We start from the raw sequence: 288,358 nt of genomic DNA, 5'->3' as shown, positions 1-288,358 counted from the left end.
AAACACTGCATGCCAACAAATGTTAACTGTTCATCATTATCACTGAGGCCTGCAAGCCTTGGGTGAGCTGACCATCATAAAGATAAATGGTTGGAATCTCAGAAAATGTGTACATACTTTCTCACAAAGGAATGTTTGTGGATAGTTTTATGCAGCACACCATGAATTCCTGTCCTGTGCCAATCTTTTCACCTCAGACTAGCACTTGCAACCTATGTCATCAATTATTTGCTGGATGTTTCCCAATCTGTCTTCCTCTGCAGCTCCCTCTAGTACAATGGAAGTTACTCCCTGATGTCTTAACAGATGTCCCATCATCCTGCACCTTCATTTTGTCAGTCTTTTACATATATTCCTTTCCTCGTTGGTGCTGTGGATAACCTTCTCATTCCTTACCTCATTAGTCCACTTAATTTTTAGCATTGTTCTGTAGCACCACATCTCAAATGGTTAGATTCTCTTCTGTTCTGATTTTCCACTAGACCATGTTTCATTCACTACCATATAATGCTGTGTTCCAAACATACATTCTCAGAAATTTCTTCCTCAAATTAAGGCCTATGTTTGATACAAGCAGAATTCTATTGGCCAGGAATGCCCTTTCTGCCAGTGGTAGTCTGCTTTTCACATCGTCCTTGCTTTGCCCATCATGGGTTATTTTGCTGCCTAGGTAGCAGAATACCTTAACTTAGTCTAATTCGTGATGACCAATTCTGATGTTAAGTTTCTGACTGTTCTCATTTCTGCTACTTCTCATTTGTTGCTTCTCATTACTTTTGTCTTTCATTGATTTTCGTTCAATCCATATTCTGTACACATAGAATGTACGTTCTTTTCAACACATCCTGTAATTCATCTTCGCTTTTACCGAGAATAGCAATGTTATCAGCGAATCTTATCGACGATATCTTTACTAATTGAATTGTAATCTCACTCTTGAACCTTTCTTTTATTTCCCGACTGCTTCTTTGATGTATAGATGGAACAGTAAGGGCGATAGCCTACTTCCCTGTCTTACACCATTATTAATCCAGGCATGTCATTCTTGGACATCGTCTCTTATTGTTCTCCCTTGATCCTTGTAGATGTTGTATATTAACCATTGTTCCCTGTAGCTGATGCCTATTTTTCTCAGAATTTTGAACATCTTGCACCATTTTATATTGTCAAACACTTTTCCAGATCTTCAGACCCTATGAATGTACCTGGATTTTTCTTCAGTCTTGCTTCCATTATGAACTGCAATGTTGGAACTGGCTCTCTGGTGTCTTTACCTTTCCTAAAGCCAAACTGTCATCTAACACATCCTCAATTTTCTTTTTCCTTCTTCTGTGTGTTATTCTTATCAGCAACTTGGATGCACGAGCTGTTAAGCTGATTGTGTGGTATTTTCGCACTTGTCTGCTCTTGCAATCTCCAGAACTATGTGGATGATTCTCCGAAAGTCTGATGGTATATTGCCAGTCTCATACGTTCTATTGTTGTCACTTCTTGCAGTGATTTTAGACTTTACGATAGAATGTTATCTATCCCTTCTGCCTTATTCGATCTTACGTCTTCCAAAGGTGTTTCTAAGACTGAATCCCCTATCTCTTCCCTATCAACTCCTGTTTCTTCTTTAGTCATGTCATCAGACAATTCCTCCTTTCCATAAAGGCCTTAAACATGCTACTTCCAACTTTTCGCTCTCCCCTCCCCATTTAACAGTGGAATTCCCATAGCACTTTTGATGTTATCACTCTTGCTTTTAATTTCATCGAAGGTTTTCTGACTTTTCTGTGTGCTGAGTCAGTCCTTCTGACAATTTTGTTTCAATTTTTTCATAGTTTTCATGTAGCTATTTCACATTAGCTTCCCTGCACTACTCATTAGTTTAATTCCAATATTTCTGTATTCCTGCATTTCCATGCAAATTTTTTTACTTCATTCTTTTGTTGATCAACTGAAATATTTGTTATCTATGGTTTCTTCAGCTGCCTTTCTACTGCCTATGTTTTTCTTTCCAACTTCTGTGATAGCCCTTTCTGGAGATATCCATTCCTCCTCAGCTAAACTGCCTAGCGAGCTATTCATTATTGCAGTATCTACAACCTCAAGAGAACTTGGTGTGTCTCTTCATTCCTTGGTGCTAGTCTCTTAAACGTCAACCTACTCTTAATCGTTACTAAATTGTGATCTGACTGTATCTGCCCCAGGGTATACCTTCAAATCCCATAAGTGATATTGGAATCTCTGCTTGACCCTGATGTAATCTGACTGGAATCTTCCTATATCTCCAGGCTTTATCAAGCTATACCACCTCCTCTCTTGGCTCTTGAACAGAGTATTTGCTATTACTAGCTGAAATTTATTGCAGAAATCAATTAGTCTTTCTCCTCTCTCATTTCTATCACCAAGACTATATTGTCCCATAACCCCTTCTTCTACACCTTCCCCTACAATTGCATTCCAATCCCTTATGACTATTAGATTTTCACCTTCCTTTATGTAATGGATTATATGTTCAACCTCCTCATATATTTTCTATCTCGTTTCGTTGGTTGTTTGATCTTTTTCTCGTGGTCACCTCCCTCTTGGCGGTCCCCTCCCATAGATCTGAATGGGGGACTAGTGCGGAATCTTTTGCCAGTGGAGAGATAGTCATGATTACACACTGATGAAGTGGATGAAAAAGCTTATGGGCCACTTCAGTAAGATTGATAATGGTAACAGTGATAGTGGTGATTTGTCCAGACATGTTAAATTTCTGGGCATTGATGAATATGGCATGACAGGCAAAGTTATCTCTAAAGATACTGTAAATTGCTAGGAAAATAATTCCTGTTCATATATCACATTGTGCCCTACTCATCATTGTTGATACCACCTCCCTTTACTGTAATATCCTGATGCCAATGGTCTTTCCACTATTGAGCACATTTCCCAACGCCTGACAGATTCGAAACCTACAACCCCCTTCCTAGTTGCCATGATCAATTATAATTACTTCTGCTGTGAAGGCATCATCTACAAATATAGCTGGGGTACAGCAGTGGGCATCTGTGTGGCACCATCCTATGCCAACCTATTCATGGGCAATCTAGAGGACTCCTTTCCAATAACTTAATTTCCAAACCCCTCACTTAGTTAAGATTCATTGATGAAATCTTCGTGATCTAGATTGAGGTTGAGGGCACCCTATCCACATTCCTCCAAAACCTCAACACCTTCTCCCCCATTTTCACTTCACATGGTCCTCCTCAACCCAGCAAGCCACTTTCCTCGATGTTGACCTCCACCTCAAAGATATCTACATCAGTATCTCTGACCATATCAAACCTAGCAACTGCCACTTTGACAGCTGCCTTCCATTCCATTTCAAGAATCCCTTCCATACAGCTTAGCCACCCATGGCTGTCACATCTGTAGTGATGAGCAGTCGTCCCTCTTGAAATATACCATGGGTCTCAATGAGGCCTCCACAGACTGTAATTACCCTCCCAACCTTGCACAGAAACCTATATCCTGTGCCTTATCTCTCTAGTCATCCCCACCTCCCAAAGTCCCACAGAGGAGATTCCCCTCTGGACTCAGTACCACCCAGTACTGGAGCAACTGTATCATGTTCTCCACCAGGGTTTTGACTGTACCTCGTCGTGCCCTGACATAAGGAATGTCCTACCCACTAACCTTCCAACCCCACCCATAGTGGTATTCTGCTATCCACCAATCCTGTGTAATATCCTCATCCATCCCTACACAAACCCTGCTCCCAATCCCTTTCCACATGGCTTATATTCCTTTAATAGACCTAGATGCAAGACCTATCCTATACATCCTCCCATCACCACATACTCCAGTCTGGTCACAAGCATCACGTATCCGATCAGATGCAGGACTACCTGTGAAACCAATCGTGATGTACAAGCTAAGTTTCAAGCAGTGTGCTGTATTCTACATGGGCATGACAACCTATTAGTTGTCTGTCCATGGGCATGACCACTGACAAACTGTGGAAAGGAAAAAGCTGGACCACCTGTTGCTGAGCACATTGCCCAACATAAGGTTCTTCATTTTAATGACTGCTTCACAGCCTGTGCCATCTTGATCCTTCCTACCATCACCAGCCACTGAGCGAGGCCGCGCAGTGGTTAGACACTGGACTCGCATTCGGGAGGACGACGGTTCAATCCCGCGTCCGGCCATCGTGATTTAGGTTTTCCGTGATTTCGCTAAATCGCTCCAGGCAAATGCTGGGATGGTTCCTTTCAAAAGGGGCACAGCTGACTTCCTTCCATGTCCTTCCCTAATCCGATGAGACCGATGACCTCGCTGTCTGGTCTCCTTCCCCACACAACCCAACCCAACCAACACCAGCTTTTCTGAATTTTGCAGGTGGGAACTCTCCCTCCAGTGTATACTATGTTCCCATAACCCTCCTGGCCTCAGTCTTAGTCATTGTCCTAAACCTACCTATCCCCTTCCCTGTTCCCACACCAGCACTAAACAACCTGCTGTTCCACTAGCATACCAACAGTCTCTTTACTTCTCTTGTTTCCTGCTGCCCCCCACCCCCCACCCTCTGTCTAACATCCTGACTGCACTTAGCTGCCCTAGCCTCGCTCCACCTTTCCATGTGTGCTCCTAAAAGGAGCACTTTACTGTCCATCACCGCTATCCTGTTATCCCTCCCCCTCCCCACCCCAGTGTCCTTCTTACCCCCACCACCCAGATTGCTTCTCCCAACATGTGCTGCTGTTCACACTCTGCCCTTGGCAACTCGTGGCTGAAAGCTTACTTGCTGGACATTTTTGTTGTGCCTATCTGTGGCTCAGCATCTCTGCTACATGGTGAGTAGCAGTCTATCCTCTTTGTAATACTGTCATTATTCCATCCTGGATTTTCCATTGTTTGGTGATGCCTGATCTGTCATTTATTGCTTTACTTCCTACCTTCTTCCTCCACTACATTCAAGCCACTATGTAAGATTTATGCTTTCTCCAATACTCCAGCTGTACACTTTTTTCATTCCTCTCTTCTACTGTCTCTTTTCTTTCTGGAGTTTTTGGGATTTTGTTCTGCTGGGAACCTCCCCATCTCCTAATTTTGTTTCTACAGTTTGTTCCATCTTCAATTTCTTACTTATTTATGTTAATTTCTTCTAAATATTTATGTATTTTCCTAGTGCAGTTGGGGTTGCTGTTTAATTTTTCAAAATGAGGTGAAATTTTGTCAGTCTGCTGGGGCCTATACTTTGGAAGGCTCGTAGAACATTAGCTGTCTTTTGTAATTTAGTCTCGATGCTTTATTCTATATGATTCAATACTTCTTCAGTGTTTCTACTTTTCTTCGGTTTCCCAATATCTTCCTCACAAGTTTTTTTTGAGTAATTGATATTCTTTTATTGCTCATAAAATGAGTGTTTCTGGTAGTTAAACTTCCTAGGTGAGTTATTGTCTTGTAACCATGAATTTTCAGTCATAGAGATATTTTGATTATAAATGCCTTTTATTAATTGAAATGTTAAGTTCAGATTTGCACATTTGTTTCATGGGTAGCCATTCTAATATTCTGTAATTAGATGACGATGATGAATGGATTCACTACCTGTAAAGGAACTTTCGAACATTATCATTCCCTTTATGGCTGTCAACAAATTTTATTTTAGCTGTTGCAGTTTTTGCTAGTTCTAATTATGAAGCATATAAAATAGATGAAAAAATCTCATTCTGAAAACGTAAGTGAACTAAAAGGTGACAATTCCAATCATTTGAAGCACACACATGAATAACCAGTGAAAATAATGTAATGCTTGAATTTCTCCACACATACTGCTTCCTTGATTGCTGGATTTGTAGTAATGTCATCCATAGTGGCCAGTACTGACTAAGCCTGGAGGAGTCTGACTGCTTCTAACTATGACAGTATTTTTAATCATTTCAAATTTTTGTTCCAGCCTGTCAGAAAAATGTGAAAAACACCATAAAGAGGAAACCAGTTGAAGTCGGACAAACAACAGCAAGTAGACTGCGCATGGAAAAAGCTAATCCTTTACTTACCATTGGGAAATGTACAGGATTAACTTCAACATTTAAAGTTAGAACTCCTGCTTCATCACTGGTGAGAAGCACAAATATTGCAAGGAAACCATTCACAACAACTACAACAGCAGCACCAAAACAATTGTATAAGGTTCCAAGGTGCAATGAAAAGAAAATTAACAATGAAAAGAAATATACTGGGCCAGTACAGCAGAAGAGTTCTGTACAGACTTTGAAAAAAAATCCTAATGCATTTAAACCAGTTAATCGAATAAAAAATGTTAATGCCAATGTAAGTGATGTCTCAAAGCTTCCCCCCGTCAACACAGAAGAATAGACCACAGCTCTCTGCAGGTGCCAGACAGAAAAATGTTCCTACAACAAATCAGCGTACAGGACTGAGGCGCTCATCATCTGCCACAACATTTCATTGACATGTCGGTTCCATGCAGGTAAAGAGTGTGAGAAGCCCTTCAGTTCCAGACATATCAAGAGTATCTAAAATTGGCCACTCTTCAGGTGAGTCTTGGAAACTATCTTGGTTCCTTAAATTTAAAAGGTATAAAATTACCCAGAACTGGCTGCACTATCTATGTGATAATAAAAAAATAGTTGATGCCACTTCCTTATACACAAATATTCCGCACGTCCAGGGCCTCGCTGCGATGGAGCACTTCCTTTCATGCCGATCACCTGCCACCCTACCTAAAACCTCTTTCCTCATTACCTTAGCCAGCTTCATCCTGACCCACAACTTCTTCACTTTTGAAGGCCAGACATACCAACAATTAAAGGGAACAGCCATGGATACCAGGATGGCCCCCTCGTACGCCAACCTATTCATGGGTCGCTTAGAGGAAGCCTTCTTGGTTGCCCAGGTCTGCCAACCCAAAGTTTGGTACAGATTTATTGATGACATCTTCATGATCTGGACTCACAGTGAAGAACAACTCCAGAATTTCCTCTCCAACCTCAACTCCTTTCGTTCCATCAGATTCACCTGGTCCTACTCCAGATCCCATGCCACTTTCCTTGACGTTGACCTCCATCTGTCCAATGGCTAGCTTCACACGTCCGTCCACATCAAACCCACCAACAAGCAACAGTACCTCCATTATGACAGCTGCCACCCATTCCATATCAAACAGTCCCTTCCCTACAGTCTAGGTCTTCGTGGCAAATGAATCTGCTCCAGTCCGGAATCCCTGAACCATTACACCAACAACCTGAAAACAGCTTTCACATCCCGCAATTACCCTCCCGACCTGGTACAGAAGCAAATAACCAGAGCCACTTCCTCATCCCCTCAAACCCAGAACCTCCCACACAAGAACCACAAAAGTACCCCACTCGTGACAGGATACTTTCCGGGACTGGATCAGACTCTGAATGTGGCTCTCCAGCAGGGATACGACTTCCTCAAATCCTGCCCTGAAATGAGATCCACCCTTCATGAAATCCTCCCCACTCCACCAAGAGTGTCTTTCCGCCGTCCACCTAACCTTCGCAACCTCTTAGTTCATCCCTATGAAATCCCCAAACCACCTTCCTTACCCTCTGGCTCCTACCCTTGTAACCGCTCCCGGTGTAAAACCTGTCCAATGCACCCTCCCACCACCACCTACTCCAGTCCTGTAACCCGGAAGGTGTACACGATCAAAGGCAGAGCCACGTGTGAAAGCACCCACGTGATTTACCAACTGACCTGCCTACACTGTGAAGCTTTCTATGTGGGAATGACCAGCAACAAACTGTCCATTCGCATGAATGGACACAGGCAGACAGTGTTTGTTGGTAATGAGGATCACCCTGTGGCTAAACATGCCTTGGTGCACGGCCAGCACATCTTGGCACAGTGTTACACCGTCCGGGTTATCTGGATACTTCCCACCAACACCAACCTATCCGAACTCCGGAGATGGGAACTTGCCCTTCAGTATATCCTCTCTTCTCGTTATCCACCAGGCCTCAACCTCCGCTAATTTCAAGTTGCTGCCGCTCATACCTCACCTGTCTTTCAACAACATCTTTGCCTCTGTACTTCCACCTCGACTGACATCTCTGCCCAAACTCTTTGCCTTTACAAATGTCTGCTTGTGTCTGCGTATGTGCGGATGGATATGTGCGTGCGTGTGTGCGCGCGCGTGTGTGTGTTCGCGCGCGCGCGAGTGTATACCTGTCCTTTTTTCCCCCTAAGGTAAGTCTTTCCGCTCCCGGGATTGGAATGACTCCTTACCCTCTCCCTTAAAACCCACATCCTTTCATCTTTCCCTCTCCTTCCCTCTTTCCTGACGAAGCAACTGTCGGTTGCGAAAGCTTGAATTTTGTGTGTATGTATGTGTTTGTGTGTGTATCTATCGACCTGCCAGCGCTTTCGTATGGTAAGTAACATCATCTTTGTTTTTAGATACATTTTTCCTGCGTGGAATGTTTCCCTCTATTATAAAAAAACAGTTATCTACATATTGTTAATCTAAAATTGCTTTTGTTCCCTAAGACAAATTCTGGTGCTACTTAATTGTCTGAATAGTTACGGAGATTCTTAAAAATGAGGTACCCAGCATTTTAGATCTAGATTGTGGGTGTGTTGGTAAATCTTTGTGGCTCTAGCTCAACACTAGAGCCAGACCAATTATCCTGTCTAAGATGATAGCCTATCTTACAAGAAAAGTTCTTTTTCTTGCAGTTGGTTTGACAGGCAACTCGAATATAAACTTGAATACTCTAGATATGTTATAAAATGGAATTAATAACACAACTGAATGGGCATTAGTGTGTCAATTCTAAACTTAAGAAGGTTCAGTAAAAACTGCAAGGTACCAGATAAGTTATATATAAAATGTGTGATCAGGTAGATGATGTATATATTTCTAATGACATTTACACTTTCCACTTGCACTGATCCACATCCAGTACAATCTCATTAACTTCAGTCACATTAATACTGAGAATGTTGCTGGTTCTTTCACAAAGATCTCATGATAGTGTGATGCTTCATACATTTCTGTTCAGAGCAAGTCCTCCATAACTGAATTAAAATTCACTCACCTGCTCCTACACCCCTCCCCTCCCCCTCCCTTCCTGAAAGCTTTGTGAAATAGTGCAAAATTCAAATTATTCACTTAAAATTGATTTACAGAGGAAAATATGGGAGGTATTACTTTTTGACTGACACTCTTAAAATGTGAAGTTTGTTAACCAGTTTCTGTAGTTACCTTAACATAAAAACAGGCTGAAGTACCTGATTACCCCCCACCCCCTCCTGTGACTGGGTCTCACTTCCTGGTCATCAGGACTATTGAAATTAACTTCTCCTGGGTGCAAAACAATTGTAGAACATAATAGAAGATATCATTTGAGTACCAGTGGAATATGGGCATATTTTCAGTGCATCTTCACCTTACTTTTTAGGGCCTTGTATGCTCTCATTGCAAAACGATATCTAGTTTTAGGTGGTTTAGAACATGGCCTTTCTAATGGAAATGGTTTAAAAGAGTCTGCATAAAACTCTGTTTTGTGAAAGCGTTCTGAAAATACCCATTTTGGGGTTTTACAAAAATCAAAAATTTCGTCCTCATTTTGTGAATTACTGGGAAGCAATAGAACTTGTATAGAGTTGTTATGTACAAAGAGTCAAGTTTGTCCTGCAATTGCTTCCAGACATATAAAAAGCTACACTTAACTTTTTTTTTTTTTTAAGTGCCTATTTTTGTCCAAATTTACTTCAAATTATCCTCTCAAAAGTGCACAAAGAATCTTTTTTATTGATTTATTGAAGAGAGCACAAAAGTTGTACAATATGGCAATCTTGTCTCTTTCCAGAAAATATTGCTGAAGATATTATGTCTGAAAGTCGTCAAAGATTCGGGGTGCACTGCTGAAAGTTGTGCTATGGGCTCAAGTATTATATTGATGAAAGTAAAACTTTACCTATGCTCATGGAGGATGTGTTTGAATGTTTACACAGTGTTATCAAAATCCTTTATGGTCATCATTGACATGGAATGGCCCAAAAATGGTGTGATGATACACTGCAGGCGTGTAGAAAACAGCTTTTGAAACATGGTGCTGCAGGAGAATGCTGAAGATTAGAAGACTGTATGAGTCATCTATTGGTTGATCCAATCATGGAAAAATGCATGGAGTGCCATAGGTGTGCCTTACTCATACAGCTCAACAAATACTGTGGCAGTACAATGCAGGGTCATTCCGTGGTTACGGATGTAACATTTGTACAATTGACATTGAAGTACTCACATCAAAATGACGGGCACATAATTTAAAAGTATACAGCGAAGGGGCATTACTTTGCACGAACAGACTAGCATGATCCGTACCTGCAATTACCACTGAGTAACCAACACAGCTTTTCAGACTTCCTTGGTCCTCAATACCCACCTTCGAGCTTTACCAGTTCAACCAGTTGCTCTTTGGAATCTCATCTGTGCCAGTAATTCATCAATGATATTTGGAGCAATCGATTGAGGACATTTCCTGTTGCAGGAACTACATTTATGACATCTGGGTTACAGGTTCTACAGTAGAGGAGCATTTACGAAACATAGAGACAGTATTACAATGCCTTGTGGAGAATGGCCTTCTTTGCAAGCTAGAAAAGTGCATTTTTCTACCCGGAGGTACATCTTTTGGGATGTGCTTAGCAAAGATGCTTGTCCCTATAGATGAACACAGCAAAACCTGCCGAAGCACAAACATCTGAAGGAACTAGAGTCTCTTTTGGGCAAGATTTTGTATTGTGCCATGTTCATTCCTCAGGCTGAGCATGTGTGCCATCCTCTTGATCAGCTTGGGTAAAAGGACGTTAGGTTTGTCTGATCTGTTGATTGTTAATAGGCTTCTCGAACCTTGGCCTTTCGTGCCTCCCAATATGGCACTGAACAGCCTGTTGCTTACACATCAGATGCATTCAAGGCACAGCTTAATTATTCACAGGTGGGAAAGGGTGCACTTTCTATTGTTTTCAGAATTGAAAGGTTTAAAGTCTTTTTTATTTAAAAAAAAAAGAAAGCGTGGATCCTTCAAATCACTGACCACAAACTGCTAGTTTCCATATTTGGCCCTTCATTCCAAGCTACCGTATAGGACTGCCCACTGATAGCTGACTCGCTTTCCCAGCTAATCATTTCTGCTGTCCAGGTAGGTTGCCGGGAACTTGACTGTGGGTGCAGTTGCAGTGTGGCATACTTATATATATATATTTTTTTTTTCTCCTGTGGGCTTGACTTGGCACTTTCTGGTTGATCCTCATGCTCATCACAAAGGAGCAGTGAAGTTGTCATCCCTCAGTCCTCGTGTACTCCAGTTGCTGCTGAGTCACTCTGGGGTATGCATAGTATTCTAACACCATCTGTAACTGAGCTGGATGGTAAGATTGAAAATGTCTGCATCAGTTATGACTTTGTTCATTATAAACATGACTGGTGTTGTGAAAATTATATTCCCATCTTCAGATGTCCAAATTTAGTAGTCAGCTGCAATATAGTCATGTGCCACAAACACCGGACTGCACTGTAGAACAGGTGAACGTGATGGTATGTACACCTGAAGATGGGAATATAACTTTCCTGAAACCAGTCATGTTTTTTAAACAATTACAGCTGAAGCAGATATTTTAAATCTTATACACTGGGACCTGTATGAAGGCTTTGGCACTGTGCCACATCTACTGGCCAGCAATAGATCAAACACTGAACATTTGGTGTGGGCTTGTGGTGCCTGTGCACAGAACCAGGTCTGCCAGTTTTACCTGTGGCCAGTCCCAGGACACCCTCTGGACAGGGTGGACGTCAGTTTCGCAGGTTTATTTTTGGGCAGTTTGTAGTGGTTTGCAGTTGATGCTTTGACATTTCTCACACGTAACAAAGTTGTCCTCTACACTGTCGACTGCAGTTGTTCACGCATTGACAGTCATTTTTGCCATTGAGGGATCCCCTAGGACCATGTCCAATAAGTCTGCAATTTATGTTTCAAGAGTTTGAAGATTTTTGCATTCGGTGATGGAGCCCTTCATGCAGACATTAAAGACTCCGATGAAGTAGTCAGTGTCTGCCTCTTCCTGCAATTATGCGTTGTCAAGTTACTTGGCTATATACTGGGTGATGGGTGCATTCTGTCAGAATGTCTGCATGGTTGCCAGCCATGGTGTTTCCTGGATTTGCATCATGAATCACATGCCCCTCCCCTCCCCTCCCCTCCCCTCCCAGACTGCCATTGGGGCCCGACCTTCAAACTGGCAGTGTGGCTGGCTGCTGGGTATTCTGCTGGACCACAAAGATTGGCAGTTGTTTGTGTTCAGGTGGGGTGTCTGTCTGCAGCAGTCTGTGTAGTTGTAAGTGCATTATGTCAGAGTTAAGTGAATTCAAATGTGGGCAAATTGTTGTCGTTTTGTGGATGCATCTGTAAACAAGCTAGCCAAAGTGTTTGGTATTTAAAGAGGCACCATAACGAAGATGTATACAGCCTGCAGGGAAAATGAAAAAAAAAAAAATCATTTGCTAAATCATGTGGATGAAAGCATGTTCTGAGTAATAGTGACAGTGAGTCATTAAAGAGCTTGTGACAAAAAAGAAATCAGCTGCAAAAGTCACTGCAGAACTGACTGTCTCACTTGTGAATCCTGCCAGTGACAAACACAAAGGGAGTGCCGTCAGCAGGGAATTGCAGGGTGGGCTGGAATTCCAAAACCACTCAACAGTGATGCAAACGCCTATAACAGGAAAACATGGCGCTGAAGACATGAAACCTGGGCTATGGCGCAATGGAAGACTGTCATTTAGTTGGATGAGTCTTGTATGACGGTTTCCAACTTCTAGCAGAGTTAACATCTCCAGTGAAACATGGTGGGAGTTCAGTGATTTGAGCTTGCCACTATTTTGCAGGAAGATTGCTTTGAAAATAATACAGGACCTGTATTGTATCCATTCTGACACAACTGGAACGTGTTTTGAATGCTTAAGTTTTCTACATAATATTAGACATGGTAATATTGTTTTTTGTTTCCGTATTTATCTCCACCTTCTGTAGATGTAGAAGCTTTTAAGCTGCTTAGTGACTTTACATAGGACCAGAATTTTCTTAAATTCTCTGCAAGATCTTTCACAAAAATAGGACTGTAGAAGATACGGGGTTTGCACATCGTTTTTTCTGTATAGACATGAACTTCTACTAACTTTTGTCTGTCAACAATTCCATATTCTTTTTTGAGCTGAGTGTGCCACAGTCTCTGCATTATTAACATTTTTTAAAAAATTTTTTTTTATTAAATCAGAAAGGTAATTTATAGTCAGCACTCCGGTCTCTTATTTCATTCTTAACTTGAAAGTTGGCAACAGTTTCACCAAGTATCTTGTACATTAGAGGCTGAGATAATTATAGTTTATTTTTGCAAATTATGTTCCTGTACAGTCAAGTTTGATAGTTCCTTTAGTTTTACCTTGTCTTCAGCTTTAACAATTTGTATTTAAATACAGCATCCAGATGTCTTTCCTTTCTTCATAGCTCATTTGGTATTGTTCCTGGAATGTCATTGTTTTCATTAATAACTCATTATAGTCAAGAGCAAAATCAGAAACGAACATTTAAAGTAGCTTTTGAATGATTTTATGATTTCCTCTTTGGATATTAGATTACTGTGCTGACTGTCATCTTAGCTGAGGAAAGGTCTACCCAACATAAATGTGTCTCCCTCATACTCCAATTGTGTTTAGTTGTTTCTCTTAAAAACGGAATAAAACATATATGGAATAGAAGGGCATTTATTCACTTGGAAACATATTTACATATAATTGGTATCATCACTTACAGTATGTATACATATGAAATTGTAGTATGCTTAAAGAACACCATACACAAGTGTAACTAGTATACAAACTTGAAACTATGGTACCAAATGATTAACATTAATTTCATTTTTACTGTAAATTTCATTGCATAATAATTTTCTGTTGAGCGTATTTCAGCATACTGTGTTTTGTTTATATTCCATTACTTAAATGCCCACCACCCTTTATGGGGTGGGGCCCAGATCTCGGGCCAGGGTAGGAACGTTGAGGCTCTCTTGGCACAGCAGGACATTTGCCTCCTTAACACTGGTGCCTCCCACATATTTTAGTTTGACTCATGGCACATACTCGGCCATTGATCTCTCTCTTAGTAGCCCAGGTCTTCTTCCATACCTCAGTTGGAGGGTCCACGACCATCTCTGTGGTAGCAACCACTTTCCTATCCTGGTTTCTCTTCTTCAATCCCAACCTCCTGACCAGCTGCCACGATGGTCTCTTCGTGGAGCTGATTGGGCAGCCTACACCTCAGCTACTATGGCCATTGCTCCGTTTCCTGGCGACATTGATTTGGCAGTGGACGAGGTCACTATGGCCATTGTTCCTGCTGCCGAGGCAACTGTCCCCTGTTCTTAAAGTACCCTAAGGTGTAAGTCAGTCCCTTGGTAGACACCAGAGATTGCAGAAGCTATCCGGGACCGCTGGTGAGCCCTGCAACAACACCAGCGTCATCGTTCCCTAGAGAATCTGGTTGCCTTTAAACGGCTGCGGCCCCGGGCTCGGCGGTTAATCTGGCAGAGCAAACAGACTGCTGGGAAAGATATGTTGCCACCATAGGTTCTGGCACCTCCCCATCTCAGGTGTGGTCGCGGGTTCGGCGCATTTTTGGCTTTCGCCCTCATGCGTCTGTCTCTTGCCTTTCTCCTGGGGGTACACTTTGTACTGACCCACTCGCCATCGCTGAACATCTGGCAGAGTACTTCTCTCGTAGTTCCGCGACAGCAGGCTACAGCGCAGAATTCCGCGCCATTAAAGAGCAGGCTGAGCATATGCAGTTGTCGTTTCGCACGCACTGTTAGGAACTATACAACGCCCCGTTTAGTGAATGGGAGTTCCAAAGTGCACTTACAGCTTGCCCCGATAAGTCTCCAGGTCCAGACCGAGTTCACAACCAGTTTCTTCGCCATCTCTCGGTGCACTATCAGGGTGAATTACTCGCCCTGTTTAACCGCATCTGGATGGAGGGCGTTTTCACAACACGTTGGCAGGATAGCGTTACCATCCCGATGCTGAAACCTGGTGCAGATCCGCTGGTGATTGGTAGCTATCGCCCTATCTGCCTTACCAACGTTATCTGCAAACTCCTGGAACGGATGGTGAGTCGGCGGCTCATGTGGGTCCTCGAAGCTCGGGGCCTCCTGGCCCAGCAACAGGGCGGGCTTCCATCAGGGCTGCTCAGCAATAGACAATTTAGTCTCGCTAGAGTCGGCTATTTGTACAGCTTTTACTCGGCGAGAACATCTAGTTGCTGTTTTCTTTGATCTTTGGAAAGCGTACGATACCACCTGGCACCATCATATCCTTGCTACGCTGCACGAATGGGGCTTAAGGGTTCCACTTCCGATTTTTCTACGGAATTATCTCTCCAATCGCTCCTTTCGGGTTGGAGTTGGCACTTATTTTAGCTCTGCTCATATTCAGGAGAACCATGTCCCGCAGGGCTCGGTTCTCAGTGTTCTCCTCTTTTTGGTTGCGATTAATGGTCTTGCGGCTGCGGTGGGCTCATCGGTCTGTTCCTCTCTATATGCCGATGACTTTTGTCTTTATTACAGTTCCCCAAGCATCAGTGTTGCTGAACGGTGGCTGCAGGGAGCTATCCGTAAGGCACATTTTTGGGCATCCAACCATGGTTTTCAGTTCTCAGCCTCTAAGACCCGAGTGATGCATTTCTGTCATTGTCAAACGGTCCACCACCATCCAGAGCTCTACTTTGCCAATGAACTCCTTCGTATTGAGGAGACGCATCGCTTTCTTGGCATGCTGTTTGATGCTCAGCTCACTTGGACACCTCACCTTCGCGAGCTTAAACAACGGCGCTGGCGGCACCTCAACATCCTTCGCTGCCTCAGCCACACCATTTGGGGGGCTGCAAGAACAACCCTCCTACAGCTCTATAAGGCCTTAGTCCAGTCCCATCTTGACTACAGGAGTGTGGTGTACGACTCAGCAACACCTTCAACGTTGCAGATCCTCGATCCGATTCTCCATTGTGGCGTCAGACGGGCGACAGGTGCCCTCCGCACTAGTCCGGTGACTAGCCTTCTTGTAGAAGCTGGAATCCCTCCCCTAAGATTCTGCCGACAACAGTTGCTTGTGTCATACATCGCCCATGTCCATGCCTCACCCCACGGACCGGGCGAGGTGGCGCAGTGGTTAGCACACTGGACTCTCATTCGGGAGGACGACAGTTCAATCCCGTCTCTGGTCATCCTGATTTAGGTTTTCCGTGATTTCCCTAAATCATTTCAGGCAAATGCCGGGATGGTTCCTTTGAAAGGGCACGGCCGATTTCCTTCCCAGTCCTTCCCTAACCCGAGCCTACGCTCCGTCTCTAATGACCTCGTTGTCGACGGGACGTTAAACACTAACCACCACCACCACCACCACCAATCACCCCACGGCCCAAACCACAGGCTCCTTTTTCAATCTTCTGCACTCCCCTCCCCACGACGGCAGCCTAGGTCGGGTCTCCCGATCGTGGTCCGCATTCGTTCCCTTCTCTCGTCACTAGAGTCCTTTCCCCTTCCTCCATCCTTCCAGCCCTCTTCTTGTACCCCTCCTTGGTCCCTCCCTCACTTGCGGCTTTGCTTGGGTTTGTCCTGCGACTCTGTCCTCCATTCCACCTACCAGTCTTCGTCAACAATTCATTGCTCTTCTTGCCTCATATCGCGATGCAGATGTAGTCTACACCAATGGTTCTGTCGTCGATGGATGCACTGGGTTTGCTATCATCCACGGCGACTACGTTGAGCAGCATTCCCTGCCTTGTGGCAGCAGTGTTTTCTCTGCGGAGCTGGTTACTCTTTATCGTGCACTCGCTCACCTTTCCTCCTGCCCTGGGGAGTCATTTGTCATCTGCAGTGACTCCCTGAGTGGATTGCAAGCACTCGACCAGTGTTTTTCTCGGGACCTTTCGGTGCACGGTATTAAAGATGCTGTTTTTGCTCTGCCGAGTGTGGTCGTTAGCGACGTTTGTGTGGACCTCGGGCCACATCGGCATTCCAGGAAACGAACGTGTCGATCGGTTGGCCAAGCAGGCCACCACTTCGCCACCCCTGGAGCTTGGTCTCGTGGAAAGAGATCTCCGGTCAGCCCTACATCGCAAGGTCCGCGATGTGTGGAACTCTGAATGGTCTGTCTTGAACACACCAAGTAAGCTCCGCATGGTAAAGTCGTCCACGGCCGTATGGAACTCATCCTTGAGGAGCACGCATAGGGTCTCGGTTGTTCTCTGCCGTCTCCGAATTGGACATACGCAGTTGACCCACAGCTATCTCCTTCGCCGTAAGAATCCGCCCAAGTGTCGCTGTGATGCAGGGCTGACAGTGGTCGATCTTCTGATGGACTGCCCCCTTTTAGCCCCCTTAAGGCAGTCCTTTAATTTAGCAGCTGCACTTTCTTTAATTCTAGGTAACGATGCCTCTATAACTGAATCAGTTTTAAGTTTTATCCGTACAACTGGGTTTTATCACTCATTATAGTGTGGGCGATCTCACATGATTCCTCAAGCTACACACACTCCAGCAACTTTTAATTGTGAAGTGGATACCAAAATAGTGTCTTTTATGGTAACAAGTTGTGTTCGTACCTCTATCAACGCTTTCCAGCTGGAGGTTCTTCGTTTGTTGGTGAGTGGTTGACCTTTTACCAGATCCATCAACCACTGTAGTCTGTTTTACTCTAGTCAACTATTTGCTGTGCTCCTTTTAAGTGTCCTCTATTTCGTGTTATTGCGGTGTTAATTGTAGCTCTGTACCCCTTGGTGTTCCCTCCCTCTGGGTGCAGAGGTTACACTTTTACTGTATAGGCCTTTTACAAGTATGTCTATTTGGAACAGGGGGCTGATGACCTCGATGTTTAGCCCCCATCAAACCCCAAAACAAAACCAACCAACCAACCAACCAATCAACCAACCAACCTTAGCCTTCAGTGATTTAATTATAGACTCAATCCCCCTTGTCTGTATCACAGAGGAGTATTTCAGACATCAATCTCAGAAAGGCATTTGCCAAGAAAGTTATATGATTCCCTGTTTAATTCACCAGCAATGCGCAGAAAATTATTGTTAAATACTGTACATATATCTGATTTATCAGTAACATAAATATTTTTACTACGAACTGACTTTATATCGTCGACGTTGTGCTGCTGACCGGACAGTTCCTTCCCAAGTGATCATACGGTTTTAATTTTATCCTGTGAATTAGCTATTCTATTTGCTTGCCACATTCTCTTTGCGTTCCTAATAACATTTTAAAGTATCTTACAATACTGTTTGTAATGGGCTACTGTAGCTTGATTGTGACTGCTTCTAACAGTTTGATATAATTCCCACTTTGTTCTACATGATATCCTTATCCCATTAGTCAGCCGCCCGGGCTGCCTATTACTGCTAGTACCCCATTTAGAACATTCTAATGAAAAGAAACTCTCAAAGAGCATGAGAAATGTGTTAAGGAAAGCATTGTATTTATCATCTATGCTAATGGCACTATAAACATCCAGCCACTCTTGTTCCTTGGCAAGGTTTAAAAAAAACGCTATTGCTGTTGGATTAACTTTCCTACATAGTTTGTAATTATATGTGACATGTGTTTGAATACAAAAGCCTTTTAGTATTAAAATATGTGCATCATGGTCAAAAGGCCATTCACCCTTTTACTAACAGAACGCCCATCTAGTAATGAAGAATGAATAAAAATATTGTCTAAGGCTGTGCTACTGTTCCCCTGCATTGTAGTTGCAAAAAACACAATCTGTATCAGATCATATGAATTTAGGAGATCTACCAACATTCTTTTTTTTGTGTTATATATAAAATTTATATTGAAGTCACCACATACAACTTATTTCTGGTACTTCTTACAATGTGAATCAAGAACCCACTCTAGCTTGAGCAGAAATGGTCTGAAGCCAGAGTTAGGCGACCTATAAACAACAACAATTAGAAGTTTAGTTTTTTTAACGTATATAGCCACTCCTCCACCCGCAAGTAACTCCTTGAAAAACAGCCAGCTAATCTGTATCCTGGTAAAGGAAGCATCTGAATTGTCAAATTATTTAAGTGGTCCTCTGACATACCAATAATTTCAGAGTCAACATCTATAAGCTTATCTCTAATACCTCTTATATTTTAATGAAATATGCTAATTCCTTCTCTATTTGGAAACATGACATCCTCTGAACGTGAGCCCTTAGTTAGAGTAATATTTTACCCATGCTGGATCTTTTGATCTCCTTGAGTGTTAATGATTGTTGGTGAATAAGCCAGCACTTGTGGCTGGTTGTTATGCATTGACAGTAGTACTGCATGTGAGGAAAGGCATATATATAAAATTTTTTTTTAACTAAACCCATATGCTTATATCCAGATCACTGATAACCATACTGTTGTGATCTATAATACCACCCTCTTAAACCATTACAGAATAATTCATACAATCAGTGTTGAACTTACAGAGTTTTAGAAATGACAACATGGTCACCTTTTGCTTACCGTTAAGATTTGTTTCACTATTATTGCAATTTTGGTCCTCTGATGTTAACAAATGGTGTCCTGTAACAATAGAGATTTAAATTCTATGAACTGTCAAAAGAATGGAGATATTTACATGATTTGCACCTCTGTTGTGGAATAACTACTTGTGTCGCATTCTTCATTTGAAGAGAGTACACAAGGTGATATAGTTGCCTTCTGTTGATGAATTTATAATTTGATTAGTAGTTAGAGGGCTAATAGTACAAATTAAATAAATATTTTGTATGTGAAGTAGTAGTGGAATTTTCATATTGAAATATACATTGCTGCTGCTGAGAGGCATCATTTGGATGTAGAGCTTCATGTCCTGGTTTCAAACTCTCAAAGTTCGTTACATCTCTCCATCACATCCAGTGTAGATGTTCAGGATTTACCTTAGTGTGTTAATGCACAACATAGTGTTCATTAACCATATGCTGACTTGGTCAAGTACTAGTGTTGAAAATTACTTCAGTGTCATCGCTGGTAGCATGTTCTCTTCATTACATTTGTTTCTCTCAGCAAGTGAAGAAATCTGATTTAAGTTTGTGGGTATTAAATTTTTATGTTGCATCAATTTTTATAGAGTAACATTTTCAATTTTACTGTCTATCTTGTAGGGACACATTTGTCATCTTGTTAAGCATGTTAATGTCTTGTTTGTTTACAAAGTTATTTATATTGCAGGCTGAGTGCTGACCTTGGTGTGGAGCCAAAATCTTTGCATTATGTGGCAACTCCAGTACGACGAAGCACCAGAAAATCAAATACCCCGTATAAATCCTCATCGGTAGTTTGTGTTGGATCTTTGAACACATTGCAGCCTGACGTTCGTGATTCAGTTGTTTTTTTATCAAATACTGCATTAACACCTAAAGTCTAAGTTTTTATACTGATTTACAATTTGACCAACTCCCAATATGCTTTTTTATGTTTTTAATGAAATATGAAATATGAAATATGAACCATGAACCATGAACCATGGACCTTGCCGTTGGTGGGGAGGCTTGCGTGCCTCAGCGATACAGATGGCCGTACCGTAGGTGCAACCACAAGGGAGGGGTATCTGTTGAGAGGCCAGACAAACGTGGTTCCTGAAGAGGGGCAGCAGCCTTTTCAGTAGTTGCAGGGGCAACAGTCTGGATGATTGACTGATCTGGCCTTGTAACATTAACCAAAACGGCCTTGCTGTGCTGGTACTGCGAATGGCTGAAAGCAAGGGGAAACTACAGCTGTAATTTTTCCCGAGGACATGCAGCTCTACTGTATGATTAAATGATGATGGCATCCTCTTGGGTAAAATATTCCGGAGGTAAAATAGTCCCCCAGTCGGATCTCCGGGCGGGGACTACTCAAGAGGACGTCGTTATCAGGAGAAAGAAAACTGGCGTTCTACGGATCGGAGCGTGGAATGTCAGATCACTTAATCGGGCAGGTAGGTTAGAAAATTGAAAAAGGTAGATGGATAGGTTAAAGTTAGATATAGTGGGAATTAGTGAAGTTTGGTGGCAGGTGGAACAAGACTTTTGGTCAGGTGATTACAGGGTTATAAATACAAAATCAAATAGGGGTAATGCAGGAGTAGGTTTAATAATGAATAAAAAAATAGGAGTGCGGGTTAGCTACTACAAATAGCATAGTGAACGCATTATTGTGGCCAAGATAGACACAAAGCCCATGCCTACTACAGTAGTACAAGTTTATATGCCAACTAGCTCTGCAGATGATGAAGAAATAGATGAAATGTACGACGAGATAAAAGAAATTATTCAGGTAGTGAAGGTAGACGAAAATTTAATAGTCATGGGTGACTGGAATTCGTCGGTAGGAAAAGGGAGAGAAGGAAACATAGTAGGTGAATATGGATTGGGGGGAAGGAATGAAAGAGGAAGCTGCCTTGTAGAATTTTGCACAGAGCATAACTTAATCATAGCTAACACTTGGTTCAAGAATCATGAAAGGAGGCTGTATACGTGGAAGAAGCCTGGAGATACTGACAGGTTTCAGATAGATTATATAATGGTAAGACAGAGATTCAGGAACCAGGTTTTAAATTGTAAGACATTTCCTGGGGCAGATGTGGATTCTGACCACAATCTATTGGTTATGAACTGCAGATTGAAACTGAAGAAACTGCAAAAAGGTGGGAATTTAAGGAGATGGGACCTGGATAAACTGAAAGAACCAGAGGTTGTAGAGTGTTTCAGGGAGAGCATAAGGGAACAATTGACAGGAATGGGGGAAAGAAATACAGTAGAAGAAGAATGGGTAGCTCTGAGGGATGAAGTGGTGAAGGCAGCAGACGATCAAGTAGGTAAAAAGACGAGGGCTAATAGAAATCCTTGGATAACAGAAGAAATATTGAATTTAATAGATGAAAGGAGAAAATACAAAAATGCAGTAAATGAAGCAGGCAAAAAGGAATACAAACGTCTCAAAAATGAAATCGACAGGAAGTGCAAAATAGCTAAGCAGGGATAGCTAGAGGACAAATGTAAGGATGTAGAGGCTTGTCTCACTAGGGGTAAGATAGATACTGCCTACAGGAAAATTAAAGAGACCTTTGGAGAGAAGAGAACCACTTGTATGAATATCAAGAGCTCAGATGGCAACCCAGTTCTAAGCAAAGAACGGAAAGCAGAAAGGTGGAAGGAGTATATAGAGGGTTAATACTAGGGCGATGTAATTGAGGACAATATTATGGAAATGGAAGAGGATGTAGATGAAGACGAAATGGGAGATAAGATACTGCGTGAAGAGTTTGACAGAGCACTGAAGGACCTGAGTCGAAACAAGGCCCCGGGAATAGACAACATTCCATTAGAACTACTGATGGCCTTGGGAGAGCCAGTCATGACAAAACTCTACCATCTGGTGAGCAAGATGTATGAGACAGGCGAAATACCCTCAGACTTCAAGAAGAATATAATAATTCCAATCCCAAAGAAAGGAGGTGTTGACAGATGTGAAAATCACCGAACTATCAGTTTAATAAGCCACAGCTGCAAAATACTAATGCGAATTCTTTACAGACGAATGGAAAAACTGGTAGAAGCCGACCTCGGGGAAGATCAGTTTGGATTCCGTAGAAATGTTGGAACACGTGAGGCAATACTGACCTTACGACTTATCTTGGAAGAAAGATTAAGAAAAGGCAAACCTACATTTCTAGCATTTGTAGACTTAGAGAAAGCTTTTGACAATGTTGACTGGAATACTCTCTTTCGAATTCTGAAGGTGGCAGGAGTAAAATACAGGGAGTGAAAGGCTATTTACAATTTGTACAGAAACCAGATGGCAGTTATAAGAGTCGAGGGGCATGAAAGGGAAGCAGTGGTTGGGAAAGGAGTGTGACAGGGTTGTAGCCTCTCCCCGTTGTTATTCAATCTGTATATTGAGCAAGCAGTAAAGGAAACAAAAGAAAAATTCGGAGTAGGTATTAAAATTCATGGAGAAGAAGTAAAAACTTTGAGGTTCGCCGATGACATTGTAATTCTGTCAGAGACAGCAAAGGACTTGGAAGAGCAGTTGAACGGAATGGACAGTGTCTTGAAAGGAGGATATAAGATGACCATCAACAAAAGCAAAACGAGGATAATGGAATGTAGTCAAATAAAGTCGGGTGATGCTGAGGGAATTAGATTAGGAAATGAGACACTTAAAGTAGTAAAGGAGTTTTGCTATTTAGGGAGTAAAATAACCAATTATGGTCGAAGTAGAGAGGATATAAAATGTAGACTGGCAATGGCAAGGAAAGCGTTTCTCAAGAAGAGAAATTTTTTAACATCGAATATAGATTCAGGTGTCAGGAAGTCGTTTCTGAAAGTATTTGTATGGAGTGTAGCCATGTATGGAAGTGAGACATGGACGATAACTAGTTTGGACAAGAAGAGAATAGAAGCTTTCGAAATGTGGTGCTACAGAAGAATGCTGAAGATAAGGTGGGTAGATCACATAACTAATGAGGAGGTATTGAATAGGATTGGGGAGAAGAGAAGGTTGTGGCACAACTTGACTAGAAGAAGGGATCGGTTGGTAGGACATGTTTTGAGGCATCAAGGGATCACAAATTTAGCATTGGAGGGCAGCGTAGAGGGTAAAAATCGTAGAGGGAGACCAAGAGATCAATACACTAAGCAGATTCAGAAGGATGTAGGTTGCAGTAGGTACTGGGAGATGAAGAAGCTTGCACAGGATAGAGTAGCATGGAGAGCTGCATCAAACCAGTCTCAGGACTGAAGACCACAACAACAATGAAATATTTAAATTTTTATTTTTATCATGTGTTATGTCTGCATCAGATGCATGAAAACCATAATTTAACAAGTATGAAAATGAAAATGCTTAAATGCTATTGTAATGGATCAGACCATGTGAAATGAACCGATGGCCTGATTCCTGACAGCCCAGATACTGATAATCTTTTTGTTTACAGGGATAGAATAAAATTACAAAAATCAAACTCTAAATAGCGGTTCAACTTCACATTATTGGTTGATTTCACACAGAATGACCCAATGGTGGACTGAAAGTGGGCTTGGGGAAATTGTCAGCTAATGAGAATAATATATTCAGAAAAATTTTGTGCTGTTTGTGTTAAGAGAACAAATTCAGTGAGTTCTCAGAATGTATGGAGATAACTTAACTGTAATCTGAATGTGTGTGTGTACTTTGTTTTTGTTACTTGCTTTAGATGGGAATATTATTAATGTTGTAAATAGTGTTACTTCAGTTTTATAGAAGTAATTTAGTTTTGCTAATGTTGTGTATTGTGCATGTGGAAATAATTTCATGTTAGAATTTTGTTGTCATTTTTAATGACTACATCTCTAATATGGATGCAAATGTCAATATTGTTTTATGGGCTGAACACTATGGAGTACTTGGAAATACAAAAACATTACCTGTAAAAATTCATCTTCAATAACTGTTTTGTAAAGCGTTGTAACCATTGCTTTACTTCTGTATCAAATTAACTTACGATAGTTACTTTTCAGCTTAGGTTATCAATTGTAAAAGTTACTCAAACAAAGGTCGACAATTCAGAGTTGCTAAAATGGTCAGTATGTAATATAAATTTAATTTTCATGTATTTAAAACACTAATTTCATATAGTATGTAAAGAGGCTTGTAACATTATCTGTACTTGTACTACTGTAAATCTGTTTTCTGATAATGACTCATTAAAAATGACAGTCACTTGATTTTTTTAATTTTTGAGTTACATAATATATACTTAACCCTTTACTGGGCATGCACAGAAATATGAAGAAAAATATTAATGTGAGGACTGCACTTGTCATCACTGATTTGTCCAAATTTGTTACATGCAGAGCATGGCCTGAATAGGAAGCAATAAAAGTGTAAGCTCCAGGTGGTCAAGCATTCAGAAATACAGTATTTTTGTGGTACATTGTCATTGGACTAAGCAAAAGCCAGTCATGTTTGCATAGTTTCCAAGCAGTGGTTGAGCAGGTAGAAAGATAACAAAACAGTGATTCTATATCTATCTTTACTGCACTTCTTCTGCAAATATACCATAATAATGCTCAATATTATTTATTAACCCTTTAACATAAAATTCAGAAGTTATCTTGTTCTTATTATTTTCACAGAAACTTAAAAGTCCGAGTATACTGCAGCAACTTAAAAACAGATCTATCTTATATCTTTTCAGTGCTAAAAGTTAAGTGTCTGGCCACTAGAGAGCGTCAATTGCTATATTTGTAGCTTGGTGGTTGTGATCTGCGTGAGGTGGTTGCCACTAGATAACACCGTTACTGGGACCATAGATACCCAACAACATAACAAGCACTTTCAGCCTATGGTGCAACGCGGGGTCGCCGTGCAGTCTGAGGCGTCTTGTCACGGTTTGCTGGTTAGAATAGACCTGAGGTATTCCTGTCTGTCGTACAAGGTGACTATAAGGAGTGCCACATGTTTCGGCCTTTATGTGATGGTCCCCTGTAGGGTTTGACCTCCATTCTTCAAAATTATCCCGAAGAGTGAGCCAATTGGGGAAGGGCACCTTACGAGATTCATCGTGTGCATTATGCATTGAGATCTTCAGCCCACTTTCTCGTCATCGCATTGCAGTCCTGCCCATTCTCCATCTCTTGGGCTAGGACAACTTCCTGGGTGTGTTTTCCACCATGCACTACGCAGTGTCGATTTCTGCGTCGACGATGACCATGGACTTCTTTGCACCCAATATCCAGCACGATAGCCAGTCCATTGTGGTGGGACTGCCATGTACCCTGTTGGTTGTAGCCCCCTGACCACACAGGGATCGCTCTGCTGATGCCTGTGCTGTTAACTCCCCATGTATGCTAAGGGGTAGATGCCCATCCCCCTGGGGCATCGGGGCCCCCGGCAATGGCCATTCTGTCAGGTGGCTTTTGCTGCGGCTTGGTGGTGCCTGCGGGGAGAGCCCCTGGCCCGAGTGGGTGGCACTGGGGCAGATGACACACAATGAAGCATAGTCCATCTCTTGCTGGTGGTGAAACACCAGCAGTCTCTAAGTGATTACGAGCTCAATTCAACGCACAGAAATAAGACTCCAAATCGTTCCCCTCCCTGGCCACACCATGCGAGGAAAGTCAGGCTAAGGATGGCAGCGGACCTTATTTGCCCCGGTACCTTGTATGTTAGAGAGCTAATGGGGAATCTTTCATGACGAAGCCTCAGTATTTTATTGAGCATTTAGAGGACACGTTCAGGGAGATGGAGACCTTGTCCAAAATGAGATCTAGGTCAGTCTTGATCAAAACATCCTCTGCCCAGTCACAGGAGTTACTTCACCCCTGTGGGTCCGGGGATTAGAATAGGCCCGAGGTATTCCTGCCTGTCGTACGAGGCGACTAAAAGGAGTCCCTCCCCCTCAAGGGGGTAGTTAGCGCCTGTGTCCGGAGACGGATGGTTCCACGACCTCTATTTGCGGTCATTTTGCTTTTTCACTTCTCGTTTCTTCCTTCCTTTGGTTGGTTCCTTTCTTTGCTCTTCTCCTCCTCACTGTCTTCCTTACTCTTTCCTTTGCCTTCTCCTCCTTGCCTTCTCATTGCCTTCTCCTCCTTGCCTTCTCATTGCCTTCTCCTCCTTGCCTTCTCATTGCCTTCTCCTCCTTGCCTTCTCATTGCCTTCTTCTCCTTGCCTTCTTCTCCTTGCCTTCTCATTGCCTTCTTCTCCTTGCCTTCTCTGGTCTCCGCCTCGGCGTTTGAGACAGTCTGTCCTCTCTCTCCCTCTCTCTCCTCTTTTTCCTCTTCTTCCTTCCTCCCTGTGCGCGCCTGAAGGCCGACCCACGCGTTCGCACGCGTAGCCGGTGACGGGGTAACGCGTAATTCCCCGCCCTGGGTAGACATGTAAGGCACGCGTGTACCCCCTGGTAAAGGCCAGGCCCGGGGAGGGGTGATTGCCAGAGCTGATACCTTCTGACCATGCCGATTGGTCCCTCCGTCTGTTTCTCGGGAGGTGTGACCTGAGGTGTAAACATTCACCTAAGGCAGGAGTGCCCTCTGAGAGGGTCCCCACAAGGAAGGAGCGCGCCATCAGAGACGCTGGCAATCATGGGGGATTCCTCCGCAATGGATTTCACTCCATCTCTCTCGACTTCTGCCCAAAAACGGAAACGTGACCAGCTACCAGTGACAAAAGTACTACCGCCTGCCCCACAGTTCCTCGTCGTTTCTCGATCTGAGGACGGAAAAGATTTTTCCTCTGTCAACCCTTTCGTTATCCAGAAGGGCGTCGATGCCATAGCCGGATCTGTCAAATCTTGTACCAGGTTGCGTAACGGTACCTTATTACTCGAAACTGAGAGCGCCTTTCAGGCACAAAAACTGCTTCGGGCCACACTACTGTACACATTCCCTGTCCGGGTGGAGGCTCACCGAACTTTGAATTCGTCTCGTGGTGTGGTCTATACTAGATCCCTCGACGGCTTGACTGACGAGGAGATTCAATCTTTCCTCGCTGAGCAGGGCGTGACGGCTGTCCATAGGGTCATGAGAAAGGTCAACAATGCCCTTGTACCGACCCGGACACTTTTCTTGACCTTCGATAGTGTTCAGCTGCCATCGCGCATCAAGGCGGGCTACGAGGTCATTTCTGTTCGCCCCTATGTCCCGACACCTACGCGCTGCTACCAGTGTCAGCGTTTCAATCACACTCGCCAGTCTTGTTCCAATGCGGCTAAATGTGTCACTTGTGGCAGGGATGCCCATGAGGGTGACTGTCCACCTCCGTCTCCTCGTTGTGTGAACTGTCAGGGTGACCATGCCGCATCCTCCCGCGACTGTCCTGTCTATAAGGAAGAACGCTGTATCCAAGAAATTCGGGTCAAAGAGAAAGTGTCCACCTCGGCTGCTCGCAAGCTATTGGCTAGTAGGAAACCCACGCTGCTCCCAGCGGGGAAATACAGTACTGTCCTCGCCTCTCCTCAGACTACCAGGGAGGTGGCAACCCAGACATGCAATCTGACCTTCAGCACCACGGTCGTCCGTTCGGCCAGTGCTAAGATCGCGCGGTCGACGTCTCCTCTTCCTCCCATCACCCCACAGACACCAGCCCCTTCATCAGCTTCTGCTAAGACGAAGACCCAGAAGTCAGATGCACGGGCCTTCAAGAAGGAACCGTCCCGTGCAGACTTCCTCCGTACCTCGACCTCCCAGCCTTCGACCGGTCCTTCCACCAAACGACCTTCCAAGAAGGCACATAGGAAGCACAGTTCTCCTTCTCCGCCACGGCGCATTTCTTCTCCTGCGCCACCCAGCGGTTGCCGCCCCAGGCCGTCCTCCATTTCGCCTGGCCGCACCGCTGGTAGCCGAACATCTGGCCGTTCACCGGCGGAGGAAGCTCCCCCTCCCGGCCATCTTCCCAAGATGGCCGATGAACCTATAGACCCAATGGACGATGACTGTCCGCCTACTGATAGCGGCGGCAGCGCTCGCTCGAAGCCAGGCTCTCAGCGGCCTTCGAGGTGACCCCTTCTTTCATCCTTTTTTTTTTTTTTTTTTCTTACGATGGCACTCATTCACTGGAATATTCGCAGCATTCGCTCCAACCGAGAGGACTTGAAGTTGCTGCTCCACTTGCACCGTCCGCTCGTCGTAGCCCTCCAGGAAACGAAGCTACACCCATGCGATCAAATTGCCTTGGCATACTACACCTCTGTGCGTTTTGACCTACCCCCTGTGGTAGGTATCCCAGCTCATGGAGGGGTTATGTTGCTGGTCCGGGATGATATTTACTACGATCCCATCATGTTGCACACCGGCCTGCAGGCAGTTGCCATCCGCATTACTCTCCCCACTTTTACATTTTCCATTTGTACCGTTTACACTCCATCGTCGTCTGCCGTTACCAGGGCAGACATGATGCAACTTATTGCTCAGCTACCTGCACCATTTTTGTTAACTGGAGACTTCAATGCCCACCATCCCCTTTGGGGCTCTCCGGCATCCTGCCCGAGGGGCTCCCTGTTAGCAGACCTTTTCAACTAGCTCAATCTTGTCTGCCTCAATACTGGCGCCCCTACTTTTCTTTCGGACACATCTCACACCTATTCCCATTTAGATCTCTCTATATGTACTCCCCAACTTGCACGCCGGTTCAAGTGGTATGCACTTTCTGATACATATTCGAGCGACCACTTCCCGTGTGTTATCCATCTCCTGCAGCATACCCCCTCTCCGTGCTCGTCTAGTTGGAACATCTCCAAAGCAGACTGGGGGCTCTTCTCTTCCAGGGCGACCTTTCGGGATCAAACATTCACAAGCTGTGATAGTCAGGTCGCACACCTCACGGAAGTCATTCTCGCTGCTGCTGAATATTCCATCCCTCACCCTACTTCTTCTCCACGTCGCGTACCGGTCCCCTGGTGGACCGCGGCATGTAGAGACGCTTTACGTGCTCGTCGACGTGCTTTACGCACCTTTAAACGCCATCCTACAGTGGCGAATTGTATCAATTATAAACGATTACGTGCACAGTGTCGTCGTATTATTAAAGAAAGCAAGAAAGCCAGCTGGGCTGCTTTCACAAGCACCTTCAACAGTTTTACTCCTTCTGTTGTCTGGGGTAGCCTGCGCCGGCTATCTGGCACTAAGGTCCACTCACCAGTTTCTGGCTTGACGGTCGCGAATGACGTCCTTGTGGCCCCTGAGGCTGTCTCCAATGCCTTCGGCCGCTTTTTCGCAGAGGTTTCGAGCTCCGCTCATTACCACCCTGCCTTCCTCCCCCGCAAACAGGCAGAGGAGGCTAGGCCACCTAACTTCCGCTCCTCTAATCGTGAAGATTATAATACCCCATTCACCATGCGGGAACTTGAAAACGCACTTGGCCGATCACGGTCCTCCGCTCCAGGGCCTGATTCTATTCATATTCAGATGCTGAAGAACCTTTCTCCTGCGGGTAAAAGTTTTCTTCTTCGTACTTACAATCGCATCTGGATTGAGGGACATGTTCCCGCATGCTGGCGCGAGTCTATTGTTGTCCCGATTCCTAAGCCGGGGAAGGACAAGCACTTGCCTTCCAGTTATCGACCCATCTCGCTTACCAGCTGTGTCTGTAAAGTGATGGAGCGAATGGTTAACTCTCGATTGGTATGGCTGCTCGAGTCTCGACGCCTACTTACCAATGTACAATGTGGATTTCGTAGGCGCCGCTCTGCTGTTGACCATCTGGTTACCTTGTCGACCTTCATTATGAATAACTTCTTGCGGAAGCGCCCGACCGTTGCTGTGTTCTTTGATTTGGAGAAGGCTTACGACACCTGTTGGAGGGCGGGCATTCTCCGCACCATGCATACATGGGGCCTTCGCGGTCGCCTCCCTCTTTTTATTCGTTCCTTTTTAATGGATCGACAGTTCAGGGTACGTGTGGGTTCTGTCCTGTCAGACACCTTTCGCCAGGAGAATGGGGTGCCACAGGGCTCAGTTTTGAGCGTCGCTCTCTTCGCCATAGCGATCAATCCAATAATGGATTGTCTCCCAACTGATGTATCAGGCTCCCTTTTCGTGGACGATTTTACCATCTACTGCAGCGCGCAGCGTACGTGTTTCCTGGAGCGCTGTCTTCAGCGTTCTCTTGACCGTCTTTACTCGTGGAGTGTCGCCAATGGCTTCCGTTTTTCTGCCGAGAAGACGGTCTGCATTAACTTCTGGCGCTACAAAGAGTTTCTCCCACCGTCCTTACGACTCGGTCCCGTTGCTCTCCCATTCGTGGAGACAACAAAATTTTTAGGTCTTACATTTGACAGGAAACTTAGTTGGTCTCCACATGTGTCCTATTTGGCTGCCCGTTGTACCCGTTCTCTCAATGTCCTCCGTGTTCTCAGTGGTATGTCGTGGGGAGCGGATCGAACCGTCCTACTTCGCCTCTATCGGTCGATCGTCCGCTCCAAGCTGGATTATGGGAGCTTCGTATACTCCTCTGCACGGCCATCCATCTTACGCCGCCTCAACTCCATACAACATTGGGGTTTACGACTTGCGATCGGAGCGTTTTATACTAGTCCCGTCGAGAGTCTTCATGCTGACGCGGGTGAGTTGCCGCTCACCTACCGGCGCGATATACTGCTTTGTCGGTATGCTTGTCGGCTACTGGCAATGCCCGACCACCCGTCTTATCGTTCCTTTTTTGATGACTCTCTAGACAGTCAATACGGGTTGTATGTCTCTGCCCTGCTACCCCCTGGAGTTCGGTTTCGTCGCCTCCTTAAACACCTTAATTTTTCACTCCCAGCAACCTTTCGAGTGGGCGAGAGCCACACGCCACCTTGGCTCCAGGCTCAGGTTCGCGTCCACCTTGACCTCTGCTCGCTCCCGAAGGAGGTTACCCCCAGTTCAGTCTACCACTCCCGTTTTATCGAACTTCGTTCGAAGTTCATTAATATGACCTTCATTTATACAGATAGCTCTAAGTCCAATGACGGGGTCGGGTGTTCTTTTATTGTCGGGGCACAAAGTTTCAACTACCGGCTCCATGGCCTTTGTTCGGTCTTCACAGCTGAGCTCTTTGCCCTCTACCAGGCTGTCCTTTACATCTGCCGCCACCGACATTCTGCATATGTCATCTGCTCAGATTCCCTGAGCGCTATCCAGAGCCTCAGTGATCCGTACCCGGTTCACCCCTTCGTGCACCGGATCCAACGCTCTCTTCAGCAGCTGGTGGACGTCGGTTCTCCAGTTAGCTTTATGTGGGTTCCTGGCCATGTCGGTATCCCTGGGAACGAAGCTGCAGATGCCGCGGCCAAGGCTGTGGTCCTCCAGCCTCGGACAACTTCTTGTTGTGTCCCTTCGTCAGACTGTAGCAGGGTAATTTGTCGGCGCATTTTATCGCAGTGGCATGCCGATTGGGCTGCACTTACAGACAACAAACTTAGGGCCCTGAAACCTCTTCCTGTGGCTTGGACGTCCTCCTCACGCCCTTCTCGGCGGGAGGAGGTCGTTTTGGCCCGGTTACGAATTGGCCACTGCCGGTTCAGTCATCGCCATCTGCTGACAGCTGCGCCGGCGCCGTTCTGCCCATGTGGGCAATTGCTGACGGTCCACCACATTTTAACGGTCTGTCCGGATTTTAACACCCTGCGTCTTGATCTTGGCCTGCCATGTACTGTAGAAGCCATTTTAGCGGATGACCCACGAGCAGCTGCTCGCGTTCTTCATTTTATCAATTTGACAACCCTCTCAAAGGACATTTGATTCTGCTGTTTTCCTTTTTTAATCCTATGTCTGTCAGTCTGTCTTTTATCGTGTTTTCCGTTTCGTTGCTGTTTTAAACTTGTGACTCGCGGTGCATTCCTCACGTCGTCTGGGCGCTAATGACCGTTGAAGTTGTGCACCCTAAAACCACGAAAAAAAAAAAAAAAATAGAAAATATGTATTTGACAGGGTGGTCAGTAAGAGAGTTAATTAAATATAAACCAGAATATTCTTAAGTTTATTTAAGCTTCAGAAAAATTCACACACACAAAATTACTTTTCTGTGAGGTCAACTGACTTGCAAACACTTTTTTCCCTGTGGTTAGACAGTGTCTTGATCTGTTTCTGTAAAATGAATGTGGCTGTGGCAGCAGCCAGTTGTCCATGAAAGCTTTGACAGCACCATTATTGTCAAATGTGTGCACTCAGATTGCTTTTTTTTTTAGTGGTCCAATCAAATGAAACATGTGGGTGTTAAGTCCAGACTGTAGAGAGCATGTTCTACTGTGGTCCACAACAGTTTCTGAATTTTTTTGTTGAGTTTGGGCAGCTGTGTTCGGTCAAGCATTGTCATGATGTTTTGTTTGGTCCAGTAGCAATTTGAGCAACTGTTATTCAGTGGTTGTCTTCAGTAAGCTGGCTAGCAGTGTCGATGTTATGTCAGGCTAGTCCTTCTGCGAAGTTGGTGAGCTGCCTTCTCAATTGCTTCTTGTCCTGATACAAATGTTTTTTGCCATGCATACTCTTGAGTCTTTCTCAGGGTGTTGTCACTGAACTGTGCTGCAAGTCTTTCCAAAACGTTGAACAGTTTTACGACCTTTGTGACAAACTTTATAATAATGTGTTGTGCAACAGAGGACACTACCTTTTGCTCCGACATTACTGTTTCTTCAGTCAATCTAGCTGTGGAGAACAGCCATTGGAAACCAAAGCAACGACGTGGAGAGATTGCACCACTCTCTGGTTACAAAAAGGCACACAAAACAAAAATTCTGGTATATATTTGATCCACCCTTGCACTTACTTTATGATGGTGAAATTCTGAGTATCACTGATAGAAGCACTTGAAGAAGAAGAAGAAGAAGAAGAAGAAGAAGAAGAAATCACACACTTCCAGAACTTCTGTATTCTTTCTTTAGGAGGGCTGTTAGATAGGGTGGACAAAGTTGAAGTGAGGGCAGTGTCTGAGGCCAGGTTGTGAATGACCTAGCTGTTGAGAAAAAGATGAAACAAAGGTTAGCGAGAAAGCAGGTAAGAGTGAGTAGAGTGAGTAGTAGTGTTGGATTGTCACACTTTCCCTTCAATATGATGCTGCTGTAGTGCCTACTTTTGACTTCCTACTTTCTCCAACATCTTTCATCTCTGCCTCCTATCATGCTTACAATAGGTGGGTCTGAGCAAGCTGCCACTCCTTTCCAGCCTTCCCAAACTAATGCCACTTTCATCTCTAATGAAGGAACTCATAGGTTCCCCACACTTGTAATAGTTTTCTATTCTTTTGAGTTTATCCATCAGCAGTACTTTATATTTTGCCAGCTGAAGCTATGTTTTGGTGACAATTTCTGAATTGAATTTTCCTTTTGGTACATAGTGTACATGTGTTAATTTTCATGTTAGTTTTCGTCAGCGTCCATTTGAGTAATTCACATATCACTCTCATATTTGTTTTACAATAGAGTATTGACTCCGTGTTTATTAAACAGGTGATGATAAGGCAAATTTATTTACGTGGCTCCATTTCTGTTCTCCAGGTATTTCAAAAATTCCATTATCATATGTGAGTTCGTCCCATAGATAATTTGTTTGCTCTTCTTGTTCCTCTGCGTGTGTATCTTGAGGTTTGTCAAGTGTGTGAACTATGTACTGACATTTGGTAAGTGAGAATTAAATTTTTGGCATTTTGAAATTCTACTATAGTAGACAGCATTTGTGATTACAGTGGAGGTTTTGTTAAAGTCGTCTTGGTTTTCACTTTCGGAGCATTAGAATAAATTTATAGCTTGTGATTTGATAGATGACTAATCCCAACTTCTTTCTTTTTTCAGGTTTCACAGCAGTCCCTGCATGTGCTCCATCAATGTTAATCACTTTCATCAATATGATATTGTTCAAAGGTAGTGTTCCTCCCAAAGGTTGTGATGAGTTCATGTATAGTGGACAGGTGAGCAAGAGTGGAAAAACGTTTCATTGAATTTGTTTGGTTTCACTCTACATTATCATCAGTCTTACCTCAAATAGAATTAATCTGTGTTTTCAAACAACTTATTCTGGAAAGTAATTTCACCAGTTTCACATTTTTCTGTTACTTTTAGTATACGCAATTTTTTCTTTCTTCTGTATTGCAGAAAGGCTTGTAGGGGTTCTTTGTTGTTCTTGCTCTACTATGTGTAGCTTGGATGCTTCTTGCAAAACCCATTGTTTTGATAATGAGGCCCCGCAAAGCCCACCAACCGGTGAGTAATAATCTGTACCCCCTGCAATGTTTTGAGGAATTTGACACATTTGAGGGTAAATATCTCACAGGAGATGATACTGTGTTGAGTCAGTTTGCTCTTTCATTTAACAGACAATCTTTTGACCTTCCCCAGCTTTCAAGCCATTCCGTACCTGCAGAGAACGGCCTGGATGCGGAGGTGGGATCGATGTCAGGGACAGCACACAAGGACAGTGCAGATGGGGCTCCCGTGCCACAGAGCAGTGAAGACCATGACGTGGGAGAAATCTTCATCCATCAGGGCATCCACACGATAGAGTATGTGCTAGGCTCTCTCTCACACTGCCTTGTATCTGCGACTTAGGCCATTGTCACTGGCGCACACACGTAAGTATAAGTGGCTATCTTTTACTTGTTTTTCAAATAATTTATTTCACTATGGCAATATATTTTAAATATAGAGTAGGAGAAATTATATTTCATAGAGGTGCCACTGAAAGTAATAAACTTTGGTGGCACTTAGTCTAATAAGTGGTCCTTCACTTCACATTGTCACCTATGAAATTAAATTTGAAAACTGTCTACAGATGAGATGCATAATGCCTTCCCCAGTGCAGTGCATATTGGTGAGGGAGCACCTTGTTTATTTCACCGGATGATATCATTAATTTGGCATTTTTGAAAACTTACGAGGGGACTGAAAGTCAGTGTTGGGACGTACATTCCTTAAGCAGAACAATACATCACTTCAGAGTTCTGTGTTTTGGAGTTCTACATGTTGAGCTTTTCCACAAAGCCACCAAGCTGATAAGCACAGAGTCACTGGATGGGAAACAATTTTTCCTTACTTTCTAAAAATTCCATATTTATTATAGAATAGAAGTTTCTCTCTTAACATACAGTTTCAAGCTATTGACTTAATGTACAGGAGATTTGTCAAAACACAAAAACTGGTTTATACTTTTCCTTATAATATCAGTAATATATGGTACTGAATAATTAAGCAATTAATTTTTAAAAGTTTGTTACTTTTGAAGAAAAATTATTAAGTCCTAAGTACTTCTCAAATTTTCAGATTATCATTTATGAATTCTTCTACTGAATAGCAACATTTTTTCTCATATAAGGTTTTTCAGTGTTTTAAATTTATGCTGAGCAATTCTCATCCTTTAACTTTGTTATAAATTTTCATGGAGTTTGAGCATGCAGTTTTAAATGATGGGTGGGCATAAAATTATTTTGATTTCTGGTGTTGCAATCACCTTGAAAATGATTTGCTACAAATAAATCAGGGGTACTGTGCACAAAGATAATCAGCTCATATGTACAGTGAGGGAACACTTAATATGCTAAGAATTTTTAGCATTGGTTGGCACGATTTTCTTTGCCTTACGTTGTTCGTATTTCTAACGATGGTTTTCTGAAGTTTTAGTATTAGACATTGAGTTAACACAAAATACAATTCCATACCTTACTACCGACCCAAAGTAGCTGTGATATACTACTTTTTTTGGGCCCATACTGGTATCATTTTACAATATATTCACTGCAAATGCTAGGCTATTTAATTTATTTGCAAGATACTGTATATGTGATCCCCATGATAGATTTTTATCTAGTTGCATTCCTAGGAATTTCACATAGTTAGCTTCCTGCAAATCCTAGTTCCTGTGACTGTCCTAGATATAATATAATTTTGCTTGTTTTGATTTAAACTCCATTAACTCATTCTTTTCCATGTTAAATTTTAACAAATTTAAATCAAACCAGGTATCTAATTTTGTTAAAGTATTTAATACAGATTGTGGAATTTGGTCAGTACCGTTACTTTCAATTTAATTTCATATTTAATGCAAATGTTAATTGGCAAATATTGAAGCATTATTTTAATAAATTATTTTTCCCTTTGTTAAGGCTTGCATGAAAATGAGTATTTTCAATAAATTAAAATTTGGTACAAAAATGTCAAATATCAAATAAAAATGAAATACTTCATTTTAGGGTCCTGTGCCTCTGTTGGGAGAAATGTGTCTAGCTCCAACTACAGTCCCGTGTTCAGAGTTTAATTCCTGTCATGCAGCTGTAATCACATTGGACATGTTTTTAACAAGAATCACCCGAGTACAAATGAAGGTCCCACCAATGTACTGGCCTTTTGCACCTCCTGTATGTGGTACTGCTGCCGTCTGTATATGTGCACATCACTGCCCCATGACTTATGTCGTCTGTGTATACAGCAAGTGTAATCTGCTGATGCAATGACTGGGGTGCCATTTGTCTTTGGTTGATGTGAAGCACTCACTAATTTTGTCAGTGAGTATCTACACTATCTCGATGCTGTGCTTTCAAAGAATGTGGCCGATTCCGTCCGTCACCCTGGGGATATACATTAGAAATGCTGTGACTGGAATTTCTTCTTTGAAGGTCTCATTTTGCCAGGTATTGTGGTTTACCACATTAATCCTTCATGGAACATCCATTGTGTTCCAAAAATTGTCTTGCATTGGAGCTGATGTGGCCTTTTCACTTGTTAAAAGTATGGTGATCATATGATGATTCTAGAGGTTACGTAAATACCAAGCTATAACAGTAGGTTTGCAATATTTGTTGTAGCCCATAGTACAGTATGTTACTGTAAATGAGTTATCTGAAAAATCAGTTACCTGAATGCTAAATTTTAATGTTTTAATTATTGAGGAAAGGTGTTTGATTTGGTTGACTAAAGTATTCCCCTGAACACCTTGAAAGATGTAGTTGCAGACTGGAAGGACAAAAGAGTGATAAAGGGGCTGTATAAAAAGCAAGAACAGGCACAGAAAATTGCCAGTGAGGAAACATATGAAAGGTGGTAGACAAGGATATTGTTGGAACAACCTGACTGATTAAAACCTCGGAACTTTGCTTGTTGTGGGCAAGTCCTTTGTTATTGAGCTATCCGAGCACGACTCGTGCCAGCTCACAGCCTTAGATGTAAATTTTCAGAAGTTCATGTTGGGAGTGTAGTATTATAAGGCAATGAATTGCAGACAGTCAGAAAGAAAGGGAGAGGAATAATCCTATGGTGGTTTTGAAATATGGTAGTGGAAAAAGTACATAAAGTGAAATGGAGTGACAATGATGAAGGAAGAAGTGCTTCTAGGAATAGAAGAGGAAAGAAAAGGTATGGAATGATCTGAATAAGGAAAATATCTCAGCTAGAATGTATATATTGTAGAAAATTATCTGCAACAAAGTCATGAAAAGAAATACAGTAAGAAAGGGAGGGGGAAGAACATTGACAATCTGGATTGTTGGGTGACATGAAAAATGGATGCAGTTACCAGGTCAGGGAAAAGGCAGAGGGAAGAGAACATCCATTTGATACTTGCCATGATACCATTAGAGGCGTTCCAGCCAGGAAGATCATGATTGTATAAGCTATAGCATTGTTATTAGGTCATCTTGCAGTGTTACTCATCTCCCAGAATTTTCTTTGATTTCTTTCATAGAGTGACATGAAAATTAAGTAATAGTGCTGATAAATAACGCCACCGACACGGCTGAGGTTCTCAGCAAAGAATTACTTGCACAGCAGCATTTGAGGAGATGGTGTCAGATTGCTATGGAACAGATTTATTAATAAGAACCCATCAGCTTTGAATAACACATTGTGGAATGTGTTGATGCAACAGTTACATACTGTCAAGAAACTTGAGCAAGTAATGCAGTTAGGTGATTTTGAACTCTGAGTTCTGTCCTGTCAGAATATTGTCTAATACAGTACTGTGATATGTGTATCAAGCATGGAAGATGTCATTTTGAACTACTGAGAGCTCAGCTTTCTGCAGTTAGGTGTTTTCACAGTTAAGAATTAAATATTCATTTCTGACAGTTTTTTTATATTTTAGGTAATTTTGATACAGAGGCGCAAGTCACCCCATATGAATCACATAAGACACATTCTTACTGAACCACAAATGGTAGTACTGTACTGTGAAAGCAAAAACTGTAGTATGAAAACTTAGGCATAATTGTAATTGGAAGTGTTGTGCTTTGTACAGTATTATCTATCATATTTAATAATTTCATAAAATATGTACAACATGGGATGAATAGTATAAACAGTTCATTGTACCTTTTTTAAATTTGTTATAGAGATGCTGTGAATTGTTCTCAATAAGTTCTTGCCCTTTGTCTTCAGGTATTTTATGTCCAGTAGATTGCTTACTCCATATGTTGAAATGGTTTTCCAGAGCTGTCTGAGGTGCTGTGGTGTATGGTGATGAAGAATGGACTGGTAGCGGAGGGCTGGACTGGAGGCTTTGCCCTATGGCTGGTATTTGCCTTCTGGGCAGTGCTTACCGTGGTTATCTTGGTGCTTATGGCGGGACTATCTGCATTCCTCCACACATTGCGGCTTCACTGATGAGTGCCCTGTCCTTAGAGTAAATGTTCCACAAACGTTCAGTTAGTAGCCACGGCTATACAGCACAAGTGTAAATTTGTCATAAGCAGTTGAAAAGTGTCAGCATGAGTACTGAATTTTTGAAACAACTGCCCATTATTAAATTAGTTGAAATGTACAGTGAACAGCAGAAAGAATGGTGTTCCATCACTGCGTAATATGGACATTCAGTAGTAGATGAGCACTTGCAAGGAGATATCCTCAGTGGTGAGATTGACTTTTTGTGAAACCATATGTATGATGATGTAGGTTATGATACCAGGTATTGCACTTGCAGTCATTCACCTCAGTGGGACCTAGTCTGGGAGTAATCAATGGAAAAAGAAATCGGAATTTTATGTGAGACTCAATAGAATTAAAATACAATAGTATAATATTGGCTGGTTACATGGCCTAACAAATAGGGTAAGGGTGTAGGTTTGAAACTCATAACGGCTTTAAATTTTTATCGAAATGACTTTCATTATTACTTTTATCCCATTAATGGTTTTAAGTCTAATTTTTTTCCTTCATCACATCATTTTAATCACTGAGTGAATTTTTTCATTTGTACTCAATTTTTCCCTTTGTATCATTCTTTTTCCACTCAGATTTTCTGTGTATGTGAATTTTATTATAGTTATAAATTACAATATTTAAATATTTGACACTGCTGATCTATAGGTTGAAAAAAGAGACAAAATCTATTTATATTGACTGTGCAGCAATGCCAAAAAATGTTTATCTCAAGACATGCAATTTGTGTGTGTGTGTGGGAGGGAGGATGCATGATAAGCAACTGTCATAAAACATTTTAAAAAGCCTGATGCTTTTGTTGCTGTGACATTAGAAGATTGGAGAACCGATGTGTGTTACATTAAACGGTGTTGGCAATGAGGCAGTGTGCCAGTCACCATCAGGTGCAAGGGTGCAGAGGACTTCCAACAAGCCTATTTATATGCCAGTGAGGTGCCAGTATAAGGGGTGCTGTGAAGTCATTGGAGGGAAAGTTGACGTCCAGCCACCTTCCAGAGAAATGAACCACAGATCCCGTGCTACACTGTCTGAGGCTTGTACTGGTTGTAGTGGTTTTGATCTCCCATTCAAGCATTTTCGCTAGATGATTTCTTTTGTGAGAAACACACAAGCTTAACATACTGCCAACATAAGGTGAACAGCCAGTCAAATTCTGTGTCTACTGCCTGCTCATGTTGTTTAAAGCAGGTTGCTCTAAATGCCCAGTGGATCTGCTTCCTGTGATACCCATTCTAAAGAAACTCGGAATGGAGAAGACCAAGCTCTGCTTATACTTATGGTCTGGAAAGTTGACATCTTTTAGACAGTAAAATGTGATGGTTAAATATGTCCACTGAGTATTCCGATACACAATGAAATGAGCTTCGAAAAACAAATTAATAACTTGCCACCTTCTCTTGCCTCAATAGCTGTTAAGAAATTTCACTGGTGAAGGTGACATCGTTACGTCCCTTAGAGGCTTCTGTAGTTTTCTGAGAATGATATGAAATAACTGTGCCTTGTGATTTTCTGTGCAGGGTGGAGTTCCAGAGTAAGTTCTATGCTGGTGCAGGATATTCATTCCTGCCGTTCTCATTCGAGGCTATCCTGGATTCTGCATCTCAAGCAGCGGAGGATTAGAAACAGCAATGCAACCTGTCTTCCTGGCTGTGCGCTACTTCTAAGTGCTGAGGTCGGCAGTCTCTTCTCATTGTGTAGTTCTTGTAGATTATTGTAAATGACCTACCAGTAATATTTAGAACATCTCATAAACTTTCCAAAGAGTGACTTTCCTCTCATGACCATTTTTTGTGTAAAGATAAATACAACTTTGGTGCATTTTGAAAAACTGATGGTGATTGTGTTAAATTAATTGTACTGGGTAATAACTACATACTGATGTTCTGTGGACCTTTCGCAGTATTAGAATTCCTGTTCAATTCCTGGCAGACTTTACACACCATATACATTCAGAAAAGTAATGTCAACCAGCAAATTCCGAGGTCGGCGTTTTTCCCCCGAGGTCGGCGTTTTTCCCCCGAGGTCGGCGTTTTTCCCCCGAGGTCGGCGTTTTTCCCCCGAGGTCGGCGTTTTTCCCCCGAGGTCGGCGTTTTTCCCCCGAGGTCGGCGTTTCTCCCCCGAGGTCGGCGTTTTTCCCCCGAGGTCGGCGTTTTTCCCCCGAGGTCGGCGTTTTTCCCCCGAGGTCGGCGTTTTTCCCCCGAGGTCGGCGTTTTTCCCCCGAGGTCGGCGTTTTTCCCCCCCCCGAGGTCGGCGTTTTTCCCCCCCCCGAGGTCGGCGTTTTTTCCCCCCGAGGTCGGCGTTTTTTCCCCCCGAGGTCGGCGTTTTTTCCCCCCGAGGTCGGCGTTTTTTTCCCCCCCGAGGTCGGCGTTTTTTTCCCCCCCGAGGTCAGCGTTTTTTTCCCCCCCCGAGGTCGGCGTTTTTTCCCCCCGAGGTCGGCGTTTTTCCCCCCGAGGTCGGCGTTTTTCAGTGTACATTGATGTATACCACAGTTCCATTAAATTCGAGATATATTTCGAGATATCGATATATTTCGAGATATCGATATATTTCGAGATATCGATATATTTCGAGATATCGATATATTTCGAGATATCGATTTATTTCGAGACATCGATTTATTTCGAGATATCGATTTATTTCGAGATATCGATTTATTACGAGGTATCGATTTATTACGAGATATCGATTTATTACGAGATATCGATTTATTACGAGATATCGATTTATTTCGAGATATCGATTTATTTCGAGATATCAATTTATTTCGAGATATAGATTTATTTCGAGATATCGACATATTTCGAGATATTGACATATTTCGAGATATCGATTTATTTCGAGGTATCGATTTATTTCGAGGCATCGATTTATTTCGAGATATCGATTTATTTCGAGATATCGATTTATTTCGAGATATCGATTTATTTCGAGATATCGGTATATTTCGAGATATCGATATGTTTCGAGACATCGATTTATTTTTCGAGGTATCGATTTATTTCGAGATGTCGTTTCATTCACACCGGTTGTTCTACAACCACGCCATAGAGTGGAAAATATTTTATGAGGTCCATTCAGGCTATGGCACTCCTAACAAATAATTCACACGAAAACTGTGAATCTCGTGTCACCTCTCGACGTAATCTCCTTACATCTTTAATAAATTTTCACAACGTCGATGACATGATGCCCCGCTCGCTGTGAACGATTCTTTACGAGTGTGGTTTGATCACTGGAAAATCTCTGAATTAACAGTGGCACGGCTAGCGAATGTACGTCCACGGAGGGAAACTGCCAAAAGTAGCTAGAGCCACGTCATGTGAGTACAGAGCACGAGAAATCACTTCACAGTCATTGTCACGAAGAGCGTTCTCCCGATGCTCTGGTGCGTTGTCATGGTGGAAGAGCACACACACAGTATTTTCCGAGCGTTTTGACGTAATGCTGGTAGGAACTTGTTCTTCAGAGTGTACTAGTAGGCTGCACCTGTCACCGCAGTGCTCTTTGGAATGCAGAGTGTAAGGATTACGTCATCTGTAGCCCAGAACATGGCCACCCGTCATCATTTTTTCAGTACTGGTCCTGACCTGAAATTTCCTTGATGGAGGTTAGTGTGAGTGCTTCTATTCGGCTGACTGTTGCTTCGTTTCCCGATTGAAAAATGGTGTTCATATTTCGTCCAATGGCACAGCTGATGAAAAGAAAGTCCCATTCATGCTGTCGTAACACGTCAACATTGCCTGGCAGTATGCGGCGCAGGCAGCCTTGGGGACCGCGTGGGGGCTGAAGGACACTTTTCACATTTTCGAGTCTTTATGTAGGATTGTGACACAGATCCCATAGAAATTCCGACTTTGGAGGCAGTGTGTTCAACATTCGGAAGTCCTCAAAAACAACTTTCTCCGCAGCGGCTGACTCGATCTTATAGTCTGACCGGTTGGTGCGAAGCCGAGATAGTCTTGGTCTGTTCTCACACGAAACTCTGCCTCCTTTGAACTGCCACACCCACGAACGTACACCAGACACATTCATGAAATTACTTTTGAATACATTATGGGAGTGGCAGTGATCAATGTCTTACAAATATTTACTATTAAAAACAGTCTTGGTCACGATTTATTTATCAAGGTGACCGGTTTCGACGACTGGTGTGGTCATCTTCAGACCATTGAGTAGGAACCCCTTTCAATTGGAGAATCGCTACTCACTAGTGATCCTCCAACAGAAAGAGGTTCCTACTCAATGGTCTGAAGATGATCACAGCAGTGGTCTAAACTGGTCACCTTGATAAATAAATCGAGATCAAGACTGTTTTTAATAGTAAACATTCATGACACCATCACCACATGCCTCACTCAACTGGGGGTGAATTTCATTCGGTGTTACACCACTCGACTGGAGCAAGAGATTATATGCTGCTGTTATAATGAATACATTGCCATTTTAAGTATCCTAATTCTAGCCGCTGCCGCTAGAGTTCTGTATGCCATACAGTGATGCCAACTCTGTCAGTCATCACAACAAATGCGTCCTTATTTTAAAAGGAACCACATGGTTCTATCTATTTCCTGCTCTTACAAAGAAATCGACAAACTGAATGTACATGGTAACGATAGCATGCCACACAGTGGTCCAGCCATTCTTGCACTACGTAACGCTCAGTGGGAATGTGGATCGGCTAGAGGTGTACCGAGGTAGTCCGCGCAATTGCAATAAAAACTGAGTCTGGCTGGCGCACTGGTTTATGTAACTGCCTGCTAAGGGAGAGATACCAGGTTTGAATCCCGGTCCGGCACACGTTTTCATACAGCGCTGCTGACATGTCTGAGAGAACAGACACCCTACATTCATATAACTGAGTGCCTCGGTGGGCTATGAACCCACAACATTTAGTGCGGATGCACAGTCACATTCGACCTCCTGCAGGAAACTCGAAGTAGCGAGCGTGGAGGACATAGATGGGGACTGCAGATAGGGTAACACTTTCATGCCGATGTGCTATTTGACCACGTATTATTGTATATATACTTGCTTTTATCTTTATGTAAATTCATATATACACGATGTATGAATTAATTTGTTTATTTTGCTGTACAATCAATTATGTATATTATGTAAATATCGCTGAGTAATCGCTGAGTGAGTGTTACGGAAGCGTTAGGTTTTTGTCAACGAGTAAGTATCGTTGGAGTAGCGGCGTCTCTGGACGCGGGAGGATGTTACGTCAGAACACGCGCTACACACAGAGAGAACTCTGGTGTGAGACTTGGTGAAGAGCGGACGCATGGATAGCGTGCACTGTACTGGAGGAGTGACTGTTTAGCGGCACGTGGCAAGTGATGAGCGTGGGCGGTGGAAATATTGGCTGCAGCAACATCAAGAACGCGCCACGCGAATATCATTGCCAATAACTCCCGTGCTCGCTAATTATCGTGGAAAGGAGCCAGCAGCAGTATCGCCGTCAGCAACTTCGTCACGGCGAGAATGGACTGAAGTAAGACTGCCGCATCACAGCTTATTGTCAACTACTTTTGTAACGGCGTTACTCAGCTTTGTGGTGTTTTGCGAGTGAAAAATTACCATAGTTTAATCAAAACTGTTTACCCGTGATTCTCCTAAAATCATTCACCAAGTAGATTTCTGTCCTGTCCTATTGTTATAATAATCCGAGGCCGCTTACGAAAAATGAAAATTTCAGTGCCAGTTAATTTTGCTTATGAACTAAATTATTCAGTTAGATTAAAGATTTGAACTTAAAGCATTCAGTAATTTAAGTCTCACTAACTTTAAATTTGAACTTTAATCTGAGGCGATCTAATTTTTGTAAATAGTAAATCAACTAATCAAATTAAAATAATTCTTGGCACTATGAACAAAAGCACTAACTAGCATTAATGAGTGAGTGCAAATATCAGTGAGTATTGTAATTTTTTGTTAGTAAAGTTCTGGTTCACATTTTGACTTGCAGTCGTGCTAAAGTATAATAATTACCTTTTGATACATATCAATTTCTACTTCCCTGTTCAGAAGTCAATGGAGTTTCTTTTAATTATTTTTTGTCATTTTCCAAAATTCGTATGAAAATAGTAGACGTTATTGTGAGGTAGCGCCATTGTCACTTACAACAGTAAGTAACCACTAATCTAAGTGTTATCTTGTATGTTTTCAAAACTTCAGCTCTATTAGTTAATGATATTTCGAGTGCAAACTATTTTCTTTCTCGCTTTATTATGTAAATGTTTCAGTTGTTTTTGCTAACGTGCGTGCAGCCCTCTGTTGGCGCACGTGTTCGAGTAATTCTTGACATTCACTGTTTGGCTCATTCATTCACCTACCGAACAGAAATTTTGCCCAATTGGGCTGGCGACCATATTTCTTTTAGTTACAATTATTTCAGTAACTCTTGTTATTCTGTTCCGATCCACGTGGTACCGCTTCTCGTTGGCACAGTACATGAATGATAGCACAAACCTTTTGAACAACCATACTAAATTTTACAGTAATTAAGTAGGCGGAGTAAGTTGTCCTAGAAGGCATCTAGTTGTTAACCTCCCCCTCATTTATCGACTTTATATTGATTCTTCGGAACGATAGCCTTTTCAAAATTTTATTCCAGTTGTTTAGGCACATGCTTACACGGTGATATACACTCCTGGAAATTGAAATAAGAACACCGTGAATTCATTGTCCCAGGAAGGGGAAACTTTATTGACACATTCCTGGGGTCAGATACATCACATGATCACACTGACAGAACCACAGGCACATAGACACAGGCAACAGAGCATGCACAATGTCGGCACTAGTACAGTGTATATCCACCTTTCGCAGCAATGCAGGCTGCTATTCTCCCATGGAGACGATCGTAGAGATGCTGGATGTAGTCCTGTGGAACGGCTTGCCATGCCATTTCCACCTGGCGCCTCAGTTGGACCAGCATTCGTGCTGGACGTGCAGACCGCGTGAGACGACGCTTCATTCAGTCCCAAACACGCTCAATGGGGGACATATCCGGAGATCTTGCTGGCCAGGGTAGTTGACTTACACCTTCTAGAGCACGTTGGGTGGCACGGGATACATGCGGACGTGCATTGTCCTGTTGGAACAGCAAGTTCCCTTGCCGGTCTAGGAATGGTAGAACGATGGGTTCGATGACGGTTTGGATGTACCGTGCACTATTCAGTGTCCCCTCGACGATCACCAGTGGTGTACGGCCAGTGTAGGAGATCGCTCCCCACACCATGATGCTGGGTGTTGGCCCTGTGTGCCTCGGTCGTATGCAGTCCTGATTGTGGCGCTCACCTGCACGGCGCCAAACACGCATACGACCATCATTGGCACCAAGGCAGAAGCGACTCTCATCGCTGAAGACGACACGTCTCCATTCGTCCCTCCATTCACGCCTGTCGCGACACCACTGGAGGCGGGCTGCACGATGTTGGGGCGTGAGCGGAAGACGGCCTAACGGTGTGCGGGACCGTAGCCCAGCTTCATGGAGACGGTTGCGAATGGTCCTCGCCGATACCCCAGGAGCAACAGTGTCCCTAATTTGCTGGGAAGTGGCGGTGCGGTCCCCTACGGCACTGCGTAGGATCCTACGGTCTTGGCGTGCATCCGTGCGTCGCTGCGGTCCGGTCCCAGGTCGACGGGCACGTGCACCTTCCGCCGACCGCTGGCGACAACATCGATGTACTGTGGAGACCTCACGCCCCACGTGTTGAGCAATTCGGCGGTACGTCCACCCGGCCTCCCGCATGCCCACTATACGCCCTCGCTCAAAGTCCGTCAACTGCACAAACGGTTCACGTCCACGCTGTCGCGGCATGCTACCAGTGTTAAAGACTGCGATGGAGCTCCGTATGCCACGGCAAACTGGCTGACACTGACGGCGGCGGTGCACAAATGCTGCGCAGCTAGCGCCATTCGACGGCCAACACCGCGGTTCCTGGTGTGTCCGCTGTGCCGTGCGTTTGATCATTGCTTGTACAGCCCTCTCGCAGTGTCCGGAGCAAGTATGGTGGGTCTGACACACCGGTGTCAATGTGTTCATTTTTCCATTTCCAGGAGTGTATTTCTAACATTGACGATAGAAGGGAAGGGGACGTTAAAATAGGTGGTGCGAGGTGGGAGTGTGGTTAGGCTGAGGGGCATTCTGAGATAGTGCTGGTAGTTGCGACAAACACAGATGGGGCAGTGGTTAATTCAGCTGCCTACTAATGAGGAGACTTAGAGAACCGGCATTTGAAACTGACTGCCGAACGATTCTACTGCCGCAAACATGCATAGTGGGTAACGAAGATAAGAAACGAAAAAATAGGCTTCATGCGGAGTCATATAGACAGTCGTTTTTCCCTTGTTCTATTTGCGAGGAAAGGAAATGGTTATTAGTGGTACAGGGTACCCTCCGCCATGCACCGTACAGCGGCTTGAGGCGTATCTATGCAGATGTAGGTCAAGGGTTCGAATCCTGGTCCAGCAGACATTTTCACACAGTGCTGCTGGCATGTCCAAAGGAACACCTTGCATTCAAATAACTGAGTTGCCTCAGTGGGCTATGAATCCACTATCTTCAGCGCAAATGCACACTCACTTTCGAACTCCTGGGGGAATCTCAAAGTAGCGAGAATGTGGGACATGAACTGGGAATCCGGATAGTTGGCACTAGATGCGAATGTGTGTCGGGTGGGGGGCGTAAGGAGATGGTCCAGTTGGTGCATTGGGTAACCAAGAGATCCCATACTCGAATCCTGGTCCAGCACCCAATTTCACTCAGTGCCACTGACATGTCCGTTCTGACATGCCATGCATTCGTACAACTGAGTCATCTTGGTGGGCTATAAATCCATCACGTTCAGTGTGGACGCACAATCGTGTTTGACCTCTTGCAGCAACTTGAAGGTAGCTAGTGTCGAGACCATGGACAAGGACTATGGAGGAATGTAGGCTGGCCAAGATGCATACCGAGATAGTACGCGCAGTTGGGATAAGTACTGTGTCTTGGGACACAGTGGTTAACGCAACTCCCACCAAGTGGGACATCGTGTGTTTTTAATCCCAGTCTGGCACATACAGTTACTCAGTACCTCCAACATCTCCGAAAGAACAGACATCACCATTCATATAACTTATTCACCTCGGTGGGCTATAAATCCATGACCTGCATTGCGAATGGACAATAACGTACGACCTCCTGTTTTCACTATGGGTGCCACGATCACTGTCACCTGCACAGAAATGTGCAAGCTTTTGGCGTCTATAGACGTCTTTGAGCGTTGCGCAGTCGAAGGCACTGATTTCCCAAGCTGCATCATTACGGGTGATGAGACATGTTTAGTTTAGTTATGTCATGTTCCATAGATCATTTTCACGATTATTTTATCGATATGATGTGGAACAAGTCAGATTACAAGAAACATATAAACACATGAAAAGTGCTAATATTAATATTACTGAAATTTTTGGTTCTACACATGCAACTACAGTTAGAGGTACAATTTTTTTTTACCAGTTCTATTCCATGGAATAGATGGAGTTATGCAAAAGAAATGATTTCAAGATAGATTTAAAGCTTGGTCTGCTACCCGCTAGATACTTTTTGTTTCTGAATAATGTACTTCTTTTTGAGCAACTGACAGCTTCTATAATCGATAGGAAAGGTCATTTTTCCCTCTAGTGTTGTACGTATGAATTTCACTGTTCTTCACGAACTGAGATGGATTATTTATAACGAATTTCATTAGCGAATATATGTACTCTGATGGCGCAGTTAAAATACCTAACTCCTTGAATAGGTGCCTACATGTTGTCCTTGGGTGAACACCACTAATTATTCTCACTGCTCTCTTTTGTGCAATCAATACTTTATGCCTAAGTGGGGAGTTACACCAGTAAATATGCAAAGTACGTTAGGAGGCTGATCTGTTTATTACCAAGACTAGCGATTGTATGAAGAGCGAAAGAAGCTGAACTTAATTGTTTGAGAAGCCCAGCAATATGCATCTTCCAGTTCAAGTTGTCATCAATCTGAACACCCAAAAATTTGGAGAAATCTACTCTGTTAACTGAGCCCTGTTCATAGGCTAAATCAATTGTCAGTATGACTATTTGGTGTATAGAACTGGATATAGTGAATTTTTTCAAAATTAAGGGAGAGTCCATTTTCTGAGAACCATTTAATATTTCTTTGAAAGACATCTTTAACAATATCTTCAGCTGGTTTTCCTGGATGAGGTTTATTATAACACTCACTTCATTTGCCAAAAGTACTAGTTCTGCTTGCTGAACGTTAAATGAGAGGTCATTCACGTGAATATGGAACAGCAGAAGACCCAAAATTGAACATTGTGGGACTCCCTTTGTGATAACTCCCGATTCACTAGAATTTACCACCCTCCCATCATTATTTTTGTTATTCAGCACAACTTTTTGCTTTCTGTTTGTTCAGTATGATTCAGACCAACTGTGTGTATAGCCTTCAATTCCATAAAACCTGGATTTTTCTAAGAGTGTGACATCATTCCTCACCCGCAAGAAAGAGAGCGTCTATGGACTAGAGGCACACCTCATCACCTTCTCAGAAGAAATGCAAAGTTGCGCCGTCAGCAGGCTGGGCCATGGCCACACAGTCCAGATCACGTACCACACAGATTTCATCTTTTTGGCGAGAACATCACATTGGAAACAGATTTTCTATTGGAGACAGTATTCACACAGTGGTCCTCGAAAGGCTGCGTGGCGAATGAGTGGATTTCTATGGTGGAGAAGTTGAATGACTGGCAGAACGTTCCGACCTTACAGAGAGTTTCTGACTACGGAAAAAAATAATTTCACTTATCGGTGTCACTTTGAAGTGTAGTACCGCATTCACTGGAAATTGAAACTTCCTGGCAGATTAAAGGAAGTTTCATATCAGCGCACACTCCGCTGCAGAGTGAAAATCTCATTCTGGTCACTGGAAATTACTTGACATACCATTACAGCGTGTAACTTACTTTTCTAGGCCCACTTATGGGTCCAATGCCTCCCACATCAGAAGTCCTTCACTGTTTTTCTTTTCTTTTTCCTTTAATTATAGTTAATTACGTACATTTTATATGTGTGTAAATGTCGTACATGGATACAAGTCCACAGGACAACAAATTAGTCACCCCATCGCACGCACACAGATGAATCATTAAGCCTTTACAGATGCGCAGCGATCGAATTATGTTGCGATCTGGTTTCTCAGGATGGGGCAGGATAAAGTTTCTATTGTGGATGGGGCCGTAATCCGTTACTCTCGGTTGCACAACATAAACGTAAACTTTGTTTAAAGAAATTAAAATTTTAAAACAATCTCTTAAAAAGACACACACACACACACACACACACACACACACACACACACAATTGACTGTATGACGGTTGAAGGCCTTTGAGCCGTGTGCGGCTTGTGTTCGTGCCATCTCTTATTTAACATCCTGTTTTTGCCATACTGCCACCTCGTTATGTTGGTTTCAATTCCTTGTGTCACTGAGTTGCTGCTTTGCCTGCTCGTGAGCGGCAACATCAGCGCTTATCGATATAAGCCCTGCCGTATTATCTTTGCTGGACTGTTATTACTTCCCGGTCGTCGTGTGTCGTGAGTCAGTTGGAAGGTGCCAGCAGTTAGTTGGGACCTGGCAGTGTTTGCGTCGGCACGTGGCACAAGTTCGGTCGGGACGCGGCAGCAGTGAGGACCGGACCGCCGTGACTCGGCCGACGGTTGCCGACACGCATGATTGGCGTGAGGACGACTTTGGTTGGTCGTCGGTCGGTCGTCTTGCCGGACGACGTGTATTTGGCCGGCGATCGCTCGTGGGTTGGCAGTGTGTGCCGACTCGTGATTCGTCCCTGTTATTATACAGTCACTGCCGTTACCTTTGTCTGGTTCTTCGTGCAAGTGTTCGTGAAACTGTGTGTAGTTTGTGAGGTTTTGACTGACAAGTTATTTTAAATGTTGTCTGCGTACTGGCTCTGGGAATCGGTCGGTTGGCCTGGGGCAGCGAGGAATTTTCGGCGGGGCGTAGTTTCGCCGGGGGCCCGCTGGCGGTCTCTACGCGGTGTTTTGAGTGTGTGGCGCTGTTGCCATTGTACGAGGTCCGTGGCTCACCGACCCTGGACACGAAAGTTGAGTTTTGATTTTACCTACCATCAAGTCAAGACTGTTCACAGTGTGTCGTTTGGAGTTCGTTGTCTGCTGCTGGGATATTCCCGCGAGCAGCAATGTGGTTTTCGAGTTGGAAAATTGTAGCCACTCTCCGGTGGAGAGTCACTGTGTTTGGTTATTTGAATTGAAGTGCACCAGCGGAATCTTCTGTCTTGTGGCCGTTAACGTTCCGATTACCTGCCCTGGGCGTTGAAATGGTTCAAATGGCTCTGAGCACTAAGGGACTCAACTGCTGTGGTCGTCAGTCCCCTAGAACTTAGAACTACTTAAACCTAACTAACCTAAGGACATCACATACACCCATGCCCGAGGCAGGATTCGAACCTGCGACCGTAGCAACAGCGCGGCTCCGGACTGGAGCGCCTAGAACCGCACGGCCACCGCGGCCGGCCTGGGCGTTGACCTAAATTTCAGGCAGTGTAGTTTCCTCATCGTGTTGTTGCTGTCCAGCACGGTGTGTAGTTTAACAGCTCCGTGTATGATTGGATGTGGGCTCCATTATCTTCTACGTTGTTCCGTTGAACTCCATGTTGTGCGCTGGTCGGGTGACGTGGAAGTTATCTTGTCGGTGGATCCGCTGACTGTCGGTCGGTTGGGTTGTCGTCGGATCGTGAATGGTTGGCCCGACTGCCTGTCTCACCTAAGCGAGCGTTATTGTTTGAATTAAGGCCGACCCTCGAACATCTGGACGCTCTTGTGTGTACTACCTTATTTTTTTTTAAATTTGTTCTTGTTGTTGGTACTTGTATGGCTTCTAGCCGGTTTTGTATTTTAAATTATTGTTTTACTCTTCAGGCCTTCAGCCTAGTTTAAAGTACTGTTTGGTCGGCCGGGGTGGCCGAGCGGTTCTAGGAGCTACAGTCTGGAACCACACTACCGCTACGGTAGCACGTTCGAATCCTGCCTCGGGCATGGATGTGTCTGATGTCCTTAGGTTAGTTAGGTTTAAGTAGTTCTAAGTTCCAGGGGACTGATGACCTCAGAAGCTAAGTCCCATAGTGCTCAGAGCCATTTTTTGAACAAACAGCTGAAGGCCTGAATTAGAAGCCTGAAGAACAATTCCAAATAGCACATATTACGACAAGTAATTTCTTTTGAAAGAAACTGTAATACAGCTGAAGGCATCATTATAAGTGAATAAGATTCCAATAACAAACGGCTGAAGGCCTGAATTATAAGTCAGGAAAACAATTGCAAATAGCACTTTTAAAACAAACCCCTTGCTTTTAAAACGAGTTTCCCAAAAAAATTCACTTTAACACGACTGAAGGCCTTATCACGGAAGAAGTGAAATTATTGCTCGGCTGAAGGCCACACCAACAATTATTAGAAAATTACAAATATCCTTAAAACAAACATCACAGTCTAAGGAATCAGGACAAGCGGTTCTCGGCAAGTGTTCCAAGGGTTAGCCTGGGAAGGTAACTCAAACATAAGGTAAGGCGATACAGGCAGCCAAGAGCTGTACTCACGTAACAGGATGGCAACTCAAACTATGGGGAAGCTTAAGCGCCTACTGACGGACTAACCAATTCTTCTAACGTCCGATCACCAGTACAATGATGGAATATTTTTAGGCAAGGGCGGAGAGACAGACAGCACTACATCTTCAGAAAACACCCAAGGCCGAAGGAAACACTAGAACCAAGATAGACCTCCGAAAAAAATATGCACAATACAATACAAGAGGCAGTCGAAGTACACACTGTGTCGGACAGCATCAACAGGACGAGGAAAGGAACACTGCTGGGAAAGTACACTAAGGTCCAGGGCAGGTAACTGGGGCGTCAGAGGCCACAAGGCACCAATTACCACTGGTTGTAATATTCTTATTACAACCAGTGGTAATTCGTGCCTTGTGGCCTCTAACGCCCCAGGGTTACTGAGCCTGGCGGCAACGAGTGAAGTGTTTCGAGGCGGTGAAATATTGCAGCCGTCTTTCTCTATTTGTTATTCAACACTGAATTGAGTATTATTCTTTTCAGTGTTGAATAACAAATAGAGAAAGACGGCTGCAATATTTCACCGCCTCGAAACACTTCACTCGTTGCCGCCAGGCTCAGTAACCCTGGGAGCAACAACCTACCGACCAAAGGCGAGAACTCACTCTGGGTTGCATTAGCAGTTAACTCTTCACTCAAACGTCCAGGTTTCGGAGTGCAACGAAGTCGTCGCTCTCGCAGCTACCCCTCCTCGATCCGGCAGTGGCAGCTCGCAGCCAGCAGCCCCGGCTTGCCATCGCGCTGCACCACGGCCGCCTGTATTAGAGGCCGGAGGACTGAAATGTGGCAACGTTACGTTAAGGCCTACCGCATGGCTGTGGCTATAAGGTAGCGAACGGAAGCAGTTGTTTACGTACTTTCGCGGTGTCTGTTTTATCCGACATTACAGTGTAATTATGCTATACTGGACTCTGCAAAAATTATAGCAGGTACTCGTGACTACAGTAGAAGATATAACACAATGTAAGTATACAATTCTGTGAAGTTTGTAGTGTTTTTACATGTATATGTGCAAGAGTGCTACGTGAACGACTTTCGTCTACACAATTGCAACAAAAGTTCTACTATATTCTAGATACAATTCGAAAATAAAGTTTTGAATTCATAAGGTTAGTATCAGAATCTTCTCCTAAGTGATTTGTGTTAATATTATGAATATTTCTACACATTTGATTCTATTGTAGACTTGTGTTTCGTGATGTCCAAGCAGTAGAAAAAACCAGTCCACTCAAATTCTCATTTGCTATTTTTACATAATAGTATTTTGATTTAAGATGTTAGCAATTAATGCATCATTCTATTTGCAGATGCCAGAAAAATGTTGTGTTCTTGGTTGCAACAGCAACTACAAATCCAGCAATGAAGAGGGTTACATCTCAGTGTTCAGATTCCCTACTGAAGAGGAAAACAGAAAACGATGGACAAGAAATATCCCCAAAAGGACTCGACTCCATCAAATGGAAGTGTTGTTTGCATTAAACATTTTGAAGAAAGTGACGTATCAAGAGTGGAGATTTACAAGGATTCTGATGGGAACTGTCACGAGTTTCCTCGTCAAAGGCCAGCTTTTACCAGAAGCTGTGCCAAAAATATTCCCTGGGTTACCATCGTATTTAAGTAAGGTGCAGCCTCCAAGAAGGTGTTTGTCATGTTTGTCATTTATATAGGAAGGAATATCATAATACATTCCAAATAACAGACTGAAATAATTGCAAGTCTGCAAATAATGTTGGTAGGCAACTCACAAAATTGTTTGCTGAACTTGTATATCCAAATCTCGGGTAAGAAACGTCATAATATGAAGAACATGTGAGTTATTGAAAAGTTCATCGTTGCAAGGAAACGAGAATAAAATGCGTAATTCCGACATAAAGTCGGCGTAATACTGCGAGAAATTAGCTTTTCTAGGTTACTGTCTTATTTATAGGGACCAAATCAAAAAAAAAAAAAAAAGTGATTGCGTATTTATATCTGACACGTCTTCTCCATTCGACGAAATCTAAACTTTAGTCTCGGCCTAGCTGGTCACGCTAGCCGGCCTACTGACGTCACAGCCTACGTTGTTGTCAGCTTGACGACTCCGGCCTCTAATACAGGCGGCCGTGGCTGCACGGACCTGCTCGCTGCTGCGCTCCAACCCAACTGATGTCCGTTCGCAACTCCCCGCTCCACACAACTCACCCAGAAATACTAGCGGCCGCTCCAAAGATACGCTACAGGCCATTAAAATTGCTACACCACCAAGATGACGCGCTACAGACGCGAAATTTAACCGACAGGAAGAATATGCTGTGATATGCAAAAGATTAGCTTTTCAGAGCATTCACACAAGGTTGGCGCCGGTGGCGACACCTACAACGTGCTCACATGAGGAACGTTTCCAACCGATTTCTCATACAAAAACAGCAGTTGACCGGCGTTGCCTCGCGAAACGTTGTTGTGATGCCTCTTGTGAGGAGGAGAAATGCGTACCATCATGTTTCCGACTTTGATAAAGGTCGGATTGTAGCCTATCGCGATTACAGTTTATCGTATCTCGACATTGCTGGTCGCGTTGGTCGAGATCCAATGACTGTTAGGAGAATATGGAATCGGTGGGTTCAGGAGGGTAATACGGAACGCCGTGCTGGATCTCAGCGGCCTCGTATCACTAGCACTCGAAATGACAGGCATCTTATCCGCATGGCTGTAACGGATGGTGCAGCCACGTCTCGATCCCTGAGTCAACAGATGGGGACGTTTGCAAGACAACAACCATCTGCACGAACAGTTCGACGACGTCTGGAGAAGAATGGACTATCAGCTCGGAGACCGTGGCTTCCGTTACCCTTGACGCTGCATCACAGACACGAGGGCCTCCGATGGTGTACTCGACGACGAACCTGGGTGCACGAATGGCAAAACGTCGTTTTTTCGGATGAATCCAGGTTCTGTTTACAGCATCGTGATGGTCGCATCCGTGTTTGGCGACATCGCGGTGACCGCACATTGGAAGCGTGTATTCCTCAACGCCATACTGGCGTATCACCTGACGTGATGGTATGGGGTGCCATTGGTTACAGTCTCGGTCACCTCTTGTTCGCATTGACGGCACTTTGAACAGTGGACGTTACATTCCAGATGTGTTACGACCCGTAGCTCTACCCTTCATTCGGTCCCTGCGAAACCCTACATTTCAGCAGGATAATGCACGACCGCATGTTGCAGGTCCTGTACGGGCCTTTCTGGATACAGAAAATGTTCGAATGCTGCCCTGGAAAGCACATTCTCCAGATCTCTCACCAACTGAAAACGTCTGGCCAATGTTGGCCGTGCAACTGTGTCGTCGCAATACGCCAGTCACTACTCTTGATGACCTGTGGTATCGTGTTGAAGCTGCATGGGCAGCTGTACCTGTACACGCCATCCAAGCTCTGTTTGAACCAATGCCCAGGCGTATCAAGGCCGTTATTACGGCCAGAGGTGGTTGTTCTGGGTACTGATTTCTCAGGATCTATGCAACCAAATTGCTTGAAAATGTAATCACATGTCAGTTCTAGTATAATATATTTGTCCAATGAATGCCCTTTTATCACCTGCATTTCTTCTTGGTGTAGCAATCTTAATGGCCAGTAGTGTAGTACCATAGTACTCGTATCGATAAGCGCTGCTGCTACCACTCATGGGCAGGCAAGCCAGTAACTTAGTGACGCCAGTAAATCGAATAAGAAACGAGATGCCATGACCGTAATGACAAGATACGAAGCAGTAAACTGCGTTAACACGAGCCGCACACGGCTGACATGTGATCAACTGCACACGAGCTGTCTGTATGTTAGCGGTGGGCAGTAACGGTCGATGAGACATTTGTGTTTCAATGGGACGTTGTACGTAAAAATGGGAAATGTAAGGACATGACAGAGTGACAAAAATGAGCAATTTTGTTTTGCCTTGGCTAAGGGAATACGGTGGTGAAGTCTCTAGATTTTTTGGTCTTTCGGGCGCGCCCTTCAGCCACTCTAGAGGCAGTAATGTAACGGACCTGGCCACGAAACACAAAGGCAGAATTGTGGTAGGAGAAAGATACTGGCTGAGACGGTCCGGGGACGCGTTTCACGGCTTGTGAATCAAAATCGCTTCCACACCCCACAGGAACTGCTGCATGCAGTGAATGCAGGTCCATCGCAACCTGTCGCCGAGAGAACATTGCGACGGGAACTGTACGCAATGGACATTTGGAGTTGGTCACCTTGGAAGGGGCCATTGCTCACACAAGCACATAAAGCTGTGCATCTTTAGTGGACTAGAAATCATCGAATGTGGACAGTAGGTGACTAGTGGAACGCAACGTTGTCAGAAGATTCACGTTTTCGCCTGTAGTCAAATGACGCCCGCCTTGATTGAACCAGAGTCTAAACGAAGTGCCGGATGATCAAAAAGTCAGTATAAATTTGAAAACTGAATAAATCACGGAATATTGTAGATAGAGAGGTACAAATTGACACACATGCTTGGAATGACATGGGGTTTTTATTAGAACCAAAAAAATACACGAGTTCAAAAATGTCCGACAGATGGCGCTTCATCTGATCAGAATAGCAATAATTAGCATAACAAAGTAAGACAAAGCAAACATGATGTTCTTTGCAGGAAATGCACAATATGTCCACCATCATTCCTCAACAATAGCTGTGGTCGAGGAATATTGTTGTGAACAGCACTGTAAAGCATGTCCGGAGTTATGGTGAGGCATTGGCGTCGGATGTTGTCTTTCAGCATCCCTAGAGATGTCGGTCGATCACGATACACTTGCGACTTCAGGTAACCCCAAAGCCAATAATCGCACGTACTGAGGTCTGGGGACCTGGGAGGCCAAGCATGACGAAAGTGGCGGCTGAGCACACGATCATCACCAAATGACGCGCGCAAGAGATCTTTCACGCGTCTAGCAGTATGGGGTATTTCTAATAAAACCCCATGTCATTCCAAGCATGTGTGTTAATTTTTACCTCTCTATCTACATTAGTCCGTGGTTTATTAAGTTTTCAAATTTATATTGATTTTTTGATCACCCGGTATTTCGTCCTGAATGTGTGCGAGGTGTGGTTCAAGCCTGAGGTGAGTCTGTGGTATTTTTGGTGGTTTTTTTCTTGCCATGAATACGGACCGCTCACTGAGGCTATCGCTAACGTGAACCAGCACGTTTATCCAAACATTCTGAATGATCAAGGCAATGCCTGAATGATCAGGTGTTGCCTTTCAGTAAACATCTCTATGATGAGTGTGCAGCCGTCCGCTGTGGCCGTGCGGTTCTAGGCGCTACAGTCCGGAACCGCGTTGCTGCTATGGTGGCAGGTTCGAATCCTGCCTGGGGCATGGATGTGTATGATGTCCTTAGGTTAGTTAGGTTCTAGGGGACTGATAACTTCGTTTAAGCCCCGTAGTGCCTAGAGCCATTTGAACCATTTGATTGTGTGCTATTGATACCCCTACATTTCAAGACGACAACAGCAGAGTTCTTCGGCCTGGCAGAGTATAGTGGGCAATAAAAAAGAAAAAAAAAAAACAAGAAAAGGAAAGGTTGAAAATGTGGGAAGAAATGGTGAATAAGAAGGGGGGTTTTAAAATCGTTAATGACCGTGAAGAAGGGAAAGAATGAAATGTAAATCGGACTTCGTATTACAGAAAAGCTATCGGACTTAGTGATTCGGAAAAGATATTGTTTTGGTGGTCCTTGTGGCGTTTCTTAGCAAAGGTCAAACCAATTTCCACTACAAAAATTATTTGAAAGAGAACAGAGAATAACAAAATGTGATTTACAGGGGGAAATGGCGTAGATAAGAGTTCGTTCTTTACCATGTTAACATGTCTTCTCTCGTGCGGCGTCCAAGTCTTGTTCTCCAACAATCTCCTGCTTCATTTCTGCATGAAAAGTCGTAGCTGCTCCAAAATCTTGCAGTGAATTTCATTGTCCAGGAATTACTAATGTCTACAAATTAAAACCATCTTGGTATTGAATGCAATGTATTTTACGTTGCTGCTTCCATCCTCCAAATTTCATACAAACTTCCACAATACGTCAGCACATCATTAAGTTTTTTTTCGTCTTAATCCGACCAAGACTAGCTAATAAGTAAGTTAAGCTTCCGCTCTCAAGAGACAAGAGCGGGTAGAAAACAAAAAGTTTCACAATTTTTGTACCTTCATTTTCTTATATATTTTCTCTGCCGTCGGGCGCTCATACAGCTGCGACGGTATAATTTATATCTGAGGGAACGAGTGTAGCGCGGCGAAATTCAAAGTCCCGCGACATTACATCTCGACTGATCAGCAAAATGACATGACTCGAACCCCATAGAAAATCAGCAGAACATGTTGCAACAGTGGTTAAAACGGCATCAACATCCCCACAATTTCCTGGAACTGCGCGATCAAATCCTCCGGAAGCAGGAAGTGTTTAACACTTTCTCATCAGCTGACTTCCGTATGAGCGACAGTAACAGCTCGCTAGTCGTAGCTGAGTTACTGAAGAAAACAATGGAGGTGAATGCCTACAGTGGTTTGTCCATAAACAAGAATTTAGAACCCAATATTGTTACGTTCATGAGAAGGACGAAGAACCGTCTTCTCACTCTGATAGATTACTGTTTGAGTCTAGAGTTACGGACCGCGTCAGGAGATTTCTACTGAACTATATACAACCACATTTTTCAGTCAGAAAAAAATAAAAGCCTTTTCCTGTCCCAAAATGGACGCACGTGATTACTCCCACCGTGCGGGAGTTTATGAGGTGACGTATGGCTGCGGCAAAACATTTATAGAAGGGAAGGACTGTAGAAGAACGAATTAAACAGCACGAACGTCACACGCGGTGAAGACAAAGTGTGAAATCTGCATTAGCGGACCAGTAGACCTGCGGTCAGCACAGTGATTTCGAGACGTGGTTGTGCTGACAAAGTATGCAACATTTACAGAAGGAAAGTCCGAGAAGAGATTCGGATTTCCAAAAAGGAATGTAACTTCAATAGAGAAGACGGATACAGGCTTCCGGCTTCCCGCCATCAGGGAAGTAAACACGCAGCTACGGTGCGCGAGGAACACAAACAACGAGCAGGAAGTCACCTCTGCAGCACGAAAATAATATTTCGGTAAATCAAAAAATGGTTAAAATGGCTCTGAGCTCTATGCGACTTCACTGCTGTGGTCATCAGTCCCCTGTAACTTAGAACTACTTAAACTTAACCAACCTAAGGACATCACACACATCCATGCCCGAGGCAGGATTCGAACCTGCGACCGTAGCGGTCACGCGGTTCCGGACTGAAGCGCCTAGAACCGCTCGACCACAACGGCTAAGGAATACTAACTGACAGGAAAATCACATCCCCACACTGTTGTTGTTGTTGTGGTCTTCAGTCCTGAGACTGGTTTGATGCAGCTCTCCATGCTACTCTATCCTGTGCAAGCTTCTTCATCTCCCCGTACATACTGCAACCTACATCCTTCTGAATCTGCTTAGTGTATTCATGTCTTGGTCTCCCACTACGATTTTTACCCTCCACGCTGCCCTCCAATGCTAATTTTGTGATCCTTTGATGCCTCAGATGATGTCCTACCAACCGATCCCTTTTTCTGGTCAAGTTGTGCCACAAACTCCTCTTCCCCCCAACCCTGTTCAATACCTCCTCATTAGTTATGTGCCGGCCGGGGTGGCCGAGCGGTTCCAGGCGCTACAGCCCGGAACCGCGGGACCACTACGGTCGCAGGTTCGAATCCTGCCTCGGGCATGGATGTGTCTGATGTCCTTAGGTTAGTTAGGTTTAAGTAGTTCTAAGTTCTAGGGGACTGATGACCTCAGCAGTTAAGTCCCATAGTGCTCAGAACCATTTCAATCATTAGTTATGTGATCTACCCATCTAATCTTCAGCATTCTTCTGTAGCACCACATTTCGAAAGCTTCTATTCTCTTCTTGTCCAAACTATTTATCGTCCATGTTTCACTTCCATACATGGCTACACTCCATACAAATACTTTCAGAAACGACTTCCTGACACTTAAATCTATACTTGATGTTAACAAATTTCTCTTCTTCAGAAACGCTTTCCTTGCCATTGCCAGTCTACATTTTATATCCTCTCTGCTTCGACCATCATCCATTATTTTGCTCCCCAAATAGCAAAACTTCTTTACTACTTTAAGTGTCTTATTTCCTAATCTAATTCCCTCTGCATCACCCGATTTAATTCGACTACATTCCATTACCCTCGTTTTGCTTTTGTTGATGTTCATCTTATACCCTCCTTTCAAGACACTGTCCATTCCGTTCAACTGCTCTTCCAAGTCCTTTGCTGTCTCTGACAGAATTACAATGTCATCGGCGATCCTTAAAGTTTTTGTTTCTACTCACACTAAAGATTGTCAAAATTATCTGGATGGTTCTGAAACACACATGACACAGTGGAATGATAAAATAAAATTTGAACATTTTTGCTACGTTCAATCCGTAAATTACTTCTGAAGCAAATGAACAGAGTTCACTAATCTGTGAAAATGTATACTAGAATAAATTACGCTTTCTTTAATAACAGTTATAAGACTAACGTAGATTTTAGGATTCGGGTTAGGATGCTATCAGACGTAACGTGGCTTGTATCAGCGATAGTGTGGATCACACATAAGTTGTGTCAATATTTCACAAAAAAACTTGCATAAAATCGACAGTTGGCCACGCCCTTTTACAGTTCTAGTGAAAACAGTTTACTGGAGGTTACGACGGGAAGTGCTGTGTCGGTGTAGGCACGTACTGCGTGAACATAGCGTCCACCCTTGCACCGCTCACAAATGGCCCTCCTTCCACTTAAGGTGTGTGTGTGAGTGTTTGAGGTTTACGGGCGCTAAACAGCGGGGTCATCAGCGCCCATCCTTCCACTTAACAATTGTCATAGAGCATAATACTTGCACTGTATGTCTTTAAATACAGAATCAACATTCAATAGAAGTTCTAATTCTTTGCAAGCCTAGAATTCCAGCTGTTCCACTTCACTTCAGACAGCAGGAAACCTTGCATTTTCTTTAGGGGTTGAATTTTCAGTCCTCTAAAGTAGATGTTAAGTTAATATCTTTTGCATTCTCGTAGCTGTGACCAACAAGTGAGTTCGAGTTTTTTAAGGGCTACGCGATTATGAGACTGCCTGCCGAAGAGGCGAGCGGTTCTAGGCGCAACAGTCTGGAACCGCGCGACCGCTACGGTCGCAGGTTCGAATCCTGCCTCGGGCATGAATGTGTGTGATGTCCTTAGGTTAGTTAGGTTTAAGTAGTTCTAAGTTCTAGGGGACTGATGACCTCAGAAGTTAAGTCCCATAGTGCTCAGAGCCATTTGAACAATTTTTTTGATTATGAGACTCGTAGCTCAGAAACTTTACAAAGTAAAAGTATCAAATAAAAATTCAAAGTGAAGGTATTATTCTATAGTTTCAAGTAATATTCACTCGATATCTTAGAACTTAAATTTAATGTACTTTTCATCATGTTTCATATTTTTCCTGCAAAACAATATTTTAAATAGAATAAAAATTACACTATATTGTCCATAAATTGCTTTATAAACAATATTAGGTAACATTTTTATGATAGTTTTAACGGAGAGCGCTAGAAAATAAAAAAGTAAATTGAAATGGCTGTAACATCCGTAGATCCTGACGAGGAAGATGTCGGTCGTATGCTGTCAATGTTTCAAAGCAGCCCATCACAACCTAAGTATAGCACGAGCTTGAATATTTATAATTTTTTTCCATATTACAGACAAGGATCTCCATAAAACTTAAATCTGGAATCAATGTGTAATAAAAAGAGGTTCAAGCCCATGTAAGGTTATTAATGTTTATGAAATTTTTGTTCATGCTTAATGGATGAATAAAGGTTTTTTTAAATTGAATTAGTAATTGTTATGTTATTGTTGTATATCCCCATCAACAAGACAAAATTAGGTTCAAAATGAATCGTAGTTCGCTGAAAGCCGATATAACGTTCTCGACTTACAAGGTAGACAAATCGTCGCGTTCGGAAAATTACGCAATTTTTAGCGAATTTTAATTCGAAAACTAGAAAAATTTTAAAACAAAACTTTTTGAAAGTTGTATTCTTTTACAGTAACTGGCATTTGTAAAAATTATTTAGGATTTTAAAAAAATACGAAGTCCATTTTCTCATCTTTCGTGCGGTTTTAAATGGAATACGCCGTCCACACATGGATGTGTACGTTCTGCCTCAGCTGGCGCCATCTCTTTGTACCTTCTACGTCGCCTTTGGCGCGCTTTTGCCTCTCTAGCGTAGAGGCACTTCCTTCCGACTCTCCCTATTCTACCGTTACAATTCTACTGGCTCTGTGAATGGATCAGTAAATTATACACTCATTAAAAAAAGAAAAAACCCCTTCAGTCAATCGTGATTTTATTTTAATGCACAATGCATTTCGAGTCCTAGGGGCTTATTTTCAAGTGCTTTGGCAATCTAGATCAATCTTTTTTCAGGTTTGGTTTAATTTTGGACCTAGTAAGATTAGAGTCGCGTATTATAAAGTGACGTATTGTGAATATATGTTCACAAATCTAAGACAAATCGAAAAATAGCTTTCTGTTTCCAATAGTGAATACACGGTTTTGCAGCACAGTAATGTGTACACATGTTACACTAATACATTGACGAGTCAAATAAAGTGGTGCGCCTACCTAATATTGTGTAGGGCTCCTGCGAGCACGCACAAGTGCCGCAGCACCACTGGGCATGGACTCGACTTATGTCTGAAGCAGTGCTGGAGGGAACTGACACCATGAATCCTGCAGGGCTGTCCATATGTCCGTAAAAGTACGAGGGGGTGGAGACCTCTTCCGAACAGCACGTTGCAAGGTTTTACAGATATGCTTAATAATATTCATGTCTGGGGAGTTTGTTGACCAGTGGAAGTGTTTTACAGCAGAAGAGTGTTCATGGAGCGACTCTGGACGTGAGGGGTGTCGCATTGTCCTGCTGGAATTGCTCAAGTTCTTTGGAATGCACAATGGACATGAATGGATGCAGGTGATCAGACCGGATGTACGTGTCACCTGTCAAAATCGTATCTAGACGTACCAGGAGTCCCATGTCACTCCAGCTGCACACGCCCCACATCATTACAGAGCCTCCACCAGCTCGAACAGTCAAAAGTGTTCAAATTGCTAAGGTCATCGGTCCCTGTACGTACACACTACTTAAACTAACTTATGCTAAGAACAACACACACACGACCCATGCTCGAGGGAGGACTCGATCCTCCGGCGGGAGGGGCTTGGACAGTCGATGGCTCACATGCAGGATCCATGGATTAATGTGGTTGTCCCCATACCAGTACACGTTCATCCGCTCGATAAAATTTGAAACGAAGCTCTTCCGATTGGGCAACACGTTTCCAGTCATCAACAGTCCACTGTTGGTGTTGACGGGCCCAGGCCAGGAGTAAGGCTTTGTGTCGTGCAATCATCAAAGGTACAAGAGTGGGCCTTTGGCTAAGAAAGCCCGTATCGATGATGTTTCGTTGAATTGTTCGCACGCTGACACTTGTTGATGGCCCAACAATGAAATCTCCAGAAAGTTGCGGAAGTGTTGCACTTCTGTCACGTTGAAAGGTTCTCTTCAGTCGTCGTCGGTCCCGTTCTTGCAGGATCATTTTCCTGCTGCATTGATGTAGGAGATTTGATGTTTTACTGGATTCCTAATATTCACGGTACACTCGTGAAATGGTTATACGGGAAAATACCCACTTGATCGCTTCCTCGAAGATGCTGTGTCCATCGTTCGTACGGCGACGATATCCCCACGTTCAAACTCACCTAAATTTCGATAACCTGCCATGTAGCAGCAGTAACGGATCTAACAACTGCGCCAGACACTTTTTGTCTTATATAGGCGTTGCCGACCGAAGGGCCGTATTCTGCCTCTTAACATACTGTATCTCTATATTTGAATACACATGCCTACACCTGTCTCTTGTAATTAAAAACCAAAACAAGGCAAACAATTTTAAATGCAAAGTTGCTGCATTTCTGCAAACACATATGTGTTATCAGAAATAAAAGCAGTTGCTGCGTCAGTCACTTGTTTATTTTGGTACTACGTGTTTCCATGGTTCACATCTCCATCTTCAGGTATATATTTGTTTAATTACATGGCTGGTGTTGGTGAAGATCACAGATGTCTTTTCACAGACGCAGACCACGGGTGGTGTAGGTTATTTTGCGCCTGTTACTAATGATAAAAATGGTTGATTCAGAAAAGGCACTGCAGAGGTTAATAACATGAATTTCCGACAGTGAATTGTACTTACAGTGACGGTACTGTTGCCTAATGTGTGTCCTCTCCACTGCACATTATATTCACGCTGTCGTTTCAGAGAAGTTATGCATCTTAACGATATGTTTGTTTACATTGGCTATAGAGATATGAGATCAAATGGTTTCTGCAAAAATGTTTTTTTCTAAATACACGTATGGGCTGCACCAAAATACTAACACCTGCAGAAGTTACTTATTATATTACGTAGCTATATATACATTCCATTTTATGTGAATGTGCTGCAGCATTGGATACGAAAAATAATGATTAAATAGTTAAGTACAGAAATAGCTTCTCATTTTGTTTAAAAAAAATTTTAATGGGCTGCTGTTGAATACCGATTGTAAGATGTCAAGAACTATGCCCCTTTCATGAAGTCATTAAAGATCACCCAACTCACGTTGAGCGAACAGTAGGGCTGAACAAAAATGACTGACAAGGCACAATGCATCTTGTAGAGGGTGTAGTATGGACGTATTGGAATAATTAATGTCTGGTGATGGTTTCAAAGTAATTCACACGACATGAAAACTTTGTGGAAATGCGTGGATTTACTGGAGGCTAGTTTATCCCAGGGAAGTATTCAGAATTGACTGTGGCCAGCTGGGGAGCGGCGAAGGGAAGCGACAATAGGTAGCTTAGAGGGGCTCAAGCTCTGAGAAAGCGGCAATGGGGCGCAGCCTCCAGCTGCCTTAAGATGAGTGACAGTGAGTGGGTGGTTGACCCCATGCTGGTGTACCGGGAAGCAGATGGAGAACTTGTACGCCTGTTGATAAATGTCCGTCGTCCCATTTTCAGTGAAACATGCGAGAAAGCCGCGCAAAGCTATGGTGGAGCGGTCAACAGAGGCCAAAATATGCGTTGTTGTAACCGCAGGAACAAGCCAAGTCAAATTGCAGTACCTTAAGAATAGTACATGGGAAGAAGTTAAAACTGTAGCTTAAAACTGTAGCGCTGGACGCCAGGCGTGGCCGAAGGGTCAGCCGAGGCGGCACTCAAACGGCTGGGCAGCTGGGTGCTTTGATAAGAAAGTAAACAGCCCAGCAGATACAAACGAAGGTCTGTGCAGGGACTCATGATAAGCATTCAATTAGGAGTATCAACAGAAAGCATTCCTGGCTAGAGAGAGAGGTCTGGGAGTGGAGAAAGAAAGAAAGAGAGCCCTTGGTGGGGACCACGCTACGTCATGAGGAGCCAATGAAGGGCTCAGGACGCAGTGTGTGACCATATAGGGAGAGGCGTCTCTGCCCCTCCACTCAGCCTCTGAAGAACAATAGCAACAACAATGCTTTAACGATACCAAATAAGGACACGTTGCCTTCGACGCTACGTCATGCTAAGCGCTGGCGGGGTCGAAGGGGAAACGCTAACAAAACCCGAGAGCACGCCGCTCTGAGGTCTTGTCGTGGCGGTTCTTGTCTGGAGCGGTAGCAGAGTGAGAGTGCTAGCAGCAGCCGACTTGGGCTGGGGAACGGGCTGTAGGCAGTTAGCCGGAGATAGTCGCTGGAGAGCGTTAAGGCGTAGCCGCGGGACTCTAACGTAGGGAGTTAAGGAACATTGCAGACCTTCTAGTAGGCAGTCGGAACGGTGGAGTCAGTCACCGTCTCTGTATTAGACTTGGCCTTCCTGTGAGTGCAACCACCGTCAGATAGGGCGAATTGTATTCACATAGAATAAACTGTAATTTGTTAAAGTTATCACGACTTTAATTTCTATCACCTTCATAGCCTTGTGAAAACCAGGGATTTCTACATCTTAGCCAGATCAAAGTCTCCCTCTCATTACGGTCAACCGGCTAAAATCCCATCCACGAACCGTGTCGCTCAATCCCTCGCAATACCCACGCTTGGGACGCGACAGCGTGTTCATGACTACAGCAACTTCACACTGAATTCATGGTCCGCAGAGTCTGAAGTAAACCAGTTGAAGAGAAACAGAATGAAATAAGCCGGCCTCCAATGGGAACGTAGGACCAAGGAATTTGAAGTACTCTCCTGGGAGTCAGAATTCCGGAAAAATTGGTTTTATGCAGACGCTAACCTTGATGGATGGCCTGGGAGGAGCTAAATAGCAGAAGTTGAGAGGAAGGGAAATTTTGTGGGAATTTGTTCACTTCCCAGAGCAAGCACTGCTTTGTGCTGGGAAGCGATGCGTAATTAACATGACTTGCACTGCAATTGGCGTAAGTGATTTTGCTGGAGGGGAAATTGAGGTGAAGAGCGGACTGGGAGAAGCCTCCGTAGTGGTCTTCCATTCCCAGCTTGCCTTGAGTTCGGACGTGGCGTTCTTTACTCAGCTTGCCTGAGAGAGAATGAGCATCTCTGCAGTTTAGGACTTAGCAAACGGAACGATTGAGCTTGGAGATAGAAAGTTTTCGTTCAGCTATGTACTGAGCAAGATAGCTAGGAGTGAATAGACGAGTGCAGCCTTTCAGCCCCACGAGGCCGGCCAACGTCCTCACAACCATGACGCCCCGCCATGCTGAATTTGGTGATATTGCGCCCACTCCAGCTTGAATTAGGCCACTGATTAATTTGTTGAATCATGTCGGCAAAGTTTCCATGAGGCTTTCATGGGGCGTGTATTGTGGAATTCTTCTCGCACTTCGCGTTACGCCAGGGTCAGTCAATAGGAATTAAGTTTGATTATCGCGCTTTACTCCACGTGAATGCAATTTATTACCACTGCCTGTTAGGAGAGTCATGTAATGTGATGATTGAAGTTCGGGAGTTAAAATAAATTTGTGCTAATCGACTGCATCTGTTTTCAATCAAGTAGTTGAAATCCCAAGTCACTTTCTTAATTAATTTTATGTTCAACATTTGCATCTGGTGTTCAATAGCTGAACATAACATCAATGTGCACCCCTTTTTAATGAAAAGGGATCAACTCTGAATCAATTAATGTCAACACTGCCCCAGAGTTCAATCAGGAGTCACAGGGCCTTATTACTTTCTTTGCCTTATCTGACATTGCGGCAGTTTTGCACACTCTGTTGATCTGTTAGTCAATTACCTGGGGTGAACACACACCAAAACCAGATAAGTGACGGGTGGGGTGTTACAAGATATATGTACACTTCAGTTATTATATTAACTTCTTACCTATATAACAATTACAAGAGATCATACATATGTACTGTAAGTTGAAATTATTGAGGGACGACTAGGAGTATTACATTAATTGCTGTGCAGTGAAACTAAATTATGGAAATGCATTAAGTATTGTGAACGCTTTTGAAAAAGTTGATTAATCCTGTTTTTCAGTATTGAGACTGGATAGATGTTCCCCAAGGTTTTTTTCAGTGTGTGTGGATTTCTAGTTCTTCATACCTTTGTGTCCTTTGCTCACTGTATGAAGTGTTTCAAGGTTGCTTTCTACATTGATAAATGAATATCCTGTAACTTTTGTATTGGGGGCTTCTGCAGATTTGTGTGGTGTGTTTTACAGGAAGCCATTGATGTGTTCTTTGAATATGGTTGTAAGTACATTTCAGTGTCAGAAATTCATGTTTTCCAACATCCAAAGCGCCTTTCTAAATCAATAATTTCTGTCATTAGCAATCTTGAAGAGATTGGCAATCTGCTGAGAAATCTTCCCTAGGAAAGGCAGGCTTATGAATGTGGTCTTTTTGTTTGTGGATGGTTGTTCAGCAATTCTCACCAAATTGCAAAACCTCTTCAAGACATACAACATAAAAATAACCTTGTTCACCACCAACAAAACACAAAATAAATTTACACACTGCACCAAAACTACTAAACAACAGTATCAAAAGTCAAGTGTACAGACGCTCGTTTGCAACTAATGTCCAAGCTGCTACATTGGAAAAACTGGTAGAAGCTTCACAACAAGATTTAAAGAACACATAGATGCACTTCGTCTTAACAACCTGAACAAATCCAGCTTTGCCTCACATCTTGCCCAACACAATCATTTTGCAAAAAACATAGAACAAAATCTCCAAATACTCCATTTTGCCAACAAAGGCACTATACTTGACCTTCTTGAGGAAATTGAAATATTTATCTACACAAATACAGCATCTGACTACCTACTCATTGACGCAACTGAGCCGACCGCTGTGGCCGAGCGGTTCTAGGTGCTTCAGTCTGGAACCGCGCGACCGCTACAGTCGCAGGTTCGAATCCTGCCTCGGGCATGGATGTGTGTGACGTCATTAGGTTAGTTATGTTTAAGTAGTTCTACGTTATATGGGACTGATGACCTCAGATGTTAAGTCCCATAGTGCTCAGAGCCATTTGAACCATTCTGACCAAACTGAACTGAAAAAGAAAAATATATCCTTCAGAACTTTAAAGATTTACTAGTTCAAAACCAGTAATCACTAAACCAACCCTACACTGCCTCCCCAACCCCCCCTCCCATCACCCCTCTACCTCTCTCCTTACATCTAACTTCAATGGTGTCAATGTAAATATCCTACCACGGAATAAAACCTGTAGTACTCAATTCAAAAAAAGGTTTTGCATCAACTCGGTTCAGAGAGTTCCGAAATCTGTACAGAAAATTGGAATAGAGATCAACATAAACATCATTTCCGCCCTTTTTATTGCTCATGAAAAACAAACATTGCATGTTGTACCACGATAGAGGGTAGACCCTCTGTGGTGGTGGTCCAGATTGCTGTACACACCGGTACCTCTGATAGCCAGTAACACGTCCCCTTGCATTCATGCATGCCTGTAATTGTCGTGGCATACTGTCCACAAGTCTATCAAGGCACTACTGGTCCAGACTGAACATTCCTCAACAGCGATTCGGCGTAGATCCCTCAGAGTGGTTGGTAGGTAAAGTCGTTCACAAACAGCCCTTTTCAATCAATTCCAGGCATGTTCGATGGGCTTCATGTCTAGAGAACATGCTGGCCTTTCTAGTCGAGCTATGTCGTTATCCTGCAGGAAGTCATTCACAAGGTGTGCTGGATGGGGGCGAGAATTGTCGTCCACGAAGACGAATACCTCGCCAATACGCTGCCGATAGGGTTGCACTATCGGTCTGAGGATGGCATTCACGTGTCTTACAGCCATTACGGCGCCCTGCATGACCACCAGCGGCGTACGTCGGCCCCACATAATGCCACCCCAAAACAGCAGGGAACCTCCACCTTGCTGCACTAGTTCGACAGTGTGCATAAGGCGTTCAGGTTGACCGGATTGCCTCCAAACCCGATGGTTGTCTGGTTGAAGGCATATGCGATACTCATCATGAAGCCAATCCTGAGCAGTCCATTCGGCATGTTGTTGGGCCCATCTGTACCGCACTGCATGGTGCCGTGATTGCAAAGATGGACCTCGCCATGGAGGTCGGGAGTGAAGTTGCGCATCATGCGCCCTATTGCGCGCAGTTTGAGTCGTAACACGACGTCCTGTGGCTGCACGGAAAGCATTATTCAACATGGTGGCGTTGCAGTCAGGGTTCCTCCGAGCCATAATCCGTAGGTAGCGATCATCCACTGCAGCAACAGCCCTTTGGCGGCCTGAGCGAGGCATGTCATCGACAGTTCCTGTCTCTCTGCATCTCCTCCATGTCTGAAGAACATCACTTTGGTTCACTACGAGACGCTGGACACTTCCCTTGTGGAGAGCCCTTCCTGGCACAAAATAACAATGAGGATGCGGTCGAACCCCGATATTGACCGTCTAGGCGTGGTTGAACTACAGACGACACGAGCCGTGTACCTCCTTCCTGGTGGAATGACTGGAACTGATCGGCTGTCGGACCCCCTCCGTCTAATAGCCGCTGCTCATGCATGGTTGTTTGCATCATTGGGCGGCTTTAGTGACATCTCCGAACAGCCAAAGGGACTGTGTCTGTGATACGATATCCACAGTGAATGTCTGTTTTCAGGAGTTCTGGGTACCCGATTTATACGAAAACTTTTGATGTGTGTATATTTCTAAGTGGTGAAGCCCTCTACTATCAACATAAATCAGTACTTATATACATATTACTTCTAGCTGGAACAAACAGAATCTGCCTTTACCAATATTTCAGACCACGTTAATGTCAGAACAAAAATAAGTCAACAGTTAGCTTGAACTTTTGTTCTTGGTTTTTAAATATAAAGTGCATGGTCATACAAACAGCTATAGTCCATTACAAACACTATAACATTTATACCTATTACCTTCAGCTAAAATAAACACAAGCTACTCTTACTAATATTCCAAATCATGTTAACGTAAGAACATTATTTAAAATTTAAATTTACATATAAAGGTGGTGGTCATACAAACAGCTGTTTCTCATTGCAAATACAATAACTCTGTATTATTAACTCCTGGGCATTCATGTTAAGGCCAATCTTGATTAAAATATTTGCTATTAACTGACTGTATTCTACGTTAATATACGAATAGAAATAAGATATCAGGTCACTTTAATTTTGTTCTTGTAGTAATTTATTTATTTATTTTATCTCGTGCTCTCATGTTATCACCAGTCTGGTTAAAATATTTGCCTTTATATCGACTTTAATAAATGTAAAAAATAACAAATTACATCTGTGTGCAAAGTATGCATATGCCATATCTTTTTGTCAAGATTTATGTTACAAACAACAGTTGTATAGCACTTGCTAGATGCTGGCAAATTTTCGTTGTCTGAGTGTACATTAATATAGACTGTGTAATAGTGTGTGAAGTGATATACCAACTGGCCATCAAAACGGAAGCAGAGAGACGGACACTAACGAAAAAAGCCGCCCATACTGTCGCAATAAGTAAAAAACTAAATTTAAATCCATATCGACAGATAAACAATAGTCATGGCGATACATTAAAGCGTGTTCCATCTTATTATCACAGAGCCAGCACCCAGCATTATGCCAGAAATAATGAACTTCCAGAAACCATCTGAAGATGAACCTGAAAAGGTTCGAAAACTGGTTCAGGGAATAAAACATAATTATTAAAAAAAGTGACTGGTTGCGGTTTTATGTAACTTATTTACCGTAAACAATTCTCCACCTGAAGATGATGGCGTGAACCATCGAAACGTGTAGGAGCAAAATAAACAAGTGACTGTTGCCGAATCTGTTTTATTTGTATTGATAAACAGTCAAAGACCTCATGATGGACGAAATATTCACATGAGTTATTATTTGAAAGAAGATACAACGTTATTACAGTATTAGTTGTTACGAGACATCATTTACAAAACAAATATTTGTGAACTTGTCAAATGTGGTGAATGTTATCAAATGGTTTGCAGTGTTAAATATTTGTTTAATTAGGGAAAAATGAGCTTTTAAATTTACTGAGAAAACTGTGGCTGCTAAACTCTGTTTATTCATTCAACATATTTTCAGAAGATTTTTCTTTATGTAACATTATTTATGTTTGCTCTTGTAGACCAAGTTTCTTAGCATGGTTTTCTGTCTGTAGTGCTGTTAGGCTGTTGTGGATGTCACTTACTCTTTTTTCTATTAAGGTACATGTAGTTGGCTATTGTGGGTTTGTCAGAGTGGTTAAACATAAACGCATTAGTGTGTCCTTCATAACATGTGTAGAGAGTTCTTTCTGTTTTGACTATGTAAAATGCAGGGCAGCAGTTACATTGCAATTTATATATTACAGAGGTGTTTGTGTTTACTGTGTCCATGTTTGGTTCAAAAATGGTTCAAATGGCTCTGAGCACTATGGGACTCAACTGCTGTGGTCATAAGTCCCCTAGAACTTAGAACTACTTAAACCTAACTAACCTAAGGACATCACACACATCCATGCCCGAGGCAGGATTCGAACCTGCGACCGTAGCAGTCGCACGGTTCCGGACTGCGCGCCTAGAACCGCGAGACTACCGCGGCCGGCTCCATGTTTGGTGTTTGTTGTTTGTGGAGAAGTATATTTTAACATTAATTTTTCTAAATAAGTTAGCAATATTTTGTGATGCTGTGCCTAAAAAGGGAATGATTGTGAAAATATATTTTGTGTAAGTTGTTATTCCTGTAGTGCTTCAATTACAGGTGTTGCTCTACATTTTGTTCTACAGTTTGTCAACAGATTTTTCTGAATACCGTTTACTTATTGCAGTTACTTTGATCGTATCAATTTCTATTTAAAAACACCAATATTAAAATATCAAAGTTTATTTTTTCCTAAATAAACAAATATTTAATAGTGCAACCATTTGACAACATTCATCCGAATTTGAAATATTCACAAACGCTTTGTAAGTGATATGTTGTACAGCTAATGAACTAGTAGCTTTGTATCTTCTTTGAAATAACAGAAGCTTTGTATTTGTAGAACTGCAGCATCTTTGCTTCTAAAACACTTTGACTCGGTTTGATTATTGTGTGCACATGTGCTGTAGAATCGAAAGTGTATATATGTGTGTGTAAAGATGTTTAGTCATACTGTGCTTCGAAACGATGTATCCACTGATGGAAACAGTAAGCTATTCTTCAATTTGTCTTAGTTTTGTAAACTTACATTGACAATATGCTACTTTGTAATATACCTTATTAAGTTACCATGTCAACAGTTAACCTAAATCTGCTAAAAATCGATGGGGATTGTCAAAGCACGTGATGATAAACCCCTAGGGCTCAAAATACAGCGTGCATTGAAATGAAATCGCGGTTCTGAATGAAGGCGGTTATTTATTTTACGAAAGTAATATGGTAACGCAAGTAACATTGACACCAATGGGTAAAATTATACTATACAGTATTTTACAGCTTATAATACAGATACAGAAAATGTCCGTATTCAGTACAAAGTTATAAGTTTACTTAAATACTGACAGAGTATATACAAAATATAGGAAAAAATTATAAAGAAGTGAAATTATGAGTGGCATTAAGTGTTGGTGTTGCGCAGTCCCGTTCACTCGAAATCCTGATCATGATCAACTGTTTTAACAGCATGGAAACGAACGACACACACTGTAATCACTTGAGTCTGCATGGAATGGTTTCGAAAAATCCTTGACGCTGCTTCGGAGCTGTGTGTCACGAGGTACGTTCGCATAGGTCTCACAGTTCCCCGTAAATTGCCTGTCGGTGGTGCGTGGGAGCGTAGCTAGCGCCTGATAGCGTCTCCAATTGTAAGGTTTCTAGGTTATTTTTGTTATTCAAGAGAAATGATGTAAGCTCTATTTTCATTCGATGTGTCATACTTCAAATCTGTGTACTGGATATTTTTCAGACAGAGGTTTTAAACAGTTGATATTTTATATCACAGAGGCTCTGACTACAAACAATGTGATCTCTGATTGCTAGTAGCATTGTCGTTGGTGTAGCATTCCAGATGTTGGTCGTGCTGAGAGGTTTGGGAATAGTTTTCAGAGCTTGGAGAGAAAGATACCGAGAATGCTGAATTTTGGAAATACAATTTGGTGACGTTTAATTTCCGAAGTAAAGCTTTCTACCTTCCAAACTATGCAGAAGCTCTCCTGCGAACCTTGCAGAACTAGCACTCCTGAAAGAAAGGATACTGCGGAGACATGGCTTAGCCACAGCCTGGGGGATGTTTCCAGAATGAGATTTTCACTCTGCAGCGGAGTGTGCGCTGATATGAAACTTCCTGGCAGATTAAAACTGTGTGCCCGACCGAGACTCGAACTCGGGACCTTTGCATTTCGCGGGCAAGTGTTGTACCATCTGAGCTACCGAAGCACGACTCACGCCCGGTCGTCACAGCTTTACTTCTGCCAGTATCTCGTCTCCTACCTTCCAAACTTTCCAGAAGCTCTCCTGCGAACCTTGCAGAACTAGCACTCCTGAAAGAAAGGATACTGCGGAGACATGGCTTAGCCACAGCCTGGGGGAGGTTTCCAGAATGAGATTTTCACTCTGCAGCGGAGTGTGCGCTGATATGAAACTTCCTGGCAGATTAAAACTGTGTGCCCGACCGAGAATCGAACTCGGGACCTTTGCCTTTCGCGGGCAAGTGCTCTACCCTCTGAGCTACCGAAGCACGACTCACGCCCGGTCTTCACAGCTTTACTTCTGCCTGTATCTCGTCTCCTACCTTCCAAAGTTCGGTAGCTCAGATGGTAGAGCACTTGCGTGGGTCCTTGCCGGATTTCAGAATGGCCACGACCCCCGCGTGTTTCCACGCAGAGGGGTAGACACCTGACCGGAGAATCTCGTTGAAAACATCGGCAAGTTGCCGGTGCAAGCCCGGCGGAAGGTTCTTCAGCAGGAGGGTTGTGACGCCATCGCTGCCTCCAGCCTTCTCGGGGTTCAGCGAGCGAAGCTGCACAGCGACTTCCTCCTCCGCTATCGGCTCGATAACGTCGCCTTCCTCCCTTGCGGCGCAGAAGGTTGGTAGCTGCTCGTGGACCCGCCGTATGTGGTCGTCGTCGATGGCGTCGGCCACCGGTGTGAAGTTTGCTGCAAATGCGTCAGCCAGGACGCCGGCTTTCGCGTCGGGGTCGCTGGCGAAGTCGCTCCCGACCTGTAAAGGCGTTATTCGCTGTCACCGGCGTAGGAAGGACTTTACCACCCTCAAGGCACTGCCATCCTCAGGATTGAGGGTAGACACAAGGTCTTCCCACTCCTGGTTCCGGCGATGCTCGACTGCTGCCTTAATTTCCCGTCTCATGCGGATTAAGCGGCGCTTCGTGTCTTGTTCTGCGAGTGAGCTGCCATTCACGAAACAGTCGGTTCTTCTCCTTGATCGCGTCCAGGATGGGGCGCGATAGCCGTCGCGAGATGTCTCGCGGTCCTTAGCGACGTCTCGGCGTGGCTTCCTCCGCTGCTCGGAGTATTCTTCGGGTGAAGAACGCTAGGGCGGCGTCTGCCCCTACCACGGCGGGGTTTGGCGCGTCCTCGAGCAGTTCGAGGGCTTTCTTTTGAAAGCGCTCTGCGTCGAGCCTGCGATAGCTCGGACGGCTGTCTGGAAGAGAAGCTCCAGCCACGTCGAGGCCAAAAATGACCGGTACGTGGTCGTACACGTGGTCTAGGGGTGGCGTCTTTGATTCATAATCAAAACGTCTTCGGTCCCGGGTTCGATCCCCGCCACTGCCTAAATTTTGATAAATAATCAGCATTGGCGGCCGAAGACTTCCGGCATAAGAAGTCAGCCTCATTCTGCCAACGGTCTTGTCAAAGAGGGCGGAGGAGCGGATAGAGGTTCAGGGCACTCTCTTGTCCTAGGGGTGGCAAATTGCCCCTAAAGGCGGAAGAATCAGCAATGATCAACGACATGAGGATGCAGAAGGCAATGGAAACGACTGCATTAAAGACCCGTAACGTGTATCCACAGGACATGTGGCCTGTAATTGAAGAAGTGTCATGTTGATCTCTCCATTGGCAAAAGGTTCCGGAATAGTACCCCATTCGGATCTCTGGGAGGGGACTGCCAAGGGGCAGATTACCATGAGAAAAAGTTTGAATAATCTACGAAAGGATAACGTTCTACGAGTCGGGGCGTTGAATGTCAGAAGCTTGAACGTGGTAGGGAAACTAGAAAATCTGAAAATGGAAATGCAAAGGCTCAATCTAGATATAGTAGGGGTCAGTGAAGTGAAGTGGAAGGAAGACAAGGATTTCTGGTCAGATGAGTATCGGGTAATATCAACAGCAGCAGAAAATGGTATAACACATGTAGGATTCGATATGAATAGGAAGGTAGGGCAGAGGGTGTGTGACTGTGAACAATTCAGTGACCGGGTTGTTCTAATCAGAATCGACAGCAGACCAACACCGACAACGATAGTTCAGGTATACATGCCGACGTCGCAAGCTGAAGATGAACAGATAGAGAAAGTGTATGAGGATATTGAATGCAGTATGTAAAGGGGGACGAAAATCTTCTAGTCATGGGCGACTGGAATGCAGTTGTAGCGGAAGGAGTAGAAGAAAAGGTTACAGGAGAATATTGGCTTGGGACAAGGAATGAAAGAGGAGAAAGACTAATTGGGTTCTGCAACAAGTTTCAGCTAGTAATAGCGAATACCCTGTTCAAGAATCACAAGAGGAGGAGGTATACTTGGAAAAGGCCGGGAGATACGGGAAGATTTCAATTAGATTACATCATGGTCAGACAGAGATTCCGAAATCAGATGCTGGATTGTAAGGCGTACCCAGGAGCAGATATAGACTCAGATCACAATATGGTAGTGATGAAGAGTAGGCTGAAGTTCAAGACATTAGTCAGGAAGAATCAATACGCAAAGAAGTGGGATACGGAAGTACTAAGGAATGACGAGATACGTTTGAAGTTCTCTAAAGCTATAGATACAGCAATAAGGAATAACGCAGTAGGCAGTACAGTTGAATAGGAATGGACATCTCTAAAAAGGGCCATCACAGAAGTTGGGAAGGAAAACATAGGTACAAAGAAGGTAGCTGCGAAGAAAACATGGGTAACAGAAAAAATACTTCAGTTGATCGATGAAAGAAAGAAGTACAAAAATGTTCAGGGAAATTCAGGAATACAGAAATAAAAGTCGCTGAAGAATGAAATTAATAGTATGTACAGGGAAGCTGAGAGGAAATGGCTGAATGAAAAATGTGAGGAAATTGAAAAAGAAATGACTGTCGGAAGGACTGACTCAGCGCATAGAAAAGTCAAATTACCTTAGGTGAAAGTAAAAGCAATGGTGGTAAGATAGTGCAACGAGAATTCGACTGTTAAATGCAGAGGAGTGAGCGGATGGATAGAAAGAGCACATTGAAGGCCTCCATGAGGGGAAGATTTGTCTGATGTGATAAAAGAAGAAACAGGAGTCGACTTAGAACAGATAGGAGATCCAGTACAAGAATCAAGTTTTAAAACAGCTTTGGAACTCTTTAAGATCAAATAAGGCAGGAGCTATCGATAACATTGCATTAGAATTTCTAAAATCATTGGGGAAAGTGTCAACAAAACGAGTATTCAAATTGGTGTGTAGAATGTATGAGTCTGCGACATACCATCTGACTTTCGGAAAAATTTCATCCACACAATTCCGAAGACTACAAGACCGCACAAGTGCGAACATTATCGTACAATCAGCTTAACAGCTCGTGCGTCCAAGCTGCTGATGATAATAATATACAGAAGATAGGGAAAGAAAATTGAGGATGTGTTGCATGGCGATCAGTTTGGCTTTAGGAAACATAAACACACTTGAGAGGCAATTCCGACGTTGCGCTTGACAGTGGTAGCGAGACTGAAGAAAGATCAAGGCACGTTTAAAGGATATGTCGACGTGGAGAAAACTTTCGACTGTGTAAAATGGTGCAAGGTGTTCGAAATGCTGGGAAAAATAGGGGTAAGCTAATGGGAGAGACGGGTAATACACAACTTGTACGAGAGCCAAGAGGGACTAATAACAGTGGACGACCAAGGATGAAGTGATCGGATTAAGAAGGCTGTAAGGCAGGGACGTAGTCTTTCCCCCCTGCTCTTCAATCTCTACGTCGAGGAAGCAATGATGGAAATAAAAGAAAGGTTCAGGAGTCAAATAAAAATTCAAATTTAAAGGATACCAACGATACGACTCGCTGACGACGTTGGTACCCTGAGTGAAACTCAAGAAGAATTACAGGATCTGCTGAATGGAATGAACAGTCTAATGAGTACAGAATATGGATTGAGAGTAAATCGAAGCAGAAGTGGAAGAAATGAGAAAAGTGGGTAACATGACATCAGGATTGATGGCCACGAAGTAGATGGAGTTAAGGAATTACGCTAGCTAGTCAGCAAAATAACCAATGACGGACGGAGCAAGAACATCGAAAGCAGACTAGCACTGACAAATATGGCATTCCTGGCCAAAAGAAGTTCACTAGTATCCAACATAGGCCTTAATTTGAGAAAGAAATTTCTGAGACTGTGTGTTTGGAGCCCAGCGTTGTGCAGTAGTGAAACATGGACTGTGGGAAAACCGGAACAGAAGAGATTCTAAGCATTTGAGATGTGGTGCTACAGACGAATGTTGAAAATTAGGTGGACTGATAACGTAAGGAATGAGGAGGTTCTGCGCAAAATGGGAAAGGAATTTATGGAAACACTGACAAGAAGGAATTTATGGAAACACTGATAAGGAGAAGGGACAGGACAATAGGACATCTGTCAAGACATCAGGAATGACTTCCACTGTAGTAGAGGGAGCTGTAGAGGACAAAAACTGTAGACAGAGATTGCAGTAAATCCTGAAAATAATTGCGGACGTAGGTTCCAAGTGCTGCTCTGACAAGGGCAGTCCACGACGTTTGGAACGCGGATTTACTTCAAACTTCGCACACTCGGAGTGCTCCATTAGGACAACAAAATGTGTAACCAGTAGCGCGTACTTCTCAAGCGTTACTGAGAAAATCTCAAGATAATTTCGGTCGTCAAGTATATACCTGTGTGTGGCCGTTTTTACCATGAAGCGGCGGCAGCCGAGTGGGTAGCGTTCAAGCCCCGTAATCACTGGATCGCTGGATCGAGTCCCGTTCGTCACTCTTTTTATTTCTAACACAATTTTCTTTACTAGTTACAATTGATATAATGGGAAAAATACATGTAATCGGATGAACTTTTATTAAATTTACAATGGTATTTGGCAGTATACAAATTTTTATTATCACAAATAATATAATATTCATAAGTATCGACTAGTAAACGACCAAACGCATAAAGTGATGCTGAAAATATGTGCTTGTCCGTGTCTTCAAAACTGTTCGTATTTAATCGAAAATTGCCTCTTGAAGACGCTATTAAAATACACTCGATACTGCATGATCCGTTATCAGCGCCGATATTTGAGGAAATGCTACGTTATGCATGGTTTTCTTCCAAATTCTTGGCTGAAAGAGAGGTTTTTGAAAATTTTAACGAGGTTTGTTTTTCCACGTAAAATCTCAAAAGACCTTGCGTATGCGGAAACAGCATTTATTCAATGCAGCTGGTGCCGTTTAACTTTGTTTTCCATGTTTTTACGAAAAATACCATTCTGCCATTGTACTCGTAATGTCGAAAGCGACGAGTAATTGTACATCTTTCGAAAGCCGTCTGCGCTGGTCAAATCTTGGAGGTAACAAGTAGTTTCGGGCTCCTTCCAGGTATAAGGGATTGCTCAAATCACGGACAAGCAGACATTTTCAGTATCACTTTATGCGTTTGGTCGTTTACTAGTCGATAGTTATGAATATTATATTATTTGTGATAATAAACATTTGTAGACTGCCAAATAACGTTGTAAATTTAATAAAAGTTCATCCGATTACACGTATTTTTCCCATTATATCAATTGTAACGTAGATAGTAAAGAAAACGACTGTGTTACAAATAAAAAAAAACTGACGAACGGGACTCGATCCAGCGATCAGGGGCTTGAACGCTACCCACTCGGCTGCCGCCGCTTCCTGGTAAAAACGGCCAGCACAGGTATATACATGACGACCGAAATTATCTTGCGATTTTCTCAATAACGGTTGAGAAGTACGCGCTACCGCTTACACACTTTGTTGTCCTAATGGAGTACTGCGAGTGTGAGAAGTTTGAAGTAAATCCGCGTTCCAAACGTCGTGGCCTCCCCTTGTGAGATGAAGAGGTTGGCACAGGAGAGGAGTTCGTGTTGGGTCGCATCAAATGAGTGAGAAGACTGATGAGCAAAAAAAAAAAAAAAATCCGTGATATATGTGAATATTGCATTCAAAATGTGCCGCGAACACAGATAGTAGTGAAGAAGTAATAAAATAAAGTGTTATGGTTTAGGCGCCAGTTTTCCTGAATGAACAACGGAAACTAAGTAAGCGACGAACATCTTTCATCTTTTTGTGGGGGATGTCAGCGAGGAAAAGTTTCGTAAAGGTTTGAAATCACGTGTAAAGTCTGCAAAAAGTCACTAGTGCTCTCATTCACAGATGCTGGATGAATGAAGTATGGCTACTTCTGCGTCATGAGGTACACTTCTTTTCTCCCGCACCCGAAACCCTTTGGTTTTTAGAAATATATAAGATATCCTGTTTTAATTCACGGTACAAACAACCCTCATTGCAAATTTTATTGCAAATTTTATCTATACACTTGCAGCCGTTTCAGCGTGAAGGGGTAACAGACATACTACAACGCACAAAAACTTTCAGTTTTATAATATATGTAAGATATAGAGTGACAATTATTGAACTATGTGAAAAAAAACCTAAATCAGTTACTAACTACGGCGTACATACACTTTATTCAACATGTAAACGTCACTACCCCTTTTCGGATGTAGGTTGTGACATGTTCGATATGCGTGCCATCATTGGCGACTATGTGACGCAGACGAATAGCGAAATTCTACACTAGCCGGTGAAGTGTCGGAACATCGACGGTGTCGATGACCTCCTGAGTGCCTGTTTTCAGCTCAGCATTGGTTTGGGGTTATTGCTGTACGCATTGTCTTTAATACAGCCTCACAAAGATTAGTCGCATGTCTTCAGATCCAGACCCATGCCAGTGGCCTCTGGGTGCCCCAGAACACGAATGCGGTCCTCAAACTGCTCCTCCAGGGCATCAAACACTATCCTGCTTCTATGGCGGTCGAGTTCCGCCTTTCATGAAGCACATATTCTCAAAATCAGGATGACTTTGGAAAATGGGGATGAAACCATTTTCCACGACCTTCACGTACCGTTCGGTAGTTACCGTGCCATCAAGGTAAATATCGCACCGATTATTCCGTGATTGGATATTGCACACCAGACAGTCATCCGTTGAGCGTGAAGAGACTTCTCGGTCGCGAAATGCGGATTCTCAGTCCCCCAAATGCGCCAGTTTTGCTAGTTGACGAACCCTCAAAAATGAAGGTGGGCTTCGTCGCTAAACCAAACTATGCCAGCGCATACTATCTCCCAGAGTGCCGCGTGGCCAGCAGTTTGAACATCCTAACACAAACCGTAATGACGATTTTATTGCGCGCATTTCAATAATATTGTCTCCCTGTATAAGATAACAGGCATAGCGTCAATCACAGGGATGAACAAATTTATTGTTACAATGAGCGGAGTTACCTACAACCTCTCTCAGTTGGGGAATCGCTGTTCAAGAAGGTCAAGCCTCGCAATTCTTATGTCGGAAACTAAATCTTCACTTCTGGGTATCACCCGTTTATCCCTTAGTGGCTTTCTCTGTCGTCCTAAAAACGTGTGGCAGATGTACGCGTAAAACGAAGGAATATTTTTCTGTAACGACTGTGCGCTTGCAGGTTGTTACTGTGACAATAAAAAAGGATAAGCACGGAAGTCGTCGTTCTTCCTGTGGTTTTCCCATCCTGCGGAAAGACTTCCGCTACGAGAATCCTTATAGTGGGCCCGCGGTGCCTGCGATGCTCACTGCGTGTGATTCCCTCTCGGTCTCAACAACAGCTGACAATGCATCCAGTGGGGGTAGCTGCTCCGTTGCTGGTTTTGCTGGTGGCGAACGGCACTACGGTGCTCGACTGTGTCTGCAATAAGATCTCCACATACAACTTCGAGGGCTACGGTGCAGACTGGATATATAACGCCTACTGTGGAGAATTCAGTGAGTACTTTCTCGTATAGCACTGATTCACACTACTTCAATCACCGTCCAGTTTTGAAGTACTCAGACTAGGCTTTGCTTGCATACATCGTTATCAAACAAGATAAAACATTCACAGTCTGACAGCAAATGACTGTGACACTCACTACACATCAATCGACTTTGTCCAGCCTTTCGCGTGTGACCAGATCGTACGAAGTGCGGTTTGGAAGGCTGAAAATAATCAGTCTACATCTCTTCATTGAGCCCAAGACGTTTTCGAAATGTGTGAGAGTGCGTGTTAGACAGAGGTTGTGGAATGTGATGGGTAGGATGCATAATACTTTTTCGATGGTTTTCAACCATTGTTTCGTCCAACGTAATTCATTTTATGTTAACATCGACCACCTTATTCTCTTTTGCTCACCGCGTACTTACATCCTATGAATGCACTCTTATTTGCCCAGTATGTATAAGCTATTACTTTGATTTTGTTAAAGACCTTTTGATACCATAACTTTGAACTCATAGTCCTACACATAATATATTAGCTTGTGATGCTACACTACTGGCCATTAAAATTGCTACACCACGAAGCTGACGTGTTACAGACGCGAAATTTAACCGACAGGAAGAAGATGCTGTGATATGCAAATGATTAGCTTTACAGAGCATTGACACAAGGTTGGCGCCGGTGGCTACACCTACAACGTGCTGACATCAGGAAAGTTTCCAACCGATTTCTGATACACAAACAGCAGTTGATCGGCGTTGCCTGGTGAAACGTTGTAGTGATGCCTCCTGTAAGGAGGAGAAATGTGTACCATCGCGTTACCGACTTTGATAAAGGTCGGATTGTAGCCTATCGTGATTGCGGTTTTATTATATCGCGGCATTGCTGCTCGCTTTGGTCGAGATCTAATGACTGTTAACAGAATATGGAATCGGTGGGTTCAGGAGGGTAATACGGAACGCCGCATGGCTGTAACGGATCGTGCATTCACGTCTCCATCCCTGAGTCAACAGACGGGGACGTTTGCAAGTCAACAACCATCTGCACGAACTGACGTTTGAAGCAGCATGGACTATCAGCTCGGAGACAATGGCTGCGGTTACACTTGGCGCTGCATCACAGGCAGGAGCGCCTGCGATGGTGTACTCAACGACGAACCTGGGTGCACGAATGGCAAAACGTCATTTTTTCCGATGAATCCAGGTTCTGTTTACAGCATCATGATGGTCGCACCCGTGTTTGGCGACATCGCGCTGAATGCACATTGCGAGCGTGTGTTCGTCATCGCCATACTGGCGTATCATCCGGCGTGATGGTATGGAGTGCCATTGGTTACACGTCTCGGTCACCTCTTGTGCGCATTGACGACACTTTGGACAGTGGACGTTACATTTCAGATGTGTTACGACCCGTAGCTCTACCCTTCATTCGATCCCTGCGAAACCCTACATTTCAGCAGGACAATGCACGACCGCATGTTGCAGGTCCTGTACGGGCCTTTCTGGATACAGAAAATGTTCGACTGCTGCCCTGACCAGCACATTCTCCAGATCTCTCACCAATTGAAAACGTCTGGTCATTGGTGGCCGTGCAACTGGCTCGTCATAATACGCCAATCAGTACTCTTAATGAATTGTGGTATCGTGCTGAAGCTGCATGGGCAGCTGTACCTGCACACGGCATCCAATCTCTGTTTGACTCAATGCCTAGGCGTATCAAGGCCGTTATTACGGCCAGAGGTGGTTGTTCAGGGCACTGATATCTCAGAATCTATGCACCCAAATTGCGTGAAAATGTAATCACATGTCAGTTCTGGTATAATATATTTGTCCAATGAATACCCGTTTATCAACTGCATTTTTTCCTGGTGTAGCAATTTTAATGGCCAGTACTGTACTGTCATACTTAGTCCTGTTACACACAAGTTAAGTTTCCAAATCACTATATGCAACTTGGATATAGATGACTTTTGCAATACAGATGGTCAACGTTATACCAATCAGAGAATGATTAGTTTACGTGTAACAGTTAAGAAAGGCACGTAGCTAAAGTATAACACTAACTTTCGTGCCTTGTCACTGCATATCCATTCCTGATACTTCGACGCTTAAGACTTAGAAATTCACCACGACATTTAGTGACGTTCAATACTATGGTTTAATTAATATTCCTTACGGTATATATAGTTCTCGTTCCAACATAACTGACAATATGGTAGACAAACATACCAACGGTGCTGGCACACATTGCCTTTTCTTTCTACCCATAGGCATTAAGACTTATGCCCGCCTTTAATTCAAGCTGGCCGATGCTATTTCATGAGATCTTGACGCCAATTTAAGCTAACTTTAATATTTATGGAATACAGTTTAAAGTATTCTTCCCTAGGCAGTTAACGTTGACCTTGTTGCTCTAAAGAATCTTTTTTATGAGAACTATAGCGTTGCCCGCTTAGTCACGCTATATACAGTGTAACCTTTGAGATTTTATTCCCATCAAAGGTTAGTTTGCAGACAATATTCTGTAAATGCTTGACCTATGTCGGTCAGCAGCACGTAAGCGTGATGATGGGGGCGTTGTAGGCCCAGTCACACCCTACTTTAAATACTAGGTTCTGATTTATGCTATTAACATACGTGAGACATTTACACTTTGCTCGCTATTAGACCATATCCGTAATTTATGTTCCCGTTCAATAGGGAAGAATATAGCTTATGTTCATAGTATTAGCTTGACCTTTATCGGTCAATAGTACATAAGTGTGTTAGCAGTTGCGTTGTACGTCCTGACACACCCTATGAAACTTCCTGGCAGATTAAAACTGTGTGCCGGACCGAGACTCGAACTCGGGACCTTTGCCTTTCGCGGACAAGTGCTCTCCTGGGCAGGAGAGCTTCTGTAAAGTTTGGAAGGTAGGAGACGAGGTACTGGCAGAAGTGAAGCTGTGAAGAGGGTGCGTGAGGCGAGCTTGGGTAGCTCAGTTGGTAGAACACTTGTCCGCGAAAGGCAGAGGTCCCGAGTTCGAGTCTCGGCCCGGCACACAGTTTTAATCTGCCAGGAAGTTTCATATCAGCGCACACTGCGCTGCAGAGTGAAAAGCTCATTCTGACACACCCTACTTTAAATATTAGGTCCTTATTTCTTGGTAGTCTATGTGAGAATTCCAGGACGCTCACAATAATCCTCATCGTAAATTGTTAATAGCCTTGTAGGCAACATCATAAATAGGTAATATCTGATACACTAGAGTGTGTATTTCGACAATTAGCGTGGCATAACCTATTTGAAAACTTAGGGTCTTGAACCCACTGCTAACTAATAATCAATCTTTTCCCTTAAGAGTTTTGTTCCACGTCACCCTTGTGACTACATACAGTGGACGCTCGTACGTATTATATTTATAGTTAGTGTATGTTTGGTTAAGTTATTACAGATTTCCTAAACACAACGTTGACCACCTGTGTATAAAACCATAAATTATGCCCTAAGCTTTACACACCCAGTCAGCCATTAATGCGTAGTAATGTAGTGCCATAATATAAAAACCTTAGTCAAATTTCGCGTTAACAAAGTGACGTATTACTCCATGTATAATGGAAATTATTTTATTTGCACCTTCTCCTAACCCTGAGAAGTTCTCGCGTTACTGACATACACTGCTGGCCACCGTAAATGCAACACCAAGAAAGACAAGAGGTAGCACAACAAAATTTATTTTGTAGATAACATGTTGACCAAGTATCAAATGATTACGTTTACAGACGTCTGTGACATGTGGTTCCTGCCAGAATCAGCATCCAGAGTAGTCGCCATTGTTGGAGATAACCGCTGCCACACGTCTCGGCATTGAGTCAAAGAGACGTTGGATGTGTTCCTGGGGTACAGCAGCCTAAGCAGCTTCCACACGTTGCCAAAGATCATCTGGTGTGGCAGCTGGGGATGTAATCTGGGTCACTCGTTGAGCAACCATGGACCACATGTTTTCTGTCGGCGAAAGATCCGGAGAGCGAGCCGGCCAGGGAAGCAATTCAATCTGGTTATTGACGAAGAACCTTTGGACAATGCGTGCCACGTGTGGTCGCGCATTATCCTGTTGAAATATGGCTGCGGCCGAGCCCTGAAGGTAAGGAAGGACAACTGGCTCCAGCACCTCGGATATGTAGCGCCGGCTATTTAAAGTACCGGCAATGCGTACTAGAGGCGTGCGAGAGTAATATCCAATACCGCCCCATACCATAATACCCGGTGCAAGACCAGTGTGGCGGTGCATAATGCAGCTGTCCAGCATCCTCTCTCCACGGTGTCTCCACACTCGAATCCGACCATCGTGGTGCTGAAGACAGAAGCGTGCCTCGTCAGTAAAGACAACGTCATTCCATTCTGCCGTCCACATCCGTCTGTCATCACACCATTGGCGACGGAGACGTCTGTGGTTCTGCGTCAATGGTAGGCGAAGCAATGGACGTCTTGCGGACAGACCACTCTGCTGTAAACGGCGTCGAATGGTACGCGCAGACACTGGATGAAGCGTTACAGACGCAATGTGCTGTGCTATGGTTCGGGATGTCACTGAGCGATCCGTCACTGCCATGCGCACAATTTGCCTATCAGCACGTGCAGTGGTGCACCGAGGTGAATGCGATCGACCGCGTCGGTCCGTCGTACCCTCCTGCATCCAACGGTCACATATCCGCATTACAGTTGTTTGGTTTCGTCCAACACGACTAGCGATTTCTCTGTATGATAATCCACAATCTCGGTAAGCCACTATCCTTCCTCTGTCGAACTCGGATACTTGATCAAAAGATGTTCGCTGTTGTCTACGAGGCATAACTGATCGTCTTGTGACACAACTACAAGGTAAACACACGTGCCGAACGTACACTCGTCGAAATCGCCAAGCCTTAAATGGCGCTATGAGGTGGCGCCACAGGCGCGCGTGATGTGCGTCTGCGCTGAAATTCTAATCAGTTGCATATCTCATCGCTGCAAACCCATGGTGTAAATTTCACTTGATTCGGATGCTTCCTTCAGGGTGTTGCATTTACGGTGGCCAGCAGTGTATAACCTTGTTCATCCCCCGCATGAGATCGTGCGGAACCATACCAACATAGCGGTGATCATATGTGGTTTTTAATCTAACAAGCTGAACGTAACGTCTAAGTAAATTTCGTATCAGTTAATAAGGTAGGATTCTATCTACTTAGTGCCTTGTTCCCTCACAAATTTCTACATATACATCTACTTCTACGTGATGACTGTGCTATTGACAATAAAGTGCCTGGCAGAGGGTTCAGTGAATCACCTTGAAGCTGTCTCTCTACTGTTCCACTTTCGAACGACACGCGGGAAAAACGAGCACTTAAATTTTTCTGTGCGAGCCCTTATTTCTCGTATTTTATCGTGTTGATCATTTCTCCCTATGTAGGTGGGTGGCTACAGAATGTTTACGCAATCGGAGGAGAAAACTGGTGATTCAAATTTCATCAAATTTCATGAGAAGATCCCGTCGCAGCGAAAAACACCTTAGTTTTAATGATTGCCACTCCAAATCACGTATCATGTCTATGGCACTATCAACCCTATTTCACGATAATACAAAACGAGCTGCCATTCTTTGTACTTTTTCGATGTCATCAGTCAGTCCCACCTGATGCCGATCCCACACCGCACAGCAGTACTCCAGAATAGGGCGGACAAGCGTGGTGTAAGCAGTCTCTTGAGTAGACCTGTTCCACCTTCTAAGTGTTCTGCCAATGAATCGCAGTCTTTGGTTTGCTCTACCCATAATATTATCTATGTGATCGTTCCAATTTAGGTATTTGTAATTGTAATCCCAAAGTATTTAGCTGAATTTACAGCGTTCAGATTTGTGTGACTTATCCCGTAATCGAAATTTAGCTGATTTGTTCTAGTACTCATGTGAATAACTTCACACTTTTCTTTATTCAGGGTCAATGGCCACTTTTCGCACCATACAAATATTTTATCTAAATAATTTTGCAAGTTATTTTGATCATCTGATGACTTTACAAGACGGCAAATGACAGCATCATCTGCAAACAATCTAAGACGGCTACTCAGATTGTCTCCTATGTCGTTAATAGAGATCAGGAACAGTAGATCGCCTGTAACACTTCCCTTGGGGAACGCCGAATATTTCTGTTTTACTTGACGACTTTCCTTCTATGACTACGAACTGTGACCTTTCTGACAGGAAATCACGAATCCAGTCGCACAACTGAGGCGATATTCCATAGATAGTTGCGTTACAAGACGCTTGTGAGGAACAGTGTCGAAAACCTTTTGGAAATCTAACAATGTGGAATCAATTTGATAGCCCGTGTCGATAGCACCAATTAGTTCATGATTATAAAGAGCTAGTTGTGTTTCGCAAGAATGGTATTTTCTAAATCAGTGCCGACTATGTGTCCGTAAATCGTTTTCTTCGATGTACTTTATGATGTTCAAATACAGTATACATTCCAAAACGCTACTGCAAATCGACATTACTGATACGGGCCTGTAATTCAGTTTATTACTCCCCCTTCCCTTTTTGGGTATTGGTGTGACTTGAGCAACTTTTCAGTCTTTAGGTACGGACCTTTCTGTGAGCGACCGGCTGTATATAATTGCTAAATACGGAGCATACTCTGAGAGGAACCTGACTGGTATACAATCTGGAGCGAAGGCCTTTTCTTTATTAAGTGATTTAAGCTGCTTTGTCACACCGAGGATATCTACTTCTATGCTTCTCATCTTGGCAGTTGTTCTTGATTGGAATTCAGGAATATTTAGTTCGTCTTCTTCGGTGAAGGAGTTTCGGGAAACCTTTTTAATAACTCTGCTTTAGTGGCACTGTTATCAGTGACTTGGCCGTTGTTATCGCGCAGTGAAGGTATTGATTGCGTCTTGCCACTGGTGTGATTTATGGTTTAAGGTTATAGGTAATTTCCCAGTACATAACATAAAGACAGCCAGTGGCAGGCACCTTTGACTTTCCGTGATCCGCCATCTTGCTCGGCACATATCCGCGTGCCACAGTCAATTCCAACGTAGCGTCCGCGGCTAATCGACCCCTTTCCACGAAGGGGCTGTTCCTCAGCTAAGTAACGTAGGTTCACCTGGTATCACGGTACTTAAGCTTTTTATGTTTGACTGCGTCTTATTCTGGCATGTATTAGCTTATTTTATGCTTCTGAAGAAGGCTAGATTAACTGAAACCTGGGTAAAGACCAGTAACATTTCGCAACTGAGGCGGATTTTTGAAATATTAATTTATCACAGTTGCTGACTGGGCTGAAACATGTTAAAAATTCCTAGGTGTCTGTCACCATCGCAAAGATGTCGTGCAAATCTGTCCGATCCCCCGTGTGCGGCCCGTTCGCAGTGCTGTAACGTGCGAACACTCTCATTCTAAGTGATGGACGCGTCACACGCACCTCGCTGCTCAACTGTCCGTTTCTTCTGTTAGTGCTGGCACACTCATCTACCCGTAGGGGTACACAGATGTATGTGCCCACTGGGATCATCCCCACTTAAGAGAAGACCATAAAGATCAACGAAGGACCATCTGTGCGGAACTGTTTGCTTGCTACAAGGCTGATAGTACCATTTCTTATCGAACATCGTCACGAGCGATAAAATGTAGGTTCATCACTTCGCACCGGAAACGGAACTACAAGCCATGGTGTGGCGTCATATCACATCTCCTCCGTACATAAAGCTTAAAACCGCAGCCACAGACGATAGAATCATGTTTCCAGAATGAGATTTTCACTCTGCAGCGGAGTGTGCGCCGATATAAAATTTCCTGGCAGGTTAAAACTGTGAGTTCGAGTCTCGGTCGGGCACACAGTTTTAAGCTGCCAGGAAGTTTCATATCAGCGCACATTCCGCTGCAGAGTGAAAATCTCATTCTGGAAGTTGCTTCATGCACGACACGGAGTGCTATTTATCTGGCTGCTTGAAGAAATTTGCGTACTTGTAATTAAAATTGTTAAAGTAATTAAACTAATATTTTCGAGCTCCGTTTTATTTTGTAAATGGTTAGGAAGGGCTTGGGCTGGTGGCGACCCTGAATTTCTGAATTTTTATCATTATTTGTGTGAGAAAAGCAGCTAGAAATGCAAGTAACGCATATGTCTCGACGAGAAACGTCGTAAAGATAGTAATACGTTACAACGTTTTGCAGAACACACTGACGTGGTGATAGCCTACAAGACCCTCCAGTATCGGCCCATCGCGGTGCGTGCCATGCTTCGGCTGATAACGAGCTGGACGCTGGGACGCTATAGCCTCGGCTACGAGGGGTGCGACGACGGCGTGGCTGCTCTCGCCGGCCTCACAGACGCCACGGCCAACAACCAGCTCTCTACGGACCTCGCGTGCTTCGTCGCTGCCGACTGCATCGACTCCTGCTCTGCGTCGGGGTACGTACGCCACTGAAAGCCCCAACCACCGATCTTACATCTACTACCCTTGTACTCTTCTTACATTTGTTCTTACACTGCCATTCACTTTTCCTATACCTCGAGACAACATTCCATTAGAACTGCTGACGGCCTTGGAAGAGCCAGTCATGACAAAACTCTACCATCTGGTGAGCAAGATGTATGAGACAGGCAAAATTCCCTACGACTTCAATAAGAATATAATAATTCCAATCCCAAAGAAAGCAGGTGTTAACAGATGTGAAAATTACCGAACTATCAGTTTAATAAGTCACCGCTGCAAAATGCTGACGCGAATTCTTTACAGACGAATGGAAAAACTGGTAGAAGTCGACCTCGGCGAAGATCAGTTTGGATTCCGTAGAAATGTTGGAATACGTGAGGCAATACTGACCTCACGACTTATCTTAGAAGAAAGATTAAGGACAGGTAAACCTACGTTTCTAGCATTTGTAGACTTAGAGAAAGCTTTTGACAATGTTGACTGGAATACTCTCATTCGAATTCTAAAGGTGGCAGGGGTAAAATACAAGGAGCGAAAGGCTATTTACAATTTGTACAGAAACCAGATGGCAATTATAAGAGTCGAGGGACACGAAAGGGAAACAGTGGTTGGGAAGGGAGTGAGACAGGGTTTTAGCCTCTCCCCGATGTTATTCAATCTGTATATTGAGCAAGCAGTAAAGGAAACAAAAGAAAAGTTCGGAGTAGGCATTAAAATCCATGGCGAAGAAATAAAAACTATGAGGTTCGCCGATGACATTGAAATTCTATCAGAGACAGCAAAGGACTTGGAAGAGCAGTTCAACGGAATGGACAGTGTCTTGAAAGGAGGATATAAGATGAACATCAACAAAAGCAAAACGAGGATAATGGAATGTAGTCGAATTAAGTCGGGTGATGCTGAGGGAATTAGATTAGGAAATGAGACACTTAAAGTAGTAAAGGAGTTTTGCTGTTTGGGGAGCAAAATAACTGATACTGGTCGAAGTAGAGAGGATATAAAACGTAGACTGGCAATGGCAAGGTAAGCGTTTCTGAAGAAGAGAAATTTGTTAACATCGAGTATAGATTTGAGTGTCAGTAAGTCGTTTCTGAAAGTATTTGTATGGAGTGTAGCCATGTATGGAAGTGAAACATGGACGATAAATAGTTTGGACAGGAAGCGAATAGAAGCTTTCGAAATGTGGTGCTACAGAAGAATGCTGAAGGTTAAATGGGTAGATCACGTTACTAATGAGGAGGTATTGAATACAATAGGGGAGAAGAGGAGTTTGTGGCACAACTTGACAAGAAGAAGGGACCGGTTGGTAGGGCATCTTCTGAGGCATCAAGAGATCACAAATTTAGCATTGGAGGGCAGTGTGGAGGTTAAAAATCGTATAGGGAGACCAAGAGATGAATACATTAAGCAGATTCAGAAGGATGTAGGTTGCAGTAGGTACTGGGAGATGAAGCAGCTTGCACAGGATAGAGTAGCATGGAGAGCTGCATCAAACCAGTCTCAGGACTGAAGACCACAACAACAACAACAACAACATACCTCGAGACTAATATCTGACATCAAACAGACACCCTAGTTGAGAGCATGCCAAAATCTTGTAGAACTGTCACTAGAAAGTCTCTTCGTGTTTGCTGCCGGATCCCAAAATCAACTTGACTCGATATTTCGGCGATCCAACTGGTCGCCATCTTCAGGAGAATGCTGCTTCTGCTGATGAGTCCCGCTGAGAACTGACGCTAGGCGGCAAATCGACGTCCATTATAGACCACCGTTCAGTAGACGGCGCATGCGCCGCCCATCACGGTTGCTGCCCTCCAAGACAGGGAGGTGGCGCCGCCCTTGGTGGATCACTGCTGGCAGCGATATATCGCACTCAGGGCCGCACCGAAGAACGTTCAATTTCGATGCGAGACAATAGGATTCCACGTCTTGCTAAGAGGGAACCCATTGTCTCTTTTGATTAAGGGGGGAGGACGTCAAACGGACCGACTTCGAGAAGGAGAGGCAACAAAGGACATTTTAATTTGCACTGTCTATACTTTTACAAATAAATTCATAAAACTATGTCAGCATGACCAGTAATGATTCAGACTTCACACTCATAGCAGTGAAAGTTCAAAAACACGAAAAAATAATGTTTTTTAAATGTGAAATTTCATACTTTTTTTCACTTACTGTTGGCTGCATTTGTTGCTATAGGTACACTTTTCTTCATAAGTAAGGGAGATTCTTCGATGAATTTTGCACAGCTTGCAAACCGTACTGACAGGTGTATGAATTTATGGAAAAATGAATGGGCTGTTACATTTTAAACTTTGTGTTAAGAGAGAACTCGAATTTTATACTTAATTATCTCAATTTTTACCACAGTTTTTAACAGATATGGGAAATTCTAGAGTTTCATACACCTGTAAGTATGGTTTGTATTATGTGCAAAATTCATCGAAGAATCTCTCTTATTTACGAAGGAAAGTGTACCTACAGCAACAAATGCAGCAAATACCAAGTGAAAAAATGATGAAATTTCACATGTAAAAAAAAAAATTGTTTTGTTATGTTTTGGAACTTCCTCTGCTGTGAGTGTGAAACCTGAATCCTTCCTGGTCATGCTAACAAAGTTTTATGAATTTATTTGTAAAAGTATAGACTGTGTATATTAAAATGTCCTGTGGTGCCTCTCCTGCTCCAAGTCGGCCCGTTTGACGTCCTACCCCCCTTAAATTATCCGACAACCTAATTTCAATCGCCTCTTTATAGACACTGTTCCAAAAACCGGAAATGTTGGCAACTACGACAGTTTCATCAAATTTCACACTCTGTCCCTCATTTAGGCAGTGTTCTGCTACTACCGATTTTACTGCCTCGTATGACGGCGATGTTCCACACACCTGTCATGCACTGTGTCAGTCGAACGGCCAATGTAAGCCTTCCCACATTGACACGGAATTTTGAACACACCAGGTTTCCTAAGCCCCAAATCACCTTTCACATGAAACCTCCCCTTAGAAAAATTTATGAATGATTGTGCTGATAAACCCCTTTACGTTATATGATTTTCAAACAGCTGAGCAGAAGTAAACGTACTCAGACATTTCACTCTTTACTTATTCTGATCAACACTAAAATGACACACAAAATTTTTAGCGCAACGCAATCTGACTTTCAATAATCTCTACACAAGAATTGCCCTTACTAACAATAACCTGTACCTTTCATGAATCACTTACCTCACAAAAATCTTCGTTACTCGAACTACTGCAATACAGCGAGTGCCAATACTGCCAGCTAAATAAAAGATTCTAACTACTGAAGTCACTAACTACTGATAGGCATAGTTGGCAAATGAAAGATTTTGATAGAGAACAAACAATGTTGTTGTTGCCACCTTTAGAATTTGAAAGAGAGTATTCCAGTCAACATTGTCAAAAGCTTTCTCTAAGTCTACAAATGCTAGAAACGTAGGTTTGCCTTTCCTTAATCTTTCTTCTAAGATAAGTCGTAAGGTCAGTATTGCCTCACGTGTTCCAGTGCTTCTACGGAATCCAAACTGATCTTCCCTGAGGTCGGCTTCTACTAGTTTTTCCATTCGTCTGTAAAGAATTCGTGTTAGTATTTTGCAGCTGTGGCTTATTAAACTGATTGTTCGGTAATTTTCACATCTGTTAACACCTGCTTTCTTTGGGATTGGAATTATTATATTCTTCTTGAAGTCTGAGGGTATTTCGCCTGTTTCATACATCTTGCTCACCAGATGGTAGAGTTTTGTCAGGACTGGCTCTCCCATGGCCGTCAGTAGCTCCAATGGAATGTTGTCTACTCCGAGGGCCTTGTTTCGACTCAGGTCTTTCAGTGCTCTGTCAAACTCTTCACGCAGTATCGCATCTCCCATTTTATCTTCATCTACATCCTTTTCCATTTCCATAATATTGTCCTCAAGTACATCGTCCTTGTATAGACCCTCTATATACTCCTTCCACCTTTCTGCTTTCCCTTCTTTGCTTAGAACTGGGTTTCCATCTGAGCTCTTGATGTTCATACAAGTGGTTCTCTTATCTCCAAAGGTCTCTTTAATTTTCCTGTAGGCAGTATCTATCTTACCCCTAGTGAGATAAGCCTCTACATCCTTATATTTGTCCTCTAGCCATCCCTGCTTAGCCATTTTGCACTTCCTGTCGATCTCATTTTTGAGACGTTTGTATTCCTTTTTGCCTGCTTCACTTACTGCATTTTTATATTTTCTCCTTTCATCAATTAAATTCAATATTTCTTCTGTTACCCAAGGATTTCTACCAGCCCTCGTCTTTTTACCTACTTGATCCTCTGCTACCTTCACTACTGCGTCTCTCAAAGCTACCCATTCTTTTTCTACTGTATTTCTTTCCCCCATTCCTGTCAATTGTTCCCTAATGCTCTCCCTGAAACTCTGTATAACCTCTGGTTCTTTTAATTTATCCAGGTCCCATCTCCTTAAATTGCCACCTTTTTGCAGTTTCTTCAGTTTTAATCTACAGGTCATAACCAATTGATTGTGGTCAGAGTCCACATCTGCCCCTGGAAATGTCTTACAATTTAAAACCTGGTTCCTAAATCTCTGTCTTATCATTATATAATATATCTGATACCTTCTAGTATCTCCAGGGTTCTTCCATGTATACAACCTTCTTTCGTGATTCTTAAACCAAGTGTTAGCTACGATTATGTTGTGCTCTGTGCAAAATTCTACCAAGCGGCTTCCTCTTTCATTTCTTAGCCCCAATCCATATTCACCTACATGTATTTACCTTGTATTCACCTTAATAGTGTCATAATATATACTGTATATATATCAGTTCATGACATCCAGTCTTACAAATTTACTGTCTCTGATGGACACACGCCCAGATCGTCTGCTCTCAAAATACCAGCCACAGACTGCACACAGCACAGCCAGTGATATTCATACAGAGCGCTACGTGGCGTTACCAATATAAAAACCTAAACAGCCTACTGACACCTAAACAGCCTACTTACACACAGAGCCGAGTAGTGCCCTAATCTTAGAAGCTGGACGGAACACACTCTAATGTGTGTGCTTAAATGAGGGACACAGTATGAAATTTGATGAAACTGTCGTAGTTGTCAACATTTACAGTTTTTGGAACAGTGTCTATAAAGAGGCGATTAAAAATAAGGTTGGCGGATAATTTAATCCACAGTGACAATGGGTTCCCTCTTAGCAAGACGTGGAATCCTGTATTGTCTCGCATCGAAATTGAACCTTCTTCGGTGCAGCCCTGAGTGCGATATATCGCTGCCAGCAGTGTTCCACTAAGGGAGGGGCCACCTCCCTGTATTGGAGGGTAACAACCGTGATGGGCGGCGCATGCGCCGTCTACTGAACGGTGGCCTATACAGGACGTCGATTTGCAGCCTGGCGTCAGTTCTCAGCGGGACTCATCAGCAGAAGCAGCATTCTCCTGAAGATGGCGAACAGTTGGATGGCCGAAATATCGAGTCAAGTTGGTTTTAGGATCCGGCAGCAAACCCGAAGAGACTTTCAAGACTTATTACGCCGGGAAGGCCTACATAATCAGAACTGACTCTAGCCTTGATGGTGTCATCAATTCGCGCGAGGAAGAGCACCCAACAGGTTTCAGATACGCTACAGCCAGCTGAGCCCGTTCCCTGATGTTTTGAACCCTTAGAGGGACCGAACTACAGGGGCGTTGAGTGGTATGTTTCAGTCGCTTTTCCAATTACTCCCAGAGATCGTCGATGGCATTAGATCAGGTGATACTGTATGCCAGTCGAGGTGACACAGTGTACCTGAGTGTTTGTCAGACCAGCAACGTAGTCCGCTTTTCTCATCTTGCAAGACGGGACGCCATATCTCCCAAGGGAAAGTGCTTGAAAAGCAATGATTGTGACCTGGTAGTCGAGGGAGGGCAGGATTCGGTTACGATTGTGGACGGGGACATAATCAGTCATTATTGGTTGCCCTTTACAGTTTCACACAATCTGTTTTAAATCAGCAATTCCCGGGTCAACAATAAATAAAAAAAATACCACACGCTATTAATGAAGAAATAAGCAACAGTGTAAATAATAGTGTTTTCAGTGAGTTACAATGTAGCAAATCACCATTAAATACAGATACAACCGATAATGTTTTAAAAGCAAGCCACTGTGATCTGGACAGAAGGCCTTACTCACCAGGAATGGCAATAAATTAAGAATTGTTTAAAACTCGCTGCAACTTGCAAATTACAGGTACTGAAATATTAAAGGCAAGTCGCCACAAAAACAGCAGACGGCATCAGACGCCAAGAATGGCGGTAAATAAGTTTTTAAAGGCTTACTGCGTAAATACAAATATCAAATTAGAATTTTAAGGCAACCGACCTTAATCACGGCTGAAGGTCTTACACGCCAAGAATGACAATAAATTAAGAATTGTTTAAGAACTCGCTGCAATTTACAGCTTACAGGTATTTAAATATTAAGGTAAGTCGCCACGAACACAGCAAAAGGCATCAGACGCCAGGAATGGCAGTAATTAAGGTTTTAAGACTTACTGCTAAAATACAAATACCAAATTAGAATTTTAAAGCAAATCACCACAATCACGGCTCAATGCTTTACACGCTAGGAACGGCAATAATACAAAAAACTGAAACCTGCTGTAAAACAGCAAATAGCAAAAGTTAATTAAAAAAAACAAGCAACTGATCCAGACGGTGCTCCAGGAATCAACCTCTGAGGAGGTCCGGCAACAAACACTTTCGCGAGCGATAAGATAGCCAGACAAGAGTTGCATGCACTTTACGAGGTGGTAGCTCACACTAGTGGCAGTCTAACGAATGACTAATGATAATCTTGCTGAAGCTACCTGACGTCCGATAAATCAAATGCAACGATGGGACAATACGCAAAAGCCGGAACCGGCGGTGTGCACTACGACGAGAATAGTGGGTTTAGAGCGCCCAGAACGAGAAAGGAATCACTACCACCAGAGTAGAAGAATCACCAACCGGCCTACAATCAAGAAAGCTGTCATAGCTACACGCCTTACCGGACAGCAGCTGCAAGGCGAGAAAATGTACGCTGCCGTTACATACACTAACCCGCTGGGCAGGTAACTAGGGCGTTAGAGGCCGCGAGGCAAGAAAAATTGCCGTTGGTTGAACTTAACAAATTGTAAGAGGTTGAACGCAGTAAATAGTAATAAGAAGTCGAGGAAAGCTAATCAGATCCGCCTTCCCAAAGCACCCCACTCGCTGCTCTTCGTCTCGCCGACGCTAAGAGCAGCAACACAAATCAAAGTCAATGGAGAATCTCGAGATGTCACAATGATGGAGGTTTCTCTACTTGGAATGAAATGCACTCATCTTAAAGCTTGCTGGATCCGGTTTACGACGAAGTCGTGCACTCTGGTGACCACAACCCTTCCATCCGGCAGTCTACATCTACATTTATACTCCGCAAGCCACTCAACGGTGTGTGGCGGAGGGCACTCCACGTGCCACTGTCATTACCTCCCTTTGCTGTTCCAGTCGCGTATGGTTCGCGGGAAGAACGACTGCCGGAAAGCCTCCGTGCGCGCTCGAATCTCTCTAATTTTACATTCGTGATCTCCTCTGCAGGTATAAGTAAGGCGAAGCAATATATTCGATACCTCATCCAGAAACGCACCCGCTCGAAACCTGGACATCGATGCAGAGCGCCTCTCTTGCAGAGTCTGCCACTTGAGTTTGCTAAACATCTCCGTAATGCTATCACGCTCACCAAATAACCCTGTGACGAAACGCGCCGCTCTTCTTTGGATCTTGTCTATCTCCTCTGTCAACCCGACCTGGTACGGATCCAACACTGATGAGCAATACTAAAGTATAGGTCGAAAGAGTGTTTTGTAAGCCACCTCCTTTGTTGATGGACTACATTTTCTAAGGACTCTCCCAATGAATCTAAACCTGGCACCCGCCTTACCAACAATTAATTTTATATGATCATTCCACTTGCAAATCGTTCCGCACGCATGCTCCCATATATTTTACAGAAGTAACTGCTACCAGTGTTTGTTCCCCTATCATATAATCATAAAATAAAGGATCCTTCTTTCTATGTATTAGCAATACATTACATTTGTCTATGTTAAGGGTCAGTTGCCACTCCCTGCACCAAGTGCCTATCCGCTGCAGATCTTCCTGCATTTCGCTGCAATTTTCTAATGCTGCAACTTGTCTGTATACTACAGCATCATCCGCGAAAAGCCGCATGCAACTTCCGACACTATCTACTAGGTCATTTATACACTCCTGGAAATGGAAAAAAGAACACATTGACACCGGTGTGTCAGACCCACCATACTTGCTCCGGACACTGCGAGAGGGCTGTACAAGCAATGATCACACGCACGGCACAGCGGACACACCAAGAACCGCGGTGTTGGCCGTCGAATGGCGCTAGCTGCGTAGCATTTGTGCACCGCCGCCGTCAGTGTCAGCCAGTTTGCCGTGGCATACGGAGCTCCATCGCAGTCTTTAACACTGGTAGCATGCCGCGACAGCGTGGACGTGAACCGTATGTGCAGTTGACGGACTTTGAGCGAGGGCGTATAGTGGGCATGCGGGAGGCCGGGTGGACGTACCGCCGAATTGCTCAACACGTGGGGCGTGAGGTCTCCACAGTACATCGATGTTGTCGCCAGTGGTCGGCGAAAGGTGCACGTGCCCGTCGACCTGGGACCGGACCGCAGCGACGCACGGATGCACGCCAAGACCGTAGGATCCTACGCAGTGCCGTAGGGGACCGCACCGCCACTTCCCAGCAAATTAGGGACACTGTTGCTCCTGGGGTATCGGCGAGGACCATTCGCAACCGTCTCCATGAAGCTGGGCTACGGTCCCGCACACCGTTAGGCCGTCTTCCGCTCACGCCCCAACATCGTGCAGCCCGCCTCCAGTGGTGTCGCGACAGGCGTGAATGGAGGGACGAATGGAGACGTGTCGTCTTCAGCGATGAGAGTCGCTTCTGCCTTGGTGCCAATGATGGTCGTATGCGTGTTTGGCGCCGTGCAGGTGAGCGCCACAATCAGGACTGCATACGACCGAGGCACACAGGGCCAACACCCGGCATCATGGTGTGGGGAGCGATCTCCTACACTGGCCGTACACCACTGGTGATCGTCGAGGGGACACTGAATAGTGCACGGTACATCCAAACCGTCATCGAACCCATCGTTCTACCATTCCTAGACCGTCAAGGGAACTTGCTGTTCCAACAGGACAATGCACGTCTGCATGTATCCCGTGCCACCCAACGTGCTCTAGAAGGTGTAAGTCAACTACCCTGGCCAGCAAGATCTCCGGATCTGTCCCCCATTGAGCATGTTTGGGACTGGATGAAGCGTCGTCTCACGCGGTCTGCACGTCCAGCACGAACGCTGGTCCAACTGAGGCGCCAGGTGGAAATGGCATGGCAAGCCGTTCCACAGGACTACATCCAGCATCTCTACGATCGTCTCCATGGGAGAATAGCAGCCTGCATTGCTGCGAAAGGTGGATATACACTGTACTAGTGCCGGCATTGTGCATGCTCTGTTGCCTGTGTCTATGTGCCTGTGGTTCTGTCAGTGTGATCATGTGATGTATCTGACCCCAGGAATGTGTCAATAAAGTTTCCCCTTCCTGGGACAATGAATTCACGGTGTTCTTATTTCAATTTCCAGGAGTGTATATGTTGTGAAATGTCCATGCGTGCCGCCAGCGGCCACAGCGTGTTCTGGCACTGCACGGACCTGGCTCCTCCTGAGTACCCAACCGAACTCGCCCACTCACACGACCCGGGAAAACAAAGACGTCGCCCCAAAGATAGAGCTCAATAATAAAACGGAGGTAATCAAGAACAATTGAGAAATTTAGTAGCAAAGTAAAAATTCTTCTTAACAAAAAATTATTACTTCTCATACAGCCCTGGAACATTGCATAAACGTAGGGGGACATGAAGACTGTACCACTGACCACTAAGGACGGAACTGAGCGTTCGGCGTTGTTGGCCAACAGGTGCGCCTCAGGATGTCGATGCAAAGTCGTAGGTCCCACTGTGGCGCCTTCCGGCCGGGCTATGACTGATGGGCTGCTAAGAACTGGTGCAGGAATTGGCCTAGACCTCCGGTGCAGCGAACTGCCGACTTGTTGGTTTGCGCCAGGCTATATACCAGGGACGCGGAAGAATTCATTCCGATCCAGTTCTGCACACGTGACATGGCCGAGGAAATAGGTCCCTGGCACGAAGGACCTCTGGCGAGGCTTCTCTTGCCGCCTGTCGTCCTTGTTCGACGTTGGCCGGGAAGGCTACGCCTTGCACGTATGCAATCCCGTAATGCTTCAGTGTCTAAGGGGTTGTCGATGCCTTTAGGCGAACGTAGGGTAAATGGCAGCATATTCGTCGTTAACATGTAGAAGGCAGAGCGTCTTCCGTAGCATGAGTAAGTAGCGTGAAGCGCACTTTGAATGTATCCCGATGGCTGAAAGAGCCACGTGCACTTTGAATAAGAAAATGCTATCAGACATTGAAATCAGCGTAAGAGATTGGGTCGCCACCAACTCTAGCCACACAACAAAAAGCCGGTTGCGCTGAGTTGGAACATTACTTAATTTATTCATACGAAAACTCACAAAAGAACATTCATTGTAAAGTCACTGATAAAGAATGGAATGTAATTATTAATATGATCCACGCATTGTTCCGGTCAAGAGAGCGCGAACACTGTGCATAAGGCAGCTTGCAGCAACATTGCTGAATACAAGATCTATTCCAGAGCATTTGTTTTAAATAAGAATAGGTCACTAATTATTGGACCTGTGCACATGGAAACACTATGGATGGGCTAACAAGGAAAACAACACGGTAAATGGCGTAGCTAACTGAGACGTAGCATCGGTACACTGGATAAGATTGGAGGTAAAATTATTTATTCCTTAAAACATTGATGTAATGCATCTATAGACTGCTGTTGCCTGGTAACTAAGTACAATTGCTTGTGAAACGCCATACGTTTGACAACAGACTCGTGTGCCCACGTGGTTCGTGGAGACACAATTTCTACGTACTGTCGCCATATTTTAGTAACATCAAACCACGCAGTCACGAACAATTAATATCTTACAGACGACACATTTGAATAGACAAAGCATTATGGCAGAGGGCCAACGAAGTCTAATAGTAACCCATGTGGATGGTTTCCACTGCGTATAAAGTAATGAGACAAAGAAAATTCACAAAGAAGTAAAAATTGCCAAGATTCGGAAAAGATTAGAATGCGTACACATGCAGTTCCAGGCACACAACCAAGAGCTCTTCAACGTATGTAACATCTTTGTACTACGTTCTTCTTACAATCAACGTCAAGTCTGCGTTAGGAATCAAACTGAAAGTCTTCAAAAGCCTTGCATTCCTTGCTGCGACCCAGCAAATAAATCTTTATAAGATGAAGTGCGAGACCAAATTCTAAAAGCTCTCCTCTTGCTATGAGACAACGAACCACGCGGTTAAGTCAACTCACCCTTCTTCGAAGAGACTTCGGCTGCAAACCCTCGGCGAGCTGGAAACAGACTGATCGTCTCACACACTCCAACGTCTTACACGCGACCCCGTGGCCAGGAAAACCCAAAGATGAGGCTTCCGCCACCAACCTAACACCGGTAATTTTACCACACAAGGGACGGGGGGGGGGGGGAGGGCGGCAAACCTCTTTGACTGCCTGAAAACTACAGGGGTTGGCCACTTTGTACGACTACCGCTGATTCTCTGCAGCAGACTAAACTACCATATAGCAAGATGAAACACTCCCACGTTCATTCACTCGCGCGCATGCCATAGAGGTCTGTATCAGTGGAAAGCAAATAAAATGATAATGAAAGGGGACCACAGGACCCTTTCACAAGCTTTCCTCCTCACTCCGAATTCCCGGTCCGTTTGATGTGGAGGTGTTATTCTAATAAAGTTCCAGAGCCTCTGTAATGCTGTTTGAGTTTGGAGGGGAATACCAAGTGGGCTGAGGCGTAACTGGGAATTTTGAATAATGAAGGAAGCGTACTAGGATAGTCTGAGCAGTTTTCCAAATCCATAGTGGCGCAGTGGTTGCAGGAGATCTGGGGTTCGAATTCCGGCCTGGGAACAAATTTTCATTCTCGCTTCAAATATACACTACTGGCCATTAAAATTGCTATACCACAAAGATGACGTGCTACAGACACAAGATTTAACCGACAGAAAGAAGATGCTGTGATATGCAAATGATTAGCTTTTCAGAGCATTCACACAAGGTTGGCGCCGGTGGCGACACCTACAAAGTGCTGACATGAGGAAAGTTTCCAACAGATTTCTCATACACAAACAGCAGTTGACCGGCATTGCCTCGTGAAACGTTGTTCTGATGCCTCGTGTAAGGAGGAGAAATGCGTACCATCACGATTCCGACTTTGATAAAGGTCGGATTGTAGCCTATCGCGATTATGGTTTATCGTATCGCAACATTGCTGCTCGCGTTGGTCGAGATCAAATTTCTGTTAGCAAAATATGGAATCGGTTGGTTCAGGAGGGTAATACGGAACGACGTGCTAGATCCCAACGGCCTCGTATCACTAGCAGTCGAAATGGCAAGCATCTTATCCGCATGGCTGTGACGGATGGTGTAGCCACGTCTCGATCCCTGAGTCAACTGATGGGGACGTTTGAAAGACAGCAACCATCTGCACGAACAGTTCGACGACGTTTGCAGCAGCATGGACTGTCAGCTCGGAGACCATGGCTGCGGTTACCCTTGACTCTGCATAGAGACAGGAGCGCCTGCGATGGTGTACTCGACGACGAACCTGGATGCACGAATGGCAAAAAGTCATTTTTTCGGATGAACCCAGGTTCTGTTTACAGCATCATGATGGTCGCATCCGTGTTTTGCGACATCGTGGTGAACGCACAATGGAAGCGTGTATTCGTCATCGCCATACTGGCGTATCACCCGGCGTAATGGTATGGGGTGTCATTGGTTACACGTCTCGGTCACCTCTTGTTCGCATTGACGGCACTTTGAACAGTGGACGTTACATTTCAGATGTTACGACCCGTGGCTCTACCCTTCATTCGATCCCTGCGAAACCCTACATTTCAGCAGGACAATGCACGACCGCATGTTGTAGGTCCTGTACGGGCCTTTCTGGAAACAGAAAACTTTCGACTGCTGCCCTGGCCAGCACATTCTCCAGATCTCTCACCAATTGAAAACGTCTGGTCAGTGGTGGCCGAGCAACTGGTTCGTCACAATACGCCAGTCACTACTCTTGATGAACTGTGGTGCCGTGTTGAAGCTGCGTGGACATCTGTACCTGTACACGCCATCTAAGCTCTGTTTGACCCAATGCCCAGGTGTATGAAGGCCGTTATTATGGCCAGAATAGGTAGTTCTGGGTACCGATTTCTCAGGTTCTATGCACCCAAATTGCGTAAAAATGTAATCACGTGTCAGTTCTGGTATAATATATTTGTCCAATGAATACCCATTATCTTCTTGGTGTAGCAATATTAATGGCCAGTACTGTACATAATATGTTCTTGGGAACTGAAAAAATGTTCGGAACCATATGGTTTCATTTGATTAAAGCATTTACGCTCCAGATCCGGGCAGGATCCCCAGTTCCGCTAGATGCGGAGATGCTCTTCCAACACAGTTGCGGAGCATCTGCAATGCTGTCCTAGTTTTGAGTGAATGCCAAGTGGACTGAGGCATGAATGGGAATTAGGACTGAGGAGGGAGGTGCGCTAAGGTAGTCTGAGCGGTTATCCAAAGTCACTATGCCAGGGTGGCGCAGTGGTCTGCCTAGTCGGCAGGAGACCCCGGTTTGAATTCCAGGCTCAGTACAAGTTTCCATTGGTCGCTTCGGACTGCACGACTATATAAGCATCAAGATCAAAAATGTTTCAATGTACATACCTTTGTTATACCGTAACAGTGTTTCGACCACGCCACATTCAACACTCGAGTAGTAGGGAGTGACGAAGAGAGAAGAACGCTGATTGTTGTGATGGCGTGGATGGTGTTTTTGTGGGTAAACAAACAAGTAAAACAGTTCGGTCACTATGCTCTTCGTATCGTGTGAACTGCAGAAAGACTGTGCTTAATACTGAGTAAACTACGAACTGCTCGGTCTTATTTTAGCGTGACAGAACTAAGGTAGATTCTCGTGTGTGCAATGGACGACAATCGGTGCGTCACTGGTGAAAGAATGCATGTGCGCTATATCAGGTTCGAACATTTTGAGGACTATGCTTAGATGGGAATAACTGCTGAAAAGTGTCGTATCACTCATTGAACTTAAACTATTGCCGATAAAGATGCTGACAGTATAGTAGGACCCCTAGATAAGGCTCTCGTAAAAATAGCAGAGGCAAAGACTAGTGACAGCTCGCATAGACGAGAATGAAACATGAGAACAGCCCAGTACGTGGTAGTGGAGCAAGTACCCTCTGCCATGTACTTATCAGTGGTTTGCAGAGTATGGACGAACAAGTAGATTTATATGTTATTAAAAGTTTGATAAGTGGCCTCAAAGATATGCACCGTTATTCTCGCGCAACGAAATTATTACTTCAGTTTCTCTAGTATTTGCACCCATCAGCTTTATGTTCTGTTACTCCCTTCAAGTAATAGTAAAAGATGCGTCTGGAAAGGTCGGTGCATGGTCTCCGAAAATTAAGGAAACGTTAGTTACGAACAGAATACCTTCAGAGTACTCATCATTAGGTGCAACACACCTCTGACATTGTGAAGCTGTTGAAAATTGTCAGTAAACGCTTCTTATGGAATCTCCCGAAGTAGCGCGGTCACGCCTTGTTGTATACCCGAAATGCCTGTGAAGCGTAAGCCATTCAGCATTAAGTTAAAGCGAGGAAACAAAAAGAAGTTATATGTAAGTCAGCAGGCTTAATGTAAGTCTGCAGGCTTTCGTGGACGTTGTCACTGAAGTTAAAATGTTCTGGGTTATTAGGCCGCGTCATACTTCTTCTAAAAGGATCAATGTTTCGACCCTTCTGCTGGGATCTTCCTTGGGATCTTCCAGGGTCCACTACTGCTAGGAAGAAGTCATACGGCACCAAATCTGGATAATAAGAAGGTGTTCAAGAACTGCTTGCGTTGAGCGAGAAAGTTGAGCCTGCGGATATCCAACAATACGTGACCATGGCGCTTCGATCGATTCCACAAGAAGTGTTTTTCTGACAGTTTTGAAGAGCTCTACAGCCGTTGTCAGAAGTGTATTGTAGCCAGTGCTGCTTCCTATGAAGACCCGTAAACGTATTTTATTTGTAACTCTTGTTTCCTTTGTTTTTTGAGACCCCTAACCGAACTTTTCAGACACACCTAGTATTATGAGAAATCTGAATAGTTGACGTTGTGCAAGAGATTAAATTTGTCTACCACGAACAGTAATTTATTATTCAAACTTTTTCATGTCTCGTTAATATTAACAACATCTTCATCCTACCATAGGAGTGAACTGCCTGCTTCCCTGAGACTGTCCTCATTATATTCCAAGGTGTTTTGATGTTGCTCTGAGATTTATATGTTGTACTCTCATAGTTGATACTCTAAACTTCTCTAATAATATTTCATACGATATTAAAAAAATGTTATACCCTGTTACTAATGGATCTTAAACGTACTGCAATCTTTGATAATATTTCTGATTTTATTGCATGTTATTTTGATGCGTTGTGACCTGCCTGTTTGTCGCTAGTTTTTGTTAATCTTGCTTCTTGTATTAATTTGTGGTATGCATTTTACATGCTTACGTTTTCTGAATGGATTGTAAAACATTTTATAATTTTACATTCATCTGTTAATTTACATTTTATTTTATTGGCGTTTTTATGTAATCTCAATCAAGTTTTATTAGCCTATTGTCACATAATTATTTAATGGCAACTTGTTAGGTTTTATCAAGACTGTCATCTTTGACCTAGAATTTCTTTGATTTATTTTGCTGTACTTGTGTCAATGTGCCATCATATTTTTATCATGTTACAATTTTTGATTTTATATTATCTTGGCAATTGTGGTTTCCTGTGGACACTTCTGTTAAAGCATGTATGGAATATGGTACATCTGCGACAATTTTCGTGAGTATTTTGATCAATTTTAGGTTTCTTCTGTTTTTCGTCTTTCGTTTGGCATTTTCACAGTGTCCACTTTTGTACGTCGTACAGCTGCCTTGCCTTTGATGATGGCTCAAAACCGAAACCGGTAGAAAAATAAATTAACATTATTACAGACAGCAGGACGTTATGCATTTTTCAAAATTAGTTTTAGTATCTTAGTGGACATTAGTTTCTTTAAAAATACAAAACAAACAAAATACTTCTTTATGATAGATTATTATTTATTCAGGTTTTTGTTAGCGTTGCGTGCTATTTCTTGGTAGTGAGTGATTTCCAATTTAAACGTTCATTCTCAAACCACTACATTTCAGGTGTTCTTTACAGCATAATTCCAATGATATACTTACTTGACATCAACGCAATAAGGATGCATATGAAAAAGGCGTACAATCATAATACAGAACTTGTACATTAAGCAGAGTGTTCAAATCTATGTGAATTCCTAAGGGACCAAACCACTGACGTCATCGGTCACTAGACTTACACACTACTTAAACTAACTTACGCTAAGAACAACACACACACCCATGCCCGAGGGAGGACTCGAACCTCCGGCGGGAGGGGTCGCGCAGTCCGTGACATGGCGCCTCAAACCGCGCGGCCACTCCGCGCGGTCAGCAGAGTGTAATCTAGCCTGCTGAATGTACTTCCGCGCTATGGTCATACCACATTTTTATATGCATCTGTATTGTGTAGATGTCATGCAAGTACAGTGACGGAATAAACGCAAAAGCCAGAAGAGCGGTGCGTTGTACACGAAAGATAGTAGACGTGTTTGTACATCTGAAAAACCATGTCTATCCAAATTCCGCGCCAGTCGCATAAGAGTGGTCCCACTAGCGCCATTTTGAGGATGCACATCAGTTTACTTTAGGTACACACTGTCGTCAGCGAGTAATATTATTGGGATTTCCGTCGTGTGGAAGCTGTGAGCACCCTTGGAAAGGCATTCACCTATCTGTATATTAAATTATCAACTTATGAGGTGAGACCTATTCTTTGAAAGACGTTTTATATAATTTACGTAACTGTAAAGATGCGCATCTAGCGCGGACGCTAATACATCGTTTGCGCTGTCAAAGAAACATTTTAACAGAAGCTGAACTGAACGTTCCGCTTTGATCTAAATAAAAGATGACAGTAAAAACCTTTGTAAATCTTCAGATTTTATCGTACTTTTGCTTGTAATGTGAAAGCGTAAAGAAGGTCGTCTTTAAGCCATAAAAGTGAGTGGTCTTGCCAGCGTGCAGACAACATTATTAATTAATAAAATTCGAGTAATTTATGTTCGATACTGTAAACCGGCAAGTTATTGTTATGAAGGTGTTGATTGGTGCAAGAATTGTCTCGAAGGAAGGACAAAAGTAATGACTGTAATTTGGGACAAAAAACGAGAACCAAGAAGCTAACGCAGGACGGGCTGAAATCTGATCGCACCATACAGTTAGAAAATTACTTATGTAAGTTACACTGTTTATAAATAAGCCCTAATTGCTTGTGAGGATTATTTGAATATATTTAGTGTTTACCAGATTTCTTATTCTATTCTTTTCCTTTATTTTTTTTCTACCTCCACATCATGTTATTTTTATAAATGTCAAACAGCCTTTACTACAGCAGAGAATACTGCGGCATCCTGGTCGTAGACAGAAGGCCGCTCCTTGTCTTCTATACAACTCATAGCTGCCCCATTTATTAATGATATCATTTGCAAATGCATTTTTTTTTATTGTTCATTGTTAAAGGTCCCTTAGGTAATTATAAAATTCATACTGATTGTTGGGTTGGCAGGAGAGCCAACACCGTGTTACTAGAGGAGGCCGAAATGCACGCCGATTTAACTCACGCAGGCGGGCGTGAGGAGGGCAGAACTATACTGACGTGAAGTCTGGAACATGGCAAGGAATGAGAATTCAGAAAGCGGACGTAATTAGTTTGATACTTAACCTTAATCCATTAATGATGAACGTCGCTCTTGACGGTACATGATTCGCAATATTATCTGTTCAGATTATAGTAACTGAATATGGCGCCTTGCTAGGTCGTAGCAAATGACGTAGCTGAAGGCTATGCTAAACTGTCGTCTCTGCAAATGAGAGCGGATGTAAACAGTGAACCATCGCTAGCAAAGTCGGCTGTACAACTGGGGCGAGTGCTGGGGAGTCTCTCTAGACTAGACCTGCCGTGTGGCGGCGCTCGGTCTGCAATCACTGATAGTGGCGACACGCGGGTCCGACGTATACTAACGGACCGCGGCCGATTTAAAGGCTACCACCTAGCAAGTGTGGTGTCTGGCGGTGACACCACGCTGATTACGTAAGTAAATCCGGGTTGTCCTTTTCCGAATAATAGAAGCCTTCGCTAATCGAAAACTAGCCTCCTTCTGACAACGATCAGGAGCCGACCAGATGACGGACGTCTTCGACAGCTTTCGTGTTTCCTGTGGCAAAGCTGTGCCAAACTGGGAACGCGACATTCTAGTATGAAACACAATATATACATAATTATCAGACTAAAATTGAAAAAAATTGAAATATATTTAACTTATTTTTTTTCTTTTATGATGCTAGAAGCGTTAGTTACATCTGAGACACGTCATGGTGACTTGACGTTAGTGAAGCCTGCCTTTAGGGTGACTAAGGCCTGTTATCAACACCCCACTGAGTTTGAACGAGGTTGTTTATTAGGGATATGAGAAGGTGGATGTTCCTTCAGGATTTTGCAGAAAGACTTGGCAGGAACGTAGCCACTGTACATGGCTGCTGGCAGCTGTGATTACGAGAATGTACGGTTGCAAGAGGACCGGACTCGAGATGGTGACGTGGCACTACCGAGAGGGAAGACCGTCGTGTTCGGTGTATGGCTCTGGCGCAACGTACTGCATGTGGGGCGACAATCTCAGCAGCCCTTGTCATGACAGAGACACAACCAACACTTACAGATTAGTTACTGCAAGGGCAGCTCACAGCCAGGCGCTCCGTATCCTACATTCCACTGACCCCAAAAATACCGTCATTTGCGGCTTAAGTGGTCTCAACTCAGACACAGCCCCACTTTCCTGTGCAAGTCTTATACAAATGAAACGCGGCAGGCTCCCTGGAGGTCGCCCGTTAACGACTGTTAATCATCAAAGATAACTATACAGCATTACTCACTTCCTTATATGATTAGTGGGTCCTAATTTCTAAGTTTGTCAGATATTAGTTGCAGCTAATTACAATTTAGTTGATTGTGAGCTACAGATATACTCTAATTACAATGGGCAGCTAATTCTTACAAGTATTGGTATTTAGTTTCTGAGATCTTAACTAACTCTACTGCCTGCAGCGTCACAGTTGTGTCATATATATATATATATATATATATATATATATATATATATATATATATATATATATATATATAGTGAGATGACGTTAGTGAATCCTGCCTTTAGGGTGACAAAGGTACCGTTATCAACACCTCACTGAGTTTGAACGAGGTATATATATACAGGGTGAGCCACCTAACATTACCGCTGGATATATTTCGTAAACCACATCAAATACTGACGAATCGATTCCACAAACCGAACGTGAGGAGAGGGGCTAGTGTAATTGGTTAATACAAACCATAAAAAAATGCACGGAAGTGTGTTTTTTAACACAAACCTACGTTTTTTTAAAATGGAACCCCGTTGGTTTTGCTAGCACATCTGAACATATAAACAAATACGTAATCAGTGCCGTTTGTTGCATTGTAAAATGTTAATTACATCCGGAGATATTGTAACCTAAAGTTGACGCTTGAGTACCACACCCCCGCTGTTTGATCGTGTGTATCGGAGAGCACCGGATTACGTAGGGATCCAAAGGGAACGGTCATGGACCTTAGGTACAGAAGAGACTGGAACAGCACATTACGTCCACATGCTAACACCTTTTTATTGGTTTTTTTCACTGACGCACATGTACATTGCCATGAGGGGTGAGGTACACGTACACACGTGGTTTCCGTTTTCAATTATGGAGTGGAATAGAGTGTGTCCACAGATGTCAGGCCAATAGATGTTCAATGTGGTGGCCATCATTTGCTGCACACAATTGCAATCTCCTTCAACGTACCCCCCAGAAAGACGTCCAGAGGTGTAAGATCAGGAGAACGGGCTGGCCAATTTATGCGTCCTCCACGTCCTATGAAACGCCCGTCGAACATCCTGTCAAGGGTCAGCCTAGTGTTAATTGCGGAATGTGCAGGTGCACCATCATGCTGATACCACATACGTCGACGCGTTTCCAGTGGGACATTTTCGAGCAACGTTGGCAGATCATTCTGTGGAAACGCGATGTATGGTGCAGCTGTTTGGGCCCCTGCAATGAAGTGAGGACCAATGAGGTGGTCGCCAATGATTCCGCACCATACATTTACAGTCCACGGTCGCTGTCGCTCTACCTGTCTGAGCCAGCGAGGATTGTCCACGGACCAGTAATGCATGTTCCGTAGATTCACTGCCCCGTGGTTTGTGAAACCCGCTTCATCGGTAAACAGGTAGAACTGCACCGCATTGTCTGTTAATGCCCATTGACACCATTGCACTCGATGATTAAAGTCATCACCATGTAATTGCTGATCTAGCGACACATGAAACGGGTGAAAGCGGTGACGATGGAGTATGCGCATGACACTACTTTGACTCAGTCCACCGGTTCTCGCAGTGTCCCGTGTACTCATGTGTGGGTTCATGGCAACAGCAGCTAACACACCAGCTGCACACGCTTCTCCTGTGACGGGCCTGTTACGGACCCGTTTGCGTGCTACGACCATACCTGTTGCATACAGTTGGCGGTAGATGTTTTGCAATGTGCGGCACGTTGGATGCTCTCTGTCCGGGTACCGTTCTGCATACACCCTGCAGGCTTCAGCTGCATTTCGTCGACACTCGCCATAGATGAGTATCATCTCCTCCTTTTCAGAGTTCGAATACACCATGGTCACAGTTCCTACAACACTACACTATCACAGACGTCTGGTAACACGGTGTACTACAGTTGGTCTGCGTGCGGAGACGAATGCAGAATAACAATAGCAGCAAGCGCTACATGCGGACACTGCGACAACTAGACCAAACCACAACAGTGCACTACAGCCACACTCGTAAACACGGTCGTCATCGTAAACATGTCCCTGCAGATGCTGCTCGCCGACCGTGGCCCGTGTTTGTTACAACACGCAACTGAACGTCGGAGGTTTCAAGCGTCAACTTTAGGTTACAATATCTCCGGATGTAATTAACATTTTACAATGCAACAAACGGCACTGATTACGTATTTGTTTACATGTTGAGATGTACTAACAAAACTAACGTGGTTCCATTTAAAGAAACGTAGGTTTTTGTTGAAAAACACACTTCCGTGCATTTTTGTATGGTTTGAATTAAACAATTACACTAGCCCCTCTCCTCACGTTCGGTCTGTGGAATCGGTTCGTCAGTATTTGATGTGGTTTACGAAATATATCCAGCAGTAACGTTAGGTGACTCACCCTGTATATATATATATATATATATATATATATATATATATATATATATATATATATATATATATATATATACAGACCTATTTTATTGATGCCCCATCGAGCTTATCCCGATGGGCATGCCCCTGACACTGGGCGGGCCAAGATGTTATTCGCTGCAGGTTCCTAATACTAATTTCCTAATCTAATTCCTACTAACTAGTTCTAACCTAAGTCAATTCCGGTGCTTCGTCTACTCCGTGATATTATTCCCCACTCCCCCTAGTCCCGCACGTGGCGGATTCCAGACTACTAAGGTCGGCCTTTCCACTCGCAGGCGGTATAGGAGTAGGGCGCGTGTTTGGTGTTAGAATATCTTCAGTTTTACTTTAATTTATGTTAATTTTTTTTGTCTCAGGTATTCCTTTAACACTTTTCGTGATACCTCGTCTACTAGTTTGTTAAGAGTTTGAAAAGTGTCTTGTTGTCTTATGAGGTAGTATGCGTCATGGTCAGGTAGTTGGTCACCTAGTGTGGAAGCAAAAGGGGACACTCGTAAATCCCATGATCGGGAGTACCCTCCAGCTCAGCACATTCACACGCGGGTGTGGCCCTTTTCCCGAACCGACATAAGTACGTCGGGTATGGCCCATCTGCAGTGAGAAAATGGATCAGCCCTCTGGTGGGTTCAAAGTATTTCATTTTTAATCGTTTCCTAATGTTGGGAATAAGTTCATATGTCCTACGTCCTGTTTCAACCGTCTCCCATAGTTCTTGCCACAGTTGTTCAACCCTTTGCCGAATCTCACCCTTGTCCCTTGCCCCAGTGCCTAAAATTTCCTCTATCTTCGTAACATTTCCTTTCTTGACCCAGAACCACGCAGCCTGCTCTCTAATTTTGATGTCCAAGGGGCAGAGCCCCATTCTGACCAATAAAGCTCCCCCTGGTGATGTCCTGTAAATCGCCACAGACTGTCACACCTCAACAGCCATGCATCTCACCAGCATGCAGCACACCTCGAGATATAGGCTTTTTTATGGAGGCTTGTACCATCCTCGCGATCCGGGGAAATTAAACCAAGATCCCCATTCCCTGTGACGCACAACGTTCAACCACTCCACTGCCACGGTGGTCGCTGAAGCATTCCCCGGAGCCTACGGTGACAGGGGACTGCCGGCGCTTACCGGTCCCCAGCTCAGAAAACCCGGGATCGCCAACCCATACCCAGCAAACGAATGTGGAGCCCCTGAAGGCCCTCACAATTCTACCTAATATTGCTCTTATTAATCTCAGAATCACGGCTGCCAACAAGCAAATTACTGAGAAGACACAATCTCATAATAAGTCATTTCTAAACAGCGCTTTCCAAAATCCACAATATGGTGATAATGATCCTCATGTACTAGGGCATGTTCTTGTCCTGTCACATTCTTCGGAGCACAGGCATTGTCGTACAGGGTGTCCGAAAAGTCCTTCCCTGATTACATAAATTGATAACTCAGGCTAGAAGTAAGATACAAATACGAAACTGGTGTCTAATTGTTTATAAACTATCAAAGTTTTTTCACACATCAGTAAACTTCCACATGAGCGCCCTTGGTAGCACGTAGCACATCTAGGCGATATTCAATCTCCGTCCACACATTAGCCAACATCACTGGAGGGATCGATTCAACGACTGTGGTTATGCATTGCCGCAGGGTTTCAAGATCTGGTACACGTGTTCGATAGACCTCGTCCTTGACATAACCCTATAAAATGAAGTCTAATGGGGTTATGTTAGGAGAGCGCGGAGGCCAAACCGTTGGCCCATCAGGATCAATTCATCGCCCAGGAAAGGTCATATCGAGATAGGCACGGACATCCAAACCCCAATGAGGCGGTGCACCGTCTTCCTGAAACAAGACATCGGGGTGATACTGAAGCAGCTGAGGAACAGCATTCAGTTGCAACATGTCCAGATACACTGCAGATGTGATGGTAGCCTCAGCGAAGAAGAATGGCCCGATAATTCGATCGTGCAATAGCGCGCACCAAACATTCACCTTTGGACTGCCTCTGGTGCACTCCATGCCCTCGCCAGGGGGTTGTGAACCTCAAATGCGCACATTATGTCGATTCACTACTCCACTGACAAAAAAGGTCGCTTCGTCGGAAAAGGCAATTCGTCTGAGATAACCATCATCGTCCTCAATACGTGATAGCATTTCGACCGCAAAGTCATATCGACGTGTACTGTCGTTGGGCAACAAGGCCTGAACGATTTGCACTTTGTATGCACGAAACAATAAACGTTTGTGTAAAATGTCACGGAGAGATCTTTCTGGCATCCGTAATTCACGTGAGGCCCTGCGCACCGATTTCTTCGGACTTCGGACTTCGTAGAAAAGACTGCCTTACAGCTTCGACCCTGTCTGCTGAGGTTCTTGGTCGACCAGGTCAGCAACCGAACCTGTGTTCTTGAACCTCTCATACCAGGCTTTAATGCTCTTGACATCAGGTGGATTCCTTCCACAAATTTTCTGGAAGTGTCTCTGCACTGTGATTGGTGATCGTGTCTCATGGTACCACAGGACACATTGTGCCTTCTCCTGATTGGTTAACATGGCTTCTTGGGCACTTCCCCTCATCTACTACCTACGTGCTGCGATCCTAAAACAGAAAAAAAAAACTTTGATAGTTGTAAACAATTCGTCACAAGTTTCGTATTTGTTTCTTACTTCTAGCCTGAATTTATGTAATCAGGGAAAGATTTTTCGGACACCCTGTATTTCAACAGAGACCAGTCAGTTTTCGAAAATGTGTCAGCAGAACCGCATACCACCCTTAATTTACGCTGGAGGATGACGGTTCAGATGGATCTGAGCACTATGGGACTTAATTGCTCTGGTCATCAGTCCCCTAGAACTTAGGACTACTTAAACCTAACTAACCTAAGGACATCACACACATCCACGCCCAAGGCAGGATTCGAACCTGCGACCGTAGCGGTCGCGCGGTTCCAGACTGTAGCGCCTAGAACCTCTCGGCCACTCTGGCCGGCTACGCTGGAGTAGCTCACTCTCAGTCATCTCTTATGACCTGGGCACCCGTAAAAGGAAAACATTAAAATTTGTGAAAGGACAAGTTGGGTTTAGCTTTAACAATTCTGTCCCACAAAATGCTGGGATGTGCTGAAAAATAGTGTCTCCGAATTTTTTATGTGAAAATTCTTATAGATTTTTGAATAAAAGAAAATTTAGTAACATTCTACATCTTTATTCTTCGTGTCCGTATATTTATTTCTCTGCGTACTTGCCTTGGGAATGGCCTTGCCGCCGTGGATACACCGGTTCCCGTGAGATCCCCGAAGTTAAGCGCTGTCGGGCGTGGTCGGCCCTTAGATGGGTGACCATCCAGGCTGCCATGCGCTGTTGCCATTTTTCGGGGTTCACTCAGCCTCGTAATGCCAACTGAGGAGCTACTCGACCGAATAGTAGCGGCTTCGGTCAAGAATACTATCATAACGACAGGGAGAGCAGTGTGCTGACCCCACGTCCCTCCTATCCGCACCTTTCACTGAGGATGACATGGCGGTCGGATGGTCCCGGTAGGCCACTCGTGGCCTGAAGACGGAGTGCTTTTTTCTTTTTTACGTACTCGCCTTGGGAACGACCACATTTCTCTCCACGAGAGAACAGTTTGGTGTTACCGTCGCGAAAGTGTTCTTCAACTTTTTGAAATAGATGAATATACGAGGCGTGTTTTTTAAGTAAGTACCGTTTTGAAATTAAAAAAAAAGACGTGCTAAGATATCTCAATAATTTTATTTTTACGTCAAAGCCTGTACCTTGATCTACGCACTGACGCCATTACAGTCTTATTCTTCCTTGTTTACGTTGTGTGCTGAGTGTTTAAGATGCCTCCGATAATCGTGAGTCCCGCCGACTGTGAAGTACGGGCTGTTATAAGATTTCTTAGTGCTAAAGGCCTAAAAGCGATCTATATTCATCGTGAGATCTGTGCAGTTTACGGAGAAAACATTATGAGTGATGGAATGGTAAGAAAGTGGGTGATAGCATTTAAAGATGGCGGCACAAATGTGCATGATGAAGAACGGAGTGGGCGTCCTGCGGTCGTTAATGAAAGTTTAGTGCAGGAAGTGGACTATAAGGTGAGAGAAAACAGGCGCTTTAGAGCACTTGAATTGCCGAAAATTGTACGCACGTTGCGTACCAAAAATGTTGAAGGATGTGCACAAAACCAAAGATTTAGACAGTGCATTGACTTTCCTTGAGCGGTACCACAACGACGGTGATGATTTCTTAAGCTAAATTGTTACGGGCGATGGAACGTGGGTGGCCTACGTCACACCAGAATCAAAGCAACAGTCCACGGAAGTTGAGCAAGGGCATCGTTTTGATGCGAGACAATGCCCGTCCGCTCGTGGCGAATCAGACCAAAGATCTCATCACATCTTTTCTATGGGAAACTCTAGATCATCCTCCGTACAGCCCCGATCTTGCGCCCAGTGGCTACCACCTGTTCCTGGACTTGACCTCGACGGTCAGCGTCTTCAAGACGATGACGAAATCAAAACAGTGGTGATGCAGTGGTTAACAAGTCAGGCGGCAGACTTCTATGAGGAGGGTATTCAAAAACTGGTACAACGTTATGAGAAGTCCCTCAATATTGACGAAAATTGTGTAGAAAAGTGGATTAAGGTACAGGCTTTCATGTAGAAATATAATTATTGAGATATCTTAGCACGTCTTTTTTTTAATTTCAGAACGGTACTTACTTAAAAACCACGCCTTGTAGAACGGCGCAAAGTGCGGACTGTATGGAGGATGATCGACGAGAGCGAACTCGAGGCGCTGGATCGCTTCAGCGTTCATGTGTGGTCTGTCAGGAGAGGGTGCCCTGTGTCTGGACGATCTCTTAGGATTCGAAACACGATTAGAGCACTCTGTTTCTCACGCACTGATTAAGTTACGTCACACACCGCCGTCTTACACCCTACAGTTGTGAGCCCTCTAGCGTCAGAGGGCTGCAAATATGTGGACGTGAAGCGCAAAGATGAAGAATGTTTTATTTTCAAAGCGTTGATAGTTTCACACTAACAATCCGGGGGCATCACTTTTAAGCATGCTGCAACGTAGTGTTTACGTGCAAACCGGTGACAAGTGAAACAATAAGTACAGAGGGCTTGCAAGATATTACTGATCAACAGTTTAACCCAAAGGGCACAGTACTTACACAAAAATTTTGTACAAGTGTATCTTATTCACAAGTCAGAAAATACATTACACAAATCCTCTCTAATTGATTAGATGCAAACAAGAAATCCTTGTAACTTCTCTACTAACTGTAAGCGCTTCAATAATGAAAGGTAAAATCAATTTCATTTAACAAGGGCACTTGAATAATAAAGGTAAAATAAGTTTCTTTTGAACAGGATACACAAGTCAAAAAAATACATTACACAAAACCTTTCTGATTGAATTACTTGCAAAGAAGAACTTCTTATAACTTCTATACTAACTGTAACAACTTAAAAAATAAAAGGTGAAATCAGTTTCATTTGACAAAGGGCACTTTAATAATAAAAGTGAAATAAGTTTCTTTTAAAGCAATCGCAATAGGACAATTCACGTAATTTCCAATTTCCGCTTCCCATCAAGTATTTCTCTTTAGCATGTACGTAAGTTCAACTCCCGCTGCACATACGGTATAATTCAGAACACTAGTCTCCTTCCTTTATGGTTTTGAAGGTAAATGCACTACTGGCCCTTAAAATTGCTACACCAAGAAGAAATGCAGATGATAAACGGGCATTCATTGGGCAAATATATTATACTAGAACTGACATGTGATTACATTTTCACGCAATTTCGTTGCATAGATCAGTACCCAGAACAACCACCTCTGGCCGTAATAACGGCCTTGATACATCTGGGCATTGAGTCAAACAGAGTTTGGATGGCGTGTACAGGTACAGCTGCCTATGCAGCTTCAACACGATACCACAGTTCATCAAGAGTAGTGACTGGGGTATTCTGACGAGCCAGTTGCGCGGCCACCATTCACCAGACGTTTTCAATTGGTGAGAGATATGGAGAATGTGCTGGCCAGGGCAGCAGTCGAACATTTTCTGTATCCAGAAAGGCCCGTACAGGACATAGAACATGCGGTCGTGCATTATCCTGCTGAAATGTAGGGTTTCGCAGGATCGAATGAAGGGTAGAGCCACGGGACGTAACACATCTGAAATATAACGTCCACTGTTCAAAGTGCCGTCAATGCGAACAAGAGGTGAGCGAGACGTGTAACCAATGGCACCCCATACCATCACGCCGGGTGATACGCCAGTATGGCGATGACGAATACACGCTTCCAATGTGCGTTCACCGCGATGTCGCCAAACACAGATGCGACCATCATGATTCCGTAAACAGAACCTGGATTCATCCTAAAGAATGACGTTTTGCCATTCGTGCACCCAGGTTCGTCGTTGAGTACACCATCGCAGGCGCTCCTGTCTGTGATGCAGCGACCAGGGTAGTCGCAGCAGTGGTCTCCTAGCTGATAGTCCAGGCTGCTGCAAACATCGTCGAACGTTCGTGAAGATGATTGTTTTCTTGCCAACGTCCCCATCTGTTGACTCAGGGATCGAGACGTGGCTGCACTATCCGTTACAGCAATGCGGATAAGATGCCCGTCATCTCGGCTGCTACTGATACGAGGCCGTTGGGACCCAGCACGGCGTTCCGTATTACCCTCCTGAACCCACCGATTCCATATTTTGCTAACAGTCATTCGATCTCGACCAACGCGAGCAGCAATGTCGCGATATGATAAATCGCAATCGTGATAGGCTACAATCCGACCTTTATCACAGTCGGAAACGTGATGGTACGCATTTTTCCTCCTTACACGAGACATCACAACGACGTTTCACCAGGCAACGCCGGTCAACTGCTCTTTGTGTATGAGAAGTCGGTTGGAAACTTTTCTCATGGCAGCACGTTATAGGTGTCGCCACCGGCACCAACCTTGTGTGAATACTCTGAAAAGCTAATCATTTGCATATCACAGCATCTTCTCCTGTCTGTTAAATTTCGCGTCTGTAGCACGTCATCTTCGTGGTGTAGCAATTTTAATGGCCAGTAGTGTATATAAGGAGTATAGCAAATGGAACAGGCGCCTTGACGTCCCAATGCAGAGGAAACTTAACTGAATGCGAGATCCGCACTCACTGCAACCCGAAGAACTTAGTGGCCGCCGTATCGGTTGCCATTTTCCCGGCGGCCAAAAGAACCTCGAGTTCCCTCTGGTGTGGTCGGCCAAGGCGTCGTACTCAAGACATCGATTTAGACATGGACTAGGTGGCCGCTGCAGTGCTGAAACAGTGAAAAGAAACAATGTTAACAGCCCCCAGAATATATTAAGATAAAATTCTGCAAAGAGAGATCACATCAAGACAAAGGCAAATTAAAAATGGTTAAGAGCATTATCTGTAGACTTCAAATTTCAAAATACACTCCTGGAAATGGAAAAAAGAACACATTGACACCGGTGTGTCAGACCCACCATACTTGCTCCGGATACTGCGAGAGGGCTGTACAAGCAATGATCACACGCACGGCACAGCGGACACACCAGGAACCGCGGTGTTGGCCGTCGAATGGCGCTAGCTGCGCAGCATTTGTGCACCGCCGCCGTCAGTGTCAGCCAGTTTGCCGTGGCATACGGAGCTCCATCGCAGTCTTTAACACTGGTAGCATGCCGCGACAGCGTGGACGTGAACCGTATGTGCAGTTGACGGACTTTGAGCGAGGGCGTATAGTGGGCATGCGGGAGGCCGGGTGGACGAACCGCCGAATTGCTCAACACGTGGGGCGTGAGGTCTCCACAGTACATCGATGTTGTCGCCAGTGGTCGGCGAAAGGTGCACGTGCCCGTCGACCTGGGACCGGACCGCAGCGACGCACGGATGCACGCCAAGACCGTAGGATCCTACGCAGTGCCGTAGGGGACCGCACCGCCACTTCCCAGCAAATTAGGGACACTGTTGCTCCTGGGGTATCGGCGAGGACCATTCGCAACCGTCTCCATGAAGCTGGGCTACGGTCCCGCACACCGTTAGGCCGTCTTCCGCTCACGCCCCAACATCGTGCAGCCCGCCTCCAGTGGTGTCGCGACAGGCGTGAATGGAGGGACGAATGGAGACGTGTCGTCTTCAGCGATGAGAGTCGCTTCTGCCTTGGTGCCAATGATGGTCGTATGCGTGTTTGGCGCCGTGCAGGTGAGCGCCACAATCAGGACTGCATACGACCGAGGCACACAGGGCCAACACCCGGCATCATGGTGTGGGGAGCGATCTCCTACACTGGCCGTACACCACTGGTGATCGTCGAGGGGACACTGAATAGTGCACGATACATCCAAACCGTCATCGAACCCATCGTTCTACCATTCCTAGACCGGCAAGGGAACTTGCTGTTCCAACAGGACAATGAACGTCCGCATGTATCCCGTGCCACCCAACGTGCTCTAGAAGGTGTAAGTCAACTACCCTGGCCAGCAAAATCTCCGGATCTGTCCCCCATTGAGCATGTTTGGGACTGGATGAAGCGTCGTCTCACGCGGTCTGCACGTCCAGCACGAACGCTGGTCCAACTGAGGCGCCAGGTGGAAATGGCATGGCAAGCCGTTCCACAGGGCTACATCCAGCATCTCTACGATCGTCTCCATGGGAGGATAGCAGCCTGCATTGCTGCGAAAGGTGGATATACACTGTACTAGTGCCGACATTGTGCATGCTCTGTTGCCTGTGTCTATGTGCCTGTGGTTCTGTCAGTGTGATCATGTGATGTATCTGACCCCAGGAATGTGTCAATAAAGTTTCCCCTTCCTGGGACAATGAATTCACGGTGTTCTTATTTCAATTTCCAGGAGTGTATGTAAAACTGCCCCAACACAAACAGGCTAGTTTTAAAAGGGCAACGATTAGACAAAGCATAATATTATTACACCAGTACATTGCAGTTCCAATACAATATTGACACTCATAAGAAAGAAGCTAGTGAAAACACTGGTAAGTCCGATTGTAAAACTAGAAAGCTTGAATGTCTACTTCTTCAATAGACAGTTGCGTGGTACATAATTCAACCCCAATAGCCGAAATGAATAACACATTGCTCAGCGTCCTGTGTAGAAGACCATGACCCAGTCACGCCTCAGGAACTTGCAATAACAGGTGCACTTCCGCACTTCCGCACTCCGAGCCACATACACCGGTCAAATCCAGCTAACTCCACGCAAACACTAGTTTCACTCTCTGAGCAGCGACACGTACCGGCCGTTCCGAAGGCAAAACCCAGTCTGCCCGTCACCCCACCAGCACCACCACCGGCCAACGAGGCAAAGACAGGCAACGCCAGAGGGAAACAATCGATCCGGGTGAATCGAACGGAGAAGGCAACTGGCGCCGGCGCCTCCCCACGTATCACATCCCCTCTTACAATCAAATTTCAGGATTTCATTTGTTACACCAGCTGATGGCGTTTTGTTTTTAAAGGTCTAACATCACGGAGTGGAACGTGGAAACGCTGACCTCGGACGATCAGAGGTATCCTGTCCTCTTCAAATTACTGCGCACCCTTCGGCACATCACAAAAGCCATACGCCTAGGCAGAATATGCGCCGGGCGCCATAAATGGAATTTTCTCCAGCGGCACTTGAACAAAACAGGTGAGATACATACGATTGCAGTCTTTCTCGGCGTATTCTACTGATCAATTATTCTCTGGTTATCAGCCGAGTGGTGGCGTCGTCTTGTCGCAACGTTTCAATGAGTTTCGTACCGATCATCTTCTGGCGAAGATGGGAGGGAATTGACACACTTCGCCAGAAGATGATGGGTACGAAACTCATTGAAACGTTGCCACAAGACGACGCCACCACTCGGCTGATAACCCGAGGAGAATTCATCAGCAAAACAGGTGAGTCTTTATTTGTAAGTAAGTTATTTGGGAATGCATGTTTTCTCGGTGAACTTCAGTGGCTAAAATTTTCGAGGTATCAACCGAATCGCGGCGCCTTCGCTGGAAGATGACGAGTTAGAAATTCGAAATGTGGGAAAATTTCATCTAATATGGTATCCATGGCCCGCCCGGTTGGCCGTGCGGTATAACGCGCGACTTTCCGGGCGGGAAGGAGCGCCTGTTCGCGCCACGAATCCGCCCGGAGGATTTGTGTCGAGGTTTGGTGAACCGGCCAGTCTGTGGATGGTTTTTAGGCGGTTTTCCATCTGCCTCGGAGAATGCGGGCTGGTTCCCCTTATTCCGCCTCAGCGTCGGCGGTTGCTGCGCAAACAAGTTCTCCGCGTACGCTTACACCACCATTACTCTACCACGGAAACATAGGGGTTACACTCGTCTGGTGTGAGACGTTCCCTGGGGGATCCACCGGTGGCCGAACCGCACAATAACTCTGGGTTCGGTGTGGGGTGGTGGAGGGGTGAAGTGGACTGCGGTAGTCGTCGTGGGGTTGTGGACCACTGCGGCTGCGGCGGGGACGGAGCCTCTCTGTCGTTTCTAGGTCCCCGATTAACATACAATACAATACATACAATGGTATCCATACATATTATAAAAAAAACTATGTGTAACTGTACGCATGTACACTGATCAGGCAGAACATTATGACCGTATACTTAATAGCCAGTGTGTCCACATTAGCACGGATAAAAGCCGCAATGCGTCGTGACATGGAAGCAATGAGGCCTTGGTAGGTCTGTGGAGGGAGTTGACACACATCTACACACACAAGTCACCTAATTCCCGTAATTTTCGGGAAAATGGGGGGGGGGGGGAGGGGGCGATGAAATCTGACGCCACATTCAGTCATATCCCAGATGTGTTCCATTGGGTTGAGATCTGGTGAGCTGGGGGACAGAACATCAATTATAACTCGCCACTGTATTCCTCAAACCACTCCATCACACTCCTCGTCTTGTGGCATGGCGCATTATCTTGTTGAAAAATGTCACTGGCGTCATGAAGGGGTGTACGTGGTATTTGTTGTATTCTTCAACAGTTTATTGAACGTAACTTCTTCTACAATACAATAGCTAGCTGTACAATAGATGTAGGCGTCCGTCGATCTAGCCGGAGATGCGGTTCCTCTCGGTCGGCTGGTACTTCGATCGGCGGTGCAGTACAGCGGCTTCGGTGATATCTTCTCGGAGACTCCGCTGTAGCGGTTGCCATTAGCAGCGGACGAAGACTGGTCTGGCTTCGACCGGCCGGGCCTATATAGTGAGCTGGAGCCAATAGAAACCCGGTTTAGAAATCCGTGGCTGGATGTGTCGCGGCGACCTCTGCAAGGGAAGGTTCCTATTAATCGACTCGAATCTTCGGCGTGTTTCCTGATGTCTTCGCCTGTTTGGCTGTTGGTTTGTTTCTCTCATAGCGTGGCTGCTATGCGGTGCTGCCTGCCATTTAGGGGAACCCGATGGCAGACGGTACAGTATTGAACCAGCATACGATACTTCTTGGCCACCATGGTGCCTTGCACGAGCACCATTGGGTGCCCATGTCAATGTTCCCGAGAGCATAATGGAATGGCCACCAACTTGTCTTTGCCCAGCAGTACAGGTGTCAGGAAGCTGTTCCTATGTAGACGAAGGATTCGCGCCCTCCTGTCGACATGATGAAGGAGGTATGCCGGCCGGTGTGACCGTGCGGTTCTAGGCGCTACAGTCTGAAACCGGGCGACCGCTACGGTCGCAGGTTCGAATACTGCCTCGGGCGTGGATGTGTGTGATGTCCTTAGGTTAGTTAGGTTTAATTAGTTCTAAGTTCTAGGTGACTGATGACCTCAGAAGTTAAGTCGCATAGTGCTCCTTGAACCATTTGAAGGAGGTATCGGGGTTCATCAGCCCATGCAAAGCCCTGCCACTGTGCTAACGAACAGTGCCGCTGGTCACGAGCCCATTTCAGTCATAGTTGTCTACGTTGTGTTGTTAACATTGGCACATGCATGGGTCGCCGTCTGCGGACGGCCATCGATGGAAGTGGTCGCTGCACTGTACTCTGCCCAGCATGAAAGTCTGATATTTAGTTCCATCACAGTTCGCCGACTGTTCTGTTTTACCAGTCCGCCCAGCCTACGACAGCCGACATCTGTAATGAGGGGTGGCAGCCAAACCCGACGACGTCTGGACGTATTGAAGACACTCCCCACAGAACTGCTCGAAAAGCATACAAGTCGTGCAATTTACGAAATGCTCCGACAGAGACTCCTGCACATTACCATGTGGCCTCGGTCAAACTGAAATAGGTCGGGCACCGTCCCCATTCAACACACAGACAGCAGGCTCACTGATAGTAAATGCACCAACTGGCCATTAAAATTGCTATACCAAGAAAAAACGCAGATGATAAACGGGTATTCATTGGACAAATATATTATACAAGAACTGACATGTGATTACATTTTCACGCAATTTGGGTGCATATATCCTGAGAAGTCAGTACCCAGAACAACCACCTCTGGCCGTAGTAATGGCCTTGATACGCCTGGGCATTGAGTCAAACAGAGCTTGGACGCCCACGCAGCTTCAACACGATACCACAGTTCATCAAGAGTAGTGACTGGCGTATTGTAACGAGCCAGTTGCTCGGCCACCATCGAGCAAACGTTTCCAATTGGTGAGAGATCTGGTGTATGTGCTGGTCAGGGCAACAGTCGAACATTTTCTGTATACAGAAAGGCCCTTAAAGGATTTGCAATATGCGGTCGTGCATTATCCTGCTGAAATTGAGGGTTTCGCAGGGATCGAATGAAGGGTAGAGCCACGGGTCGTAACACATCTGAAATGTAACGTCCACTGTTCAAAGTGCCGTCAATGCGAACAAGAGGTGACCGAGACGTGTAACCAATGGCACCCCATACCATCACGCTGGGTGATATGCCAGTATGGCGATGAGGGATACACGCTTCCATTGTGCGTTCACCACGATGTCGCAAAACGCTGATGCGACCATCATGATGCTGTAAACAGAACCTGGATTCATCCGAAAAAATGACGTTTTGCCATTCGTGCACCTAGGTTCGTCGTTGAGTACGCCATCGCAGGCGCTCCTGTCTGTGATGCAGCGTCAAGGGTAACCGCAGCCGTGGACTCCGAGCTGATAGTCCATGCTGCTGCAAACGTCGTCGAACTGTTCGTGCAGATGGTTGTTGTCTTGCAAACGTACCCATCTGTTGACTCAGGGCTCGAGACGTGGCTGCACGATCCGTTACAGCCGTGCAGATATGATGCCTGTCATCTTGACTGCTAGTGATACGCGGTCGTTGGAATCCAGCACGGCGATCCGTATTACCCTCCTGAACTCATATTCTGCTAACAGTCATTGGATCTCGACCAACGCGAGCAGCAATGTCGCGACACGATAAACCGCAATCGCGGTAGGCTACAATCCGACTTTTGTCAAAGTCGGTAACTTAATGGTATGCATTTCTCCTCCTTGCACGAGGCATCACAACAACGTTTCACCAGACAACGCCGGTCAACTGCTGTTTGTGTATGAGAAATCGGTTGGAAACTTTCCTCATGTCAGTACGTTGTAAGTGTCGCCACCGGCGCCAAGCCTGTGTGAATGCTGTAAAAAGTTAATCATTTGCATATCACAGCATCTTCTTCCTGTCGGTTAAATTTCGCGTCTGTGGCAAGTCATCTCCGTGGTGTAGCAATTTTAATGGTCAGTAGTGTATATTCTCGAAGGGAATGGCGGAACCATTCTCGAACAGGCGATGAGTTCGTTTGAGCTAAGGGTAATTCCTTTCTTATACTGTGGTTGCGTTCTTTATTTTTGTTAAGGTTTGAGCTTTTTACCTTATATTAATTTTTGTTCCCGTTCGTTTGGCTGTGAGGTGGAATTTGGATCCATACTGTGGAAAAAACCTCCCTAAAAACTTCAGTAGGGTTATTTGTATGTTAAACTAATCTATATTAATTTTCTTGCAAATTTTGATCCTGTAACTCCTGCGGCATAACTTGTACTTGCTGGGTTCTGTCATAGTTGTGCAGTAGCACTTGGTGGGAACGAATATTTGTTTTGGAAAATTAAGCTGCATCGGTGGTTGTTTTAACGAGTGCGTTGTTTCTGATTCTGTTGTTAATCTAGATTCTCCGTATTTTGCTGTCACATATATCAGTCTCTCCTCTAGTGGCTGTACATATGCTACATGGTATGGATATCTTTTATTGGCTCTTGGACTAGTATTTATCGCTGTTCGTATCATTATGTTAAATATTTTTGGTGTGTGAACGTTTGAAAAAAAAGGGCTCCAAGCACTATGGGACTTAACATCTGAGGTCATCAGTCCCCTAGAGTTTAGAACTACTTAAACCTAACTAACCTAAGGACATCACACACATCCATGCCCGAGGCAGGATTGGAACCTGCGACCGCAGCGGTCACGCGGTTCCAGACTGTAGCGCCTAGAACCGCTCGGACACTCCGGCCGGCGGGTACTGAGAGAAAATGGTGTTTTGCATAACTGAAGGACCTCACTTCCAAGAATTTTAACTGCAAACACGGTCAATACAAGGAGCTGTAAATCAAAATGATGAATATCTGGTCTTTAACGTTGAACACAATGCTGGAAGGAGTACACTGGGTCGCACTTGTATGTGGCACCAGAATAAGATAAGAATATTAATAAATTAAACTGAAACTAGTATACTATAAAGGACGAATGTCTCTGATAGGCTCGATAATGTGGATTGCTGACTGTGCGCGACCGTAGAGCCAGAGATAGTGTTTCTGGTTTGAGAATGTAGTGTTGGAGAGAGCCGGGTGCACACTTATAGGTAGCTGTGTGTGAGGGAAAGACGATGGAGTGGGCAGCTTCTGTGGTGTGCTGTGTGAAGTCACCAAGAGTTAGATCAATGCAGGTATGTCGATATTGTTGAACATGGAAGCAGAAGTCTTCAAGTATGCGAGGTAAAAATTCTCAATAATTACGATTTCTGTTTTTGCCAGAGCGTTAGTATAGGTGAGTTGGCTGACAATTAGTTATTGTTGAGTAACCCCACGATGTACGTAAACGGTTTTCACAGAAAGTCTACTTAGGTATTTCATTTTTGTAATGCTTTTAAGATTTGTTAACAGAGCTATGTGTAATTTGATGATTTGCATCTACGTTGGATTAATGACGTTAGATAATACTTGCTGTTTAAATCTCATTGTTTGTGAATCAATTGTGAGTGATGTAACTTCAATTGTCAGATGTTTTTGAAAAGACAAACTTAATTTGCAATATAATTTTGCTGTATGCAGTGAGTGCTAGTAATCCATCATAATAAGCAACGCCTCCCGGTCCAGGTCATACAGTTTTCAAAGAATTTGGAATTTCTTAAATGTTCTAGTTTATCAGCCAAATGAATTTCATGTGCATTTCAAGTATTATGGCCAGCATTGTACACTGCTGAGCCTGTAGTTAGTATATTTATATTTTTGTATGAGAGACCAGAATATACGCGTTCCACCGTTGCTGCTTTAGACGTAAGACCATTTAATTTAATTGTTACGTGTACTGGGACCAAACCCATTAGTTTTTAACAGGGCCTTAGCATTCAGTGGTTAAGGGGGTGAATGTATTTTGCAGTGACTGTTTCTTTATTGGTATTGAGAGTTGCATTACCCAATCGATTCGTGTTAAGTTTTGTTAACAATTACACAGACTAAGAACACTACTTGCACTTACAACACGCCACACGACAATTAGAGTTCAGCAGTCATTCCACAGATCAGACATTCATTCAACTTAATCGTCAAGTCCATTATATCACTTTTTAAGGAACGTTACAATGTGGACATCTACATCTACACCTGCGTGATTACTCTGCTACTCACAATAAAGTGCCTGGAAGAGGGTTGAGTGAACCACCTTCAAGCTGTCTCTCTACCGTTCCACTCTCCAACGGTGCGCGGGAAAAACGAGCGCTTCACTTTTTCTGTGCGAGCCCTGATGTCTCTTATTTTATCATGTTAATCATTTCTCTCTATGTAGGTGGGTGGCAACAGAATGTTTTCGCAACCGGAGGAGAAAACTGGTGATTGAAATTTTATGAGAAGATCCCGATCGCAACGAAAAACACCTTTGTTTTAATTATTGCCACTCCAATCATGTCTGTTGCACTATCTACCCTATTTCGCGATAATACTGCCCTTCTTTGTAACTTTTTCGGTGTCATCCGTCAGTCCCACCTGATGTGGATAACACACCGCACAGCAATACTCCAGAACAGGGCGAACAGGCGTGGTGTAAGCAGTCTCTTTAGTACACCTGTTGCACCTTCTAAGTGTTCTGCCAAAGAATCGCAGTCTTTGGTTTTTTCTATCCACAACATTATCTATGTGATCGTTCCAATTTATTTTATTTGTAATTGTAACCCCTAAGTATTTAGTCGAATTTACAGCCATCAGATTTATGTGACAACGCGTAATCGAAATTTAGCTGATTTCTTTTAGTACTCATGTGAATAACTTCAGGTTCAATTGCCACTTTTCGCACCATGTAGATATCTTATCTAAATAATTTTGCAATTGGTCTTCTGATGACTTTACAAGACGGTAAATGACAGCATCACCTGCAAACAATCTAAGACGGCTACTCAGATTGTCTCCTATATCGTTGATCTAGATCAGGGAGAATAGAGGGCCTATAACACTTCCTTGTGGAACGCTGGATATTACTTCTGTTTTTCTCGATGACTTTGCTTCTAGAACTACGAACTGTGACCTTTCTGACAGGAAATCACGAATCCAGTCGCACAACTAAGGCACGCAGTTTGGTTAGAAGACGCTTGTGAGGAACGGTATCGAAAGCCTTCTGGAAATCTAAAAATATGGAATCAGTCTGATATCCCCTGTCGATAGCACTCATTACTTCATGGGTATAAAGAGCTAGTTGTGTTTCACAAGAACGATATTTTCTGAATCCGTTCTATGTGTCAATAAATCGTTTTCTTCGAGGTACTTGATAATGTTCGAATACAGTGTACGTTCCAAAACCATACTGCAAATCGACATTAGTGATATGGGCCTGTAATTCAGCCCATTACTCCTAAATCCCTTTTTGGGTATTGGTGTGACTTGAGAAATTTTTCAGTCTTTAGGTACGGAACTTTCTGTGAGCGAGTGGTTGTATATAATTGCTAAATATGGAGCTATTGTATTCTAAGTTTTTTTTAATAAATTTGGTGTATATTTCCTGGACTTTGCTTTGCTGACAAGTACCACTGCAGTTTTGCCTACATGTAGCATATTAACAAGTGAAGCCAGGAGTGAAAGCTGTGTTTCTGACAGAAATCTGGTCAGTTGTGTAGTTCATTAGAATGTCGTCTGTCTTGTCCAGAACTGGAGGCCGAGGTGCCCGTCTACCTGGAACACGTCTCCAGCTACACACGGAATGTTGCCCAGTTGCTCTCACATGGTGTGAGGCATCTATCAGCAGCTTTGGTTCCGTTCGCATTCGACAACCTGGTAAGTGACGTTTCCCTAACTCAGTTTGTTACACGTAATATGGGTGAGAAAATGACACACACACAGCCGCGTAAGTGGTCAGTTCTGAGAGTCTGCTTCCTATGTCTGATTCTCACTGTCGTTATCTTTGCGTGTCCGATTGTGACGTTAATCATCTGTAAGAGTTCTGACTCTCCCGTACGTCTACGATACTTGTAGCGTTGTTAGAGAGAGAGAATGCAAGCTGAAAACGGATAAGGACGGTGAAAAAATTAGACCCTTTCGTCTTTCTCGTAATGTGTTAGCAGTCTGCTGAGTCAGAAATTGAATTACTAGTGCAGACTTCACGAAGAATATAATAATTCCAATCCTAAAGAAAGCAGGTGTTGACAGATGTGAAAATTACCGAACTATCAGTTTAACAAGCCACGGCTGCAAAATCATAACACGAATTTATTACAGGCGAAAGGAAAAACTGGTAGAAGCCGACCTCGGGGAAGATCAGTTTGGATTCCATAGAAATGTTGGAACACGTGAGGCTATACTGACCCTACGACTTATCTTAGAAAATAGATTAAGCAAAGGCAAACCTACGTTTCTAGCATTTGTAGACTTACAGAAAGCTTTTGACAATGTTGACTGGAACACCCTCTTTCAAATTCTGAAGGTGGCAGGTGTAAAATACAGGGAGCGAAAGGCTATTTACAATTTGTACAGAAACCAGATGGCAGTTATAACAGTCGAGGGGCATGAAAGGGAAGCAATGGTTTGGAAGGGAGTAAGACAGGGTTGTAGCCTCTCCCCGATGTTATTCAGTCTGTATATTGAGCAAGCAGTAAAGGAAACAAAAGAAAAATTCGGAGTAGGTATTAAAATCCATGGAGAAGAAATAAAAACTTTGAGGTTCGCCGATGACATTGTAATTCTGTCAGGCACAGAAAGGACCCGGAGGAGTAGCTGAACGGATTGGACAGTGTCTTGAAAGGAGGATATAAGATGAACATCAACAAAAGCAAAACGAGGATAATGGAATGTAGTCGAATTAAGTCGGGTGATGCTGAAGGAATTAGATTAGGAAATGAGACACTTAAGGTAGTACAGGAGTTTTGCTATTTGTGGAGCAAAATAACTGATGATGATCGAAGTAGAGAGGATATAAAATGTAGATAGCAATGGCAAGGAAAGCGTTTCTGAAGAAGAGAAATTTGTTGACATCGAGTATAGATTTAAGTGTAAGGAAGTCTTTTCTGAAAGTATTTGTATGGAGTGTAGCCATGTATGGAAGTGAAACGTGGGCGATAAACAGTTCGGACAAGAAGAGAAGAGAAGCTTTCGAAATGTGGTGCTACAGAAGGATGCTGAAGATTAGATGGGTAGATCCTATAACTGACGACGAGGTATTGAATAGGATTGGAGAGAAGAGAAATTTGTGGCACAACTTGACTAGAAGAAGGGATCGGTTGGTAGGGCATATTCTGAGGCAGCAAGGGATCACCAATTTAGTATTGGAGGGCAGTGTGGGGAGGGTAAAAATCGTAGAGGGAGACCAAGAGATGAATACACTAAACAGATTCAGAAGGATGTAGGGTGCAGTAGGAACTGGGAGATGAAGAAACTTGGACAGGATAGAGTAGCATGGAGAGCTGCATCAAACCAGGCTCTGGACTGAAGACCACACACACATATAAAAAAATAGAAGCAAAAGGTAGGCCCGAAGCCTAATGTCTCTGTTCTTTCTAAAACACAGTAAATAATTCACCAGTTTCTTTATGAATAGCATATGTCGGATATTAACAAAGACATAGAAGAATAAATATATTTATAAGCGCGCTGCAACCGTTTTTTCGTGTAACTGTGGAGTACTTATGGTCTGACGCCATCGATAGTAATCAGCCACTTTGACCTCCAATAACTCATGTACTATTTACGTTACATGCCTGTAATTCGTACCAATTTAGGTTTACACTAATAGCTTTCTAAAGACATGGCGATCGAGAAAATCGGATGAAGCTTTTATACTTTGGAAATTCGTTGCTGGGTGTTACTTGTATAATTGAGCGTCAGATACTAAACTTAAAACTAACAAAGATATTGAATAACTGATTACAACATCAGAATCTTAGCGCAAATAATGGTAATCTACATGTTTCTTTTTGAGAAATCATAGTTCATCTGGCTACTATTAATTTCTGTACGAACTGTGAAATGTCTGCCATTAAGGTTTCTCTTTGGCACTCGAGGGCGCCACAACTCGCCCGTTACCTCACTACTTCTCGAGCTTCGACCGTTCACAGTTTCTATTTTGCTTTTTATTTCATTGTACAGTACACCTTCTTTCTGTTTTCGTGCTTGATCTATGTTCAGCTTTTGGCAGTCTGTACACTGGGCCCCCTTACCACTAAATCTGAGGGGGATGCGATGGGGAGTTTCCCATGTAAGAAGCAACGCGAACCATATGTTAATTAGTTGCTCTTCCGCGGTGCACGTAATACTGAGGGATACAATTGTTTCACACCGACCACGGCACGCAGTACACCCTCATTCCCGTGGCACGACAAACACACTCTCGTTCTCAATCCAGACTCTTCGTTGATGTTTTTTTTCTCTGTCGATCTATCGGTATGTTTCTACAGCTCAACATATCTCGCTTAAAATTACACTTTCAAAACTTGACGAATACATCGATTTACATTGTAACACAAAATTGCAACCTCACATTATTCTGTTCAAGGGAAAAATTTTAAATAACGTGTTAATAAACGTGCGAGTACACAGCACCAGAAAAAATGAAAATAGGAATTACATTCACGACGACTACATCTCGACCTAATGTTTGAAACCATGTATCCAGCCTCGCTTATCCGCAGAACAAACAGGTTATATTCAAGGAAAAGGAACTCGTGAACAGTTTCTCAACGTACGACAAGGAATCGAGAAATTGCGAGACCTTTGTGTTCTTGTCTGCTTCCGTGACTATAGGAAAGTCTTTGACTGCGTTGTCTGGGAAAAGTTGTGACAGGTACTCCAGAGTTTGGTGTCTCACCGCACTTGACAGTACTGATCAGAAGTTCACACAATAATCACCTCGCAGCTTCGAAGACAAGTGCTGGTACATCTGATTTCTTCAGCGTATCAAAAAGAGTCAGAGAGGGTTGAGTTCTACGCCCCCAACTGTACAATATTTATACAGAAAATTTTATAAGGAATGGTGGTGATGGCTGGACTAAAGCCATCTCAATTGCTGGTAGAATTTTTAACAAGCTCCGATTTTCTGTGGACACCATACCTGTACACAGCAGCGAAAATGAAGTTGCTGAGCTGTTAACAACAGTAAAGGACATTTGTCTATCATATGGGTTGGACCTCAATCTCAACAAGTCGAAACTCATAGTAAGTGACCGAGGAGTATAGGTCCAGCTCACAGGTCGATTAAAGGAACTGGAAGTCTTTTATCTATCTTTGGTCAAACGTCTGTGACACGGCAAGGTGTGAAGATGAGATAAGAAGACGGATCACGCTAGAGCGAGTGACGACGAAGGAAATCACCGTGATTTCGCAGAACAGAACAATAACGAATACCTCAAACTTGCGACTTGTTGGAACACTTGCGTTTTCCCTTCAGTTTTATGGTTGCGCGTAGGGTTGTTGGCAGAATATTGATAAGCCCAAATATCGATAAACCTCCCAAAATGTTTCGATATATATCGGTGACATATCTTTCCCAGCTGTATCGATATCGCTATTACAATATGGAGTGGTGATATTTTTATCTATACACTACTGGCCATTAAAATGGCTACACCAAGAAGAAATGCAGATGATAAACGGGTATTCATTGGACAAATATATGATATTAAAAACGACATGTGAGTACATTTTCACGCAGTTTGGGTGCATAGATCCTGAGAAATCAGTACCCAGAACAACCACCTCTGGCCGTAATAACGGACTTGATACGCCTGCGCATTGAGTCAAACAGAGCTTGGATGGCGTGTACAGGTACAGCTGCCTATGCAGCTTCAACACGATACCACAGTTCATCAAGAGTAGTGACTGGCGTATTGTGACGACACAGTTGCTCGGCCAACGTTGACCAGACGTTTTCAATTGGTGAGACATCAGGAGAATGTGCTGGCCAGGGCAGCAGTCGAACATTTTCTGTATCCAGAAAGACTCGTACAGGGCCTGCAACTTGCGGTCGTGCATTATCCTGCTGAAATGTAGGGTTTCGCAGGGATCGAATGAAGGGTAGAGCCACAGGTCGTAACATTATCTGAAATGTAACGCCCGCTGTTCAAAGTGCCGTCAATACGAACAAGAGGTCACCGAGACGTGTAACCAATGGAACTCCATACCATCATGCCGGGTGATACGCCAGTATGGCGATGACGAATACACGCTTCCAATGTGCGTTCACCACAATGTCGCCAAACACGGATGCGACCATCGTGATGCTGTAAACAGAACCTGGATTCATCCGAAAAAATGACGTTTTACCATTCGTGCACCCAGGTTCGTCGCTGAGTACACCATCGCAGGCGGTCCTGTCTGTGATATAGCGTCAAGGGTAACCGCAGCCATGGTCTCCGAGCTGATAGTCCATGCTGCTGAAAACGTCGTCGAACTGTTCGTGCAGATGGTTGTTGTCTTGCAAACGTCCCTATCTGTTGACTGAGGGGTCGAGACGTGGCTGCACGATCCGTTACAGCCATGCGGATAAGATGCCTGTCATCTCGCCTGTTAGTGATACTAGGTCGTTGGGATGCTGCACGGCGTTCCGCATTACCCTCCTGACCCCTACCAATTCCATATTGGATCTCGACCAACGCGAGCAGCAATGTCGCGATACGATAAACCGCAATCGCGATAGTCTACAATCCGACCTTCATCAAAGTCGGAAACGTGATGGTACGCATTTCTCCTCCTTACACGAGGTATCACAACAACGTTTCACCAGGCAACGCCGGTCATCTGCTGTTTGTGTATGAGAAATCGGTTGGAAACTTTCCTCATGTCAGCACGTTGTAGGTGTCGCCACCGCTGCCAACCTTGTGCGAATGGTCTGAAAAGCTAATAATTTGCATATCACAGCATCTTCTTCCTGTCGGTTAAATTTCGGGTGCGTAGCACGTCATCTTCGTGGTGTAGCAATTTTAATGGCCAGTAGTGTATGAAGCTGTTGTTTTCAAATTGTAGTAAAACATAATTTTACTTTCACTGTGTGAAGGAGTCTTACTACTTTTCGAGCTCCCATCACCTGCAGTATTTCTCTTTGACTCCCTTCACCGAAGTATAGGTGGCACAAAGAGGAAGTCCGAATGCACGAGGTGATGGTTGGGACAATTAAACAACAAGATTTCCGATGTTGAGAGATAGCACACCAGCTGTGTGCTATTTCTTCACATCGGCATTATTAAAAACAGTTTGAAATAGATGACCACAATGTAAATGACGCGATTGGGCGGAGATGTGTGTGTGTGTGTGGGGGGGGGGGGGGGGGGGGGGTATGCTGACGTAATCGGCGCTCGGCGCTACCAACAGAAACTGCAACGTTTAACTTCATCACGCAAATTTGACACTGCAGCTGCTAGGGCGCTGGCGTTTGCAGAAATGGGAAAAACCAGGGAAGTCGACAAGGAGTGTTCTGGGCAAATCGGATATGCGACGAAATCCAGCGACGGAGCCATCGGTCACCTTTTATTGTGCCTCTTACGTACAGTTAGCAAAGTGGTCATCACCAGGCGTGAACGTGCATCGTTTTCTTTTTAATTCTCGCTATAAGGGTGATAATCTGGTAGCTAACTTGTTGATGTACAGAGTATCAAATTATAGATCAATACTTAAATATATAGATCTAAAACCGGCAGTATTTTTACAATATGCACCCGATATATTTATAGGCCCGTACGTATCCACGTTTTCCGTCGATATATCGACACATTTTTCGATAAGTCGGTGGCCTGTAACGATATGTTTTTAATATCAATATATCGGCTTTCCGATATTTTTGAAAATATCAACACTCCTAGTTGCGAGACACGCACTCTTAAAGCGAGAGACTAACAGCGCATCGAAGCGTCTGAGCTTTGGTGTTGGCGCACGATGCTGCACACAAAACAGACCGAAAGAAGAACAAATGAGTACATCATAGACCAGCTCAGTATCTCCAGGCGCCTCTTTCTCGTGTCAACCAAAAAATTCTTTAGTTCTATGGCCAAATTGTGAGAAGAGATGGAGAAAGTCTCGAGAAAATAATCGTGAAAGGTCTAGGGCACAAGACCGGAGGGAGGAGCAACGACCAGGAGGAGAGATCAAATCAAGGACATCTCTGGTCTGCCTCCCCAGAAGGTTCTGAGAGAAGCTGGTTACTGTCCAGGGTGGAGACATATGGGTAGTCGGGTCACGATGCTCAGCAATCAGCACAACGATTTGTGATGGTGATGACACGAGGCAAACAGGAACATAGCTGTAGGAAAAAATAAATTTACAGTACTCATCCTGAAATAACTTTTTCGATTTATAAAGAAAGTAAAGTGGAAAACAAGGAAAAAGAAAGCACAGCAAAAAGGAAAAAAAAAATCTAGATCGTGTTATCTTCACATACTGTTGCTACCTAGAAATAACTGGAACTCTCTTATCTGTTGTTATAGGTTGAAAATTGTCTGTATTTAATAAGACATCACTAGACACTTATTTTGGATTCATGTTGCAATGGCTGTAGAAAACTGAGTGTTAGTCCATATGCCGGCCACAATTTCAATGTTACGTAATAGCGCTACCTATAAGTGTAAGTTAAGACTGGCTGCTGGTTGCGAATATTATGCCAGTAATTTGAATTATTCTCTGTGTTTCTCAGGATACGCACCCGAATGATGAGCTGCTCAGTACCTGGATTAACCACGTGGAGCATATGAGGGACATGCTACACACGAAATTAAGGGGTTGGGTGCAGGATATGCAATACGTCAGCGAGCAGACAGCGAATTACAAGGTGGAAGAAGACAAGAAGTCGCCTGGGAAGTATATAATAAGGTATAAACCAATGTACATTGAAACCTATGTTAGACTCAATGTTGTGTTGTGCCGGCCGGGGTGACCGAGCGGTTCTAGGCGCTACAGTCTGGAACCGCGCGACCATTACGGTCTCAGGTTCGAATCCTGCCTCGGGCATGGTTGTGTGTGATGTCCTTAAGTTAGTTAGGTTTAAGTAGTTCTAAGTTCTAGGGTGATTACCTCAGAAGTTAAGTCTCATAGTGCTCAGAGCCACTTTTTTTTTTTTTTTTTTTTTTTTTTTTTTTTTTTTTTTTTTTTTTTTTTTTGTGGTGTGGTATTCAGTCCAGAGACTGGTTTGATGCACCTCTCCAAGCTACTCAATCCTGTGCAAGCTTCTTCATCTCCGAATAACTAATGCAACCTATATCCCTTTGAATCTGCTTAGTGTATTCATCTCTTGGTCTCCCTCTATGAATTTCACCCTCCGCGCTTCCCTGCAGTACTAAACTGGAGATCCCTTGATGACGCAGAACGTGTCCTACCAACCGATCCCTTCCAGTCAAGTTGTGCCACAATTCTATTCAGTACCTCCTCATTAATTACGTGATCTACCCATCTGATCTTCAGCATTCTTCCTTAGCTCCATATTTCGAATGCTTCTATTCTCTTCATGTCTAAACTACTTATCTAAACTATTTTATCAAACTATCTAAACTATTTTATCATACTCATTATGACTCTTGAATCAATTTTTGCTTAACTGTTACACAAACTGCTGAGATTATTTAATTCAGGATAGAGCAAACAAACGTTAGTAATGGACGATATTGAAGGAAATGGTTACAGCAACTGGTCATTACGGGATTCCGTTTGGTCTTCAATTTTTGATATTGTATTTTGTCTTCAAATGGGTTACATGATACGCAACAGATGAGCAGAGCAAACTATTATAATGAACGGTGTTACTACTTTTACTAGAGGGAGTACTGTAGCTTTCGTGTACTACCTATGTTTTTATAATTCATCTAAACAATGATATCTTGGGCAAACCTCTGGCTACACTGGCAGTCGTAGTTAGGTCACAAGTAGAGAGGAATCGACGTTGCTTGGCTGCTAATGTTGGTCATTTTAAACACGTAAAATAACCCTCCACTCGTGCAAGAATTGTAACGGAATGTCATTTTGTTTTGTTAATGCTGACTATCGACGAGTGTCTACATTTTTCTGGACCACTCTGTATACATTTAAAATCAGTTCAGACTATACAGTGAGTCACTAACTGTTGCCACCAAGAATAACTCCGAAAGTATGATACGAGCTGGAAACTTTGTGGGACAAATGTTGCATGGGACAACGGGGGCCATACTGTGACATTAGTTTTTTGTTGCTAGGTGCGGCTGCTATGGAGGTATGAAGATCCACTGTGTTTTTTTTTTTAATGGGATGCCATAGTCCGGTACTTATTTTCTGACAGCGGCTATCGAAACGAATCCAGTGATGTGTAACAGTAAGGTTCTTGAAAGTCAACGAGGGTCACAAAGGTGGCATGAACGTCCATTTACAGAAGATGTTCGTAATAATGACCATTGGTAATACTGCAGAGCCACAATCTTCTTATGATGGATTGAGTGGTATTCCTTATCACATCGGCACTTATCGAAGCACATGCTCTGACAATTCTCTCTCGCATACCTTCAGGTGTAGCTGGAACGTATTTATAAACAATGTGTTTTACGATTCCCCACAAGAAAAAATCCAGAGGCGTCAAGTATGGCGAACGAGCTGGCCACGACACATCTCCTCCGCGTGCAATCCAAAAGTTTCGGAATTCTCTCTGCAAATCATTTCTAGCCATCAGCGAAATTGTGCCGGATACCCACTGTGTTGATACAACTTTCTGTTCTTAAAGGTATTTCTTCCAATAACAGACGTAACACTTGTAGCAGGAATGTGGTGTACTTCCTACCATCAAGATTACCTTCGTCGTCCAGAATCCCACGCCATGCATTCTCCGACCATGGTTTTTGGTGTGCAGCTTGTCGCAGCCAACATGGATTTTCAGTTTCCCAATAAGGCATGTTATGCAAATTATCATTTCTAAGGTTCGTGAATGTAGCCTCGCGAGTAAATAAAAGCAGTTTAATAAATGTGTCATCCCTCTGAATCTGAAGTTGAGTCCATCGGCAGAATTCAATGTGACGCATACAATCTGTAGCAGTTAATTCTTGGTGGAGACTGATATGGTAAGGTTGATATTTATGGCGATGCAGAAGATATTCCCTTGCGATTTGACGCGAACTAACACAAGGATCTCGAACCACAGTTGCAAGAGTACCAATTTCCGTTCCCTCGTTAGTAACTATCCTTTGCCGGATGTGTTCCTGATGCGTTGAAGAACCAGTTGCATGTGGCCGAGCGGTTCTAGGCGCCTCAGTCTGGAACCGCGCCACCGCTACGGTCGCAGGTTCGAATCCTGACTCGGGCATGGATGTGTGTGATGTCCTTAGGTTAGTTCGGTTTAAGTAGTTCTAAGTTCTAGGGGACTGATGACCACAGCAGTTAAGTCCCATAGTGCTCAGATCCATTTTTGATCCAGTTGTTCTCAATTTATCATACACACGTGTAGGATGAGTACGTTGGGGATATCTTTCAGCGAATAACTCTCTAGATCTCACTGAATTTCGTTGGCAGTCTCTGTAAATGAGAAGCATATCGACGTATTCTTCGAAGGAATACGTCCTTCACATTAGCTTGATTCGACGATACTAGTCATGTCGTTCCCATTAGTGATGTATTGTGAAACCATCGAATGGTGTTTACATATCGATGGCACGTAAGATGGATAGGCCGTATTCGGCGAATATTTACTATTTGCATGATATACGAGAGAGAATTGTAAGAGCATGTGCTTCGGTAAGTGCCGAAGTGATAAGGAATATCACTCAATACATGATAAGAAGATTGCAGCACTGCATAGTTACCAATGGTCATCACTTCGAACATCTTCTGTAAATGGTCGCTCATACCACATACACGTGAGGCAATACTGACCCTACGACTTATCTTAGAAGAAAGATTAAGGAAAGGCAAACCTACATTTCTAGCATTTGTAGACTTAGAGAAAGCTTTTGACAATGTTGACTGGAATACCCTCTATCAAATTCTAAGGGCGGCAGGTGTAAAATACAGGGAGCGAAAGGCTATTTACAATTTGTACAGAAACGAGATGGCAGTTATAACAGTCGAGGGGCATGAAAGGGAAGCAGTGGTTGAGAAGGGAGTAAGACAGGGTTGTAGCCTCTCCCCGATGTTATTCAATCTGTATACTGAGCAAGCAGTAAAGGAAACAAAAGAAAAGTTCGGAGTAGGTATTAAAATCCATGGCGAAGAAATAAAAACTTTGAGGTTCGCCGATGACATTGTAATTCTGTCAGGCACAGAAAGGACTTGGAAGAGCAGTTGAACGGAATGGACTGTGTCTCGAAAGGAGGATATAAGATGAACATCAACAAAAGCAAAACGAGGATAATGGAATGTAGTCGAATTAAATCGGGTGATGCTGACGTAATTAGATTAGGAAATGAGACTCTTAAAGTAGTAAAGGAGTTTTGCTATTTGGGGAGCAAAATAATGGGTGATGGTCGAAGCAGAGAGGATATAAAATGTAGACTGCCAATGGCAAGGAAAGCGTTTTTGAAGAAGAGAAATTTGTTAACATCGAGTAGTGATTTAAGTGTCAGGAAGTCGTTTTTGAAAGTATTTGTATGGACTGTAGCCATGTATGGAAGTGAAACATGGACGATAAATAGTTTAGACATGCAGAGAATAGAAGCTTTCGAAATGTGGTGCTACAGAAGAATGATGAAGATTAGATGGGTAGACCACATAACTAATCAGGAGGTATTGAATAGAATTGGGGAGAAGAGGAGTTTGTGGCACAACTTGACAAGAAGAAGGGACCGGTTGATAGGACATGTTCTGAGGCATCAAGGGATCACCAATTTAGTACTGGAGGGCAGCGGGGAGGGTAAAAATCGTAGAGGGAGACCAAGAGATGAATACACTAAGCAAGTGACCCAGAAGGATGTGGGCTGCAGTAGGTACTGGGAGATGAAGAAGCTTGCGCAGGATAGAGTAGCATGGAGAGCTGCATCAAACCAGTCTCAGGACTGAAGACCACAACAACAACAACCACATTTTTGATCTTCGTTGACCTTCAAAGACCTTACTGTTACACATCATTGGATTCGTCTTGATAGGCGCCGTCAAAAACAAGTGCCAAACTATAGCATCCCATTTAAAAAACGAAGGTGAGCTTCATATCTCTAAAGCGACCCCACCGAGCAACAAAAACCAACGTCATATTGTGACCCCTGTTTTCCCATGCAACATATGTCCCACAAACTTTTCAGCTACTGTCATACTTTCAGATTTATTCTAGCTGGCAGCACTTAGTGACTCACCCTGTACACAGGGTGGTCAGGAAAAGTCTGAAAAGCGTCTATGGGTGCTACAGGGCAGGTTGCACTCAGAAATGAATGTCACAAAGAAAATTAGACACATTGCGCTGTTTCTGAGTTAATTAGCACTGAAGTTATCCAGTCAAGTTACTGAGTGTGCAGCTTCAAGAAACGGGGTTGCCGAACGTGTTCTTGGTTTGCTTTCCCGAAAACCAAGAAACTGATATAAAAATGGGATACCGACTCAATATCGAACAGACTCAAAGGTTGAGCAGTTTCGTGTGCTGTCATCTACGCTGACACCAACTGACAGTAATTATTCCTGACGGCGAGCTTGAAATTTGATCACGAAACGGTCTGATTGGTTAAATTCAGTGCTATTTATCTCGGAAACGGCGCTAGGTATCGAATTTTTTTTTAAAGAATTATTTCTCACGACAATATACCTTGCAACACCATCACAAACTTTTCAGACTATTTCTGACCACCCTGTGTAATAACACAGAAGGAATAGACATAATTTACATAATGGCGGGTAATAAAACAGTAGCCACATAAATACAAAACCACGGAGCCGTTCACACTCGACGATAATCCACACTACAAACTGTTGACACGACGCACTAACGCTGATGATGTCGATGGCACATGTGAACGATGGAGTGTGACGTTGAACACTGAACACAAAACACGACGGCACACACGAGAAACGGATGGCGATGATCTCCGGCGCGCGAATGTTCACGTAACGTGTGCGAGTCCGGGGACCTGCCAAGAGGGTGAGAAGGGTGAGGGGGAGGGAGATGGGAGAGCAAGATGCTAATGGCAGAGGAGATGGGACGAGGAGTAGAGTGACGGAGTTAGGGGAAGCCCGGGGGAGGAGTGGGGAGAAAGGGAGGAGGGAGGGAAAGAGGAGAGAAGGGAGGGAGGGTGCCCAAACGAACAAACACAGGAAGGGAGGATCAAATGTGGTAGGAGGGGGAGCTGGCGGAAGCCACCTTGGGAGAGGGTAAGGAGGGTGGAGAGATGGAGAGCAGGTGGGACGTGGGAATACAGGCACGGCAGCGGTCGGGGGAGGGAGAGGATAGGTGAGACAAGCGGGTGAGGAGGATCGAGTTTACGGGAGGTGTAGAGGATCCGTATCTGTTAGAGGAAAAGTAGGAGGTGGGGGAACGGAATTAGGTCGTACAGGATCCGCGTGGGGGAGGGGAGACGGATGCGATAGGCAAGGCGGAGGGCATGGCGTTCAAGGATCTGAAGGTAGGGGGGGCAGAGATCCAGGCCGGATGGGCGTAACAGAGGATAGGGCGGATGAGGGATTTATAGGTGTGGAGGATGGTGGAGGGGTCCAGACCCCACGTACTGCCGGAGAGGAGCTTGAGGAGACGGAGTCGGGAGCGTGCCTTGGCTTGGATTGTCCGACGATGGGGGGAATAACACAGAACATAGACATTCCTGTACGTCTTCTGCGGATGAAAAATGTATGCTGCTGTTCGTTAAAGTTCCATGTTTTATGTAGATAAATAACAGAACCCGTTAGCAAAGATAAAAATTTACATCAACATTTGTTTAACGTTACACAGGTTGCTCCATTGATAATGACTGGGCCAAATATCTCACGAAATAAGCGTCAAACGAAAAAACTACAAAGAACGAAACTTGTCGCTTGAAGGGGGAAAGCCGGCCGGAGAGGCTGAGCGGTTCTAGGCGCTATAGTCGGGAACCGCGCGACCTCTACGGTCGCAGGTTCGAATCCTGCCTCGGGCGTGGATGTGTGTGATGTCTTTAGGTTAGTTAGGTTTAACTAGTTCTAAGTTCTAGGGGACATGATCTGAGAAGTTAAGTCCCATAGTGCTCAGAGCCATTTGAACCATTTTTTTGAAGGGGGAAACCAGATGGCGCTATGGTTGGCCCACTAGATGGCGCTGCCATAGGTCCATCGGATATCAACTGCATTTCTTAAAACAGGAACCCCCATTTATTATTACATATTCGTGTAGTACGTAAAGAAATATGAATGTTTTAGTTGGACCACTTTTTTCGCTTTGTGATAGATGGCGCTGTAATAGTCACAAACGTATAAGTACGTGGTATCACGTAACATTCCGCCAGTGCGGAAGGCATTTGCTTCGTGATACATTACCCGTGTTAAAATGGACCGTTTACCAACTGCGGAAAAGGTCGATACCGTGTTGATGTATGGCTATTGTAATCAAAATGCCCAACGGGCGCGTGCTATGTCTGCTGCTCGGTACCCTGGACGACCTCATCTAAGTGTCCGGATATTTACGTTATTTAAGGAAACAGGAAACGTTCAGTCACATGTGAAACGCCAACAAATGATGATGCCCAAGTAGGTGTTAAAGCTGCAGTCGCGGCTAATCCGCACATCAGTAGCAGTCAAATTGCGCGAGAATTGGGAATCAAAACGTCGGTGTTGAGAATGCAACATCAACATCGATTGCACCCGTACCATATTTCTATGCACCAGGATTTGCATGGCGACGACTTTGAACGTCGTGTACAATTCTGCCGCTGGGAACAAGAGAAATTACGGGACCATTACAGATTTTTTGCACGCGTTCTATTTAGCGACGAAGCATCATTCACCAACAGCGGTAACGTAAACAGGCATAATATGCACTATTGGGCAACCGGAAAATCCACTATGGCTCCGACAAGTGAAATATCAGGGACCTTGGTGGGTTAATGTATGGTGCGGCATTATGGGAGCAAGGATAATTGGCCCCCATTTTATCGATGGCAATCTAAATGGTGCAATGTATGCTAATTTCCTACGTAATGTTCTACCGATGTTGCTACAAGATGTTTCACTGCATGACAGAATCCCGATGTACTTCCAACATGATGGATGTCCGGCACATAGCTCGCGTGCGGTTGAAGCGGTATTGAATAGTATATTTCACAACAGGTGGATTGGTCGTCGAAGCACCATACCATGGCCCGCACGTTCACCAGATCTGACGTCCCCGGATTTCTTTCTGTGGGGAAAGTTGAAGGATATTTGCTATCGTGATCCACCGACAACGCCTGACAACATGCCTCAGCGCATTGACAATGCATGTGCGAACATTACGGAAGGCGAACTACTCGCTGTTGAGAGGAATGTCGTTACACGTAGTGCCAAATGCATTGAGGTTGACGGACATCATTTTGAGCATTTATTGCATTAGTGTGGTATTTACAGGTAATCACGCTGTAACAGCATGCGTTCTCAGAAATGATATGTTCGCAAATGTACATGTATCACATTGGAACAACCGAAATAAAATGTTCAAACGTACCTACGTTCTGTATTTTAATTTAAAAATACCTACCTGTTACCAACTGTTCGTCTAAAATTGTGAGCCATATGCTTGTGACTATTACAGCGCCATCTATTACAAACCGAAAAGAGTTGTCCTTTCTAAAACATTCATATTTCTTTACGTACTACGCGAACATGTAATAAAAAGTGAGGGTTGCTACTTTAAAAAACGCAGTTGATATCCGTTTGACCTATGGCAGCGCGATCTAGCGGGCCAACCATAGCGCCATCTGGTTTCCCCCTTCAATCTAGACAAATTTCGTTCTTTGTAGTTTGTTTCGTTTGACGCTTATTTCGTGAGATATTTGGTCCGGTCACGATGAATGGACCACCATGTTTATCACTGTAGCTCATCACAAGGAAATACCTTTACTTAACAAAAAAAAAAAAATACACGACGGTTCTAGTCGCAGTCCAGTAAGCAGTTTTAATCTGCCAGGGAGTTTCAAATAAGCGCACACATTCCGCTGCAGAGCGAAAATTCCATCATGCACATTCTTACGTTCTTGCTTGCACTGTACATGATTTGGCGTGTTTGTTTTATTTGCTTTTAACGTTCAACCTCGCCGCTCGTGCGTCAACAGGCTGCCGCTGTTGAATGATCGCCTGCTGTCGTACCACGGGCAGTACCTCGCCTTCCGCGACGACTTCAGCGCGCAGTGTGAGAAGCAACAGCCAGAGGCGTCGTCAATGTTCGCTCTCGCCGACGTGCTCTACAGCTTCTACTACCACGTCTGGTTCAACGAAGCTGCTATTTTCTTGCCGCTTTACGAAATTCATTACTTTACGACCAGCTATAGTGGAGTACCAAATGAACCTCCTATCGACATCAAAGGTAAGTTTGATTCTGGGATACACGCGCTTCACGTTTATGCACCGAAGGCTGTTGACTCTACTGTCATTCGAGGAATCAGGTACAAAAAACACCTGTAGATATTCACTTTTAGATCTTCCGTGATTTTCTACACCACGTAAGATAATTGCGATAGTTGCTCGTGTACTTTCCATCTTCCATCTTTCGACTGGCTGGCAGCTCTCCATCTCTATTTGTCTCTAGCTTACACTTCATTTCGACGTGACGTAGGTTAGAAAATTTAAAAAGGGAAATGGATAGGTTAAAGTTGGATATAGTGGGAATTAGTGAAGTTCGGTGGCAGGAGGAACAAGACTTTTGGTCAGGTGAATACAGTGTTATAAATACAGAATCAAATAGGGGTAATGCAGGAGTAGGTTTAATAATGAATAAAAAAAATAGGAGTGCGGGTAAGCTACTACAAACAGCACAGTGAACGCATTATTGTGGCCAAGATAGACACGAAGCTCACGCCTACTGCAGTAGTACAAGTTTATATGCCAACTAGCTCTGCAGATGATGAAGAAATTGATGAAATGTACGATGAGATAAAAGAAATTATTCAGGTAGTGAAGGGAGACGAAAATTTAATAGTCATGGGTGACTGTAATTCCAGAGTAGGGAAAGGGAGAGAAGGAAACATAGTAGGTGAATATGGATTGGGGGTAAGAAATGAAGGAGGAATCCGTCTGGTAGAATTTTGCACAAAGCATAACTTAATCATAGTTAACACTTGGTTCAAGCCCCCCTGCGGGTCCAGGGTAAGAATAGGCCCGAGGTATTCCTGCCTGTCGTAAGAGGCGACTAAAAGGAGTTTCAACCGTTTCAGCCTTCCATGTGATGGTCCCCCTTGGGGTTTGACCTCCATTTTTCAAAATTCTACAGAAGTACGAGCCTTTTGGGGAAGGACGCCTTACGAGGTGTACCACTGGTCCTCAGTGCACTAAGACCTTGGCACTCAGCATTGTACTGGCGTTGTAACCATACCCACTATTCCTCAAATTGGGCCTAAACGCCTGATGGCTTGTACTAGTTACGCCCATAGTGCGTCCCCATCTGCACCTACGATCATGATGGACTTTCCATGGCACCAGAAATCCAGCACGGTAGCCAGCCCTTTGTGGTGGGGTCGTCATGTACCCTCTAGGTTGTAGCCCCCTGACAACACAGGGCTCGTACTGCCGATACCTGAGCTGCACCCCCCCCATGTCGACCAAGGAGTAGATGCCCGTCTCCTTGGGGCATCAGGACTCCCGGCAACGGTCATCCTGCCAGGTGGCCCTTGCTGAGGCTGGGTGGCGCCCGTGGGGAGAGCCCCTGGTCGGAGTGGATGGTATCGGGGCGGACGTTTCGCAGATGAAACGTCAACACGCATCAGGTCGCTCTGCGACCGAGTCTTTCAAAAGGAAAGGTACTGTTTCTAGTTCTGGTTCTCCTGCCCTTTCCCCCTTGGCCCCTCCCTGGGAGGAGGGACAGGCCCACCGGCTTGGGGCGAAGTACTTCCCCCACTATTTGGTCTGTTCTCGATCCGATGGGGGGACGTTCGCCACCTCCAAGCCCATGTTCTTTGTTCAGCATATTGAGGACATCTTTGGGGAAATCGAGGCTCTCAGTAAGATGCGTTCGGGGTCCGTTCTTATCAAGACCACCTCCGCCACACAGTCGGCGGCGCTTCAGGCGTGCGACCGCCTAGGGGACATCCCAGTATCTATTGTCCCACATCTGACACTAAATAGGACGCAGGGGGTTATTTTTCATCGGGACCTCCTGCTGCAATCTGATGAGGAGCTCAGGGCCAACCTGGAGCGCCAAGGCGTGCATTTCGTCCGGCGAGTCCAGCGCGGCCCCAAAGACCGTCACATCGACACCGGGGCCTTTATCCTCGCCTTCGAGGGGGACGTTCTCCCGGAGAAGGTAAAGGTGATGTGCTACCGGTGCGACGTGCGACCTTACGTCCCACCTCCTATGCGCTGTTTTCGGTGTTTGCGCTCTGGGCACATGTCGTCACGGTGTGAGGCTGAGCCCCTTTGTGGCGATTGTGGACGTCCTCTTCGTGAGGAACATACATGCACCCCACCACTTCGGTGCATTAATTGTCCTGGCATCCACTCGCCTAGATCCTCAGACTGCCCCGCATATCAGAAGGAGAAGAAGATACAAGAACTCAAAACTTTGGATCGGCTCTCTTATTCTGAGGGCAGGAAGAAGTATGACCGCCTCCATCCCGTGCCGTTGACCACTTCGTTTGCCTCAGTTGTGTCCACTCCTTCCGCGGTATCCTCACCCCTATCCTGTCCCCCGTCCGCCTCCTCCCCCCCATCCGGGGTCTCTGCCTCCGCCTCCCAAATCCCTCCCTTCCAAATCCTCCTCCCCCGTGGCCCCCGCCCCCTCTGCCCCAGGGGTCACCCTTCCTCCTCCTCCTCCTCCACCGCCGCCTGAGAAGCGATCCTCTTCTCAGGCGTCCATCGGGGAAACGTTCCGGACCCCAGCTTCCGAGGTCCGTCGTTCCAAAACGGACCCCGCGCGTGAGGACATTCTTCGGGTCCAGCCCACCATCCCTGTGCCTCCTCGGACTTCCAAGAAGGCCTCCAAGAAGAAGTCTCTATCCCCCTCTCCACCCCGGCGCGTTTCGTCTGACGCTCCATCTGTGAGTCGCTGCTCCCGGCCGTCCTCAGTTTCGCCGGGACGCTCTGCTGCCAGGCGCTCAGCTGGCCGCTCGTCGGCAAATGATGCTGCCCCTCCTACACAACCAGGGACAGCGGCCGCAGCTGGCGACGACTCGATGGAACAAGATCCGCCTCCCGCCGGTTGTAGCGTTGTTCCCTCGAAACCTGGCCCTCCGCGGCCGTCGAGGTAACCAGCTCTTACCCCGTCTCGTTCCCCCTCTTTTTTGACTAGCGATGGCCTTGTTACATTGGAACGTAAGAGGTATTCGATCTAATCGGGAGGAATTACAACTGCTCCTCCGCCTGCACTGTCCGCTCGTCCTTGGTCTCCAGGAAGCCAAGTTGCGCCTGACTGACCGTATTGCCTTTACCCACTATACCTCGGAGCGGTATGACCTCACCCCTGTGGACGGTATCCCAGCTCATGGTGGGGTCATGTTGCACGTTGACTCTACTCATACCTACTCCCACTTGGACCTCTCGATCTGTTCTACCACTCCTGCCCGTCGGTTCGAGTGGTATGTCCTTTCTGACACCTATTCGAGCGACCACTTCCCCTGTGTCGTTCGTCTCCTGCACCACACCCCATCCACACGTCCTTCGAGCTGGAACATACCGAAAGCTGACTGGGGACTTTACTCCTCCCTGGCGACCTTTCCGGACCACGATTTTCTCAGTTGTGACAGTCAGGTCGAATACCTCACGGCTGTTATCATCAATGCTGCCGAACGTTCCATTCCTCGTACTACCTCTTCTTCACGTCGCGTTTCCGTCCCCTGGTGGAACGAGGCTTGTAGAGACGCTATTCGTGCTCGACGACGTGCTTTACGCACCTTTCGCCGCCATCCTACGTCGGCGAATTGTATTGGATACAAACGACTCCGAGCGCAATGCCGTAGAGTCATCAAAGACAGCAAAAAAGCTTGTTGGGCCTCTTTCACCAGCTCCTTTAACAGTTTTACTCCCTCTTCTGTCGTATGGGGTATCTGCGCCGGCTGTCGGGCATTAAGGACCACTCCTCAGTACCTGGCCTGACCTCAGGTAATGAGGTCCTCGATCCTGTGGCTGTCTCCAACGCCTTCGGCCGGTTTTTCGCGGAGGTTTCAAGCTCCGCCCATTACCACCCTGCCTTCCTTCCCAGGAAAGAGGCAGAAGAGGCTCGGCGACCTTCCTTCCACTCGCTGAATCTGGAAACTTATAATGCCCCCTTTACTATGCGGGAACTCGAACGTGCGCTTGCACTGTCCCGGTCCTCTGCTCCGGGGCCAGATGCCATTCACGTTCAGATGCTGGCAAACCTTTCTCCGGCGGGCAAAAGCTTCCTTCTTCGTACCTACAATCGCGTCTGGACCGAAGGTCAGGTCCCCATGCGTTGGCGAGACGCCGTCGTTGTTCCTATACCCAAACCCGGGAAGGATAGACACCTTCCTTCTAGTTACCGCTCCATTTCTCTTACAAGCTGTGTCTGTAAGGTGTTGGAGCGCATGGTTCATGCTCGGTTAGTTTGGATTCTTGAATCTCGACGGCTACTTACCAATGTCCAATGCGGCTTTCGTCGCCGCCGCTCCGCTGTTGACCACCTTGTGACCTTGTTGACATTCATCATGAACAACTTTTTGCGAAGGCGCCAAACGGTAGCCGTGTTCTTGGATTTGGAGAAGGCTTATGATACCTGTTGGAGAGGAGGTATCCTCCGCACTATGCACAGGTGGGGCCTACGCGGTCGCCTGGCCCTTTTTATTGATTCCTTTTTAACGGATCGAAAGTTTAGGGTACGTGTGGGTTCCGTATTGTCCGACGTCTTCCTCCAGGAGAACGGAGTGCCTCAGGGCTCCGTCTTGAGCGTAGCCCTTTTTGCCATCGTGATCAATCCAATTATGGATTGCATTCCACCTAATGTCTCAGGCTCTCTCTTTGTCGATGACTTCGCGATCTACTGCAGTGCCCAGAGAACGTGCCTCCTGGAGCGCTACCTTCAGCGTTGTCTAGACAGCCTATACTCATGGAGCGTGGCACATGGCTTCCGGTTCTCTGAAGAGAAGACGGTTTGTATCAACGTTTGGCGATATAAAGCGTTCCTTCCGCCATCCTTACATCTCGGTCCCGTTGTTCTCCCATTCGTGGAAACAACTAAGTTTCTAGGGCTCACGTTGGACAGGAAACTGTGTTGGTCTCCGCATGTCTCTTATTTGGCGGCCCGTTGTACACTTTCCCTTAATGTCCTCAGAGTTCTTAGTGGTTCATCTTGGGGAGCGGATCGCACTGTCCTGCTTCGCTTATATCGGTCCATAGTCCGATCGAAGCTGGATTATGGGAGCTTCGTCTACTCGTCTGCTCGGCCATCCCTCTTACGCCGTCTCAACTCCATCCACCATCGGGGGTTACGTCTTGCGACCGGAGCCTTCTACACTAGTCCTGTCGAGAGTCTTTATGCTGAAGCTGCCGAATTACCATTGACCTACCGGCGCGACGTACTGCTGTGTCGGTATGCCTGCCGGCTGTTGTCTATGCCCGACCACCCCTCTTACCAGTCCTTCTTCGCCGATTCTCTCGACCGTCAGTACGGGTTGTATGTGTCTGCCCTGCTGCCCCCCGGAGTCTGCTTCTGTCGCCTGCTTCGACAATTGGATTTTGCCCTCCCTACAACCTTCAGAGAGGGTGAGAGCCCGACACCAACTTGGCTCCAGGCTCCGGTTCATATTTATCTCGACCTCAGCTCACTCCCGAAGGAGGGTACTCCGGCTGCAGTGTATTGCTCATGGTTTGTCGAACTTCGTGCTCGACTTGTCGGTCACACCTTTATTTACACCGATGGCTCCAAAACTGACGATGGTGTCGGCTGTGCCTTTGTCGTCGGGGCCGCCACCTTTAAATACCGGCTCCTCGACCAATGTTCGAGCTTTACGGCCGAACTTTCTGCTCTCCATCAGGCCGTTCAGTATGCCCGCCGCCACCGCCATTCATCGTATGTACTCTGCTCTGACTCACTCAGTGCTCTTCAGAGCCTTGGAGCTCCCTATCCGGTCCATCCCTTGATTCAACGGATACAGCAGTCCCTCCATTCTTTCGCTGATAATGGTTCTCCTGTCAGTTTTCTGTGGGTTCCTGGACATGTAGGAGTGCCTGGGAATGAGGCTGCGGATGCTGCAGCCAAGTCTGCAGTCTTCCTGCCTCAGCCAGCCTCCCATTGTGTCCCGTCATCTGACGTTCGTGGGGATGTTTGTAAGAGCCTTGTGCCGTTGTGGTGGGATGCTTGGTCATCCCTCCAAGGAAACAAGCTCCGGGCAGTAAAACCACTCCCAACAGCATGGGCAACCTCCTCCCGATCATCTCGGCGAGAGGAGGTCCTTCTGACCAGGTTGCGGATTGGGCATTGCCGGTTTAGCCACCGCTACCTGCTCTCCGGTGACCCAGCCCCGCAGTACCCTTGTGGTCAGGCATTAACAGTGCGCCATGTTTTATTGTCGTGTCCCCGCTTTAGTCAATCTCGTGTTGTCCTGTCCCTGCCATCTACTTTACCGGATATTTTAGCTGATGACGCTCGAGCAGCTGCTCGTTTTCTGCGTTTTATAACTTTGACTGGCTTGTCCAAAGACATCTAAGCTTTTTACTTATTTTATCTGCACCTTTGTCAGGTCTTTCTGGTGTCCTCCCCTCCCCTTGAGTTTTACTAGATTCCATGTGCTCTAACAACAGTGACTGGGCGCTAATGACCTCAGTAGTTGAGCGCCCTTAATCCCCACCAAAAAAAAAAAAAAAAAAAATTGGTTCAAGAATTATAAAAGAGGGTTGTATACATGGAAAAATCCTGGAGATACTAGAAGGTATCAGATAGATTATATAATGGTAAGACAGAGATTTAGGAACTAGGTTTTCAACTGTAAGACATTTCCAGGGGCAGATGTGGACTCTGATCACAATATATTGGTTATGAGCTGTAGATTAAAACTGAAGAAACTGCAAAAAGGTGGGAATTTAAGGAGATGGGACCTGGATTAACTGACTAAACCAGAGGTTTAACATTAACAGTAAAAATCCATTATTCTTTCGGAAAATATAATGTAAGTGTAAAAAAGTTGTGGAATGTTTTCAAAGAGATAGTATCGACAGCATTTGAGAGATATATACCACATAAATTAATAAGTGATGGTACAGACACCCCACGGTACACAAATCGGGTCAGATCGTTGTTGCAGTAGCAACGAATAAAGCATGCCAAATTTAAAAGAACGCAAAATCCCCAAGATTGGCCAAGTTCTACAGAAGTTCGAAATACATCGCGTATTTCAATGCGAGATGCTTTTAATAATTTCCACAACGAAATTCTGTCTCGAAATCTTGCAGAAAACCCAAAGAGATTCTGGTCATATGTAAAGCACACCAGTGGCAAGACGCAATCAATACCTTCACTGCTCGATAACAACGGTGAAGTCATTGATGACAGTGCCACCAAAGTAGAGTTATTAAACACGGTTTTCCGAAACTCTTTCACCAAAGAAGGCGAAGTAAATATTCCTGAATTCCAATCAAGAACAACTGCCAAGATGAGAAACATAGAAGTAGATATCCTCGGTGTAACAAAGCAGCTTAAATCACTCAATAAAGGCAAGGCCTCCGGTCCAGATTGTATACCAGTCAGGTTCCTCTCAGAGTATGCTGATAAAATAGCTCCATATTTAGCAATTATGTACAACCACTCGCTCACAGAAAGGTCCGTACCTAAAGACGGGAAAATTGCTCAAGTCACACCAATACCCAAAAAGGGAAGTAGGAGTAATCCGCTCAATTACAGGCCTATATCACTAACGTCGATTTTCTGCGGGGTTTTGGAACATATACTGTATACGAACATTATGAAGTAACTCGAAGAAAACGATTTATTGACATATAGTCAACACGGATTCAGAAAATGTCGTTCTTGTGAAACACAACTAGCTCTTTGTACTCATGAAGTAATAAGTGCTATCGACAGGGGATGTCAAATTGATTCCATATTTTTAGATTTCCAGAAGGCTTTCGACACCGTTTCTCACAAGCGTCTTCTAATCAAACTGTGTGCCTATGGAGTATCGCCTCAGTTGTGCGACTGGATTCGTGATTTCCTGTCAGAAAGGTCACAGTTCGTAGTAATGGACGGAAAGTCATCGAGTAAAACAGAAGTAATATCCGGCGTGCCCCAAGGAAGTGTTATAGGCCCTCTATTGTTCCTGATCTCTATTAACGACATAGGAGACAATCTGAGTAGCCGTCTTAGATTGTTTGCAGATGATGCTGTCATTTGCCGTCTTGTAAAGTCATCATATGATCAAAACGACATGCAAAATGATTTAGATAAGATATCTGTATGGTGCGAAAAGTGGCAATTGACCCTGACTAAAGAAAAGTGCGAAGTTATTCACATGAGTACTAAAAGAAATCAGCTAAATTTCGATAACGCGATAAGTCACACAAATCTGAGGGCTGTAAATTCAACTAAATACTTAGGGATTATAATTACAAATAACCTAAATTGGAACGATCACATAGATAATATTGTGGTAGAACAAACCAAAGACTGCGATTCATTGGCAGAACACTTAGAAGGTGGAACAGGTCTACTAAAGAGACTGCTTACACCACGGTTGTCCGCCCTATTCTGGAGTACTGCTGTGCGGTGTGGGATCTGCATCAGGTGGGACTGACGGATGACACCGAAAAAGTACAAAGAAGGGCAGCTCGTTTTGTATTATGGTCGAATAGGGGAGATAGTGCAACAGACATGATACGTGAATGGGAGTGGCAATCATTAAAACAAAGGCATTTTTCGTTGCGACGGGATCTTCTCATGAAATTTCAATCACCAGTCTTCTCCTCCGATTGCGAAAACATTGTGTTTGCACCCACCTATATAGGAAGAAATGGTCATCACGGTAAAATAAGAGAAATGAGGGCTCGCACAGAAAAAATTTAGTGCTCGTTTTTCCCGCGTGCCGTTGGAGAGTGGAACGGTAGAGAGACAGCTTGAAGGTGTTTCATTGAACCCTCTGCCAGGCACTTTATTGTGAATAGCAGAGTAATCACGTAGATGTAGAAATACAGGGTGTCCCACTCAAATCTCTCTGATTTCAAAGACCCAGGAAGAGAAGACACATTAGATACAATGAATAATGCACCACATTGTAGAGCATCTCAAATAATTTATTTGTTTATCATGAATACACCTCTACATGTGAACCACTTGTAGCACGAAGAATATCGAGTCTACATTCAATTTCTGGCCGAGTTCTTTGTAACATTTCCTCTGTTACTGTTGCAATCGCATTAGTGATACGATGTCGCAACGCAGGAATGTCGTCCGCTTTGGTCGCATACACTCGGTCCTTCACGAGCCCTCACATGAACAAACCAAGTGGCGTAATGTCGGGTGGACGTGGTGGCCAGGCAATGGGTCCTCCATGTCCGATCCAACGATTGGGAAATTTATTATCCAGGAACTTGTGAACATCCGTTGACCAATGTGGCAGAGCTCCATCTTGTTGAAAAATGATGAGTTGCAAGTCTTGTATCAGAGGGTACACAAACTGCTCTAGCATGTCCATATACAGTGACTGATTCAGTGTTTGTTCCGCAAAGAACAACGGTCCAACAATGCTGTGGTGCATTGGCCAGCACCAGACGTTTAGTTTAGGGCTATCACGAACATGTTCAATGACAATGTGCGAATTTGCAAACCCCAAATCCGAACATTATGCCTATTAACCCTTCTTGATAGATGAAAGGTTGCCTCATCTGAGAATAAACATTTTTCCAGGAAGCTGGCATCCATATCAATAAGCTGCAGTATATCCACAGCAAATTGTTATCGGCATGATTTGTCGTTCGGCGTCAGATGTTGCAGAATTTGCACTCAGTAAGCACACATACGAAGACGTTGGTGAACTACACGATACAATGTTGATCGAGGTACATCAAGTTGCCTAGATGCTTGACGAATTGACTTATGCGGGCTACTGAGAAACGTTTGTCTGATGTCCTCCACCGTCTCTTCTGAAACTCCGTAAAGTGCACCGCCAGGATGTTTACGAATACCTCCTGTTTCCAGAAAGTTCGTATACCATTCCTTAACTGTTTTCACATCAGGTGGATCACATTCATACGCACGACGATAATTTCTTTACACAGTAATCGGCGATTTTGTTTCTGCAAACCACACTACTGCTTCCGCGCGGTGCTGTGGAGTCGCCATTTTCACTTCATGCGACCATGCTGCACTCTGGCGACGATACTTTGCACTTCTGACGCGGGAATACAAATTCTTTGAGATCCTCTACAATGTGGTGCATTTTTCACTGTCGTATCTACTGTGGTTTATCTCACCTGGGGCCTTGAAATCAGGGAGGTTTGAGTAGGACACTCTGTGCATCAAATAAATTAGCAAAAATTTAAATTACAGATTCTGTAACAGGACACAAAATTCCATTTGTCTTTTCACTAAAACCAAACGAATTCTTTGAACTCTATAAGCATTATAAATCACCCCAGAGGCACTTACTGGATTCGACAGTAGTTCTGTCTACCCAGAAATCGGTATCACAACAAGAATAGCACTTCAAGCGTCAAAAGTCTCTCTATATACACTGAGGCGATGAAAGTCATGGGGTGCCTCCTAATATCTTAGTGCAGCAACTCGATGCGCCATGAACACAACTATTCTTTGGGAGTCCCCTGCAGAAATATTGAGCCATTCTGCCTCTGTAGCCGTCCATAATTGGTAAATTATGTGCAGAATTTGCAGAATTTTGTGAAAGAACTGATCTCAACGTTACGCCCCAGAAATGTTCGATGTGATTCATGCTGGGTAATCTGGGTGCCCATATATGCACTCCAGTTGTCTTGAAAGTTCTTTAAACCAAGGGCCAACAGTTGCAGTCTGGCGACATGGCACATTGTCATCCATAAAAACTGCATCTTTGTTTGGGAACATGATGTCCATAAGTAGCTGCAAATGGTCTCCAACTAGCTGAGCATAACCAGGACCCAGTGCATTCCATGTAAACACAGCCCATAGAATTATGTAGCCACCACCAGATTTCACAGTGCTTTCATCTATTTCATCTACATCTACATCCATACTCCGCAAGCCACCTGACGGTGTGTGGCGGAGGGTACCCTGAGTACCTCTATCGGTTCTCCCTTCTATTCCAGTCTCGTATTGTTCGTGGAAAGAAGGATTGTCGGTATGCCTCTGGGCTGTAATCTCTCTGATTTTATCCTCATGGGCTCTTCGCGAGATATACGTAGGAGGGAGCAATATACTGCTTGACTCCTCGGTGAAGGTATGTTCTCGAAACTTTAACAAAATCCAGTAGCTTGCTACTGAGCGTCTCTCGTGCAGAGTCTTCCACTGGAGTTTATCTATCATCTCCGTAACACTTTCGCGATTTCTAAATGATCCTGTAACAAAGCGCGCTGCTCTCCGTTGGATCTTCTCTATCTCTTCTATAAACGCTATCTGGTACGGATCCCACACCGGTAGCTTTGTAAGTAACATATCGGATTGTCGCAGCGGTAACACCGGTTCCCGTCAGATCACCAAAGTTAAGCGCTGTCGGGCTGGGCTAGCACGTGGACGGGTGACCAACCGGTCTGCGAGTGGGGTGCACTCAGCCCTTGTGGGGCAAACTGAGGAGCTACTTGATTGAGAAGTAGCGGCTCCGGTCTCGTAAACTGACATACGGCCGGGAGAGCGGTGTGCTGACCAGAGGCCCCTCCATATCCGCATCCAGTGACGCCTGTGAGCTGAGGACGACACGGCAGCCGGTCGGTACCGTTGGGTCTTCCAAGGCCTGTTCTGACGGAGTTTACTTTAGTTCTTTTAGTTTGTTGGCAACATGTGTCCACGGCATTGTTGGGTCAGCGCCAGATCTACTGAAATCGGCACTCATCTGACCAGGTCACGGTTTTACAGTCGACTAGGATCGAACCTGTATGGTCAAAAGACCAGGAGAGGAACTGAAAGCGATGTCGTGCCCTTAGAAAAAGGTCTCGCGACGGTCGTCTGCTGCTATAGCCCATTACCGCCATATTTCCCCGCACTGCTCTAACGGACCGTTCGTCGTTAAGTCCCACAATGATTTCTGTGTGTTGCGGTCTGTTAGCACTGACAACTCTACGCAAACGCCGCTGCTCTCTGTCGTTAAGTGAAGGTAGTCGACCACTGCGTTGTCTATGGTGAAGGGCAATGTCTTAAATTCGGTATTCTTGGCACACTTTTGGTACTGTGTATCCAGGAACACTGAATTCACTAAATCTGTATATCTGCATATCACTATTTCGGGACTGTTTGTTAACTAAGTGTAAAGTATATCCTTAGCACTCAGTGTTAACTGATAATGACAAATATTAAAGATGCGCAAACCTAGAAAATACACACACCATTTACGCAAATCTCTCACAAACGGAAATACACAAAATTCTGTCCCAATTATTACTGAGTTTATTTCTAACTCAGCAATGTTCTTATTACTGGAAAAAAGAAGATTAGGTTTTAATGCCTCGTCGACATCGAGATCATTAGAACCAGAGTACGAGGTTGAGCTGTGTCAAGATGTGGAGACAAATCGGCCGTGCCCTTTCAAGGGAACCAACCCGGCAGTTGCCTGGAGTGATTTGGAGAACCTAAGCCGGGATGTTCGTATGTGGATTTGAATGAGAGTACAATTTGCGCCGACCGGTGAGGCGGAGTGGTTCTAGGCGCTTCAGTCTGGAACCGCGCGACCGCTACGTTCGCAGGATCGAATCCTGCCTCGGACATGGATGTGTGTGATGTCCTTAGGTTAGTTAGGTTTAAGTAGTTCCAAGTTCTAGGGGACTGATGACCTCAGATAATAAGTCCCATAGTGCTCAGATCCATATACACTCCTGGAAATGGAAAAAAGAACACATTGACACCGTTGTGTCAGACCCACCATACTTGCTCCGGACACTGCGAGAGGGCTGTACAAGCAATGATCACACGCACGGCACAGCGGACACACCAGGAACCGCGGTGTTGGCCGTCGAATGGCGCTAGCTGCGCAGCATTTGTGCACCGCCGCCGTCAGTGTCAGCCAGTTTGTCGTGGCATACGGAGCTCCATCGCAGTCTTTAACACTGGTAGCATGCCGCGACAGCGTGGACGTGAACCGTATGTGCAGTTGACGGACTTTGAGCGAGGGCGTATAGTGGGCATGCGGGAGGCCGGGTGGACGTACCGCCGAATTGCTCAACACGTGGGGCGTGAGGTCTCCACAGTACATCGATGTTGTCGCCAGTGGTCGGCGGAAGGTGCACGTGCCCGTCGACCTGGGACCGGACCGCAGCGACGCACGGATGCACGCCAAGACCGTAGGATCCTACGCAGTGCCGTAGGGGACCGCACCGCCACTTCCCAGCAAATTAGGGACACTGTTGCTCCTGGGGTATCGGCGAGGACCATTCGCAACAGTCTCCATGAAGCTGGGCTACGGTCCCGCACACCGTTAGGCCGTCTTCCGCTCACGCCCCAACATCGTGCAGCCCGCCTCCAGTGGTGTCGCGACAGGCGTGAATGGAGGGACGAATGGAGACGTGCCGTCTTCAGCGATGAGAGTTGCTTCTGCCTTGGTGCCAATGATGGTCGTATGCGTGTTTGGCGCCGTGCAGGTGAGCGCCACAATCAGGACTGCATACGACCGAGGCACACAGGGCCAACACCCGGCATCATGGTGTGGGGAGCGATCTCCTACACTGGCCGTACACCACTGGTGATCGTCGAGGGGACACTGAATAGTGCACGGTACATCCAAACCGTCATCGAACCCATCGTTCTACCATTCCTAGACCGGCAAGGGAACGTGCTGTTCCAACAGGACAATGCACGTCCGCGTGTATCCCGTGCCACCCAACGTGCTCTAGAAGGTGTAAGTCAACTACCCTGGCCGGCAAGATCTCCGGATCTGTCCCCCATTGAGCATGTTTGGGACTGGATGAAGCGTCGTCTCACGCGGTCTGCACGTCCAGCACGAACGCTGGTCCAACTGAGGCGCCAGGTGGAAATGGCATGGCAAGCCGTTCCACAGGACTACATCCAGCATCTCTACGATCGTCTCCATGGGAGAATAGCAGCCTGCATTGCTGCGAAAGGTGGATATACACTGTACTAGTGCCGACATTGTGCATGCTCTGTTGCCTGTGTCTATGTGCCTGTGGTTCTGTCAGTGTGATCATGTGATGTATCTGACCCCAGGAATGTGTCAATAAAGTTTCCCCTTCCTGGGACAATGAATTCACGGTGTTCTTATTTCAATTTCCAGGAGTGTATATAGTACAATGTGCCAACCACTATACTGCCTGGCTAACTTCGTATTACTGCGATGCTGATCAACTTAAAGGGTTTCGACAAATAGCAAGCAGCAGTATAAACTAGGCTATCTTATGGAAAGCGCGATAAGGGAACTCAATAGCAAAACTGAAATGGTTCAAACGGCTCTAAGCACTATGGGACTTAACATCTGAGGTCGTCAGTCCCCTAGACTTAGAACTACGTAAACCTAAGGACATCTTACACATCATGCCCGGGGCGGGATTCGAACCTGCGACCGTAGCAGCAGCGCGGGTCCAGACTGAAGCGCCTAGAGCCGCTCGGCCACAACGGCCAGCTCAATAGCAAAACACAGGGGTTTTCACGAACCGTGCTGGACACTTTGGTAACGCTCTCAAGAAATAACGCCCCGTTTATTTTTTGCCACGACCACCAACCGAGGTAGCAGGAAACAGGCCTAGCCAAACTCCATAGTGTTTGGGAAGTGGCGACTCTCCAGTAACTGCAGACATGCTTTCCAAAGTAAACATCCGCCATCCATATGTGGCGAGCAGACCTCCACAGCTGCAGCTGAGACAGTGTAAGGGAATAGCTGGCAGCTCTAGCGCCCGTTGCCAGCTTTCAGCTGCGAACCGCCATTGGCTGCTTGAGAAAACAGAAGACGTCTACACAGCTGTGTCAACAGTGAGGCGTTCCCATAGAGACGTTTACAAAATTGCATTACGTTATTGGCTGAGGCCAGCCAGCAAAGTTGTCGCACACAGCCCACTGATGCTATCAGGGATCGATTAATGCCGACTCCACCATAGCGAGCTCAGGCTCAGATCCAGAGACTCTGCGTCCCAGACAGACAACCCCCAGAAAAACACATGCGTCAGCTGCACACGCAGATAAATCGCCGGTCGTGGCAAACTGAGCGTGCCACCTACCGACAGACCAGGAAAAAAAAATTGTAGCTTTATGTCGTCGTCGTTGTTGTTGTTGTTGTTGTTGTTGTTGTGGTCTTCAGTCCAGAGACTGGTTTGATGCAGCTCTCCATGCTACTCTATCCTGCGTAAGTTTCTTCATCGTCGTTGTTGTTGTTGTTGTTGTTGTTGTTGCTGTGGTCTTCAGTCCAGAGACTGGTTTGATGCAGCTCTCCATGCTACTCTAACCTGCGTAAGTTTCTTCATCTCCCAGTACCTACTGTATAAGGAAACCCAAAGGCGTTCTGCAAGCAGAGGTATTAATATGAGCATATTCACAACTCACAAAATTTTAGTGTTTTTATAGTAGCAAAGAAACAGTTTTTATATGTGACAAAAATGTCGCTGTTGCACCGTTTGACGGCTAGGGGCCCATGAAGGTTTTACTAACGACTGTCTAACATACTCAGAACAACCACATGCCCCATGCGTAATGGTTGTAGCCTCAGCCAAACTAGTAACCAGCTCTTCTGAAATGCTTATTCCAGTCTTGTATTCCAAGTGCTTTATCTACCCCTACCAAGACAAATCCATAGGAGTTCGGCAGCATCCATAAAACTATTTTCATCACACAGCAGTATGAACACCACTGTGAACATCATTAGTGTTTCAGTGGTTGTCAACCCGATCTCCACTGCCCACGACCAAGTGTTCCAGGTTTCATTATGGACGGTAGGCAGGAAGGATTTTAAAAATATTTTAATTCACTTTTGATGCGACCGGTAGCCGCGTGGTCTAGGGCGTCTTGTCATGATCCGCAAGGCTCCCCCCGTCGGAGATTCGAGTCCTCCCTCGGGCATGGGTGTGTGTGTCGTCCTCAGCATAAGTTAGTTTAAGTTCGATTAAGTGTTCCGAGACTGTTACCTGAAATGCTCCTCCATGATACTGACAAGAGGGAGATTGAGTTAATAATTAAATCACTAAAGACCAAGAACTCTCATGGATATGACGGGGTATCTAGCAGAATACTGAAGTATTGTTCCACGTATGTTAGCTCAGTGCTTAGCCATATCTGTAACTTTTCCTTTAGGAGTGGTCGGTTTCCTGACCGATTAAAGTACTCGGTAGTGAAGCCACTTTATAAAAAGGGAGACAGGGATAATGTTGACAATTTTAGACCTATTTCTATGCCATCTGTGTGTGCTATAGTTATGGAGACGGTTGTATATACAAGGTTACTGCAGCATTTAAATTCACATAATTTGCTGTCAAATGTACAGTTTGGTTTTAGAAATGGCTTAACAACTGAAAATGCTATAGTCCCTTTTCTCTGTGAGGTTTTGGACGGATTAAATAAAAGGTTGCGAACGTTAGGTGTGTTCTTTGATTTAACGAAGGCTTTTGACTGTGTTGACCACAAAATATTACTGCAGAAGTTGGAACATTATGGAGTAAGGGGAGTAGCTTACAATTGGTTCGCCTCCTACTTTAAGAACAGAAAGCAGAAGGTAATCCTCCGCAATATTGAGAGTGGTAATGATGTTCAGTCCCAATGGGGCACTGTTAAATGGGGCATTCCCCAAGGGTCGGTGCTGGGGCCACTGCTGTTTCTTATTTATATAAATGATATGCCTTCTAGTATTACAGGTGATTCAAAAATATTTCTGTTTGCTGATGACACCACCTTGGTAGTGAAGGATCTTGTGTGTAATATTGAAACATTATCAAATAATGTAGTTCATGATATAAGTTCGTGGCTTGTGGAAAATAATTTGATGCTAAATCACAGTAAGACTCAGTTTTTACGGTTTCTAACTCACAATTCAACAAGAACTGACATTTTAATCAGACAGAATGGGCATGTTATAAGCGAGACAGAACAGTTCAAGTTCCTAGGCGTACGGATAGATAGTAAGCTGTTGTGGAAAGCCCATGTTCAGGTGGTGGTGGTGGTTAGTGTTTAACGTCCCGTCGACAACGAGGTCATTAGAGACGGAGCGCAAGCTCGGGTTAGGGAAGGATTGGGAAGGAAATCGGCCGTGCCCTTTCAAAGGATCCATCCCGGCATTTGCCTGAAACGATTTAGGGAAATCACGGAAAACCTAAATCAGGATGGCCAGAGACGGGATGGAACCGTCGTCCTCCCGAATGCGAGTCCAGTGTGCTAACCACTCATGTTCAGGATCTTGTTCAGAAACTAAATGCCGCTTTATTTACCATTAGAACAGTATCTGAAATAAGTGACATTTCAACACGAAAAGTAGTATACTTCGCATATTTTCATACGCTTATGTCATATGGTATTATTTTTTGGGGTAATTCTTCTGATTCAAAAAGGGTATTTTTTGCTCAAAAACGGGCTGTTCGAGCTATGTATGGTGTAAGTTCGAAAACCTTTTGTCGACCCCTATTCAATAGTCTGGGAATTTTGACATTGCCCTCACAGTATGTATTTTCTTTAATGTCGTTTGTTGTTAGCAATATTAGCTTATTCCCAAGAGTTAGCAGCTTTGACTCAGTTAATACTAGGCAGAAATCAAATCTGCATGTGGAATGCACTTCCTTGACTCTTTTGCAGAAAGGAGTGCAGTATTCTGCTGCATCCATTTTCAATAAGCTACCACAAGAACTAAAAAATCTTAGCAGTAGCCCAAACCCTTTTAAGTCTAAACTGAAGAGTTTCCTCATGGCTCACTCCTTCTATTCTGTCGAGGAGCTCCTGGAAGAGCTAAAAAATTAAGCAAATTCCGGTGTTAAATTCTTGATTTTCTTTATTTAAACTAACGACTTGTCACCTGAATATGTTTCTTATATTTCATTTTATCTGTTTCTACAATCGTGTTATAATTTCATGTATTGACTCGTTCCATGACCATGGAGACTTCTCCTAAATGTGGTCCCACGGAACAATAAATAAATAAATAAAAATAAATAAATAAATAGTGTGTAAGCTTAGGGACCGATGATCTTAGCAGTTTGGTCCCATAAGACCTTAACACAACTTTTTAAAAAAAGGAAAAAAAATAATAAAATTAACTTTTCATAAAACTTTGACATGAAGTACACTGTGTGATCAAAAGAATCCGGACATCCCCTAAAACATAAGTTTATCATATTAGGTGCATTGTGCTGCCCCCTACTGTCAGGTACTCCATATTAGCGACCTCAGTAGTCATTAGACATCGAGAGAGAGCAGAACGGGGCGCTCCGCAGAACTCACGGACTTTGAACGTGGTCAGGTGATTGGGTGTCACTTGTGTCACACGTCTGTACGCGAGATTTCCACACTCCTAAACATTCCTAGGTCCGCTGTTTCCGATATGATAGTGAAGTGGAAAGCGTATAGGCCGACCTCGTCTGTTGACTGACAGACTGCCGACAGTTGAAGAGGGTCGTAACGTGTAATAGGCAGACATGTATCCAGACCATCACATACAAATTCCAAACTGCATCAGGGACCACTGAAAGTACTATGACCGTTAGGTGGGAGGTGAAATGGTTCAAATGGCTCTGAGCACTATGGGACTTATAACTACTTAAACCTAACTAACCTAAGGACAGCACACAACACCCAGTCATCACGAGGCAGAGAAAATCCCTGACCCCGCCGGGAATCGAACCCGGCAACCCGGGCGTGGGAAGCGAGTGGGAGGTGAGAAAACTTGGATTTCACGGTCGGGCGGCTGCTCATAAGCCACACATCACGTTGGTAAATGCCAAACGACGCCTCGCTTGGTGTAAGGAGCGTAAACATTGACGAATGAACAGTGGAAAAGCGTGTGGAGTGACGAATCACGGTACACAATGCGGCGATCCGATGGCAGGGTATGGGTATGGCGAACGCCCGGTGAACGTCATCTGGCAGCATGTGTAGTGCCGACAGTAAAAAGTCGGAAGCGGTGGTGTTATGGTGTGGTCGAGTTTTTGATGAAAGGGCTTGCACCCCTTTTTGTTTTGCGTGGCACCATTACAGCAAAGGCCTACACTTATGTTTCGAGCATCTTCTTCGTTCCCATTGTTGAAGAGCAATTCGAGGATGGCGATTACATCTTTCAACACGATCGAATACCTGTTCATAATGCTTGAAATGTGGCGGAGTGGTTACAAGGCAATAACATCCCTGTAATGGACTGGCCTGCACAGAGTCCTGACCTGATTGCTATAGAACACCTTTGGAATGTTTTGGAACGCCGACTTCGTTCAAAATGGTTCAAATGGCTCTGAGCACTATGGGACTGAACATCTGAGGTCATCAGTCCCCTAGAACTTAGAACTACTGAAACCTAACTAACCTAAGGACATCACACATATCTATGCCCGAGGCAGGATTCGAACCTGCGACCGTAGCGGTCGCGCGGTTCCAGACTGAAGCGCCTGGAACAGCTCGGCCGCACCGGCCGGCGCCGACTTCGTGCCAGGCCTCACCGACGGACATCGATACCTCTCCTCAGTGTAGCATTCCGTGAAGAATGGTTTTCATTCCCCAAGAAACCTTGCAGCACCTGATTGAACGTATGCCTGCGAGAGCGGAAGCTATCATTAAGACTAAGGGTGGGCCAACACCATATTGAATTCCAGCATTACCGATGGAGGGCACCACGAACTTGTAAGTCATTTTCAGCCTGGTGTCCGGATACTTTTGATCGCATTGTGTATTTGGTAATTAGTTATTTTATATGCTTTAAGTTCCTGTAACTCTGCTTTATAAATTTTACGAAGTAGAGTTATTTTCCTAATTCATATGTAATCGTTACTATGGAACAGGTGGGTGGCTAGAAAATGTTACTGGTAACAGAGATACGAAAGTGGACAGTAGGTGAAAATGTTGACTACCCCTGGAATAAATCTTCATGGACAGCTATCAAGCAAATGGTCCACCTGTGACATTTATGTCATACAAGGAAGTGTTTCTATCTCTTCTAAGCGCACTAAAATTTTTTGTAGATAGTTTTTTTGTGCCCTATATACAAACGGCTTCTTCTAATTAGTGTTGTTTTGTATATTTCTCATACATGAACTGTATATAATATATCCCATAGATTCCATTTTTATTTAATGAATAAAATTTCGATCTCTAATTTAACAGTTAATTAATAATGTTTCGACATTTCGGCCCCTAATTGAATAGTTTGTAGAACCGACGCTTGCAACTGACTGCGCAACGATCCCACTGCCGTCAGCATACATTTCGCGTAGGGACCACGGAGACAAGATCTGAGAAATTAGGCCTGATACGGAGACACATACATAGTCGTTCTTTCCTCGTTCTATTTGCGAGTAGAACGACTAGCTGCGGTAAAGCGTCCTTACGCATCGCACCGTACTGTGGCTTGCGGAGTAAGCATGTAGTTGTAGACAGCTAATTGCACTAGACAACTTGCCAATATTTTTGATATAAATGTAATTTGAAAAAAGAGACAGCATTGGTCGTATATTTTTTTTTATTTTTTTACTATTGCATAATCGATTTTCTGTCACTGAGTGACCATCTTCAGTGCTAGAAGTTAAAAATTTTTTCACATTACGATCAGAGAATACAACATAGAAAATCACAATTACATCTGCATATGAACATAACACTTGTTAGAAACAAACCTATATTGTATAACTTAAATTGGGATGCACTGTCACTAAGCTTACGGCAATCACATAGACTGAGGTCGCTGTTTACCTGCACTTGTTCAGCAGACCTCGGTGTGACGGGGCTTGACACGCCCTCTATGTGACATGTCACGTGAAGACATAGTATTATTGGTTTTGCGAATTATTAACACAAAATAACTCTTGTACTTTTGTGAATGGTGTAGTAATTAAAATTTAAAATGTACGTACACCACATAGCAGACGCAGGAGAATATCTAAAATACATTGGCGTATTGTTTTCTATAAACTATAAAACATAAAATAGATCGATGATAAGTTGTTAGAGTGCAGAACATATAAAAAGCAAAAGATAATGCCAAAGAATAATAAATGAACAACATAAAAAGAGGCGCAACACAGGTCTTTCTTAAAAAACGTAACACCCACCATCTGGCGTGGGAAGTCAAAAGTACAACGTTCGTAATTTATGTAACAAACGTTAATACCAAGGAGTCAAATATATAAAAAATAATAACGTTAATACCAAGGAGTCAAATATATAAAAAATAATAACGTTAATACCAAGGAGTCAAATATATAAAAAATAATCACAGTACGAAACTGCCGTTACTTAATAATTAAAATGCCGTGCAAATATAAGGTGCGAACAAGTAGCATACATCAATCATCGAGAAACCATCATGAGGAAGGACAAGTAATAGTGTCACTTATACCAAAATGTACATCGTACTTTAGAGAAATTAAACATAGACTATGCACGATATCCAGCACTTATTCAAATAGCAAAGGAATTGTTAACATACATTAAAAATAATTACGTAAAGTGATAACCGGTTTGTATTACTTTGTGTCAACGCCTACGAGATGTCGACTGTAGTAAAATTATGTTCAGTAGGCATCTATAAGTTCTGTAAATTACAGAACAAAAAAGAAAGAAGCATCTTTTAAAAAACCGAAATTAGTAATGTTATTAAAACAAACTGAAAACATGTGTGTTAATGTGTTGAGATAGTTGAAATAGCGGCCATTATACGTGTTCTCGTAGCGACTATGACTGAGGCGTTGTATATAAGGGATAACAAGCAGCTGACTATGAATTGCAAATTGTGATAATTGACCACAAGTTGACTTTATTTCATAGGAAATCGGAGAAGCATTCCCAAAAATGTGTGCTTCTCGATATCTGGAGCTTTATTATGACAAAAGATCTCCATCTCTTCCATAAGATCGAGAAGGTGACCTTTTTTACCCTTGTGCAACAACTTCAATTGCGATGTCAAATCTGGAGTTGTATGACCAGTTGCTACCAGATGGGCTGCGAAATTCTATTTTTCAGCAATATCTTTTCTCTCAAGTGCAACGTGCTCACGGAACCTTGTTTCTAATTTTCGTCCTGTTTGCCCTATGTAACCTGCATTACACGTGGCACACATAAGTTTGTAAACACCTGATTCATGTAAGACTTTGCGTTCATGAATGTTATTCCTTAAAAGCACGCCCAGTCTGTTCGCCATCGAGAAACCTACATTAATATTTCTCTTCTTGAATACACTGGCAATTTTATTGCTAATGGGACCATAGAAAGGCAATGTGATAAATTTTTTATTTTTAGTTTCGCTTGTCTCATTCCGCCTTAAATTGTCTTTACTATATTTTTTGGATGTCATCTCATAAATGTTCATGACATATTTCAACGGGTAATTATTATTTCTTGCAATTTGTTTAACTATGTTTAACTCTTTCTCATGGTTTTCATTAGATAATGGTAATCGGAACATACGATGAAATGCAAAGTGGAAAAACGCTTTTTTGTGTTGGTCTGGGTGTTGTGAACGATAATCTCAGATGATATCTGTGAATGTTGATTTTCTGTAAATGTCAAATGTATGTTTTCCATTTTCCCTTCCAAATGGTTAGGTCTAAAAAATTAATGACTCCATTCTGTTCTTTTTCAACTGTGAAAGCAATTTTGTTGTGTAACTTATTAAATGTACTGACGACTTCGTCAATATCAGATTGTACGTACATTTTAAATTTGAATTACTACACCATTCACAAAAGTACAAGAGTTATTTAGTGTTAATAATTCGCAAAACCAATAATACTATGTCTTCACGTGACACATGTCACATAGAGGCCGTGTCAAGCCCCGTCACACCGAGGTCTGCTGAACAAGTGCAGGTAAACAGCGACCTCAGTCTATGTGATTGCCGTAAGCTTAGTGACAGTGCATCCCAATTTAAGTTATACAGTATAGGTTTGTTTCTAACAAGTGTTACGTTCATATGCAGATGTAATTGTGATTTTCTATGTTGTACTCTCTGATAGTAATGTGAAAAAAATTTTTAACTTCTAGCACTGAAGATGGTCACTCAGTGACAGAAAATCGATTTTGCAATAGTAAAAAAAAAAAAATATACGACCAATGCTGTCTCTTTTTTCAAGTATACCTGTTATCTGGTCGTAGTGCACAAGACAACATGGAGTCGCCAATCAATAAATGTAATTACTCTGAACTACAGTAAATCTGAGAAATATATGTGTGGATGTGTGTTAACAAGTGCGGATCGTTCTCAACGACTCTCATGTGACTGCATGGAGTTGAGAAACAGGGCTCTGTCCACCGAAACACAGTGTACTAGGCTGCATCAGCAATCAGTCACGATTTATGATATACTACACTCCTGGAAATGGAAAAAAGAACACATTGACACCGGTGTGTCAGACCCACCATACTTGCTCCGGACACTGCGAGAGGGCTGTACAAGCAATGATCACACGCACGGCACAGCGGACACACCAGGAACCGCGGTGTTGGCCGTCGAATGGCGCTAGCTGCGCAGCATTTGTGCACCGCCGCCGTCAGTGTCAGCCAGTTTGCCGTGGCATACGGAGCTCCATCGCAGTCTTTAACACTGGTAGCATGCCGCGACAGCGTGGACGTGAACCGTATGTGCAGTTGACGGACTTTGAGCGAGGGCGTATAGTGGGCATGCGGGAGGCCGGGTGGACGTACTGCCGAATTGCTCAACACGTGGGGCGTGAGGTCTCCACAGTACATCGATGTTGTCGCCAGTGGTCGGCGGAAGGTGCACGTGCCCGTCGACCTGGGACCGGACCGCAGCGACGCACGGATGCACGCCAAGACCGTAGGATCCTACGCAGTGCCGTAGGGGACCGCACCGCCACTTCCCAGCAAATTAGGGACACTGTTGCTCCTGGGGTATCGGCGAGGACCATTCGCAACCGTCTCCATGAAGCTGGGCTACGGTCCCGCACACCGTTAGGCCGTCTTCCGCTCACGCCCCAACATCGTGCAGCCCGCCTCCAGTGGTGTCGCGACAGGCGTGAATGGAGGGACGAATGGAGACATGTCGTCTTCAGCGATGAGAGTCGCTTCTGCCTTGGTGCCAATGATGGTCGTATGCGTGTTTGGCGCCGTGCAGGAGAGCGCCACAATCAGGACTGCATACGACCGAGGCACACAGGGCCAACACCCGGCATCATGGTGTGGGGAGCGATCTCCTACACTGGCCGTACACCACTGGTGATCGTCGAGGGGACACTGAATAGTGCACGGTACATCCAAACCGTCATCGAACCCATCGTTCTACCATTCCTAGACCGGCAAGGGAACTTGCTGTTCCAACAGGACAATGCACGTCCGCATGTATCCCGTGCCACCCAACGTGCTCTAGAAGGTGTAAGTCAACTACCCTGGCCAGCAAGATCTCCGGATCTGTCCCCCATTGAGCATGTTTGGGACTGGATGAAGCGTCGTCTCACGCGGTCTGCACGTCCAGCACGAACGCTGCTCCAACTGAGGCGCCAGGTGGAAATGGCATGGCAAGCCGTTCCACAGGACTACATCCAGCATCTCTACGATCGTCTCCATGGGAGAATAGCAGCCGGCGTTGCTGCGAAAGGTGGATATACACTGTACTAGTGCCGACATTGTGCATGCTCTGTTGCCTGTGTCTGTGTGCCTGTGGTTCTGTCAGTGTGATCATGTGATGTATGTGACCCCAGGAATGTGTCAATAAAGTTTCCCCTTCCTGGGACAATGAATTCACGGTGTTCTTATTTCAATTTCCAGGAGTGTACATTTAGCCCTGTACAACCAGGTACTTGAAAATACATAGAAGAGCTAAAGAAACTGGTCTAGGCATGTGTATTCAATTACTGAGATATGTAAACAGGCAGAGTACGGTGCTGCGGTCGGCAACGCCTATAAAAGACAAGTGTCTGGCGCAGTTGTTAGAGCGGTGGTAGGTTATCAAAATTTAAGTGAGTCTGAACGTAGTGTTATAGTCGGTGCACGAGCGACAGCACACGTCATCTCAGAGGTAGCGACGAACTGTGGATTTTCTAGTATGACCATTTCACGAGTTTGATTTGTGTGGTGTCACCGCCAGACACCACACTTGCTGGGTGGTAGCCTTTAAATCGGCCGCGGTCCGTTAGTATACGTCGGACCCGCGTGTCGCCACTATCAGTGATTGCAGACCGAGCGCCGCCCCACGGCAGGTCTAGTCTAGAGACTCCCTAGCACTCGCCCCAGGTGTACAGCCGACTTTGCTAGCGATGGTTCACTGTATACAGACGCTCTCATTTGAAGAGACGACAGTTTAGCATAGCCTTTAGCTACGTCATTTGCTACGACCTAGCAAGGCGCCATATTCAGTTGCTATGTCTTCTGGACAGATAATATTGTGACTCATGTACCGTCAAGAGCGACGTTCATCATTAATGGATTAAGGTTAAGTATCAAACTAATTACGTCCGCTTTCTGAATTCTAATTCGTCGTCATGTTCCAGAACTCACGTCAGTATAGTTCTTCCCTCCTCACGCCAGCCTGCGTGAGCTAAAACGCGTGCATTTCGGCCTCCACTACTAACATGGTGTTGGCTCTTCTGCCAGCACAACAACTTGAATATCAGGAATCCGGTGAAACATCAAATCTCTGACTTCGCTGCGGCCGGAAAAAGATCCTCCAAGGACGGGACCAACGACGACTGAAGAGAATCGTTCAACGTGACAGAAGTGCAACCCTTTCGCAAATTGCTGCAAATTTCGATGCTGCACCATCAACAAGTGTCAGTGTGTGAACCGTTCAGCGAATCATCATCGATATGGACTTTAGGAGCCGAAGGCCCACTCGTGTACCCTTGATGAATACACGACACAAAGCTTTACTCCTAGCCTGGACCGTCAACAACGATATTGGACTGTTGATGAGTGTAAACATGTTGCCTGGTCGGGCGAGTCTCGTTTCAAATTGTATCGAGCGGATGCACGTGTACAGGCATGGAGACAACCTCATGAATTCAAGCTGGTGTAGGCTTTGTAATGGTGTGGGGCGTGTGCAGTTGGAGTGATATGGGACCCCTGATACGTTTAGATTCGACTCTGACAGGTGACACGTACATAAGCATCCTGTCTGATCACCTGCATCCATTCATGTCCATTGTGCATTCCGACAGACTTGGGCAATTCCAGCAGGGCACTGCGACACCCCTCATAACCCGAATTGCTACACAGTGACTCCAAGAACACTTATGAGTTTAAACACTTCCGTTGGCCACCAAATTCCCCACACGTGAACATTATTCAGCATTTCTGGGAAGCTGATAAGAAGAGATCTCCACCCCGTCGTACTCTTACGGATTTAGGGACAGCCCTGCAGGATTCATGGTGTCAGTTCCTTCGAGCACTACTGCAGACATTAGTCGAGTCCATTCCGCGTCGTGCTGCTGCACTTCTGCATTCACGTGGCTGTGCTACCCAATATTAGGCAGGTGCACCAGTTTCTTTGGCTCTTCAGTGTAGCTTCTAACTGAAATAATATACGTATAAGCACTGTTAAAGTTGACGCATCTGACTGTCTTGCTATCATAAGGGATTCCCTAATTCTTAAGTAATTCTCATATGTATGCGTGAAATTCAAAGTATGGGAAAATGTATACGGAATCGCTCGCGTTAGAGAAACGTGTGGGTAACATGAACTCTAGCTGATTGGAATTAATTGCACCGATATACAAAACTTATAACCATTTAAAGCTGATTGCACTGTGAGTTATCTATCGTATACTTTCATAAATAAATCGTGCTGTCTACATAGGCTAATTTCCTTTAAATTTAATAATGGACTCTATACTGAAAATAAAACTTTTCGCTCTACGGTCGTGTGTCAGCTCCAATAGTAAATTTACTTAAGTAAACTTGTTACGTAAAGAAAGTTAGATCCAGCGAAAACTACTATCTTCTGTTGTATCTGTTTGATACTGTATCACGATTACGTTACAACTAAGACCACCGATGTAATTTACCACCTTTACTGGCTTTCTTCTATTTTTCTGTTGCGATCAAAAAAAGTAACTTTTTACACTTTTGTGTATCTTCCCGTTTAAGAGAACTTTTTGTAATAAACGAATTACTCGAATAGAACATCCGAAGTATGCTTCTCATTTAGTTTCAATTAAGAATAACAGTTTTCCTCTTGACAACTAGACAGTCGTAACTTCATTAATCTCTTTATGACAACATCATCGCAGTTACAATTATATGGAAAATGTTGATTATCTTTGCCTTCCTTAGGACGACTTTTTCCAACTGCTGTATACTTAACGCCTTTCCTCTTTGTTTCAAATATAAGCCGTAGAACCGAAATCGTAGTAGCGTACCGATTACAAGCAAAAAATTTACAATACCACTGACGGACAGCCCTAAACAACAACACAAAACAAAAAAGAAGGAAAAAAGGAGCTAGGTGCCACCATCACTTTTAACCACACAATTTTACATTTGTTCAAAGTTCACACGTTCTGCAGGTTTTGACATTAGCCGTCCCATTACAGTCCCTAGGTTGAGTGGTCACTCGACACGACGAACAACAATACGTGAGAGCTATGTGGTACATTCAGTGTTCGTGGTCTATATCTAAAAAACGCTAGGGCGTATTATCGCTGTAGGAACAAGCGGATATTCCGTGGATATACACTAGGATCTATCACAATAAAGTAACACTCTCGGGTTACTACTTTCAAGACCCAAAACACGAATTCTCCATCAACAAAACAGCCACAACAACAGGCCCCTCCAACCATCTCGGAATTTTGACGATCTAACGCGCCAACCAGACAAAATTTGCCACGATATCCCTCAGGAGCAGTCCAACAACTCTAACAGTCAGTGCAGTGCCAAGACGAATAAATGCTTACATAAGGAGCAAAGATTGTTATTGATTTGCTCAATTTGTGAAGCTATTGCTCTTGAATAAATAGCCCAATTTTCCTGATCTTTACATGTATATCACATCTACCGATTTATGTCCCATTCGGATAATTCCTTCGTGGTGCGTGTTTTTTTTTTCTCATACGTGTAAACGTTTAATGTATTGATGCAGTTGCCTTATATGGCTTTTAAAAATTATTTTGGCAATACAGAATCAGTCAAAGTCCATGTGTTGATAGTTCCTTGGACTCAGAAATCCCTTCTACTGCATTTCCAACGTCATATCAAAGTTCATCTTCTGCAGCAGGTCACTTCCAGCTCATATAGGACTTACCCAATACATTAACTTACGATCTGTTTTTCTCGATACTTGCAACCACACCGAGGTATAGTTCACCGTAGTTGATAAATAATCATCCCTATTAACAATTTTTAGATCACACACCTTTGTTTCTTTAGCCAACCTGGTCGATAGCGAGTTGCTGACGACACAATAGTGACTCTGGTTTCGTCATCGAGTACCAGTTTTAAACCGGCATCGCTAAGGTATAATTCATCGTAGTTGACAAATAATCACCCCTATTAACATTTGTTTAGATCATGCACTTTTGTTTCTGTGCCAGCCTGATCGACTTCCAGCCCCTGATGACACAATGCTGACTTTGGTTTCGTCACCTAGTACTATTTTAAAATCGACATCGCTATGTGATGTCACTTCTGGGTTGTTAATTGCTCTGGCCTCTTTTCAAATGGTTCAAATGGCTCCGAGCTCTATGGAACTTAAACATCTGAGGTCATCAGTCCCCTAGAATTTAGAACTACTTAAACCTAACTAACCTAAGGACACCACACACATCCATGCCCGAGGCAAGATTCGAACCTGCGACCGTAGCGGTAGCGCGGTTCCAGACTGAAGCGCCTAGAACCGCTCTGATCTCTTTTGCCAGTTTCATTTGTTACTTCTGTTTCTGCCGTCTCTCTTGATGGTCATTTATTTTCTCAGTCGAAATTTTCCGGCTTTAATTGAGAGTTTTGTCTTTCTGCCACGATCCCTTGCAGTACAAGTAATTACCTCAATCCTCAGATTACCTTCCATTCGGAAAGTGGATGCACTCAGCGACTGTAGGTGAGTTACAAAGTCTCTCTCACTCATACACACACACACACACACACACACACACACACACACACGCGCGGTATAAACATCGTAAATAGAAGTTAGTCTCGAACACATACTTCGTTAGGTTGGCAACAAATAGGTAATCATACCAAAGAAGATGAAACACGTAATGGAGTCGCAATATTTACGTTGTGAAAAACAGTGTACGACGAAATACACTCCTGGAAATGGAAAAAAGAACACATTGACACCGGTGTGTCAGACCCACCATACTTGCTCCGGACACTGCGAGAGGGCTGTACAAGCAATGATCACACGCACGGCACAGCCGTCGAATGGCGCTAGCTGCGCGGCATTTGTGCACCGCCGCCGTCAGTGTCAGCCAGTTTGCCGTGGCATACGGAGCTCCATCGCAGTCTTTAACACTGGTAGCATGCCGCGACAGCGTGGACGTGAACCGTATGTGCAGTTGACGGACTTTGAGCGAGGGCGTATAGTGGGCATGCGGGAGGCCGGGTGGACGTACCGCCGAATTGCTCAACACGTGGGGCGTGAGGTCTCCACAGTACATCGATGTTGTCGCCAGTGGTCGGCGGAAGGTGCACGTGCCCGTCGACCTGGGACCGGACCGCAGCGACGCACGGATGCACGCCAAGACCGTAGGATCCTACGCAGTGCCGTAGGGGACCGCACCGCCATTTCCCAGCAAATTAGGGACACTGTTGCTCCTGGGGTATCGGCGAGGACCATTCGCAACCGTCTCCATGAAGCTGGGCTACGGTCCCGCACACCGTTAGGCCGTCTTCCGCTCACGCCCCAACATCGTGCAGCCCGCCTCCAGTGGTGTCGCGACAGGCGTGAATGGAGGGACGAATAGCGACGTGTCGTCTTCAGCGATGAGAGTCGCTTCTGCCTTGGTGCCAATGATGGTCGTATGCGTGTTTGGCGCCGTGCAGGTGAGCGCCACAATCAGGACTGCATACGACCGAGGCACCCAGGGCCAACACCCGGCATTATGGTGTGGGGAGCGATCTCCTACACTGGCCGTACACCACTGGTGATCGTCGAGGGGACACTGAATAGTGCACGGTACATCCAAACCGTCATCGAACCCATCGTTCTACCATTCCTAGACCGGCAAGGGAACTTGCTGTTCCAACAGGACAATGCACGTCCGCATGTATCCCGTGCCACCCAACGTGCTCTAGAAGGTGTAAGTCAACTACCCTGGCCAGCAAGATCTCCGGATCTGTCCCCCATTGAGCATGTTTGGGACTGGATGAAGCGTCGTCTCACGCGGTCTGCACGGCCAGCACGAACGCTGGTCCAACTGAGGCGCCAGGTGGAAATGGCATGGCAAGCCGTTCCACAGGACTACATCCAGCATCTCTACGATCGTCTCCATGGGAGAATAGCAGCCTGCATTGCTGCGAAAGGTGGATATACACTGTACTAGTGCCGACATTGTGCATGCTCTGTTGCCTGTGTCTATGTGCCTGTGGTTCTGTCAGTGTGATCATGTGATGTATCTGACCCCAGGAATGTGTCAATAAAGTTTCCCCTTCCTGGGACAATGAATTCACGGTGTTCTTATTTCAATTTCCAGGAGTGTAGTTGTATCGAGTGGCAAAAGAACAATATTCCACCACGAAAAAGAGTGAGAAACATGGTGAACAGTTTGTGGAAGGCGAGAACACAAAGATGTGATTATACGGCAGTGATAAAAGTGGTAGAGCGACCTCCATACTAGATGTGAGGAAATGCAGATCAGCAAATCGCACGTAATTACTTTTTTTTACAATAAATCACGAAGTGATCTGTTTAATAATCTAAAACTAACAAAACTGTGTCGTCATAGATACCACTGAAGACGCCTTATAACAGGAGAAGGCGAAACGCGTCTGGGATAAATAAAGTAACTAGCAGCAGGAAAAGGCAGTTTTATTTACAAAACAAGTATTTATATGCTTGCTACGCAGGATGTACACACAAACCAACTTGTTAAATGTTTCAAAGCTTTACGGTCCTTCAGAGTAGTCACCAGAATTGTGTGTAACCAGTTGTCAGTGAGGTGGAACTTGTAGGATAGTTTTAGCAGCGCCAGGTGTGTTGATAGATCGAGAGGAGCGGTCTATTTCCCGAATCTCTGTAACAGGTCTGAAACGATTGCCAAGTAGTGCTTCCTTCACGTTAGGAATCAAGTTGAAATCACAAGGGCTTAAGTCCTGGGACTGCGGTGGATTGCGGGCTGTGTTTCAAAAATGAACAGCTTAGACAAAGAAGCGGCTACAGTTTCTGCACAGATCCGTCCATCATTTTGCAGGAGAATGTCCGGTCTCGTGTGGCACAGCTTGCGACTGATTTGGTCGATCGATGGGGCTTGATTCCTGAGATGAAGGAACCTCTTTACGGCATTCGTTTCAGAACTGTCACAGAGATTCGTCAGGAAGCAGACCGCTCCACTCGGTGTATCAACACATCTGGCGCTGCTGCGTGTACCCTACGACTTCCACATTGCTGGCAAGGGGTTATACACAAGGACAGGAAAACTTGGAAACATGTGTCTGCTTTGTGTAAGTTGTAAATAAATATTTGCCTCTATTAAAGTTCCAACCCTCGTAGTTCTTAAGAATGGACCTCAAATCATATATCGATAGGAAATGCGAAATGGCTGACAGCTTCAGTGTGGTGTAAAAACGCAAACTCGTCTTGTACTGAGGACACTGTAGGGCGACCATACTTTTTCGTGTGCAGCGCTTTTACGAATAATTTATAATTTAATCTGTGCCCTATTAGACCACTCTGTGCATTTACAACTCCCTATGGGATTCTGAAGTAACAGAACTCTACCATATAGTGAAGAAGATGTATGAGACAGGCGAAATACCCTCAGACTTCACGAAGAATATAATAATTCCAATCCCAAAGAAAGCAGGTGTTGACAGATGTGAAAATTACCAAACTATCAGTTTAATAAGCCACAGCTGCAAAATACTAACACGAATTCTTTACAGATGAATGGAAAAACTGGTAGAAGTCGACCTCGGGGAAGATCAGTTTGGATTCCGTAGAAATGTTGGAACACGTGAGGCAATACTGACCATACGACTTATCTTAGAAAATAGATTAAGAAAAGGTTACGTTTCTAGCATTTGTAGACTTAGAGAAAGCTTTTGACAATGTTGACTGGAATACTCTCTTTCAAAATCTGAATATGTCAGGGGTCAAATACATTGAGCGAAAGGCTATTTACAATTTGTACAGAAATCAAATGGCAGTTAAAAGGGTCGAGCGGCATGAAAGGGAATCAGTGGTTGGGAAGGGAGTGAGACAGGGTTGCAGCCTCTCCCCGACTTTATTCAATCTGTATATTGAGCAAGCAGTAAAGGTAACAAAAGAAAAATTGAGTAGGAATTAAAATCCATGGAGAAGAAATAAAAACATTGAGGTTGGCCGATGACATTGTAATTCTGTCAGATACAGCAAAGGACCTGGAAGAGCAGTTGAACTGAACAGTGTCTTGAAAGGAGGATATAAGATGAACATCAACAAAAGGAAAACGAGGATAATGGAATGTAGTCAAATTAAATCGGGTGATGCTGAGGGAATTATATTACGAAATGAGACACTTAAAGGAGTAAATGAGTTTTGCTATTTGGGGAGCAAAATAACTGATGATGGTCGAAATAGAGAGAATATAAAATGTAGACTGACAATGGCAAGGAAAGCGTTTCTGAAGAAGAGAAATTTGTTAACATCGAGTATAGATTTGTCAGGAAGTCTTTTCTGAAAATATTTGTATTTAGTGTAGCCATGTATGGAAGTGAAACGTGGACGATAAATAGTTTAGACAATAAGAGAATAGAAGCTTTCGAAATGTGGTGCTACAGAAGAATGCTGAAGGTTCGATGGGTAGATCACATAACTAATGAGGAGGTACTGAACAGAATTGGAGAGAAGAGGAGATTGTGGCACAACATGACTAGAAGAAGGGACCGGTTGGTAGGACATATTCTGAGACATCAAGGGATGACAAATTTAGTATTGGAGGGAAGCGTGGAGGGTAAAAATCGTAGAGGGAGACCAAGAGATGAATACACTAAACAGATTCAGAAGGATGTAAGTTGCAGTAGGTACTGGGAGATGAAGAAGCTTGCACAGGATAGAGTAGCATGGAGAGCTGCATCAAACCAGTCTCTGGACTGAAGACCACAACAACAACACGTGATTTCGACAGCCCTTATCAGTTCAAGAGTTTCTGCAAGCTTTTCTGTGATAGTATTTCAATATGAACGTGCACCAATTGTGCGCCGGCCGCGGTGGCCGTGCGGTTCTGGCGCTGCAGTCCGGAACCGCGAGGCTGCTACGGTCGCAGGTTCGAATCCTGCCTCGGGCATGGGTGTGTGTGATGTCCTTAGGTTAGTTAGGTTTAAGTAGTTCTAAGTTCTAGGGGACTTATGACCTAAGATGTTGAGTCCCATAGTGCTCAGAGCCATTTGAACCATTTTTTTCGAACCAATTGTACTTGTAATTTTCTTACCAGCTACAGTTTTTGAGGCCATTTACGAAACAAAGGATGTTGCTTATTACTACAAAACATGAATAATTAATTATGATTTATTCGAAACATTAAATGACATGTTAACAAATATTAATATTGAAAGAGTACGAATTAATAAGTGCTGTAAAGTTTAGAAGAGGACTGCAGCGTAATTAGAATTGATTGTTGAAACTAGCAGTTGCAGCTGTGAAGAATGGACCAAAAATGGCGGTACAAAATTATAGCTCATAGTATGTGGACGATGAGTTTCCTTCTTTCTAGTGATTGAATAATTACCCTTCATTATTTTAAGCAAGTTGATTCTTTAGTCTACATTTATATACCCACACTGTAATTAAAATTAATTTAAAACTGGTCACCTTTTCGCTGTCAGCGTAGAAAGTTTCAGGATAGTAACAAAATACAACAAACAACAACTTCAACCCAAGTGAAATGAAAATTAAATCGAAACCCTTAGCTGCCGACAGGTGTTGTTGATATACATCAACGGGGACAGCTGAAAATGTGTGGCCCGACCAGCATTCGAACCCGTGATCTCCTGCTTACATGGCAGACGCTCTGTCCATCTGAGCCACCGAGGGCACGGGGGAGAGTGCGACTGCAGGGACTTATCCCTTGCACTCTTCCTGTGAGACCCACAGTCCCAATTGTTCACAACCTACATTCGTAGTGTTCCTAATACGTATTTGCCCATTCACTCATTACTCGCGCCAGCCTAAGCTGACGAGTCCAGTAAGAGTTCGGGCAAAGTGTGCGCATTTGCACAGAAGGAGGTCAGTGGCCGGGTAGCCTTTAACTGTATGAAGATGGTATATGTTCCCGAAAGAACAGATACCACTGAATGGGCAAATATGTACGAGGGTCACTCCTAAAGAAATGCACACTATTTTTGTAAAAATACAGTTATCATTCTGCATGTGTGAAAGTTTTACAGTGTGTAGATACATACTTCCCTCTTGTTTTCAAACTTAGTTCAACCTGTTCCCGTGAGTGGCGCCGTCACAGCATGTCTTCAAGATGGCTGCTACACTTGACGTTCGTCAGAAGCGACGTACTGCCATAGAACTCCTGTGCTGTGAAAACGAGACAGTTGGAAACATCCACAAGAGGTTGAGAAAGGTGTATGGAGATGCTGCTGTCGATCGCAGTACAGTTAGTCGGTGGGCAAGCAGGTTAGGTGATGAAAGCCGGCACGGCAACATTGAGGATTGTCCTCGCAGCGGCAGGCCTCGTACTGCACACACCCCAGACAATGTGCAGAGTGTTAACGAATTGGTGACTGCTGACAGACACATCACAGTGAACGAATTGTCACGCTACGTTGGGGTAGGGGAAGGAAGTGTTTGCACAATACTGAAAGTGTTGCCGTTAAAAAAGATTTGTGCCACGTGGGTTCCCAGGATGTTGACAGTGGCTCACAAAGAAACAAGAAAAACGCTATGCAGCGAACTTTTGGTACGAGAGTGGTGGAGATGAATTTCTTGGAAGAATTGCGACAGGTGATGAAAAATGGCTGCCTCATTTTTCACCAGAGACCAAGAGGCAATCATTGGAGTGGCATGATGTAAATTCACCCAAGAAAAATAAATTTAAAACCACACCTTCTTCTAGAAAATTTTGGCTACGGTGTTTTTCGATTCCGAAGGACTCTTGCTTGTGGACATCATGCAAAGAGGAACCACCATAAATTCTGATGCATGTGACGACACAGCAGAAACTTCAAGCTCGACTGAGTCGTGTTCGACCACATCTGCAAAAGCAGTATGTTTTGGTGTTACACGACAATGCACAGCCACATATCAGTCGAAAAACCATGGAAGCGATCACAAACCTCGGATGGACAACACTGAAACACCCACCCTACAGTCCTGACCTGGCTCCATCATCTCTTTGGGAAACTGAAAGACTCTCTTCGTAGAACAAGGTTTGAAGATGATGACTCCCTTGTGCACGCTGTCAAACAGTGGCTCCAACAGGTTGGTCCAGAATTTTACCGTGCGGGTATATAGGCGCTGGTTCCAAGATGACGTAACGCAGTTGAGAGGGATGTAAATTATGTAGAGAAATGAAAATATTGTTCCTAAAGAATGTATCTACACACTGTGAAACTTTCAGACATGTAGCATAAAAGATGGATTTAAAAAAAAGTTGTGTGCATTTCTTTTGGAGTGGCCCTCATATTAGGAACACTACGAATGTAGGTTGTGGACAGTTAGGAATATGGGTCTCACGGGAAGCGTGCAAGGGATACGTCCCTGCATTCGCACTGTCTTCTGTGCCCTCGGTGGCTCAAACGGATAGAGCATCTGCAATGTAAGCAGGACATCCCAGGTTTGACTCCTGGTCGGAGCACATATCTTCAGGTGTCCCCATTGATGTATATCAACAACACCTATCGACAGCTAAGGGTTTCGATTTAATTATCATTTTATTCTAGAGACGCTGCACGGTCATCAGTGGTAACTGTTCTTTCGGCAACAGATACCAGCTTCATATAATCATCGTGAGTGTCTGAGAATACTGAAGAACACTTATTCAATTCACACCAGCTGGCAGTGTAAGAATGACACACCGTGTTGAGATACTCATATATGGGATTGTTTGGTAGCGACATGCATATTACGATAACCGTTTATGGTGGAAAGTTGTCCGCATTTGTGGCACATTCAGCGTACGACGAGAACCACCACCCAACTGCTGTCATTGATCTTGCAGGCGAGGAGTGGCAGCTGGAGGACAAAAGCAACGCTACGCTGTCCGTGGACACTGGCTGCATGCAGCTGTTGGCCAACGCCCTGGACCACCCCACGTGCCCACTGGAAGACCTGCCTCCGGAAACCATTAAGCGGCGCGAGCAGTGCCGTGTGCAGCTGTGGCACGACCTGTCGCAGGGGTCGCCCCACATACCCGTCACCAGCTACCTGGCCTACACGCAGAGGGCCAACGTCAACCTCTGCCTCTTCGCCTGGATGACTGTCAACTCTGTCAGCATTTGCCAGGACGTCCCCTTCAGTATGATTCAGTCTGTGCGCGATGCCCGCTGCGTTTTCGGTGGTCCTGACGACCAACCCTGCCCGCAACTCAACGCAACCGACGCCGTCTGCTCTGTTTGCAGGGCTATTCTCCTCCTGAAGTGTCGCGATTTTGCTTCCACAAGTTATCTCGAGGCATGTCGCGCCCCCATGGACCACCGTGGATTTTACTCACCATACTGTGGATATTATGTACAAGGCAAAGACAAGCCGACAAACAGAATACTGAGCTACAAAGACAGTCTAAACAGTAGCACCTTGAAGTACAAGGATTTTAAAATCGAGGGCTTAGAACCTTTAGAAATAACGTTTGTAGCAATGAATATTCTCTTCCGATTTTTGACTGCCGCAGTGTACGTGTATCTTCCCAATTTACGTAACTTGCCCGGAAAGATATTCTTGTCCTTTCAGATAACAGGTATGATCCAGATCTTGGTTTCTGAGGTCTTGTACCGTATGGCCGGTGTCCCCGACTTATCTACGACGGTGCAGATTGATAGCGCACTAACTCTTCTGAACTGTATCTGGCTCAACTCGTTCTGCTACCAAATGTACGCATGCGTTCGTCACCTCAGGCTTCCTAGCGACCTAGAACGTGCTGAAGTAAGGAAGGTATTCCGCCGTCAGCTGTTGTGTTCGCTAATACCCTGGAGCGTAGTACTGGCGGCAACCATTGCTTTGGAAAGAACGAGCGAATATTACCTGTTGCACAGTCGTATAATATTCATCGCGGGAATTTCTCTGTCAGTAACTTACAATATGGTTTGCCTTGGACTGGTGGGATACATGTACCGACGTACTCGTAATTCCATGCGGCAGCTCAAAATTTATAGTAAAGAGGCGTTTGGCTCAAAGACACTAATTCTTTACATGTCAGCTAAGACTGTCACTTTAAGTGGCATAGGCACGATTGTTAGAATTGGCTTCCACCAGGCACAAGGCATAGCGCAGTACGTGTACTATGTCCATATAGCTACGATGTTACAGGGTCCACTGCTTTTCGTTTTATTCGTTTGCAACAATGCAACTCTCCCTCTGCTCAGGGAGAGACTATTAGCACGGTGGAACCCCGATGTCATCGGTCCAGGACAAGAATTGTGTTCATCTGCCGAGAGAAATCTGGCAAAGAGAGTCAATGTACAGGCCGCGGCTGCGGAATCCACATTGTAATCTCCACGAGTGTTTTTTTTTTTTCCAAGGATTGTCTTCGTTGTGCTAAACCCTGTCATAAGTTATCAATGTAGAAGCTAGCTGGTTTGACAAAATTACTGTGATTCATGTAAAACTGCTTCCCTATTTTCTAATATGATCTTCATTTCTGCAATGACATTAAATAATTAATAAATAAAATTAAATCTATATGAAAATAAGATGTAAGTCTCTATTTCTTCTACCGAACAGGTGAAAGATTTACACATATATACCTTATTAACGTGCACTTCACAAATTAAACAAGAAAAATTTTGTGATATTAGACTATGTCAAAGACGAAGATAGTACAAGAACTTAATGTTAACCGCGAATTACTTTAAGTGCCGTTCTGTAAAGTGAAGGCAACAGTGTCTACTCTTAGTATACACTTACAAGAACTTTGTCCTTTCTGCAGATACTTGCGAAGCTTTTAACGCACGCCTATTTTTATCTTATGTTTAAAATTACATTGAGGCTTTGTAAATAACTGATTGCCCAGTCATGGCTCATCTGATTTCTCTCACTGTATATGGAGAAACCTGAGATTCTGTCTTCGACTGTCTAGAAATTACCCTTTTCTGTCAGTTTCTTATAAATGTTGTGTGACATGAAAATCCAACTTGAAACGAAATTATTCTTTGCGTGCCTGCTCGCACTGACATGAAAAAAACCATGGGATACCTTGTAACACCGTATCGGGCCTCCTTTTGCTCGATATAATGCAGCCACACGACCTGGCATGGAGTCAACAAGTCGTTTGGAGTCCCCGCAGGAATACTGAGCCATACCGCCATAGCTCTGCCGATGACATTGTAATTCTGTCGGAGAGAGCAAAGGACCCGGAAGAGCAGTTGAACTGAACAGTGTCTTGAAAGGAGGATATAAACATCAACAAAAGCAAATCGTGGATATTGGAATGTAGTTGAATTAAATCAGGTGATGCTGAGGGAATGACATTAGGAAATGAGACACTTAAAGAAGTAAATGAGTTTTGCTATTTGGGAAGCAAAATAACTGCTGATGATGGTCGACGTTGAAAGAATATAAAATGTAGACTGGCAATGACAAGGAAAGCGCTCTTGAAGAAAAGAAGTTTCTTAACATCGAGTACAGTTTTAAGTGTGAGGAAGTCTTTTCTGGTAGTATTTGTATGGAGTGCCGCCATGAAAATGAAACATGGAGATAAATAGTTTATACAAGAAGAGAATAGAAGCTTTCCAAATGTGGTGCTATAGAAGAATGTTGAAGATTAAAGGGGTAGATCACGTAACTAATGACGAAGTACTGAACGGAATTGGGGAGAGGAATTTGTGGCACAACTTGACTAGATGAAGGGCTCGGTAGGTAGGACATGCTCTGAGGCATCAAGGGATCACCAGTTAGTATTGGACGGTAGCGTGGAGGGAGACCAAGAGATGAATACACTAAGCAGATTCATAAGGATGATGGTTGCACAGAATATAGTAGTAGCTCGGAGAGCTGAATCAAACCATTTTCTGGACTGAAGACCAAAACAACAACAACTGTCTCTATAACAGTCCATATTTGCGAGAGTATTACCGCTGCAGCATTTTGCGCACGCACTGACCTTTCAATTATGTCCAACAAATGTTAAATGGGATTCGTGTCGGGCGATCTAGGTGGCCAAATCATATTCTCGAATTGTCCAGAATGTTCTTCAAACCAATCGCCAACAGTTGTGGCCCAGTGACACTGTGCATCATTGTTTGGGGACATGAGGTCCAAGTACGGTTGTAAGTGGCCTCCAAGTAGCCGAACATGACCATTTCCAGTTAATGATGGGTTCAGTTGGACTAGAGGACCCAGTTCATTCCTTGTAAACATAGCCCACACCATTTTGGGGGCACCACCAGCTTGTCTAGTGCCTTGTTGACAACGTGTGTCCATGGGTTCGTGCGAATTGCGCCACATTGTAATCCCACCATCAGCTCTTACCAACTGAAACCGGGACTCATCTGACCAGGCCACAGTTTTCTAGTCGTCTAGGATCCAACTGATATACCCAAAAGCCCAGGAGAAGCGTGCTTTTACCAAAGGCACGTGGGTTGGCCGTCTGCTGCCATAGACCATTAACACTTTTCGCCACACTATTGTAACGGGTCCATTCGTCGTAGATCTCACATTTATTTCTGAGGTTATGTCTCGCAGTCCTCGTTGTGTGTTAGCAGTGACAACTCTACGCAATCGCCGCTGCTCTAGGTCGTTAAGTGAAGACATTGTGCGTTCAAAGTCTGTTAATAACCGTCGCGCGCCCTAATCACGTCGGAAAAGATACGAATCGCCTGAGTACACATGATAGCTCCCCAGTACACTGTCCTTTTATACCTCGTGAACGCGATACTTCAGCCAAATGTATATGTGCATATTTCTACCGCATGACGTTTGTCACCTTAGTGTACGTAAGTATTTTTTTAATTTAATTTACCGATGTTATCTGAAAGGAGCAACGGCCTTGCCGCAGTGGATACACTGGTTCCCGTGAGATCAGCGAAGTTAAGCGCTGTTGGGCGTGGACGGCGCTTGGATGGGTGACCATCCGGCCACCATGCGCTGTTGCCATTTTTCGGGGTGCACTCAGCCTCGTGATGCCAATTGAGGAGCTACTCGACCGAATAGCAGCGGCTTCGGTCAGGAATACCATCATAACGACCGGGAGAGCGGTGTGCTGACCCCACGCCCCTCCTATCCGCATCCTCCTTGGCTGATGACACGGCGGTCGGATGGTCCCGGTAGGCCACCCGTGGTCTGAAGGGGGAGTGTTTTTTCTTTTTATCTGAAAGAGGCGCATTTTACACATGTCTGAAGAAGTTGTACCTGTGGATGTTTTTCATTTTAAATGCTGAGTCCAGAGAAATTAATATCATTGCAAAATGAGAGGTACAGGGAAGCGGAGACAGTCAGTAGTGTGTTGAGGAAAGTGTAAAAGCTTGACCTGCTTGAGCTGGTTAGTGGTTCGATTCGAAAAGCAGACGCACTTCGTCCCTTCCTCTCTCATTTAAAAAGAAATTGTGTGAAACATTTTACTTTTTAATGTTGTGTACGACATTTCAGTAACTTGGCAAGCGCCATTCTTATCTTTTAAAGAATCAAGGTATGTCGGATACAATAAAGAAAAAGAATCTGCTGCTAATTTCCAAGTCAGTGCTTGAAATAACCTAGGAACAACCTTAAGATAAGAACGACAAACAGGAATTTTAAATAAAACGGAAGCTACGTTGATAATTTTAAGTCAGTGTTTGAGATACGATAACTTGATGGAAAAAACTGTTTTATATAATTCCGTTTAAAGTGGTATATCTAAAATATAGCATCCTAGCATCAAAATGGTTTTCTAAGAACGAGCGGGATACTTACCTTGCACTCTCAACACACACTGGGTCATCATACGCACTGACACATCACAGGCACTTTAGGGATTATGTTGACAGAAGGTGCCACCAATTATGGATGTGGAGAATGGCGTTAGGTGGACCATTGAATGATTTACAGGAGATGACATGTCAGTAGCATGCAAGCAGGGAGACCAAGATTCAGGAGGATGTAGGTTGAAGTAGTAACTTGGAGATGAATCGAATCGTATGACAGTCCGTCAGCCAACTACTTGAAGTTAGATGGATTCAAATGTGCCAATGGCATAGGAGTCTCTGTTCTTAGTTGATGTCTTGTTTTGACAGCTCCTGGCTGTTCATCACAAGGGTGTAACTGGTTCATCTCTGACTCCTAAATGGCTGGGGATGTCACTAGAGAGGCAACTTGTTATCCAGACTAGGCTGTGCATAATGCCATACACTGAAGACATGTTACTCTGTGAAGTCAAGTTCCAGTAACACAGCTTGATGATCGCCTGGGAGTGGACTTGTATCTAGACTCGCCATCAGGCAATCTAACTGTTATCATTCTTATACCTGGAATGAAGCTTCGCTAAGGAATACCTGTCCATCAGCTATTTACTGTTCTCAGTTTGTTGTCGTCAACGTACCTTCTGGTTGTGCGTTTGTTCGTTCACATTTCTTCATTTCCCTTCGTTCTCCTCTTCCACATATCATGCAACAAAGAAACAGAACTATTAAGAGCAATTACTCAGTTCTAGTAATAATAATGTTGTCCCAATACTTCACACTAGTATATTTTAATAAATGGTCAATAGAAATAAAATACGAGTGAAGGTAGGACAGTGCCTGGCACAATCACTGAACGTGCACGTGCCAACTGTCTCACAAGTTTCACTGTAATGATTCGTTCCTGTTGTACCCAAATAAAAACTGGAAGGTAATAACAGCTTAAATATTACACGTGGAACGAGCATTACGTGCCACTTATTGTAAACATGCTTACAACACAGCTAACAAGAGGCCATTACCCAGAGAAATCTGAAGTGATTCAACATATTAAAACTAACCAATGGTGGAGCACAGCTAACTACATAATTATTTACACAAAACAATTTCAGTATCATTGTTCACCCTTCTAACACCCATTGTTACTCACTGTAGCCACTAGAACGATCAGGGCCTGTAAAGAAAAATCTGTATCTGGTATAGTAAAATAGAACAAATTAAACGAGTCATTCCTCGATCTGTCGGGAAGAAAACAATCATTGAGCACATAGTATACTTAAAAAAATGTCACCACCTGTCTATGACTCTTAGTCGTAATAAGAGAGTGTCAAGCGATATCAGAGTACCATAGTATTCGCTGGGTATGTCAACAAAATGTGTTCTTAGTAACAAAATAATTTATATAACACCATACATAGGTGACACATGTATCATCTATATTTTGATAGCCATAGAAAACAAACTACACTGCTAAAAAAATTATTACTTACGCATAAACCTACAAAATTGTAGCATTATCATTTCAGTACACCCGATTATTATATAGCTGGTAAATGGAGGAACGCAATTTGACATCACTGTGAAGATAAGTATCAGGAAACTAATCAAGATCTGCAAAATATCTATCATCACCTTTGATTTCAAATCATTAATTAAACACTCGAAATTTCAGTAAACTAGCTCATATTCAACAAAGAAGCAAACTTAGTCCAAGCAATTTACCACAATACTGCACTCATCAAAACATTGCACACCTTCACTTGTCTTCTACCCACATGTTGGTACTTTAAACTGGTGGCTCACAGTGGGTGATCACTTATGTAAGGAATCTTTGTAATTTATACATTTTATCAGTGCTCCAGCTTCTGCCTTTTGCTTGTCTTCAAACACAATACTGATCACTAAAATTCTCGCTAGCCTCGCTTCATCTCAACTAATTCATGTGCCTTACGACTTCAAAACAATCGATTTATAGTGCACCTCCTAACATTTTGAAAGGAAAATAATATGTTTCCACTCATACTGGGTTACATGATGTAAATATCTTATCATGACCAGTATTAGGGAATGTATTTTGTTTATCATTATTAGGCTATCAGTGTCTTTCCTTTTACTGATCCCAATTAACCAAATGTGGGCCCACTCTCACCCATCATCAAATCACAATACCTCATCTAATGGCTCGGTGCTCTTCTTCTAGAAACTGGAAAATCGCAATGTCCTCATAACCATCGTCAATGACTTCATTTCAGTGATATCCATATAAACAGGTCCTCACGTAACATGGTGCTCCCTCAAATCAAGCAATCCCATAGTATTCGAAGAAGGATGTTACTTCCACGACTAGTTTCACGCACTGCCAACTCTCAACTGCATCTAAAAATACAACAACACACCATACTAAGGTAAGAGAGCTACATGAACGTACTACAACGACATCAGATGTAGTGTTAAACAAACACAGTAGTTAGCTAAGTTACAGACGTGGATACATCATCATCGCTGCATTAAAAGATCGCATGCTATGCATACTTGTGCACAGCACCGTCGTCAGTGGTCATCATCTCTAACATAAGGTACTTCACATGAAAGTGATTTCGAGTGCAGCAGCGCTACTGCGTTATTAAAATGTCACATACAGATAAAACACCAAAGAAACGTACCTTGTAATGTTGAAGAAGAATGCCTTGCTAATCAGAATAAATTTCACAATAAATTTAAATGTTGGTTAACCTTTTCTTTGGAAAGTGCCCCACTTCATCAATTAAAACCATAACAAGAAAATTACTCTGCAACAGCAGCCATCTGAAGGCAACCAAAGTATAAGAGAGCTCACTTCTAAACAGTTTACAAGTAGTTACACACTACAGCCTGGAGAATTCAACCACGATGAGTAAACATAAGAACTTCAAAGAATCTGTGTGATAAAACATTGCTTCCATGATATTCATTAACGTGAATCACCCATTATAGTTCATAACCAATCTTTATATCGTTTAACCATTTAACCAAGCACTGATAGTAGAATGGCTGTGGCAAAGCTGTTCAACAGTTCAAGCAACCACCAATAGCGAAATCGCCAAAAAAATATGAGATGGCAGTAGTAGGAAATTCAAAAATATTAAGTGGCATTATGGGAAATTTAATAAAATTGCAATACGGCATGGCAGGTAATTAAAAAACAGATAATGGTGAGATGGGAAATTCAAAAAATTGCAAAATGGCAGAACTAGCTCAATTGTGCTTGTGGGAAATTAAAAAAAATCTAAGGCAGTGAAAACAACAACTTGTCTGCCAGTCATTATGATTACATGCTCAAAAGTATATAAACGATCTGAATTTAGCACCATGTTCAAAAGTACCTAAACGATGTGAATTATTTACTGAAAATATGTAAAGGGTGTTACTTAATAATATTTCATCCAAATTATGCATCTAAAATATGTAAATTTCATCTGAATTGTGTACCATGGCGTCATGCTGAAAAATATTGGAACAGCTTTTAGTGCAATGATTAAAAGTATCCAAACAAGTGGTATTTTGTCCCATGTTCAAAAGCATTCGATTAATTATCAGAAACATTGTAAAGATATTGAAAATACGTCTGCATTTTGGCGCTAGTGATCTAACTTTAAAGTTAATCACCATCTGTCAACAAGCTTATTTCAATCCTTTGTACCACACTTGATGTAAGGTGTAATGGAGCCCTCAAATTAAATATATTCATGTCAAATTGTCCCTATTATTTATCAAAAATATGTAAGTGCGCACACACACACACACACACACACACACACACACACACACACACACACACAAACACACATGTACACAGTGTTGTCAAGTGTTACAATTTTCATTCCACATCTAAAGTGTATGTCAAAATATATGACAGCAACACACATACGCAGTGTATGCGTCAGTCAGGTCTCACAATGTTTTTTCCACATCTAAAATACATAAAGGGCGTAACTTACAATAATTCCACGTCGAAGACATATGTGAAGAATCCATCAGCAACACAATATTTATGTCAAGGACACGATGTGTAACATTTATGTCTAAAATATCTCTGATAACATGTAGTGTCTAACTTACATTATTTCCACCTGTGCATGTATGTACAACTGTACAAAACACATGTGTTTTACTTAAATAAGATACTAAGCACACAGCTGATGTTTCATCTTATGCCTAAATGGCACTACGCACAAAAGTAAACATGACCATAAATAATTTTAGCAGTAAAGAAGATAAAAACACACACAATGCATATGTCAAGCGTCAAAGTGTTACTTTCACATTTAAAATGTCCATCAAAAATGTAAACAGTGTAACTATCAGTATTTCCATGCCTAAAATATGTATGAGAAACTACATTAATAACACACACAATGTTTATGTCAAGTTCCAGTGAGGAATCTCACAGTAACTGTTATGATGCGGAATGTATCAAGTGCATAAGAAATGCACACATGAATCAAGTTTCTTTTTTTTTAAGCTTAAAACTTTTATTGCCTACCCCATTCTGTTAAATGGCACAAAAAGCGTATATTATACCTATAGATTTATTTATTCCTGTTCAAGAATTCATCTATGGTATAGGAGGAGTTGTCAAAGAGACAAGATTTTTGAAACTATTACTGCTGTCTGTCAGATATTTTATTTCATCTGGTAATTTATGGAAAAGTTTTACAGCAGCATATTTTTACCTTTTTCGTGTCAAAGATAGGTTAAGTAGAGGACAGTGTAAATCTTCTTTCTTCTGGTATTATAATCATGAATGTCACTGTTGATTTTAAACTGGTTCATGTCATTGAGAACAAATTTCATTACTGAGTAAATGTACTGTGAGTCTATTGTAATAATTCCTAATCTTTTAAACATATGCCTACAAGATGTGCGACTATGAGCCGCAAACATTATTCACAGCACTTTCTTTTGAGCAGTGAATACTTTTTGCCTAAGTGTTGAGTTGCTCCAAAATATTATTCCATTTGATATCACAGAGTGAAAGTATGCAAAATATCTTAGCTTACTAATTTCTATGCCCTCAAAATTAGCAATTATTCTGATTGCAAAAGTTGCTGAAAATAGTCGCATTGTTGTTGTCGTTGTGGTCTTCAGTCCTGAGACTGGTTTGATGCAGCTCTCCATGCTACTCTATCCTGTGCAAGCTTCTTCATCTCTCAGTACGCACTGCAGCCTACATCCTTCTGAATCTGCTTAGTGTATTCATCTCTTGGTCTCCCTCTACGATTTTTACCCTCCACGCTGCCCTCCAATGCTAAATTTGTGATCCCTTGATGCCTCAAAACATGTCCTAACAACCGATCCCTTCTTATAGTCAAGTTGTGCCACAAACTTCTCTTCTCCCCAATCCTATTCAATACCTCCTCATTAGTTACGTGATCTACCCACCTTATCTTCAGCATTCTTCTGTAGCACCACATTTCGAAAGCTTCAGTTCTCCTCTTGTCCAAACTAGTTATCGTCCATGTTTCACTTCCATACATGGCTACACTCCATACAAATACTTTCAGAAACGACTTCCTGACACTTAAATCTATACTCGATGTTAACAAATTTCTCTTCTTCAGAAACGATTTCCTTGCCATTGCCAGTCTACATTTTATATCCTCTCTACTTCGACCATCATCAGATATTTTACTCCATAAATAGCAAAACTCCTTTACTACTTTAAGTGTCTCATTTCCTAATCTAATTCACTCAGCATCACCCGACTTAATTCGACTCGTTTTGCTTTTGTTGATGTTCATCTTATATCCTCCTTTCAAGACACTATCCATTCTGTTCAACTGCTCTTCCAAGTCCTTTGCTATCTCAGACAGAAATACAATGTCATCGGCGAACGTCAAAGTTTTTATTCCTTCTCCATGTATTTTGATACCTGCTCCGAATTTTTCTTTTGTTTCCTTTACTGCTTGCTCAATGTACAGATAGAATAACATCGGGGAGAGGCTACAACCCCCTCTCACTCCCTTCCCAACCGCTGCTTCCCTTTCATGTCCCTCGACTCTTATAACTGCCATCTGGTTTCTGTACAAATTGTAAATAGCCTTTCGCTCCCTATATTTTACCCTTGTCTCCATTAGAATTTGAAAGACAGTATTCCAGTCAACATTGTCAAAAGCTTTCTATAAGTCTACAAATACTAGAAATGTAGGTTTGCCTTTCCTTAATCTTTCTTCTAAGATAAGTCGTAAGGTTAGTATTGCCTCACGTGTTCCAATATTTCTACGGAATCCAAACTGATCTTCCCCAAGATTGGCTTCTACTACTTTTTCCATTCGTCTGTAAAGAATTCGCGTTAGTATTTTGCAGCTGTGGCTTATGAAACTGATTGTTCGGTAATTTTCACATCTGTCAACGCCTGCTTTCTTTGGAATTGGAATTATTACATTCTTCTTGAAGTTTGAGGGTATTTCGCCTGTCTCATACATCTTGCTCACCAGGTGGCAGAGTTTTGTCAGGACTGGCTCTCCCAAGGCCGTCAGTAATTCTAATGGAATATTGTCTACTCCCGGTGCCTTGTTTCGACTCAGGTCTTTCAGTGCTCTGTCAAACTCTTCACGCGGTATTGTATCTCCCATTTTGTCTTCGTCTACATTCTCTTCCATTTCCAGAATATTGTCCTCAAGTACTTCGCCATTGTATAGACCCTCTATATACTCCTTCCACCTTTCTGCTTTCCCTTCTTTGCTTAGAACTGGCTTTCCATCTGAGCTCTTGATATTCATACAAGTGGTTCTCTTTTCTCCAAAGGTATCTTTAATTTTCCTGTAAGCAGTATCTATCTTACCCCTAGTGAGATAAGCCTCTACATCCTTACATTTGTCCTCTAGCCATGCCTGCTTGGCCATTTTGCACTTCCTATCGATCTCGTTTTTGAGACGTTTGTATTCATTTTTGCGTGCTTCATTTACTGCATTTTTATATTTTCTCCTTTCATCAATTAAGTTCAATATTTCTTCTGTTATCCAAGGATTTCTACTAGCCCTCGTTTTTTTACCTACTTGATCCTGTGCTGCCTTCACTACTTCATCCCTCAAAGCTACCCATTCTTCTTCTACTGTATTTCTTTCCCCTATTTGTGACAATTGTTCCCTTATGCTCTCCCTAAAACTCTGTACAACCTCTGGTTTAATCAGTTTATCCAGGTCCCATCTCCTTAAATTCCCACTTTCTGCAGTTTCTTCAGTTTCAATCTACAGTTCATAACCAATAGCTTGTGGTCAGAGTCCACATCTGCCAGTGGAAATGTCTTACAGTTTAATACCTTGTTCCTAAATCTCTGTCTTGCCATTATATAATCTATCTGATACCTTCTAGTATTTCCAGGATTCTTCCATGTGTACAACCTTCTTTTATGATTCTTGAACCAAGTGTTAGCTATGATTGAGTTTTGCTCTGTGCAAAATTCTACCAGACGGCTTCCTCTCGAATTCCTTCCCCCCCCCCCCCCCCCCCCATAAATGACTTAATTTTGTTTCGATGTTCGACGCAGTTATTTTGCAGCATTAAATGGAGTAAACCATTGCACGAAATTTTGAAGAGTTTGCTGAGGTAAAAGTCCACAGCGTATAGTTTCCATATGGTCGATTTTAGTTGCCACAGTGTTGAGAATAAAATGTGGACAAGATACCTAAATTTCATATAAAATTTACTGTATAACAATATATTTAATGTAAGTACCAGGTGTCCTATGTAATATTGGGAAATATTCCATTTCTAGCGACTGTAATAAAACTTTTATTTATACCAGAGTCATTTCGCTTTTTTCTAAAACGTTCTGATTAAAACAAAGTTGGCGAAGTACACAAAACTGAATTGTGGACGTAATAAAACATAGAAACTAAAATATATTGCCAGTGAGGCACAGTGCACAAACAATTTGTGTTGTCACAACGGACAGCAAATAATTGCTAAAACAAAAAACAAAGATCAGTCGACTAAAACATTGAATATGATGTTGCCAAAGCAGCGACGCAAAGAATTGCGTCAGACAATCAAGTAGCTCGGCAACGTACGAGTCGAAATTCTTCTCTAAATAATACTTTTAATACTGACGCAAAAGAATATATCTCAATATGAATAGTAAAACAGACTGCGGAAGAGAAGATATACAAACAAAATAGATAACATGAATATTGTATTTGTGCCTTATCACTCTTTTTAATTGCTATGAAAGGAAATATTGGAGGACAAAATTAGAAAAACCGCAAAGTATGATTATAATGAAGAGACAAAGCACTAGAAATTTGAAAAATGGCTGGCTCTGAGCACTATGGGACTTAACATCTATGGTCATCAGTCCCCTAGAACTTAGAACTACTTAAACCTAACTAACCTAAGGACAGCACACAACACCCAGCCATCACGAGGCAGAGAAAATCCCTGACCCCGCCGGGAATCGAACCCGGGAACCCGGGCGTGGGAAGCGAGAACGCTACCGCACGACCACGAGATGCGGGCTAGAAATTTGAAAGAATTACATTCAAACGAATAAAATTCATGATGTAAGACACTTCGATATTGTTTATAAATAAAGAAAATATTTAGGACGGATTATTGTTTGAACTTAGAACCTCTCGCTTTGTGGCCAAACAACATTACCATTACGCTAACATAGCTCTTCGCTCAACAAAACTGCCGAAGGACTCATATCACATGAAATAACGACAAGCACTAGTGGTATGACTATAAATTATTCACGTTTCATCGAAGTACAATAGGAAATAAACAATTACCTCTGTTCTTTATTGCGAAAAGGCGGTTCGTGAGAATGATGCGAACAGCTTTCCTTGCTATCGCCTGAAGTAGGAGGTTTATTGCTTGTTTGGTTGATTTAATTGATAGAATATGAAGCAATTGGTATAAAGAATGTTTTTTCCAGACATTGTATAAAAGAAAGTCTGCTATCAAGACATTACTTTTGTTCAATTACTTTATTTATGACTGAACGTTTCTAAAACTGTGTTAATTGGTCAATGTGAGGGTGTGAGTGTTACAGTAAACTGCCACTGGTGCAACGAAAGAAAAATACCTGACTCCCAGGAGAAGATACATACTTTGACAACAGCCACATAGCTCACTTGGGTGTCAATCTGCCTGTATACATTAGTATATAATAGCGACACAACTTCTGTGTTAATACGTCAATGTGAGGGTATGAGGGTTATAGTATACGCATACTGGTGCACCGAAACAAATATACTTGTCACCCAGGATAAGATACATATTTAGACCGCAGCACCATTACTCAGTTGGCGAAACGCCAGCATGTATCCATTTGTGTGTAATAGCAACACAATATCTATGATAATTCGGCAATGTGAGTGTGAGAGGGTTACACCAAACTACCACACATGCATTGGAAAAAAGATACGAAACTCCTAGGAGAAAATACATACCTTGTCCAATGTGAGGGTGTGAGTGTTACAATAAACTACAAGAGGTGAATCAGAAGAAAGGTACATAACTCCCAGTAGAAGATACATACTTTGACCATGTTCGCATTCCTCACTTGGGGACAAGTCAACATGTATCCATTAGTTTTTAACAGCGACGCAATTTCAGTGTTAATTCGTCAATGTGATGGTTTCAGTACACCACCACTGGTGCATCGGAAGAAAGATTCTTGTCTCCCAGGAGAAGAAACATACTTTGACTGCAGCTGCATTGCTCACTTGGGTAGAAGTAAGTTTGTACCCATAGGAAAATTCAATAGCAACGCTATTTCTGTAGTAAACCTTCACTGTGAGGGTGTGGCATTAGAGTAAACTACCACCTGTGCTACAGAAGAAAGATACTTGGCTAACAGGAGAATATATGTACATACTTGACCGCAGCCGAATTGCCCACATTTGGAGAAGTCTGGATGTATCTATTAGTGTCAATAGCGACGCAATTTCTGTGTTAATTCATCGGTGTGAGTGTAACAGTAAACTACCACTGGTGCATGGGCAGAAAGATACATGAATCCCAGGAGAAGATATATACTCGGACCACTGCTGCATTACTCACTTAAGGAGAAGCCGGAATGTATAAATTAGTATTCAATAACGACGTAACTTGTGTGTTAATACGTCAATGTGAGGGTGCGAGTGTTACAGTAATCTTCCACTGGCGCACCGGAAGGAACATACTTGACTCCCAGGGAAGAATTATACTTTGACCCTTGTGGCATCGTTCACATTGGGAAACGTCAACATATCTACATTAGTATTTATTAGTGACACTAATTCTGTGACAATCCGTGGATCTGAGAGTTACAGTAAACTTCAACTAGCGCATTAGAAGATAGATACATGCCTCCCAGGAGAAGATACATAATTCGACCCCTGGTGCATTGCTCACTTGGGGACAAGTCAGCATGTATCCAGTAGTATTTAATAGAGACGCAACTTCTGTGTTAATAAGTCAACGTGAGGGTTACAGTAACCTCATACTGGTGCATCGGAAGAAAGATACTTCACTCCCAGGAGAAGATACATACTTGGATTGCATCCGCATTACTCACATTGCAAGTCACCATTTATCCATTAGCATTTAATAGCGACGCAATAATTCGTCGATGCCACGGTGTGAGGGTTTCAGTAAACTACAAGAGGTGCATTGGAAGAACGATACTTGACTTCAAGGAAAGAACGATTCTTTAACCACAGCGACATTACTCAGATTAGGAAAAGTCAGCATATCTCCATTAGCATTTAATAGCGACACTAACTCTGTGATAATTCGTCAATGTGTGCAACGGACTCGCAGGAGAAGATACAAATTGACCACATGTCCATTGCTCACTTGAGACACGTCAGCATGTATGCATTAGTATTTAATAGCGACGAATTTTCTCAGTTAATTCGTCAATTTGAGAGTGAGAGAGTTAAAGTAAGCTACCAATGGTGCATCGGAAGAAAGATACTCGACTCCCAAGAAAAATTACATAATTTCAATGCAGCCGCATTACTCATTTGTGTATAAGTCTGCATGTATCAATTAGTATTTAATAATGGCCCAACTTGTGTGTTAATATGTCAATATGAGGGTTACAGTAAACGACCACTGGTGCAACGGTAGAAGGATATTCACTCCCAGGAGAAGACACATTTTGTGACCCAAGCCATATTACTCACTTGGGGAGATGTAAGCATGCTCCCGATTTCGGGATCGGAGCTGTTCTTTCTCACAACATTGGTTTGCGCGATCGCCCGATCGCATTTGCATCGAAGATGCTCTCCTCTGCGCAGCGTAACTACTCGCAGATCGAGAAGGAAGCTCTCGCTTTGATTTTTGGAGTTACAGAATTCCACGATGGTCGCAAGTTTACAGTTTACACCGACCATAAGCCTTTGAAGTCTTTGTTTCACCCGTCGAAGCCCGTGCCTCCGCGTACAGGTCTAAAATTTATTCATTTGTCACTGTTTTTGTCGTGGTACCATTACGACATCTTGTATCGGTCTGCTGCCCAGCACGGTAACACCGACGCATTATCCCGATTGCCAATAGCTGAAGACACGCTGTTCGACTCTTCCGAACAGGCTTGTATGTTCATTGATGTGCAGAATGATGATGTTGTAGAAAGTTTTCCTGTTGACTTTCGTCGTTTCGCTACAACAGCTAACGATCCAGTATTAAGTGTTGTTTTGTGTTATGTCACTACGCAATGGCCTTTGTTTAAAATTCGGACTTGAGATCCGTTGGTCAGTCTTTTGTTTTTTTTTTTTTTTTTTTTTTTCGCCAACAAGGACTATTTGTCCAGCATGTTGACATCTGCCTCCACACGGAGAACGATCATTTTCATGTTGTTGTTCCAAGTTCTTCGCAGTCAGCTGTGCTATGACTTCTTCACCAAGATGATTGGGGTGTAATACGGGCAAAACAGTCAGCTCGCCGTCACTGTACCTGGTCTGGAATTGATGCTGACATAACCAAGATTTGTTCTTCTTGTTCTGTGTCTGCAGAAAATCAATCCGCACCACCGAAAACATTTTTCTCTTTGCCATGGAATTGCTTACATTTCGATTTCAGTGGTCCTTTTTGGGACGCACAATCGTTAATTCTAGTTGAGTCTTTTAGCGGTTTTCCATTTATTGTTCGCATTTAATCAACGAAGTCGTCTGCTACTATCAAAGGTTTGTCTTCTATATTTTGCATAGAAGGATTGCTACAAGTCATTGTCACCGACAATGGACCTAAATTTGTGTCTGCAGAGTTCGAAACATTTTATGAAGCTAATGGTATTCACCATTTAACTTCAGTAACGTTCTTCCCTCAGTTGAATGGAGCCACTGAAAGATTCGTTCGGACATTTAAGTCGCAATGTCTACATTGCACGACTCTCATTCTCGCGAAGACGCTCTTTTGTTGTTTTTATCTTCGTACCGATCTCAGCCCCGCGACGGTACTTCGTCGGTTGAATTGTTACATGGCCGTCCTCACCGAACTGTGATGAATTTGTCGCATCTTCCACAGAGAGTTTCTTTGCCACGGCAGACCCACAAATTCTTGCCAGCTGATATTGTCTATTTTCCTCATTTCCGCGGCAATCGCCGATGGTTGAAAGTGTGCATTCTTCGCCATCTCGGCTGCGCTATATTTGTCATATCGGGTCCGACTGGTGAGATGCACAGGCATCAGAATCAGGTGCGCCTCTTTAGTCGTGGGGTCTTTGCCGCTTGCCCTACGTTTCCAGTGTCGGTGCCGATGGGGCTGCCCCCGCGGAAACCAGGAAGTGCAGACTGGTCTACGATGGCGGACGGCGTTGTAACTGCAATTTCCCTGTGCCCTATCACAGTGAAAGGCACCTGGTCCATACGGTCATCTGGGCGCTGCAGCGATGCTGGCACTGCGTATGACTCCGGTCCTCCACCCGGTGGTCGTAAGCCGTATTCGACGGCCATTCACAGATTAGCGGGCGAGGAATGTGGTCTCAGTTTTCGATACCACACTTTTTAGGGGTTGTAGTTATCGACCTCTTCCGTGCTCTCCTCGTCTCTGGCTGCCAGTGCAGACGCCGTGTCTCGCGCCGGAGTCGCCCGCATTGCCAGCATCACTGCAGCGACCGGATGACCGTACGGTCCATGTGCCTTCGACTGTGATAGGGCAAGGGAAATTCCAGCTACAACGCCGTCCACCGCCGTAGAACAGTCTGCACTGCCCGGTTTCCAGTCTTCGTTGCCAGTCGGGTGCCGCCGACCCAATGGAGTCGACCCTTCAGCTCCTCCCACTGTTGTTGAAGCGCAGACACCTCATGTTGACGTGCACCCTGGAGCAGGTTTCGAGGCAATTCCTGTCTCCCCACTGTCCGAATGGCAGGGAGCAGGTGGGCGTGCCTCGCCTGCAGTCAGGCTCCTCGCCTCCTCGACTACGTCAGCATAGGGTCCTCCACCCGGCGGCCGTAAGCCGTATTCATCGGCCGTTCACAGATTAGCGGGGGAGGAATGTGGCATCGAAGTTCGATACCACACTTGTTAGGGGTTGCAGTCATCGACCGCAGTCCGTATTAGTATCGTTGGACCTGGGAGGCGCGACCAGCGCCGCTCTGCGGCTTGTATCAAGTTTCTAGCGAGCTCTCGTCCACTCTTGCTTGGGACGTCAACTAATAAAGTACCATAGCCTTCAGCTGATAGGAAGCAACCTCTAACAAGGCGCTTATCAACGGATGGCCTAAGTGAGGCATCAATGACTATCTGTTTACAATCATATGTATGCAACCAAGAAGAATCCTGTATGACCAGTTAAGTACAATATATATTATATTTTTACCAACAACTATTAATTATTTTAGTCATTGCAGATCGAGATCATGCAGCCAGCACTTTATCGACATTACTAACAAACCTGCTGTAATTTATCTGTTTCTATTTAGCATTGACCACCAGTCAACATTGGCGATAACATTTTGAACTGGGTGTCACATTCTTAAGGGGAGTACATTGTTTGCTTAACAAAACCTTTCCTTTGCTAACCAATTGCTATTAGCAGTTAGAGACTTCAATTGTTAGAATCTTTTATTTAGTTGGCTGTATTGTTGCTTGCGGCATTGCTGTAGTTCGGGTAATGAAGATTTTTTGTGAGGTAAACGACTTACGTAATGCGCAGGTTATTGTCAGGATTTCTACTAATTCAGGATCATTCTTTTGAGTTAATTTTAAAGCAGTCGGCTTGCATTACCATTGAATATTATGAGTACTTAATGAACAGGAAAAGTCTGTGTTCTGTTAGTCTGGGCAAATTATGTAGGTCAGTGTTTAAATGATGAAGACACACAAAGTGACGGTAGGTTCAGTTTACCCAACAGCATTCAGTATGTCAGTTTCATTCAGCAGTTTCAAAATTTTATTTTATTATTAAGTTTCAGGAGTAGGGGATGCATGATAGATTCAACTTGAGCATTAGGCTTATAATGTATGTGTTTATGTTCCAAAATGTGCAAAGGGATAGCAGAGGGAAGAGTGTGTAAAGTCATAAGAATGGTACACATATTTCTATTTCTATTTCTGAAGCCATAGGCGTCAGCAGGATGTATTTCCGATACTTTGCCCATTGTTAAATGTCATTCAACCAAAACCCCAATCGTAACATTTAATTGTAAGTATAGTGATCAAATATGTATTTACCGATTTCGTAGGGTGATTCTGTGTATGGGTGGCCTGTGGTGGGAATGATTCACATTTCCCGTTAATGTTAGGAGCTGTCAGAATGGAGAGGCCTGTTGGAGTGTAGGAATGTAGATGAAATGACCGTGTTTCCTGTAGACGACCGAATAGCTAATACTTAGTATGTGTTGGACGGTTTTCGTGATCAAGTGGAAATTTGAGAAGATTGAATATGGAGTTGCGTTTGTGCTGGACTGTAATCCCCCCCCCCCCCCCCCATGTAAATTGTTCGATTGACTGCTTCTGCACATTTCACACCTTTATTTATTTGAGGGAAGATCGACTATGGTGTGTGCATCTAGCATGTGGGAGTCACGTTTGCTGGTTCTTTAGACATGATAATCACCTTAGTTGACCTTGCAAATTACATGGATGATTTGGAAACTCTTACAGCACTGACATCGGTATTCGAGAATGGACATATCAGTTTGTTCTATTTGTTTTGTGTCCTCACGTAAAGGTCCTTGTAGACAAGATAAGTGCTAAAATTTGTAGAGAAATAATTTCCAGTCTATGTCTTCGGAATTATGTTGCATGAGCAATAAGTGGGCTACTGCTGTGTGATTGATATCGAGAGGTACCGCGAAAATGCATAATATTATGTCGAACAATGCGAAAATACATGTGTTCTTGTAATCCCAGAATCTGGAGATGGGTGTAGAAAACAAGCAAGCAGGCCCAAATCAGAAACAGTAACACGTTTATGCCAAGGAGATGCGAGCCCGCATTCGTAAAACAGTTTTGAGAGTGACTTCGGTCCACTGAGGTTTCTCTGGCCAACTGTTGGGTGTGGATGACCGCCGACCTCGCAGGGAAATATCTAATGCTGTGAGGGGTTATACGATGCTGCCTGTCTTTGCAGCATATGTACAAATGACGTGAAAGGGAAGATTTTGTATGGTTTAGGGTAGGAGCTGTATGTTTACTACATCGACATAATACACAGTGATATATTGCTGGGTTGGAGATCGGTTTCACGCTCTAATATTCAAGCTCCTGTCCTCAGTGGGAGAGCAGTGTAATTGAGTAAGAGTCTTTCTGTGTTTGACGATATGTAGGGGCACTTTGCAGTGTTAAATTGTTGATGCACTATGGCGATCTGTGTAAAATAGTTTTTTGCCTCTGAAAGTCCCATCTGCAGAAAAAAGAAAAGGTGGACGGTGCTTCCACACCAGTGACATCAGTGATTTGGAGGTTAAGTTTGATAAGAGCCAGTCATAATGCTTGATTCATTCACAAAACATTCTTTGTGCTAGGACATAGGAGTCTCTACATAGCGGTGAGAACGTTTGTGTTTGTTGAGAGCAGGAAGGGTAACACATCGTGATGGACAGGGTGCCACATTAGGACTGTGAGGAAGAATGCATTTGACGTTATTATGCGCTATTTTTGTAAACAGGTTCTGTTAGGGCAATAATTTCCATGCAGACAAGCTGAGACATCAAGAAAGCGGACATTAAGTATTTCTGGGGCACTATACTGTGTCCGAGAGTTCAACTTGGTTCTTATTTTAGATAGCCATGTGACATCAGTAAAAGATTGAGAACCTTGTTAGATGGACTTCCGATGGTTTGTAGCTACGCACGCACACTTTGCGGTGGTGCGTCAGTCGTGCTGGCTTGTGTCCAGCGGTAGTTTGTGGCAGCATCGACGTGCTCTGCAAATAGGTCTGCAGTCCCATGAGGTCACATCAGCAGTGGTGCCTAGGTGATCACGTGTTTTGAGAGAAATTTCTCAGGTGTCAAGTATGAAAGGGAGGTCACCACCTCATGGTTGCTGGCACGTGTGTGGTTTGACAGCTGCTGGTGCATCTCGACTTCCGGAAGTGTGTGTGGTAGCCTTCTGTGTGAACAAGTGGAAAAGGGGTGGTGGACGGTGGTGCCTGCAGGTGTCTGTTGCATTATTCTGCAAGCAGGTCTGTAGGCTGTGCTATGCTTTATTTGGACAGATTACGAGTACTGAGCATGTCTACTCATCAGTGTACTACATTATTTAGAAGGGGTTGCATGTCTGTACTGAAATTACCTCAGTAATTTAGGAGTTGTTATTTAGGAGTAGTTAACAGGTCTGTGGGCTGTGTTGTGTGACCTCAAACATGTCAGAGCGTGTGTTTTGTATCAGTGTGATAAATATACTAACTTTCAAAATCCATCCCTAAATAAATTGTTCCAAAATAAATACACACTTTCCTGACTCTCTCCAGCACCCCTGCACAGGCTGACTCATTTCTGCACCACCTTCCCCCTCCTGACCACCTTCTCGGAATATGCAGGAGGGATGACAGCACCCTCTGGTGGCTGCATTGTGTACTAGGTCAGTTGGACTCGAGATCTCGTGGTGGAAACACTTCCTCCTTTTCCTGCCATTTCCCCCACCCCAGGCTGTCATCTTGGATTACGTCATGGAACAGACTAGAGCACCCTCTGGTTGTGGTACTGTGTACTAGGCCCAGATCTCATGGCGAACACACTGTTTCCTGCCATCTTTGATCGTGGCCATCTTGGATTACATCACAGATGAGAGTGCCCTCTGTCAGTGGTATTGTGTACTAGGTAAGTTGGAGTCCGGACCCCATGGCGACCATACTGTTTCCTGCCATTTCCCCCCACCATCTAGGATTACATCACAGGAGGGATGGCAGCATCCTCTGGAGGTAGTCCTGTGTACTAGGTCAGTTGGAGTCCGGACCCCTTGGCGACCACACTGGGCGGTGGTAGTGCCTCTAATTGTTTAAATAAAATAGTATATGCAAAATAATAAAGACTTATGTCAAGCACGGGTCGAATCCTCTCCCTGCCAATCCCTAGGAAGAGGTGGTAGTCGGGTGACTTAATTTAGTGGAGGTAGCCCAACTGCCCTTTCTTTCCCACCATTTTCTTATGTTAGTAGAGATAGCCCAAGTGACCCTTCTTTACTGCCAAAATTCAAACTTGGCGCCATTTCATAGGAGGAGGTGCCATTTGGATGACATAGGTTAGTGGTGGTAGCCCAACTGCCGTTTCTTTCCCGCAGTTTTTTTAGAGTAGTAGAGGTAACTGTGGTGTGATACATTCTCCTGATGGAATTTGAAGTTCCCGCGATTTTCTAGGGGAGGGGAGGGGAGGGGAGGGGAGGGGGTGGTAGGTTATTGGAGGTAGCTCAATTGACCTATTTTCCTCCCAAAATTCAAACTTCCGACCAAAATTGGTCATCTTGGATGATGTCATCAGATGACGTCGCGGCCGCCATGTTGGAGGACGTCATCGCCGCCATTTTGGATAACGATACTTTGGGGTAGAACTGGCCTTGCCCCAATACTTACGTTCTGTGATTACATCATTAAAAGACTCGTATCAGGGGATACTGAACGTGATAGAGCAATCACTGAATACAGCACACTAACAATCGCACAAAGCACAATGGAAACATCGGTACAAGAGCTTATGAATCAATTTCAAAATTTAGATGTGTAGCAAGTGGATATGATCAAAGAGAGATTTGATGAAAAATGCAGGGAATTTGCAAATGACTTTTTTGCCCTGGTTAAGGGCGCAAGAGCTGCAAATTTATGAATCGCTCAAGAGTGAATTACATGCTGGTGCACAGAGTGTGAGTCTAGAAGTGATATATGAGCACAGTGCTTCTAACGACTTGGTAAAAAAATCAATTTATATAGATGAAGAATGAGTAAAAGCACGAAACACCGCAGTGGCGTGAACAAGTAGACACTGAGGTCAACTACCTGTGGCAAGAGATAGCAGCTGTGAAAGGTGCCATGTATGTTCCATCACCAGTAAGCATACATGCGGGTGATGCATTTCTAAATGAACACCTACAATTTGAAGAGGAGAATACACCAGACAGTTCCTACACAGACAGTTTATTCAGTCAAGTGGCTTCAGGACTGACATTATCTGCTATACTGTTGGAAGAGAGCATTCTGAAACGAGGCAGTCTCAGAATTTTTTTCCAGACAAAATGTCACAACATCTGGGTGAGTTCAGAAGAGGGTTTAGGGATGTGTTACCTAAAAACAGAACTACCAAGAAAGGATGAAATTTATAACAGCTTACAGACAAGGAAATGACACTTTTTGGGCCACAGAAAAAGCCAAAAATTTCAAAATTAACGCAGAATTTGGAAGAAATTTCTTAAATAAATATTGCTCGGTACCCATACAGATGCGACTTTGAAAATAAGTGTAAATACTGAGCCCTACAGCATAACACAAGGCATTTTAAGAAAATACTTTGAACTTAATCCAAACAAAACGAGATTCTCAGATGAAACCAGGGCTCACAAAGATGTTATTATACAGGGTTATTACAAATGATTGAAGTGATTTCACAGCTCTACAATAACTTTATTATTTGAGATATTTTCACAATGCTTTGCACACACATACAAAAACTCAAAAAGTTATTTTAGGCATTCACAAATGTTCGAAATGTGCCCCTTTAGTGATTCGGCAGACATCAAGCCGATAATCAAGTTCCTCCCACACTCGGCGCAGCATGTCCCCATCAATGAGTTCGAAAGCATTGTTGATGTGAGCTCGCAGTTCTGGCACATTTCTTGGTAGAGGAGGTTTAAACACTGAATCTTTCACATCACTATGCGTGAAACTTGCCCGCACGCGTTCAACCGTTTCTTCGCTCACTGCAGGCCGACCCGTTGATTTCCCCTTACAGAGGCATCCAGAAGCTTTAAACTGCGTATACCATCGCCAAATGGAGTTAGCAGTTGGTGGATCTTTGTTGAACTTCGTCCTGAAGTGTCGTTGCACTGTTATGACTGACTGATGTGAGTGCATTTCAAGCACGACATACGCTTTCTCGGCTCCTGTCGCCATTTTGTCTCACTGCGCCCTTGAGCGCTCTGGCGGCAGAAACCTGAAGTGCGGCTTCAGCCGAACAAAACTTTATGAGTTTTTCTACGTATCTGTAGTGAGTCGTGACCATATGTCAATGAATGGAGCTACAGTGAATTTATGAAATCGCTTCAATCATTTGTAATAGCCCTGTACTTTGAAAATCGAAGTTACCCGCACAACACAAAGAGAAAATTAATCCATCTGGAAGTGGTGAGCTTAGAGCAATTGAGCCTGCACTTGATTCGCTGAACTTGACACGCGATGAATGAAAGTGAAGCTCTCGGCAGCAGGTGGCAGTCAGTGGGTGCCACAAGAATCACACCAGAAAAGTGCTGTGATGGCACAGCAGTAGCGGACCTGCGAATATAAGCAGATAGCAACATCAAAGCAGAACTCCGCATTTCTGTAAAGAGAAGAGTAATGATCACTGGATCAATCTGGTATACAGCAACAGTCCAGACGTGAATGGTGATCAGAAAGGGCAAAATAGACACAGAACTCATGTGGGAATCACATATCGAGCCACACAGGACCATCTCATGTAAATAACATAAACTTAAAGGATGGGCAGATACCCAATCCAAGCAACAACTCGAACTTCAAACAGAGAATCAAAACTGGTCGCCACCACAAAACTAGTCTGCATGGATAGTGGGGGTTAAAAAGAACATCATGCTCCACTAACAAACTAAATACGACCATAGTTAGTCCTCTAGTGTGAGCAGCACATATACCTGCAGCACAGTTATGCTGGGGTATAACGTGATGTACAAAAGGGCAAATGCAGGATTTAGTCCAGGTGGCCGTTAGTGCAATAATGGAAGGAGCCTCCCTATTAAACGCAAGTGCCATGGTAAACATTATGGTGAGAAATTTTTTGATAAGATGAGCCAGATCCATCGTATACCCACTTCGCCATTGAGAACCGGAAGGTTTTGGGGGATATTTGTGTGAAATCGTGAAGTGTGAAGTGGGAGGCGCAGCTTAAATTGAATATAGGCAATGGAGCACTGAACTGCACATTTCTAATCATTAAAGGCTTAACTGCGACTGCATAACTAGTTAGAATTTATGCATGATAGGAACGGTATTAATAACCTTTCACGTGGTTAATCTATTGAAACCTAGAGCACAGCACGACAAATACCGCCAGAGTGACTGGGTATACATACTACAGAAATAATTACTGTGTGTCAATGATAAACAGTCCCAGTGTTTTGATGAATGAGAGTCATACTCTAATAGCAAGGATTTGTAATCGACATATCAGAAATTAATAAAATAATTGTGTCACTACAAATGAGACGTCAGATGCTCGAGCAGCATCGGTACTTAGCTAGTATCGATTTGAGGGCTTAGTACTGACAGATCCACATATCAGAGAATTCCAGAAACTACACAGTATTCCTTCTTGGGGGCAGGAGTTATCAGTTCAGTGTACTTCCATTTGCCCTAAATGTCAGCGCCGTAGATTTTATTACAGAACTGGGACCACAATTTCTCGACAAAGTGATGTGCTGTGTGGATGATTCTTAATAGCCACATCTACACATGAGAATCAGTTGGAGTAAATAGAAAAGATACTACATCGATGTGTACACTCTGGAGTCCCAGTTGAACTAGAGAAATCTGAGTTCAGAAGAGGCCAGCTAAAATCAGTTGGAGTAAATAGAAAAGATACTACATCGATGTGTACACTCTGGAGTCCCAGTTGAACTAGAGAAATCTGAGTTCAGAAGAGGCCAGCTAAAATTTCTAGACCGTATCATACCACCGGACGACAATGTACTGGATACAAGTAAGAAAAAAAGCCATTAAGAGTTTTCCGTCATCAGGAACACAGAAACAACTAAAAGCTTTTCTTGGCCTCACCTAATGCTTTAGAAGACTGCTAAACAATGGTAATTTACTAAAGTTTTAAGAAAGAATATGCCATGATATTGGACATAGGAGTGTCAAGCAGCAGTTAATAAAAGTAAACATGCCTTAGTCCATTCAAAAATACACTCCTGGAAATTGAAATAAGAACACCGTGAATTCATTGTCCCAGGAAGGGGAAACTTTATTGACACATTCCTGGGGTCAGATACATCACATGATCCCACTGACAGAACCACAGGCACATAGACACAGGCAACAGAGCATGCACAATGTCGGCACTAGTACAGTGTATATCCACCTTTCGCAGCAATGCAGGCTGCTATTCTCCCATGGAGACGATCGTAGAGATGCTGGATGTAGTCCTGTGGAACGGCTTGCCATGCCATTTCCACCTGGCGCCTCAGTTGGACCAGCGCTCGTGCTGGACGTGCAGACCGCGTGAGACGACGCTTCATCCAGTCCCAAACATGCTCAATGGGGGACAGATCTGGAGATCGTGCTGGCCAGGGTAGTTGACTTACACCTTCTAGAGCACGTTGGGTGGCACGGGATACATGCGGACGTGCATTGTCTTGTTGGAACAGCAAGTTCCCTTGCCGGTCTAGGAATGGTAGAACGATGGGTTCGATGACGGTTAGGATGTTCCGTGCACTATTCAGTGTCCCCTCGACGATCACCAGTGGTGTACGTCCGGTGTAGGAGATCGCTCCCCACACCATGATGCCGGGTGTTGGCCCTGTGTGCCTCGGTCGTATGCAGTTCTCATTGTGGCGCTCACCTGCACGGCGCCAAACACTCATACGACCATCATTGGCACCGAGGCAGAAGCGACTCTCATCGCTGAAGACGACACGCCTCCATTCGTCCCTCCATTCACGCCTGTCGCGACACCACTGGAGGCGGGCTGCACGATGTTGGGGCGTGAGCGGAAGACGGCCTAACGGTGTGCGGGACCGTAGCCCAGCTTCATGGAGACGGTTGCGAATGGTCCTCGCCGATACCCCAGGAGCAACAGTGTCCCTAATTTGCTGGGAAGTGGCGGTGCGGTCCCCTACGGCACTGCGTAGGATCCTACGGTCTTGGCGTGCATCCGTGCGTCGCTGCGGTCCGGTCCCAGGTCGACGGGCACGTGCACCTTCCGCCGACCACTGGCGACAACATCGATGTACTGTGGAGACCTCACGCCCCACGTGTTGAGCAATTCGGCGGTACGTCCACCCGGCCTCCCGCATGCCCACTATACGCCCTCGCTCAAAGTCCGTCAACTGCACATACGGTTCACGTCCACGCTGTCGCGGCATGCTACCAGTGTTAAAGACTGCGATGGAGCTCCGTATGCCACGGCAAACTGGCTGACACTGACGGCGGCGGTGCACAAATGCTGCGCAGCTAGCGCCATTCGACGGCCAACACCGCGGTTCCTGGTGTGTCCGCTGTGCCGTGCGTGTGATCATTGCTTGTACAGCCCTCTCGCAGTGTCCGGAGCAAGTATGGTGGGTCTGACACACCGGTGTCAATGTGTTCTTTTTTCCATTTCCAGGAGTGTATTACACCATCTAGACATGAGCAGACTCTTGCATTGCTACACATGCTTCATGTTCAGGTCTTGGGTCATGATTACTGCAAACTGTATAAGAAAATGGAACATCTGAGGTACATACAATGGGTTTTGCCTGCAGAATGTTAACATAGTGTGAAAGGTCATATTCAGCAACCGTCTGGACATGGTCTGGGCTTTGGAAAAATTTCATTATTACATACATGGAAAACACGTAAAGGTATACTGTGATCGGAAAGTTTTACAATTTCTACTGGGTTGTAAATTGTTAGAGCCACATTTAGTCAAATGATCATTATCAGTGGAGGAACACAACTTCGAAGCATTGCACATAAGTGACAAGGATAAAATTAAAGCTGATGCTTTGACTAGATTACGGGAAAGTTTGCCAGACTTGGCAGACATAGTGGAAAAGGAGTCCAATTTTAAGGTGCACCTAATTAAACAAGCTAAACACAGAAAAAATTTACAAACTTGAAGCATGCTGAAATAGCTGTGGGTCAGCTACTTCCGTTAAACAGTAAAACGAAAACACCAGTGCAAAATTGCTTTTTTTATTCACTCGACGACTAGTTTCGGGCCGCGACCTATTTTCAGATCATCATAACATAGCCAAAAATGGCATTTCCGAAGAAGTGAAAACAATGTAAAAAATGTGCAACGAACAAAAAAATGTCTCTGAGCACTATGGGACTTAACATCTCGGATCATCAGTCTCCTAGAACTTAGAACTACTTAAACCTAACTAACCTAAGGACGTCACACACATCCATGCCCGAGGCAGGATTCGAACCTGCGACCGTAGCGGTAGCGCTGTTCCAGACTGAAGCGCCTAGAACTGCTCGGCCACACCGGCTGCAACGAACAGCTACAGTGTGTACAAATGACTAGTTATTCAAACATAATTGCAGCCAGACACGAAAATGCTTTGTTCGCCTTACCCGAAGTCGACGATGGTACAGAAACCGATTATAAGCAATTAATTAACCATTGAGTAGCCATTTGAAAGCTTTAGAGGCTCTTAAATCTCATGTCCCACTACACGAAGTTATTCTTTTGGAAGCAATTCTGACCAGTTTGTGACGTACAGATCGTCATGAGTGGGAAACAAAGATTTCTGTGTCCACTTTTACCACATCTAATCACTGATAATTTTTTTGGAAACAAAGTGTCAGGTTCTTGAGTTGATCAGATTCAGGGACATCATCTCAAAGATCTGCAAGGAACTGTCGGTAACTCAAATCAAACGAGGCACGTGAGGAAGGCACATCTGGCCTGTGCCGATGCAGATAGGGTAAGTCAGTTTCGTTACGAACCTCGTGCTATCAGCAAATGCAAAGGGTTTCAAGCGCGAAATATCGACGAGCGTTGAGCATTTGTAACAAGAAATAAGATTTGTTTTTTGTTAATTAGCTCTAGTCACTTCTCTAGTAAGTACAAGATTTTTCCTCGTAAGAGCTGCATAGGAAGGCACAACATCCTCCCCAAAAGTCAGCTAATTCATAGAACAGACAGAATGGTGTATACGGAAGCCACTCCTTGGTCCATCAGAACTAACATAAATTGTAATGCTTAGTTGGCAACCGCTGTTGCCAACATTACAAACAGCATGGGTAAGCAGCAGCCCACTAGGGTGCTGCTAGATACTGTGAGCCAGCTGTCCTTTATATCTAAGGGCATGGCAGATGAATTAAAACTGAAACTACATAAACAGTCGTTTTCTGTAAGTGGAGTAAACAATGCCTTTCCAGCCTCCGTGTGTTTTACCTGTAACGTTGAACTGTCGCCCAGGATTAGCGATTTTCATATTAGAGCTACTTGTGCTATTGTGGACAAAGTCAGCAGTGACTTACTGGCAAGCTATATGGACCACTACCTGATCCTGAGTTCAACAAACCTGCTACAGCAGACTTAATTCTTAGTGCTGAAGTTTTCCTAGATTTTGTATGCAGGGTAAGGCCGGAGAAGACAAATCATCCATCATTGATTGAAAGTAAATACTGCTGGACTTTGTCTGGTAGGATGTCTTCAGCTTCATGCAACATGCCTCTTTCTGCAGCGATATCGTGCTTTGTTAGAAGTGAGAATTTAGGAGCCAAACTGCAAAGGTTTTTTGAGCTAGAGGAACTGTCTACCAAAATCATGAGTAAGCAGGAAGAAATGTGGGAGGCTCTTTTCCAGCGACACACAGTTCGAGATGAAAATGGGATGTTTGTGGTACGGCTGCCAGTGAAACATCACTGTAAACTCTTAGGCGAATCACGGCCACAGGTCTCTCGATGACTGGAGCTTCCTGAGAGGAGATATAAAAGGCAACCGAATCTAAATGTGGAATATGCTGCTTTCATGCTCGACTATATTGACTAGGACACATGGAGGTCTCTAATTCTCAGGATATTCCTGGTCCATGGTTTTACCTTCCACACCATGTTGTTTTCAAGAAATACAGCGCCATTACCAAATCGATGCTAGTATTTGATGGCTCTGCTCCCAGTTTTAATAGAGATCTCTCATTGATATCTTGATGGTTGGTCCCATTATCCAACAAGATTTATTTTCCATTCTTATAAAATTTCTCTCTGTGGTGTCACCGCCAGACACCACACTTGCTAGGTGGTAGCATTCAAATTGGCCGCGGTCCGCTAGTATACGTCGGACCCGTGTGTCGCCACTGTCAGTGATTGCAGACCGAGCGCCGCCACACGGCAGGTCTAGACACACTTCCCAGCACTCGCCCCAGTTGTACAGCCGACTTTGCTAGCGAAGCTGCACTGACAAATACGCTCTCATTTGCCGAGACGATAGTTAGCATAGCCTTCAGCTACGTCATTTGCTACGACCTAGCAAGGCGCCATTACCAGTTTATATTGAGATTATAAATCATGTATCAACAAGAGCGATGTTCTCCAATTATGGATTAAAGTTAAGTATTACATCAACTACGCACTTTATTTGCTACTATACATTCCCGTAACTGTTCCAGACCTCACGCCAGTCTGCGTGAGCTTTAACGCGTGCCTTTCGTCATCCTCGCATAGTGACTTGGCTGTCTTGCCAAGTCACAACACTCTCCTTTAAAGAGGCTATGTCAGCTGACATAGCAAAAATGTATCACCAAGTGTCTCTCCATCCTGATGGTAGTAACTTTTAGAGAATCCTGTGGTGAGAATCACCGTCTGAGCTGATACAAGAACACAGGTTTTCCACAGCCACTTACGGAACCGCTCCTGCTGCCTTTATTGCGACTAGATCTCTCCAACAGATGGCTTGGAAAACCAAGACAGGTTGCCAGTGGCAGCCTAAACTTTGTTGTCTAGTTTGTATGTGGACGACTCCCTAGGCGAGGCAGCTATGGAAGTTGAAACTCAGGAACTTCCAACCCAGCTGACTCAGCTATCTGCTTCTGGATGGTTTCCAATGAGGAACTGGAGCTCCAATAGCCACAAGGTTGTGGAACAAATTCCAGTGGAGCACACAGAAACGTCTTCATATTGTAATATCCTTGGCGAAGAAGCCATACAAAATTGGGAATCTTATGGTACCCCATTCTGATCCATGTCAGTGCCACATGCAGCTGAAGAATCATCGGTGCTCAAAGACTGGCTGTCTACAATGGCTTCCATTTTTTATTCACTAGGCTTTTTGGGCCCATTAGTCACAAGATGAAGCCGTTCTTTCAGCGCTTGTGGCAACTAAGTCTTGGTTTGGATGAAGCTCTTCTATCCAACCTAACTCATGAATGGAATGTCCTTTACATGCGACTGCCTTCCGGAAATGAAATTTTGATTAAGAGGCAGGTCATTCCCTGTCCTCAATACGTTAAATTCGAAATTCCAGGTTTCTGTGATGCTTCACAGTTGGCATATGGTGCCTGTGTATACATCAGATGTGTTCTTCCCAACAATTCGGCTGTGGCCGAATCTCGTTCAGCCCCTGTCAAACAACAATCTCTTACGTGACTGGAGTTATGAGATGATCTTCTTCTTGCTAGACTCATTTATAAGTTGGCCAGTGCCTTAGACATTGTAAACGGTAGTGATATCCATATTTGGACGGACTCCGCAATAGTTCTTAGCTGGCTGCAACGTATTCTTAGTCACTGGAAGACCTTTGTTGTCAACAGAGTCTCTGAAATTCAGGAACTGAGTGGTTTCCAATTGGAGACACGTCAAATCAGAAGACAATCCCGCTGATTGCTTATCACGTTGCACCAGATTTTGGTGTGACGTCATAAGCGAGTGACTGCGTGTGGGATCGCTCTCTAAGTTTTTTATATATTTTTAGGTTTCAGATACATATTTTAACGGTTTTTGTGATAATATTTAATTGTTTGTGTATAGTGGTTTATTTAGGAACTTTAGTAGTCTTCAACCGGTGTTTTTTGTGTTTTCTGGTGAAATAATTTCAGAAGAACCTTTTAGGAACTGTTTTCAGTTTCCTTACTGTGTCATTAGACGTTTGATTCTCTTTCTGTATTAGTCTTTTGTTATATTCACATTTGTTGTTTATTAATACTGTTAATAATAGTAGTTACTTCCCTTGTAGAGTAAGTTTGTGATTATTGTAGTCAGGTTTTTAACATCATCTTATTGTAGTAGCGGAACTTAGAAAAAGTAAATTTTACCATGAGTGAGAAGTGTGGGCTTTGCCGTAGGTTCATGAGTAGTGGATTGCGGTGTGAGACATGTTCGAAGTATTTTCACTGGGGGGAATGCAGTGGGGAAGCCAGTGGGCATTCTGGTGAGATCCTCTCCTGGAACTGCAGGTTATGTAGCAAGAGTAAGTTGATAGAGGAGCAGGAGCGTAAGATCTGTGCCCTTCAGGTGCAGTTGAAAAACGCACAGGAGGAGCTAGATAGGATGAGGAGGGAGAAGGGGGTTGGAGAATGGGAGCTGGCTGTTGGCAAGAGATCTGCTAGGAGAAGAAGATTTTCAGATAGTTTTACTATTGGTGTTTACATTAAATATGACCAACTGTCAGAGTCTAGTGGAGAGGAATCTCTAGTAGCTGTAGATGTAGGAAGTATGCAGCAGACCTCAGTAGTTACGGTGGCTAGAACAGTTGCAAAGTCGAAGAAGAAGGTTCTGCTGTTAGGTAGTTCTCATGGCAGAGGTGTAGGCCAGCAGTTGAAGGAAGTGCTGGGGAGTGAGTACCAGGTCACCAGCATTGTGAAGCCTAATGCAGGATTGGCTCAGGTGACTGTTAACATAGGGGGGTTATGTAGGGATTTTACTAAAGAGGATCAGGTAGTGATAGTGGGTGGGGCTGGTAATAGTATTGATAGGGATGGGGAGTAGGACACAGATGGTGAACTGGAAAAGATAGCCACTCAGACTGGCAACACGAATGTGCATTTTGTGGAACTGTTTCAGCATCACGATCGGCCTCATCTTAATACAGCCGTCAGGCGTAATAACGTGAGACTTGGAGGTGCGCTGATGACAGAAGGCATGAGTCACATTTCAGTGGTGTCGGTGGAGTCTATCAGCAGGACGGGTTTCACTAGACATGGCCTGCATCTCAACAGGTATGGGAAGGGGAGGTTAGCAAAGCTTGTAGGTGACAGCATAGGTGGGGTTGGTGGGATCACTCATGGGAAAATTCCTGCAGTAGTGGGTGTTAGAGCTGCACCTTTTTTAGACTGAAGTCAGCTGATAGGTATTCCTGCTTAAGGGAAGTCTCTCTAACAAAGAAACCACTTTTGACAAAGCTTAGGTACCCGAGTAATGAGGGTATTAGTATATTTCATCAAAATATACAAGGTATTAGAGATAAAGTTAGTGAATTGCTTATAGATGTTGACTCTGAAATTATTGGTATATCTGAACACTTCTTAAATAAGGAGATAATTCAGAGGCTTCCTTTACCAGGATACAGGTTGGCTGGCAGCTTTTCGAGGAGCCCTTTGCGGTGTGGGGGAGTAGCCTTGTATGTGAAAAACGGCATCCCATTTGAGTCAAATGATGTTTCAAAGTACTGCACTGAAAAGGTATTTGAATGTTGTGCAGGTGTGGTTAAATTTAATGGAGCTAAACTTCTAACTGTTGTTATTTATAGATCTCCAGACTCCGATTTCACAACATTTTTGCTAAAGCTAGAGGAGGTTCTTGGTTCACTTATAGGAAATACAAAAAGTTAGTTATATGTGCTGACTTCAATATTAATTGTATAAGTGATTGTGCAAGGAAGAGGATGCTGGTAGACCTCCTTAATTCATATAATCTTATGCAAACCGTATTCTTTCCAACGAGAGTGCAAGGGAACAGTAGAACAACCATAGACAACATTTTTGTTCATTCCTCATTACTAGAAGGGCATTCTGTTAGCAAAAAGATGAATGGCCTTTCAGACCATGATGCACAAATTTTAACTCTAAAAGATTTTTGTGCTGCAACACGTGTTAAATATAGTCATCAGCTGTTTAGGAAAGCTGATCCAGTTGCTGTAGAGTCCTTTGTAAACCTTATCAAGGAACAAGAGTGGCAAGATGTTTATAGCGCTGATACAGTAGACGATAAATATAATGCTTTTCTCAAGACTTATCTCGTGCTCTTTGAAAGTTTCGTTCCGTTAGAACGTTCAAAACAGGGTACTAGCACAAACAGGCAGCCTGGGTGGCTGACTAGAGGGATAAGAATATCTTGTAGAACACAGTGGCAATTATATCAAAACGTTAGAAACAGTCAGAATCTAAATGCAGCAGCCCATTACAAACAGTATTGTAAGGTGCTTAAAAATGTTATTAGGAAGGCAAAAAGTATGTGGTATGCAGATAGAATAGCTAAGTCTCAGGATAAAATTAAAACCATATGGTCAGTCGTAAAGGAAGTGGCTGGTCTGCAGAGGCAGGTCGAGCATATAGAATCAGTGCGTAGTGGGAATGTCCGTGTTACTGATAAGTCGCATATATGTACAGTATTTAATAATCACTTTCTGAACATAGCAGGTGAACTAAATAGAAACCTAGTCCCAACAGGGAATCATATAGCGCTCTTAGAAAAAAGTGTTCCGAGACTGTTACCTGAAATGCTCCTCCATGATACTGACAAGAGGGAGATTGAGTTAATAATTAAATCACTAAAGACCAAGAACTCTCATGGATATGACGGGGTATCTAGCAGAAAACTGAAGTATTGTTCTATGTATGTTAGCCCAGTACTTAGCCATGTCTGTAACTTTTTCCTTAGGAGTGGTCGGTTTCCTGACCGATTAAAGTACTCGTTAGTGAAGCCACTTTATAAATAGGGAGACAGGGATAATATTGACAATTATAGACCTATTTCTATGCCTTCGGTATTTGCTAAAGTTATCGAGAAGGTTGTATATACAAGGTTACTGGAGCATCTAAATTCACGTAATTTGCTGTCAAATGTTCAGTTTGGTTTCAGAAATGGTTTAACAACTGAAAATGCTATATTCTCTTTTCTCTGTGAGGTTTTGGACGGATTAAATAAAAGGTTGCAAACGCTAGGTGTTTTCTTTCATTTAACGAAGGCTTTTGACTCTGTTGACCACAAAATATTACTGCAGAAGTTGGACCATTATGGAGTAAGGGGAGTAGCTTACAATTGGTTCGCCTCTTACTTTAAGAACAGAAAGCAGAAGGTAATTCTCCGCAATATTGAGAGTGGTAGTGATGTTCAGTCCCAATGGGGCACTGTTAAGTGGGGCGTTCCCCAAGGGTCGGTGCTGGGGCCACTGCTGTTTCTTATTTATATAAATGATATGCTTTCTAGTATTACAGGTGATTCAAAAATATTTCTGTTTGCTGATGACATCAGCTTGGTAGTGAAGGATCTTGTGTGTAATATTGAAACAGTATCAAATAATGTAGTTCTTGAAATAAGTTCCTGGCCTGTGGAAAATAATTTGATGCTAAATCACAGTAAGACTAAGTTTTTACAGTTTCTAACTCACAATTCAACAAGAACCGATATTTTGATCAGACAGAATGGGCATATTATAAGCGAGACGGAACAGTTCAAGTTCCTAGGCGTTCGGATAGATAGTTTGCTGTTGTGGAAAGCCCATGTCCAGGATCTTGTTCAGAAACTAAATGCTGCTTTATTTACCATTAGAACAGTATCTGAAATAAGTGACACTTCAACATGAAAAGTAGTCTACTTCGCATATTTTCATATGCTTATGTCGTATGGTATTATTTTTTGGGGTAATTTTTCTGATTCAAAAAGGGTATTTTGGCTCAAAAACGGGCAGTTCGAGCTATATGTGGTGTAAGTTCGAGAACCTCTTGTCGACCCCTATTCAATAGTCTGAGAATTCTGACATTGCCCTCACAGTATATATTTTCTTTAATGTCGTTTGTTGTTAGCAATATTAGCCTATTCTCAAGAGTTAGCAGCTTTCACTCAGTTAATACTAGGCAGAAATCCAATCTGCATGTGGAATGCACTTCCTTGACTCTTGTGCAGAAAGGAGTGCAGTATTCTGCTGCACCCATTTTCAATAAGCTACCACAAGAACTCAAAAATCTTAGCAGTAGCCCAAACTCTTTTAAGTCTAAACTGAAGAGTTTCCTCATGGCTCACTCCTTCTATTCTGTCGAGGAGCTCCTGGAAGAGCTAAAAAATTAAGCAAATTCCAGTGTTACATTGTTGATTTTCTTTATTTAAACTTACGACTTGTCACCTGAATATGTTTTTTTTTTATATTTCATTTTATCTGTTTCTAATATCGTGTTATAATTTCATGTATTGACTCGTTCCATGACCATGGAGACTTCTCCTTCATTTGGTCCCACGGAACAATAAATACATAAATAAATAAATATGGGCTCACTTTTGCAGTGGTGCTCTACCCATAATGACTATTCAGCTATGACCTGGACTACAGCAGTTGTCCTTCACAGGTGGTATAAGATGCGCCAGAAAGGTGTGTGTAGGTATCTTTGGTGTCCGTTACTAAGCTTGATGCTGAACTGCCGTGTAAATATTCCTCTTTCAAGAAAACCTACAGGGGTTTTGCTTGTACGCTGAGGTTTGTTAACAATATAAGGCTGCAACAAACAGAGAGGATAACTGGGCCACTCACCCCACAGGAATGCCAAAACGCTATCAAAAGAGTCTTTATGATAGTTCAACATGATGATTATGGCAGAGAGATCGCATTGTTGAAGGCCAGTTCTTCTATTCCTCATACTAGCGAATTAAGAGATTTGCATGCACCAATTGACCCAGAAGCTATTTTACGAGTGGGAGGGAGGCTGATGAGTGCCAACGCACCATATGATGAGCGACATCGCACCAACTAGGCATGATAAATTCTCATGGTGTTTGTATATGAACATTTGTTGTATGCTGTGTCATAGTTTTCGCTTTCTGTGTTGTGTAGGAGGTTTTGAATTCCCAATGGGTGCAACAAAGTCAAAGGAGTCATCGGGAAATGTTTGAAATACTTGCAGTCCCAGGCTGCAGTTCAACTTATGGGCCACCTACCAGCATGTAGAGTAAACCAGTCTCGTCCATCCCAGCCCTGTTACAAATGGTTCAAATGGCTCTGAGCACTATGGGTCTTAGCGTCTGAGGTCATCAGTCCCCCAGAACTTAGAACTGCTAAAACTAACTAACCTAAGGACATCACACACATCCATGTCCGAGGCAGGATTCGAACCTGCGACTGTAGCGGTCACGCGGTTCCAGACTGAAGCGCCTAGAATCACTCGGCCACACCGGCCGGCAGGTCCTGTTACAGTGAAGGATGGTGTAAGACAGAGTAACATTACTACCAGAGCCTTTATTGCTTTATTTATTTACATAGGAACCAAAGCCATCCACCTACAGTTAGTCACCGACTTAGTAACCAGATCACGTGTAGCTACTCTCACGTCATTCATTGCGAGAAGAAGAAAACCTTCTCACATATATAGTGGTAATGGTACCATATTTGTAGGTACATTTTCTGTGACAAGGCTACAGTTGAAAGTATAGTGAACTTTTCGGCCTGAGACAGTATTATTTAATATTTTACTCCACCTCGTGCCCCCCACTTCGGTCGATTGTGGGAAGCAGGAGTCAAACATATAGTCACATCTCAAGCGTGTCATTGACAATACAGTACTATTTGAAGAACTGACAGGTAGAAGCACGCCTAAATTCATTGCCGTTGTGGGCTCCCTCTCGTGACATAAATGCTCTGTCTGCTCTCACTCTTGGTCGTTTCCTGATCGGACAGTCACTTTGTGCCCCTCCTGGACCCCCTATCCTCGAGATTTCTGTCAACAGGTTGCACAGGTGGCAACCTGTACAGCAGCTGCATCAGAGGTGGTCGACTGAGTACCTGCATCAGCTGCAGCAACACAGTAGATCGACACGAGCCCAGGAGCCCCAGATCGGCAATCGTGTGCTGGTCAAGGGGGGGATAACTTGCCTTCCTTGGTATGGAGACTGGGTGTCGTCAAGCAGCTGTTCCCTGAACCTGAAAAGCGTGTCAGTGTAGTTATGGCGAAAACTGCTATTGGGCAGATCAAGAGGCGTCTAGCAAAATCTGTTGCCAATATTGATTTCCTAAGTTTCATGTGTTTTGTGACAGTAATACTTATGTTGCTTTTACGTCTTACATGTTAGCACCTTTAATGTCTCTTATGCGATATGACATTAATATTAATTGCTTTTTGTATATGTGTTACACTTTAGTACCCTTCATGTTTCATATGAAGTGTGATAGTAATATTTTGTTGATATGTGTATTCTAATTCTCAGATTATTTCATTTTTATATGCCTCGATACTGTCTCTAGTTAAATTTTTCTTGTTTTTCTTGTTTGGAATTTACGTTTCCACTTTGTTATTTGTTAAATTTAGGTTTATCTTGTAAAATGACAAGACTCAATTTAGTGTGGAAATATGGTGTGTTCCATAGTTCACTTGCCACTCTGAGTGCCATCTAGCCGCATTTTCCAAACTGGAGAGTGAGTCTGCCCAGTATAATCCGCTCCCAGGCAGGAAATATTGTAACATCGTGTGTGAGGAACAGGACTTTCCAGGTCTTTTCTCCCCTCAGATGCTGCAAGACAACCATTGAGAGCGAATGCCTCAGGTAGCCTGGAGACATCGCAACCAGCAGACGTATGTCTCGCCCACCAACAGCCACAGCTCGCGGGTAATTTTTAATTAATCCATATATCACTTTCAGCGCTTGTGAGGCAGTACGAAATAAAGTATTTTCACTTAAGGGTTGTTGAAATCATTGGGGTGTTGAAATAAGCGGAGGGCAGTGAGTCCTTTAGTACTACACATTCTAAACTGAAATGTACGGATGCTCGACCAAGGCCTACAAGTGAGCTGCATACCAACCCGGATGAGTGACTGTTCTAAACAATGAAGACCAGATCTGCGGTGATGAGTGCAGCGGATGGCGACCCCGCAACGGAGGCGGCGTAGCAGCAACAGCGATCGCCTAAACGCCGCGATTCCCGCCTCTCTCGTGTCACAGAGTTCCATGCACACCCGCCATCCATCGCATGATAACGTTTTCAGTCTTACGACATAGAAATACGACAACATCTTGTTTTGTAAAACATTGCTGTTGTTGTGGTCTTCAGTCCGAAGAATGGTTTGATGCAGCCCTACATGCTACACTATCGTGTGCAAGCCCCTTCGTTTCCTAATAACAACTGCAACCTATGTCGTTCTGAATCTGCTTACCGAGCGAGGTGGCGCAGTGGTTAGCACACTGGACTCGCATTCGGGAGGACGACGGTTCAATCCCGTCTCCGGTCATCCTGATTTAGGTTTTCCGTGATTTCCCTAAATCGCTTCAGGCAAATGCCGGGATGGTTCCTTTGAAAGGGCACGGCCGATTTCCTTCCCAATCCTTCCCTAACCCGAGCTTGCGCTCCGTCTCTAATGACCTCGTTGTCGACGGGACGTTAAACACTAACCACCACCACCACCTGAATCTGCTTACTTACATCCCACACTTTCCTGCAGTACTATACTGGCGATCCCTTAGCGTCTCAGAATGTACGCTTTTGGTCAAGTTGTGCCTCTAATTTCTTGTCTGCGCATTTCTATTTGGCACCTCTTAATTAGTTACGTGATCTACCCATTTAATCTTCGACGTTCTTCTGTAACATCACATTTCAAAAGCTTCTATTCTCTTTTTGTACAAACTGTTTATCGTCCATGATTCGCTTCCATACATGGCTACACTCCAGACAAATACCTTCAAAACAAGACTTCCTAACACTCAAACCTATACCGGATGTTGACAAATTTCTCTTCAGGTATGCTTTCCTTGGCATTGCCAATGTCCATTTTACATTGATCAGTCATAACATTATGACCACCGGCCTAGCATCGGTATAAACCCGCCCAGGCAATAGCAACATCACTTGGCAAGGAATGACTGCTAGTAAGACACACGCGCGGTGCATGTACTATCAGTAAGCATCCTGGCCGTGTGTAGAGCGGGGAAGGCCCGCGACCTACACTCCTGGAAATGGAAAAAAGAACACATTGACACCGGTGTGTCAGACCCACCATACTTGCTCCGGACACTGCGAGAGGGCTGTACAAGCAATGATCACACGCACGGCACAGCGGACACACCAGGAACCGCGGTGTTGGCCGTCGAATGGCGCTAGCTGCGCAGCATTTGTGCACCGCCGCCGTCAGTGTCAGCCAGTTTGCCGTGGCATACGGAGCTCCATCGCAGTCTTTAACACTGGTAGCATGCCGCGACAGCGTGGACGTGAACCGTATGTGCAGTTGACGGACTTTCAGCGAGGGCGTATAGAGGGCATGCGGGAGGCCGGGTGGACGTACCGCCGAATTGCTCAACACGTGGGGCGTGAGGTCTCCACAGTACATCGATGTTGTCGCCAGTGGTCGGCGGAAGGTGCACGTGCCCGTCGACCTGGGACCGGACCGCAGCGACGCACGGATGCACGCCAAGACCGTAGGATTCTACGCAGTGCCGTAGGGGACCGCACCGCCACTTCCCAGCAAATTAGGGACACTGTTGCTCCTGGGGTATCGGCGAGGACCATTCGCAACCGTCTCCATGAAGCTGGGCTACGGTCCCGCACACCGTTAGGCCGTCTTCCGCTCACGCCCCAACATCGTGCAGCCCGCCTCCAGTGGTGTCGCGACAGGCGTGAATGGAGGGACGAATGGAGACGTGTCGTCTTCAGCGATGAGAGTCGCTTCTGCCTTGGTGCCAATGATGGTCGTATGCGTGTTTGGCGCCGTGCAGGTGAGCGCCACAATCAGGACTGCATACGACCGAGGCACACAGGGCCAACACTCGGCATCATGGTGTGGGGAGCGATTTCCTACACTGGCCGTACACCACTGGTGATCGTCGAGGGGACACTGAATAGTGCACGGTACATCCAAACCGTCATCGAACCCATCGTTCTACTATTCCTAGACCGGCAAGGGAACTTGCTGTTCCAACAGGACAATGCACGTCCGCATGTATCCCGTGCCACCCAACGTGCTCTAGAAGGTGTAAGTCAACGACCCTGGCCAGCAAGATCTCCGGATCTGTCCCCCATTGAGCATGTTTGGGACTGGATGAAGCGTCGTCTCACGCGGTCTGCACGTCCAGCACGAACGCTGGTCCAACTGAGGCGCCAGGTGGAAATGGCATGGCAAGCCGTTCCACAGGACTACATCCAGCATCTCTACGATCCTCTCCATGGGAGAATAGCAGCCTGCATTGCTGCGAAAGGTGGATATACACTGTACTAGTGCCGACATTGTGCATGCTCTGTTGCCTGTGTCTATGTGCCTGTGGTTCTGTCAGTGTGATCATGTGATGTATCTGACCCCAGGAATGTGTCAATAAAGTTTCCCCTTCCTGGGACAATGAATTCACGGTGTTCTTATTTCAATTTCCAGGAGTGTATTTGAGTTTGACCGAGGGCAGATTGTGATGGCCCAGAGACTCGACACGAGCACTTCGGAAACTGCACGACATGTCGGGTGCGCGAGCAGTGCTGAGGCGAGTGTCTTCGACACGTGGAGAAACCGAGGTGAAACCACGTCGAGACGTTGTAGCGTTCGGCGGCCACCCCTCATCACAGATTTCGGACGTTGCAGGCTGGGCAGAGTGGTAAAACAGGACAGGCGACCGACTGTGGCTGAATTAACGTAAATCTTTAATGCAGGGAAGAGTACAAGTGTGTCTGAACACACAGTGCATCAAACACTCCTAAATATGTGCCTCTACACTGACGACCCACGCACGTGCCAATGTTTACACCACGACATTGGCAACTGTGACTGAAATGGATACGTGACCATCGGCACCGGACATGGCCGCACTGGCAGAGTGTTGCACGCTCTCGTGAATCCCGGGACCTTCTTCATCGTGCCAATGGGAAGGCGAAAATTCGCCCTCTTCTACGAGCACAACTCCTTGACACCTGTACAGCAGGACGGAGACATGCTGTTGGGGCTCCATTATGGTCTGAAGATCATTCACGTGCGAACCGTGGGTCCAGCGGAGCTCGTGCGAGGCACCGTGACGGCCGAGGAGTGTGACACACTGGTTGGTGACCATGTACACTCATTCGTGACGATCGTGTTTCCTGACGGCAGCGGCACTTTTCACCGAGGTAATGCGCCATGTCAGAAGGCCAGGAGTGTGAGGGAGTGGCTGGAGGAAAACAGTGGCGAGTTCCAATTGATGTGCTGGCCGCCCAACTTGCCAGATCTGAACCGGATCAAGCACATCTGGGATATGATCGACTGTGGCGCCAGAGCTCATTGCCCCACTCCCCAACATTTACGGCAACTGGGTGAGCTGTGGGTGCAGATGTGGTAACATCTCCCTGCAGCGACTTACCGAGGCCTCGTTGCTTCCATGCCGTGATGCTTCACCACTATTATCCGTGCCAAAAGTGGACATACTGGCTGTTAGGTAGGTGATTATAATGTTGTGGCTGATTAGTGTATATCCTCCCTACTTCTGCCATCATCAGATTTTGCTGCCAAAATAGCAAAACTCATCTGTGAGTTCAAATGTCTCGTTTTCAAATCTAATTCCCTTAGCGTCACCTGATTTAATTCGACTACATCCCATTATCATGTTTTGCTTTTGTTGAGGTTCATTTTATAAACCGCTTTCAAGAGACTATTCTTTCCATTCAGCTGCTGTTCCAAGTCCTTTGCTGTCTCTGACAGAATTACATTGTCACTGGCAAATCTCATAGTTTTTATTTCTTCTCCCTGAACTGTAATTCCTACTCGAAATTTTCTTTCATTTTATTTAGTGCTTGTCAATGTACGGACTTAATAACATCGGTGATAGGCTACAGCCCTATCTCAGCCCCTCCTCAACCAATGCATGTCCTTCGTGCCGCTCGACTCTTATTTTACTTATTTTTATTTACACGTCAAGTTCCGTAGGACCAAATTGAGGAGCAAATCTTCAAGGTCATGGAACGTGTCAGTACACGGAACTACAACACAAAAGTAATAACAGATAAAATAAAATGTTTTTGAATCCGAAAAAAGTCAAACCATTAGTTTAAGTACACATAGTCAACAATATAACATAGGAATCAGCTTAATTTTTTTAGGAACTTCTCCGCAGAATAGGAGTGACCCACGAGGAAACTCTTCAGTTTCGATTTGAAAGCGCGTGAATTTTGGAATTCTTGAGGTAGCTTATTGAAAATGGATGCAACAGTATACTGTACACCTTTCTGCACAAGAGTTAAGGAAGTGCAATCCAAATACAGATTGGATTTCTGCGTAGTATTAACTGAGTGAATGCTGCTAATTCTTTGGAATAAGCTGATATTGTTAATAAGAAACGACAGTGAGGAATATGTATATTGAGAGGCCTGTGTCAGAATATCCAGACTAGTGAACAGGGGTTGACAAGAGCTTCACGAACTTACACCACTTAATGCCCGAACTGCCCGTTTCTGAACCAAAAATATCCTTTAAGAATGGGAAGAGTTACCCCAAAATATAACACAGCATGACATAAGCGAATGAAAATAATCAAAGCAGATTTAGTGTCGAACGATCATTTACTTCAGATACTGTTCGAATAGTAAAAATGGCAGCTTTAAGTCTTTGAACAACACCCCGAACGTGAGAGCCGGCCCCGGTGACCGAGCGGTTCTAGGCGCTTCAGTCTGGAACCGCGCGACCGCTACAGTCACAGGTTCGAATCGTGCCTCGGGCATAGATGTGTGTAATGTCCTTAGGTTAGTTATGTTTAAGTAGTTCTACGTCTAGGGGACTGATGACCTCAGATGTTAAGTCCCATAGTACTTAGAGCTATTTGAACCATTTGAACCGAACATGGGATTTCCACGACAGTTTACTATTTATCTGAACACCCAGAAATTTGAACTGTTCAGTTTCACTAATCATATACCCACTCTGTGACATTAAAACGATGTGTTTTGTTGAGTTGTGTGTTAGAAACTGTAAAAAATGAGTCTTACTGTGATTTAGCGTTAGTTTATTTTCTGCAAGCCATGAACTTATGTCTTGAACTGTTCTATTTGAAACAGAACTAATATTGCACACAACATCCTCTACTACCTAGCTGATGCCATCAGCAAACAGAGATATTTAGGAATTACCCGTAATAGTAGAGGGCATATCATTTATGTAAATAAGGAACAGAAGTGGCCCCAACACTGATCCCAGTTGACTGCGCCCCACTCAGACCCCACAACACAGCCATTCTCAACACCTGAATAACGACATTTTGCTGTCTGTTGATAAAGTAAGAGGTAAATCAATTGTGAGCTACTTCCCGTATTCCGTAATGGTCTAACTTTTGGATCAATATTCTGTGGTCAACATAAACAAAAGCCTTAATAAAATAAAATAAAAATGCTTAGCTTTCGAAATCTTTTGTTTAATCCATCAAGTACCTCACAGAGAAATGAGAGTATAACATTTTCAGTTGTTAGACACTTTCTAAAGCTGAACTGCACATTTGATAGAAAATTATGTGGTTTAGTATGCTCACCTATCCTTACATATGCAGCCTTTTCAATAACTTTAGCAAACGCTGATGGCATAGAAATAGGTCTAAAATTGTATACATTATCCGTTTCTCCCTTTTTATAAAGCGGCTTTACAACTGAGTACTGTAATCGTTCAGGAAACTGACCATTCTTAAAGAAAAAGTTACAAATATGGCTAAGCACAGGGCTAACATGTGCAGCACAGTACTTTACTATTCTGATAGGCACTCCATCATAACCACGAGAGTCCTTAGTCTTCAGTGATTTAAGTATTGACTCAGTCTCCCCCTTGTCAGTATCACAGAGGAGTACTTCAGACATCAGTCTCGGAAAGGAATTTTCCAAGAAAGTTATGTGATTCTCTGTAGAAACTAAGTTTTTATTTAATTCAACAGAAATGCTCAGAAACCGATTATTAAATACTGGACATACATCTGACTTATCAGTAACAGAAATATTTTTGCTCCGAAGTGATTTCATACTGTCGACCTTGTGCTGCTGACCAGACGCTTCCTTCACAGCTGACCATTTGGTTCTAATTTCATCCTGTGAATTAGCTATTCTATTTGCGTACCACATACTGTTTGCATTCCTAGTAACATTTTAAGCACCTTACAATACTGTAATTGGCTACTAAAGCTTCATTGCTACTACTTCTAACATTTTGATATGATTCCCACTTCGTTCTACATTATATCGTCAGCCCACTAGGCAGCTGCCGAGGCTGCCTTTTACTGCTAGCACCCTGTTTAGCACTTTCTAATGGAAAGCAACTCTCAAAGAGCATCAGAAATGTTTTAGGGCAAGTATTATATTTTTCATCTACGAGCTGTCACTCTTGTTCCTTAACGAGGTTTAAAAAGCACTCTATTGCAGTTTGATTATCTCCCTTACATAGTTTGTAACATTTGTTTGAGTACAACAGCCTTTTACTGTTAAAATTTCCTCTGACTCTCAGATTACTTTAGTGGTGTTCTGATATATCAATAATGTCAGACTCAACATCTATAAGCAGTTCACTAACTTTATCTCTAATACCTCTTATATTTTGATGAAATATGCTAATTCCTTCTCTACGTGGATACCTGACCTTCCCTGAAGGTGGTTCCTTTGTTAGGGGGTCTTCCTTTAAGCAGAAAGAGAGCTGCCAGCTGGCTTCAATCTAAAAAACGTGCAGATCTAACACTAACTATAAAGGAATTTTTCCGTGAGTGACCCCACCACCACTCAGTACACGGTCTTCTGGTTTCTCTACAATTTGTAAATAGCGTTTCGTTCCCTGTATTTCACACCTGCTACCTTCAGAATATCAAAGAGAAAATTCCAGTAAACATTGTCAAAAGCTTTCACTAAGTCTACAAATGCTATAAACGTAAATTTGCCTTTCCTTAACCTTTGTTCTAAAATATGTCGTAGGGTCAGTGTTGACTCACGTGCTCCTACATTTCTCCGGAATCCAAGCTAATCTTATCTAAGGTCGGCTTCTTCCAAGTTTTTCAAGTCTTCTGCAAGGAATTCGTGTCGTTATTTTGCAACGTAAATGTAAATGATATGTGACTAGGACCTCCCGTCGGGTAGACAGTTCGCCGGGTGCAAGTCTTTCCAATTGACGCCACTCCGGCGACTTGCGCGTCGATGGGGATGAAATGATGATGATTAGGACAACACAACACACAGTCCCTGGCCGGAGAAAACCTCCTACCCACCCGGAATCGAACCAGGGCCCTTAGGATTGACATTCCGTCGCGCTGACCACTCAGCTACTGGGGGCGGAGTTATTTTGCAATTATGACTCATTAAACTGATAGTTATTGACACCTGTCAGCAACAGCTTTCTTTGGAGTTTTTACATTCTTCTTGAAGTCTGAGGCTATTTCGCCTGTCTCATATATCTCGCACACCAGATCGAAGAGTTTAATATGGCTGGTTCTCCCAAGGCTATCAGTAGTTCTGATGGAATATCGTCTACTGCCGGGGCCTTGTTTCGACTTCGATCTTTCAGAGTCAAATGCGTCTCACAGTGTCAGATCTTCTATCTCATTTTCATCTATATCTTCTTTCATTTCTACAATATTGCCTGCAAATTCATCTCCCGTGTAACGAGCCTCTATATACTCCTTCCGCCTTCCAAATTTCCCTTCCTTGCTTAGGACTGTTATTCCATCTGAATTCTTGATATTCATACAGTTGCTTCCCTTTTCCTTAAAGGCCTCTTTAATTTTCCTGTAGGCGGTATCTATCTTTTCCCTAGTGAAATAAGCTTCTAAATTCTTACGCAGGCGATGCCGTATTGGCTTCCTACGCAGACTGCTGGCGAAACGCCGTGACGTCATTAGGAATACGGGAAGCAAGAAGCGGTACGCGAGAACACTGCACGAACATTGTTAACGCAAATTCCCAGATCCCTGCGTAGAAACAGATACACTGCAGTAATTGCTTATTTGCTGTACTTTTTGTCGTATTATGAGCGAAAGTAGAAAACATTGTGCTATTACTGAATGCTATAACGCTTCTCATAAAACTGCTTACGTCGTTTACCACCGATTTCCGAAAGATAAGGGAACTGCAGCGCTCATGGGTGCCTTGTTATAAAAGAACTGAAATGTGAATAATGCAGGGATTTGTTGAGATAATTTCCAATCCGAAGATTGTGAATGGGAATCAGAGAATGAGTTTATGGGGTCTCCTTTGAAAGGATAATTAAAGGGAGACTTTTTGCCATCACAAAAAATTCCAAATGCATTCGAGGTTGTTGCAAGCACCAGCAAGGCCAACGTACAGGAAAATGTCAGACATTCATCCTGTTTAGAAATATGTTTCTACGATTATAGCTTTTGGAATTATTCGCGAATAGCTTATTTATAGCGTTGCAATTTCATTTTTAGACCACGATAATGTTCTTCTAAAATATTGTGTATTAATAAGTAACATGGTCAAGAGATCGCCGATGTGAAAGGAGAAGCTTACGCTGTCTTAAAGGACATCTTGAAAAACAGTATGAGTAGCATTTAAAAGGTTTTTATAGCCATACCGGCGTTCTAGTGTACAGCATTTAACAGAAATTAAATTTTCGTCTTCTTTAGCTATCTGAATAATTTCTTTTATCTCATCATACATTTCTTCAATCTCCGGAGCTAGTTGGCATATAAACTTGTACTATGGTAGTAAGTGTGAGCTTCGTGTCTATTTTGGCTACAGTAAAGCATTCACTTTGTTGTTCGCAGTACCTTACCTGCATTCCTATTTTCTTATTCACTATTAAACCCACTTCTGTAAAACATACTTATCTAATCTTCAAACTGAAATCAAAACTCTATAATACGATCACAATGAAACATAAAGAAAAGTCGTTATAGAAAATACCTTTAAATTCACCACCTTAACGCAAATGGACTCTAAATTTCAAGGTACTATTGCAAAACATCAAGAAAATTTACTCAAAAGTTAATTCGTGTTATGTTGCAATCGAAAACATTAGAATTATTCTTTGTCTTTTTACAAACTTAGCACTTATTACATGGCATTTTCCAAGTTACGTAAATGTACCACTTACTGAAAGTCATGTAATTAAACATATTGGAAATAAGTATTTCTGAAGATTCAGATTGGTGTTTTAGTCCAGTTTCCCTAATACGCACCCAAACTGGTGATCAAACCAAAATATCTGTCCGGACCAAGGACAAAATGTTGTCAGACTCCTTGAGTGAGTCATTAAACTCTCAAATGTTCTGAGGAGACTATTCAGTTTTTGTTAACTTGTAAGATTGTGTGAACGAAGGAATCCGCGTGTAATGTAGTCAAGTAACCATCCACAGTTTCAGCCGAATCCTAGATGTGAAGTGCTGTTATTCGGTAATTCAGGAGGTCAGTGAAGCGTAAAATAAAAAAAGGCGTTTCAGTCTCTCCTTTTCTACACAGAAACTTTCAAATCGTAAAAACTCCTGTGTCACGAGTAATATATATAATGTCAATGATTAAGTAACAGATGTAATGAAAAATTCAAAACTATTTGTATGAAACATAAAAAGGAAACATCTGTAGCAAAAACGTTAATTTTCTGAAAGAAGCAAGTGATTTTGGAAAGAAATGGAGACTTTCATTTCTTGTGATTCACTTCTCTTTTGACATTCGATGTACTAAGATGTAGGGTGCCGAAATCCCTATATTATATATTTGTTACGGAATAATTCATAAATATCGGTGTCTGCGGTTACTGTAGTGAATCTTTTAGTATTACCCTACTGAATTTCTTTAATGATTTTATATTTTGCAGGTAGATGTATCACGAAATTGCGGTCACGTTATTTGAAGGCGAAACGAACGAATACTTATCGCGTTTCGATATCGACAATCGCGACTGGAAAGTCTGCGCTGACAGTTCTCTACCAACTGCGACATGTTTGATATCGACATGTGATCTGTGTCGATTGCAGGTACGGAATGCAGACAATGATACCCCATTAACTCTCGTTGCGTTGAGTGCCTCAGTTCGGGTATGTGGCGTGAGGCTATCGGTTGCGTTGGGAGAGTAAGCAGCAGTATCAGAGTTCACGGGGAAACGGGCGCGTGGCATATTTCGGACGGGAGTTCCATTTCGGCTGCCTGCTGCAAATCTTTTTATCTGACAACTATACAGTGACTTGCGTTTAGACGATAACGAAATGGAGACGAGGGCGACAGCGGCTGTCCGTGTTTTGCGAGCGGAGCGTCCTGGGTCTGTACATGACTGCTGTTTGCTGTCTGACGGCGCAGTTCTCGGTAAGTACGGAGCTTTCTTGGCTGATACGCCGCATAGCGCAGCTGTTACAGAGTATTGCCTTTTTATCGGCGGGTAACGGAAAAGCTAATGCGTGATGTCAGTACATCCTGTGTTTAGCGATCTTTGGTCCTCTTTAATTCCTTAGACAAGTTTCGCTTAAACTTCGGGAAGCTGGTTGCTTCAGCAGAATCTTAGTAATTAATTGGAAATTGTTTGAATAAATGGTGATTCGGGGTTTTTGACAGTTTGGGCAACAACTGCTTACGGAGATTTAGCTTCGTATTCGCGCTCTGTAGTCAAATGTCACGTAATTTTCATAGCATAGAATGCTTACTGGAAAGATTAACCACAAGTGGCAATGGTGCTGGTAGACGGGCGCAACGGGTGTACAGCGATTTAAAGTAACTAATGCTGCGCATCACGTTGAGCCAGTCAGAGCATCTACGAATAGCTATTACGTGGTAATTTAATATATATATTATTGTTATTATTATTATTATTTGACTGTTGCCGACGTACGTGGTGGGCCTTATTAAAAATATTTAAGTTGAACAATGTAATAAACTTTTCATATTGATTTCCTCGTCTAGTCAGTTCACATTAAAGCAAGAAATCTTTAGTTATTAATTAAAATTGCGGCCCATACACGCGCGAGAGTATTTTTCTTACCTCCGTTAACCTTTGTATTGTAGTCGGAGTCCTGGCTCTGGCTCTCGGCTATGGTACTGAAAATAAGAATCTTAAAGCTAAGTGTTTCTGCAACGTCGGGCGGCTGTGGAGAAAAATTAATATTATGCTAATAGCGGGCGAGTTTTCAGCTTCCGCTAATTTTTCATAAGTTAATATCGCCACGTAATGGCGTCGTTGGCTGCATCGGCCGCTGCGATTGTTGAGCTGTAAATTACTTGAATGCAGGTTAATTCAAGGAAGGCGGACATGAAATCGGGATCACCTCTTACAAATTAAAAGTGCACAATAATATTAAATCAGTCTATTATATGCTTAACTCATACAAATATGCTTACATTTGTCAGCACACGCAAGATGTCCCTCTAGACACATTAAAGACAAAAGAAGTGAAGTCGACTAAAAAATTAACAAAAGAGTGTAACTTGTCTCTTTAGATCATTCTGTCATAAATTATTTCTTTGCAATCTAAACCTACACAGAGAAATTATTATTTTACGGCTACATGAAAAAAATTTAGCACTGGGGACGCTATATTGCCCCCCGAAATGTTTGTCATAAAAAATGTTCGTGTTTTTTGACATAAATATTTCCACTTTCATGTCCACAGTGTCCACATGCAGATTTTTCTTTCACAGTTTACATATGTCACATCGTGTGTTGTAATTACTGAGGTGCGTTGCACACAAAGGGTAATACAGATGAAGTTATCTACATATCAATATAATATACAATTGGTTACGTATACAGTTATGTACAATTAGTTTTATTTTGGCTGCCTCTTCTTAGGGTTGCAACTTTTGCAGTGTTCAAGGTATACAATCACGAGTTAGTCCGGAATATTTGACGTCCCAGGGGTGTCAACTGTTCGCTCCCCATTTGGCGCGGCCGTAGGGAAACCTGGGGAAAACCTCGGCGGAGCGACAGACTAACTGCTTGGGTCACTTTCACTTAATTGTTTCTGGAATGTCATTGGAGTACAGGATGTGCATACAAATATTTTTGTTGCACTATGCAAAAAAATGAGGTCATTATAACACTTGATTGCGGTGTCGTTGATGATCTACTCCGCGACGTTTGGCTCGCGACGGCGTCGGTTGGTGTGTTCGGTGTTCGGCGGTCGCGGCGGCTGCAGAGAGGTCAACGCCCGCCCGACGCCAGCGTGTGTCTCGCCGTCGCGGAACGTCAGAATCAGCTGATCGGCTGCACCGTTGGCGATGCGCTTCTGTCTCGCCCGGGCGTGGCGGAGTGGGATGATATTCGCCCCCCGCTCTTGTTGGCAGGAGTCAGCTCTGCTACGCATCTCCGACGTAGTACATGAAACATACACACAACCAACGTAATATTTGTTTCCCGCTGCAGATGGTTACGCTAGTGGGAAAGAAGCATTTATTAGTGCGGCAGTTGTTAAGTTTTCGCCAGTTTCCGAGTGTCAAGCTAGCACTGTCTTGCAGAATGCATGACATGGACCTTCTCCCGTGAATGCAGTTTTGATGCAATACTGTTTCCATCACACGTCAGTTTTTGTCTTGACAAAATTATTTGTTTTCGCCGCACTCGCAGGCACTGGTGAGTGTCCCAATACGAGCTTAGCACAAACATTCGCCGTTTCTGCGGTCGCTGTCTTGCAACAGTCCACGCATCGCATTCCAATCTCGCATTGTTGTACTCACTGAAATTACAGTCTGTCCCCAAAAATATTGACTGTGGGCTCACTTCACGTTAACAGTTTACATTTATAAGCAAATTCAGTTTTTCGTGCGTAATATTGGCGTTTGGCGTCTTTACCGCTGTTGAACGTTCAATACTAGCATTTCACTGTCCGTATCACAGTTTCACCTTCAGTTTTTCACACTGTTTAAAGTAACTGTTTCGATTAGTTCACAAACACTAATGTATTTCATTCAGTCTGAACTGGATTTTGGCTCGTGCTGGATTTTACCAGTCTCTCGCACTAATTATCTCTTTTCATTTTCCACTTAGAGTCGTACTTGCCTTCAGATTTTTTGACTATACAATTGTATTTCCGTCTCATCTGAGGTAAGTCCCCATGTCATGTCTGCCCACTCATTGCGTACTTGCCCTCCAGAGCCAGGCTCGACTGTACAAAACTTTGCCTCTCACATTATTGTAGACATTTTATAATCTAGGCCTAGCGTGCAAGTTCCTAGATTGTTAGGTTTGTGACTTTTGTTTACACTACAAATTCGTGCAAATCTCTGCCTTAGCAGATGGCAATATATTTTAACAGTGCTTAGCGGTAGTCGCGTTTACTGATTGGCTTTGTACCTTGACCACAACACATGAGGTACCTTGGGTGATGTACGCCCTGCACTGATATTGTTAAGTAAATTATGATTGAGCATATTTCAAGATCGGTATAGACATAAATACATAGAACATATACACTATAATATTGAATTTCATAAGTTGCATTACTACTACAGTTCAAAAATATTCATGACACACTAATAAAAAAATTCTTTCATCATTACATGCTGTTGAATTGTTTTTAATATTTTTTAAAGCATTTTTAAACATGAAATTTGTAAAATATTCTTAAATCTACGTTCATTTTTTTTAAATGCAATTGTTTAAAAATACTGTTATTCCTTAACATCTACAAAGTGGAATCACACTAATCTTGTGTGCCTCATTGTCTTTAAATGTTACACTAAAGTCTGAACATTTACACACAGAAAAAAATACACTATAAACTTAACCTACTACTTATATATATGTAAAAGTTGCTCTACTGAGCGAACGTCTTTGTATTTTTCTCATTTCCTTCGTAGCTGCCTCCTTTGACCACGGGATGGTATAGTTTGCGTGACAGAAAGTATCGTGAGGTACCACTTCGATGTTATAGGTGTAGCCCTCGATAACACCGGGTTTTTCCGAAAACACATTCTCATAATCTGTAAGTAGCTGAGTCAATTCGTTTTGTTGTGTTTCAGTCAAATGTTCTGACTCCCTAACTTTCATGGCTATGAGTTTCCTTTTTTCCTCTTTGTCTTCAGTAATAAATTCTTTATAATATGCTTGTCTTGTACTTAGGTCAGAATATAAATTCATTACCTGTATTCCTTCGAATCTCGACTGAAAGTTCCGGCAATATTTACCGTGCACTTCCCGTGTCCTCAACAACGGCAAAATTACACGTGTACCCTCATTCATAAGGCTTACTTCCCCGCACAAGAGGTCGATTTTTGCGTCCCTCTGGCGTAAAAATTCCATCCCCAGGATGCAAGCAACACCTAATCCCTTAACTATTAGGAACGAGCTTTTCATTGCTTCATTTCCTACCGTAAACTCGACTTGCACCTGGTGCTTTATGATATGAGATTGTGCACCTATTGCACCTGTAACACGACAATTCTTCACTGGCAATACTGGTATTCTATTATTTTGACTCAAGTACTTGTAAAAATTTGCACTCATGACATTGGTTGACGCACCGGTATCGACTATTATCTGTATTGGTGCTCCGTACATATCTGCTTGCAATATAGCCTGCACAACACTTTTGTCGGTTCGGTTGCATTTCTGCGGTATGTCTACAAGTTCCTTTCCTATTTTTGTTCCTTCATTGTATCTCAACATACAAAGTTTATGGCTGTCATCTGTGAATGTGCCCTCACTACACCATCCTGCAGCCAACAACGGAGAGCGTATTGTGGCTGTCTTTAGTTTAACGGATGAGCATTAGTGGGTTGACAGTTGTCTGTCACTTCCACTAACCTCACATTGTGGTTCTGGTTGTTGTTGTTGCTACTGTTGGGTTGGCCGCCCTGCCTCCCCGATGGTGTATTTTGATATTGTGTGTGACTCTGGTTTTGCGGTGGTCGGTTGTAACTTCCTGACATGCTCTGTGATGGACCTGGGTTGGCGTTCCATTGTGGCGCTGTGTTTTGTTGCCACTGTGGTGTCGGTTCATTACAACCACGCCACTGGTTTCGGTTGTTCCGCCATTGCGGATTGCCGTTACCATTATATCCATTTCTCATGCGTCCATCATGATGTCTCTTTCGATTTTGACGATTACAACCGTTGCCGTTATAACCATTGCCATTGTTTGTGCCTCGATTCTGTTGCCGGTGCTCTTGCCTATTCCCGTTACCATTTGGTACTAAGTTACTACCGTTACTGTGGCTGCTATTGTAATCGGTTTTTTGTTGATTACAGCCTGCATGGTTCCACTTGTTTTCAGTTTTCATATCTTCGATCAACGAATCAACAGAATCCACTATTTCCATGAATTGTTCTATATCGTATTCCGGCACATTGATGAAATATCTTTTAATTTCACTGGGCAACTTCATTTTTATTAATCTGATTATGTCACGATCGGACATTGGCTCGTCCCAGTACCTGGTTTTGTTTATATACTTTTCGAAATATTTGCGTAACGTTCCCATCTTAGGATTGTACATTTCTGGACTGTACAACTCCTTTCGTAGTCTTTCTTGGACGCTATCGGACCAGAATTTTTGCAAGAATGCACCTTCAAACTGTTGCATCGTTAGACATTTTTCGGACACGTCGGTGGCCCACAGTGCCGCGTCACCTTGAATAAAGGAGACCACGAACTGTATCCTTTGTCTTTCCGTCCATGTCCTGGGAAACACATTCCTGAAGCTCTTAATAAATACAACAGGGTGGACATTTCGTTTTTCGCTATTGAAAGGATGGAATGTACTGTGTTTTATTACATTGTCCTCTTTTTTGCACGTCTGATTGCTACATTCTGGGACATTCATCACTTCATGATGTGCGCTGCACGGTATCGCATGTTGTTCGTGCTCATAATTCGCATTAGGTTGCGGTTGCGCACTCGTACTCTGCCTACCGTCAGCGTTATTATAGTAATCAGTGCGCGGAGTCGGATTCATGATCTGTCCGCCACTGTTTACATTGCTTTCCAACGCAGACAGTCTTCGCACGACCTCCTGTTGCCAGTTTGGCAACTCCGCTGTCACACGGGACTTGATCTGTGCTAATTCGGCATGTAGTGCGGCAGCACTAGCGTCAATATTTACACTCGCGGCCGCAGTCGCTTGTTCTACAGCTGTTTTTACATCGCTTTCAATCTTTGCAAATATCTCGCGATCCTTTACTTCTAGCCATTCATTTAATTCTTTTTCTACTTTTTGAGATTGCACTTCCAAGTATGCGTCAATACTTTTCCGTGCATCTATCTCCACATTATCCACGCGGTTGGTTAAAGTCTGGACATTATCTTCAAGCCTCGCCTGCGATATCTGTAGTTTTTGCATCTCGCCGGCTAAGCTTTGCACAAGATCGGGTATTTCTTTGCAAGCGTCCCGCATCTCGGCAAGTTCGCTTTGGATCCTATCTAGTTTTGCTTCATTGCGCTGCTCTTGCTCACGTAGCATCTGAGCCAGTTTTTCGTCTCTTTCTTTTTCCCTCTGTTCTAACATTCTTTCCTTTTCCCTATCTCTTTCTTCTAACCTGCGCAGAAATTCTGCAAATGGGTCTGCAATCGGTGAGCATACTGGTGTCCCGCTTAATCTAGCACTCGATTGGCCCCCCTGCCCAGGCAGTGGAGTTGTTACTCTATTCCCATTCTGCTGTGGAGCGTCATTCACCGTCCACATATCCTCGCCCCCCGCTCCGGAAATTATCCGAGGCGGTGGCTTGGGATTCGTTTACGTATTGCAAATGATCCTCACTTTCCATATTAACAGAATTTTGTTCTTTGGTACGGATGCTTTAGGTTGTCCTATCTTACCCATACTAAATTCACTTTAAGCCACTGACGAATCTTTAACACTGATACACAAACGAATAATTATCCCCTCCAAAAATAAACATATAAATAAATAAAACACCGAAGGTATCTCATGTGCACATGGGTTCGATATTCCGCACAGAGCTACACAGGATGCTTGCACAATAGGCCTTACCTTTATTTTTCTTTCTCGCAATCCTTTTTCTTTTCTACTCTTTTTCCTCTCCAGATCTCCTCAGGGTGTGGTTTTGTTGTTGTACATGTAAAAGAATTCATACAAGCATTAATATTTTACAACAATTAGACACATACATAATTACATTCAGTACAATATAATCATATTAATCGGGCCCCAAAGTTGCGGCGCCAATCTCGCGTCCGTCGGCCGTCGTAATTTAATATATATATTATTGTTATCATTATTATTATTTTTTGACTGTTGCCGACGTACGTGGTGGGCCTTATTAAAAATAATATTTAAGTTGAACAATGTAATAAACTTTTCATATTGATTTCCTCGGCCAGTCAGTTCACATTAAAGCAAGAAATCTTTAGTTATTAATTAAAATTGCGGCCCATACACGCGCGAGAGTATTTTTCTTACCTCCGTTAACCTTTGTATTGCAGTCGGAGTCCTGGCTCTGGCTCTCGGCTATGGTACTGAAAATAAGAATCTTAAAGCTGTTTCTGCAACGTCGGGCGGCTGTGGAGAAAAATTAATATTATGCTAATAGCGGGCGAGTTTTCAGCTTCCGCTAATTTTTCATAAGTTAATATCGCCACGTAATGGCGTCGTTGGCTGCATCGGCCGCTGCGATTGTTGAGCTGTAAATTACTTGAATGCAGGTTAATTCAAGGAAGGCGGACATGAAATCGGGATCACCTCTTACAAATTAAAAGTGCACAATAATATTAAATCAGTCTATTATATGCTTAACTCATACAAATATGCTTACATTTGTCAGCACACGCAAGATGTCCCTCTAGACACATTAAAGACAAAAGAAGTGAAGTCGACTAAAAAATTAACAAAAGAGTGTAACTTGTCTCTTTAGATCATTCTGTCATAAATTATTTCTTTGCAATCTAAACCTACACAGAGAAATTATTATTTTACGGCTACATGAAAAAAATGTAGCACTGGGGACGCTATACATAGAATGCTTACTGGAAAGATTAACCACAAGTGGCAATGGTGCTGGTAGACGGGCGCAACGGGTGTACAGCGATTTAAAGTAACTAACGCTGCGCATCACGTTGAGCCAGTCAAAGCATCTACGAATAGCTATTACGTGGTGGCTAGAACAGCAGTTTATGGCGGAGTAGTGGTTAGACTAGGGTAGCGTGAAAATGCGCCCCCCCCCCCCGTCCCGTACGCTATAAAAGTGATTCCACTATAATTAAAATAATACTTAGGGAAGTACCGTACTAATCTGAAACCAACGCTTACATTTTTTATACATATTAAGTTGGGTCCCTCCACGCCCACATTTGATAGGTAACCATCCAACAAAATCTGTCTCCTAAGAGGTTTTTATGTCGAAAATGCAGCTATTCTCGCATGGTTCGTTACCCGTTTTTAACTTTCAGAGACACGCCATGAGTGGCCAATCTTGAGTAAAATAATCAGATTTAACTGGTTTCGACTTCGAAATTAGTTTTTGTACAGTGTAACCTCTGACATGGTATGCAGGCATGACTGCAAGAGAATTCTGAAACAGTGGTTTATTTTCATGAAGTTAGAAACTGAGGAAAAGCGAGGTCAGTTGCTTGTGGAAAAGCACATCCTCGTTACAAAACATGTAACTTCTTAACTTTCGTTGTACTAAAAGCCGTGGCATTTATCGTTTCGTCAGCTATCGATTGCCCTTCAAAATTACGTTCTTTCGTCGAAAAAGTCTGTAGTTAGTGGAATAACACGGCAGATACGATTTTGCGTAATCGTAAGGCTAAATTCTCCCCTTTGTGTGATATCATTTGCCAAATTCTCGTTTCGGTATCTCAAACCGTTTATGAAATATGGGGATTGTTGTGGATATTTCACTCTGGCTGTGCTGCATCAGAGAAATTCTCGAGACTGGTGAGACCACCACCCAAGTCTAAAAAGAATAATTGAATGAGTCAGCTAAATTTCATATGCAGTGACATATTACGTAATATTCACTAAACGTAAAATCATAGCAACCTACATTTATCGTTGCGAACTTCGAAAATTTCGCGCAGTCTTACTTCCACGTAAATGACAGTAACTATGACCATTAACGGAATGATACGCGCATCATCATAAATACAAGGCTACAGGTAAACCAAAAATTAATTTTTTTGCCGAATGGTTTCTGTGAAGTGATTAGAGAACGATCGCAGGGCGTGTCTGGATTCAGTCATTGCAGCGCGTTGCTGACCAGTGGAAAATGGGCAGACGACGTTCGCCTACCCGTCCGAACAAGTTAACACGCCCAGTGATTTGGACGAAAGCTGGTAGCCGGGCATCGGCCACCGTATCCAAATACATTGGTAAATGTATTAAGTTGGACATACTCGGATATTTCTGCTTACATGTTTCCTTCACTTTTATTCATATTCGTACAGACTCCTGCATCTACTTTTTCAACTCGGCGTCAGCTATATTCCACAAAATACGCTGTTCGGATCTTAACTCCATAAGCTGCTCATCATCTGAGACAGAGGCCGCCAGCCGTAATTTCTGGTGACTGTTTCAATAATTATGTAGGAAGAACTATCTACGTTGTTCCGGCCCGTGTGCGTGAAACAAATACTGCATATGTCGCCTAGTAGCTCGCTGCTGTTGGACTTCCCGCATTCTTCCAGCCAAGCAAACAGCTGCGACAGATTTAGATATGGGTGAAACTTATTTTAGAGATCTGATCAGAACTGGTCAGCCACTGGAATCAACTAGTTCTTTCTCATGACTCATCACTTTCACATAAGTGAAAGGAAGGCACATCTCCTTTTTGATTCAGGTCACTAAACCTGTATTTTTATCTGGTTTGATCATAGTCCTTTAGAATGACATTGGAGCAATAATTTTGTTACGTCCCTATTAATTTTTTCTCACTAGTTTTAAACATCGTCTGGTGTAAAAGTTAAAAATATTGCAACAAAATACTAAATATTTGCCAAGTGATTCTCGTTATATTTTGGTATTTTAATTAGGAAAAATACAGTATAACATTTATAACTATAATTAGTGTTCCTGCTGTTATTGTCAGTATTACCATATGTATCCAAAAACGAATTTATAAATAAAATCTGACCCTATTTAGTTGGTCTTTCCTTAGTGGATATTTGTCCTGCTTCTGAAAATATTCGTTAAGGGGCACTGATGATGCTGTGATGCATAACACTTTCAGAACAAATTGATACAGCGTTGGTCACTGCAATTGTCTCATCAGTTTTAGGGATCGCTGTTTCTAGGCAAATATCCCTCTACTAAATATTTGTCCAAGTCGCAAATTGTCGCACATTGCACGTGGTGACTTGCTTCAAGCTGACCAATAGTTTCACCAAACTTCTTCCAGGTTGCTCAGGTATTACAGTGGTAAATGGTTCATAAATGAGCTGTGTTCTTGTTGAACAACCAATGCTTACATTTCTGCTATTGCCTTCATATAGCAATCTTGAAGAATTTTGTGCTGAAAATCCTTGTTGGAATCGGAGGTCAACTAACGTTGCCTGACCAATTCGTTCCTGGAGATAACCCCCAAAACGCTCAGATAACCCCCCTGCAGGTCTGGGGGTTAGAATAGGCCCTCAGTATTCGTGTCTGTCGTAAGAGGCGACTAAAAGGAGTCTCACACGTTTCAGCCTTTATGTGATGGTCCTATGTAGGGTTTGACCTCTGTACTTCCAAATGTTGCTGAAGAGAGCCATTTCGGGAAAGATGCCTTACATGGTGCATGCATCCACATGTCATATTTGGCTGCCCGTTGTACCCGTTCTCTCAATGTCCTCCGTGTTCTCAGTGGTATGTCGTGGGGAGCGGATCGAACCGTCCTACTTCGCCTCTATCGGTCGATCGTCCGCTCCAAGCTGGATTATGGGAGCTTCGTATACTCCTCTGCACGGCCATCCATCTTACGCCGCCTCAACTCCATACAACATCGGGGTTTACGACTTGCGATCGGAGCGTTTTATACTAGTCCCGTCGAGAGTCTTCATGCTGACGCTGGTGAGTTGCCGCTCACCTACCGGCGCGATATACAGCTTTGTCGGTATGCTTGTCGGCTACTGGCGATGCCCGACCACCCGTCTTATCGTTCCTTTTTTGATGACTCTCTAGACAGTCAATACGGGTTGTATGTCTCTGCCCTGCTACCCCCTGGAGTTCGGTTTCGTCGCCTCCTTAAACACCTTAATTTTTCACTCCCAGCAACCTTTCGAGTGGGCGAGAGCCACACGCCACCTTGGCTCCAGGCTCAGGTTCGCGTCCACCTTGACCTCTGCTCGCTCCCGAAGGAGGTTACCCCCAGTTCAGTCTACCACTCCCGTTTTATCGAACTTCGTTCGAAGTTCATTAATATGACCTTCATTTATACAGATGGCTCTAAGTCCAATGACGGGGTCGGGTGTTCTTTTATTGTCGGGGCACAAAGTTTCAAATACCGGCTCCATGCCTCTGTTCGGTCTTCACAGCTGAGCTCTTTGCCATCTACCAGGCTGTTCTGTACATCTGCCGCCACCGACATTCTGCATATGTCATCTGCTCCGATTCCCTGAGCGCTATCCAGAGCCTCAGTGATCCGTACCCGGTTCACCCTTTCGTGCACCGGATCCAACGCTCTCTTCAGCAGCTGGTGGACGTCGGTTCTCCGGTTAGCTTTATGTGGGTTCCGGGCCATGTCAGTCTCCCTGGGAACGAAGCTGCAGATGCCGCGGCCAAGGCTGCGGTCCTCCAGCCTCGGACAGCTTCTTGTTGTGTCCCTTCGTCAGATTGTAGCAGGGTACTTTGTCGGCGAATTTTATCGCAGTGGCACGCCGATTGGGCTGCACTTACAGACAACAAACTTAGGGCCCTGAAACCTCTTCCCGTGGCTTGGACGTCCTCCTCACGCCCTTCTCGGCGGGAGGAGGTCGTTTTGGCCCGGTTACGAATTGGCCACTGCCGGTTCAGCCATCGCCATCTGCTGACGGCTGCGCCGGCGCCGTTCTGCCCCTGTGGGCACTTGCTGACGGTCCGCCACGTTTTAACAGTCTGTCCGGATTTTAACACCCTGCGTCTTGATCTTGGCCTGCCATGTACTGTAGAAGCCATTTTAGCGGATGACCCACGAGCAGCTGCTCGCGTTCTTCATTTTATCAATTTGACAACCCTCTCAAAGGACATTTGATTCTGCTGTTTTCCTTTTTTAATCCTCTGCCTGTCAGTCTGTCTTTTATCGTGTTTTCCGTTTCGTTGCTGTTTTAAACTTGTGACTCGCGGTGCATTCCTCACGTAGTCTGGGCGCTAATGACCGTTGAAGTTGTGCGCCCAAAAACCTCAAAAAAAAAAATTACATGGTGCATAATGTCCATCATGCATTGAGATCTTTAGCCCACATTCTTGTCGTAACATCTGTCTCTTGGGCGAGGATGCATTCCTGGGTGCAGTTTCTGCCATCTGCTATGCTGTGTCGCTTTCTGCACTGACGACTGTGAACTTCTTTGCACCTCATATCCAGCATGGTAGTCAGCCCATTGTGGTGGGGTCGCCATGTACCCCATTGGTTTTAGCCCCCTGACAACACAGGGGTCGCTCTGGTGATGGCTGTGCCATTAACTCCCCACCTATGCCAAGGAGTAGATGCCCATCACCCTGGGGCTTCGGGATCCCCGGCAATGGTCACCCTGCCAGGTACCCCTTGCTGTGTCTGGGTGGCGCCCATGGGGAGGGACCTTGGTTGGATGGCATCAGGGTGGATGACACGCAATGAAGTGAAGTGTGGCACATGTTCTCTTGCTGGTTGCCAGCTGCCAGCAGTCTCTAAGTGCTCCAGGGCTCAATTTAATGCAAACACATACTACCCCAACTCGTTTCCCTCTCTGCCCACACCATGGAAGGAACGAAAGGCTAAGAATGACGGCGAAGCTTACTCACCCCACTACCTAGTATGTAAGAGTGATGATGGGGAATCCTTTGTGTCAATGAAGCCTCAGTTCTTTGTAGAGAATTAGAGGACCAGTTTGTCCAAAATGCGCTCTGGATAAGTATTGATAAAAATGGCATCCTCTGCCCAGTCACGGGCATTACTCGCTTGTGACAAGTTGGGGGATGTTTGTTACTGTCATGCCTCATGAGTTTAAGTATGGTCCAGGGTATTATATTCCACAGGGACCATCTTTTGTAGTCTGATTACGAGCTGCACGCAAATTTAGAATGGCGAGGTGTTCATTTCATCCCACGCGTTCATCGGGATCTGAGGGATAATCAGGTTGCCACCTGTGCCTTCACCTTGGGCTTAAAGGGTGATGCATAGCCTGAGAAGGTCAAGGTAATTGTCCACCAGTGTGATGTCCCTATATCTCTCTCCGATGCAGTGCTTTAAGTACTGGAAGTTTGGCTGTATGTCTTCCCACTGTACTTCCAGCCTCACATGTAGAGATTGTGGATGCTCATCACATACCAATACTTCATGGTATCCACCTCCGATCTGTGTAAGTTGTGGAGTGCATTATTCACCATGCTCGCCAGACTGCAGGATTTTACAGAAAGAGCGGAAAATCATGGAATATAAGACCCTGGACCGACTGATGTACACTGAGGCTAAGAGGAAATATAAGAAACTCCATCCTGTGTGAATGACCTCCTCTTAGGCCTCCACTAAAACAGTGATAGCCCCCATCAGTTCAGCGCATTCCAGTCGGCTACCTGATCCATAAGACTACACCTGCCCCCTTGGCCATGGGGGGGGGGGGGACTCTACCCTCCCAGATGCTCTTGTCTTTGGGAGCAACACCCCCTCCCACCCATTAGGGACGTCTGTCCCCATTTCTGAGCCAGAGAATGTTCAAACCTCTTCCCCTCCTCTTGCTCAGAAGGGGTCCCTTGGGTCCCTCCCTTCCCACGTTTCCACCTTGGGAAGGATGACGCCTGGCAGCGGTGTAAGTGCCCACAAGCAGCTGGTCATAGGTTTTCACAATTCCCAGTCTGAGACTGAATCAGTGAAGCCTTCCCAACCAGTGAAACCCAAGGAGCAGTGAAAAAAGTCAAAGAAGACCACTTAGGCCAAGGAACTTGCGGTGGCGCCAACCCCACCACAACCTAAAAGCTCTGTCTGAGGATGGGGTGGAGATTCTGGCATCTGCTGAGAACCTAGATCTCGTCGAACCCTCAGACACTGTGGAAGTCGATTGCACAGGTATTGTCAGTGGCAGCATGTGATCCAGCGATGTAATTTGCCTCCTTGGTCCCTTCACACCTTTTTCAGCATGCAGAACGCGTACGATACACATGGCGGCATCACATCCTCACCACGCTTCATGGGTGAGGTCTTAGAGGCCTGCTCCCTCTTTTTATTCAAAATTTTCTGTCGCTTTATTCCTTCTCGCATGCAAGTTCTTTCCTCCCATAGTTCCTCTGGAGTTCAGGAGAATGGGGTTCTGCAAGTCTGTCTAGAGCGCCTGCCCCCTTTTTAGTTGCTATTAATGGGCTAGCTGCAGCTGTGGGAATGCCCATATCAGCTTCTTTGTATGCCGATGACTTTGGCCTGCATTATAGCTCCACTGGCACTGTGGTTGCTGAACAGTGGCTACAGCGCACAGTCTTGGGCCATCACACACAACTTCCAGTTCTCGGCTTCCAAGACCTGTCATGCATTTCTTCCGGCATCACACTGTTCACCATGAGTCATGGCTTAATCTTGACAGCGAACCTCTTTCCATGGTGGAGACACGTTGGTTTTTGGGCTTGCTTTTTGATGCCTGGTTGACTTGGCTCCCTCATATTTGGCAGCTGAAGCAAACGCTGTGGCTCCATCTTAACTTTTAATTGCTCAAGTCACAACAGCAAGGGTGCCGATCGGTCTACCCTTGAAAGACTGTATCGGGCATTGATTCAGTCCTATCTAGATTATGGGATCCTGGCTTCTGGTTCAGCATTGCCTTCTGTGTTGCGGTTACTTGACCCCATACTTCACTGCAGGATCAGACTCGCAACTGGAGCATTCTGCACAAGCCCTGTAAACAGCATACTTGCGGAGGATGGTGTCCCTCCATTGTGGATCTGCGCCAAAGACTACTGCCTGCTTATGCTGCACATTGTTGTAGCTTGCACGGACATTCAAATTACTGTCTGCTGTTCCCCCAACTCGGTCGTCCATCTTCCAGAATGGTGGCACCATTCTGGGCCCATATACTTTGGTACCGTGTGCCGCGGAATTTGAATGCCGGCCAGATGTCATGGACATGGAAGACTCCTACGGGTCTCTGCACCATCGCAATGTAAGCTGTGGTGGCTCATGCTTCCTGGCCTGCATTTAGTGTGAGGGTGCCACAGTGGAACACATGGTTCCAGCGACCAATAGCGGCGCCCCCGGCAGTATTAAAGCGCCTGCATCTCGCTCAGCCAGTGAGTCTAATCGTCGTCTCGACAACAGACAGCATGTTTATCGTTCTTAGTTTTCATTACTAGTGGACATCTTGAATTCGTTTGGTTGTCTGTCAATCCATTGCTTCCTGCATGTTGTCGTCATAAGGTCTCTCCATCTGTCGTTTCGTGTCCGTCATTTCTGTTCGTTTGTTTGTGGGCTCCTCTCCATTTGGTCCCGCCACACTTTCTTGGCCACCCCGCGACCGTTCTGGTCGTGGTCACAACAGGTTACAACATATACATATAGCCTCGTGGTGTGCCCCACCCATACCTTTGGCTGGATTTGTCACAGGGCCCGAAAGACTGTCACTCTTCAGGCCCTCTGCCATCACTTTCTTTAAATCCTTGCTCCGTTTCATCGCTCTGACATGGTCTACACAGACGGTTCGATGGTTGCTGGTCGAGGTGATTATGCTCTTACTCTTGGGATCATTCGGAATAACTCATTGCGTGCTGGCTGCAGTGGTTCCACTTCAGTCACGGTCGCCATCTCACATGCCCTAGAGTATATCTGCTCCTGCTCAGGTGAGTCCTTTATTATCTGTAGTGACGCACTGAGTGGTTTACAAGCTATCGACCAGTGTCCCTCGCTCTCGTCTGGTGATGACTATCCAGGATTTCATCCATACAATTGCCTGTTGCGGCTGCTCCATTGTTATTGTGTGATCCCAGGTCATGTCACCATCCTGGATAATGAACGTGTTGACAAGCTGGCCAAACAGGCTGTCAGTGCACCGGCTTCGGAGATTGACCTTTCGGTGTGTGATATCCATTCAGTTTTGTAGCAGAAGGTCCTTCGTACCTGGGGTGATGGTGTATCCTGCCTTCACCCAACAAACTTAGGATCGTCAAGGAGACTACCGGCGTGTGGTGCTCCTCCTTGCGGGCCTCTCACAAGGACTCTGCTGTACTCTGCCGGTTGCAGATGGGCCACACTTGCATGATTCAAGGTTATTTAGTGCGCCACGAGGACCCACCTCTGTTGCTGTGGTCCACATTTCGTTGGACTCCCACCAGGGGGTCCACAACTCTTTTGTGGATACGTGCGTAGTGAGCACGGGCCCCTGAGCTAATGTGGCCTTCCTTCCTTTCCAGGCTGCATACCTACCATTCCCGCATCCTTCCCCATCCCCATCTTCGCCTCCCCCCTCACCTCCACCTCTTTCCGTCCCTTTCTCCCCCTCTGGGAGTATGCTTCGTGCCTACGTCCGTAGACGGATGCTCTAGAATGTGACACATTCTTCGTTTTCTCTGCTTGCAAGTCTTCATCCTTCCTTTGTCCTTCACTTTTCCTTACCTCTTCCCTTTACCCTTTTCTCCACTGAGGCGTTTGAGACCTCTCTCCTTCCCTTTCCTTGTTTTCCCTTTCTCTTTTTTCCTCCCTGTGAGTGTCTGAAGGCCGACCCACGCGTTTCCATGTGTAGCCGGTGACGGGGTAACGCGTAATTCCCCACCCCGGGTAGACAGGTAGGACACGTACATACCCCCTGGTAACGGCCAGGCCCAGGGATGGGTGATTACCCGAGCTGATACCTTCCGAAAATGCCGATTGATCCCTCCGTCCGTTTCTTGGGAGGTGTGACCTGAGGTGTGAACAATCACCTAAGGTGGGAAGCCCTCAGAGGGCCCCCACAAGGGAGGAGAGCGCCATTGGAGACGCCGGTAATCATGGGGGATACTTCTGCTATGGTTTCCTCACCTTCCACTATGTCTGCAAACAAGTGTAAGTTCACTGAGTCTCAGCCACTGACAGTTCTTCCGTCGTTGCCACAGTTCGTTGTTTTTCGGTCTGACGAAAGTCACGACTTCTCCATGGTCAACCCTTTCATGATTTAGAAAGGTGTCGACGCAATTGCAGGTCCTGTAAAATCTTGTTCCAGATTACAGAATGGCACCTTGTTGTTAGAAACAGTCAGTGCCGTCCAGGCACAAATATTGCTGCGTAATTCACTGCTCCACACTTTCCCTGTCCGGGTGGAAGCGCATCGCACTTTAAATTCCTCATGTGGAGTTGTTTATACACGCTCCCTCGTCAGATTGTCCAATTAGGAAATTCAACACTACCTGTCTGACCAGTGCGTAACGGCTGTTCGAGTCATGAAAAGGGTTGACAACATTGTTCCAACCTGTACTGTCTTGACATCTGATAGTTCAACTCCAATTGAAAATCGAAGCAGGCTATGAGATAATTTCCGTTCGCCCTTACGTCCCAAACCCTACGCATTGCTATCGGTGTCAGCGGTTCAATCACACCAGCCAGTCCTGTTCCAACCTGGCCAAATGTGTTACGTGTGGCAAGGATGCCCATGAGGGTGCTTGTCCACCTCCATCCCCTTGTTGCATCAACAGTATGGGAGACCACGCTGCTTCCTCTAGAGATTGCCCCATTTTTATAGACGAAAAGCTCATACATGAAATCAGTGAAGGAAAAGGTGTCGACCTTTGCTGCTCGAAAATTATTCGCCAGTCGAAAGCCCACTGTGCCTCGGACAGGAAAATACAGCACTGCCCTTGGCTCTCCTCGACCAACAAAGGAGGTGGCCATGCTGACTTGTGATCTGACCTTAAGTGCCACGGTTGTCAGATCGGCCAGCGCAAAGATCGCCCGTTCAACCTCATCACTTTCGCCTGCTCACTCTATGGCTCACCCTTCATCGGGTTCTGCTAAATCTCGAGCCCAAAAGTAAGACACCTGGATTTCCAAAAAAGAGCGTACTCGTGAAGATTTTTTTACGTACCCCAACTTGACAACCATCGGTTCCTCATTCATCTAAACATCCTGTTTCAAAGAAGGCTAATAAGAAACAAAGTTCCTCTCCTTCACTGCCACGGCGTCTCATCTACAGCACCACGTGGTGGTAACCGCCCTGCTGTCTTCTGTGTCGCTGAGGCGCACTGCTGGCGGCCGATCAACTGGCTGATCACTGGTGGCAGGAGCTGCTCCTGAACAACCTATGGATCTTCTGTCTTCGGATCTTCTGTCAACGGCTGAATGCCGTTCCACGCTGTTGATCGCACGATCTGAGCAGTCGTTTACGGCAACCTTGGTCACGTTCCTTCATTTTCTGTTCACCCATGTCCATTATCCACTGGAATATCTGCGGCATTCGAGCCAATCTGGATGAATTGAGGATCCTCTTACGACCCTACTCGCCGGTCATCTTCTGTCTTCAGGAAACAAAGCTGTGTCCCCACGACTGCTTTGTTTTCCCTCATTTTCAGTCAGTCCAATTTGATTTCCCCTCTATTGAAGGCACTCCAGCACATGGAGGACTGATGATTCATCTCCACGATACTCTCCATTGTCACCCAATGCCCTTAAACACTTTCTTCCAAGCAGTCGCTGTCAGTCTTTTCCTTTCTGGATAGACTTTCTCTCTTTGTACTGTATACATTCCATCGTCCACACCAATGGCACGAGCTGATCTCCTTCATGTTCTTGGTCGGCTTCCACCCACCTATTTGCTGGTTGGGGACTTCAATGCCCACCACCCGCTTTGGGGATCTCCACATCCTTGTCAGCGTGGCTCACTGTTAATAGACGTCTTCCACCAAGCGGATCTTGTTTGCCTCAACACTGGGGACCGTACATTTTTGTCTTCCTTCACGACAAATTTCTCTTATTTGGACCTTGCGGTCGGTACTGTTCCGCTAGCTCGGCGCTTCGAATGGTTCGCCCTTGCTGATAAACACTCGAGTGACCACTTTCCATGTGTCCTTCGATTGCAGCCACAACTGCCATATATGCGCCCGAGACGCTGGAAGTTTGCCCAACCCGATTGGACACTTTATTCGTGTCTGACGACATTCGATGACAGTCACTTTCCTAGCGTCGACGATGTCACTCATATTACAGAGGTTATTATTACAGCTGCATAACGTTCAATACCTCGCACCTCCGAATTGCCCTGGCGCCCCCCAGTTCATTGGTGGAACGAGGCATGCCGTGACGCAATACGTGAGCGGCGACGTGCTCTTCGCATTTTCCGTCACCATCCTACTTTGGCCAACTGTATCCGCTATAAGCAGTTCCGTGCGCGATGCCGTCGCGTCTTCGGCGATAGCAAGAAGGCAAGCTGGGACTTCTTTACTAGCTCATTTAACACCTTCACTCCCTCCTCGGAAGTTTGGAGTCTGATTCGGCGGTTATCTGGTGCGCCTAGTTTCAACCCGGTCTCTGGGCTCACTGTCGCGCATGATACATTAGTGGACCCCGTCGCAATTTCTAACTCATTGGGTCAACACTTCACTGAGATTTCGAGCTCTTCAAATTACCCGCCAGCATTTCTCCCGAAGAAACGTGCAGCGGAAGTGCAACCTCTTGCTTTCTCCTCTCAAAATCGCGAAAGCTATAATACTGTTTTCTCCATGCGGGAACTCGAACATGCACTCTCTCCTTCTCGCTCCTCAGCTCCAGGACCGGATGGTATCCGCATCCAAATGTTGCTGCATTTATCATACCATAGTCTGTGTTACCTCCTTCGCCTTTATAATCGAATTTGGACCGACAGTACTTTTCCCAGACGATGGCGGGAAGCTGTCGTCGTTCCTGTTCCGAAACCTGGAAAGGACAAACATCTCCCCTCTAGCTATCGCCCCATTTCTCTCACGAGTAGTGTATGTAAGGTTTTGGAGCGTATGGTGAATTGCCGTTTAGCTTGGTGGCGGGAGTCCCACAGTCTAACACCTGCCCAATGCGGATTCCGAAAGCATCGTTCTGCAGTTGACCATTTTGTTGCTCTCTCCACTTATATCATGAACAATTTTCTCCGGAAACGCCAAACAGCAGCAATATTTTTTGATCTGGAGAGAGCATACGATACATGTTGGAGGACAGGCATGCTCTGCACACTGTTTTGGGGCTTTCGAGGTCGGCTGCCCCTTTTTCTTCGAATTTATGGCAGAGTGCACATTTATAGTGCGGGTGAACACTACTCTCTCTCGTACTTTCTCCCAAGAAAACGGGATACCCCAGGGCTCCGTGCTAAGTGTTGTACTGTTTGCTATTGCCATAAATCCAATTATGGATTGTCTCCTTCCTGATGTCTCGGGCTCCCTCTTTGTGGACGTTTTTGCGATCTACTCCAGCTCTCAACGGACCAGCCTTCTTGAACGTCGTCTTCAAGGATGTCTCGATTGCCTCCAGTCTTGGAGCACGGAAACCGTTTGTTTTAATTTTTGGCGATGAAAGGAGTTTCTTCCACCCTCCTTACATCTAGGACCTGTCAACCTTCCGATTTCGGATGTCGCTAAATTCTTGGGTCTTCTGTTTGACAGAAAACTGTGCTGGTCCTCCCACGTTTCCTATCTTTCGGCTCGCTGTCTGCGATCGCTCAACACCCTCCTCGTCCTGAATGGTACCTCCTGAGAGCAGACAGTTGTCCTTCTCCGCCTCTATCGCGCCTTAGTGCGCTCGAAATTGGAATATGGAAGCATAGTCTACTCCTCTGCTCGGCCGTCTATTCTTAGGCGTCTCGACTCTATCCACCACCGTGGATTACGTTTAGTGTCTGGAGCCTTTTACACCAGCCCTGTGGAAAGCCTTTATGCTGAGACTGATGAACCTCCGCTGTCCAATCGGCGAGCAGTCCTTCTGAGTTATGCTAGCCATCTGTCTTCCATGCCTGCAAATCCAGCCCATGACATTTTTTCGACGCCTCCTTTGATGTAGGGTATGCAGGCCGCCTCTCCTCCCTACTGCCACTGGGAGTCCGCTTCCGTCAACTGCTACGTTCTCTTTTCTTCCGCTTTCCTAAAACCTTCTTGACAACTTGGGGTACAGCACTGCTTGGCTCCGTCCCCGGATCTGCCTGCTCCGTGACCTTTGTCAATTTCCCAAGGATGGCACCCCTTCACTTGTTTATCGTCGGGCACTTGCTGCTGTCTGTGCACAGATGAAGGAAGCCACATTTATTTACACTGATGGCTCGAAAACATCGTTAGGTATAGGGGTTTGCCTATATTGTTGGCGACACCCCAAATCAATTTCGGCTTCCCGACCAGTGTTCAGTTTATACTGCGGAGCTTTACGCTGTTCTCCAGGCTGTCCACTACATCCGCCACCATCAACGGATGCAGTATGTTATCTGTTCAGATTCTCTGAGCTCTCTCCTCAAAGCTCTCTACGCTGTCCACCCTCTGGTCCACCGGATTCAGGACTGCCTCCACTTGCTGCACTTGGGGGCGTCGCTGTGGCGTTCCTCTGGCTCCCAGGACACGTTGGTATCTGTGGAAATGAGGCGGCCGATATAGCAGCCAAGGCTGCGGTCTCTTCTTTGGCCAGCTATTCGCACTGTTCCCTTCGCCGATCTACGGAGTGTTTTATGTCGTGTTATTTTATGGCACGCACATTGGTCGACACTTCCTAATAATAAATTGCAGGACGTGAAAGCTCTTCCCTGTGCTTGGACCTCATCCTCTCTAACGCGTCGTCGGGAGGAGGTAATTTTAACTAGACTCCGGATAGGGCACTGTCTTTTTGGCCATCGACATCTTTTAAGTGGCGATCCTCCCCCACTCTGTCCCCACTGCTCTCAGCCGTGGACGGTAAGACACCTTTTGAGTGCCCCTATTTTACTCCGTTACGCGCCCGTCTACAGCTGTCGCCTGATACGTTCCATTTTAGCAGATGACACGCGCTCAGCTGATCGCGTTCTCGAGTTTATTAGTGCCAGTGAGATGTCAGTCACTTGAAGCTATTTTTGGGGACAACCAACCCCCTTCTATAGTAGTTTTTTAAGCTTTCCTTCTGTTTTTAGTTTCCCCACTTTTTTCAGTTTTGCTCCCATTGCTGCTGGTTTCCAGTTTCGTTTCTTAGCTTTTCCTAAGTCACAGACGGGGTGCTAATAACCGTAGCAGTTTTGCGCCCTAAAACCATAACAAAAAAATTTCGTTGGACCTTCCGCTCTTAACTGCGCTGAGGCAGATGTTCATGCTGCCTGCACTTTTATTGGATGTCGCTGCCATGGCAGGATTAGTTTAGTTTTATTCATGCAGGGGGTTTTTATCGCTCAATCTGTTTCTTTTGTGTTGGGTCTGGCCTTTAGACTAAGGTTTTAGATTGGGGTTTTTAGTGTCTCTCTTCCCCCCCTGCGGGTCCGGGGTAAGAATAGGCCCGAGGTATTCCTGCCTGTCGTACGAGGTGACTAAAAGGAGTTTCAACCGTTTCGGCCTTTCATGTGATGGTCCCCCTTGGGGTCTGACCTACATTTTTCAAAATTCTTCTGAAGTACGAGCCTTTTGGGGAAGGACACCTTACGTGGTATACCACTGGTCCTAAGTGCTCTAAGACCTTGGCACTCAGTATTGCACCGGCGTTGTACCCATACCCACTATTCCTCCAATTGGGCCTAAACGCCTGATGGGTTGTCCAAGTTACGCCCATAGTACATCTCCATCTGCCCCAGCGATCATGATGGACTTTCCATGGCACCAGAAATCCAGCACGGTAGCCAGCCCGTTGTGGTGGGGTCGTCATGTACCCTCTAGGTTGTAGCCCCCTGACAACACAGGGATCGTACTGCCGATACCTGAGCTGCACCCTCCCCACGTCGGCCAAGGAGTAGATGCCCGTCTCCTTGGGGCATCAGGACTCCCGGCAATGGTCATCCTGCCAGGTGGCTCTTGCTGCGGCTGGGTGGCGCCCGTGGGGAGAGCCCCTGGTCGGAGTGGGTGGTATCGGGGCGGACGTTTCGCAGATGAAACGTCAACACGTATAGGGTCGCTCTGCGGCAGAGTCTTTCAAAAGAAAAGGTACTGTTTCAAGTCCTGGTTCTCCTGCCCTTTCCCCCTTGGCCACTCCATGGGAGGAGGGACAGGCCCGCCGGCTTGGGGCGAAGTACTTCCCCCGCTATTTGGTCTGTTCTCGAACCGATGGGGGGACATTCGCCACCTCCAAGCCCATGTTCTTTGTTCAGCACATTGAGGACGTCTTTGGGGAAATCGAGGCTCTCAGCAAGATGCGTTCAGGGTCCGTTCTTATCAAGACCACCTCCGCCACACAGTCGGCGGCGCTCCAGGCGTGCGACCGCCTAGGGGGCATCCCAGTATCCATTGTCCCACATCTGGCACTAAATAGGACGCAGGGGGTGATTTTTCATCGTGACCTCCTGCTACAATCTGATGAGGAGCTCAGGGCCAACCTGGAGCGCCGAGGCGTGCATTTCGTCCGGCGAGTCCAGCGCGGCCCCAAAGACCGTCGCATTGACACTGGGGCCTTTATCCTCGCCTTCGAGGGGGACGTTCTCCCGGAGAAGGTAAAGGTGATGTGCTACCGGTGTGACGTGCGACCCTACGTCCCGCCTCCTATGCGATGTTTTAGGTGTTTGCGTTTTGGGCACATGTCGTCACGGTGTGAGGCTGAGCCCCTTTGTGGCGATTGTGGCCGCCCTCTTCGTGAGGAACATACATGCACCCCACCACCTCGGTGCATTAATTGTCCTGGCGTCCACTCGCCTAGATCCTCAGACTACCCTGCCTATCATAAGGAGAAGAAGATACAAGAAATCAAAACTTTGGATCGGCTCTCCTATACTGAGGCCAAGAAGTAGTATGACCGCCTCCATCCCGTGCCATTGACTACTTCTTTTGCCTCAGTTGTGTCCACTCCTTCCGCGGTATCGTCACCCCTATCCTGTCCCCCCTACGCCTCCTCCGCCCATCAGGGGGCTCCGCCTCCGCCTCTCAAATCCCTCCCTTCCAAATCCTCCTCCCCCGTGGCCCCCACCCCCTCTGCCCCAGGGGCCACCCTTCCTCCTCCTCCTCCTCCCCCCACGCCACCTGAGAAGCGTTCCTCTTCTCAGGCGTCCATCGGGGAAACGTCCCGGACCCCAGCTTCTGAGGTCCGGCGTTCCAAAACGGACCCCGCGCGTGAGGACCTTCTTCGGGTCCAGCCCACCATCCCTGTGCCTCCTCGGCCTTCCAAGAAGGCCTCCAAGAAGAAATCTCTATCCCCCTCTCCACCCCGGCGCGTTTCGTCTGACGCTCTGTGAGTCGCTGCTCCCGGCCGTCCTCAGTTTCACCGGGGCGCTCTGCTGCCAGACGCTCCGCCGGCCTTTCGTCGGCAAATGATGCGGCCCCTCCTACACAAGCAGGGACAGCGGCCGCAGCTGGCGACGACTCAATGGAACAGGATCCGCCTCCCGCCGGTTGTAGCGTTGTTCCCTCGAAACCTGGCCTTCCGCGGCCGTCGAGGTGACCTGCTCTTCCCCCGTTTCGTTCCCTTTTTTTGACTAGCGATGGCGTTGTTTCATTGGAACATAAGAGGTATTCGATCTAATCGGGAGGAATTACAACTGCTCCTCCGCCTGCACTGTCCGCTCGTCCTTGGTCTCCAGGAAACCAAGTTGCGCCCGACTGACCTTATTGCCTTTACCCACTATACCTCGGAGCGGTATGACCTCACCCCTGGGGACGGTGCCCCGGCACATGGTGGGGTCATGTTGCTCATTCGGGACGATGTCTACTACCATCCCATCCCATTGACCACCCCACTCCAAGCAATAGCTGTCCGCATTACTCTTTCTGCTTTTACTTTTTCAGTTTGTACCATCTACACTAGACCGTCATCTGTTGTTAGTCGGGCTGACATGATGCACCTGATCGTTCAGCTCCCCCCGCCGTTCTTATTGTTTGGCGACTTCAATGCCCATCATCCCCTTTGGGGCTCTCCTGCATCCTGTCAACGAGGCTCACTCTTGGCGGATGTCTTCAACCATCTCAATCTTGTCTGCCTCAATACCGGCGCCCCGACCTTCCTCTCGGACTCCACTCATACCTACTCCCACTTGGACCTCTCGATCTGTTCTACCACTCTTGCCCGTCGGTTCGAGTGGTATGTCCTTTCTGACACCTATTCGAGCGACCACTTCCCCTGTGTCGTTCGTCTCCTGCACCACACCCCATCCCCCCGTCCTTCGAGCTGGAACATACGGAAAGCTGACTGGAGACTTTACTCCTCCCTGGCGACCTTTCCGGACCACGATTTTCCCAGTTGTGACAGTCAGGTCGAATACCTCACGGCTGTTATCATCAACGCTGCCGAACGTTCCATTCCTCGTACTACTACTTCTTCACGTCGCGTTTCTGTCCCCTGGTGGAACGAGGCTTGTAGGGACGCTATCCGCGCTCGACGACGTGCTTTACGCACCTTTCGCCGCCATCCTACGTTGGCGAATTGTATTGAATACAAACGACTCCGAGCGCAATGCCGTCGAGTTATCAAAGACAGCAAAAAAGCTTGTTGGGCCTCTTTCACAAGCTCCTTTAACAGTTTTACTCCCTCTTCCGTCGTTTGGGGTAGCCTGCGCCGGCTGTCGGGCATTAAGGCCCACTCCTCGGTACCTGGCCTGACCTCCGGTAATGAGGTCCTTGTTGATCCTGTGGCTGTCTCCAACGCCTTTGGCCGCTTTTTCGCGGAGATTTCAAGCTCCGCCCATTACCATCCTGCCTTCCTTCCCAGGAAAGAGGCAGAAGAGGCGCGGCGACCTTCCTTCCACTCGCTGAATCTGGAAACTTATAATGCCCCCTTTACTATGCGGGAACTCGAACGTGCGCTTGCACTGTCCCGGTCCTCTGCTCCGGGGCCAGATGCCATTCACGTTCAGATGCTGGCACACCTTTCTCCGGCGGGCAAAAGCTTCCTTCTTCGTACCTACAATCGCGTCTGGACTGAAGGTCAAGTCCCCATGCGTTGGCGTGACGCCGTTGTTGTTCCTATACCCAAACCCGGGAAGGATAGACACCTTCCTTCTAGTTACCGCCCCATTTCTCTTACGAGCTGTGTGTGTAAGGTGATGGAGCGCATGGTTAATGCTCGGTTAGTCTGGATTCTTGAATCTCGACGGCTACTTACTAATGTCCAATGCGGCTTTCGTCGCCGCCGCTCCGCTGTTGACCACCTTGTGACCTTGTCGACATTCATCATGAACAACTTTTTGCGAAGGCGCCAAACGGTAGCCGTGTTCTTCGACTTGGAGAAGGCTTATGATACCTGTTGGAGAGGAGGTATCCTCCGCACTATGCACAGGTGGGGCCTACGCGGTCGCCTGCCCCTTTTTATTGATTCCTTTTTAACGGATCGAACGTTTAGGGTACGTGTGGGTTCCGTATTGTCCGACGTCTTCCTCCAGGAGAACGGAGTGCCTCAGGGCTCCGTCTTGAGCGTAGCCCTTTTTGCCATCGCGATCAATTCAATTATGGATTGCATTCCACCTAATGTCTCAGGCTCTCTCGTTGTCGATGACTTCGCGATCTACTGCAGTGCCCAGAGAACATGCCACCTGGAGCGCTGCCTCCAGCGTTGTCTCGACAGCCTCTACTCATGGAGCGTGGCAAATAGCTTCCGGTTCTCTGAAGAGAAGACGGTTTGTATAAACTTTTGGCGGTATAAAGCGTTCCTTCCGCCATCCTTACATCTCGGTCCCGTTGTTCTGCCATTCGTGGAAACAACTAAGTTTCTAGGGCTCACGTTGGACAGGAAACTGTGTTGGTCTCCCCACATGTCACTTATTTGGCGGTCCGATGTACACGTTCCCTTAATGTCAGAGTTCTTAGCGGTTCATCTTGGGGAGCGGATCGCACTGTCCTACTTCGCTTGTATCGGTCCATAGTCCGATCGAAGCTGGATTATGGGAGCTTCGTCTACTCGTCCGCTCGGCCATCCCTCTTACGCCGGCTCAACTCCATCCACCATCGGGGGATACGTCTTGCGACCGGAGCCTTCTACACTAGTCCTGTCGAGAGTCTTTATGCTGAAGCTGCCAAGTTACCATTGACCTACCGGCGCGACGTACTGCTGTGTCGGTATGCCTGCCGGCTGTTGTCTATGCCCGACCACCCCTCTTACAAGTCCTTCTTCGCCGATTCTCTCGATCGTCAGTACGGGTTGTATGTGTCTGCCCTGCTGCCCCCCGGAGTCCGCTTCCGTCGCTTGCTTCGACAATTGGATTTTGCCCTCCCTACCACCTTCAGAGAGGGTGAGAGCCCGACACCACCTTGGCTCCAGGCTCCGGTTCATATTTATCTCGACCTCAGCTCACTCCCGAAGGAGGGTACTCCGGCTGCAGTGTATTGCTCACGGTTTGTCGAACTTCGTGCTGGACTTGCCGGACACACCTTTATTTACACCGATGGCTCCAAAACTGACGATGGTGTCGGCTGTGCCTTTGTCGTCGGGGCCGCCAACTTTAAATACCGGCTCCTCGACCAATGTTCCAGCTTTACGGCCGAGCTTTTTGCTCTCCATCAGGCCGTTCAGTATGCCCGCCGCCACCGCCATTCATCGTATGTACTCTGCTCTGACTCACTCAGTGCTCTTCAGAGCCTTGGAGCTCCCTATCCGGTCCATCCCTTGATTCAACAGATACAGCAGTCCCTCCATTCTTTCGCTGATAATGGTGGTTCTGTCAGCTTTCTGTGGGTCCCCGGACATGTAGGAGTGCCTGGGAATGAGGCTGCGGATGCTGCAGCCAAGGCTGCAGTCCTCCTGCCTCGGCCAGCCTCCCATTGTGTCCCGTCATCCGACGTTCGGGGGATGTATGCAAGAGGCTTGTGTCGTTGTGGTGGGATGCTTGGTCATCCCTCCAAGGAAACAAGCTCCGGGCAGTAAAACCGCTCCCAACTCCTTGGGCAACATCCTTCCGACCATCTCGGCGCGAGGAGGTCCTTCTGACCAGGCTGCGGATTGGGCATTGCCGGTTTAGCCACTGCTACCTGCTCTCCGGTGACCCAGCCCTGCAGTGCCCTTGTGGACAGGCCTTAACAGTGCGCCATGTTTTATTGTCGTGTCCCCGTTTTAGTCAATTTCGTGTTGTCCTGTCCCTGCCATCTACTTTACCGGATGTTTTAGCTGATGACACTCGAGCAGCTGCTCGTGTTCTGCGTTTTATAACTTTGACTGGCTTGTCCAAAGACATCTAACCTTTTTACTTATTTTATCTGCATCTTTGTCAGGTCTTTCTGGTGTCCCCCTCTCCCCTTGAGTTTTACTAGATTACATGTGCTGTAACGGTGGCTGGGCGCTAATGACCTCAGTAGTTGAGCGCCCTTAAACCCAATCCAAAAAAAAAAGCTACTGGCCTGCCAGTTTCGCCGATACGGACATCTCCAAACGAGCAGAGGCACTCAGCATGCACGTGCAGTATGCAAAGTATCTTCTGTTCCCTGATGGAGCAAAGCACACCCTGCGTCTTGAGGTTCCTGAGGAAGGCGGGCTGGACACCAACGGGTCGAAAATGTTCGCCGCTGAACGGACTGGCCCTCTACACGCGCTGTAGCCGCGCGGCTGGCTGCAGTCCATCCGTAACCTGCTTATCTTTAGACATAAGTCTTCTGGGTTTGGTACCGCGTCATAATGTAAAAACTACTGCTGCTATAGAGAAACCGACGTTTCGGCCACGATTGCAGCGGCCTTCTTCTGGGTCTAGTTCTGAGCATCACGTGCTGTGCACGGATAGAGAATGGATGAGTGCTGGACAACAAAAACCAGTAGGTCTAGAAGGCCACTGTAACAGTTGCAGAAACGCTGGCTTCATCGGCGAAAAAAACGTCAGAATATGACGCGGACCCACAACCACAAAGCTTTCGTGTCAACTGAAGGGCGCGGTAGAAGCTATACGATCGTTTATTAACTAATGTACCTTCACCAAACTATGAACTTTATACTGCTAACCAATTATCGTTTGTTACACAGGTACGAAAGCGTTGCCAGACAATTACCGTTCGTTTCTGATTCAAAAGTTCTGAACTCGAACAAATTTAGGGCTTGCAGCCGGTCGTCGTTAAATTCATCTCCCCATATTGCTACTGGGCACTTGCTAGTTACCTTCAGTTGAGCCGTCGGATACTGACGAAGGGCTGCTCTGTTCCGCGCTGCTAGTAGTCAGCGCATGCGTTGGAATGATCACAAACGGACCATATTTCCTGGCGGAAGCGCCCACTGGTAGAATCGCGGAGTTTGTCCTGAGTTACCGCTTGCCGCGGCCGCTGGCGGACTGTCGTCTTATATTGGAACTATTCGTGGAGGTGAGGGGTTCCACGCACTGCCCAGTGGGTAGCAAATATCGCAGTTCATCAGATTTTCCGCCAGGCGTATTTCCACGGATTCTTTAATAACTGAGATAGAAAAATATGTTGCTATGCTCAGAATCTTCGTTCTCCATTGAAATGGTGTCACAAAATAGTGGGCTAAGATGTTTCAAACAGAACGAACAAGTCATCCTTCACTGATCCCGAAGGTCTACAGTCTTAGCTGATGGACGAAAAATCACTTTCACCTTACATTTAGAGGAGTCCTGCTATTTTAAACGAAATGTTGGGCGCGAAAGGAATTCAAAGTAAAGATTTAGCCGGCGTGTTCTTTGTCCACTTCATGGTTATTGGTGTCTGACAGTGCCCTGTTCAGCTGCTGGGTGGAATAGCCATTTCTCCTAAACACTCGTTAGGTGGGCACGCTCTTTGGGCATACTATGAGACGGCGCTAGCTCTGTGTGTGTGTGTGTGTGTGTGTGTGTGTGTGTGTGTGTGTGTGTGTGTGTGTGTGTGTGTGTGTGTGAAGCACGCTCATAGTTTGCTACGGGTGATAACTCGACGTTTGTAAATGCGTCAGTATGAGTGGGCTTGCGATAAGCTGAATGTCCCAGAGAGCCATCATTCTTTCGTCTAACAGACATCTACGAAAGGCGGACAACCATCTTCCTCTACATCCATACTTAACCAAGTATTACGAATGAAGTTCCGATGGTGCTAAAAGTGCATAAATTTTCTGCATGAGGCCACCCTATGAAAGTATCGCCCACATATCTCCAAAATACAGTTGGTTTAAGGGCAACTGATTAAAGCCCTCTCCCTTCAAAATCCTACATAGAAAGGTTGGCCACCAAGGAGGACATAGGGCTGCTCATGGCGACTCCGTCGGTATGGTAAAAATATTCTGGGTCGAGGACAGAGCATGCAGAAACAGAAGTGATGTCCACCTAAAACGTTTCCTCTCTTAGTGCCAAAGAACATGCGAGAGGGACCTCTGTAAAATAACAGCATCCAAACTAACCAAACTATGAGAACTGCTTAAAGTGCGCAGAGTCTGTTGATAAAATCAGCTGAGTTGCAGATGTGATGTGACCATTTTCCCACCAAGGGTCTCAGCATATGAGATTATGGCTAAATATATTTAGTGGTTCCAATGTTGCTAACTATCAGATGTAATGGAACACTTCGTTTGTTAACTTTGGAAAGGCCATACTCTCTTGGTGGTACACAACCATGGGGACTTAAGCTTCTGATGGGGTGAGGTAAGCAGCCATTTAGTAGTGCAGAAGTTTACCATTGAACACGTCCTGTAGGATCATAATCAGTTCTATAGGTAGTTACTAAGCACGCCATACACACAAACAGCTGACAAAACGGTTGCATAACATTTACTAGGCTTCAGTACCTCATGAGTCCCCCAAACGTAGGGGACATCGGTCCCCTCCCTGCTGCCAGAAAAGAAACAGCCACCTCTTGCTCATCTTGTGCGGAATGGGTCCGTTGAGGCCCTCTCGCAACGTCCCCACTAATGCCATGGTGGACACTCGCCAGTGGCTCAAGGAGTCAAAAGCTGCTGGACAAAGAGCTTCTAGGTCTTCATCTATGGCTGAAGCTGCTTTCGAGAAATCTTCCCAGCAAGCCTCTAAAGAGAAGTGAGAGCAAGCACAGTAAGTAGTCTGCTAAGAAACAGGACCTGCTGATTGCCTCAACACTGCCACTCCCTATCACCCACTTGCGCGTCTGGAGGTTACAATATGCCTGAGGTATTCCTGCCTTTGCTGCAGCTGGGTGGCGCCCGAAGGGAGGGCCCCTAGTCAGTCGGTGGCATCAGGATGGATGACGCTCCATGAAGTGTAATACATCATCTCTTACTGGTGGTCTGCTGCCAGGCAGTCTAGCATTAATGCTAAGACATATGACTCATGTTTCAAATGCTGGAAGTTGGGCTATGTCTCTCCCCACTGTATTTCCAGCCCAACCTGTCGAGATTGTGGATGTCCACTGCATCCCAATACTCTATGGGTCCCACCTCCCATCTATGTCAACTGCGGAGAGCGTCATTCACCTTGCATGCTGGACTGTATGACTTTACAGAAAGAGTGGAATATTACCCTGGACCGTAAGGCCTACACTGAGGCTGAGGAAATTTGAGCACCTACATCCTATAGCTATGATCTCCTCATATGCTGCCGCTACGAGAACAGTTATTGCCCCATCCGTTCCTCGAATTTCTGTTGCCTCTCAGAATTGGGAGACTACACCTGCCCCCATCCATGGTGGGGCACTTCCTTCCCTGTTGCTTCCGTACCACCTACTTCATGAGCAACACCCCCAACCATTGAGGATTTCAGTCCCCCCCTTCCGAGCAAGAGAAGTGTAAGGCTTGTTCAGCTCCTCTCACTAGGAAGGGGTGTCTTAGGTCACTTCCTTGCCAGGTTTCTGCAAGTGGGAAAGATGAAACCTGCCAGCAGCTGAAGAGCCCAAAATCAGCCAGTCGTAGGGCTTCACGAGCATCCTAAGTCCAGGAGACTGTTTCAGTGAAATCCTCCCAGACCTGGAAACCCAGGGAACAGCGAGAGAAATCGAGAAAGGCCCACAAGACCAAGGAAGTTGCGGTGGCACCCACACCACAGCCACCTACAAGCTATGTCTGAGGATGGAGTGGAAATTTTGGCGTCTGCTGAGGACCTGGGTCTCACTGGACCCCCACACAATGGATAGACTGCTCAGGCAAAACGTTGGTGGTAGCAGGTGACCCTGAGGCATAAACTGCATCATTGAATGATTGATGCCTTCTCAGTATCATTATTTCATCCTCCAATGGAATAGCAGCGCTTTTTTCCACTGTCTGGCTGAGCTACAGCAACTGTTAAGCTTTATACTTGCTTTCTGCATTGCTCTCCAGGAAATATGGTTCCCAGCAATGTGGACAGATGCCCTCTGTGGCTATAAGGAATATTACAGGAACCATAGCGACTATCATAGTGTCAGGTGGAGTTTGTGTTTGTCCTGAACTTGGTCTGTAGTGAACATGTGCCCCTTCAAACCCCTGTGGCTGTCAGAATGACGATGCAGGAAATAACTGTCAGCAATGTATATCTTCCTCCAGATGGTGCAGTAATCCTGAATGTATTAGCTGCACTAACTGATAAATTCCCTAAACCTTCCCTACTTCTGGGAGATTTTAGCGCCCTTAACCCCTTGTGTGGTGGCACTGTGCTTACTGGCAGAGGCGTCGAATTCAAAATTCGACCTCTGCCTCCTAAGTATTGGGGCAGCCACACATTTTAGTTTGGCTCGAGGTAGTTACTCAGCGATTGGTTTATAAATTCGCAGCCCAGGGCTTACTCCATCCATCCACTGGAGAGCACATGACGACCTGTGGTAGTGACTACTTCCCCATCTTCCTCTCACTGCCCCAGTGGCAGGCCCATGAACGCCTGCCCAGATGAGCTTTAAACTAGGTGGAGTGGGAAACTTTCATCCCCAGATGTCACTGTTGACTCTCCCCATCTGGTAACATCGATATGATGGACGAGCAGGTGACTAACACAATTGTTTCTGCAGCAGAAATTCACCTGCAGGTCTGGGGGCTAGAATAGGCCCGAGGTATTCCTGCCTGTTGTACAAGGCGACTAAAAGGAGTTTCACACCTTTTGGCCTTTGTGTTGGTCCCCTGTAGGGTTTGACCTCCATTCTTCAAAATTTTTCTGGAGATAGAGCCAATTGGGGAAGGACGCCTCAGAAGGTGCATCTTGTTCATCATGCATTGAGATCTTCTGCCCACTTTGTCATCACACTTCAGTCCTGCCAATTCTCCATCTATTGGGCGAGCACACCTTCCTACATGTTTTCCACCATGCACTATGCATTATCGATTTGTGTTGATGATGACCATGAACTTCTTTGCACCTGATATCCAGCATTGTAGCCAGTCCGTCGTGGTGGGGCCACCATATACCCTGTTGGCTGTAGCCCCCTGACCACACATGGATCACGCTGCTGATGCCTGTGCTGTTAACTCCCCATGTATGCCAAGGGTAGATGCCCATCCCCCTGGGACATCGGGACTCCTGGCAATGGCCATCCTGCCAGTCTCTGTCTCTAAGTGATGAAGATCTCAATTGAATGCACAGAAGTATGACCCCAAATCGTTCTCCTCTCTGGCCATACCGTGGGAGGGACCTCAGGTTAAGGATGGCAGCAGATCTTATTTGCCCAGGTACCTTGTATGTTTGAGAGCTGATGGGGGAATCTTTAATGACAATGAAGCCTCAGTTTTTTGTTGGACAATTAGGACAAGTTTGGAGAGGTGGAGGGCTTGTCCAAAATGAGATCTGGGTCAGTATTGATAAAAACAGTACCCTCTGCCCATCACGGGAGTTACTCGTTTGTGACAAGCTGGGAGATGTTTCTGTAACCATAAGAGCTTAAATATGGTTCAGGGTATTGTATTACACAGGAACATTCTTTCGCAGTCCGACAATGAGCCACATGCCAATTTACAGTGATGAGGTGTAGGTTTCGTCTGGCGTGACCACCAGGGTCTGAAGGATAATCAGGTTGCCACCAGTGCCTTCATCTGGGTCTTTGACGGTGATATATTGCCCGAGAAGGTAAAGGTGATGGTCTATCGGTGTGATGTAAAGGCCTATATCCCTCCCCCAATGCTGTGCTTTAAGTGCTGGAAGTTCGGCCAGATGTTTTCCCACTGTACTTGCAGCATCACATGCTGAGATTGCGGATGCCCATCACATCCAAATATTCAATGTGCCCTGCCTCCTATCTGTGTCAACTGCGAAGAGCACTGTTCGCCTTGCTTGCCTTACTGCAGGTTTCTCCAGAAAGAAAGGAAAATGGAGTAAAAGACCTTGTACCAACTGACGTACACTGAGGCTAAGAGAAAATTTGAACACCTGCATCCTGTGTGTATGACATCATACGCCGCCGCTACAACAGTTCTGGCATCTGCTCTACCAACCCAGGTCACCTCTCAGAGCTGGAAGACTACACTTCCCCCCTTGATGGTGGGGGCATTTCCCTCCCTGTTGCTCCTGCACCACCTACTGCGTGAGAAAATCTCCCCCCCTCCCCCCCTCCAACCATTGGGATGTCAATTCCCACTTCTAAGTCGGGAAGCATAAGTCTTCTTCAGCTTCTCTCACTAGGAAAGGGTCCCTTGGGTCACTCCCTTCCCAGGTTTCTTCTAGTGGGAAAGATGACACCCTCCAGTGGCTGAAGAGCCCAAAAGCAGCTGGTCGCAGGGCTTCACACTCATCCTCAGTCCCAGAGACTGAGCCATTGTAGTCCTACCAGCAAGAAAAATAAAAAAAGAAAACCCCTAAGACCAAGGGAATTGCGGTGGCACACACCCCACCAGAACCTACAAGCTCAGTGGCTGAGGATGGGGTGGAGATCTTGGCATCTGCTGAGGACCTAGATCTCGCCAGACCCTCAGACACAATGGATACAGACTGCTCAGGCAAAACGTTGGTGGCAGCAGGTGACTGAGGCGTAAACTGCCTCATTGGATGCTCCATGCCTTCCCAATCTCACAATGTCATACTCCAGTGGAGTTGCCGCAGTTTTTTTCCACCACTTTGCTGAGCTGCTGCAAACACTAAGTTTTAGACCTGCTATCTGCATTGCCCTCCAGGAAAGCTGGTTCCCAGCAATGGGGACTCCTGCCCTCTGCAGTTATAAGGGATATTACAGGAACCGTAGCGACTGTAATAGTGTCATGTGAAGTTCGCGTTTATGTCCTAAACTAGGTCTGTAGTGACCATATGCCCCTTCAAACCCCTCTTGAAGCTGTGGCTGTCAGAATGACAACGCAGGAAACAACTGTCTGCAATGTATATCTTCCTCCAGATTGTGCAGTACCCCTGAACGTATTAGCTGCAATGATTGATCAACTCGCTAAACCTTTCCTACTTCTGGGAGATTTTAATGTCTATATCCCCTTGTGGGGTGGTACCATGCTTACTGACAGAGGCAGAGATTTCGCAACTTTACTGTCGCAGTTCGACCTCTGCCTCTTAAATACTGGGGCTGCCACACATTTCAGTGTGGTTCATGGTAATTCCTGTGCCATTGGTTTATCAATTTGCAGCCCAGGACTCTCCCAGCTCTCCATTGGAGAGCACATGACGACCTGTGTGGTAGTAACCAAAAAATGGTTCAAATGGCTGGCTCTGAGCACTATGGGACTTAATATCTGAGTTCATCAGTCCCCAAGAACTTACAACTACTTAAACCTAACTAACCTAAGAATATCAAACACATCCATGCACAAGGCAAGATTCGAACCTGCGAACATAGCAGTCGCCCAGTTCCAGACTGTAGCGCCTAGAACCGCTCAACCACTCTGGCTGGTGGTAGTAACCACTTCCCCATCTTCCTGTCACTGCCCCAGTGTCAGGCACATGGACGCCTGCCCAGATGAGGGCTTTAAACAATGTGGACTGGGAACTTTAACCTCTGCTGTCACTGCTGTATCTCCCCCACACAGTAACATCGATGTGACAGTTGAGCAGGTAACTAGCACAATTTTTTCTGCGGCAGGAAACGCGATCCCTCGCTCTATAGGGTACCCGAGGCATAAGGCAGTCCCTTGGTGGTCGCCGAAAGTCGCTGAGGCAATTGTAGTGTCGGCAAGCTCTACAGCGGCATAAGTGTCACCCTTGCCTGGAGCATCTCATAGCCTTTAAACGGCTCTCCGCCCGTGTTTGCTATCTTATCAAACTGAAGGAGAGTTAGGAGAGATGTGTCCACAAGCTAGCTTCCCAAGTATGGGGAAAGATCAAACATCTTTTCAGGTAACAGGCCCCAACAGCTGTCTGCAGTGTTACCATAAATGGCGAGTTATCTACCGACGCAAACGAAATTGCTAAGCACTTTGTTCAAGCCTCTGCATCAGAGAATTATCCCCCCCGCCCCCCGCCTTTTGCACACTCCGATGGCGGCTGGAACGGAATGTCCTCTCATTCACTATCTACTGCAGTTAATCCTATAATGCCCCATTTACAGAGTAGGAGCTCCTCAGTGCCCTTGCACATTGCCCCAACACAGCTCCTGGGCCTGATCGCATCGACAACCGGATTATTAAACATCTCTCATTTGACTGCAAGCGACATCTTCTCTTCGTCTTCAACTGTTTCTGGTGTGGTAGCGTCTTTCCGTCGCAATGGCGGGAGAGCACAATCATTCCGGTACTCAAACCTGGTAAAAACCTGCTTGATGTGGATAGCTATCGGCCCATCAGCCTCACCAACGTTCCTTGTAAGCTTCTGGAATGTATGGTATGTTGGCGGTTGGGTTGGGTCCTGGAGTCATGTGGCTTTCTGGCCCCATGTCAGGGTGGCTTGAACCAGGGTCACTCTACCACTGATAATCATGTGTCCATAGAGTCTGCCATCCGAACAGCCTTTTCCATATGGAAACACCTGATCACCATCTTTTTTGTTATGTAAAGCATACGACATGATCTGGCGAAATCATAATCTTGACACATGGTATGAGTGGGGTCTCTGGAGCCCACTCCAGATTTTTATCCAAAACTTCCTGTCTCTCTTTCTGTGTCAAAGTTGGTGCCTCCCATAGTTCCATCCATAGCCAGGAGAATGGAGTTCTGCTGGGCTCGGTATTAAGTGTCTCCCTATTTTTAGTGGCCATAAACGGTCTAGCAGCAGCTGTTGGGCCTTCTGTCTCAGCTGCTCTCTATACAGACGATTTTTGCATTTCGTACTGCTACTCCAGTACTGGTGTTCCTGAGTGTCACCTACAGAGAGCCATCCACAAAATGCAGCATGGGGTCTAGCCCACAGCTTCGTTTTCAGCCACAAAGTCGTGTGTCATCCACTTCTATCAGCGTCTTACCATTCATCCAGCACTTTACCTTATTGACGATCCACTCATTGCAGTGGAGACATCGATTTCTAGGACTGGTTTCCGACGCTAGATTGACTTTGCTCCCTCATCTTCGTCAGCTTAAGCAGAAGTGCTGGCAGCACCTCGATGCCATGCATTGCCTGAGCACCAATTGTGGTGCAGATAGCCCTACACTGCTGTGGCTCTACAGAGCCCTTGTCCAATCCTGCCTTGACTATAGGAGTGTGGTTTATGGTTCGGCACCACTGCAGGGTTCAACTAGTGACAGGAGCTTTTAGGATGAGTCTGGTGACCAGTGTACTGGCGGAGGCTGGTGTCCCTGCATTACAGATAAGACGTGTGCAGGTGCTCGCCAGTTATGCAGCAGAGTCGTAGTTCCCCTGTGCATCCGAATTACCATCTCCTTTTCCCTCCTGCAGCAGTCCATCTCCCGCATTGGGGGCCCAGGTCAGGACTAAAGATTGCAGTTCGCATGTGGTCCCTTCTCTCCAAACTGGAGTCCTCCCCTTTACCACCTCTACTTGCAGTCTGTTCACATACGCCTCCACGGTGTATGCCTCAGCCACAGCTTTGTCTGGACCTTTCACTTGGCCCTAAGGACTCCATTAACACTGCAGCTCTCCGCTGTAACTTCCTCCAATTCTCGACGTGTTACAGCAATCTGAAGTGGTTTACACAGACGGCTCGATGGATGATGGTCCTGTTGGCTCTGCCTATGTTCTTGGTGACCATATTGAACACCATTTCTTACCTGATGGCTGCAGTGTATTCACTGCAGATCTGGTGCCCATTTCTCATGCACTTAAGTATCTCTGTTCATGCCCTGGGGAGTCCTTTCTTTTATGTACTGATTCCTTGAGCATCCTACAAGCTATTGACCAGTGCTACCCTAGTCATCCTTTGGTGGCGTCCGTCTAGGAGTCCATCTATGCCCTGGACGAGTCCCGTGTGGTGGTGGTGGTGGTGGTGGTGGTGGTGGTGGTGGTGGTGGTGGTGGTGGTGGTGGTGGTGGTGGTGGTCCCCAACGAAATTGTCAACAGGCTGGCCAAACAGGCTACGCAGAAACTGCTTTTGAGGATGGGCATATCTGAACCTGACCTGCGTTCTGACTTGGGCCATAGGATTTTTCGACTTTGGGAGATGGAGTTGCATAACAGTATACACAATGAACTGTGTGATATTAGGGAGACTACGAATGTGTGGACCTATCGCAAGGCATCAGTTGTCCTCTGCTGGCTCCACATTGGACGCACTTGGGCGACTCACGGCTACCTCCTGTGCTGTGAAAGACCCACCCAAGTGTCGGTGCGGCGCCCTCTTGACAGTTGCCCAGATTCTGGTGCACTGTCCCACTTTGACTGCCCTGCAACTAAATCTTCGGTTACTGGACTTCTTGCCACTCATTTTATCTGACAACGCCTCATCCACTGTGGTTTTAAGTGTTACTCGTGAGGGTGGGTTTCATCATTTCCTCCAAATTTTAGTGCATGTCCTATGTCCCTCTGTCCTCCACCCCTTGTCTTTAGGGTGGAGGTTTTAATGTGTTGCAGAGGCTGGCTTCTCATCTTTCTCATGGTCAGCCAGCCACGGTAATCTGTTTCGTCATTCTAATCTCTTCTACTTGTTTCTTGCGTTTCTGTGACTTTCTTCTCCCCTTTTTTCCATTTAAATGTATGTTGCCCTTCTGTCGTTCTTGTGATTTTTTCTTTCTCTCCAATTGTGTTGCCAGTCTTGTTTATTTTACTCTCACACTTGGGGCATTGTTTTATTTGGAACAAGGAGCCGATGACCTAACAGTTTGGTCACTTCCACCTTCTTTTAAACAAACAAACCAACCAACGAACCAACCATATCAGACCTTTCGCCATCGCCAGTAGATGACTTATGTGAAAGGCCGTAATTCATAAAATAAGTTGTCATTGTGGTACGGCGTAGACAATACGGACCAAACGCACTGCGAAAGAAAACTACACTGCAATAAACGCTGCACTCGCATTTTGCAGCCAAGCAAGTCGGAGACATACTTTTGGCACTCCCGTTATTAAAGGCTCCGTTGAAATTAGATGACTCACGTGAAGATGACTAGCAGGAGAAATATGGCGCGATGAATCAACTGACGACCGGCTGCAAGAACGCAATTCGTTCGAACAATCAATTTGCCGGTAAAATTTTAATTCGGGCTTAAAATTTTTTTACTGGCGGTGCTTTGATCGGTAGTTGATTTCCGTTGAGATATGTGAACTGAAAACTTTGTTCAAACTACTAGAATTTTTCACTTTTTATATACGCTGCCACGTAATTTTCCGATGGAAAATTGCGATTGTCTTTGTCAGCTATCAGTGACAAAATAGACTAAAATTCCTTGTCACAGTGTTATGTCTTATAGTTCACGAAAATACCTTGTCCACGTACAGTGCTCAGAAAAACGGATACTGCACCCAGCAGTCTACAGTAGTTTAAAGGAAGGAGGTTCTTCAATGATTAGTGAGCAGATTTCTTCTGAAAACGTTTCCCATGCAGAAAACAAGAAACGCTTGTAATATTATGAAGCTCTAGATTCCATAAAAAAGTGATACTCTAATTGTTTCGGAACCATCAGGTTCGTCGTCCCTGTCACATTCCAGCACAGGATGGGAGTGTGCGCTCTCCACTGCGACTGTAAGTGTATTAGCATTTAGTCCCTGACAATGAACGCGTTTGACTGAAACGGTGGTGCATCTGAAGGTGAGACAAAAGGGGGAAGAGTGTTCGGCGGTAATTCGGATGTCTAGTGTTTCACTTGGCAGACTACGCACAAACTGCTACAGTTCGTTACATTCATTCCACGTTACGTAGTACTTGTGAAACGTTTGTGTAGCTCACAAATACGCACCTACCAGTTTGTTAGATTCAACTTAGTTTGTATGTAAACAAAATTGGATAAAATTGAAGCGAATGCCTGTTTAAACTAAGAATTTTGTTGATCGTGTGAGGACGAAAGCTGAAACTTCGAAATGAATTCCGCACGTAGTGCATCGAATTATAAGCAATACCTGAGTTAAAATGTGTGCACTATTTGAAAATGCGAGCTTCTGCGGTTTCCTCCTGTTAGCAAAGGAAACAGCCCATTTTTCATGTCGCATAGGGCTGACAATTTAATTCCTCTACTATTCCTCTACTGGTAATCATCAGACTAGCGGTTGCAAAATGATGCTCGTACGTCAAATTCCTACATACCTATGGTGCCATCAAAGAAAAGAGATCTCGATCGTAATGCTACGTAATAGTTATTAAGGGCGTCTTCTACTTCATAATTTTGTGACCAGATGTGTAATAGAATGATCAGTAACTTTGGTGGCGAATGTTTATGAATTCCTCAAACGGTGGGCCACGAAATGTATACAACGGCTAACTGGTATCGCGCGACCTGCATGCTGCACGTCCCACTTGGATGTGTTAAAAAACTTATTCAAATAACTTGGCAACAGAAAAATCCATGAAAAGTACAAAATCGTTAATCTTAAGACTTCATTACGTTAAATTTTTCATTGCCAGCATATTTCTAGATGGATTCGCATAGCAGTAACTTAGGTGTCTAAAAGCAGTTTGCGTGAAAGCATTAGGCTCACAGCTATGAGCAGGTGACGGTGTCGTTCGCCGTTAGCTTGAAGTCTTCCATGACTTAAGCAGTCGTTCAAAGCCCTGAAGCAGCTACGGCGCATCCGCGAGTGGAGCGGATGGCGTTGTGGCAGCTGTCAAGTGGAGAGTAGACGGGCAAAACCCTTCTTTTATGGCAACCGTCCAGAAATGCTCATTCATCGAAATTAACTTGATTCTAATACTCCACCACGCACTTACTAAAACGAATGAAATATTTGGTCAGTGTACCTGTACTCCGTTATTTGAACGTCTGTTGAGAAACAGGATTAATAATTTTCCTTTTAGTCCTTTGCAGTATACAGATTGCAGAGTCGATTTCGTCTCCTGTAAGATCGAAAAATCACAAAATTACGAATATTTTTAATACAAACTAAAAATAATATAATTTCCAAAACAGGAATTACCTACGTTCTGGATTTAGATAAAGTTGTAGTTTGGTTTCGTTAGGCAATCGCTACAGAGCCTGGGTCATGAATTTAAAACTATCCCTGGATCATGGCTTCCTGGAGCTGCCAGGTGGTATCATGCTAGTACTCCCCCATTGATTTCTCACCCACCACGACAGTGAGTAGTCTTTAAATTTCCTTGTATTTAACTGTCGCCTGTTCGAAAACATGGTTTATCATATTTTTGTGTTGCATATTTGAGTTTTGAGGAATGTGCAAAATCTGGGGCATGTGCAAGGTTCAAACGCACGGCAGCTGATAACACTTTTAAAACATTTCTCTTCAGTGCGACAGTGAGTTTGAATAAACTTGGTATTAAATTTAGTGGTGAAAGCCTTCACCCAATTTGAAACATTTTCTGCAGTGTTTTTCTTCAGATCTGAAGCACTCCAAAAGGTATTACTTTGTCTCTATCAGGACCGAAAATTCTGACTGCACCCGTCGTCGACCCATGACTTCATCAATAAGGCGGCCACACGTTTTTAAAGCACCACACCAACATATTCTCAGAGCTAGTATTGGTCACCTGGTGCCCTTTCCCCTGCTGTAGCAGGACAATTAACTCAAATGAAAAGAAGTGTATTTGTTAGTAAAATTTAGGTAGTTCACTGATCTGAAAATGAAATAAACAATACTGATTCTACACCTCAGACCGGATTTCACGTAAAAATTTTGCCTGTTCTTCAGTACTATAACATACTTACCCCAGATGATACTGGGGCCACTTCACAGCATATTTCTCCTTGCTGCGTCACTTTGTTATCAAAGTTCCGCTCTAGACCGAATTTTACGTGCGTATATTACGTGTAAAAATAGGGTAACATCGAAGCTTCGTGTTTCTGAATTAAATTATAAAAAATTAGACACACGCTGAGCATACACGTCTTAGAATACTCTGCTGGGATTTGGTTTACTGCTGAGAATAAAAACATGTCTTAGGCTTTCCGACGAACTGCCGAAGAACAAATGGTGCCACCATGGGTCCAATCAAGTCCACAGCAGACATCAAATGCGAAAAGAACAGATTTGCTTCTTCCCCTAAGCAGGAGGGAGAGTGTAATATCCATACTATGACCCTGTTCAGTAGGAGAGTGGAACTAACATCCTTCTGTTTGTTATGCAAATGGTCCTTAGCCAAGGGCTATCCAAAACACTTGACACTACCTTTTTATCACCAACAGAACCCAAGGTTTGAGCACTGGATTATCCCGTTTTTACACGCGGCGTTTTGGAATGTATCAGGTACGCACACCCTCATGCATACTGGTAATTTCCATCAGGAAAGCACAGTAAAGAAATCACCGTGTAATATCTGGAACAAACTAAAATACGCTTCCTACTAATTACACAACATATTAAGCGGATTAGTCTGCACACGATTATTTCACGCACTTACCTGAGGTTTACCTGGAGACAGTCGGTTTGGTAACGAAGTGTGAATTTGCCCTCTAGCTTACCGGGTGAGTTCATCTGCTGTCCAGGAAGGCGGTACATTCAAAGTTTTGGAGCCAGTGAATATAGTCGTGTAGAACATCAACCGTTCCACGATACATGTTCTAATGTAGTCCATAAAGCATTTGGGTGGAGAAATGCTTCACTTGCCCATAGTGACGGCAAATATGCCATATCGCCACTTTCGCGTTTCAGTTGCTCCTTGTTGCGATGAAGTTGTCTGCTTTCCATCTTCCAGTTTAAAAGGGACCCAGCATATCTGTCGCAACATTCGCTTTATGTGCATACTTCTGCGTCAGTATCACAAAATCCTTAATGGAAGATATTGGCTGAAAACAGTGGAGGGCATTCTGAGAGTAAGTTCACTTTCCTAGAAATGTTATCAGACTTAATGTGATGCGCCACCCCCGCTATGTGGTTGTGGAGCCTTCCAGTCAGTAGCCCACATTTTGGTTGAATGCCCCCTTCTTTTGGCTCTGCGTGCTAAGTACAGACTCCCCCGCACTTCCCCCCAGGGGGTCCACAACTCTTTTGTGGACACGTGCGTAGCGAGCACGGGACCCTGAGCTAATGTGGCCCTCCTTCCTTTCCGGGCTGCATACCTTCCCTTTCCGTATCCTTCCCCGTCCCCCATCTTCGCCCCCCCCCCACGCCTCTGGCTCTTTCCTTCCTTTTCTCCCCCTCTGGGAGTACGGTTTGTGCCTACGTCCGGAGACGGACGCTCGAAACTGTTCCGAATTCCTTGCTTTCTACACTTTCAAGTCTTCGTCCTTCCTCTGTCTTTCTCTTTTCCTTCCCTCTTCTCTTTGCCCTCTTCTCCGCTGCGGCGTTTGAGACCCCTCTTCTTTCCTTTCCCTTTCTCTTTTTTCCTCCCTGTGCGTGTCTGAAGGCCGACCCACGCACTTCCATGCGTAGCCGGTGACGGGGTAACGCGTAATTCCCCGCCCCGGGTAGACAGGTAGGACACGTACGTACCCCCTGGTAACGGCCAGGCCCAGGGAGGGGTGATTACCCGAGCTGATACCTTCCGAAAGTGCCGATTGGTCCCTCCGTCCATTTGTCGGGAGGTGTGACCTGAGGTGAGGTGTGAACAATCACCTAAGGCGGGGGTGCCCTCAGTGAGGGCCCCCACAAGGGAGGAGCGCGCCATCGGAGACGCCGGTAATCATGGGGGATTCTTCCGCAATGGTTTCCTCACATTCCACTATGTCTGCTCACAAACGAAAGTTCACTGAGTCTCAGCCACAGACAGTTCTTCCATCGTTGCCACAGTTCCTTGTTGTTTCTCGGTCTGACGAAGGTCACGACTTCTCCACGGTCAACCCTTTCATTATTCAGAAAGGTGTCGACGCAATTGCAGGTCCTGTAAAGTCTTGTTCCAGATTACGGAATGGCACTCTGTTGTTGGAAACACACAGTGCCCTCCAGGCACAAAAATTGTTGCGTACGTCTCTGCTCCACACTTTCCCTGACCGGGTGGAACCGCACCGTACCTTGAATTCCTCGCGTGGAGTCGTTTATACGCGCTCCCTCGATGGATTGTCTGACGAAGAAATTCAGCACTACCTCTCTGACCAGGGCGTAACGGCTGTTCATCGAGTTATGAAAAGGGTAGACACGAACATCATTCCAACCCGCACTGTCTTCTTGACATTTGACAGAGTTCAACTCCCATCGAAAATCAAAGCAGGCTATGAGATAATTTCCGTTCGCCCTTACGTCCCCAACCCTACGCGTTGCTATCGATGTCAGCGGTTCAATCACACCAGCCAGTCCTGTTCCAATCCGGCCAAATGTGTTACGTGTGGCAAGGATGCCCATGAGGGTGCTTGTCCACCTCCGTCCCCTCGCTGCATCAACTGTATGGGTGACCACGCTGCCTCTTCTCGAGATTGCCCCATTTTTAAGGACGAAAAACTCATCCAGGAAATAAGAGTGAAGGAAAAGGTGTCGACCTTTGCTGCTCGAAAATTATTCGCCAGTCGCCAGCCCACCGTGCCTCAGACAGGAAAATACAGCACTGTCCTTGCTTCTCCTCGGCCAACTAAGGAGGCGGCCACGCAGACCTGCGACTTCGCTTTTAGTGCCACGGTCGTCAGATCGGCCAGCGCAAAGATCGCCCGTTCAACCTCGCCACTTTCGCCTGCCCAATCTATGGCTCACCCTTCGTCGGGTTCTGCTAAATCACGAACCCAAAAGTCTGACACCAAGACTTCCAAAAAAGAGCATACTCGTGAAGAGTTTTTACGTACCGCAACTTCACAACCATCGGTTCCTCCTTCATCTAAACATCATACTTCTAAGAAGGCTACAAAGAAACCTAGTTCCTCTCCTTCTCCGCCAAGGCGTGTCCCATCTACAGCTCCACCTGGCGGAAATCGCCCTCGGCCGTCTTCTGTGTCGCAGAGGTGCACTGCTGGTGGCCGGTCAACCGGCCGATCGCTGGTGGCAGGAGCTGCTCCTGACCAACCTATGGATCAGGATCTTCTGCCTTCGGCAGAATGCCATTCCATGCTGTCGGTCGCAAGCTCTGAGCAGTCGTTGAGTTGACAGCACCCTTGGTCACATTCCTCCATTTTTTGTTCACCCTATGTCCATTATCCACTGGAATATCCGCGGCATTCGAGCCAATCGGGATGAATTGTCGATCCTCTTACGATCCTACTCGCCGGTCATCTTCTGTCTTCAGGAAACAAAGCTGCGTCCTACTGACCGCTTTGTTCTCCCTCATTTTCAGTCCGTCCGCTATGATCTCCCCTCTGTTGAAGGCACTCCAGCCCATGGAGGACTCATGATTCTTCTCCATGATACTCTCCAGTATCACCCAATCCACTTAAACACTCCCTTCCAAGCAGTCGCTGTCCGCCTTTCCCTTTCTGGATATACCTTTTCTCTTTGCACGGTATACATTCCATCGTCCACACCAATGGCACGACCTGATCTGCTTCATCTCCTTGGTCAGCTTCCACCCCCCTATTTGCTGGTTGGGGACTTTAATGCCCACCACCCGCTTTGGGGATCTCCACATCCTTGTCCACGTGGCTCACTATTGCTAGACGTCTTCCATCAAGCGGATCTAGTTTGCCTCAACACTGGGGTCCCTACATTTTTGTCTGCCTCCACGACAACTTTATCTCATTTGGACCTTGCGGTCGGTACTGTTCCGCTAGCTCGGCGCTTCGAATGGTTCGCCCTTGACGATACACACTCGAGTGACCACTTTCCATGTGTCCTTAGACTGCAGCCTCAACTGCCATACATGCGCCCGCGACGCTGGAAGTTCGCTCAAGCCGATTGGACACTTTTTTCGTCTCTAGCGACATTCGATGACAGACACTTTCCCAGCGTCGACGATGAGGTCACCCATATTACCGACGTTATTCTTACGGCTGCGGAACATGCAATACCACGCACCTCCGAAGTGCCCCGGCGCCCCCCAGTTCCTTGGTGGAACGAGGCATGCCGTGATGCAATACGTGAGCGGCGACGTGCTCTCCGCGTTTTCCGTCGCCATCCTACTTTGGCCAACTGTATCCACTATAAGCAGCTCCGTGCGCGATGCCGTCGCGTCATCCGCGATAGCAAGAAGGCAAGCTGGAAATTCTTTATTAGCTCATTTAACACCTTCACTCCCTCCTCGGAAGTTTGGAGCCGGCTTCGACGGTTCTCAGGCGCGCCTAGTTTCTCCCCGGTCTCTGGGCTCACTGTCGCGCATCATACACTAGTGGACCCCGTCGCAATTTCTAACTCGTTGGGTCAGCACTTTGCTGAGATTTCGAGCTCTTCCAATTACCCGCCAGCGTTTCTCCCGAAGAAACGTGCAGCGGAAGTGCGACCTCTTGCTTTCTCCTCTCAAAATCGCGAAAGCTATAATACTGTTTTCTCTATGCGAGAACTCCAACATGCACTCTCTTCTTCTCGCTACTCCGCCCCAGGACCGGATGGTATCCACGTCCAAATGTTGCAGCATTTATCAACCCATAGTCTGCACTCCCTCCTTCGCCTTTACAATCGAATTTGGACCGACAGTACTTTTCCCAGACGCTGGCGGGAAGCTATCGTCGTTCCCGTTCCGAAACCTGGAAAGGACAAACATCTCCCCTCTAGCTATCGCCCCATTTCTCTCACGAGTAGTGTATGTAAGGTTTTGGAGCGTATGGTGAATTACCGTCTAGCGTGGTGGCTGGAATCCCGCAGTCTTTTAACGCCTGCCCAATGCGGATTCCGAAAGCATCGTTCTGCCATTGACCATCTTGTTGCTCTCTCCACTTATATCATGAACAATTTTCTCCGGAAACGCCAAACAGTAGCAATATTTTTTGATCTGGAGAGAGCATACGATACTTGTTGGAGGACAGGCATCCTCCGCACACTGTTCTATTGGGGCTTTCGAGGTCGGTTGCCCCTTTTTCTTCGCGAATTTATGGCAGAGCGCTCATTTAGGGTGCGGGTGAACACTACTCTCTCCCTTACTTTCTCCCAAGACAACGGGGTACCCCAGGGCTCCGTGCTGAGTGTTGTACTGTTTGCCATTGCCATCAATCCAATTATGGATTGTCTCCTTCCTGATGTCTCGGGCTCCCTCTTTGTGGACGATTTTGCGATCTACTACAGCTCTCAACGGACCAGCCTTCTTGAACGACGTCTTCAAGGATGTCTCGATCGCCTCCACTCTTGGAGCATCGAAACCGGCTTCCGTTTCTCTCCCAGTAAGACCGTTTGTGTTAATTTTTGGCGGCGTAAGGAGTTTCTTCCGCCCTCCTTACATCTCGGACCTGTCAACCTTCCGTTTTCAGACGTCGCTAAATTCTTGGGTCTTATGTTTGACAGAAAACTGTGCTGGTCCTCCCACGTTTCCTATCTTTCGGCTCGCTGTCTGCGATCGCTTAACACCCTCCGCGTCCTGAATGGTACCTCCTGGGGAGCGGACCGAGTGGTCCTTCTCCGCCTCTATCGCGCCTTAGTGCGATCGAAATTGGATTATGGAAGCATAGTGTACTCCTCTGCTCGGCCGTCTATTCTTCGGCGTCTCGACTCTATCCACCACCGTGGATTACGTTTAGCGTCTGGAGCTTTTTACACTAGCCCTGTGGAAAGCCTTTATGCTGAGACTGCTGAACCTCCGCTGTCCAATCGGCGAGCAGTCCTTCTGAGTCGTTATGCTAGCCATCTGTCTTCCATGCCTGCTAATCCAGCCCATGACATTTTTTTCGACGCCTCCTTTGATGTAGGGTATGCAGGCCGCTCCTCCTCCCTACTACCCCCGGGAGTCCGCTTCCGTCAACTGCTCCATTCTCTTTCCTTCCGCTTTCCTAAAACCTTCTTGACAACTTGGGGTACAGCACCGCCTTGGCTCCGCCCCCGGATCTGCCTGCTCCGTGACCTTTGTCGATTTCCCAAGGATGGTACCCCGACACTTGTTTATCATCGGGCATTTGCTGCTCTCTGTGCACAAATGACGGTCGCCACATTTATTTACACCGACGGCTCGAAAACCTCGTTAGGTGTAGGGAGTGCCTATATTGTTGGCGACACCCCAAATCAATTTCGGCTTCCCGACCAGTGTTCGGTGTATACTGCGGAGCTTTACGCTGTTCTCCGGGCTGTCCACTACATCCGCCGCCATCCACGGATACAGTACGTTATCTGCTCAGATTCTCTCAGCTCTCTCTTCAGTCTCCAAGCTCTTTATCCTGTGCACCCTCTGGTCCACCGGATTCAGGACTGTCTGCGCTTGCTCCACCTGGGGGGCGTCTCAGTGGCGTTCCTCTGGCTCCCGGGACACGCTGGTATCTGTGGGAATGAGGCGGCCGATATAGCGGCCAAGGCTGCAGTCTCTCTTCCTCGGCCAGCTATTCAGTCGCTTCCCTTCACCGATCTACGGAGCTGTTTATGTCGCAAAGTTGCTCATTTATGGAATGCGCATTGGTCGACACTTCCCCGTAATAAATTGCGGGCAGTGAAAGCCCTTCCTTGCGCTTGGACCTCTTCCTCCCGACCGCATCGTCGGGAGGAGGTAATTTTAGCTAGACTCCGGATAGGGCACTGTCTTTTTAGCCATCGACATCTTTTAAGCGGCGATCCTCCCCCACTCTGTCCCCACTGCTCTCAGCTGTGGACGGTCAGACACCTTTTAATTGAATGCCCATATTTTAATCCGTTACGCTCCCGTCTACAGCTATCGCCTGATCTATCGTCGATTTTAGCAGATGACACGCGCTCAGCCGACCGCGTTCTCCAGTTTATTCGTGACAGTGAAATGACGTCAGTCATTTGAAGTTTTATCGGGGACCATCAATCCCTCTCTGTAGTGGACTTTTAAGCCTTGTTTCTGCTTTTAGTGTCTCCAATTTTTTGAGTTTCGTTCCCATTTTTGCTGTTTTCCATTTTCAGTTTTTATTATTTCCTCAGTCGCGGACCGGGTGCTAATGACCATAGCAGTTTTGCGCCCTAAAACCAAAAACAAAAAAAAATTCACTTGCTCACCACAGAAGTCTGTGAGACAGTGTGCCCATGAAACTAGACTCGCTCAAGTGTTCAGCGAATTTTGAAGACAGCAAAGTGGAAGTGCTACATACCACAATAGCTACATGCAATAAATGATGACCCAGATTGTAGAATGGAGTATTGCGAGTGATTTACTAACATGATGCGCAATGATGAGGTGTTTGTAGAGGTGATTGTGTGGTCTGATGAGGCACAGTTCAAATTCAATGGTGCAGTAAATTGCCACAATTGAATCTACTGGGCCACCGAAAATCCGAACATCCATGTAGACAAAGCTGTGAATTTGCCAGGAGTAAATGTGTGGTGTAGGTTGTCTTACCGGGGCTTGATTGGGCCATTCTTCTTTGACAGCACAGTTACCAGAGACATGAACCTTCAGAAGCTTCAGACATCCGTTTTAGCTGCCATCCGAGACTTGTATGGAGACGAAAGAGTTTACTTTCAGCAAGCTGGTGCCCCAGCCCACTACCAAAATCGTGTTAGGGCGGATCTCGATGAAAATCTACCAGGAAGATGGATAGGCCGTAGAGGTGCTGAGGAGTGTGCACCATGTCCCCCAAACCTAACTCATAGACTTCTACCTGTGGGAACACTAAAGGACATAATTTATCAAAAAGTCATGCACATTGGATGAACTTTGAGAATCCATCATACATTCATGTGCAAATATCCAACTGAACACGTTGCAGTCAGTAGTTTGTGCTGCAGTTCGATGACATTTGTGGTGACGTTACTGATGACCTTTTCGAACACTTAGTCATATCTTTAAGTTGGTCTTTAAGCTATACTTCCACCATAAATGAGACAACTCCGTCAATTAGTTTGCAACTTATGGACTTTTAAACAATGGATACATTTTTTGGACTTGTCTGTATGTAGAGGGGTTCATCTCTATATTAAAGGATTTATTGAGAAATTTAAAATTAAATAAAGAGAAATGTATGTATGTGTGTGAAGAAAACTGAATGAAGAAAATGAACTCAAGAGGAACATAATTGCATGAAACTGACAATTTTTTTTTTGCCGTCCTAGGGCAGACTAAAAGGTTTTCCCTCAAGGGGAAGTATTGTAAATGATTCACAGTAGTTACCTTGAGTAGTTCCAAAGAATAATATTGCTTAATGTGTACATGCAAAAAGTGAACTTTTCAACCAGGATACTGAGAAACTTCTTTTGCTAGGGACAGTATGACTGCATGGCAAGAAACAATGAAGCCAGGATGGAAAGAGCCCAGGTAATACGGGTAGAACATACTGCATGGGCGTCGCATCAGAGAGCCGATATAAACTGTGCAACAGACCTTGTAAGGTATTCCAATTACAGCTTACCTCACCCTTGGACTGCTGTATTCTGCTTGTGCAGTTGGCTTACTTCCTCACATGACTTCGCTGCACAGGGTAGACATAGGATTGTAAAATGTCAAAGATGTTGAAGCAATTGTTTTGTTGGTAATCACACCAAAGCATATTGTGATCGCCAACCTTTAACCATTCTTCTTAATTGCAAATTACTGCATGCAAGACTGGTTCAGTTAAAGAATATGATTTTGAAAAAGTTTACATAAAGGGAGTGATAGATGATGTAACTTAGGATCTGAAGGACAAAGTACTAAATATAAAGTCTTAATAACACAAGATAACATTTATCATCTGCATTAAATATCTTCAGTTATGTGTATCATCTCCGAGACAGAGAGCACAGGTGGAGAGAAATCTGAATACAATTTACACTTAATCCACCTGAGTCACTATTTAGATACCCCCCCACCTGCGGGTCTGGGGTAAGAATAGGCCCGAGGTATTCCTGCCTGTCGTAAGAGGCGACTAAAAGGAGTTTCCACCGTTTCGGCCTTCCATGTGATGGTCCCCCTTGGGGTTTGACCTCCATTTTTCAAAATTCTACAGAAGTACGAGCCTTTTGGGGAAGGACGCCTTACGTGGTGTACCACTGGTCCTCAGTGCACTAAGACCTTGGCACTCAGCATTGTAACGGCGTTGTAACCATACGCACTATTCCTCCAATTGGGCCTACCGTCTCTAATGACCTCGTTGTCGACGGGACGTTAAACACTAACAACCACCACCACCACCACCACCACCAATTGGGCCTAAACGCCTGATGGGTTGTCAAAGTTACGCCCATAGTGCATCTCCATCTGCACCAGCGATCATGATGGACTTTCCATGGCACCAGAAATCCAGCACGGTAGCCAGCCCGTTGTGGTGGGGTCGTCATGTACCCTCTAGGTTGTAGCCCCCTGACAACACAGGGATCGTACTACCGATACCTGAGCTGCACCCTCCCCACGTTGGCCAAGGAGTAGATGCCCGTCTCCTTGGGGCATCAGGACTCCCGGCAATGGGCATCCTGCCAGGTGGCCCTTGCTGCGGCTGGGTGGCGCCCGTGGGGAGAGCCCCTGGTCGGAGTGGGTGGTATCGGGGCGGACGTTTCGCAGATGAAACGTCAACATGTATCAGGTCGCTCTGCGGCCGAGTCTTTCAAACGAAAAGGTACCGTTTCTAGTTCTGGTTCTCCTGCCCTTTCCCCCTTGGCCACTCCATGGGAGGAGGGACAGGCCCGCCGGCTTGGGGCGAAGTACTTCCCCCGCTATTTGGTCTGTTCTCGAACCGATGGGGGGAAATTCGCCACCTCCAAGCCGATGTTCTTTGTTCAGCACATTGAGGACATCTTCGGGGAAATCGAGGCTCTCAGCAAGATGCGTTCAGGGTCCGTTCTTATCAAGACCACCTCCGCCACACAGTCGGCGGCGCTCCAGGCGTGCGACCGCCTAGGGGGACATCCCAGTATCCATTGTCCCACATCTGGCACTAAATAGGACGCAGGGGGTTATTTTTCATCGTGACCTCCTGCTACAATCTGATGAGGAGCTCAGGGCCAACCTGTAGCGCCGAGGCGTGCATTTCGTCCGGCGAGTCCAGCGCGGCCCCAAAGACCATCGCATCGACACCGGGGCCTTTATCCTCGCCTTCGAGGGGGACGTTCTCCCAGAGAAGGTAAAGGTGATGTGCTACCGGTGTGACGTGCGGCCTTACGTCCCGCCTCCTATGCGCTGTTTTAGGTGTTTGCACTTTCGGCACATGTCGTCACGGTGTTGGCTGAGCCCCTATGTGGCGATTGTGGACGTCCTCTTCGTGGGGAACATACATGCACCCCACCACCTCGGTGCATTAATTGTCCTGGCGTCCACTCGCCTAGATCCTCCGACTGCCCCGCATATCAGAAGGAGAAGAAGATACAAGAAATCAAAACTTTGGATCGGCTCTCTTATTCTGAGGCCAGGAAGAAGTACGACCGCCTCCATCCCGTGCCATTGCCCACTTCGTTTGCCTCAGTTGTGTCCACCCCTTCCGCGGTATCCTCACCCCTATCCTGTTCCCCCTCCGCCTCCTCCGCCCATCAAGGGGCTCTGCCTCCGCATCCCAAATCCCTCCCTTCCAAATCCTCCTCCCCCGTGGCCCCCTCCCCCTCTGCCCCAGGGGCCACCCTTCCTCCTCCTCCTCCCCCCACGCCACCTGAGAAGCGATCCTCTTCTCAGGCGTCCGTTGGGGAAACGTTCCGGACCCCAGCTTCAGAGGTCCGGCGTTCCAAAACGGACCCCGCGCGTGAGGACCTTCTTCAGGTCCAGCCCACCATCCCTGTGCCTCCTCGGCCTTCCAAGAAGGCCTCCAAGAAGAAGTCTCTATCCCCCTCTCCACCCCGGCGCATTTCGTCTGACGCTCCATCCGTGAGTCGCTGCTCCCGGCCGTCCTCAGTTTCGCCGGGACGCTCTGCTGCCAGGCGCTCAGCTGGCCTTTCGTTGGCACATGATGCTGCCCCTCCTACACAACCAGGGACGGCGGCCGCAGCTGGCGACGAGTCGATGGAACCGGATCCGCCTCCCGTCGGTTGTAGCAATGTTCCCTCGCAACCTGGCCCTCCGCGACCGTCAAGGTGACCAGCTCTTCCTCCGTCTCATTCCCCCAACCTTTTGACTAGCGATGGCGTTGTTTCATTGGAACAAAAGAGGTATTCGATCTAATCGGGAGGAATTACAACTGCTCCTCCGCCTGCACTGTCCGCTCGTCCTTGGTCTCCAGGAAACCAAGTTGCGCCCGACTGACCGTATTGCCTTTACCCACTACACCTCTGAGCGGTATGACCTCACCCCTGTGGACGGTATCAGAGCTCATGGTGGGGTCATGTTGCTCGTTCGGGACGATGTCTATTACCATCCCATCCCATTAACCACCCCACTCCAAGCAATAGCTGTCCGCATTAGTCTTTCTGCTTTTACTTTTTCAGTTTGTACCATCTACACTCCACCGTCATCTGCTGTTAGTCGGGCTGACATGATGCACCTGATCGTTCAGCTTCCCCCGCCGTTTTTATTGTTTGGCGACTTCAATGCCCATCATCCCCTTTGGGGCTCTCCTGCATCCTGTCAAAGAGGCTCACTCTTGGCGGATGTCTTCAACCATCTCAATCTTGTCTGCCTCAATACCGGCGCCCCGACTTTCCTCTCGGACTCTACTCATACCTACTCCCACTTAGACCTCTCGATCTGTTCTACCACTCTTGCCCGTCGGTTCGAGTGGTATGTCCTTTCTGACACCTATTCGAGCGACCACTTCCCCTGTGTCGTTCGTCTCCTGCACCACACCCCATCCCCACGTCCTTCGAGCTGGAACATACTGAAAGCTGACTGGGGACTTTACTCCTCCCTGGCGACCTTTCCGGACTGCGATTGTCCCAGTTGTGACAGTCAGGTCGAATACCTCACGGCTGTTCTCATCAATGCTGCCGAACGTTCCATTCCTCGTACTACTACTTCTTCTTCCCGTCGCGTTTCCGTCCCCTGGTGGAACGAGGCTTGTCGGGACGCTATCCGTGCTCGACGACGTGCTTTACGCACATTTCGCCGCCATCCTACGTTGACGAATTGTATTGCATACAAACGACTCCGAGCGCAATGCCGTAGAGTCATCAAAGACAGCAAAAAAGCTTGTTGGGCCTCCTTCACCAGCTCCTTCAACAGTTTTACTCCCTCTTCCGTCGTTTGGGGTAGCCTGCGCCGGCTGTCGGGCATTAAGGCCCACTCCTCGGTACCTGGCCTGACCTCAGGTAATGAGGTCCTTGTTGATCCTGTGGCTGTCTCCAACGCCTTTGGCCGCTTTTTCGCGGAGGTTTCAAGCTCCGCCCATTACCATCCTGCCTTCCTTCCCAGGAAAGAGGCAGAAGAGGCTCGGCGACCTTCCTTCCACTCGCTGAATCTGGAAACTTATAATGCCCCCTTTACTATGCGGGAACTCGAACGTGCGCTTGCACTGTCCCGGTCCTCTGCTCCGGGACCAGACGCCATTCACGTTCAGATGCTGGCACACCTTTCTCCGGCGGGCAAAAGCTTCCTCCTTCGTACCTACAATCGCGTCTGGACCGAAGGTCAAGTCCCCATGCGTTGGCGTGACGCCGTGGTTGTTCCTATACCCAAACCCGGGAAGGATAGACACCTTCCTTCTAGCTACCGCCCCATTTCTCTTACAAGCTGTGTCTGTAAGGTGATGGAGCGCATGGTTAATGCTCGGTTAGTCTGGATTCTTGAATCTCGACGGCTACTTACTAATGTCCAATGCGGCTTTCGTCGCCGCCGCTCCACTGTTGACCACCTTGTGACCTTGTCGACATTCATCATGAACAACTTCTTGCGAAGGCGCCAAACGGTAGCCGTGTTCTTCGACTTGAAGGCTTATGATACCTGTTGGAGAGAGGTATCCTCCGCACTATACACAGGTGGGGCCTACGCGGTCGCCTGCCACTTTTTATTGATTCCTTTTTAACGGATCGACAGTTTAGGGTACGTGAGGGTTCCGTATTGTCCGACGTCTTCCTCCAGGAGAACGGAGTGCCTCAGGGCTCAGTCTTGAGCGTAGCCCTTTTTGCCATAGCGATCAATCCAATTATGGATTGCATTCCATCTAATGTCTCAGGCTCTCTCTTTGTCGATGACTTCGCGATCTACTGCAGTGCCCAGAGAACATGCCTCCTGGAGCGCTGCCTTCAGCGCTGTCTCGACAGCCTCTACTCATGGAGCGTGGCAAATGGCTTCTGGTTCTCTGAAGAGAAGACGGTTTGTATCAAGTTTTGGAGATATAAAGCGTTCCTTCCGCCGTCCTTACATCTCGGTCCCGTTGTTCTCCCATTCGTGGACACCACTAAGTTTCTAGGGCTCACGTTGGACAGGAAACTGTGTTGGTCTCCACATGTCACTTATTTGGCGGCCCGTTGTACACGTTCCCTTAATGTCCTCAGAGTTCTTAGTGGTTCATCTTGGGGAGCGGATCGCACTGTCCTGCTTCGCTTGTATCGGTCCATAGTCCGATCGAAGCTGGATTATGGGAGCTTCGTCTACTCGTCCGCTCGGCCATCCCTCTTACGCCGGCTCAACTCCATCCACCATCGGGGGATACGTCTTGCGACCGGAGCCTTCTACACTAGTCCTGTCGAGAGTCTTTATGCTGAAGCTGCCGAGTTACCATTGACCTACCGGCGCGACGTACTGCTGTGTCGGTATGCCTGCCGGCTGTTGTCTATGCCCGACCACCCCTCTTACCAGTCCTTCTTCGCCGATTCTCTCGATCGTCAGTACGGGTTGTATGTGTCTGCCCTGCTGCCCCCTGGAGTCCGCTTCCGTCGCCTGCTTCGACAATTGGATTTTGCCCTCCCTACCACCTTCAGAGGGTGAGAGCCCGACACCACCTTGGCTCCAGGCTCCGGTTCATGTTTATCTCGACCTCAGCTCACTCCCGAAAGAGGGTACTCCGGCTGCAGTGTATTGCTCATAGTTTGTCGAACTTCGTGCTCGACTTGCCGGTCACACCTTTATTTACACCGATGCCTCCAAAACTGACGATGGTGTCGGCTGTGCCTTTGTCGTCGGGTCGCCAACTTTAAATACCGGCTCCTCGACCAATGTTCCAGCTTTACGGCCGAGCTTTTTGCTCTCCATCAGGCCGTTCAGTATGCCCGCCGCCACCGCCATTCATCGTATGTACTCTGCTCTGACTCACTCAGTGCTCTTCAGAGCCTTGGAGCCCCCTCTCTGGTCCATCCCTTGATTCAACGGATACAGCAGTCCCTCCATTCTTTCGCTGATAATGGTGGTTCCGTCAGCTTTCTGTGGGTTCCCGGACATGTAGGAGTGCCTGGGAATGAGGCTGCGGATGCTGCAGCCAAGGCTGCAGTCCTCCTGCCTCGGCCAGCCTCCCATTGTGTCCCGTCATCGGACGTTCGGGGGGATGTCTGTAAGAGGCTTGTGTCGTTGTGGTGGGATGCTTGGTCATCCCTCCACGGAAACAAGCTCCGGGCCGTAAAACCGCTCCCAACTGCTTGGACAACATCCTCCCGACCATCTCGGTGCGAGGAGGTCCTCCTGACCAGGTTGCGGATTGGGCATTGCCGGTTTAGCCACCACTACCTGCTCTCCGGTGACCCAGCCCTGCAGTGCCCTTGTGGTCAGGCATTAACAGTGCACCATGTTTTATTGTCGTGTCCCTGTTTTAGTCAATTTCGTGTTGTCCTGTCCCTGCCATCTACTTTACCGGATGTTTTAGCTGATGATGCTCGGGCAGCTGCTCGTATTCTGCGTTTTACAACTTTAACTGGCTTGTCCAAAGACATTTAACCTTTTTACTTATTTTATC

The 288,358-nt window shown here is 44.9% G+C and overlaps 1 protein-coding gene across 1 annotated transcript; it reads left to right on the top strand.

Annotated features, from left to right (window-relative positions):
• The first annotated feature begins 82,522 nt into the window (after positions 1-82,522).
• LOC126210112 (uncharacterized) lies at positions 82,523-183,803 on the top strand. The gene is made up of 7 exons (XM_049939256.1): positions 82,523-82,698; positions 90,885-91,122; positions 122,398-122,570; positions 130,251-130,378; positions 137,214-137,389; positions 145,723-145,973; positions 182,117-183,803. The coding sequence occupies exons 1-7, from the start codon at positions 82,548-82,550 to the stop codon at positions 183,601-183,603; spliced, it is 2,604 nt and encodes an 867-aa protein (XP_049795213.1). The 5' UTR covers positions 82,523-82,547; the 3' UTR covers positions 183,604-183,803.
• The last annotated feature ends 104,555 nt before the right edge of the window (positions 183,804-288,358 follow it).

This window comes from Schistocerca nitens, chromosome 10, assembly GCF_023898315.1.
Source record: "Schistocerca nitens isolate TAMUIC-IGC-003100 chromosome 10, iqSchNite1.1, whole genome shotgun sequence".
Lineage (NCBI taxonomy): Eukaryota > Metazoa > Arthropoda > Insecta > Orthoptera > Acrididae > Schistocerca > Schistocerca nitens.
This window is presented reverse-complemented; position numbering and strand designations above follow the sequence as displayed.

Coding starts and splice junctions, on each gene's coding strand:
- LOC126210112 (XM_049939256.1), top strand. CDS start 82,548: ATGCATCCAGTGGGGGTAGCTGCTCCGTTGCTGGTTTTGCTGGTGGCG. Junction 122,571..130,250: donor GCGGCACTTGAACAAAACAG/GTGAGATACATA, acceptor TGTCTTGTCCAG/AACTGGAGGCCGAGGTGCCC. Junction 130,379..137,213: donor CGTTCGCATTCGACAACCTG/GTAAGTGACGTT, acceptor TGTGTTTCTCAG/GATACGCACCCGAATGATGA.